Consider the following 256,626-nt stretch of genomic DNA (forward strand, 5'->3'; position numbering starts at 1 on the left):
AAAAAATACACCCCTTCACAACCAAACACCCCCCTCCCACCCCACCCCCCCCCACAACCCCACCTCCCCACCCCCCTCTCACCTCCCATCCCCCCCCCAAACTTCCCCCCACCCACATCTCTCAAACACCCCTCTCTCCCCCCTCCCCCCCCCCCCCCCCCCCCCCAAAAACCACCCCCCCTCCCACACCCCCCCCCCACCCCCCCCCCCCCCCCCCCCCCCCCAAAACAAAACCCACCCCTCTCCTACCCTTTCTCCCCTCCATTCCCCTTCAACCCTTTCACCCGCCCCCCCTCCCCCACCTCCCCCCCCTCCCCTCCCCTTCACCCCTTTTTTCCCTCCCACCCCCCTCCCCACCATCAACACATCCAACTCCCCCACCCCCCAATAAATCACTCCTCTCCCACCCCCCACACTTCCCCACCCCACCCACCCCTCCACAAACACAAAAACACCTATTCTTTTTTCACCTCACCCCCCCATTTCCTTCCCCCCCCCACCAAACCCCCCACACCCACACCTCATCTCCACACCCTCCTAAAAAACATATCACACCCTCCCCCCCCACCCCCACCCTCCCCCACACCCCCTTATTCCTCTCTCCCCCCCCCACAAAAACCAAACCAAACACCAAACTCCCATAAAAAAAAATCAAAAAAACATCTTCCCCCACCATCCCAAATCACCACCCCCACATTCCCTTCATCTAACCACACCACCCCCTCTCCCCCCCTCCCTTCTTCAACCAAAAAACACCCCCAAAAAACAAAACCAAACCCCTCCCCCTCGCCACCTCCAAAAAACCACAAAAAACCCCTCCAACCAAAAAACCCCCACTACATCCAAATATTCCCTCCCCACCGCTATTCACCCCCTCTCTCTCCCCTTTCTTCTCCTCCCACCGCGCCCCCCCGTCTTTCTTCACACCCACCCCCTCACCCATACTAAACCTCCCCCCCCGCTTTTTATTTACACCACAAAACCCACTCAAACCAACCACTCCCTCCCTCACACCACACCCCTCCCGCTTCCACCACATTCCCTTTCCCTCCCTCCCCACCACAACCCAACACCCCACCACATCACCCATCTCCCTCCCCCCCCTCTCTCCCTCCGCCACCCCCCATCCCTCCCTCCTCCACCTCCACCCCCCACATCCCCCACCCCCCCCCCCCTCTCCTCCTTCCCACCCCACCCCCTCTCCCCCCGCCCACCCGCCCCCCGCCACCTTCTCTCCTTCAAAACCCGCCTCCCCCCCCCCCCCCCCCCTCCCCCCCCCTTATCCTTCAAACAAAAAAAACGCGCAAACCCACAACAACTCCACACCACCTTTCTAAAAAAAAAAACACACACATCACGTCTAAAAAACCAACGCCCCCCCACACCACCACAACAAAAAAACCGCACCCCCCACCCTCCTCCCCCCCCCCCCCCACCGCGACAAACCAAAAAACCAAAACCCCCCCCCCCCCCCCCCCAAAACACACCCCCCCCCCCCCCCCCCCCCCCCCCCCCCCCCCCCCCCCCCCCCCCCCCCCCCCCCCCCCCCCCCCATTCCTAAGAGGTCCTTAAAGGGGGTATACATAAACTCATCAGCAGGCCTACTGTCTTACTGTCCCCATTTATCTGTATTTACTCCCTTCGTTTTTCTTCATGTTCATACTTGTTATCTTGTACATGTTTGACAAAAAAATAAAATAAACTTGAAGACTACCTGTCTGTGGGAATGGTCTTGGGAGATCAGAGAGAGAGACACGCACAAAGACTGGATTGCCACAGGAGGTGCCTCAGCCCACCATAAAGAGAAGATGTGGGCTGCGTTTTTTGAAGAGACCCGGCCTAGTTTTCCAGAGAGTAAAAGGAGAGGAAAGAAAAGGAGGAAAGAGACAAAAAAAAAATGTTTTAATGGTTTTAAGGATTTAATGATTTATTTTTTTATGACGATGAGTCGCTCAACCGTGAAATGGGTGGCATATAAACTTAATAATGAAATACAGCAAAATAAAGGGACAGGAAAAAGTTTTGCAAGGCATTGTTTGCTGTCTTCAAGGACATGGGTATCAGGTGGAGGTAGACTTACTCTGGTTTGTGTTGGTCTTTATAAAGGCTAAGAACCCACCTGATGTTTCTCAGCCTTTGTCACTTTTAAGATAGATACGTAGACTTCAAGAGATTTCCCAGCCAACCGTGCCGCACCTTTTAAATCAAGGTTACTAAGGTTGCTACGGCCAATGTTGAGAAACACAGAACCCAAATGTCTAGCTCTTTAAGTTTGTAAGCTGCCCAGAGGTGCCCTGGGTTAAGATGGGTGGCCAATAAATATTACGGTTGAATAAATAAATAAAACTCTGAGCCACATAGATGCTCTGGATAGAGTTCCTAGTATTTAAGCTCCATAGAATTCAGATAGATAAATTGGTCACAATATATATCAAACCCTATGAAAAGAAGTGAGAGGTGACCTCCTCCTCCTCCCTTGCTCCTCCTCCTCCTCTTCCTCCTCCTCATCCTGTCTCAGATGAAGTTGCATGTTGCACAATCAGGTTTTATAAATATGGTTTGTGGAACAAGCCATATTTGGCTGATGTTCACACAACACTCGAACCGTATGATGAGGAGGAGGGGAAGAGGAAGAAGGAGAAGAAGGAGGAGGAGGAGGAGGAGGAGGAGGAGAAAAGAAGAAAAAAAGGAGGAGGAGGAAGAGGAGGAGAAAGGAAAAAAAGACAGAAGGAAGGAAGGAAAGAGAAAAAGAAAGAAAGAAAAATAGACTTTGCTGTAGGCCTTATAGTCCAGAAATTCCCCCTGCCCCCTGCCTCTCCCGCAGTGGCTGATTCCAGTCCTTTAGAAAAATCAGCTTACTTATGAGATATTAGAAGCTTTATTGCCTCCTTTAATATTCGTGACCATCACCAAGAAATGTATCACAACTTGGCATTTATGAGTGCTAGGCACAAGTAAGGGGCATGTTATTTGATTTGAATAACAGCTCGGAGCTACCGTTTGAGTCGAGAAATATATTAGTCAGAAACAATCTCATTTAATAACACCGAAACTAATAAAAGGGGAAGAAAAAGTATCCAACTTCTTCAAAATTGAATTTATGAATATTGCTTAGCACGATTAATGATCAAAAAAACCCAGACCTATTTGTCATGTTATTACCACATTTTCTCACCTATTTAAATGCAAAACTGGAGGCTTAGATTTCCTGTTGCTTTTCCTACTGGGCTAAAAGAAGCTATTACATATAGAGAGAGGCTTGGGACACTCTAATAAACTTTAATTACAAGGTCAGGTAATCAAATTATAATCCAATTGCCTCACATAAAATGTGTATTTGATATTAATCAGAGGTAATTTTACAACTCTGTGTTATTGTTCTTCTAAAATGAAAATATTTCATTTTCATTTAAAAAGTCACCATAGGACTTTAGCCCACTGTCTTCCCTGTGGTTTAATTTGATTTATTTAAAGATTCTCCGTCCGCAATAAAGTCTACCGGTCTTTTTAAAAACAATGAGAGTTTGAAAATCTGCAACACCCGCAGATTAGAAAGATAAGGAGATGGACAGGGGCTGAATGTATCCATACAATAGGTGGCCACAGATATATGTGCAGATGGAAATATAGCTGTTAGTTTCAAAGATGCCAGGAAATTTAAATCAAAATTGTAGTGTGTGGGGGGGATAGAGAGAGAGAAAATTATAATATTGTAATTTTACTTCTGTGTAAACTGTCTAGAAATTATGGTGAAGGGAAGTTTCTGCATCTTCAAATAAATATTTTGAAAAGTCCCTTTCCTAAACTAATATCCCCTGCAAGGAGAATCCATTTCCCCTTTAGTTGTAGACTGAGGTGTGTGTGCGTGTGTTAAAAAAAAAACCCTCACTCTACCGACTCAGACAAACAAACAGTAAACAACAGCGTAATCAAGAAACCTCTGCTCCCATCAACACTGAAAGGGCAAACCAGCTGCATATAAAAATAGAGCAAACCCCACTCCCTTTTAGCACTGATGATGTTACCTACTTGGGTCGTGAAATGTCTGCAAGAAAACAACCCAGCTCAGACGGCACCAAGGACCCCATAGTGCAACCCTGAGCTACAAACATTCTCTTCTAATGAATCAATTTTGTAAGGTCAGGAAGATAAGATAGTTTTCAGGAAGTAATTAACACTCTGGAGAGTCCGCAGATCCAACTCCATTTGAAGTCGGGATTCACTGTGGGCGACTTGAAAGGTCCCTACTTTCTTTTCACACTAATCCTTCATGGAGAAGGTTCCCCAGAAAAAAAAAATGGGGTAAGAGAAAACTACTTTGTTGGCAATAAATAGCAGAGTTCTGCCATCTGCTTACTTGCTCATAAAGCACCTTCGGTTTAATGGACTTCAGATAGATAGATAGATAGATAAATAGATAGATAGATAGATAGATAGATAGATAGATAGATAGATAGATAGATAGATAGATAGATATTAGGCAGGCAAGCAGATAGACAAGAGAGATAGAGATAGATAGATGGATGATAGATAAAGATAGAGACAGACAGACAGATGATAAACATAGTTTTAGGAATTACAAATGGACTAGAAGGGATATATGTGTGCATTTGATTCCGGACTGTAGATGGAGCCATATGCTAATTCTTTAGAGCAGAGCATTACATATTTTCATGTGTGATCAAGGGGGGGAAAAAACTTGCTAGGATCTAAATTTGTAAATAACCTCTCTCTTCCCTTCTCCCTGCTTTTATTTTCACCACCAGAACCGCGCTACAATTTTTTAATTTCTGCGAGCAACTTCATTGCACATCTACTCCAGAAATAAGTCAGGCCGTTACAGGGCTTATTTTCAGCGCACCCGAATGTAATGTTTCAACTTTTGCTAGATTTCAAAATGAAGAGCTAAAACCACCACCCCGAGTTTTATTAAATAGGAATTTAAAGATTGTAACGTGGCCTTCAAACAAAGGTCATTCTCCCCCCTCCCATCTATATTCTTCTCCATCAGAATATTTGGATATTGATGTGAAGCTAGAACCGGGGAGGCTTCAGTTAAAAATCATTTTGTGCCACAAAAGACACTTTTTCATTGTAAATCTGGGTTCACAAAACTCCACCGCACAATGTTCGCCTATCAGGGCTAACCCAGCCAAATAAAACATGGTTTAATGGGATAGGCTGCTTCATCCAACAACGCGTTAAGCCGATGGTTGTATTCTCACAACATGTTGAACTGCTAAACTGCTTGATATGGTTTTAACTTTATCTAGCCTGTTGCGTGGACTCTTGCCGCTTGCTCCTCCCAGCCCAGCATACTTTCCAGGTATGTAGTTGAAGGGATACATTGGAGGAAGACGTGACATGTAGGCTGCCTTGCCCTGCGTGGAGAAAGCCTTGGGGTTGGGAATCTAAGAAGTTCTGTTATCCAGGAGAAAGTCCAATCATGGAACTGACCTCAGCAATAATGTTGATTAGGGGGCTGGAGGCTAAAATGGATGAAGAACGGTTGCCGAGGAACTGGGTATGTCTAATCTAGTAAAAAGAAGGACATCCTTAGAATAGGATAGAGCTGGAAGGAACCTTGGAGGTCTTCTAGTTGAGCCTCCTGTTCAAGCAGGAGAACCTACACCATCTCGGATAGGTGACTCCTCTTCAAAACCTCCAGTGATGAAGCACCCACAATTTCCAGTGGCAAGCTGTTCCACTGGTTAATTGTCCTCATTGTTGGGAAGTGTCTCCTAAATTCCAGGTTGCTTCTCTCTTTGATTAGTTTCCATCCATTATTTCTTGTCCTGCCCTCCGGTGCTTTGGAGAATAGTTTGACCCCAACTCTTCTTTGTGGCAGCCCCTCAGATATCGGAACGCCGCTGTCATGTCACCCGTAATTCTTCTTTTCTTGAGATTAGCCAGACTCAAAACTTGCAGCCGTTCTCCATATGGTTTCGTCTCTGGGCCTTTGATCATCTTAGTGGCTGTCCTCTGAACTTTTAGCAGTCTTCCAATATTTGTGGGGCTAATCCAATATTTGTGTCTTCCAATATTTGTGGAAACTAATCAAGGAGAGAAGCAACCTAGGAGACATTTCCAGAAAGAACAATTAAATAGTGTAATGGCTTCAATGTATTCAAAAATCCTAGGTGTTCCATCCCAGGAGGTTTTGAAGACGATAACTGGACAACCGTTTGTCTGAAATGGTATAGCGTTTCCTGCTTGAGCAAAGGGTTGGACTAGAAGACCTCCAAGTACCCTCCCAACTCGGTTATGCTGTTATTCTCTTACGTGGTCCCTTCAGAGCTGCTAAGACATCTTGTAGCAAGATGCTCTTGTTCTCAGAGACGGCCTGTCAAATCTTCCGCCCTCTGCATCTGGTTTGGGAGGAATGCGAAGACTGTTAGGGACTGGTGCCAGTCCGACTTAGCGGGAGGACTCCAGAGCATAATCTCACACCGTTTCCCATAACATTGACCAGGGCTTGGCAAGCGATGTGCTCTTGGCTGTGCATTCTGATGGAAACCTTGACGTGGATCTGGGATGGCGTGGCACATTGCCCTCAGCAATCCAGAAGAATGTCGTCGACTCTCCCTTGACTCCTTGGGTCCATCTGGGGTACCCAAAAGGAGCTGAAGTCTCTTTCTGGGCCTGGTGTGTGTGTGTGTGTGTGTGTGCTTTTTCTAGGGTTCCCGCCTCACAACCTCGCAACAGGGTCAAGGGAGTCACTTCTGTAAAAAAAAAAAAAAACAGGCAACAAATTCCTGTCCCTTGAAACAACTTCCACGCTGGAGGAACAATTTCGGAAGCTTCCGGATTGAATGAGGTTCAGCCAAAGCCCAGGTTGTCTGGATCAGGCTCACGGTGATCGAGATTCTTATATAGCCGCGATCCAACTCCCAGAATTCCTGAGCTAACATGACCAGAAGAATTCTGAGAGTTGAAGACCACAAGTCTTAGAGCTGACAAGTTTGTGCATGCCTCCCAGGTGATTTTGGGCTGGGAATAGGGAATAGAATAGAATTTAGAATAGAATAGAATATGGAATGGAAGGAGAGTAGAGTAGAGTAGAGTAGAGTAGAATAGGGAATAGAACGTAATAGAATTTAGAATAGAATAGAATATGGAATGGAAGGAAGTAGAGTAGAGTAGAGTAGAGTAGAGCAGAACAGAACAGAATAGAATAGAATTTAGAATAGAAGGGAAGGGAAGGGGAGGAGAGGGGAGGAGGGGAGAGAAGAGAAAAGAGAAAAAAGGAAGAGGAAGAGAATAACAGTGTTGGAAGGGACCTTATAGGTCATCTAGTCCAACCCTTTGCCCAAGCAGGAGACCCTACACCATTCCTGACAGATGACAATCCACTCTCTTCTTGAAAGGCTCCAGTGACGAAGCTCCCGCAACTTCTGAAGGCGTATTTGACCATTTGATGGGGATCCGTGTTCCAAAAGGTAATAGCTGGAGCCAAGAAAAAGAAAAAAAATTCATCTGCATATAATTACAAGGAAACATAGCGAACAGGCTTATTCTCCCATCATTCATTATTAAGTATCTCCTCATTAAAAATGGCAATTTAGCAACAACGGGTGGTCTCGGAGGTCTGGGGGGGGAGGGGCAATGAAGCTTTTGGTGCCCAGGATTGTCTCTCTCTTACTTAAAATGCTGTTTAGAAAAGATATTTGCTTCATTGGTGCTTTTTTTTCTTCCTTCCTTCCCTTCTCTCCTCTTGAGGGAGTTTTCCAACTTGCATATTACGAACAAGTCACAAAGAAGCGGTAGAAGCTTTGAGCTGAAAACCTTTCGCATTTGCATACATCGATTTCAGGCTATTATCATCCAGAAGTTCGTTACGTTCTTCTTCTTTGCAAAGAACCCGCCGATTAATTATGAAAATGCTTATTAAGTCCCTCTTTCCCTTCTTTTTCACACACACACACACACACACACACAAAAATCCAATTTTCTTGATACCTGTATTTCAAATTAGAGATTGTGACAAGTCCAAAGTCATAAAAGTGGATTGTTTAAGGGTTTCCAACTTTCCTTTTTATTAGACCTTTAAGCTAGAAATAACATTGAACTCATCAATTGGCACCTAAAAAGTGTGTGGTGTGTGTGTGTGTGTGTGTGTGTGTGTGTTGGGAATCGTTAAAGAAAAGATTGGAGGCTGGGAGGAGGTCTTGGAAGGGAATTTTTCATACTCTTCTATCTGGTGGATCTTGTTCAGGCTTAAAGATAAGCAGGATGAGCCTAGTGTGTATAGAAAAGGAGACCAAGAGGAAATCTGAGAATTGAATAGCTGGAATGGAAAATGAAAACCAAACCCCGTGTCAATTCATAAAACATTCCTATGCCTGTTTTAGTAATTGCCATAAAAACGTGGGGAGAAAGAAAATCTGGAGTAGCAGCGCAGCAGTTTGAAGTTGAAAGCACATTCCAACTCTTCTCTTTAAGAGATTGTATCTAAAATACCACAGCTTTTGCCCGCGAATATATTTAATTGGAGAATGTGATTGATGACACCCGGGTGAACGTGCTCAGTTGGAGAATCTGATTTATGATGCACCTGGGGGGGGGGAGGGAGGAAACAGGGCCACAGGGGACTGTAAATGACGTAGGCCAGAGTTGGCTTCATAGAGGGCAGGGCCATTCTGTCGCCTCTAATGAAGTCTTTGAAGTTTCTTGAAGTTTGGCTCGAGAATCATGATTTAAATAGGGCAATTGCTGGAATCCTGACATCCTACTTCTATTTTGTTGCCATGAAAGAGGCATAGATGTAGCTCTACACTGGTCTGTCGTTGTAGTAAAGATTTGGCTTGGCTTAGCTAAGTTTATCATGATGATAATCAATTTCCTGTATATGCTGTACATGCCGGCTGGGGAATTCTGGGAGCTGATGTCCACACCTCTTAAAATGGTCAAGATTGAGAAACGCTTTCCCTAGTTATTCAAGCACTTTTCTCCTTGATTTTAGCTCATTTTAGGCATTGTCTACGCTTGATTTTACCATCGATTTGGAGCTGATTAAATCGATGGAGGGAAGAAGTAAAAGAGAAACACATGTCTATATTAAATATTTTTTTTAATCCACTTCATGTGGACTTTGGGAAGAACTAAGGCTACATATCACAACGCAGTCCAAAAAGTTCTTTTTACAAAGTGAAGAATATGACAATACAGCTCCCTATCATTTGTTCTCCTGTCGAAGGACAAAAGATACCCTCCCACTCCCTGGATTAAGTCACTCCCAAATCAAAACCTTCTATTGGAATCCAGCTTTTATTTATATCTTTTTTTTAAAAAAAGGAAAATTAACATATGTTTATAAGTGCATGCTGGGATTCAATCTATGGGCTGCCTCGGTTGCAAATCAAGCCGGAATGGTTGTGCTTAATCTATACTTAGTGTAAGCTTAATAAATCCGTATGATAATGCTTCTGTTTAATTAGGCAAACACTTGTGAGTGTTTTCAAAGAACAAATACGATCTAATTTAGGGCTTATCCGGTGCCAAACCCCTTCTAAGAGAGCTTCCAAGTGCTTCTCGTGTGTTCACACAAAGTCTGGATCTCGACTGGGGAACATTTCCAAAATGCAGATGGTTTAAAGGTCTGAAGGCTCAGTGGCTAAGACGCTGAGGTTGTCGATCAGAAAGGTCGGCAGTTCGGCGGTTCAAATCCCTAGCACCACGTCACGGAGTGAACTTCCATTCCTTGTCCCAGCTTCTGCTAACCTAGCAGTTCGAAAGCACGTGAAAATGTAGTTACCGAACTAGTAGTAACACCGGTTGAATCCGATCCCTGCTTTACCTAAGATCGGACTCACAGCCTCCTGACTGTGAGATGAGAGCTCTCACCTCTAGGCCACCATACCGCTCCAAAGTCAATTCCTTCTGTGCATGTGACAAAATATTTGCGGGGCTTGTGCAAATCCGTGTCTTAAGTCACCTTTTCTTCCCCTCCAGTATTTCGCCAAGTTAGACATGCCTAACTTGAGAGCAGTGACATAATTGTCTTTAATCATTAAAAAAAAAAAAAGGAAGCAGCAAACCAGCGCCAATGAGAAGATGCGTTAAAAAGCTCTGAATGAAAACAAAACACATTCAGTAATGAGAAAAATTGATGGGGTTGTCATCTCAACTCTTATTTGACACGGCACGGCTGGGAACTATTAATTACCGCAAAGGAAAGTTAACACTGGAATATTTGCCGTACCCATCCGTCCTGCAGGCTGTGGTCCTGCACTTTCCTTGGTTATCAAGACGTCGTATCAACTCGAAAAAGTGGTCTACCTGAAGAAGTCGGACTGTTGCAGAAGGCCCCAGAAGGATGCTGGGGGATTCTGGGAGTCGAAGGCCACAAGTTTTCAAGTCGCCAAGGTTGGGCACCTTCCGCGTTGAACCTTCAACCGCACAGTCGCGCCACAGAGTTCGACCCACAGTTGGGAACAGGTCTTAAGTCTCATGATTAATTTCTTTTCATGGAAAGTATTTGCTTTGGGGTTGCAAAATATTAGGCGAATAATCAAAACCTCCTGCCGAAATACCACAGCTTCCTTTTCTGAAAAGCTCAGGGGGGGTGGAGGGGATTTAATCTTGGTGTCAAATCGAGCTGGTTTAAATTATCGTAATGCAGAAGAAGGAGCCTTAATGACAATAGTTGGGGTGGGAAGCCAAAGAATACGAGGAAATATGGGCCGATGGCAGCGGGCTGAATCCAGAGCAAGGGAGAATGCCAACATGTGCCTGTTTGGGAAGAAGGGGAAAAGGCCGCGGTTCCAAGAACGTCTCTCGGCAGCGCAAATATTTGTGAGAACTTGCAGAGTTTAATCCTCGGAGAGAGTCAACAATCCCTCATGAACTGAAAGAGGGAGTCGGAATTCCAAAGGCAGAATTCTGGGATTTTTGTGGCCAAGATATTTGAATCACCCTTGGCGAGATGGGCAATGGACAAGCTTGATAAAGAAGAAAGAAAACGAAAGAGAAAAGGAAGGAAGGAAGGGGAGGGAGAGAGGAGGGGAAAGAAAGAAAATAAAATAAAGGAAGAAAGAAAGAAAAGGAAAGACGGAAGAGTGAAGGGAGAGAGGAAGGGAAAGGATGCATGGAGAGATACTGTACATAGATACGGTAGATGATAGATAGAAGGATAGGAAGGTGATAAATAGATGGATGGATGGATGGATAGATAGATAGATAGATAGATAGATAGATAGATAGATAGATAGATAGATAGATAGGATGGATAGAAAGGTAGATAGGATGGATGGATAGATAGATAGAAGATAGATAGATGATAGATAGAAAGATGATAGATGATAGATAGATAGGATGGATGGATAGTAGATAGATAGATAGATGGATAGATAGGATGGATGGATAGATAGATAGGATAGGATGGATAGAAAGGTAGATAGGATGGATGGATAGATAGATAGAAGATAGATAGATAGATAGATAGAAAGATAGATAGATAGATGATAGATAGATAGATAGATAGATAAATTGCCCTCTTGATATACATCCACAAATTAATCCAGCATGGTTGCCATTTCAAAACCCTCGCTGGGCAGAGACATATCTGAAGCCATTCAAAGGAGTCCTTATCTTCCCTGAGCCCAGCATTTCCATTCATGAGCAAGATGGTTGTTGAGCAAATCGCGTCCCATTTTACGACCTTTCTGGCCATCCTGGTTAAGCAGATTCCCCACAAGCTGTCCAGAGAGCCACGCAGTCGTTCAGCAAACCCATCTTTTCCCCTCCGCCGAGTTCGCTTGTCGGAAGCCAGCCGGCAAGGTTAACACAAAAGTGGGGGGAATCATCTGACCACGGGACAGTGCAACTGTTGTCCGTGCCAGTTCCCAGCGCCCGCATTTTGATCACGTGACGCGAGGGGGGGGGCGGGGGAACTGCAATGGTCTTGCGGAAACCCTGGTCGGAAGTCCGCTTTTTCTCAGTGGGTGTTGCAACTTGGAACGGCCGCTCAGCGAGTCGTTGGACATCGAGGATTATCTCCAGGCCCAGATGGTTCAAACTACGCACAGATCTCGTGCTTCTCCCCCCTCCCCAAACTCCCCCCCTCCCATATTTTGCCCTCCTCCCCTCCCTTCCGCTCTTTCTGTTGAACTGCAATGAATTGTCTCATAATCTATTCCATCTTCTCGCCATTAGCAGGCTCGGAGTGTCTCACAAATCGCAGCAAAGAACTCATTTTCCAGAGCTTTAATCACACAAAGAGGGAACGCCTAATTCTCTAAATGAAATGCCCTGTGATCACTGAAGCAGAGATTTAATATATCATGGTAAATTAGGTAAGATTTTAATAAATTACTTATCTTCCCAAAGACTTTACATCTACGTGCACAAAAGGAAAAGATTGCCCATTTTGGCAAACGGCGGGGCGCTCTTCCCCGACAAACTTCCAGTGAAAGGCTCGAAAATAACCACACACACACACTCACTCACACACACACACACACACACACACACACACACACGAATAAGTAAAAAAAGTGCTTCTGGAAACAATACTCCTTGACAGAAATGAGTAGAGAGGGTTGGGCCCAGTGTTATTTGTAGCTCCTTCCATCCCCTCTTTTTCTTTAATTTAATTTAGTTTTAAATACTACCTGTTTCTTGCGAATTTCATTTAAATCTTTTTCATCAGCGTGGCCGGAAAGCTGGAATTTCTCCAGGTTATGCACGTTAAGTCCTCAACCTGCGACCAAAATTTCTGCAAAGCGAGACAGTCGCTCGGTGCATTTCACACACACAACCCCACACAACCCCCCACCCCCCCACACCGTTTTACAGCCTTTCTTGCCACCGTGGCTAAAGCGAATCCCTGCAGCGGTCCATACCCCGGTCGTTAAGTGAATCTAGCTCCCCCCAACCCCCCGTTAAAACATGGCTTGTCAGAAGGTCGCAAAAGGGGAGCGAGGGACTCGTCATAAATACGAGTCGGTGGCCGATGATTCTGAATGTTGATCAGGTGACCTCGGGGATTGCTACAACGGTCGTAACTGTGAAAAACGCTTGTAAGTCACACTTCGGTGCAGTTGTAACTTTGAGCGGTCACTAAATGAACTAAATGTTGAGTTACAATTACCTTGTATCGTGTTATTATATAAATACGGTCTAAGTAGGAGGAAGGTAGACCAAGCAGAGAGAAGGAATAGCTAAGCCTGAAGTGTAAAACACTTTAATATGTGGCTGATATATGTAAATCTCATATGCTTACAGGTGACTCCTCTTTTCAAGACCTCCACGTACACATTCATATGCACCATTTATGGGACTCTCTCTCTCTCTCTCACACACACACACACACAGACACACAAACACACACCTTCCAAACTTGATAATCTCAACTGTTCGCAGAAGGGCAAAAGTTGTGTCTGTCTGTCTTTCTTTCTTTCTTTCTTTCTTTCTTTCTTTCTTTCTTTCTTTCTTTCTTTCTTTCTTTCTTTCTTTCTTTCTTTTTTTTGGTAAAAGCTTGCAGTAATTTAATAAATCTGGGGACTAGCCTCATTCTTTGTGTTTAATTGATAGAAATGGCATGCATCAAAGGAAACGCATACTGAGACTTAATGTGCATAAAATGGATATTAGCATTTTAAAGAGGCAGATTAACACATTTATCCAAGTAATTTTCATATATTGCTTCTAATAAAAGCTTTGCAGTATAAAATTCTTAATGAGGCTAATCGCAGGCATTCCATTTAGTGGGGTGATTAGGGATAACACAGAGGTATTTTTAATCAGTTTTCTGAGGCTTAAGTGTATATTATTAGTATTAGTATTATTAGTATTATTATACAATTACTTGATTTTTCATAACTTTTGTATATGCAATATATTTATACACACACATTAGAAAATCTCTCTCTCTCACACTCACTCACTCACTCAGTCTAACTCTCTCTTCTCTCTCTTTTATATACATATATTCAATTAACAAAAAGTTCCATCATTCAGTCATGTAGATATTAATTATTTACAGGCTGATGGGCTGGAAAGATAGCCCTGGGCTAGGGACAGACAGAGAGAAATATAAAAATATAAATTCAAACCGAGGAGAAAACATATACAAACTTTAAAACTGCAAGCCGAGCAGGCTTTACGTACAAATCATCCATTTAAATATAAGGTAAATCTCTCTCTCTCTCTTGCTCTCCATCAGAGCCCGCCAGGCCTCCAGGTTCAGGTTCCCGGAGCATTTCCGTGTTTCTTCCAGACTGAATTCAGGGCTGCCAGGGCTTCTACCGTCACTCTCAGCTTCCCAATCACCGTTCTGTTGTCTTGTGAATTGACAACTAGAAAGGAAAAACCAGCAAGAGACTGACGCATCAAGAGGACAGAGTGCTCACAGCTTTACTACGCGAGACAACCCAGGAGCAATAACAGCAAACAGAGGTTTGTCATATAATAGTGGTTTTATCTTCAAAATATATACTATACATATATGTACTATAGGCAGAGATCAAACAATCAGCAATTACAGCAGGGAAAAACACACACACACACACACACAGAGAAGAGAGAGGGTGGAGAGAGAGAGAGAGGAGAGAAGGAGAGGAGAGAAAGAGAGAAGAGAGAAAGGAGAGAAGAGAAAGAGAGAAAAACACACACACAGAGACAGAGAGAGAGAAGAGAGAGAAGAAAGAGGGAGGAGAGAAAGAGAGAAGAGAGAGAGAGAGAGAAGGAGAGGAGAGAAAGAGAGAAAAACACACACAGAGAGACAGAGAGAGAGAAGAGAGAGAAGAGAGAGGGAGGAGAGAGAGAAGAGAGAAAGAGAGAAGAGAGAGAGAGAGAGGAGAGGAGAGAAAGAGAGAAAAACACACACAGAGACAGAGAGAGAGAAGAGAGAGAAGAGAGAGGGAGGAGAGAGAGAGGAGAGAAAGAGAGAAGAGAGAGAGAAAAGAGAGAGGAGAGAAAGAGAGAAGAGAGAGAGAGAGAAGAGAGAGAGAGAGAGAGGCCCTAACAGGGCCTCTTCTTATTATACAGGCTCTTAAAGGGATAACAGCCAAAAACCTTATTGACTCATTCCCATCGTTGCATCGTTGCAGCAGCTGGTCAGCTCTTAAATTACTACCCTGACACAAGAAGCATATTGACGGCCATCTTAACTTCTCCACCTCTGAGTAGCATCAGCCGGACACCAAAAAAAGGACATGCTTAAAAAAAAGAGAGAGAGAGAGGGAGGCAGAGGCACAGCAGTTGCCTTCAGCTGTGTGTTTCTAAGGAGTATCGTGACTCTCTCTTGGGTAGAGAGGTGGCAACGATGACCCAGCCTGAGCAACATGGATCCTCAGGCCAAACCACGGAGCTTCTGCGGACGGTTTAGGAGGTGACTGGGTCAAGATGCAAAGGCCAAGCTGCCAGCTTGTGGGGAAACCCTTCTCCTCTCTCTTTCAAAAAGCAAAATTTTCTTTAAAAAAATAAACAATCATTTTTCTTCCGAAATTGAGATTAGGGTTTAGCTGATTAGTTTGACTGTCTTGGAAAGGGAGGAAGTTGTCACCAGACTGGATCGCCTGAGAATACAGTTCCCAAAAGGTTCCACACCCATTGGCACTACTTAGGTGACCCTGGGGGGGGCACAGATAAACCTCCAAGCGGCCTCAACGATTCTTAGCAAGAGCACCAATGACCAGAGGAGCGCAAGGGATATAAATCCTTCCGTTCTCCCCACCATTCACTCAGAACCGAAAACGCTCCTCGGATGAGAAGCGAAACGTCTTCCAGGGAAAACCAAGAAAGTCCAGTGGCCTTCTTGAAAAGGCACCTTTTGGGAGAACCGTGAGCTGGAGGACTGAGAATCTCCAGAGATATTATATTTTAGGTACTCAGTGGCCTTAAGCATTTGTGAATTGGGAGCTGGAGACCCTGGTGTTAGAGAAGGGCTTACCATCAATGTCTTGCTCAACGAGGTCTTGCTTTTTCTGAAAGATCTGGCTTAAGCTCACATAAGCAAAGCCAATATCCTCACACTCCAGATCCTGTTGATCTTCCAGAGGGTCACTGACCACTGTAAATCGTATACTGGGGGAGAGAGAGAGAGAGAGAGAGAGAGAGAGAGAGAAAGTGGATTATTTCTGACATTACTCAGTCTGGGAATTTGAAAAGTCAGATGAAACTTCAGCTGGGTTTCAATTAAAGCGGCCGATTAGGTTGAATGTGATGACCCAAAGGGGCATGGCACAAAAGCAATGAAGTCATAAAAATAGGTAAAATCCCTTTAATATCTTCAACTTGGTCCCCAAGGTCCAGTTATCATCGGCTGGAGAAAAAACTCTCCCAATAAGAGTTTTTAAAGGGAAGAAATTCAGTCTGAACCCAAAGTACATATAAATTATAAATAAAAACCAACACAAACTACGCTTTGCTGTGCCTTTTGTCTTTTTAAACAGTTTTCCCAGCTGCAGCCAATGAAGGGGATCAGGGCCCCTTCCTCCCCCATAAACCACGCAACTCACATTGGTCCCTTATCCGTTCCTCCCTGAGTGCCCTAGGATGAAGAGGGGGTGGGCCTGGGTCTTCCTCCGAACGCCCAGCCAGACTGTGCCCTTCCCCAGTTTCCTCCACAGCCACTGGAGCCACACTCCCACTCCCTGTCAGCTGTTCCAACTCTCCCTCGGAATCAGATTCCAACAGGGGCATGACATTGAAATAGATTTGGAATTCAGGGCCGGGAAGGGATCCAATCACAACCTCAGTCAAGAAAGGAACATGGTTTATCTGTGGTCAATGGCACCTTCTGGGGTGGGAAAGTCCTTTGAGGATTTGGGGGAGTGTCTGATCTGGACCGGGAACATCCCTAATGGATCAACAGACAGGAATTGCATTTTGTCCGAAGGGGAAGCAGCTGCTTTCATGAGACGCTTGGCTAACATAAGAGGCAATTCAGTTCTTAGAACATCTTTCAGGAGAGCATCAACAATGCAGCATCAGAGAGATAGTAAAAGGTAAAGGTTTCCCTCACACATATGTGCTAGTTGTTTCCGGCTCTAGGGGGTGGTGCTCATCTCTGTTACAAAGCCGAAGAGCCAACGCTGTCCAAAGACGTCTCCATGGTCATGTGGCTAAATGCTGAAGGCGCACGGAACGCTGTTACCTTTCCACCAAAGGAGTCCCTATTTTTCTACTGGCATTTTTTTTACATGCTTTCGAATGGCTAGCTTGGCAGAAGCGGGGACAAGTAATGGGAGCTCACTCCGTGACCCAGTGCTAGGGATTCAAACCGCCAACCTGCTGACAACATCTTAGCATTGAGGCACCGCGTGCCCTAGAGACACATTCATTTATGCTCTCAGCATGTATAGCTCTTATGGTCATGGCAAATGGCTCTGTTTGGAGCTAAATTAAGGGGGTGCCTGCCTCATAGTGTATCATTTAGCAGCAGTGTCCCTAAGTACCTAGATGCACTTCCTTCCTTCCTTCCTTCCTTCCTTCCTCCCTCCCTCATAACTTAATCCTTCTTTCCCTCCCCCTTTCTTTCTTCCTTCCTTCCCCATAACTCAATCCTTCCTTCCTTCCTTCGTTCCTTCCTTCCTTCCTTCCTTCCTCCCTCCCTCCCTTCCTTTCCTTCCTTCCTCCCTCCCTCCCTCCCTCCCTCCCTCATAACTTAATCCTTCCTTCCCTCCCCCTTTCTTTCTTCCTTTCTTCCCCATAACTCAATTCTTCCTTCCTTCCTTCCTTCCTTCCTTCCTTCCTTCCTTCCTTCCTTCCTTCCCTTGCTCCCTCTCTCCCTCCCTTCCTTCCTTCCTTCCTTCCTCCCTTCCTTCCTCCCTTCCCTCCCTCCCCTTCCTCCCCTCCCTCCCTTCCTTCCTCCCTCCCTCCCTCCCTCCCTCCCTCCCTCCCTCCCTCCCTTCCTTCCTTCCTTCCTCCCTTCCCTCCCTCCCTTCCTCCCTCCCTCCCTTCCTTCCTCCCTCCCTCCCTCCCTCCCTCCCTCCCTCCCTCCCTCCCTCCCTCCCTTCCTTCCTTCCTTCCTTCCTTCCCTCCCCATCCCTTTACTTCCCCCCTCCCTTCCTTTTCCTCCCTCCCTACTTTCCTTCCTTCCTTCCTTCCTTCCTTCCTTCCTTCCTTCCTTCCTTCCTTCCTTCCTTCCTTCCCTCCCCCATCCGTTTACTTCCCCCTCCCTTCCTTTCCCTCCCTCCCTCCTTTCCTTCCTTCCTTTCCCTGGCGCCTCAGCCAGCCCACCACACTTGGAAAAGTTTATCCAGACCGCAAAAAAATTAGCTGTTGTGCATCTTTTTTTTCCCTCCACAAACCAAACCAAACAAAGAAAACATCACCATCCATTCAGATTAATGCCATTCTGGATAAAGCAGATGTTGCTTCAAAAATATTTAATGTAGCTTCCCAGCTGTCCCAGAAGATGATGTTATTGGCAACGGGAAGAATCTTTTTACGTAGGATGGGGCAAAATGCAAATCTGTAGGTGTTAACATATGTGTATTAACATTGTGGTTTATTATTTGTCCCTTTGGGATTTGATTCTTACAGAGTATTAAGCCACAACATTGTTTTAGTTCAACCATGATGTAACAACGGCTTAAAATATTGGGGGAAAAAAACATAAGTTGGCTGAGGGATCCTGAATAGTTTTGTCAAGAGCTTATTATTAAGGCGTGAATTCAGAATGGTGTTTGGCGCCTTATTAATTTATTTGCTGTGTCCGTTTCTCGTGGTTATTGACGGAAGAGTTGACTTACAAACTCCAAACAACCCCTCGTTGTTTCTTTCATTTAGAAACTGCCTCTAGCCTTCTCATTATTTCGGGGACCGAACGCACAAATTCAGCCTATTCATTCAGTTGCAGAACGCCAAGTTAGGCAAGTTACGGTGGCTCTGCGAGGTAAATTAGCAATTTCCAAATTCAATAAACACACTGCGTTCGCACAGCAATTCTACAGCACATCTGGAGAGTTAAAAAAGACTTCACACCTGTAATTTTGACAACGTTTACAATAGCAACCCGGTTTGTTCTTTTTTTAAAAAAAAAAAAACCAAACTTTTTCCCGATGTCTAGAAGATGAAAATCTCGGTGAGAACCTGGGAAATTCAATCTGCAAACTAAAAAAAAACGTTGACTTTCATTCTCGTTGTCTTTTCAACAGCGCGAGTTAGTGTCATTTTAGTTATCCCTGAGATTTCCTTTCCCCACATACGTGGCCAATTTGGAGCGATATTTTTATCCCGGGTTGTTTGGTTTCCTAAACTTTAAAGTTTGGTTCCTGTTTCAAATGAAAGGGAGAAGGAAAGAAAAAAAAAGAAGAAGAAGAAGAAGAAGAAAAAAAAGAAATCTTCTGATATTATTATATAGGGCTTTGTGATAGGAAACATGTGCCCGAGGAACGAAGCCGCCAACTTCACAATCCGCGGCATCTGTGCACTTGAGAACAATCATGTGCATTTCCCATCCCTCCTGATGGCGGGACTTCAAAGATGGCCCTCGAGCTGGACGAGGGAGCAAGGAGCGAGTCACATATTCAAGTGGTCCGCACATGGGGGCGTCTTATATGGGACAAACTGGAAGGAGATGCTATAATTGGTGAAGGCACCAGGCTAGGAAGCGGGAGACTGTGAGTTCTAGTCTCACCTTAGCTATAAAAGCTGGCTGGGTGACTTTGGGCCCGTCACCAGGAGACTGTGAGTTCTAGTCCCACCTTAGCCATAGAAGCTGGTTGGGTGACTTTGGGCCGATTACCAGGAGACTGTGAGTTCTAGTCCCGCTTTAGCCATAAAAGTTGGCTGGGTGACTTTGGGCCGATTACCAGGAGACTGTGAGTTCTAGTCCCGCCTTAGCCATAGAAGCTGGTTGGGTGACTTTGGGTCCATTACCAGGAGACTGTGAGTTCTAGTTCCGCCTTAGCCATAAAAACTGATTGGGTGAGTTTGGGCCGATTACCAGGAGACTGTGAGTTCTAGTCCCACTTTAGCCATAAAAGCTGGCTGGGTGACTTTGGGCTGATTACGAGGAGACTGTGAGTACTAGTCCCGCCCTAGGGATGAAAGTCAGCTGGGTGAATTTGGGACAATCACCAGGAGACACTGAGTTCTAGTCTTGCCTTAGGTATGAAAGCCAACTTTGACCAGTCCCTCTCTCTCAGCCCAACTCATCTCATAGGGTTGTTGTGTGGAAAATAGGAGGAGGAAGGTGTGTGAGATGTGCTTCCTGCCTTGAGTTATTTATAAATAATAAAGGTGGGATATAAATAATGACATTGATCTGTCTTAATGAATCCAACCACTCATCCATTCGTATGAGTAACTTCTTTGATTGGCAATAATTCTTGAGAATGGACGATTGGGGGACAATGGTGTATAGAAATACGTTTGTTAAATGAAATATGGATATTCTCCATTATTTTTGGATAGTATTTACAGAATATTATGAATAAGCATGTCCAGAATCAAAATGCGTCCATTTTTGAGTGACCCAGACATCTTAAACCAGGCATAACTGCAAAGAACGTTGAGCAAAAGATTTTGCATAGTCCTTAGATTTGAATTTGACACATAAAACAATCGTACATGCCACAGATTATAGGACTACCAGGACATCTTTAACTTTATTTGGAGTTTTACTTGACTCAGTGTGTTATTCATCTCACTAATGTATGCAGTAAATCTGGAAGTCCTTTGCTTGTTTGCTGAAATAAGAAAAGGGGGAAAAAGAAGAAGAAGAAGAAGGGGGAAAAAAGGAATCTTTCGGAACTTCAAAGTGCTTTAGATGTGAGGCGTGCCTCCTCTTAAGGGATCATTTTATGGCATTTCCTGTCGGATTCCATTAAAAAAAAAAACCCAAACCACTGTCTGCCAGCCACCATGTGAGGCTCAGTTTTGGAAATAAAAATGGAAGGAAAGAAAAGATTGGTTGCCTTTTGGCCAGCTAATATCCTGTTTCCTGAAACTGCTTATCTGCAAATACATGGACAATCCCAGGGTGCGCGAAGCTAATTGGCGGTTTTCTTCAACCAACCAAGCCAGCGGCTGCTCCAGCTATGGCCAAAATAGCCCAGATCTTGAAATTAAAATGAATTTCTCTGCACACACACACACACACAATGGATGGACATTAAAAAGGAAAACAGTGCTTTGCTTTTGAAAATCGTAAGCCGCCTTCAGATAATGTGAAGGGCGGATTTATATTTTCTCGGAATAAACATGGGCATTAGGAATACATTTTCCTGCTGAGAACAACTCGAATCTACGCTCCTGTTAAGTGCCCAGGTAGAAATACAAATGGATTATGTGGCTACTGGAGTAGCTGAACTTAGGGAAGCAAAAGTCAACTTTTCCCCAAGTATTTAGGTCTTCCTGTCAGCTCTGGAAGCCATAACTGAGATCAGATGCTCCCACACTGCCACATTTTGAGCCTGGGAAAATGGGAAGGGGGAATTGCTTGGAGTGTATGTAGTTAGACATAATAACATTCTTTTTCTAATTCAAGGTCATGTTATTTCTGCACCTGGGTGAGGGGAAATCTCAAGTTGGGACAGATGGCCCACCCCCTCTTCATCCCAGGGCAACCACAGGGAGGAAAGGAGAAGGGAGCAATGTGGGTTGCATGGCTTATGGGGGAGGAAAGGGCCCTGATTCCCTTCATTAGCTGCAGCTGGGAACACAATGTTTAAAAAGGGAAGTTGCGCACAGCAGACTGTTGGGAGCAAATTGTGAATTATCTTGTTTTGTCAAGGCTTATCTGTGTTCCTGGTGTTTTCCCAACTGTGTTTGCTTTCAAGTCTGCAATTCCTTCTCCTGACCTGTCCAGTTAATTACTGCAGCGTGGTTTGTTTGGATTTTTAGTTACAGTTTGTATGTACTTTGTTTTCGGACTGAATTTCCTCCACTTAAAGACTGTTCTGGGAGAGATTTTTCTCCAGCCAGAAGGTAACCTGGACATTGGGGGAAAAGTTAGAGATAATAAAGGGACTCCTACTTATTATCTGACTGTGTTGCCTTTGTGCCACGCCCCTTTGGGTCATCATAGTGTTGTAATTTCGAACAGTCCCTAAATGAACTGTTGTAAATCGAGGACTACCTATCATTAATAATTAGAGCCTGGGGAAAAGAAAAAGAAATGCAGGTGGTCCTCAACTTACAACTGTTCATTTAGTGACTGTTCGAAGTTACAACGTCACTGGAAAAAAAGGGACAGGATGGTTTTTCACACTTATAACCACTGCAACATCCCTGGTGAGCTGTGATTTACATTCAGATGCTTGGCCACTGACTCACATTTATAACAGGTCGCAGTGTCCCAAGGATAAGCCAAGTCCACGGGGGCGGGGGGAAGCCAGATTCACTTAACAACCGTGTGACTCATTTAACAACTGCAAGAATTCACTTAACAAACGTGGCGAGAAAAGTCATAAAAATGGGACTCGCTTAACCGATTTCTCCCCTTAGCAACACAAATTCTGGGCTCGATTACTGTTGTAAGTCGAGGACTGCCTGTTATTACTGGGGTTACTGGTGTGTCCTCTCAAAAACTTACCTCCCATGCCTGGGCTCAGAGCCACAAACAACAGCCTTGAGATAATCCCACCTTGCTTCGTGGTTGGCTTGATCCACGTAGATTACTGCAAAATCAAACAGAAATGACCGAGGCCGCAATGTAAGTACCAGCAAATAAATAAATGCATTTTCTTTGCAGGACTTCTTTTCCACAGGCTCATCCTTCCTGTTGATTTCAGCATCTCCAAACAGCACTTAGACTTATATACCGCTTCACGGTGCTTTACAGGCCTCTCTAAGCAGGTTAAAGAGTCAGCCTGTTGCTCCGAGCAACAGGCCCTTGTTTTACCCATCTCGGAAGGATGGATGGCTGAGTCAAGTTTGAGTCGGTTGGGATCGAACTCCTGGCAGTGGGCAGAGTTAGTTTGAAATATGGCATTCTAACCACTGTACCACCAAGGAAGGAAGGAAGGAAGGAAGGAAGGAAGGAAGGAAGGAAGGAAGGAAGGAAGGAAGGAAGGAAGGAAGGAAGGAAGGGAGCAATGGCATTTAGACTTATATACTGCTTCACAGTAATTTACAGTCCTCTCTAAGCAGCTTACAGAGTCAGCCTCTTGCCCCCAATAATCTGTGTTCTCGTTTTACCGACCTCAGAAGGACGGAAGGCTGAGCCAATCTTGAGCCTGGTGAGATTCAAACTCCTGGCTGTGGCCAGAGGTAGCTAGCAATGCTGCATTCTAACCACTGAACCAGAACTAGATAGATAGATAGATAGATAGATAGATAGATAGATAGAGAGAGAGAGAGAGAGAGAGAGGAAGGGAGAGAGAATGAATATAAACAGATAGACAGTGACAAATACAATATGGTAGATAGACAGAAGACAGAGAGATAGATAATAGATGATAGTTAGCCATATATATCCCTTAGATGTATTAGATGTTCACAGCGGTTTACAGCCCTCTCTAAGCATTTTACAGAGTCAGCCTCTTGCCTCTAACAATCTGGGTGCTCATTTACCGACCTCGGAAGGACAGAAGGCTAAGTCAACCTTGAACCAGTCAGGATCGAATTGCTGGCAGTCGGCAGAATTAGCCAGCCATGCTGGCTCCTGAAATAAAATGTTGCCCTAAATTCATATCCACTTTTCTTTTCTTTTCTTTTCTTTTTTACAAAGAAATGCTATTGTAAGGCCACGCATTCTTTTTCAATGACTTATACGGACATGCAGTTCCCATCTGGTACAAGATGCGCAACGTAAAGCAAGAATAAAGACGAAGCCAATTCTAGAAGGCAGAATGTGGAGGGCAGATGAGTGGAGTTTATTCTCAGACAGACAAATATTTGCAGAAAAGGTGGATTTTAAAAAACAAAACAAAAAAACCCACACAACCAGATAGAGGCTCCAACTTTGAAAAGACCTTCCAGATTCCTCCTGGGAGCAGGAACGTCTTTTGAAATTCTTTTGAAACCAATTCTCGAATGCAGCTCATCTGCCTGGAATTCACACTGTATAACACAGCGGTCGCCAACCTTTTGGACCTCAGGGACCACCAAACTCATAATTTTAAATCCCGCGGACTGGAGACCCTGGGAAAATCCCCCCAAAAAGCCTGCAGGAAAATTCCCCACCCCCGTTTTCCTACCGATCGAATCATTCTTTATTTGGGATCGCAGGATACCGTCTCCAGCTCCGTTCTCAGGGGGAGAGAGAAAGAGAGAGAGAGAGAGAAAGAGAGAGAGAGAGAGAGAGAGAGAGAGAGACTCTTTTGGCTTCATGCAAGGAAAGCAGCAGAAGCAGCAGAAGTCTTTCTTTCTCTCCCCCAAACTCCACTAGAATGGCGCAGCCTTTTGGAGCAGGATGCCTTGCAGAGTCCCAAATATTAATTTCTGGCAAAGTTTGGGGGAGAGAAAGAAAGTCTTTTGCTGCTTTCCTTGCATGAAGCCAAAAGCAGAAGAAGAAAGAAGCGGAAAGAAGCAGCCCGGTGGCCAGGGGAGGTGTGTGAGGCAAGTGGGATAAATTTCCTCCCCTCTGCCCTTTTCTCCCTCCCCTCACTACCTCGTGCTGTTTGCAAGAAAAGCGACGCACGCGAGAACAATTGATCAGTGGAACCATTTGTCTCCAGAAGTTGCAAGTGCTTCAATACTGGCGCTTTTTAAGAAGAGATTGGACAACCATTTATCTGAAATGGTATAGCATCTCCTGCTCGAAGAGGGGGGTTGGACTAGAAGACCTCCCGGGTCCCTTCCAACTATGTTACTCTGTTCTGTTCTTCCTGCAATTTTAAAAGAAAAAACTTGAGAATGCTCAGTGTTTTCTTTTTCCTTTAAACAAATGCCCAGGCTAAAATAGTTCCTCTTGCCTATAGTTTGATTTGTTTTTAAGGCTTCCTTGTGATTTTTATCAAGCACTTTGTGAGTTTTAAAATGGTAAATAAAAGAATGGAATTGATGAAGAGGGAAAAAAGGCTTTGCTAGATGAAGTCATCGCTGGTTCACACTGACCAACTTTGGTAATCTAGGATTGCTTCCTAGTTCACCTTTAATTGGGTTCTTAAGAGTGAAAAATCCAGGTCTAAATTATCCCTCATTAAAGCACAAGAGTGCAAACTTCTTATGGGAAAGGGTAACAGAACAACAGAGTCGGAAGGGACCTGGGAGATCTTCTAGTCCAACCCCTTTCTGACCAGCCAAGTCAATGAGGAACTCAGATTCGCTTAGCAACCATGTTACTAATTGAACAATTGCAACGATTCCCGGGACCACTGTGGCAAGGTCATAAAATGGAGTAAAATTTACTTAATGACTGTATCACCGAGCGACAGAAATTTTGTGCTCGTAAGTCAAAGATTACCTGTACATGGAAAGAAACTTTCTTCCATTGTACTACTCTGAATCCAAAGGATACTTAGCCGCTACTCACTCCTAACTCTATGTAAGTCTTGTTTTTTTTAAAAATAAAAGTTTGGGAATATTTCGTTCATCTTACCCTTTTCTCTTGTCAATTTGTGAGTAGGTTTCTACACAGCCAAGCTAACGTTCTTTAGGCTCAAAATCATTAATCTCATTCCCGGGCTCTTTTCCTGCTTTCTCAGCATAGTTCAAGCAATATTCTCTCGGCTCTATGAAATATAAATTCTATTTCCTTGTTATCGGTACCTATCAACTCAACTTAATCTCTGTTATTTCAATTATGGTGGTTTTGTCCAGAGAAGCAGAAAGAGAAAAACGAGATGGAAGGACCGGCGAGGGGAAGGAGGGAGGGATGGAATCATATATTTTTTTCTCCAAGGTGAAATTAAGAATTTCCCTTTTGTGCTGTCACTGTTTATGTCAACTTAGTGAAGAAGCGGTCGGTTTGCTTACACCCCGAATATTTGACACTGGAGAATTAAAAGTACCGTTCAGTTCAGCTTGAAAATAGTTAGTGTTAATTAAAAAAAAAGGATTAATTGTATGTATTATATTTATCGTACTGTCAAAAAACGATGCTGAAAGATAGAAATTTTTGTAAACTTTTTAATATTTTGAATTTCAAAAAAGTATTTTTTAAAATTAAAAAAAAAGAAAAAAGGAAATAGTTAGCATAACTTCTGCCCGTTTATTAATGCCTTCTCACCTATTTGTTTTTTTTTTTTTAAAGATCTTTCATTCCGAAGTACTGTTTGATACAGCACCTCTGTCAACAAGTCATAGGTGGAAGGACTGTGCATGGAAATAGGATTCAGATTTCCTGTTATCTATACAGCAAAAGACCACATACGATTTCAACCTATTTATCTAGAGGCAATTAGCAATGTGGGAAAGCAAGCTAATAGCATACTTCTCTTTCATAAGGTCCTTGATGGTCTCTGAGCTTGGTTGTTTTCTTGCAGACGTTTCATTACCCGACTAGGTAACATCATCAGTGCTAGAAGCAGCTTCTAAGTACTGATGATGTTACCTAGTTGGGTAATGAAACCTCTGCAAGAAAATAACCAAGCTCAGAGAGCACCAAGGGCTCCACAGTTCAATTCTGAGTTAGAAATATTCTCTTCTCTTGATTTCCCCATCTTCTCTTCATCCTACTATTCATTTATCTGCTTTCTCATCCAGGAAAGACAGACAAGACTATGGACAACAATGAAAAAAAAAAACCCAGCAAGGCCTGGAAATTAATTGCACCTCCACCCTACACCCTACAATATCTGTCTTGCTCAGATATTTCCTAAATTCAGTTCTGGGTACCACAGTTGCAAAAGAACAGAGACAAATTGGATCAAGTTCAGATGAAGGTTTACCAAGATGGAAACTAAATAAAAAATAACCAATGGATTAAAATTCCCAGGATGATGGTTCAGGTTAGACTTCTGCAGGAACTTTCTGACTGTATGAGCCCTCAGAGAACCTACATGAAGTGGGGAATTCTTTGCTGGAGGACTTCAAACAAAACCTAGAAGGTCATCTTTGAGAGGTGCTCTAGGAACCCTACGCTTAGCATAGAGTTCAAGTAGATGATGTCTAAGATCCCTTCCAATTCTGTGGCTCTAGACCTACCACAGATCTTGGTTCTGCAGAGTAGACCAATCACACCATTAGTATCATAAACCATCTGCCTATGTGAGTTTATTGATGAGTAACTGTCGGAGGCAAGGCCTACCACTTGTCCCAACTTCCAAGTTTTGATGTTCTATCTCTTCTGGTGCCAATGAAATGAGAGCTTGGAAACTCTACTTCTTCAATTTTGGGAAAAATCTACAAATATTCCTTTCTGAAATCCAGTGCCCATCTTCTTTACCTGATTCGTTAGATAGATTTTTTAAAAATATATGAATAAAGCTGTATGCAAAATAATGTCCATAATTAACAGACAAGCACAGACCCATTATAGTCTTATGATTTACTAAGGGCGTTTAGCTTATTAACTGTAAATCTCTCCCCCTTCTATCTATAGATTAGAAAGGCAGAGCAAATGGCTAGGGAAGTGACAGTACTCAGTTGTGATATTAAATGTTGCTTATTAAGGCAGAATTTCACAAGATCTCTTTGTCTCAGCTAAGATATAAAGCCATTTCTTAAAAAGCCAGCCGCAATGCTTGAGACATAAACATAATAAAAGAACCCAATAAAAAAGGTATTTATTTACTGAGAAATAATGACTTCTCAAATTACACCGGGGTTTATCATGATTATTATTTTTTTCATACAAAATCCATGGGACTGCTAGTTTCTCTCTAAGCTCAAAGTACACTTCTTTTCCCCATCATGTAAATCTCAGTTTTATTAAAGAAAATATTCAATTAACCTCAAATATTCTACATACCCAAATCTAATTAGGCCTGAATAAGAAATGGAGTAAAGCTATAGTAAACACGCACATTCTGACTTCATTACTATTAGATTATTGGCTTTCTTGCCAACATTATGAAACACCAAAATTCATTAGGGTGCTTTCTCTGGAATGATGTTTCTTTACAAGGAGACCAGGCACAGAGGAAATATTAGATGACCAGTTATTTAAGTAATACCCGAGGAAAAGCAAAGCAACCTTGCTGGAAATGAGTTCTCTCTGATAACTTCGTGGCAAAGGCAGAAATATTATTTCCCAAGAGAAGGTGCAGCTTGTTAGAAAACTGATTTGTAACATACCTGTATGCAAGAATGCTGGCTTGTATAAAAAGAAGCACAGAATCAAAATTACGTGAAGCATTAGTACGGCTTTATGAAGCCTTAGGGAAGCCACACCTGGAATACTGCATCCAGTTTTAGTCGCCGCATTTAAAAAAAAAGATGTGGAGACTTTGGAAAAAGTGCAGAGAAGAACAACTAAAATGATTAAAAGTGCAGAGGAGAGCAACTAAGATGATTAAAACATATGAAGAACGGGTTGCAGGAATTGGGTATGGCTGGTCTAGAGAAAAGAAGGACTAAGGGTGACAGGATAGCAGGATTCCGGTATTTGAGGGGCTGCCACAAAGAAGACGGGGTCAACTTATTTTCCAAAGCACCAGAAGGCAGGACAAGAAACAAAGGATGGAAACTAATCAAGGAGAGAAACAATGTGGAACTAAGGAGAAACTTCCTAACAGTGAGGACAATTGACCAGAGGAGGAGGAGGAGAAGAAAGAGAAGGAGGAGAAGGAGGAGGAGAAGGAGGAGAAGGAGAAGAAGGAGGAGGAGAAGGAAAGGAAGGAGGAGGAGGACAAGAAGAAGGAGAAGAAGGAAAAGGAGAAGGAGGAGAAGGAGAAGAAGGAGGAGAAGAAGGAGAAGAAGGAGGAGGAGGAGGAAAAAAGCAGGAGAAGGGGAGAAGGAGGAGGAGAAGGAAAAGGAGAAGGAGGAGAAGGAGAAGAAGAAGGAGGAGAAGAAGGAGAAGAAGGAGGAGGAGAAGGAAAAAAGCAGGAGAAGAAGGAAGAGAAGGAGAAGAAGGAGGAGGAAAGAAGAAGAAGAAGAAGAAGAAGAAGAAGAAGAAGAAGAAGAAGAAGAAGAAGAAGAAGAAGAAGAAGAAGAGACACACAAAACCAGCGATTTAGACGTACAAAACGAAATAAGTATTAGTTGAATTCCTACCGTGGCTGTAGTTGTAGTACACCCGCTGCCTGCTCCTGGGTTTTGGAAGCGCCACCGGAGTTTCGGTTGTTTCGAAACTGGAGAATTTGGACTCTATGAAAAGCTGCTGGATCATCTGGTCCATCAAAATCTGGGGATCCGTGAGGCTGAGCGACACGATCTCGATGCGGATCCTTTCGGCAGTCTGCTGAAAGACACGCAACCATAACCTTTGCTGCTTGTAACGCAACACCGTCTCACTGAGCTTGGCCCATGCACAAACAGAGGTTAAGTCTTTCTTTTTATCCTCCTGCCACCCCCACCTCCCACCCCACCTGCCAGAGACCCCTGGATTCCCTCGCCAACCCCGCCTGCCCATCCAGGCACCACCCACGCGAGTGATGTAAAGTTGGCCATGCCCACTCAGTCACGTGACACGCACCCTAGCCACGCCCACCCAGCCGGTCATTAGGAAGAACCGGTTGTTAAGTTATTTGAATCCCAACACTGCCCATGTTGCGCGAGGGGAATTCGCTGGATAAAGCAATTACGGTAGGTTTGGAAGAGCTAGCGGTGAAAGGAAGCCAGGCTTTGAGAGGACCCGGTGGCTGGATATCCTCAAAGTGGACATTAACCAGAGCACCCAAGGAGCAGTGAAAGATCGGAAGATGTGGGGGGAACTGGCCTGCAGAATTGCCAAGAGTCAGACACAACTGAATGAGACCACATCGATGGACCACAGAATTGCCAAGAGTGACACACAACTGAATGGGACCACATCGATGTACTACAAGCAGACACGTCACACACAAGGCTTTGGATGACAAATCTGCAAAGTGCTCCTGATTTGGAGATTCCTACAGTCTTTGCAAGAGGCGACACACTTAGGTTTTATGTCACAAATAGTAAATCATTCTTATTTCTTCCTTCTTTCATTATTACCCCTCTTTATTCTTCTTTTGGCCAGTTGGACTGCTAAATAGTACATCCACTAAACATGAAACCAACATATGTGTGCGTGTGTGGGGGAAACTAATCTCTGGTGGAACCACCACACTGTTCACCCTACAAAGCACATCTTCTCGGAGTAGCATCTAACATTATTGCCCTTGAAACCGCTAGCTTTTCTGGGTGTAGTAAAATCACCATCTTTAATACATGAGCGTGCATTTACAAGATGTCTTCATTTTTTTTTTTTTGAGGTGTTGAAATCTTTGATGGGGCCCAAAACATGTGTGTTGATTGCACTTTCCCACTTAACGTGTATCGCTCAAAATAACGCTGTCCACAGGGTGGAAGGAGCTCCGTGTTAAATATTAAAAGGCGAGCACACAAGGAAGTCTCCTGCATTAAGTCAGTTGGTTTCAAAAGAATGCATAACCTCCCCTTCTAAAATGAGGTTAGGCTGAAGAACACTTGGAGGGCGAGATTTGTCTCTTGGAGAAAGAAAACGAACACCTGGGATGTCCTCAGCTTCTCCTCCACTCTCTCTTGATGGTTCCTGTTTGACTTGAAAGTCAATTTCCTCCCTCTGCCATCTGAAGACTTCTCGGTTATAAATCTCCATCACTCACCTGGCACGAATAGGCGCCAAATTAAACAATGATTTAAAAAAACAACAACAGCCACCCATAATGGTTTGGGGTGGTTCATCTTCCAAACCAAACATCCATGCAATGGTTCAAGTGAGACATTGCACCTGACATTTTTTCAGAAGAATATTCTATAATTAAGCCGTCGAAAAACCACCCCAGGATTTCCCCGGTAAATAAATATATATCCTTCCTACCAAACAATATCCTGGCTGTCAACCTCCTTCAATATTGGATGAAGCTACATGACTCCCACTGTTTTTCAAAAGGCATTTTCTTTTATTATGTATCCTAAGACACCTTAACTAAAAAAAAAAAAAAAACCTGAATCTGAATATTTCAATAAGATTTGTTTTATTATTCAGTAGATTCATGGAAATTTTACCGGGATGACAGCAAATATTCCACACCGTTCTGTCTCCGCTAATGCAGGTACACAGCTTCAGCTGGCAATATTACCCAGGATTAGCATAGCGTGATGAAATATTTAAAGGAATTTTCTTTTCGTAAAAACCTAATAAATCAAATGACTGCCAAATGTCATTAAAGTGATGGTCTTTTGACTTGAATATGCTTTTCATATTCAAATTTCGAAAAGAGACGAAGGCACGAAAAGGTTACTCAGTTTCAACTAATAACCTCAAGCACCCTACGTTCACATGCATAAAAAATGAAATTGCTTCCATTGTCTAATTTCGCTTTTAGAAATGAGCTCCTTTTGCCTCCCGCCGCATGCGTATATGTGTGTATGTATATGTGTGTATATATATATGGCATTTTTAAGTGAAATTCGGAGCAAATTCCCTTCCGAATGCTTAACTTGCCTGTCAAAAGCTGCTTGGGTTTACAAATGCTGTCCAAACATAAACAGATATATGTGATAACAGGATGTAACACATATTTTTAAAGGACTTTTGCTCATACCATTCTGTCTGCCATCTTGATTTTTTTGGGGTGGTGGTGAATGGCTATCAGTCCCTGACAAACCTCATCCATTATAATTACCCCCAATCTTTAGCATACATACTTTTTGGGGGGGAAATAATATTTATTTAACTTATTTATTTGTACTTTGCCTTTATTTTACAAATAACTTCAGGTGAAGAACCTATCCAACACTTTCCTCTTCCTATTTTCCCCACAACAACAACCTTGTGAGGTAGGCTGAGCTGAGAGTGACTGCCCTTAGGTCATCCAGCCAGCTGTTCTGACCAAGGCTTCCTGAGACCGTAATTAAGCACATGCTTAATCCAAACAACTCTTGTTTTATTTCAAAGATGGGAATTATGTTCATTCCCAGCCAGTAATGGCTCCCAAACAGTTCCTTGAGATAAGCACCCACCTTTCTCTCCTTTCAATTGCTGCCAACAACTAAAGTGCCAAATTAACTATAAAAAAACCAACCGAAATACAAAGTCCACACAGATCTTCAAGGATTAATCTGAACAGAGAGAATGACTTTGCTTCCTGCAAAGGTTTCATCACCTTTGCCTGTCCTTTATACCTTAGGGGAGGGGCCAATCACCTCCAAACTCACCTCCTGAGTTGCCCCTTTTGTCTCAGCTGCTCTTGCCTTCTAGCAGCTCTTCTAGCAGCTTGCCTTCTAGCAGCTCTGCACATACACATACACACACACACACACACACACACACACACACACACTGGGAACAGGCTCCCCTTGTTCCTCTGCCTCGCTGCTGCCAGACTCCGGAGGCTCCGGAGTCAGCACCCCACTCCCAGATGGTCTGGGCCCCATCTGTGCATTGGACGCGGGACCCTCGTCCAAGTCCTTTCCAAACTCCTGGACTGGTCCCTGTTTTTCCCCACTGTCCAATTCTGCAGCCGTCTGCACAGGCTGCCAGCGAACCACAACACTGGCTTTCCTTCCCAAGCCAAGACTAGAATTCACCTTCTCCTGATGATTGGCCTGAAGTTACCGAGCCAACTTTCATTCTAAACTGGGACTAGAACTCACCATCTTCTGGTGTTTGACCCAAAGTTACCTAGCTGGCTTTTATGCTAAACAGGAACTAGAACTCACCATCTCCTGGCCTGAAATTACCCAACCGGCTTTCATGCTAAGCTGGGACTAGAACTCACGGTCTCCTGGTTTCCAACGGTGCCTTAAACAAACTGACTCTCTTCATATGATTATTGTGTCTGTGTTTCATAATTTCCCCAACTGCCACGTTAAAGAACACAACTGAAGAGTAACTTGGAATAGTCTCTGAGCATAAGCAAAGGTTGGCTGGACCATAAGCATATTTGGCGCCCAAAATCCAGACAGTGACCTCCGATCTAAAGAACTTCAGTTCTTCCTTTGCCTGGAACAATATTACCTTGATTTGCGCTGATTGAGTCAACTTTACTACTAAGACATTGCAAAGAGCCACTTTGTGGCGAGATGGGCAGCAAATACATTTAATGAAGAAGAAGAATACATAATAATACATGATAAGTAACCTTGACAATCATGGCAAGCCAGGCATTTGTTAAAAGGATTAAAAAAGATCCTTTGAATCATAAAAAAATATCTCATGGACCGACCACCTTCTTTCCTTTCAGTGTGCCTATATCTTAACGATACTTTGCTGTGATCAGACACCGATATGCCTATTCTAAGGCAAAGGATACCATGGAAAGAGGAACGTGTAATTTTTTTCCCCCCACTATGAAATGATGAAGGGAAGATGTTCCCAATCAGGCAGGCATTCCTCTCTGAAAGAATAATCTAGGTGCAGAATTTCAACATTTGTAATAACAACGGACTTAATTGTCGATAAGAAAGACCAAAAACGTCTAGTTGGTGGAACTGGCACTACCTGGAGACAGAAGAGGAGGAGGAGAGAAAGAATTGGAGGAGATAGTGAAATACAAAGACCCACAAATAGAAAAAGAACAATTATGGCAAAGGGAAGCAAAAATTGGACTAATAATCAAAGGTGCAACTTGGGTCCAATCCCAAGTTAACTGGAGCAACCTTGAACGTCATCGGCAGCGACAAATTCACCATCGGTCAATTGCAAAAGGCAGCTTGACTTGGAACAGCTTACATCCTGCGACGAGATTTCTAACACCGTCACATCTGCCTATCCCAGGTCCCTGAGAAGGATTCGGTAAGTGGGCAAAAATGCCAAATCCAGCCTGAACCTCTGGCTGACTATGCAATGAACCAAATAATAAACCATCCTTATTATTGGCTTCCCTTCTCCAGTGATCTTATTCTCCCACCTATCGCCTAAATCCCAGGTGCATCAATCAACAAAAGCTTTTCACTTCCCCGATCCTCGAATTTTACTTGCTATACCGTTAAAAAATGGGGGGGTGGGTGTGGATTAAAAAAAAAAATCCCACATATGATCCTCTATAGCAGAGATACATCCACCTGGATTTTTGAAGCTGTTTTTTTTTTTTAAAAAAAAAACCTGCTGGATGTCAACATTAATTATTAACTCTAAGAACCTTGTTTAAAGAAAACGATGATGACAGTTTTCACTAAAATGGTATTAGTGCTAAAAAGAAAAAAAAAGAGAGAGAGAGAGACAGAAAGAGACTATCTATAACGAAGGAGCAAAGATGTAAACACACCTAGGAGGAAAATGAGGCCACCGCAGAATAAATTGGTTTTACTAAGCCTTGCCCCGCGGGCACATTTGAAGATAACTTGAGAGCTGACAGCAAGTAAAATTTTATTGTGATAATTGAAAGCTATATTGTTCTCAAATAATCAAGTGAAGATGTGGAGAGATGAGAACAAGCATTGTTAATTTTATGACGGCGATGTTTTAGCCTTCCCGAGCGCTTCGTGCAAATTCTCAACTCCCAACGCCCAGCTTGGAAGCCTGTAACAAGGCTTTTAATCAATGTATTATACATCAAATTGATAATGCTAACTTCTGATTATATTCACACGTATGAAATATTCATAAAGAACTGTCCGAAGTTTTACATTTTTCTGATTTCTCCCTCCCCCTCCAACGCCCCACCACCCAACCTCCTTCTTCCATTAATTATCATGCCTGGGAGCCCTTTCTCTTTATTTTTTTAAAGCGAAAACACCACTCGTCAGCTTGAATCAACCTGACAAGCTAGCAAGAGCCAATTACATTGGCACTCGCTGGCGCTTTGATGTAGTGGAAACGCAGAGAGATAGGGGGCAAATTGTGTAGCACATTATGTTAATGACATGATTTAATCCAGCCACTAAACTTTATGTAGCCTGCTAGAGAAAAGATGCTAACACTAATTACGCCACTTTGGAAAAGAAAAAGAAGGGGACAGGCGTTTCGTTACTGACGAAGTGGAGCTCATAAATGTTGTAAACGAAATGAAATAATCTATGATTAATTATACATAACGGACCAAAAAAAAAAAAAAAGAGGAGATAGCGTGAGGTGCGGGGGGGAGAAAGAAAGAGCGATTGTAAAGCTAAATTCTGGAGGAAAACATGTTAAAGTTCTTTTTGTGATCATCCGATCTAAGAAATAATGCCGACAATCTAATTTGTAACTTGTTTAAAAAAAAAAAGAAAAGAAAAGAAAATGAAAGGCGTAATTGTCAATGGCTCAAACAACGGGATGTGTTCTTTGAGGTTCATGAGATAATTAGCAGGGGAATCTCTCAATATTTTTTAGGGTTTATTCATATATCTTTTTTTCAGCACTCTTGGTAACTAGGATTTAAGAGCATCCATTAGATTGGGGCAAGTGAACGGAGACTTCTCCAACCCCATTAGGGAAAGACGCAGGTCTAAGAACGCTGTGAGAACTTTGGAGAAGACTTTTTTTCCCTCTCCTTGGTCGGTTCTGACTCACCTGATTAACAGTTGAGGTCGCTGAGCTTGGAACCACACAGTCATCGCTATCTGTGACCGATTCAGCGGTGGCCTGCTGGTCGTCTGGTTCTGTACCAAAAAAAACGGGGGGGGGGGGAAGGTTACCCAAGATAAGAGCAGCTGAGATTATAAAAGAAAAGTATAAACAACGGAATAGGAAAGTGAAGCATGTTACGGTTCCAAGCAACAATGGACCATGGCTTTTCCAGGTGGACAAAACACATCCTTGGTTGATTCGAAAGGTGTTAAATTGTCGCAGGTGGCTGCTGCTTGATCTACAGTTGATTTTTGGAGATACTCAGATCTACCAGGGGGAGACATGATAGCAGTCTACCAATATTTGATGGGCTGTGTTGTGGCCTGCCAGCAGCTAGCAGAGCTGGTGGCAGACTCGGACAGTGAGGACGTTGGGGAGGAACATGGGCCAGTCCTGGAGTCTGACGAGTGCTCCGCGTCGGAGGCAAAGATAGGGTCAGGGCCGTCTGACTGTTATCAGCTGCCTTTGGAGTCGGAGATCAGTGGGGCAGAAGAGCAGCTGGAGCCTGTTCCCAATGTGCGCATGCACAGAGCTGCCAGGAGAAGGGAACAGTTAAGAAACAACGGTCGACTCGGGAGTAAAGGCACAGGTGGACAGTGAATGGCCCCTCCCACAGGGAATAAAAGAGGAGCGAAAGGGGAGTGGGGTTTGCAGGAGACAATTAGTTCAATTCATTAGGGTGAAGATCTGTTCCTGACTCCTTGCCAGGAGAGTGGCGTTTGGAAGATATTGGCCTGGCAACTCTCCCAGCCTGATAAAAAGTCTGTAATCGTGCAATCTCTTGACAGACTGTTTGCAGGAGCTTTGCTGGAGAGGAATTTACTTTAACCTAAATAAAAGGGGTTCTATCAGGATGAAGAGTCGGCTTCATGATTTAGGGGAAGCCTAGGCCAGAACAGACAGAAAAGAGAAGGTCAAAAAGCATCTCTGAGGGCAAGACAAGAAGTAAGGGAGAGATCCAACCTAGAATTAAGGAGGATTTTCCAGACAGTGGGAATCGATGGAGCGGCTTGTCTCTGGAAGTTGTAGATGCTCCATCACTTGGAAGTGTTCAAGAAGAAACTGGCCAGCCCTTGGTCTGGGATATGAAAAGGTCTCCTGCTCAATTTGCGGGTTTGGACCAGAAAGATCCTCTTCCAACTTTGCTATCCGGCATACTCAAGATAACCAGTTCACTCCCAATAAAATAAAGAAATCAACCAACCCAAACCACCTGTCCTCTTTTTCAAAAAAGATTCAGGACGGACCACCAACTGACATGGACTGTTCTGAGGGAAATCTAGAGTGCATTCAGAAACTGCGGGACGTTCTACCAGCTGGATGGAGAGGCCCACTGGTTCTCACGGCAAGATCGGCTTGTAATCTTCGATGGCTGCCTTTCCCATGGTGACTTTGGCAGGGCCTTGGCCAAAAGGATTCTTCCCTGGCTTGCAAGAGCTTGCGTTCATGTATATGCCCCCCCTCTGCTGGGAATTGGGTCTATTGTAGCTTTGGGTCTGATTTGCAGTCGTCATAATGATGGATGGCTTAACTGCCAGAAGAATTAATGATGGGTTGACACTCCAAGGAGAGGCAATTAGAATGCCGTAAATAGCTCAATGGATAGTCATCCGAAGGGACGTTTTTGCTATTCTGTGTCTTCTCTTCGAGGAACGGTGAAGTAATTTATGGCCCAAAACCAGCCCGCCAAAGCGGCGAAAATGGCTGGCAACGGTAGGTTTTCTTCCCTTTCGCAGCAGTTGCATTATAAAAAATGACTCCCCGAAGAGTCGTCATTTCTCTCGTGTTTAAAGGAAGGAAAAAGAGCTTTGGGGGTAAAATGTTAGCAAGACGGCCATTTCTGGTGAGGTGGAGAATACGGGCAAATGGGGCTCGTTTACTGAAGTATAACTTGTCAGGTTTCTTTTGAGCTCGACAACTTGACAAGCGGCCGAAGCGACCTTCTGACAACGGGGAAGCCAAATCCACTTGACAACTAACAACTGTGTGACCAACTTAACAACTGCAGTGTGTGATGTCACCCGGGGCATGGCACAAAGGCAACACAATCACATAAGTAAGAAGAGTCCCTTTAATATCTCCAACTTTGCCCCCAATGTCCAGGTTACCTTCGGCTGGAGAAAAAACTCTCCCAAGAAGAGTCTTTAAGTGGAGGAAATTCAGTCCGAAAACAAAGTACATATAAACTATAAATAAAAACCCACACACCGCAGCAATTAACTGGACAGGGCAGGAGAAGGAATTGTAGACTTCAAAAGCCAACAAAACACACACGGTTGGGAAGATGCCAGGAACCCAGATAAATCTCGACAAAACAAGATAATATATGATTTGCTTCCAACAAGTTGCTGTGCTCAACTTTCCTTTTTAAAAAACTGTGTTCCCAGCTACAGCTAATGAAGGGAATCAGGGCCCTTTCCTCCCCCATAAGCCATGCAACTCACATTGCTCCCTTCTCCATTCCTCCCTGTGGATGAAGAAGGGGTGGGCCTGGGTCTTCCTCCAAATTCCCTCTGCCTTGCTTTGCCTCTCCCCTGCTCTGCCCGGCCAGACTTTGCCCTTCCCCAGTTTCTTCCACAGCCAACGGAGCCACACTCCCACTCCCTGTCAGCTGCTTGGCCTCCCCCTCGGAATCAGATTCCAACAGGGGCATGTCACAGCGATTCACTTAACGGCTGTGGCAAGGAAGGTCATCAAATGGGGCCAAAGTCACCCTTTACAACAGAAATGTCGTAAATTGAGGATCTACCTGCACACAGTATAGGGCCAAGCCAACGCAGAAAGGAATTTCGGGTAGAAACGAAAACAATCCAGAGGTGAGGAATTGTTCTGCTAGATACTCTTACCTCCTGTTTCCACTTCCTCGATTTCCGTTTCATCTTCTGAAGTCACTGAACTCTGGCTAGCAAGTTGGCCTTCAGATAGCTGAGAAAGGTCCTCAGGTTCTTGTTGACTCTGCGTTGCAGGTTTGCTGTCAGCATCTGTTTCTCGTAGAGCCTTTGCGTAGGATGACAAGAATACTTATATACATATATATTCATCAGTGGAACCATTGATGAGGTCTCTCATGCCCAAATAATCAGGTCTGCTTCCCATTTAGTTAGCGGGCTGAAGTCAATCATTTTTAGGATTAAGTAAAGGTTTTCATCTGTTGCCCACCGCGGAGAACGAAAACACAACATGAAGCAAGACACTCAAAATTATTTTTCTATACCCAAAGAAGAAAAAGAAGAGTTTCTTACAACCTCATCAGCAACAGACAAGTCTGGCGCTAAGATCAAATCAAAACTATTTTTTTTTTAAATCCAGATTACTGAATCAGTCACGGGCACCATCAGCTTATGCTTTTGATGCAACGTTTCTAACGGAAATACGATGAACTTTGTTTCAACAAGGCTTGGTGAAATAGAATTAAATGGAATTACTTCATACCTGTGAACGATTTAAAAGTACAGACGGTTCATCTTTGGCATTCTGCAAAATCGTTTTATCTTCTTTTTCAGGAATGGGACTCTGCATGAGAATTGAAACACAAGAAAAGCGACTTAGACGTTTCTAAACTGGCCCTGAAAGATTTTGCCAAAGGGTGCTAATTAAAGAAAGCAACATCCTTTGGACTGCAACCTCTCTGGCTACTGGGTGCATAGTAAGAGCGATAGTATGATGCACCCATCGCTTCTGTCCATAATACCTACGCTAAATTTCTAAGAGAAAAAAAAAAAGAATTTAATTGAGCTTCTATGGGGTAGGTTTGTTCCAGAACTTTAACTTCCTTCTCATCAACTTCTGGTTCTTTAACAACGATAAAAGAAAACAAAAATCAGTAAACCGCATGAAGTCTATGGCTGCATTGTAAATTTACACAGTCAGGAGAAGTTAGCTCAAAATAAAGACAGACAGTGAAACAGGTCATACTCACTGAATTTGGCAAGGGGTCCATATCTACAAAAGAGACTTTCTTGTCCACTGCAGCTGAGCGCTGTCTTGGCTTAGGCTGCGGCCTCTGAAAATGAAAAGCGAAGACATCTTGCATCAAAGTACAATTGCCAGCATCCAGAAAGACCTGACTCGCCTGACTCGCCACAGAGGAATCATCTCACAGCTTAGAAAAGAAAGCAACATTATCTCAAAATTTGGGAACCCTGCCGACAGGGAGAGAATGGGATACTTATCTATAGCCCCTAAGATGGCCCCTCCGGTTTAAAAGAGAAAGTAAGGGATAAGTGAATGAGGGACAAGGAAGTCTCCGTGCAATTGAGAAGACCGTTTCCTAATTAGGTCTTCTCTGTGCATTGCGTGGTCTAGAACAGTGGTTCTCAGCCTGTGGTCCGTGAAGCCCTGGAGATGCGATGAGGTTGTGTCCATTAAATCTCCATCTCCGTTAAATCTTGAGTCTTGGTGGTCCATGGCCATGATATGGGGCCACCAAAGGTATTTCAAGGGGGTAGAGAACCGCTGGTCTAGAAGACCCATCGGTCACATTTATATCAAGAGGGCAGCTTGTTAAAGAGAAGACGGCTCTGGACGATAAGCACAACAAAGAATGTTCTTTCTGCATCAACTCAAACTGCCCAAGGAGCTGCTGATCTAGTTCCACAGAGGAACTAGTCTGGTTCCTCTGTCTGAACTAGTCTAACTGTCTGGTTTGGTTCTGCAACCCAACAGGACAGACACAGACTATGTCACAGAGAGTGATTAGGACTGCAGAAAAAACAGTGGTTACCAACCTGCCTTCCATCGAGGACCTGTATCCTGCACGAGTCAAAAAGAGGGCTGTGAAAATACAGACCCCTCACATCCCGGACATAAACTATTTCAACTCCTTCCCTCAAAATGACGCTATAGAGCACTGCACACCAGAACAACTAGACACAAGAACGTTTTTTTTTTCCTGAAAGCCATCACTCTGCTAAACCCCTTCAACGCTGTCCAACTATTTACAGAGTCTGCACTACTATTACTATTAATCTTCTCATCCCTCCTTATCACCCATCCCCTCCCACTTGTGACTGTATGACTGTAACTTTGTCACTTGTATCCTTATGATTTAGATTGACTTGTTTCCTAGTATGATTTGATGGCTTATTGTACCCTATGACTATCATTAAGTGTTGCACCTTATGATTCTTGACTCTTGACAAATGAATCTTTTCTTTTATGTGCACTGAGAGCATTTGCACCAAGACAAATTCCTTGTGTGTCCAATCACACTTGGCCAATAAAGAATTCTATTCTATGAGGGAAGGCTGAATACCATCACTGATGAGAAAGATGGAGGCAGAGGTGGCCCTTCTCCTTGTCCCTTCACTGGTTTATTGTTCTGGGTGTAATCCATGAGGTTTGCAGCTACAATGGAACTGGCTGGTGGAAGGTAAGTCAGCTTCCATTTCAGTTCAATGTTCACTGTCCCAGCGGGACAACCTTGAGAATCGGTTAATTCAAAGGTCCCTGAAAAACCAAAGGTAAACGTGAGCGCATTGCCTTCGTCGTCCTAATATTTAGGTTCCAGAAGCTGACAAAACAAGTTCCATGATTTGTGCTTCGAATCAATCGAAATGAGCCTTTGCTGCAGAACGCAACACTACATTTCTGAGATGACTTTCCAGGTTCACCTAGAAAGAAATCATGGGGCTAGTTTTGTTAAATATCGACTTAGCAGTTGTTAATACAATAAGTTTATGGATTATTGTCGTGGGGTATTTACCAGTTTTAGTTTTGAAAAAATCCTGGCATGGTGTTACGTCCCAACCCAATCTATACATTCACGTAACACCTGTGGCCCATGCTAGGAGATGAAGTAGCGTGGTGAATGACCAGTTCCATCAAAATATTACCCGGATTAATTTTGAAAAGTATTTCTGACTAATCTCTCATCTTGGAAAGTCTTTTTGTGCCATAAGACATAAACCACTTGAAAACAGAACAAGCTTATGAAAGGTTCTTGGTGCTCTCTGACTGTGGTTGTTTTCTTGCAGACATTTCATTACCCAGCTAGGTAACATCATGAGACTAGCATGGATGATGTTATCTAGTTTGGGTAATGAAACATCTGCGAGAAAACAACCAAGCTCAGAGAGCACCAAGGACCCTACAGTCCTCCTCCTCCTCCTCCTCCTCCTCCTCCTCCTCCTCCTCCTCCTCCTCCTCCTCCTCCTCTCTGCAAACCCCAATTCCCTTCTAGCATTGATGATGTTATCTAGTTTGGGTAATGAAACATTTGTGAGAAAACAACCAAGTTCAGAGAGCACCATGGACCCTACAATCCTCCTCCTCTCTGCAAACCCCTCTAGCATTGATGATATTACCTAGTTGGGTAATGAAATGTCTGTGAGAAAACCAAGGCACCAAGGACCCTACAGTCCTCCTCCTCCTCCTCCTCCTTTCTGCAAACCCCATTTCCCTTCTAACATTGATGATGTCACCTAGTTGGGTAAGGAAACATCTGCAAGAAAACAACCAAGCTCAGAGAGCACCACGGACCCCTCATTTCAGTCCTGAGCTACAACTATTCTCCTTTATTAGGGCAAGCTTAAGAACCAACCCGCACTACTCAGGATCTGGTTGAGCAAAGGGTCGGGATCTTTTACCTGAGACGGATTTACCATGGGCCAATGAAATTAAAGGAACGCTTGCTTTGCCGACGTAAACCCCATCTTCTGTTTCCTCGTCATCAAAGACGTAGATATTCAAGAATTCGGATTTCAGATAACGGTCGAGATCCGCATTCATTGGCACCGGGAAGCCCACGTGATCATCAAACCGAGGGTGGTTGCTGCTGGGAACGATGGCAGTATCGTGGTCAGCAAAGTCGAAGAACCTGTAGACCACGTAAGGACTCGGCTGGAGATTGGAGATCCTTCGGCCTGGCAAATCGTGACAACTTTTCACGGTAATGTGGAGCTCATTTAAGTTCCCATCAATTGCAGGGCTGCCTTGGAGAGGATTGGGCGCTGGCTGTTTTAACAAGGAGGAAGGGAAGGAAGAAAAAGAAATCATAAGACAAATCAATGTTCAAACCATACCATCAAAAGATGAACAGAGGTAGATGGGAGCATTTTGTATTGACTCATCAGTACCTACGTTAAAATAACACAGTTAAAATCAGTCTCAGATATAAGATCTAGCAAGAGCATTAATTAATTAAGTCGATTAGTTTGAGATTGATTTTAACCGTGTTCTTCTAATGTAGGTACTGATGAGTCAATACAAAATGCTTGCATCTACCTCTGTTCGTCTTTTGACGGTATTGTTTGAATCAATGTTTGTTTTTTTTACTTTTATTTTTAAATTGCAAAGGTGAACATCTACCAGTAGATGTAGATGGCATACAATCTCTGACATAGCTTGTAATAATCATCAAAACCACCCCAGGGCAAAAGGGTAGAACCTACATAGAACATATAGAATTCTTTATTGGCCAAGTGTGATTGGACACACAAGGAATTTGTCTTGGTGCAAATGCTCCCAGTGTACATAAAAGAAAAGATATAAGTAGGGCATATATCTTAAAAATTCGTAGACATCTGTAAAGTTTGTAGGGTGATCCCAACTTAATCATGTCCTCTCAACCAAACCCTGTCACTAATTTGCTTCGTGGACAAAAGAGGGCCAGGAAATTATACCCAAGTAATTCTCGACCAGGAACCTACCACTGAGCCTCCATATTTATACTGTTAAGCAAGACAGTTATTAAATGAGTTTTTTAGTTTTTTTCACCGTTTTTTTTCTAGATCACTTCCAGGTGGGTTTATATACCCTGCTTGAAAAATTACGATTTATGTTTCTTCGTATTTAATCCAAAAAAATCCTGCTATGATTCAGAAGAATGTGAATGTGGATAAAACCACCGGTAAGAATATCTACGGGGATTCCTTGTGTAGCTGGAAGGAGGACCCACACCTAGGGATTGCCACCATGGTTGAACAGGACCTGAAAAAACAGGGAATGACTCTAGAACCGTGATGGCGAACCTAGGGCATGCGTGCCGGCATGCAGAGCTATTACTGCTGGCATGAAAGCCCTCGCCCAGAGGAGGTCTAGGGGTGCAGCGGGCATGGGGGGAGGGCTCGCATGCATTGCACGCAATTTTTGGCACAGGAACCCCCAAAAGTTAGCCACCACTGCTCTAGAAACTGTGAAATCTAAACAAAACAACATGCTTTGTTGATTCCGGCATCAGCAGGTACAGGAAGACAAGTGTATCTGAGACAACCACAATAATACATTTAAAAAAAAAAAAAACTGTTGACACTTGCCTGATCTTTTAGATTTGCGGCGATATAGCCAAGGGCTTTGGCCCGCTCCTTGTACAGCCTCATTGCTTGGTCCATGGGAACTCTTAACCTGACCCAATATTCCACGGTGCCGTAATTCTGGATTTCTCTGCCGACGCCTACAAGTCAAAGTTCACGCACGTTTGCAAGGTCAAAAAGGCCAGCCTCAAAGATCATCAAAGTTAGTTGCAATCATTGCGACGACAACACGGAATCCAGATTTATTGAGGTTTAACAAGCCTTTCTCTCTAAGGACAAGATGATCAGTTGCTAAACACGGGGTGGTATTTAGTTTTCGTGAGCCTCATAGCAATAGCACTTAGACTTATTTACCACTTCACAGTGCTTTTACAGCCCTCTCTAAGCAATTTACAGAGTCAGCTTCCTGCCCCCAACAATCTGGCTCCTTATTCTGCCCACCTCAGAAGGATGGAAGGCTGAGTCAACCTTGAGCCCGGTGAGACTCGAACTGCCAAACTGCTGGCAGCCGGCAGTCAGCAGAAGTAGCCTGCGGTACTGCATTCTAACCACTGCGCCACCACAACGCATGGTCATAATGGGAGTAATTGCATGCCAGAGTTAAGATAGGCTGCTCTGCTATCTAGGCCAGGGCAGGGGTCTCCAAATTTGGCCACTTTAAGACTTGTGAACTTCAATTCCCAGAATTCCCTAGTTACCATGGGCATTAGCATAGAGAGCCTCGGTGGCGCAATGGTTAGAGTGCAGTACTGCAAGCTACTCCCATTGCAATTTGGCAGATCGAATCCCACCAGGCTCAAGGTTGACTCAGCCTTCCATCCTTCCAAGGTGGCTAAAATGAGGACCCAGATTTTTGGGGGCAGTAGGCTGACTCTGCAAACCGCTTAGAGAGGGCTATAAAGCACTATAAAGCGGTATATAAGTCTAAGTGCTATTGCTATTGCTATTCAAGTCCACAAATCTTAAAAGTTGCCAATTTGGAGACCCCTGGCCTACACTATGGACAATCTTATGTTAATAAATGTAAATTACTTCTCAGTGGTTGTTACACATTACACAAAAGCAGTCAGGCCCATAAACATGACCGACGTTTGACTTTATCATTAGTCTTCTAGCCATTTAATTGGGTGAATAAATAAATATTGATGAATTTAAATTCATACTTTCTGTTAGCAGGTATTTTAATGCTTTGTAACAACGTTATTTCAATCTAAAAGGATTCTGGGCCTTAAGGAGACCATAATTATGCACAATACAATGTAATTTCATATTGACATGGCGTTATTGAAACAAGACCTGGCTTGTACACGAAATAATCCAATAGAAATATGGAGCCATTCATAATTAACGAATAACTATTACCCTTTTACTCCAACTTCTTGGAGTGCTAACCTTCCTCAACCGATTTTAACGATAACAGCATGGAATTGATTTAGCTACCTAATACATGTCAACAATAACACCTATTTTCTCTATATCAAAAGAAGGGCTGTTTTTTTTTTTAATTCATGTGAACACAAGCTGGTAAACACGCATTTATAAATGCATGATCAGTTAAGTGACACTAATTCATGGATTAGCTTCGCAGAAATCCGCATAACTTAATCATGAGTAGAAGTGCACAAGACTGCAATATTGTGCCTTCCTCTTCTAATTTAAGAAATCACTCATTTGCCAAAAATCACCAGATGGATTTAGCCTGCCCTCAACTTAATGTCTCCTAACTGTGTTGGACAGAAAACCCTTGAGTGCCCAAAGTGTATCCTGCAAGGTGCATCCTGTGCATGAGTGCATGCCTCCCCCATGCTCCATGCCCCCCCATATATGTGCCCCCACGTCCCGTGCATGCGTGGCAGAGATCCGAAGGCCAGTTGGAGGCACGCACACATGCGTGGTGGAGCCGAGCTGGGGCAATGTTGCATGTGCCCACAGAGAAGGCTCTGTGTGCCACCTGCGGCTCCGTGCCATAGGTCCGCCACCACCGCCATAGATGCTGGGTTGCCAAATATATAATATTTGTTTTTAAACAAGTTACCAAAGCAATCCAAAATGCAACTTCAACGCCAATGCGCGACCCCTACCAATCAAGATGGTGGAACCACAGACCCTGCCGTTTTTTTCCAGAACTTCATGGAACCTTAGCTGGCAGGCGGCCACCGTTTCGAAGTCTATGCCGTGAGCGAGATGGATTTCGAGGGCCGTGGCGCTTTTCTGCAGATACTGCAAGAAGCCGTCATCCACCCGCACAAGGTACTGGGAAGTGAAATTGTAGGCTGGGCTGAGCCCTTGGACGACTGGCGTGGTCTGTAGTTCGAAATCGTAGAAGGCGTAAGTACAGAAGGTGGAGGGCTCTTGGTCCCCAAAAGACCTGGCGGCTTCTGGGGAAAACACAACCCGGCCGATGTGGATCTCGAAGAGGTTCTCGCCTCTTTCCAAGTGAGCCGTTTCATCAAAATCATCCATGGCTTCATCGGCTATCATGTCGGGTCGAAATTTGTACTGTTTGGTCCCGTAAGCGATATCCTTCAACTGGGCTGTTTCAGGCAAAGAATAGGAGGCAAACAGGAATTGAGGAAGGGGGTTATCAAAAATGTTAGCAAAGGGCTCTCTGCCCAGTTGCTGGGCGGGTGTGGCCATGGTGGGTGTGGCCTAGTTGGTCTCCTGCACCATGGTGGCGGGGGGGGAGTTGTTTTTGCCCTCCCCGGGCTCCAGAGGCTTCCCTTGAGCCTCCTGGAGGGAGAAAATGGCCTCCCTGGGCTCCGGAGGCTCTCTGGAAGTCAGAAACGGGCCCATTTCTGGCCTTCCCGAACTTCCAGGAGGCCCGTTTTTTTTGCTCTCCCTGAGCCTCTGTGCGCGCCCTGCACCTACCTGCATCCAAAACGGGCCACGTGGGGACTCCTGGGAGGGGAGGGGTGGGTGGGGCGGGACCAGCCAGGGGTGGGATTTGGGAGTTCTCTGAACTGCAGAGAATCTTAGCTCCCGAACCCCTGCAAACCCCCAGCCGTCCATCCCTGGGGTTACGTTTTTCTTTGCTACTTCCTCAGAAATTGACAATTCTAAACTTATATCCATAACACACAGAGTATGATTTGATTGCTTATTGTACCCTATGACTATTATTAAGTGTTGTGCCTGATGATTCTTGACTCTTGACGAATGTATCTTTTCTTTTATGTGCACTGAGAGCATTTGCACCAAGACAAATTCCTTGTGTGTCCAATCACACTTGGCCAATAAAGAATTCTATTCTATTCTATTCTATTCTATTCTATTCTATTCTATTCTATTCTATTCTATTCTTTTCTAAGTCTAGTCTAGTCTAGTCTTCATTCCAATATTCTATTCCTATTCCATTCCATTCCATTCTTTATTCCAATATACTATTCCTATTCCTATTCCTATTCCTATTCCTATCCTATCCTTCATTCCAATATTCTATTCTATTCTATTCTATTCTATTCTATTCTATTCTATTCTATTCTATTCTCTATTCTATTCTATTCTATTCTATCTCTATTCTACTTCTATTCTATTCTATTCTATCCTCATTCATTCTACTCTACTCTACTCTATTCTATTCCTGTTCTATCATTCCTATTCTATTCTATTCTATTCTATTCTATTCTATTCTATTCTATTCTATTCTATTCTATTCTATTCCTATTCTATTCTTTATTCCAATATTTTATTCCTATTCCTATCCTATCCTTCATTGCAATATTCTATTCCTATTCTATTCCTATTCCATTCCATTCCATTCTAATTTGTGGTGAAGGGTGAACCTGAGAGCCGATCTCCTCATCTCCATATCTATTCCCCCGCCCCACAGTGATTTTCTGCAATAAATTCAGAATTCTGGCCGTTGTACCTTCCAATTTTCGAATACGGGCAGCTCTAACATCGAGAAGGTGGACGTAGTGCTCCAGCTTTAACTCGTAATCCTGCTGCGAAGCTTCCATTTTTTGTGTCACGGATTCAACTTCGGCCTGATGATGCAAGGAAGAATGGAAAGTGAGGCCTCCAATCCACGTTTTGTGCCAAGCAGTTTTGCCCACAAATGTCCTTTTCTCTAATACGATACCATTGGGTTTTTTTCCCCAACTTGCTGGGATTTACTTATCTAATGAACAAATTTAGAAACCGCCCATTTCCCTCACAGAAGGACTCTAGGTGCCATACCGATAAAGTTACCGGCTGAGGGACAATTAGGCCAAATTTTTGATCTTCCCAAGCCTCTTTGAGGTATTGAATTATATTCTGGAATTTTAAAAAAGTGCCTGATTGCGCAGCAAAGAATCCCAGATTCTGCACTGGGAAGAGCATTCTTTTGTATGAGTCTCCTTGATGAATCAAAATAAAGATTGTGAAATCAGCAAAATATCATAAGATGCCGCAGAGAAAAGCCAAATGTCACAGGCTTTCGTTTTGAGGAGGAGGTGACGTTTCTTGAACTTTAAGTTATACCACTCAGTAATAAGAAAATAAAACAAAACCCAAGCTCAGTGGAATGATATTGGGAGAAAACTGTCTCTCTGTTATATCCCAAATTATCTTGTAATTATTCAGGAGGATGGAGATGAGAAGGGCAGGAAACCTTATTCACTGAACTGGGAAATATGTCATGCAACATTTGATAGACTTGGACAAGATTCGGTCCTGTAAATATGCAGGTCATCTTAGCACTGATGATGTTACCTAGCTGGGTAAGGAAACTTCTTCAAGAAAACCGAGGAAGCTCTGAGAAGTTGGGAAGCCGTGAGCAGGTTTTACTTCTTTGGGGTGGTGACAGGATTAGGGAAAACTCACCCTTTCTTTTGAGGAAACATCAGGATAAGAATGTTATGACTGATGTCTGAATATATTTCAAATGGGGGCTAGTTTAGGAAAAAAAAATGACTTTATGTTTGTCTGTACTATCGAATCTCAGGATTAAGCCATTTATCCCCAACACCAAACCTGACTTTTAAGATCCTTTATTTGCTGGGCTTCAATACACCCAAACATTTAATTTTAATTAGGCCGGTCAGGGTCAGAAAAATCACAGTATTGATTTATTTTTTGCACAGGAACTACTTGCTAAAAAAAAAAAAACCAGGGTGGTGGAGTGACTCATGCTGGAATTAGACTCTTAAATGAAAAGTTTATTTCGAGAGTGAAGTCTAGCAGAGTTCAACTCATTAAGATTTGGTTAGTTACCACATAAAATATTGGATTCATTAATCTTCATTGTGAGATTAAAAAAAAAAAACCACACAAGTGAGGCAAGCCCAATGACAGAGATACTTCACGTTCAACGGCAGTGAGAGAATTAAGTACCTGATAGTCTTTGTTAATTTTATGCTGCACAATTAACATATTGCGAGTCTTTTCAAGTTCTTGAACGGTTTCTGCATGAACTGCCTGAAGATCACGGAGGGAACGCTCTAAATCCTTTTGGCTGTCACCGTCTACTTTCTCCAAAAACCTGAGGTGTTCACTTGCTTGCTGTCTATGAACCTAGGTCGTGAAAGTTGACAGCTTCATAATTAGTTTACAAAAAAAAAGAAAATCCCACCCCTTCATTTTAATTGTAATAAATGGACCGCTCTCTTTTCAGCATTAAAATAAATCTGGGTTGAAAGACCAAGCTTCTGTCTTTCTCGGTGCTCTGAGGGGGTAAAAAGAAAAAAAAAAAGTGGAACTCAGAACTAATTAGCAATCTGCTTTGAGCCAAATCCTATACATATCTTTATTCAGAAATAAGTTTGAACGAGTTCAAAGGAATCCAAGAGTCATTTCAATGAGAGCTGGTATGGTATCTGCAGATAAAAACTGAGGCTGCAAATTTCTGCATATCTAAGGTAACAGAATTTACCTCTAGTTAGCATTGCAAACTGAATTGCAAATCTCCCCGTCACGGGAATTCATAGTTCTGTCAGTTTATAAACTCCATGCTGTCAAGTTGGTATATCTGCGCGTGCATTAACTCAGATGCACGCAAAATATTCTGCGTACGTGGTGTTTACCTACGTCAGGAAGAAGATCAATGCATAATCTGTGGTGCACTAGAGATTGGACAGACTCTGCCCACTCCCTGAATCTGGGACTTTCTCCAGATGTGCTGGCCTAAAATTCCCATAATTCTCACAGGTGGGGCTGGCTGCAAATTATGGAAATCGAGATTGTACACATCTGGAAGATGCCAGGAGGGGTGAGGCTATGCCAGATTTATTACCCCTTCCAAGGTGTTGCAAATGACTTTGTTGTTGCACCTGATGTTAAACACAGGTCTGTGAAGTAATGAGAAAAAGACACTATGCTTGTAGAATGCTACATTTAAGGTAAGTGCATGAAGCTTTCTTAGATGATTTTTTTTTCAGGAAAAAGTGAACTAACACAAACCAAAATCGGTGTAAGTGAACTTTCTCTTCCTGGAATTGAAGCTGCAGTTGAAAATTCCTCATTGTGTTGTTTGATATTAATATTAATGTATATTTATGAAAGCCACAGGCCTGAATCATCTTGGATGCACCAACTTAAATATATATTAATATTTTAATATCAAACAAGAAACAATGGAAGAAAATGTTTCTTCCCCAACTTTAACCTTAGATTTTCTACTATTGACCTCAACCCTTTCCTAAGAGGTCTGTAGGGGGTGTGCATAAGCACACCAATGTGCCTACCGTCCCTGTCCTATTGTTTCTTTTGTTTTTCTGATGTATCCATGTATTCATAACTATGTTTTTACTTATACCTATTATCTTGTAAGCAATTGACGAACCAAATAAAAAATAAAAATAAATTAAACTAATCAAAGAGAAGCAACCTGGAATTAAGGAGAAACTTCCTAATGTTGAGGACAATTATCTAGTGGAATGGTTTGCCTCCAGAAATCATGGGCACTCCATCGCTGGAGGTTTTTAAGAAGAGACTAGACAGCTACTTGTCTGAGGTGGTATAGGTTCTCTTGCTTGAGCAGGGGGCTGGACTAGAAGACCTCCAAGGTCCCTGCCAACTATTCTATTCTATTCTATTCTATTCTATTCTATTCAATTTCTATTTCTATTTCTATTCCTATATCCTATCCGATCCTATCCTGCTACCTTTCTGTCTTTTTGGAAGAAAGAGACAACACAGTGGACACATTCCAGCAAAGAAACATGAGCTCACAAACAAGGCATGAGAAGAACTCATCTCAAAAACCAGATGTTTGCAAGATCCCATTGGGTGGGAAGAGAAAAGCGTGAGGAGAGGGCTGTGACCAGTTGGGCTTGTTACCTTGAGGAGCGCGAGAGCCTCACTGAGGTCGGCCACATCGACATCCTTCTCCTGAAACAAGAGAAATAAGTAACAAAAAGGTTCTCTTCAAGAAATGAATAATGGAGGGAAGACTCTCTCTTGCATTCAGACAAAACATGACATTCAGCTGGACAGCATGAATAAATGAAGACTGTCGTATCCTCCGTTACTCGGTTTGGGGCTTTTAAGAAAGAAGCATTTGCATAAAATATAGAAAGCTTCCCCCCCTCCCCACCCTCCACCCCTTTTTAAAGACTCATACTTTTGATTAAAGGAAAAAAAAAACACAAATGTCAGCCTTGGAAGCCATATTTCACTTAGAAGCTTCGAGGCTGCCACATTTAGTGCCTGGGAATCGGGGGGGGGGGGTCATAGAGAGTTGGGCAATTAGACTCAACAACATTCTTTCTTAGAAAAGTTAAGGACAAGTTACCCTTCACCTGGAGAGGAGGGTCTGGAGGAAGGTCTCAAGTTGGGGGCGATGATTTGATTGGTCCATGTGATGGATTGATGGGTGCAGGGGATGGATCTTTGAATTTCTATTGGGAAGGGAAAACCCTGAACCCTCAAATTTGGGTTTTCCCAGATGTGCCAATATGACAACCCTAATAAAATGGACCTTTGAGAAAATGCCTGTCTCAAAGTTTATTGGTTTGGAGTTTGTTAGTTGGAACTCTGACAACAAATACCTTTATTTCTACTTGGAAACCACTTCTGGACTTTGTGCTTGAGGTGGCAAAAAAACAAAAAACCTTTGATTTTGGGTTTTACCGATTAGATAAGATTTGTTGTTATAGAAATGGCTAGTTTCATGAGTGGCTAGAAACTAGATATAAAGATTAGGAAGAATGGATGAGCATGAGATTAAGGCATGAGCTCTTAAGAGATTATTCACGTAGATATGTATATAATAAGATATACAGGATATATGTATTTGTCGATGCCAAAATGTTATGAGTATAAATGAGATTTGCATTTTTGAAACTTGCAATAAAAACAATTTTAAGAAGAAGAAAAAGAAATGGCTAGTTTCTATTATTGTGAAAAAGTAAAAAAGTTGAAAGTAGATGTTAATGCCTTCTACGGCACCAAAGGAGTTGGAAATCAATGCCTGCGTTGTTGTTTTTTTCCTTTTTCCCTTGCTTTCCCCCACTATCCACTTCCCTTTTTCCTTTCCTAACTCCCCTAATATTTCCTTTTGTATTCTCTTTGTATGTCAGGCATTATAAATTAATTAAAAAAAAAAACTCTCTCATTCTCTAAATCATTCTCCAAACAAGAAGGGGAAAATACTCACCTTGGTGAAACAATGCATGCGGGACTTCAGCTCTTGCAGCTGTTGCTTCTGTTCGAGACAGAGCATTCGCAGCTCCTGGTTCTCCTGGGACAGCTTTTCAATTTGGTCTAAAAAAAAAAGGGGTGTGTGTGTGTCTTTTTTTTTACACCTGGCAGAATCTCAGAACCCCAACAGTGGTCATTCGGTCTGCTTAACTTGCCAGGCGTTTAAGTTAAGTTATAGGTATCGCATCCCATGCTGCTAACAGCGAGGATTCAACCAGTTCTATGGGCTTCTATGCCATCTGAGATGACAGAGTGGACTATGCCGTTACTTAGGTGAGGATGGGCCCATCTTTGGAATAATTCGCTCCTCGAACATGACAGACCCTCTGAAGGGAACTCAAAGATTCCTTTCTTAGGAGCACCAGCAGCCCCGGCAAAAAATTTTCTCTCTGAACGCAGGCTAACAAGTCTGTCGAGCAGGGAGATGAATAGTTATCGGCCACATCTATTTATCGCCACCCTCTGCCTTTTAGAGCTAGGGTGGGGCCTCACCAGTGGCAGTGGCTCTTCTGTCCCAAGGACCGGCCCATAGATTTCCACTGCTCTCCTCTCCTCTGCCTTTTGAGCATCCATGCATCAGGCACTGGACCCAGCTGTTCCTCTTCTTCCTCATCAGCCACCTCCAGACCTGGGGGCTGTTGACTCTCCACCTAAGGGCTTCAGGAGGGCCCAGGCTCTTATTCAGATCCAAGGCTTAGCACCGATGTTTTGACCGTTCAGGAACTGAAGAAAACAGGCCATTTGAAGGAACAAGCTTAAGAAAACTTCCATCCTTGACTTGTGATGGTTCGTTTAGTGACTGTTCCAAGTTCCAACGGCATGGGGAAAAAAGCAATTTTTTGCTTAACAAGCATGCTGCTAACTTTAAGAACTGTGGTGATTCACTTAGCAACCATGGCCAGAAAACATCGTAAAATGGGGCAAAACCAGAGGTGGGATTCAGCAGGTTCTGACCAGTTCTGGAGAACTGGTAGCGGAAATGTTGAGTAGTTGGGAGAACCGGCAAATCCCACCTCTGACTGGCCCTGCCAACCCCATTTATTCTCTGCCTCCCAATGAGTCCCAGCTGATCGGCTGGATCTTCTATGGTTGCCCTGCACAGGAGAATGGAGCTGGAAAGCAGGTTAGTGGGGTGGAGAGGGAAGGAGGATTTTCCAGTAACCTTCCCCTGCCACACCCACCAAGCCACGCTATGACCAAGCCACGCCCACAGAACCGGTTGTCAGGACTCCAGCAATCGCCCTAATTAAATCATGATTCTCGAGCCAAACTTCAAAAAACTTCAAAGGATTTATTAGAGGCGACATACTGACACTGCCCTCTATGAAGCCAACTCTGGCATACGTAATTTGCAGTCCCCTGTGACCCTGTTTCCTGCTCCCCCCCGGGTGTCTCATAAACCAGATTCTCCAATTGAGCCTATTCACAGGCTGGTTGTCATCATTCACGTTCTCCAATTAAATATATTGGTGGGAAAAAGCTCCGGTAGTTTAGTTACAACCTTTTAAAGATAAGAGTTGGAATGTGCTTTTGCTTTCAAACTTCTGTACGGCTCTTCCAGATTTCCTTCCTCCCTCTCCCCTTTTTATGGCAACTACTAAAACAGTCATAGGAATGTTTTATGAGTTGACATCAGTAGTAAAAATTTTTTTGAATCCCACTGCTGGGCAAAACTCACTTAAGAAATGCTTCACTTAGCAACAGAAAGGCTCCATTGCGGTCTACACCGGAAACTACCTTTTTTCACCTATAAAATGCTTCCAAGGGAGGAATGTAACTTCTGGGGGCGGGTGGGATTGCAGTTTAATTTAAAATAAGATTCCCCCCCCAAAATTAAACCCCTGAGCGTGGGGTTTTAGGCTTGTCAAAGGACAGGCTCTGAAGAAAACAAAGATTAAGATAATCTACCGATCAAACCAACAGCCGTCAAAAGCTGTTTGCACTAATATTATCATCTGTAATCAATACAGGGAGGCTGATAACCCCTGCATTCCATGAAGCAAAGAACTGGAAGACAAAAGGGCTCTCGAGCCTGCAATTAATTTTTTCAGCCTTAAAAAAAAAAAAAAACAGCGCTGAAATATTCCGACCGAAAGGATAATAAAACCTGAAATGCATTTGCAAAAGTAAAGGGAGAGAAGAGAGAAGGTTGAGTTGAGTTGGGAAGCAGGCAAAGGGATCCCCAAAAAAGTTCTTACTGTCCAAATTAATTTGGGAAGTTTCAGAAGGGCTCTCCGACAAACACTAAATGAAATCGAGACAAGAGAGGACAAGCTGGCTCTGTTCCCTGAAGAAGACAATCAACTCCAGAGCCAACTTGCTTCCTTTGCAGTGATTTACAAGAAACATCAACAATTAGAACTAAAACTTGGGTTCCCCTTTTAGGAGAGGATGGGGGGGAGGAGCATTTGCAAAGAGAGAGTCATCAAAGCCACTGAGATATATATATGTATATGTGTGTGTGTGTATGTATGTATGTATTTATGTATGTATATGTATATGTATGTGTATAAATAATCCTGAGGGGTATGAACTTTGATTTTTGTCTGGGATTAGGGATAATTGTGCCTTTTCTCATTTCAATATTATCACCTGCCTTCCACTCGAACAGAAAAGGGAGATCGGCATTTAAAAGTCCAACAAGATGGCCTATGATGGTTTCGTTGCATTTATATTCTACTAGCTCGATCCCCGTGCTTCGCGACGAAACTATATGGCTGGGCTGTTTGTGGGGAGGAAAATAAGGGGGGAAAAAACTCTGCCTCTGTCTACCAGCATCCATCGGTATTCATCTGGCTAGCGTCCTGTCAGTGTGTGAGAAAATTGAGGGCTGTTTGGAAAGTGAAACAGTATTTGCCGTGTGAGCAAGTAGGAGACAGCAAGGAGCCTGGGCGTGGCTTAGCTCAACTGTTCTGTACTAAAGCTGCTTGGTGCTGTGAAACTAAAACTGAAACTTCTCTCCTCTGCTTGTGTTTTGCATTTGGAACAGATTTCTTTTCTGGTGGGGAGGGGGAATAGAATTCCTTAGCATCAGAGTGTGTTAATAATAATATACGGAATATTAATGCTCTGATGGTCATTTTGAAAAATCCTTTCTTAGTGAGCACCTAGATGCCAAGAGGAACATATGTGCCAAATTTCAAGTTTGTAGGCTTTACGGTTCTGAAGATTTCGTCATGATGCATGAATGGTATTTTGCTTTTATATATATATAGACATAAGAACCTTCTGGCATTGGTCTATTCAGGCTACCCGAGGCCGACTGGTGAGAACTGAGTGAGAGACCAAGGACTCTGAACCAAAAGATCCACAATTTGGATTCCTGTTACTCATTAAAACGATTTAGCAGCGAGGAGACAGGAAGAATCGCCCCTCTTTCTCCCTGACCTAGTCAGGGAAAAAACAAATTGGACAGCAGACCGGACTTGGCCTGGCACACTGCACCTTTGTTATGTTCCTTGGATGTTCTCCATGACTTAAAACTCAAAAGGAAATCGCCACGATTGGCGCATGCAAATGGTAGATACCTCGTTCCATTTTGATTCTGTCCAGGATATTGTTTTTTTCAGCTAAATCTGCTTTTAATGCCGCCTCGAGCTGACCGATCTGCCGTTTCAACTGCTGCTCCTTCAGCTTCCACTGCTGGTCGTGGGTCACCCCGAAGGCACTGAGAAATTGAACATGACAAAAGTGTGTGCGTGTGAGTGTGTGTGTGTGTAAAAAAATGACAACACAAGACGCGCGCACAGGTAAGCCACTCTTTGCTCTCTTATGCACGCCACGTGGCCTGTGGCGGACCTCCTTGAAATGGTCTCCAACACACACAAAAAAGATGAAAGCTGGAAGCCAGGAAAGAGAAAGGACCATGATGACGACAAGCCAATAAGGGAGACTATTTGTCACTCAGGGTGGAAACGAGGGGACCTTCGTGCTCTCTGAACCTGGCTGTTTTCCTGCAGACGGTTCATTACCCAAACTAGGTAACATCTGCAAGCTCATCTGCAAGCTCACAGAGCACCCAGGGCCCCTTAGCATGTCAAGGGATGTTTGTCTTGCGAATGAAGGGAATGCAAGATGGACGGCTGTGGGTTGAGGGCCCTTTCGCTGACTGCAACGATGGGCCACACACAGAAAGTTTTGTGGGATGAGCAATGGAGTTGGCCTAGATTTGGAGCATTATCCCCACCCTATGACAGATAGACAGACAGACAGATATCATAGATAGATAGATAGATAGATAGATAGATAGATAGATAGATAGATAGATAGATAGATAGATAGATAGATGATAAATGATAGGTAGATAGATAGATAGATAGATAGATAGATAGATAGATAGATAGATAGATAGATAGATAGATAGATAGATGATAGATAAATATAAATAGATAGATTGTAGATAGATGATAGATAGATGACAGATAGATAAATGATAGATAATAGATAGATGATAGATGGATGGATGGATATGGATAGAAGGACAGAGATAGATAAGATGGATGGATGGATGGATGGATGGACAGACAGACAGACAGACAGACAGACACACACACACACACACACACACACACACCCTGACTGGACCGGACCCTGCCATAGTGTGGGAGACAGATAAGATGGATGGATGGATGGAAGGAAGGAAGGAAGGAAGGAAGGAAGGAAGGAAGGAAGGAAGGACATGGATGGATGGAGAGATAGACAGACAGACAGACAGACACATATATACATCACACACACACACACACACACACACGACTGGACTGCACCCTGCCATAGTGTGGGAATAATGCTAGGAACACACACACACACACACATACCCCATCTGCAACTGGAGGCTTCTGCTGCTGCCCTGTCTTGCTTCACAATCAGGTGTTTCCTCATTAAGCCTCTGCAAATTGACTGTAATTGCTTCAATTTTCTGTTCGGCACCAGAAAATGAATTCAGCGCCCTATCTCATTTCATGTTCCGTAGGTTTAGCTCCCTAATTTTTTATTTATGTGATATTAAGCGCTGCTGACAGAATTTACACAGACTATTACCTCGAAGCAACTTTTATAGAAATATCAAGTGCAGCCACGGTGCCAGCCCAAGGCATTCCTGGCACCCGAAAAGCCAAAACGACACTCTGCTTGGCTCGTTACCGGAGTCTGCATTTTTCAGGAAATTGAGATGTTGCGGGGTAAGAGCTGGAGGCAAAATAAAAAAGGGGGAGGCATCCAACACCCCCTCCCCTTCCACCGGCTGCCTGAAATGATGGTTCCTCATCAGAGCATGGAAGGGCAACGTTATCTGTACAACAGGGCAGAGATTCTAGGAGGGAGAGAGATGGGGGGGGTGAAGGATTGATTGCTTCTGGTCCCCCAGAAGAAGAACACTTCAGAAAAGCCAGTTCTTTCTAAGACTGCAAGGATCTCTTTGAATACGGCATCCAGTTTGGACCGTCGCGATATAAAAAAGATATTGAGAAAGAGTGCAGAGAAGAGAAGTAAAGAAGATTAGGGGACTGGAGGCACAAAGAGACGAAGAACGGTTGCAGGAATTGGGTAGGTCCAGTCTTAATGAAATACGCCCTACTTCACTTAATCCTCCAGGAAGGCAAAGAAGAACATCGTGGCTTCAAAATCTAAGGGACCGGTTTGGACAAAACTCAACAGCCCTTTTTCATGAGGCTGTTGATAAAAATAGGATCGCCAACAGGATCTGATGATGGACAAGAAGTCGTCTAGTGAAAAGAAAGGCTAGGGGTGACAGGATAGCAGTCTTCTAATATCTCAGGGGTTGCCCCAAAGGAGAGGGAGTCAAGCTATTCTCAAAAGCACCTGAGGGCAGGACAAGGAGCAATGGGTGGAAACTAATCAAGGAGAGAAGCAACCTAGAACTACGGAGAAATTTCTTGAAAGTTAGAATAAATAATCAGTGGAACGACCTGCCTCTAGAAGTTGTGGGTGTTGCATCACTGGAGGTTTTTTTTAAGAAGTGACCGGACAAGCATTTGTCTGAAATAATATAGAGTTTCCTGCCTGAGCAGGGGGTTGGACTACAAGACCTCTAAGGTCCCTTCCAACTCTGTTATTCTGATCATCCTTTCCATCAGAATTCAAACATGAATCTAAGAGTCATTTCAGGATTGCTTTCAGACTGCTTTCACGCATCCTCTTGACAAGCCTATTGTCTTCTTGTATGAAAAAAAAAGGGAAAGACAATTGCATGATATCGAGAAGTAATTTGCGGTTCAATGACTATTTTGTTCCTGGGCTAACAGGGTCGCCCAACACAACTGATTCAGAAGTTACAGTTAACAACTTTCTAGCCTAATACGTTTAGCCTGGCATTTTGTATCAACCAAGTCATGAGCTTCATATAGAAGTCAACGTGTTGGGTCAACTCAGCAGAATGGGTTACAAAACTAGGGTTGACTTAAGCAAAAGTTAACCTGTCTTGTGAACACAACCTCCTGATTTCTTTCTTTTTTAAAACAAAAATCCTGCAATTCTTGTCAAACCCAACCTTGCTGATCGTGTTTGAAGGATGCTTTTATTTTGAACAGTCATTTTAGCAGAACTATTCCCTCTGGTTAGTTTTTCTGATTGCCCCATCCCACTACAAAGCTTTGGCATGGTCCTGTATCTTTCCACTTAGTTTCTTTCTTTCCAGTGGCAAGAAAGAAAGGGATAGAAGAGAATAGAATTAAAAGAGGGGGGAGAGAGAGAGAGAGAGAGAGAGAGAGAAAGAGAGAAGAGGAGAGAAAGAGAGGGGGAGAGAAAGAAAGAGAGAGAGAAGAGGGAGAGAGAGGAGAGAAAGAGAGGAGAGAAAGAGAGAGGAGAGAGAGAGAGAGAGAGAGAGAAGAGGAAGAGAGAGGGGGGAGAGAAAGAGAGAGGAGAGAGAGAGAAAAAGAGAGAAGAGAGGAGAGGAGAGGGAGAGAGAGAAAGAGAGAGAAAGAGAGAAAGAGGATAGAGAAAGAGAGAGGGGGAGAGAAAGAAAGAGAGAGGGAGAGAGGAGAGGAGAGGAGAGAGAGAGAGAGAGAGAAAGAGAGAGACTGCTGGCTGGGCAAGTGGCCCTAGATCAGGATTCAATCATGTAAAAGTTAAAAGACTGATGTAGTGAAGAACATGGTCAGCGGTTCCTAAGGACCATAACGGGACCCAAAAGAAGTTCTCCAAATGCAGGAACAGCTTAGTCACTCTACAATGCTCCACAAATAATATTAATGAGAAAGCAAAGATGGACAAGATTCTTGAAATCACCGTTCTAAGGTGTTAACAACTTCATCCGCTCCTGCCTATCCAGGTCATTGAGTTCAAGATTACATATCCGTATTTCTGAGTCAGATTATTTTCACCAAGAACATTTTTTAAAAAATATATCAGAGTTTAAAAGAAATTACTCCATTTGTTATAGTTTACCTGTTATATAATTTATCATAGTTTTCCTTTAAAAGGTCCCTCTCTTTTTCCAAATCATTAATTCTGTCTTGCAGCTGGAATGAAAAAGAATGTTAGCAGGGAATCCATTGTGTAAGGTGATGAAAGCAACAATTACTAACGTTCAAAAGGTTTCCTGGCTAGGTATCTGGGCCACCTGCTTTCTCTTGCCAATGAGGGACTGATGATCCTTTGTATCACCTTAGCTGCTCTGATATCGCCAGAGGACAAGACAGGTTACAATGGTATCTCTGTCAAAAATATGTTTCACTGACGAATGTGTGCCTTATTTCGTTGGGGTGAGATGAACGCACTGGCAGGTTTGATTTTATTTATTTATACTACCTGGCCTTTAATATTTTTTTAATACATAATGGCAGGCATCAAAATATACCTAATACTCCTTGCTCCTCCTATTTTCCCTACAACAATAATCCTGTGAGATGAGTTGAGATGAGAGTGAATGATTGGCCCAAAGTCACCCAGGCAGCTTTCATGCCTAAGGCAGGACTAGAACTCACTGTCTCTTAATGATTGGCCCAAAGTCATCTGGCCATTCCTTAGGGCAAGACTAGAACTCACAACCTCCTAGTGACTGGCCCAAAGTCACCCAGCCGGCTTTTATGCCTAAGGCAGGACTAGAATTCCCCATCTCCTGGTATTTGGCTCAAAGTCCCTCAGCCAGTTTTTATGCCTAAAGCAGGACTAGAACTCACAGTCTCCTGGTGATTAGGCCAAAGTCCCCTAGCCAGCTTTCATTCCTTAAGATGACACTAGAACTCACAGCCTCCTAGTTACTGGCCCAAAGTCACCCAGCTGGCTTTCATGCCTAAAACAGGACTAGAACTCACCTGTCTCTTAAGGATTCTACTTCCTTTATGAGTAGAAGTCCAACAAGACTTTTGACCCATTATGTAAAGCTTTCGTAGTCATCCTGGGAAAGGAGGAACACTGTCCTGAAATGGCTGACCTCTTGGAATGAATATTAATATATTACTTGGAGGCAGGATTTTTGCAGTGAGGTTCAGGGAACGATTGCTCCCTTCAGATCACTCCGATTCATGTGAATCCTATTGCGGTGCAATAATAGTTGGGTGGGAACAATCGACATAGCGTGGAAAATATGCAGTGCGAACGAGTTATGAGAATATTGGAGGGTAGATACCATACTTCTGCCAACACACATTTGGCAGATTCCTGCTAGCGATAAGCTAAACGAAACCAGATTTTTCAAATGATTAAGATCGCCTCTAACGGCTTGGTCCCTTCCACTAAGCATTTTTTTTTTGGTCCTGCTCTGCTTGAGAACGCTGGGAAAACTCTGTGCCTCTTTTAAATACCCCCCCACACACAATTTTTTTTGGGGGGTAGGGGGGTATTTCACCTCTTCCAATCGTCGTCTCGAAAATGTGGCAGCCTGTAACTCCCTCTCTAGATGGAGGCACTTTGAACGTTCTCCTTTCAGTTGCAAATTCAGTTCTTCCCCCTTGGCGATCAGGGCATCGTGGCTCGTTTTGAGATTTTTTTGGTTCTACGAGAGTGAAGAGGGGAAGGAAGAAAAAGAAAGAAAGAAAATATGTTAGTGCTAGATAAGTCATATTTGGGCTACATTCAGAATCACGTAGTTTTGCTCAACGCTGGATACTTAGACTCAGAGAAACTTCCACCTCCACTCTGTATATATATTGGTCCTTTCTTAATCTAGTTTTTTGCTGTTATTTTCTTTTTTTAATGCTTGGATCCTTAAGGCTGAATGTTTTAAAATGAGTTTTACTGTTCTCGTTGTTTTAGACTGTTTTTAATGATGCTGTAAGCTGCTCTGAGTCGATTGACAGTCAGATGGGTGGCATATAAATAGAATTTTTTAAAAAGGTAATAAGAGTCCCTGCGGATTTTACTCCACTGGTTGTTGCCAACTCTCATCTGAGTTTCAAGGCCATTGAGCCGGCGCTGTCCAAAGACATTTCCTCGATTATGTGGCCAGTATAACATCAAGGAGCACTCTTACATTCCCATCAAAGTGGTACCTATTTATCTACTCACATTTCCAACTGTTAGGTGGGCAGGAGCTGGGGTGAGAATGGGAGCTCAACCCATCTCAAAGTGTTTGGTTCTCGAACCTGGGCTGCTGGCTTTCCAGCCAATAAGCCCAGCGTCTTAACTACTGAGCCACCGCGCCACCCGTATAAATATAATAAATCAATACATTGAAACAATTCATGGTATCAGTTGAACACCCAGGAAAACCTCTTGCCATGGATGTGATCTAGAAGTAGCCGGTAAGAGTACAGAACGTGAACCCTTCCCAGTACCGCTAAAGTGAGGAAGGTTAAGACAAATGCAGTTAAAACATTTCCCGGTATTTACGGAGATGACCCAGCCGTGCTTCTGGGTAGGGGATCAGATTCCTGGATCTAGATTAGAAACTCCAAGGATTTACGTACCTCCTGAAGCTGAAGCAATTTTTCTTCCACCGTTGCAAATTCGCTGCTTTTCTCTATCAGCTGTTTGTGGAGTTTGATCATTTCTACGTTGTCTCGAATGCAAAGCCTCCAAAAAGCAATTTTGATTTTTTTTTTTTCAAAAAGAGAGAAAAATCATGGTCAGATTTTTTTTTTTTTAACTAAAGCAGCCATGCATGCAAATTTGATCTTGAAATCTGTAGCCTTGAAAACAGTTTCTTTGTAGTTTCTTAATTCCTAACGCAGTCAGGGGAAAAAACACTAGCGTGGAGAAAAGTCTTTTTTTCTTTTTCTTTAAGTAAACATTACAGATAGTTAAATCAATCCATGCTTTAGTGGAAGAGGGTTGAACAATGCTGATTAATTAGACATAATGCTTTATGCCATAACAGTGTGGTAAATGTAATAATCAAAGGAATACATTGATATTTATAATAGGCAGATAATTTAGTTTTGCTTTCAAGCAGTTTCCAAACTTTTGCTGTTGGATAATTACTTTTTACTGGCATTATTTTTCCCCTGGAACTTATTTCCTTCCTCAACTCAACTATTTCCAAGGACAGTGATTTAACATTTTACATAGATGATACTTTGAGGCTGGTATTAAAAGAAGCAGCAGATGTATTTTTAACACTGACCAGTGTGGCCGAAATTCTATAGGGCTAAGATGCTGTTATACATTTCCCTGGCTGAGAGTCAATAACGAATTCATAATTTTATCTTGTGAAAAGTTATTGCCCAGCTAAATATAGATAAGATATCAGAAACACAACATTTGATCTCATTGTTATTCTATCTGCATGGGTGCATCAAGCCAAGACAACTTTTTTAAAAGGAAACTCCTTAAAGGAACTTAAGTGCTAATATTAAATAAAGCAAGAAGATAAACGGAATTTCACATCTTGAAATACGCTGTTTCTCCTCCAATACTTATCTGCTGAAGACAGATTGGAAAAATTGTTCTACTGCTGGAACCAGGAATTAGACTACAAAGCTTATACATCTGTAAACCAGCTGAAAACTTAAAACTGTATCTCTCCCTCCCACTTAAAAAATACACACTTACACACACACACACAAACACACACACATATATCTAGTCTATTTTCTGAATCTATTGTTTCTGGAACAACCCGGTCAACAGTCCTGATGGAAAGAGACTCAGATGCTTCAAAAACCAAAAACTCCTGCCTTGTACCCATCCAATAAATTGTGTAGTAAGTTGGGACAGCATCCCTGCCTGACTCTTAAATGCAAAAATTAACGTGATGTCATGTTTTTATTACAGTCATTATGTTTTCGAACAACTTCGTGGCCTTCAGAGAATGTTTGACAAGTCCTTCCTTTTATTTTTAAATAAAAAGGATTTTTTTTGTTTTTTAAAAAAAGGCATTTGTGTCCTGCAGATGTTAGCCTAATAGCTTTTAATTACCAAGATTTTCTAGATTATTCCATGGTGGGGCGGGGGTGTCTGTTGATCGGGTCCAGATAAGGCAGGAAACTATTGTTAATTTCAAGCCACGATAAAAAATGGCAACAGGCCCTAGTTATCTTCTTCAAGAAAAATTGCACCCAATTCCTGTTTTGTTGGACCATTGCCATGAGAGCAATTCTCTGTTGTTGTTGTCATTTTATACTGAGGCATGTGTTGTTTCACAACTGTAGTTGTTTTACATTTTACATTTCTGTTACGTTTCTATTATACTGATATCTTCCCAGTGCTGGTGAGTCTTTTTCACACATAATGTCAGCCATCATGTGGTTTTATTTGAAATTTCCATCACAGGCTTAGCGCAATGAGAACCGAGCTACAAATAAGCAGGCTTAAAGAACCCCAAAACGACATGTGGACTTATTTCTGAGTACAGCTAGTCCTCGACTTACAACAGTTGCTTTAGTGACCATGTAAAGTTACAACGGCGCTGAAAAAAGTGATTTAGGACCATTTTTCAGCCTTGCGACCGTTCCAGCATCCCCATAGTCACGTGATTTACATTCGGATGCTTGACAACTGGTTCGTTGATACGATGATGGTTTGAGGCTACATTTGGAGCATCCTCATGATCGTATGATCAAAATTCATACGCTTGACAACTGGTTCATGCTTATGACCGTTGCTATGTTCAGGGTCACCTTTCGAGACCTTTTGCTAAGCAAAGTCCATGAGGGGAGCCAGGTTCACTTAACGACCATTTTACTAACTTAACCACTGAATGATTCACTTAAGAACCGTGGCAAGAAAGGTCTTAAAATGAAGCAAAACTCAAAACTTAACAACCGTCTTGCTTTAACCACGGAAATGTTGGTTTTAATTGTGGTTGTAAGCCGAGGAGCACCTGTATTCAACTCTAATTTGAGGAGCTTTCCGTTTGGTCCTACCGTTGGCCTGTGGCTTGCTGCTCTTTCAGCTGGAGGAGAGCGACTTCAAATTCTTCCTCTTTTTTCTTTTTCTCGCTTCTCAGCATTTCTAGCGCAAGTACCAACTCTTGATTCTGTCCCCGCAGGGATTCCAGCTCATTCTCTCTGCAGGTCAACCCAGAAAGTTTTCCCCGGTGAAAAAGCAGGAACAATTTAAAACTCAAGAAAAGACAGAATACAGAAGGAAAGCTGCGTGTTTAGATGGGGATACATCAGTGGTTGAGCAGAGTTATTCTAAAGAGATTATTGGAAGAAGTGGACAATTTCAGAAACGTTATTCATGGAGCCATTTTGTTAAAATAATACTTGAAGAAACAATATTTCCCCCCCAAAAAAATATTGTTGATATGTTTTCTTGATCAACATCTCAAGCTTGTCATTTCCAAAACTGCTTTAACTAGAAAGCAAAATATAGAAATGATGTCACTACCATCCAATGGGCTTGTGGCAGAGTTCTATTAAGAAAAGACATCTAAACCACCTTCTGTTCTGAATTACAATTGCAACTGTCGATCACTACATTTAATATCAATTAGTTGCTATTCACCATTTTTTGGGAAGTGTGATCACCAGTTCTCCCCAAAAAAAAAAAAAAAGCAAAGGTAAATTGGGGAGGTAGAGAGATTGAGATGGGCAGAGATGTAGAGAATAACCTTTCCAGTTTGATTTTTGGGTGCACTGTACCAACGATACCCAACAACGCAGCCATTTTACAAATGGTCAAACCAAGCCTAACTGCCATTTTTATTTTGGGGGAAGTCCTCACAAATGGCTTCAAAATCCCAATATGTCTACTAAACCTCCGACATTTTGAGGGTCTTGAAAAATTCAATGTTAACTTTTCATAGGAGAACCCAACAAAACTGAAAAGGACTTGCCCGGTGTAATTTTTTTTTTTTTTACTTTTCTTGAGAAGCTTAACAGGTTGATCAGAGGAGGAAGAGAAGGAGGAGGAGGAGGAGGAGGAATTCCCAAAAAAATCCATACAAGTTTTTGATCTCTGCTCTTGCTTCTTCGAGTAAACTGTGTCCATACTTGGGAGGCAGTTCTTCTACGTTCTGCAGCCTCATCCCTGGTGGGGAAGGTGAGGTGGATGGAAGGAAATAAAGAGAGAAGCACATTTGTTGATTTGGAAGCCAATCCACAATGACAAAAATAACGAATTCATCATCACCATGACTGAACCTTTACGTATTTATTGGGTAAGATGCTTGGACCAGAACAAAAGACCCATAAGAACATCCTTCATCCTCTTAAACTTCGCAGAACAATTCTTGCTTCATCCAAACCATAATGCTAAGTTGATGTTGAGGAAAGCACCTTCTTACCACGCTACAGCTGATTCGCGTGGCACAAAAGGTTGCCGCCCCTCAGCTGTTTTACTCCCCGGCAGTGCTCTAGGTTAGCTTTAGAGCCGCGATGGCGAACCTATGGCATGCGTGCTACAGGTGGCACGCAGAGCCATTTGTGTGGGCGCGCGAGCCCCAGCCAAATTTACCTGCACTGCGCATGCGCGTGACTCCCAGCTGATTTTCAGCCCCTTTGAGGCTGTTTTCAGCCTCCCAGAGGCTCGAGGGAAGCCTCTACAGCCTCGGGAGGCCGAAAAATGGGACTTCCGGAAAAACCGGAAGTGCTGAAATGGGCCCATTTTCCGGCCTCCCGAGGCTTCTCTCGAGCGTCCGGGAGGGCAAGAACAGCCTCCCTGGGCTTGAGGTCCTCCGGAGGCTGAAAACAGGCACTTCCGGTATTTCCAGAAAGGCCCTTTTTCGTCCTCCCAAGGCTGCAGAGGCTTCCTCGAGCCTCTGGGAGGCCGAAAACAGTCTCAAATGGGCTGAAAGACAGTTAGGAGGCATGCGATGCGCAGTGCAGGTAAGGGGGCGGAGTGGGGTGTTGCTCGCGCATGCGCAGGGGGCATTGCATTGTGGGTGCTGGCGCGCACGTACACTTTCAGCACACCACAACGAAAAGGTTCGCCATCACTGCTTGAGAGGCTAAAATTGGTGGTTTTCCGAACGCTCATAGAACCGGCAATAAAACAGGTTGCAGCCCACCACTGCCTATCTGAAACGTAGACCGTTAAAGGCTCAATCCGATACCTTTCTTGGTGGCCTCTTGAAGCTTCAAACCTTCGGTCGCCTTCTTGAGTCCCGTGTTAACCCGTGCCTGGACGTAATTGTACGGCGTGTGTCTTTGGCCTTGAAGCTGAAGTTGCTGTTTGGTAGAAATCAGCCGGTGGCGTATCATTTCGTTCTGTTTTTCTAAGTCCCGGACCTTCTCCTGGAGTTGCTCAATGACTTCCTCCATCTCCACGTCCTGACCCAGCCGCCTGGGGACGCCACCCATCTGCTCTGCTTTCTTCTTGTCATTAATGAGCCGTATTAACTTGGTGGCCATTCTGAGGAGACAAGTCAGATGCATCCAGTGAGAGAGGGAAAGGAAAGGGGGGGGGAAAAAAAACAGCATGAAAAAAGCACTTTGTTGAAAGGAACATAATCACTGTGAAGACTTCGTCGGTCAAAACCCGAGTAATACATTTCAGGTTTTTGATAGAACTTATGAAGGCCTGCGAAGGGGCCTTTGAAGATAATTGGAACCACCGGCCATCAATCTGCTTTATAGCACTGACAAATAATAGTTTCCTAAGGCTTATCACTAAAAGTTTAGTCAAGTGGGGAGGGATACATATTTGCTCCATATGCTGCTCAAATTTGGAACGGATGACCTTCCTAAGAAATTCTGGACTCCGCTAAGTGTTGTTAAAGATTCGGGATGTGGTAAGGCACAAAGGCTGCAGTTCCATATGATATTAAACTACCCCATGTATGCTTGTAATATGTAACACATTGCGCTGATGTCTTGCTTCCCTGCAAAGACAGGGGAACAAAACCCACGGCGTTTTCTATCAAATAAAAATGAGTAGGTGGACCAGGCCAGCTTTTAATCATCTTCTGTGCCTTGCTGCATCTTATCCTTAGCAAATAAATAGAAATTAATAGAATTGATTAGAATAGAATTTAGAATACAGATTAGAAGAGAATAGGATAATAAACTGAATTTAGAACATAATAGAAAATACAATACGGACTAGAATAGAATGCACGTTAAAGAATAGAATGGAATAGAATTTAGAATAGAATAGAATTAGAACAGAAATTATCAGATAAGAATAGAATAGAATTTAGAATAGAATAGAATTTAAAATAGAATAGAATTTAGAATAGAATGCACATTAAAGAATAGAATGGAATAGAATTTAGAATAGAATGGAATGGAATATAATTTAGAATAGAAAAGAATTAGAATAGAAATTAATAGAATAGATTAGAATTTAGAATAGATTAGAATTTAGAACAGAATAGAATTTAGAATAGAATAATAGAATTGAGAATAGAATAGAATTCAGAATAGAATATAAAACAGAATTTAGAATAGAACAGAATTATTTATTGGTAAAGTCAAGTGTGTTTTTTAACACAAAAGGAATTTGTTTCAAGAGAGGCTTAACAGCTCATGGTTTGATAATAACTGAATGAAGGAGGAATGGTTTTTATCTGATGTTAAAAGGTTATATTTTTTTGCTTTTGGCATCTCCAGAAGTTGTACCGTTGATTCCTCTGAGTTTTGATAAACAGAGGGAAGCGAGAACAAAAGACCAAGGAGTGTGCAAGGGTGATGTAATGCTCCCCCCCCGGCCCCCAAAATCAGAAGTTACTCGCAGCAGTGAAGGATTGTGTCAGGGGGAGAAGGACTTGGCAGGCTAAGAAAGAAATGGTGGCTTTGATGGAGGAGGGAAGTTCAAAACTTTACAACAACGTCTCTTAACTTCCTAGGAAGACATTTGATTTCTTTTCCTTTTCTTTTTGTGGGAAACCCAGATGGGAGTCTGAAAACAGAGGCACACTTCATCTATTTAAGGGCTTCCTGTTATTTATTTATTTATTTTTTTAGCAAACTCCTACTTTTTTCTTTAACGGGAAGAAAAAAAGAACAAAAAAACCATATGCGCAAGGGAATGACCTTCAACCCTCGGAGAGGAACCCAGAAGGGATTTGCCCTTGTGAATGAAGAAGGTTTGATTCTCCTGAAGTTGAGTGAGATCCTTAAAACAATTTAAGAGTTGTTGTTTTTAAAGGAAAAGAGTTTAAAACACACATACACACACAAAGGAAACCAGCTTAACTACTATTGATTATTCCACCATAGGATACGCTCTTCAAGTAACAGGTAGTCCTCGACTTACAATAGTTCCTTTTAGCGACTGTTCAAAGTTACAACGGCAGTGAAAAAAGTGACCTAGGTGTTGTGGTTTGCCAGCAGTCAGTGCAGACGGCAGCGGAATCGGACATTGAGGACGTCTGGAGAGGACTTGGGATGAGGGCCCTGCATCTGATGCAGAGATGAGATCAGGACCATCTGGGAGTGGGGTGCTGTCTTTGGAGCCTTCAGAGTCTGGAAGCAGCGAGGAAGAGGACCCAGGGGAGCCTGTTCCCAGTGCGCATGTGCGCAGAGCTGCCAGAGGGCGAGAGCAGCTAAAACAAAAGGGGCGACTCAGGATTAAGGCTGGGAGGTGATTGCCCCTCCCATAAGGAATAAAAGTCAGACCTCAATGATGAAATCTTTGCAGGAAGCAAAGTAGTTCAATAGATTCCAAGTCCTCCTTGAAGTTCTGTGTACTCTGGTTGTTTTTTTCTGGTACTTCAATTGGTTTCTGTTACAATTATTTGGATACTTCTGTTTTTGGCAGCGTTCCAACAGAACTGAAAGGTGTGTGCTTATCTTGGGGAACTATTTGAGATTAGTTCTGGCTGGGAATTAAAGTAATTCCCAGCACTGCGATAAAATAGGTTTTGCTTTTAAAACAAGGTTGTGATTAATTACGACTGAGGAATCATGGGTCAGAACACTAGGATCATTTTTCACACTTATGACCGTGGTAGCATCCCGTGATAAAAATTTGTAAGCTTGGCAACCGGTTTGTGTTTATTGTATGTGTCCCAGGATCACCACGTGGTCCCGTTGAGACCTCCTGGCAAGCCAAGTTGATGGGGAAGCCAGATTCGCTTAACAACCATGTGATTCACTTAACAAGTGCAGAGGATTCTCTTAAAAACAACGGAAAGGGAAGTCGCACAATGGGACCAAACTCACTTAACAAATGTCTCACTTAGTAACATGAATTTGGAGCTCCATTGTGGTCATAAGCCGAGGACCACCCGGGTTTCCTTTTACAAGCAACAGTTTTAGGAAGGCATACCTTTTAATCTTATCCTCCTGCTTACGAGCATGCTGTTTCAGCAAGAGGTTCTCCTCGTGTAAGCGCAGGTATCGATCTTCAAGTTCCTCCCGCTGGATCCGTGAAACGATTTGCCGAGACTTAACACTCTGGGCAGCTGAGGGTTCTGCAAAAGGAGGAGGAGGAGGAATGAAGGATCTTTTGGTTTTTTTTAAGCCTACCGTGAATTTTGCTGATGGCAGATTGGAGTTCAGGAAAGTTTTGTGAAGTCCTCTGCAAATGGCTTTTGAGAATGTTGAGCTCAGGGGGGGTGAAAGGGGTCCTTCTAACACTTAGGACTTTATGGGACACCAGTTCAGATTTCAGTCCAGGGTAGAATTTAGAGAGAATGCCCATGGAGAATGAATGAAAGAAAGAAAGAAAGAAAGAAAGAAAGAAAGAAAGAAAGAAAGAAAGAAAGAAAGAAAGAAAGAAGCCCACCCCTGACTAAGATTGTAGTCAAACTGGAAGGAAGCTAAAGCTCACACCAAACAAAATAAACGATACTGCACATACCCTCTGAGACAATTTAGCAGAAGAACATTTCTACCATACGAAGACATTCAGGAGTTAATCTGATTTCTAACCAGGGTGACATACCTGAATGTCCTCCGAGGTTTAGACCTACATCTCTCACTGGGAGATCTTCCGATGTTTCATCAGATGCAGCGAACATGGCTGAGGTTTAAAGCGGCACGGTGCTACGAATCTCCTGCTCTGTTTGTGAAACAAATGACACAGAGAACAGGGCAAATTCCATTGAATTGCCTAAGGAGAATATCTGTAACTAGGGTTGAAATGAATGGTCCTTGGTCTCCGTGGTTTCTTGGGAAGAACAAAAGGATGGAAATTAAGGATAAAGAGGAAACAGAGTATTATTTAACATGTACAAATGGTGAGAAAACAGATGCAGAAATGAGTAAGTCTATAATGGAAAAAGATTAACAAAATAGAAGTAAATACATATCTCTCTCTATAAAAGTGAAATGCCACTCACGCATCATCTCAAAATCTCCAGAACCGTAAAACCTACAAACTTGAAATTTGGCACGTATGTTCCTTTTGGCTTCTAGGCACTCACTAAGAAAGGATTTTTCTGACCATCAGAGCATTAGTATTTCCTATATTATTATTAACACGCTCTGATGCTAAGGAGTTCTATTCCCCCTCCCACCTGAAAATAAATCTGTTCCAAATGCAAAACACAAGCAGAGGAGATTCAGTTTCAGAGGCACCAAGCAGCTTTAGCACAGAACAGTTGAGCTAAGCCACGCCTAGGCCCCTTGCTGTCTCCTTCTTGCTCATACAGCAAATACTGTTTCAGTTTCCAAACAGCCTTCAACTCTCTCATACACTGACAGGACGCTAGCCAGATGAATACAGATGGATGTTGGTAGGCCGAGGCAGAATTTTTTTTCCTTATTTTCCTCCCCCAAAACTAAGCCCGATCACATATTTGTGTAGTGAAACACAGGTATCGAGCTACTACACACACACACACACACACACACGTGTATGTATGCATGTATGTATGTATGTATGTATGTATGTGTGTATGTATGTATATGTATATAAGTAAATAAAATATTACTAATGGATTGTACTTGACTACAGATTTTAGTCTATATAGAGTGAGTAGAGGTGAAGACTATATGGTATAACTATGAGAATAACGGTTATAATTATAAAATAATATGTATATTTAAAACAAATTACGCTGTATAATTATGAGGAAAATGGTTGCAATCAGGGTGTATAAAACAACGTATACTTAAATGAGATTTACAGTTACAACCTTTGCAACCATTCCCATGATGGTGTGATCAAAACTCAGATGTCTGATGACTGACTCACATTTACGACAGGTAGCCCCGTCTCGTTTAGTGATCGTTCAAAGTCACAATGGCGATGAAAAATGGGACCAACGCCCACTTTTCACACTTACGACCGTTGCAGCATCCAGATCTCCGGGGTCACCTGATCCAAATTCAGACGCTCGGCATCCAACTCGTATTTATGACGGATTGTGCAGGGGGATCCACGTTTTGTGACCTTCAGGTGAGCCAAGTCCTAGGTGGGAGGGGGGAGCTGGATTCACTTAACGATGGGGTTCGGAACTAGGTCCTTAAGTTTACTTCGCCAAGGTCTCACTTAGCAACCAAAGCGTTTGGGCTCAATTGTGGTCATAAGTAGAGGACTACCTGTCGTCTGGGTCATTGTATACACCTACCATCTCAGATGTGGCGCCCTTCTTTTTAATAATTCCCGATCTTTCATAAAAAATACATAAGGCGTCCATAGGGAGCTCTAATCAATCAGTCAGTCAATCAATCAGTCAATCAATCAGTCAATGAATCAATGAAATATATTCATAGCAGAATCACCTACAGATGCTGCATCCGATCTCCTTCCTCCTGGCCGGCCTTCATCTCCTCCTCTTCCTCCTCCTATTACCAGGTCACATCAGCCTTCCTCCTCCTCCTCCTCCTCCTCCTCTTCTTCTTCCTCGCTGCGTCGCTTTCCCCCGTTAGCAACCGCTCCGTTGCTACCCCTGACGTCACTTCCGCCCTAGGGCGCTCTTTCCAAAGGGAGACGTTCCCCACACCAATCTCACTTCCACCGCCACTCCGTTGCGCTGACTTCTGGGAGTTGTATTTCTCCGACGCGGAATCCTTCGCTTTCCCGCCCGCGGGACGCCAAACGCGATTTCCGGGGATGGCAGCCGCCGGCGGAAGCTGCGCGGGGCGTCTCGGGAGTTGTGGTTCCAGAGTCCCGAAAGGCTGATCAACGCTGCCCGGTGGGGGGGCAAGAAGCGGGTGTTTCTCTCCACCGTTCAAGGCGGGAAGCGAGTCGGGTTCTTCAGCACGTGGGAAAGCTCGCCGGGGGAGCATGAGGCGGACTCGGGCGGAGGAAAAAGAGAAAGAGGCGAAGGTAAAGCTTAGCCCCAAAAAGAAAAGCAGCCCGGGCACAGAGGTGCTGGCTGTGCAAAGCCGAAGTGATGCGCTGAGTTGATTCACACACACACACCCCAAACCCAAGTGTGCAAATTCAGCGTGCAAACCTCGGTTTTGCACAAAACTGATCGAGGAGAGAAGCTGCCCTTTAGAAGAAAGGAGACCTTTTCCGTTAAGTGAGAAAAAAATTACCAGCGGAACGACTTGCCACTAGAAGTGGTGGCTGCTCCAACAACTTTTTTTTAAAAAAGAAGAGATTGGACAATAGTTGGTCTGGAATGGAAACAGGTAGCCCTCGACTTACAACAGTTCATTCAGTGACCGAAGTTGCAACGGCACTGAAAAAAAAAGGGGGGGGGACTTGGGACCATATTTTCACACTTAATGACATTTGTCACGTGGTTGACATTTGGATGCTTGGCAGACGGATTCACATTTATGACGGTTGCAGGGTCCCGAAGACAGGTAGTCTCCTTTTGTGACCATCGGACAAGCCAAAGTCAAAACCAGATTCCCTTAAAAACGTATTACTAATTGAATAATGACAGGGATTCACCTGGTGACATGAAAGGCCGTAAAATGGAGGGCAAAACGCACTGAATGGCAACCACAAACTTTGGGGCTCAAAATTGTGGTCGTAAGTCGAGGTCTACCTGTAACGTCACTGAAAGTAACGTTACTTTTTAATAAGAGATACTAGTTAGTGAGTCGGTTGTTGAGTGAATCTGGCCTCCCCCGCAGCCTTTGCTAGTCAAGGGGGAAGCCAAGATTCACTTAACAACCGTTACAAAAGGGGATCATGTAATGCCGAGACACTGCCGCCATCATAAATATGTATCAGTTGCCAAGTGTTTGAATTTTGCTCATGTGACCAGGGTTATTAGTTATAGTAGCTGCCTTGAGTTACGTATAAAATAAATACAGGTCAGATAACAAATAAATATCAAATAAATAACAGCAGTGAGAAGAAAAATATCATCTCCTGAAGGAATTAAGGGCAGATTCAGTCCTTTCAAATGCTAGTAGAAACAACTCATTCCTTCCCTGATGTTTCTGGCTGCGTTGCAAATAACAAACTTATATCTCTTTCCCTTACTTTCTAAAAGAATACATTGTTTAACAATGCAGCCCAAATAACAGATAATTATTTAGAAATACATTGGCCTTTAATGTATTTTATTCTCAGGCCCAGTTGAGATAAGGTTACAATTGTTGTGAAGCATTCCAGCAAGAACTGTAACTTTGTCTTTCCATGTTTACTTAACCCATAAACTGCAACAGGAAAGGCAAGTTTGATTGTATTATTTCATTGTGTTTGTTAGTTTCATTTGTTTTTGCTTTTTTCAGAATTAAAGATTCACTGGGATAATCTGGTTTTTATAGCGAGAGTTCGTGAGAGTTCCACATTTAGAGGAAGTAAAGTAATTGGTTGGATAGTGATTACAAGGTTAATTCATCACCCCAACCCATAATGTTTGCATGAAGTTGTCTCAATGTAAGACAGGAGTTGGTTTTACAAGTCATAATTGATGGCCTGTAATGTGGAGGGAACTTTGTCAACCTCAAATTGTTCAGGAAACTGAGCAAATCATACTTTCAAATGAGCTGCTTCATCCTTGTGAACTATGGAGTATACAGGCATTTAAGTCCTATTTGATATCATGGAGCACTCCAATATTTGCATGGTCAAGACGAAGCTTTTAGAACAATGTTTCCCAACCTTGGCCAATTGAAGGTGAGGAGACTTCCGCTCCCAGAATCCTCAGCAATGGCAGTGGAATTCTGGGAGTTGAAGTCCATATCCCTAGACATGGCCGAGGTTGGGAAGCTCTTTTCTAGAAGTTTAAGGGTAGGCCTTCAGGTTTCACATCTCTGGAGTAGAACGTAGTCTTCCAAGTGGCTTCCTGGTTCTTCTGTGTAGGTGGACAGTCAACTTTTTTACAACTTTAGATAATATCAGAACCGTGCGATGTCATGGCTAAAGAACATAATGTGCCTCAGGAATGAGGTTCTCCCTCGTTGGATTGGAATCAGGGGTCTTCAAACTTGACAGCTTTATGACTTGTGGACTTCAACTCCCAGAATTCCTCCTCCAGTCATACTAGCTCAGGAATTCTGGGAGTTGGTAGTCCACAAGTCTTAAACTTGTCAAGTTTGAAGACCCTTGGATTGGATGATGGCATGGTGAAGGCTTTGGAGTACTAGAGTCACAATCTTGGTGTTCCTACTGGGACAACTTTGACAACTTTTCCACATCTCTAGTTCCTCTTTCAGGCCGGGGTGTTTCTCCAGCTTACCATTCTGCTTCATGATGTTACTGTCACTGCTACATCAATCACCACCGTTGTCTTCTGGTCCTTGTCAACTATCACAATGTCGGTTTGATTACCCAGTATCTGCTTGTCTGCCTGGATCTAGAAGGATCTTAGCCATCACATTCTCCTCGAATCTGTGTGGTATATTCCATCTGGGCTCGGGAAGGTATAGCCCATACGCTGTGCAGTTGATCCTGTACACAAGACCAGCTATATAAAGATAGTTTCCAACCACAATTGAGGCCAAAATTTATGTAGATAAATGAGGTGAATTTTGCCTTGTGTTATGACCTTTCTTGCCACAGTTGATAAGTGAATCAAATTAAGTTACTAACACTGTTGTTAAGTGAATCTGTCTGTTCCGGAGCACTGCAACCATCTTAAATGTGAACCAGTTGCCAAGTGTCTGGATTTTGATCTCGTGTCCCAGAGGGTGTTGGAAACAGTCGTAAGTGCGAAAAGCAGTCATAATTCACTTTTTCCCACTGCCATTATCACTTTAAAAAGTCACTAAAAGAACTTGGAAACAGTCGTAAGTGCGAAAAGCAGTCATAATTCACTTTTTCCCACTGCCATTATCACTTTAAAAAGTCACTAAAAGAACTTAAAAAAAGTCACTAAAAGACTATATCCATATATCTATATCTAATCTATAGCTATCTAATCTCTCTCTCCCTCTCTCTCTCTCTCTTCCCTCCTCCCTCCCTCTCCCTCTCCCTTTCTCTCTCTCTCAACACTAATATATATATATTAGTCCTCAACACTAATATATAATATAATATAATATAATATAATATAATATAATATAATATATATAATCTCTCTCTCTCTTTCTCTCTCTCTCTATCTCTCTATATCATATATGTGTGTAGTCCTTGAGACTAAAAATTGAGGACTACACATATATATCTAATATCTCTCTCTTTCTCTCCATATATATATGTATCTTATCCACTTAGAATAGTTCTCTCTCTCTCACACACACACACACAGTACATGAACACACATACTGAGTATGTTTATTTGTTTGTTCATGTGTGTATAAAAGTTAAAAAAAAATTGTCTGCCAGTAAGGGTCCAGGGTGCTAAGCCATTGGCTCCCCCCAAGCGCTGTTATCGAGACAGCTTGTTTGAGGAATAGCGCACGTGGGGTGTAATGCATCACCTATGGGGTTGGAAACAATGCCCTGATTCAGGAGGGTGAGCCGATGAAAGGTATGATGGAGAGTATGGCAAATGCTCTCTGTTTTAAAATTCATCATGGCCCCCGGACGCCGCTTCAGATTGCCCCAGCTGTTAATGCTGGAACCATTACAATAACGGCTTTTGTAAATGAAGGAGAACTAACACACACACACCCTTGATTACCGGAGGGGTAATTTTCTCTTCTTTGGTAACAGCAGCCCGAGTCTCGTATTGATCAGCCCATCAAGATACTAATCCTCTGTAAAATTACTTGTTATAACTGGAAATGCGTTAATCCAAGGTGGACTGTGTCCTCTCTGCTTGCTATTGAGCACAGGCCATTGAGATGGTTTATTTTTCATGATTTAAACCCTCCTGCCCTCGATTGGATCTTCCTTGGCGAAGAAGAGCCCGCTGGCTGGACAGCCGCTTAATCTTCGCACTTGGCCCAAGGAATGTCCTTCTGGTTTGCTTTTCTTTTTTCTTTCCCCCTTTTTAAAAATGGCCTTTTTAATTAAGCAACGAGGTTTGTCTTGCTGAGTTATGTTCGGGCTCAGATTTATTAAGCAGCTAAATATAAACTTCTGCGGGAATGTATTTCCCGTGCTGTAAATAAACTCAGGAAGTATCTTGCGAGCGCTTAAGCACCTGCCAATGCAGGTAACTCCTCTTATTTACGACCGGAATGGAGTCCAAAATGTCTGTTCCTTTGCGAGACCGTTGTTAAGTGAAATTTGCCCCATTTTAGGACCTTCCTCACTGGGGTTCTTAAGTGAATCTCTGCAGCTGTTAAGTTTATAGCAACTGAAGGGCAAACATAGAAATACTACAATAAAACTCGTTTATTAAACTTGTGGGATAATGTATTCTTTAACAGACGTTAAGGGAATCACTGCAGTTCAATTTGTAGAATGGTCCTTAAGTGAATCCGGCTTCCCCATTGACTTTGCTCGTCAGAAGGTCACAAATGGGGATCACGGGATAGTGCAACTGTCATAAATATGAGTCAGTGGTCAAGTATCTGAATTTTGATCACATGACCCTAGGGATGCTTCCACGGTTGTAAGTGTCACCTCATAAAATATTTCAGTAGTCTTTTGTGATGACCCAGGGTGAGATACAAAATAAACACAGTCCCCAAAAAACAGATGAAGCCCCTTTTATTCCTTCACTTTGCTTCCAAGCTCCAAATATCCTTGATTGGAGACAAAAAAACTCCCACACAAGCAGTTACAAGAAGGGGGGAATGCCGTTTAAACTAAAAAATGCCATTTAAATTATAGAGTAAAAAAACAACACAAATCAGGCAAGATAAGGGCTTGAAAACATCCACAGATATCAGAACACACACTGGGAAGGACGCCAAACTCGGGAACCATAAACTAGAGATATTTCCATGCTTTGTTTCCAGGACTTGCCAGTACGCATATCCAGTTGTCACAGCTGCAGGTCATGAAGAGGATCAAGGCCCTCTCTTCCCTGTGTGGCCTAGGATAGATAGGGGATGGGCCTGGGTCCTCCTAACTGCTTAGCCAGCCTCTGCCCTTCCCCAGCCTCCTCCACAACCTTTGGAGCCACACTCCCACTCCCTGTTGGCTGTTCCTCCTCTCCCTCAGAGTCAGTCTCCACCAGGGGCATGACAGTCTTTTTAGAGTTGCCAACAGAAAGGGAGTGGGGGAGCAGTGTGGCAGCTTGCAAACTGAAAGCGCATTCCATAAATGTTTTCAAAGATAGTAACTTAGGTGACTGAAGTTTCTGCCATGCAAAATTCTAACTGGAGGGCATGATTGATGACTCTTGGCTATGGATGTGTCCCATTGGAGAATATTAATTATGATGCACCCAGGGGGTGGGGGAAAACCTGGTTCAAGGGTGACAAGGAATGATGAGGCTCAGAGTCGGCTGAACCCAGGCAGTGCCGGACATGTTAACTCCCAATAAATCCTTATGGAGTTTTGGAAGTTTGGCTCGAGACTCATGATTTAAATGGGGGAAACTGCCAGAACCCTGACAGTAAGTTTGAAAAGCGATCATAAGTCACTTTTTTTCGGTTGTAACTTCAAACAGTCACTAAGCAAACTGTACCAGGGTTGTTATCATCAAACCTTAAGAGTTAAAGGATCTTCCTCCTTGGTTCAAACATTGCTCGTTGTTGAGGAATTCTCAAGCCAATGAGATAATAATCACAACTTTAAGAATATTGCGAGGGTCAGACACAGCGGGTTTTAATACATTATGTCAAAAGTTTGCAGATTTGGTACAGGTCATAGCCCTCAATTTGTAATCGTTCTTTTAGGGATGAATCAAAGTTACAATAGCACCGAAAATAAGTAACATATAACCGTTTTTCACCCTTACCATCGTTGTAGCATCATATGATCAAAATTCGAATGCTTGGCATCTGATTCATATTTGATCTACTTTTGGGACTTTCTGACATGTGGTCAGTGGGAAGCCTGATTTGGTTAAGAACCGTGGTACAGATTATGAATAGAGAAGAGAAGAGAAGAGAAGAGAAGAGAAGAGAAGAGAAGAGAAAAAATAGAAAATAAAATAAAGAGAAACTGGAATAGAGTAGAATGGAAAATAGAATTGAAAAGAGAAGAGAAAAGAGAAGAGAAAATAGAATAAAGGAGAAGAGACAATAGAGAAGAGAAAACAGAAGAGTATGGAATAGAAAATAGAGAAGGGAAAATAGAATAGAATAGAAAAGAGAATAGAAAAGAGAATAGAAAAGAGAAAAGAGGAAGGGAAGAGAGAATAGAGTAGAATAGAATAAAAAATAGAGGAGAGAAGAAGAGAGAACAGTACAGTTGAATAGAAAATGAAATAGAGAAGAGAAAGAATAGAGTAGAATAGAATAGAAAAGAGAATAGAAAAGAGACAAGAAGAGAATAAAACGGAGTAGTGTAGAATAGAATAAAAAATATAATAGAAAATAGAGAAGAGAAGGGAATAGAAAATAAAATAGAGAAGAGAAGAGAAAATAGAATAGAGAATAGAGAATAGAGTAGTACTTCTGAAGGCTAGTCGTTCACACTGATTAATCATGGCAAGATAGGTGCGCAAAAGGAGGCCAAATTCACTTAACAACCTTCTCACTTCGCGAAGGACATTTTCGATTGCGGGCGTAAGTCGAGAATGACCTATATTTTTAGAGATGAAGTCCTTAAAAAAAAAAAAAACACCAGCCAGGGTGTTGCATTGGGGAAACTCATTCTTAGCGCCTTTAAAGAATCCTAGGATGTCTTTATTTGCCACTCGTCTCGACGGTTTTATATAAGGTGATAAACTTAGCTTGATGCAGCTGCTGGGGTCACCTCTGCCCTCGACTAATCAAAGAGTTTAGCTGGAGGGAAGCATTTATTTCCCAGTTTCCATTATTATTATTTTCATAGCCTTAAAAGCGGGTTAAGCGCCCGTGTGTGTGTGTGTGTGTGTGTGTCTAAGGCTGCAGTGGCAAAACAAGGTATTGATCGGCTGCTTTTGGCAATTTCTTCCCATTCAGCATCGATATCATGTCAGCCTCTGACTACGCCGTGGTTGACCTCACAAATAGCTTCTTTACGTTCCCTTTGGAATTCAGATGATAAACTATGCGGAAAATGGAATCGATAGATGATTACCATGTTTCCCTGAAAATAAGACCTTGTCTTATAATTTTTTTTTCCCACAAAAAAAAAATGCACCGGGTCTTATTTTCGGGGGATGTCATCCACTGACTAATCTCACTTGCGCGCGTTACTTCCGGCCTCCTTTTCGCTGTCAGAGGCTTTCAAGAACGTCTTCTTCTGTAGTTGGCAAGGCTTTCCTGAAGGTCTCTGCATCCCATAATGGAGCTCTGGATCGATCCAGAGCTTTATTATCACCTACGGAGGCCTTCAGGAAAGCCTGGCCAGCCTTGCGGGCTGCAGAAGAAATGGGCTGGCAAGTCAGGTGTCAGGGTGTGTGAGGCCTGGCTACAACTGTCCAAGGATAATAGGTCAGCTCCACCCCCCATCCCCAACCCAGCTTAATTTTTTCCTATGCACTCTGGAGTTGGTGGGATCTTAATTAGGGCGTATTTTGGGGCTTATATCATGTGGGAAAATCAAGCTAGGACTTACTTTCAGGGCAGGTTGTATTTTCGGAGAAACAGGGTAGGAAGTTTGAGATCGTGGCCTCGCGGTAAGCAAGAACCTCAGGGAACAGACGGGAGAAAGGATAACTTCATGGACAGAGACGTAAGCCATGGTGATCCTCGACTTATGACCAAAACTGAGCTCGTACGTTCTTTTGCTAAGCGAGATGGTTGTTTACTTAGTTTCGCCCCATTTTATGACCTTTCTTGCTGCCGCTGTTAAGCGAATCATTGCAGGTGTTCAAGTAATACAGTTGTTCAGTGAAACTGGCTTCTCCAGTGACCTTGGGACACTGCAACCATCATAAATACGAGTCAGTGAACTTGGATCAGCTGACCCTGGGGATGCGGCAACAGTAAGTGTGAAAAACACCATCAATCCCTTTTTTTCAGTGCCATTGCTGCTTTGAGCGGTCACTAAAGAACCGTTGTAAGACGAGGACTACTAATAATTCTTCTCTCTCTCTCTGCCATTCGCTTGGAAGCAGGTGAAAGTTTGCCGTTCAACGTTGGCATTGAAACATTATTAGCCCAGGATTGATAGGAAGGATGGAACCGGCATTTTGATCTTAACAAATAAAAAAAAGAATTTCTCTGCCACTCCATCCCCGAAGTAGTTTATATGTTAATGTTATGTTTTAAAACAAATAAATAACGCAGCCCAGCTAAATGAGCTCCCTTCGTTTAAATCTAAACATCACCTTCCCACGTTAACCTGCCTTTAAAATAAGTGGACACATTGTGATATGCAAACCAGGGGGAGTTGGTGCAGGATCCCGCAAGGTGTGGGGAAAACCATCACTCGTTTTGGAAACCATGCTTGGAAACGGTTAAATGTAGCGGCCCTGACAGTATGTAATTGAAATGATTAGATTTGGGTTGTTGTTGTTTTTTAACAGCCTGATGCGAAATATTATTTTTGTTTGGTAATAAATAAAGTTGTCAGCTAATCTCTCCTGGTAATTTGGCTTCCTTTATTTGTTTGTCCTCCCATAGAACGACTCCATGCCTTCGTTTTAGAACTATGCAGGAAACTATATTCAGAAGGGCTCGTGAACCAGGGTTTTGTGTGCGCTGGATGATGCAAATGCCCTCTAGGATCTAGCTATTAAAACAAAAACAAAAACCAGAGACTGGAAATATTGCTATCATGTCCTCCCCCACAAGTGATGGGATTCAAAAATTTTTACTACCGGTTCTGTGGGCATGACTTGGTGGGCATGGCATGGCTTGGTGGGCGTGGCCGGGCAAGGTTACTGCAAAATCCCCATTCCCTTCCCACCCCACTAGCCTGCTTTCCAGCTCCGTTCTCCTGTGCGGGGCAACCAAAGAAGACCCAGCCAATCAGCTGGGACTCGGGAGGCGGAGAATGGACAGGGCGGGGCCAATCAGAGGTGGGATTTGCCGATTCTCCAGACTACTCAAAATTTCTTCTCCCGGTTCTCCAGAACTGGTCAGAAGCTGCTGAATATCACCTCTGCTCCCCGACCCCGACAGTCCTTCTTTTATCTAGATTAGCCAAATCCAAATCTTGCAACCATTCTTCGTACGTTTTTGTCTCCAGGCCTTTAATCCTCTCAGTTGCTCTTGTCCCAAAGGTGCTTTTTTTTCAAGAGGCAACTTGGCCTTTCTGGTTTTTCTTTGAAGACGTTTTGCTTCTCGTGTGAGAAGCTTCTTCAGCTCTGACTGGATGGTGGAAGAATGGAGAGCTGAAGAAGCTTCTTGGAGGAGAAGCGAAAGGTCTTCAAAGAAAGCCCAGAAAGTCTTGGAAAAAAAAGAACCTTTGGGACAACGATGATATTGAGTTGCTCTTCTTTGCACTTTCTCTAAAGTCTCAACATCTTTTTATTTTTTTGTAATGTGACCAAAACTGGATGCAGTATTCCAGGCGTGTCCTTATACCAAGCCTTTTTTTTTTTCCTCTCCAAGGATCTTTGCTTCTTCTTTGGTTTTAACGTACTAATAGTTAAATGTCTCTGATCCTTAAAATGCAGGCTAAAGCACCTCAAGGGGACTAGAGTTTTATTTTCTCTTTTCTCTGAGTTGCTGAGATGTCAACATGTGTGATAAGACGATGATCTGTTCCTTTTTTTGATAAAAATAAAATGACCTCTCTACTGTGTGATGGAAATGCCTGAGGCTGCCTTAACTTTTTAGTATCTCTCTGTGTGTTTTCTTATAAATGAAACAAAGACAGAAACCCAGAATATTTCTGCTTATGATAGTGGGATCATCTTCTTCTTCTTCTTCTTCTTCTTCTTCTTCTTCTTCTTCTTCTTCTTCTTCTTCTTCTTCTTCTTCTTCTTCTTCTTCTTCTTCTTCTTCTTCTTCTCCTTCTCCTTCTCCTTCTCCTTCTCCTTCTCCTTCTTCCTCCTCCTCCTCCTCTTCCTCTTCCTCTTCTCCTTCACCACCACCCCTTCCTCCTCCTCTTCCTCCTCCTCCACATTTCTGACTGTGGATAAAATAGACCTGTGGGTAAAATACAAGGCATCAGCCCTGTGGTGTCAAATGGGTCATCGGCAAGAAAAATATGTTTCTGAATTCTTGCTATCCAAAGAGATACAGTCGAGAATTTATATCTCTTCACCTGCTGGGGAAGAGGTTCAAATTTTCCACTTAACCCCTTTTTCTCCACTTTTGTCTGTTTCTTAAAAAAAAAAAAAACTTGGACTTTCCTAAATAAAGGAACGGATACTTCCTGTTTTTTTAAGGATGCAGATGTATGCAAATGAAGGGTCTTTTACATGCCGGTTGCCAAGTGCACAAATTTTGATTACGTGTCCCTGGGGGTGCTACTATGCTGCTAAGTTGCCAATCCCTTTTTTCAGTGCCGTTGTAACTATCAACAGTCACTAAACAGGAATGGCGCCTATATCTGCAAATCCAATGTTACTGTACTTCTTTTTCTTAACAAAAATATTTGGACAAGTTGGATTTGAGGTGAGGCTTCTGATCTGCTCATTGATACGGAATTTCTTTTAATCCATCAAGATGTCAAACCTACTGAAATCTGTCGGAAGAACTGTAGTACCAGGATAAATCTCTTTATTCACTCAAAGCTCTTCTTACCCCAATGTCAAACACTGAGATATTTGGAAAAGTCTCAAAAGAAAAACCTTCCCACCAACACATCTCGCCGCAGAACTCATAACCATCGAAATAAAATGGCCATCGCTGTCAAATTAGATGATGGTTGGACTTTCCATCCAGCACAGCCATAAACCTGTCAGGGTGCCTCACCCCACATTTAGGAATTTGCTGATAGCAGAAACTCACAACCTCCACACAAACGCAACAAGCAGCTTGGTTGCAGTGCAAGAGACTCGCCAAGTCTCGAAAACCCAAGGCCCCATGTAGAAACCAGTGCGGGAATTAAATTCTTGGCCTTTTCCGCCACTGTTTCGAGTCACCAGAAATTTGGCTGGCCTCAAGATGAGGAGACATCTGCTTGACATTTACAAAATACTTCTGCCTCGTTTGAGAAGTGCTGGTTGACAACCTCACCAGCTTCAGTCATTGCAATAATAGACAGCGAGTAACACTTTCTTCTTTATGACCTGAAATATTCAAATTGCAAGAATTATACTTTGAGGGAGAAGAGTGAGCCAGCGATACACCCTAAAATGTAATTTTCTCTGGCTGCAGTTTCATTTTGGAAACCTGTCTTTGGCGGATGCTGCTACTGTCCCCAATTTGTGTTACTGAAATGCCGGTTATTTGTTTTATTTTATATTATATTTTATTTATTCAGCATGTGGCATCTGCAGAGGTCATGCAATCACTGATATACGGGTAGTTTATTTTATTTATTTCTTGAATTTATATTTTTGCCTATACGCCCATGGCGACTCGAGGCGGCTTATACAATGTAAAATCATATTTAAAATAAAAAATAAAAAAAACAATAAAAACTAACAAAAAGAATCAAATAAATTAATAACAAAATCTGGAAAAAAATAAAAAAATAAAAAAAATCACACACACCTTAACTCCCACGAGCCATTTGATGGGCTCCATCCTGCTCAGGGTTCCCCAGGCCCGCTGGCAAAACCAGGTCTACAGTGCCTTCCGGAAAGGGGGAGAGCGAAGGAAGGAAGGAAAGAAGGAAGGAGGGGCAGAGGGACAAGGAGACAGAGAGAGGGGGAGAAGGAGAAGGAGACAGAGAAAGAGAGAGAGGAAGGGAGAGAGAGACAGAGAAGGAAGGAGAGGAGGGGAGAGGTAGGGAGAAGGAGAGAGATGGGAGAGGCAGAAGGAGAGAGAGAAGGGGAGAGGGAGAGAGAAAGGAGGAGAGAGAGAGAGATGGGGAGAAGGAGGAGAGAAGAAGAAGGAGAGAAGAAGGAGGGGAGGGAGGAGGGAGAGAGAGATGGGGAGAGGGAGAAGGAGAAGAGAAAAAGGAGAGGGAGAGAGAAGGAGGGAGGGGAGAGAGGGAGAGAGAGATGGGGAAAAGGAGGAGAGAGAAGAAGGGGAGAGGGAGAGAGAAGGAAGATGGGGGTACGAGAGAGGGAGAGGGAGATTGGGAGAGCGAGGAGATGAGAGGGAGAGAGAGAGGGAGGGAGGGAGGAAGAGGGAGGAGAGAAGAAGAAGGAGGGAAGAGTATATCTTGCTCAATGATGTGATTTTGGATGAATTTCACTTATTCATACAAAGCCATGCCGCTGTAGGGCGACGATGCTTCCTTGGTCTGGAACAGGCCTTTTTTCACTCTCCAAATGCTCCTTATGCTGAATTCATTACCAGTGAACGCCGGTTCTATTTATCCCTTCCGGTGGAAATTTAAGCATTACACAAATGTTGCCATTTGCTGCATTATAAAACCTGCATATATAACGACAGTGATCGCATTAACATGAAGGCACGGGGGGGATGGAGGCGGTTGAATAGCAGAATAGCCTCTGAAGCAGAGCAAATGGGGCAGGCAAGGAGCATAATCCCCTCTATTACTCAAGAACATTTGCAAATGAGCAAATTTCCAAGAGACGTATTGAGGAATAATGAAAGAGCCGAGGCAGTAACTGTAACCATCTATCTACTCGATAATCAGGCTCTTTATATATTGGAAAGAAACTAACCGGCCATTTTTCACCACTGTATTAAAGCTACATATATCCCTATAAATGGATGTGTGTGTGTGTGTGTGTGTGTGTGTGTGTGTACACACACACACACACACATACATACACATACACACACACACACACACACACACATACATACATACAAGATAGATAGATAGATGATAGATAGATAGATAGATAGATAGATAGATAGATAAAAAGATAGATAGATACCGGTAGATAGAGTGATTCAATAGATATGTGTGTGTTTGTGTGTGTGTGAGAGAGACAGACATACCGGTAGATAGATTCAATAGATGATAGATAGGTAGGTAGATAGATAGATAGATAGATAGATAGATAGATAGATAGATAGATAGATAGATAGATAGATAGATAGATAGATAGAGTTAGATAGATTCAATAGATGATAGATAGATAGATAAAAAGATAGATAAAAAGATAGATACCGGTAGATAGAGTGATTCAATAGATATGTGTGTGTTTGTGTGTGTGTGAGAGAGACAGACATATCGGTAGATAGATTCAAGATAGATAGATAGATAGATAGATAGATAGATAGATAGATAGATAGATAGATAGATAGATAAATAGAGATCAATAGATGATAGATAGATAGATAGATAGATAGATAGATAGATAGATAGATAGATAGATAGATAGATAGATAGATAGATAGATAGATAGATAGATAGATAGATAGATAGATTCAATAGATGATAGATAGATAGATAGATAGATAGATAGATAGATAGATTGATTTAATAGATAATAGATGATAGGTAGATAGACAGATGATAGATGACAAATAGATGATAGATAGATAGAGATAGAGATAGGTATAGATAGATGATAGGTGGCAGATGATAGATAGATGATATAGATGATAGTATAGATGACAGATAGATGATAGATATATAGATAATAGATGATATAGATTAGATTTGATTGACAGGTATGATAGATTAGACAGATAGACAGACAGGTGTATACAGTCACACACATACAGGTAGTCCTTGATTTACAACAGTTCATTCAGTGACCATTCAAAGTTACAACGGCACTTTTTAAAAAGTGAACTTATGACCATTTCTCACCCTTACAACCAATCCCTGTGGTCACGTGACCAAAATCCGGACGCTTGGCAACTGACTCACTATTATGACGGTCACAGCATCCCCGGGGTCATGTGATTCCCCTCTTGTGACCTTCGAACCAGCCATGTCAACCTGGGAAGCCAGATTTGCTTAATGACCGTGTTCCTAACTTAACTGCATTGATTCACTTCTGTTAAATAATATGTTATCCCACCAGTTTATAATAAATGATTATTGTTGTAGTCCTTCTAGATAATTGTTATTATTGTTTGTAGTCCCTTTCGAGGGACGCAGTGGCTACGACGCTGAGCTTGTCGATCAGAAAGGTCAGCAGTTCGGTGGTTCGAATCCCTAGCGCTGCGTCATGAAGTGAGCTCCCGTGACTTGTCCCAGCTTCTGGTAGGGACCTGCTGCCGGCGAACCACAGTGCCTTCTCCAGGTCTGCAGTGCCTGTTAGAGCTCAGTTTAATAACCCACAGCAGCTGGTTTTCCACAATACACTACAGCCAAACCCAACAATACCCTAGGGAAAAGTGTGACTCGTCCCCACCGTTAAAATGAATTCCATCTCTTCTTTTGCATCTGGGGAAATATGTTCTCCGCTCCAAAATACATCTTCATCTATTCTCTTGTACATACCTCCAATTTTTGTCTTAACCTCTGTAGACAAAGAAGGGGACAGGGGAATTGAAAATGGCCGTGTTTCTTTGCAACGTGAGTTTTGGATCAACTCAAAAAAAGAAAAAAAGGAAAAAGAAAGAAAGAAAGAAAGAAAGAAAGAAGGAAGGAAGGAAGGAAGGAAGGAAGGAAGGAAGGAAGGAAGGAAGGAAGGAAGGAAGGAAATTTTAGCACCCTTTTTCCCAACAGCGAGAGAAAAAGTCACCTCATCGCCTTTTGGATCTTGAGATTTTCTTTAAAAAAGGAAAAGACACTTTAAAAAAAAGAAAAGAAAGGAAGAGCATTATAAACAGTAGCTTGCTGTAAGCCAGTAAGGAGGTATTTGATGTCTCCTCTGCCATTTTCTTGGTGTGTCTGAGCCTTTCTTACAGTTTGTCTACCAGTTGTTTTCTTCAGTGCTTTTTCCTCCCCCTGATTTCTGCTTACTGTAGCAAAATCACATCAAACGCAAAGCTAACAACACGCTGTCAGGTTTGTTGGTTTCTTTCTTTCCCCCCCCCCCTCTTTTGCTTTCAAAAGGACGTCAAGAGACAGGAGCAGAAAGATCTGGTGTGCTAATAGGCAAACTCCTGTGAGCAACCTGGTCCACTGACAGATTTCCTCTCTTTTGTCTCCACCGACCCACTTTCTGCTTGTGAATTGTGACATATTTTTTTCGAGAGATCAAATGCATCGCTGACATCTGATTGCATTGTAGTGCTTGTTTACTGGTGCAATTCTTTCTTTCTTTCTTTCTTTCTTTCTTTCTTTCTTTCTTTCTTTCTTTTTTTTTTGAAGGACCTTGAGACGAGATGGAATATTTTAACTCGAAATAATTAAATTTGCATCCTGGATTGTGACAGGTGTTTCTTTACGTCGATACCGATGCAGAATGTCTTCTCCGTTAATGGGCGTTCAAGGCAGCAAAAGACAATTGAGGGTGTCGGGAGACAGTGAGCTTCCTGCATTTGTTATCCGCCGTTTTGAGGTTCGTCAAATTGTGTTGTCATCACAGGAGAGGTGTGAACATCCCAAAAGTATTTGGCTGGCTACCGGGGTTATTTTCAGGGAACCGGTTGTCGATGATCAACAACAACATGGGCTACAATTTCCATAATGACGTTTAGTTTAGTTTACTTTATTGTCATTGCACCTTGAACAATGAAATGAAATGCCATCTTCAGTGTACATTATGCATAAAAAAAATAAAACAAAAACACACATCAATTCACGTTCTATGTGATTGAATTGAAAACCCCTGATATTGCATTAATATTGTACTATACAGTAGAATTCAAAAGAGTTACTGCCATGGGATGGAAGCTGTTTTTCAGCCTATTTGTCCTTGTTTTTATTATTCTGTACTGTCTGCCGGATGGTAATAGTTCAAAAAAAGGCTGCCCAGGATGAGATGGATCTTTGAAAATGTTTTGAACTTTCTTAAGGCAGCAGGAGCTATGAAGCTCTTCCAAAGAGGGGAGAGGGCAACCAATGATCCTCTGGGCAATGATGCTAACCCTCTGGAGCACTGTCCTATCTGCCCCTGTGCATTTGGCAAACCATAGAGAGGTGCAGTCAGTTAAGATACTCTCTATGATGCAGCGGTAGAAGGTCACCAGCAGTTTTTCATGCAGTTATTGTTTTCTGGCTTCAATGGCGTTTGCATACCACAGGTGTGGAGACAAGTTTAGGCTCCTGTTTTGGTTGCCACGATAACAAAAATGATGTCTGGACTCCAGGAAGAGCTTAGAGAAGAGCAACAAAGATGGTTAGGGGACTGGAGGCTAAAATATATGAAGGAACAAAGGAAGAAGGGGACGGCGGAGGATGAGACGGTTAGGTAGTGTCATTGATGCAATGAACATGAATTTGGGGAACCTCTGGAAGATGGTGGAGCAGTTGGCATGCTATGCTCCATGTGGTCATGAGAAGTTGGTCATAACTGAGCGAACGAGCAACAGTTCTACCGCTGTGCATCAAGACAGATTATGGCCTGAGATATATTTTGGCATCTCTTAATTTAAGCGAGCGGAGAGAATACCACACTCCCAAAATATCCAGGAATGGTCCTTTTAGACACTGAAATGCAAAACAAGCAGGAGAGGGATCTTTCCTAACCTGCCTTTATTGTTTTCCATGTATAACATAGGCTGGACGAAGTCATTCTTTGCAGTCCAGTGACTACACGCAAGATTAATAGGACTATAATCATGGTCTCGCCCAGCTGGCCCTTGGGTTTATTCTTTGTTTATAGTTCTCTCCTCTCTGTCACCTTTGGGCTACCACAAAATGTAATTTATGTTTAGCATTGCCTGGTTGGAGATGAAGGGTTAGTGCTCAATGAGGGATATCCATGATGAGTAGGGAGGCATAGGAAATCTTACACCTGGACGGGTGGGAGATGGCTAATTAAACATCTCCTTGCAAGATGTAGCCATTTGAAAAGCACAGAAGGACGCTGCCCCCAGCAGATTCAAGCGAGCTGCCAAGGTGAGAAGTAACACTTTAGCCAACTGAGGGCTTTGACTAATGGCATTGTTTTTGTTGGCTTGGACAAAGGATTAGGGAAAGGTCTGAAGGTGAAGGCATCTAGCAGTGAATATTAATAATGGGGACTAAATGGAACTTGTTGCAGCTAACACTTGGAAATGTCTACATCAGGAGTGTCCAACCTCGACAACTTTAAGACCCTGGGGACCTCAACTCCCAGAATGCTTCAGCCCAGGGGTATCCAACCTTGGCAACTTATGTCCTTCAATTCCCAGAACTCCCCAGCCAACACGTCTGATGGAAGAATTCTGAGAGCTTAAATCCACAGGTTCTTAAAGTTGCCAAGGTTGGATGCCTCTGATCTACAGTCTCCATTCTACTTGTGGATTTTCTGAAAACATTAGGTTGGTCGTCGTGGGAATTGTGGGGAGATGGACCTGATTGATATTTGGACTCACTTAAGAATGCTTCTGTATTGTTCAAGATGGTTTAAGAGAAAGACGTTCTCTTAGAAAAAAAAAAAAAAGATCTTCTGATCTAATAGACCATTATTTTATGTGGAGATAATGGTGATCCAAGTTTTTCAGTGGTTCGTATGCTAGTTTAATCAAGACTATGAATAAAATTGGATTTTAAGTCAGTTCCTCCACCATAACATCTTTTTTTAGAGTTGGTGCCCGATCAGATGATGTGGAGAGACCTGGCCCATAGAATCACCAAGAATTGGGCATGACTGAAGGGATCATCATCTCCTCCTCCTCCTCCTCCTCCTCCTCCCCCCTCTCCCTCCTCCTCCTCCTCCTCCTCCTCCTCCCAGATTTTAACCCCAAAAGTCTTTAGTTCAGCCTCTGAAGATCTCCAAACATGTTCTAAGGAAACAAGGATTCCGACAGTAGTAATAAAACTACTCGGGATTGCTACAATGTCAGTTGCTTAAGTATTCTGAACTTCTTGGCAGGAAGGAAAGCCAATAACTTGACATTCAAAATGAACCAGTGCCCAATTGGCTAAAAGATGGCCATTTCTGTGGCATGGTCCCTCCTTGTACTAGAACAAGGGTCTTCAAACTTGGCAAGTTTAAGACTTGTGGACTTCATCTCCCAGAATTCCTGAGCTAACATGACTGGAGGAGGAATTCTGGGAGTTGAAGTCCACAAGTCTTAAAGCTGTCAAGTTTGAAGATTCCCTGATCGATCTATCATCTGTCCGTCTGTCTGTCTGTCTGTCTGTCTGTCTGTCTGTCTGTCTATCATCTCCTCATCTATCCATCCATCCATATCCATCCATCCATCCATCCATCATCTATCACAAGGGTCTTCAAACTTGGCAAGTTTAAGACTTGTGGACTTCATCTCCCAGAATTCCTGAGCTAACATGACTGGAGGAGGAATTCTGGGAGTTGAAGTCCACAAGTCTTAAAGCTGTCAAGTTTGAAGACTCCTGTCCTAGAAGAATCATTAGCTTTCCTTTCATCAGCAAGACCTGTTAGGGCAATTTCCTGCAGTCTGCAGTTATGGCATTGCAGGGAATGGGGCCGACCATTAGGCACACAGCCTTTCATAAATTATTGAACTTAAAAAAAAGAAAAAAGAAACTTAAGAGAGAAAGGTAGAGTTTGTGTGACTGGAAAAATGTGTTCCGTCTTCTGGTGCATCTAAGAGACAGAGAGAGTTGCTTGATCAGACAATATGAGCATTGAGTGAAGGACAGTATTAACATTAAATATTTACATCCTGAGCAAGTTCTTGGCAGGAGTTGGTGTGCTTGTTGTTATGTTGAACAGCGTTCAAATGCAGCAGCGTTGGCTCGTTTTCTTTCTTTCTTTTACTTATTTGGAGATTTTCTTCCTAGAATAACGAGGAGACTAGTAGGTGTTAGAAAAAGGAACAGCTCACAAAAAGAAACCCGTTCGGTAGTAAGGGACGCTTGAAGATGGAGACGGGTAGTTCAATAATTGAAACCATGTTATTCAATTCCATCAATCTACAACTGGATATACAGCAGACTCAAATATATGGGTATTTATACTGTGCATTTATATATACAGTTAAATAAATGTCCCACTTCATAAAAATAAGCACAAGTGTTAACTTCCTCCCCAAAATGACAAAAATGTATTTTTTTTTTAAATTGGAAAGAATTTCAAAAGCACATACAACTTACACAACTAACTTTGAAGATTCTTAGAAGTCTAATATGGAATCGGTGCCTTTTCTGGATATTTGAACTGGCACATTAAAAGAGCCGTGGTGGCATAGGGTAACCCTGCCGACTGCCAGCAATTCGATCCTGACCGGCTTAAGATTGACTCAGGCTTTCTCCCTTCCGAGGTCAGTAAAATGAGGACCCTGATTATTGGGGGCAAGAGGCTCACTCTGTAAACTGCTTAGAGAGGGCTGTAAAGCACTGTGAAGCGGCATATAAGTCTTAAGTGCTATTGCAATTATTAGTATTCAAAGGTGTTTTGGGATGGGATAGTTTTAGTGGGAAACATTGTCTTCTTGTCATTTTTGTTAATACAATGCCCATTAAAGCATTTTTGGGTAATATTAATAAGTTAGCTTCAGTCTGATCGTATTGTCAATATTGTCCAAAGATGCTTTTTCAGAGTATTGGAAAGCACAATATGTATTGGAAATGTATCATAAAAAGCTATTTTTATAGTTAATTGAACAGAGAATAAAAGATGGGGAAATGAGTTCTATAAACCATATGAAAATGATGATTTATAGAAATGTGATACCAAAATAACATGAAATGTGAATAGGTGTTTTATTGTTACTTTTAAAGGTGTAATGTTGGCTTTTGTGCAATAAACCTGATTGAATTTAATGTCCTTGCATGTTGAACAAGTAAACGTTTGTTAATACTGAAACAAAATGATATCTTTATTGCTTAATGTGCTTTGTCAATAAAAGAGGAAAATCATAGGATATATGATTTTATCTATATACAATCTGTTCTAGAATTTGGTTGTGGGTTTGATGTTTCTAACAAACGCTGACTTTTTTGAACTGGGGGAAACATCAAGAAAATATATTGACCATTCTAGTAGTAATTTCAGCTCTCTAATCTAAGCTATCATTATGCTTTGAACAGTCTATTATTTAAATGTTGGGTTAATTTCTCATGCATGATATTTTAGAGACATAAACAGACAAAGCCATGTTTCTCTGTTCATCATCTGATCTACATCTGCCAACTTGTGGTTCTATCTCAGAGCAACTTGGGGTGTAGATGTGATAATTGAAGTTAAATCTTAATTAGTACTACAGGCTGAGACTTGAATCATAGGTGGAATTCCATTGGTTGTGCATTCTTGCATGACATGGTCAATTTGTAGTTTTGGACTATAGCTTAGCATGGACCTTGGCCATGTTGGTTCGACTTGATAGCCACTGGAGTCTGAAATTTAGAAGGTTTCTTGATTACCTCTTGTGAAATTCAGGATCCTTCCTATAAATCACTCTACCACATATCTTGTTGACATCTAGATAGATTGACTTCAACAACTGGCGTTTCCTAGCTAGTGTGTCTTCTTGTGGTATAGACTTCTCAGCTAGATTGTGTTGGGAAAAGCTATCCTGAATATTCCTATCATCTCAAGTCAGAGAAAGAAAACCCAAGTCTCGTGTTTCAGTCCATCTTTCTCCACGTTGTGTCCAACCAATCAGTGTCAGTGGTTTGTGGTTCCATCCTTGATTGTACGTTCTTTCTAAGCTGGCCTTTTGGTATAGAGGTTGAAGTTTTTTAGCATGTCACTAGGTGGCATTGAAACTTTGCTTTATCCAGCAAATTCTTTAGACCTTCTTCACAGGACTCCAAGTCTTTAAGGTGTCAGGGATATTGTTTTATTGTTAAAGGGCATAGCTATAATATATTCATCTCCATCCAAGGGCGTCATTTAATGCCCCCAAACATGTTTCTCTCACAGCTCTGGGCTGTTAACTCTGCTTATTTGGTATAATAATTAGCAGAATTTCTCACTAACGGGCACTTAATACCACCTCACATTTTTCCACCGATGTTTTTGTACGTGACAGGTTGCGCATTCTGTAAATAAAATGAAGTGGGCCGGAACCGAAGGCCTGTATGACACCGTTATTTTTCTGGGCCGTCGTTTTCGAGTGGCTGAACTTAACCTCTTCCTGGAGTTTTACAGAGTCTTAACGCGAACAAAGTTTTGAAGGGTTTTGGGTAAAAGGATGAGGAAGATGTCCAAATGCAGAGTAATTAATTTTTCAACTTGGGTGGAAAGAAGAGAAAATAATTGAGGATGGGGAAAATGTCAACTCTGTAAATAGTTTTAAGATTATGTGCAAAATTTTTAAGATTCTAAAGCCGTGTTGCAGTTTTTATTTTCAATTTGTTTAATTTGACATCAGATGCCCCAGAAAGAGAAATTATTTAGGATTTAGCAGGTTTATTTGTAGGAAGGCTAACTTTCTACTTCCCTTTCTATCACCGTGGATACCAAAAAGCGTTGTGCTTTTGAAGTTCTCCAAAACATTCTTCGATTTTGTATGACTTATAGTACTGATCACTTTGTGATTTTAGCATTTTATCCAACGCCCATTTTATTTAAATGATGAAGAAATTCCCTCCCCTTTGCATTTTATCGGTAGTTTAGATTTTATATAGACTTGGTATTGAAAATTAAAACTAGAGAAGGACTTGATAGGCTGGCTAAAGTTCCGACTTTTAACAGTTAAGAGTCACACAGAGCAAAGAATTCTGCTTTTTTTCTCATCCCCCTCCTCCCTTTACTAGTTCTCATTTAATTTGATGAGAATTTGTTTCAAGGAAATTTGCTTGAGTGGAATGTGATGTTCTGGCACTTATTTCATAATGAGATGGCCAAAGGAGCATGTATGTGTATATGCGCAAATGTCTTGTCTTCCTTAGCACTGTAATTTATTCTACATTCTGCAGTGTCTTGAGTTTTCTACTCTGTCCTCAAGGATCTCTCTTCACCCAAAATGTTCCTTGCCATTTTATTAATTTTTATTTTATGCAATCCATTTGTATGGTCACCCATCTCAACAGGAATGCAGCTGTGATGGAATGTAGTCTGGATTCCCAGGAAGGAGGGGCTGCTTCCTGGAGGGGAAAGAGGCAGCGGAACTTGGAATGTTAGCTAGACAGGAAGCGGGCAGAGTCAGACCTTCCCTAGAAATTCACCAAGTATAGCTATAGTTATCGCAGATATAGGTGCAGATATTGCATATCTAGTTATTGTCTGAGTCTGGCAAGATTCCGTCTGCAGGCAAACAACAATAAAGCAACCACTCCGAAGTAACTCCATGTATTGAATTTGTTTTATGGAGCCTGACCAACTTGTTTATGTCAATAAACCCTCTCTCCTGCACCAAAGGAGCGTGAAATAAAAACCTGAAGAGGGGGTGGGCCTGGATCTTCCTCTGAATTCCCTCTGCCTTACTCTACCTCTCCCCTGCTCTGTTCAGCCGTACTGTGCCCTTCCCCAGTTTCTTCCACAGCCACCCGAGCCACACTCCCACCCCCTGTCAGCTGCTCAACCTCCCACTTGAATCAGATTCCAGTTGGGGTATGACAGGTTTTGTGGTTGGTGTTGGACTTCAGTATTGGACTTCACGGCTTCAGTCAAACTCTGTAACTACTGAACTGCACTGCTTCAGGGTCTTGTTTTGCTTTGGCCATTGTGACCTTCTCAATAAAACAACCATTTGGTATATCTCTGGGTCTTCATAAGTTATCTCCGTCCTGCTTCGTACTATCAGGTCATCCAAGTGTTCCAATAGATTGAGCTGGATTTGCCTGGAAAAAAAATGATGTGGTTTTCCACTGATCCCAAGTTAAAAATTGTTGAGGTCTAGTTCAATGTTGGATAGCTCCTGGATGGTTCAGGTTGGCCTTCAGAATAATATTTGCCAGATACAAAGAAGCACAGTAGCAGTTTGCGTCCTATTACAATCTTGGAGCGGTATTTAACTTTGCTCTACTTCCAAAGTTCAGAATTGTCGCTGAATTAATTAATTCCTCCGTAGCATCTGGTAAATAAAGTTGCAGCAGTTAAGAGCTTTTACTTCCCATTCCCACATACACAGAAACAAAACATTGTTTAGCTGGTTGTATCTCTCTTGGTGAACTATTCAGGGGTCCAAGAAAAGGGACAGATCTTTCTAGGATATGGTGGGGCAGCCTGCTTCTTGAGTCTTCTTTCCCTTTCTTGAGTCTTTTGTGGCTGCTAGATTAGCTGTCCAAATTGTCTTGTTAATGGTTATTAATTAAGATAAGTATATGTTTGGTGTGCTTGAAGGTCACAGCCTTTAGCCTCAACTTACTTTACGAGAACATCTCCAAACTTTGGATAGGTCTATAGGACTTCTTTGGAAAGGAAGAAGTAGTGGATTTCTTTGGATGTGGGCAGCTAGAATCAAGAAGCAATTGAACCAATTGGCATGTGATAAATAGGCATTTTGTTAATAGCTATATTGTCATCTTGCATGGTCTCCAAATTCCAGATATACCAAGTTACTCCAAAAGATTACCTTCTCATTTCATCTATATATATATATTATCATCAAGCTCTTGGCAGTTGTTTAAACTCAAAAGGAATTCAAAAGTGGTGATATAAAATCATATTTTTCCATTGAGAATCTGTGTCAGTTCATACCTTTGTTAAAATGAATATATAGAGCACCTCGCTTGTAGAAGAAAAAGAAAGAAAGAAAAAAAGAAAGAGGAAGGAAGGAAGGAGAGAGAAAGAGAAAGAAAGAAAAAGGAAGGAAGGAAAAGGAGAGAGAGACAGAAAGAAAAGGATGGAAGAAGAGAGAGAAAAAGAAAGAAAAGAAAGAAAGAAGGACAAAGGGAAGGAGGGAGGGAGAGAGAGAGAGAGAGAGAGAAAGAGATTGTTGATCTTGAGCTTCTATGTTCACAGTTCCAGATTTCCAAGGAATTTAGGTGCAGTATCTGGATGCTTGATGTAAACAAAACCCAAAGCATATTCTTGTAGCGAACCATTATGGTGTTGATTCTCAGTCTTGTGAATAGAAAATAAATAACAGAGTCTTAACCCAAATAAAGAAAAGGAGGGTTAATGCATGTTCTTTTTCTCTCTTCTGGAAAAAAACATGAAGAAAAACCATATCCCAATGAAGTTAGGCATTCGTTCCTTGATTTAATTCATGATGGATGAGATAACTTGGGGTGATTTCACGTTGGGCTTCACGCTGGTGAGAGATGAAAAATTTCGCAGAAAGCAGCCATTTTGTAACTATGAAGATGTTCAAATACTATGTAATGGGCCTGATAGCCAGTATATGTGGGATTTAATGCTCTGGCTGCTTATTGATCTTCTCTTTAGCCAATGGTGTGGACAGAGGCAGTAGCACTTAGCACCTATTCGTAGACTACCAAGCATCTTCAGAACAATCCTCTGAGGCGACCTTGTAAAAATGGCCCCCTGGGACGAAGACGGGGCTTTTAAAAAACAGGAAAGAATTTAGGGAATTTTTTTCTTTATGGAATTGAAGTGAACGCTGGGGACGTTCGTTCTTAAGCAGGCTTGTTGTTAGTGTTTGGGGATAAACCCCCAAGCAGAGTATGCAGCAGCAGTCAAGCCAGGCAGGCAAATGAGAGAGAGAGTGGGCCCAAGAGTATACACACACTGGAGACAAAAACACTGTTTGTGGTTTTAAAATAGTTATTTAATTCACACAGAGATTAAGAAGTGTCATTCAGTCCATATATCATTATCCAGTATATCCATCCAGTTATCAAGTCCATTAACAGTAAATACTATGTCTTTATCTGCTTGTAAATCTTCTCCTCCCGATACCTTTATCTCAAAGACAACGCTGAATCCTCAGCTCGCCAAGCAAACAGTCTTTGTGTTCAGTTGAAATGGTATCTGGCACAGTAGCCATCCAGAAGCAAGCAGATAGACGTTCCAGCAGGCAGCAGACCAGGAACAGAACCAGGTGCATCCAGAAGCCGGACTCAGACAGTTGCATTCAGAAGCCGGGTCTATTACGTTTCCCTTCCTACCTTTATTACTGCCTGCAACCGCACCCACAATGACATTGCAGTTTCTTGTGCTTAAAGCTACATAGACACTTAATCCTAGGTTTACATATTTATTCAACCCAAACCTGGTTGGTGTATCCATATACCCAACACTTGTTTTTCCGTTTCAATTCAAGATCGAACGCAAGCGACGCTGCCGAGAGTTCAGGATTTTAACTCCGAAGGTTGAACATTGTCACCCCTGTGCCAGACATACCAAAGTATTATTGGAGTCGGCAAATATTTGGGGATGATCCATCACGAAATGCAGCCGACTTTCCATTTGGATGAAGGATCAAGCATCAAGATTAAGAATTGCAACAGGGGAAACAGGGTGGTCAAAATGAAGCATCCAGATAATTATGAATGCAATCAAGTTTTGTAAGGTTGATGAACCGCAAGTCACCAAAAGATGTTGGATCATTCACGCTGAAAATAATCCACAGATGCCCCTGATACAAGTCCTGTATCATACCCACCATGGCCCCCCAACCCAGGCCACGCCCCCTGGCTAAAACACCACCTTGGTGTGGCCCTCAGTGGAATCGAGTTTGACACCCATTCTACATAGTAAGCATCTTTCTTGGGTAAGTATGAGATCACCTGAAGAAAGAGAACTCAAAGCCTTAAAATTGTAGAACCACAGGTAGAGTTGGATGGGCGGAGGCTCTTGAATCCAGCCTTCTGCTCAGTGCAGTCGGTCCTTGACTTACAACAATTCATTTAATGACCATTCAGAGTTACAACGGCGCTGGAAAAAGAAGGTACTGAGGACCATTTTTTCACCCTTAGGACCATTCCAGCATCCCCATGGTCACGTGATTTGGATGCTTGACAGCTGGTTCATATTTACAATGGTTCCAGTGTCCATGTGATCCTCTTTTTGCGACCTTCTGACAAGCAAAGACAACGGGGAAGCTGGATTCCCTTAATGACTGTGTGACGAATTTAACAACTCCGGTGATTCCCTGAACAAATGAGGCAAAGAAAAGTCGTAAAATGGAGCAAAACACACTTTGTAAATGTCTCCCTTAGCAACCTCGATTCTGGGCTCAATTGTGGTTGTAAGTCGAGGTCTACCTGAAATTTCCCTTCCCTTCTCAATTATGGTCATAAGTTGAAGACTACCTGAAATTTCCCTTCCCCTCTAGCTTCTTGAGAAGTTTGAACTCAGAACAAGTTACCAGGTAGAGTGGTATTTATAGACCAATGTGGGGCAAGTTAATCAGTAATGGATTCAGCCTGCAAGCTCGGATGAATTTCAATATGTAGAATAGTTCTCATGTCATTAGCCTGATTGACTTTCTATCATACAAGCTGGTGCAAGTATATTTCAATAGTTACAGAACCGAGCGGATCAACTGGGAAGGCCCAAAGTACACACGAAGCAACGTGATCAATCCCAACCTGACAAAATTACATTTGATGTTCATTATAGTAATCTAGAGTCGTGCCAAAAAGTCGACATCACCGCAGAGTGGTGAAGGTTATTATTCTTGGGGAAACTCTTTGGTGTGAAGATAAATAAAATGTGAGCACAGCGTTTGTATTTTCTTTGTGTTTGTTGAAATTCTTGAGACACTTCGCCCTTTTAAATCAACTGTCGGTATTACTGTACTGCTTTAGTCATCAGTCATTTGACTAATTGATGAATTTTTTTTCATGAGGTCTCAGTGAGGCTAACCAAATTTGCCTTTGCCACACCTTTTTATATCACTGGCAATCAGGGATGTGCATAACACAGTTATGGCATGGGATGTACGAGATGTTCCTGCAAATTTGACGTTGCATTTTTGATTGCAGACATAATTTTGAAGTACGGTTCTGCAGTTACATATTTTTAAAAACTCCCTTATCTAGTTTCCAGGAAGGCTCCTGGCCCTGCTTGCTGGAAATTGAGGTCAAAAGTTTCTGTAATTTCTGAGAAAGACTTTCTGAGGTGGGAAACGCATGCGGACTATAGAGGAAGTGCTAAAATAGGCACAGCACCTCGTAATGTGTGAGCGCACAAAGAACTTTCAACTCCCCCAAAACATGGAAACCTTAAGTTGTCCTCATAGGCACGATTGATTGATTCCTTCCATCTTGCGACATCACCATACCCATTCAAGCTTTGGACCATTAAAAGTTACCCAATCCTGATGTAGCGCAACTTTTAATTGAATCAAGGACTCTGGAAAAGTATGATTTGTATGTAACGTTCATCATCAACCCCAAGTAGTGGAATATGCCCATGATATGCAGAAGATACTCCTGCCTCTTGATTGATATGAGAGATACTCCATTCTGCATCCTTGGAAAGCTGCTAAGCGGACTTGTAAAATAGTCTACACCCGTGATGGCGAACCTATGGCACGCGTGTCACAGGTGGCACGTCGAGCCATTTGTTGCCGGCATGTGAGCCACAGGCAAACTTACCTCACTGCACATGCGTGAGCCTCACAGCTGATTTTCGGCCTGTTTTTGGCCTTTTTCGGCCTCCTAGAGGCTTGAAGAAAGCCTTTGCAGGCCAAAAAATAGGCCCGATTCGTCACTTCCTGTATTTCCGGAAATACCAGAAGTGACAAAATGGGCCCATTTTTCGGCCTGCAAAGGCTGCAGAAGTTTTCCTCAAGCCTCTGGGAGGCCGAAAAAAGCCAAGCTGGGAGGCACAGTGCAGGTAAGAAAGCAGTGGGGGGGCAGTGGGGAATTGAGTGCGCATGCACAGGGAGTGTGGAGTAGGCGCGTGCATTGCCTTCTGGGTGCTGGCATGTGAGCAAGCGTGCACACAATTTTTGGCACAGGAGCCCCAAAAGGTTAGCCACCACTGGTCTATGCCAACCTACTTAGTAAGCGTTAGAGCTCTTGCTATGACAATTTCCAGAGCTGTTAGTTTTCCCACCACAAAAGGATGACCAGTGATAGAGTCCTTCTCCCCTACTTCTCCCCTTTTTCTACCACCATGGGGTCAGGAGTATCAGCGGAGTGGGTGGGAAAGCGTGGGAATTCCCAGGTCAGCAGAACAGTTAAAAATTGGGAGGCTGGGCAGTTATAACCACAATATATCAGGCACTAAACATCACACATGAGGGTTCAATTCAACTGATTTATTTCTGCAAAGCCTCTTATGCAGAGGAATCTTCTCAACTAAAGGTTAGCACCTGCTTGGAGGTCAAGGTCCACAGAATTTAAGGTAAGTTGAACTTGGACCATTTATGGCTACGTAGGGATTCTAGGCTGATGCCTCTTTTAATTCCACCCACCCCAGATTTTGCCACTCCTTCTCCTACACATTACAATAAGTGTATCATGTTGAGTAAGACTGAAGTAAATCCTAGTGGCCTGCGTGAACGTTGAGTCGGGTGGCATATTTATGCTCTAGAATTTCTGAATTTCTTAATTTATTCCCCATCACCGTGCTTTGTTGGTATTTGGGAATAAACAATTTCTGCCTTTTGCCCAAAGAATAAATTTGTTCACATTTATTTTGTCACAAATGCTTTTGAGCAGCCAACGGGCTACTGCACTGTTCCCTTTGGGGGAAACCTTACAAAACCTGTAATTTGGCTTTCAATTAAGTTTGTGTTGACACAGGTGAAGGGTAGTCATCCATTTCGGATGCTGGCAAGCAGGCAGGGCGAAACACATCATCTGTGTTGTGTAGTCTTGACAATTAGGAGGAAGAGGAAAGAAAAGGAAACACTTGGGTGCCAGCAGGATTTCTAGCTCTTGAGTGAAATAAATAGATGGTGGGTTTTTTTTTTTTTTTTTGTTTCTGAACATAAAGCAAGCCCTCCTGGGAAAAACAAAATCCTGAAGCTAGACTTACTTCTTGTTGTCTGTAAATCAACACATAATGATTCATACATACTTTCATTTGTTAGGCTAATACTAGCAGTGTAAGTTGAGTGCATTTCCAGAGGAACCAGCCACAACACTGGACTCTGTTCTTTCTATTGAACTGGTGGATGCTGCAACATTGGAAATTTTCTTAAATTGGGCAACCGTTTGTCTGAAATAGTATAGGGTTTCGTGCCTGAACAAGGAGGGGGTTGGAATAGTCCCTTCCAACTCTTGTTCTTCTGTTTCTTTCTCATTAAAGCATTTCCTAGGAATCAGAACACAAAACATTTGGTTCCTCGGAACACGGAATGCTCATTTTTGAGTTTTGACCGGGACTGTTTTGTTCTGTGTTTAAAGCAAAACTTATCTGTCCTGCACAACCTTCAAAGAAGGCCTGAACACGTCAACATTGACTGCGAGCACAGCAATACATCACCCGACAATCTCGCAAGCATTTTGCTTTTCTATTTTTATTTTCCGACATATATATATATATATATATATATATACACAGATATATATATATATATATATGACAAAGAAAAAGACTGGGGAAAAAAGTGAGAAGATCAGCAGATTTTTTAAAAAAATTGTTTAAACGCAATCCTGGTTATTCAAAAGTTATTTTTATTTGGACAAGGCCATTCTTTACTCCCATTAAATGTGCATTTTAAAATCTGCACCGCGCTTATTTTTGTCGGGGGATTCATTCCTGTGTCTGAAAGCTCTTGATCCATTGAGATTTTGCAAGCGTGGTGTATATCCAGGTGCATTTCAGGCGCATAAACACATTATCAACCAACCGGTTGGTGGAACAGGCAATCTCTTTCCCCCAGATGCCCCCCTTTTTTCCTCGTTTTATTTTGGTGGAATCTGCAAGTGGCTTGATGTATTTGACACATGTGTGACAGCTCCCTGCATATGAGAAGAGCTGTGTGTTCAGACTACCCCAGCTGTGTGTGTGTTTGTCTGCACATTAAGCCAGAGAGCACCCGCTTAGTCAGATCTGACAATCACATGTGAGCCGGTATTATTTCCACTCCAGAGTGCATTTTAATGCCAAGAGCTTAACATTTGACAAAGAAATTGTCAGGATATTGTGCTGCCCTGCACTTCTGAAATATCCTCACTCTAGCAGCTCAATATTCTTTTATTGTGCATACATAAAAATAGCTCTTTCTGAACTCCTTTCCTTTCCTTTCCTCTCCTCTCTTCCCCTCTCCTCCCCCCCCCTCTCCTCCCCCTCTCCCCCTTCCCACCCTTTCTTCTCCTTTCCCTTCCTTATCTTCCCCTCCTCTTTATCTCCTTTCCTTCCTTCCTTCCTTCCTTCCTTCCTTCCTTCCTTCCTTCCTTCCTTCCTTCCTTCTTTCCTTCCTTCCTTCCCCTCTCTCCTCTCTCTCTCTCTTTCTCTCTCTCTCTCTCTCTCTCCCTCTCTGGCCAATAAACTCATCCAATAATTGATGCTTCTCCAAACAAGCCTTGATTTGTTGGAGGTTTTTATGCCTGACCTATGTCTTCACTGCTGGTTTGGTCTTCTCCGATATCACTGTATTGGGTTGAAATCACACTATTTCTATCAGCTCTCGAATTATGTGATATTTGAGGAGGAAGAATCTTTTACTTTTATTGTACATTTGCTCTTTTCACTGTTCACATCTTGAGTGGTCTACAGATTTGTTGTGTTTACATAATTTTTGTAAAAAAAAAAAAATCTAGAGAGTTTTTAATAGAGGTTTTGATTCTTACCCACCCTCGTATAATTGTTCTTGTCTTTGTAGAAACGAAAACTTCTGAATGAACTTGGTGAGAGCTGCCTTCCATATTTGACACCAAAAGATGCTGGCTTCCATCAACTGGTAATAATATTCAAAAGATCAACGTAATATATTTTGAGACTTGGGAGTAAGGGACAGGAACCTTTGCAGGAAGCAACATCATTCACTCTGTTCGGATTAAACCTTGAAGCTCTTTGTGGACTTTGTACTTCGCTTGTTTTTTTTGCAGTTCATTTGGCACTTTAGTTGTTGGCAGCAATTCAAAGGAGAGAAAGGTGGGTGCTTATCTTGAGGGACTGTTTGGGACTCATTACGGGCTGGGAATGAAAATAATTCCCAGCACTGAAATAAAACAAGAGTTGTTTGGACTAATTAATTGCATTTGTTTGTCTTTTCTTGTTCTTGAGTACTTCAGCTCGCTACTTAGCGAGAGAACAAGAGGAAACCTCCAAACTCAAAACTGATTAAACAAATATCCCCAAGCAGATTAAAGGAGAACAATGAAGAGTGATTTGGTTTTTACACATGGTTTCATATAAGGCCAAATTGGAGCCTTTGTTTCATTTTCCCTTTATTTGCAAAGTAAATAAACTCAGGTGGTTGCCCCCATTTGAAGTTAGTGGTTTCCGCCTTACTTGCTGTTTCCTCTGCAAATGCAGTAGCTTGTATATGGGTACGTCTCAATTATGAAGGTGAGTTTGAAGAGAAAGGGACGTGATTCAAGAAGAGTTTGACTTGATCTGAATAAACGTCTCTGTCCTAGTAAGATAAGAAACCTAAGAAGGCCAGAGAAGAATATGAGTAGAAATAAATCCATACCGGCAGAAACAAGGAGGGGTTATTGAAGGAATGGGAATGTTTGCAAGCTTTTTCTTCAGCCGTTTGGATAAATGGGAAACACATGGGAAAACGTGGGTAAGTTCTATCCAATTAAGTAGGAACATACTGAATTGAAAGACATAAAAATGAACCTTTTTCTCAGTTTGAACAGCTATGGCAGGAGTTCCTACATTATAGCCATGTCAACTTTTCTTATGTTGACATGTGGTCGAAAGATGCATTTTTAATGGCCTCCCCCTTTCCCTCCCCCACTGGTTCAGGAAGAAATGAGCCGTTCTTTTGCCCTTTTCTTTCTCAAGATTGATGGAAGAGGGTTATTCTTTTTTACAGCAGTTGAAAATTTATCACTTAACATATGTTGAGAAAAGTTATGTAATTCAGATTTAGACATTATGTTTTACCCACAAAACATCTCAGGTCTATTGAGATAGGATTAAAAAGACTCCAGGCTGAAATTATGGAGAATTTTCACCCATTTGGCATTCTTAAAAATGTTAAGTTGGTTGAGTATTTGGGGGGAATTATTCCCTTAAGTTATCTGGAAGGTATCAAGTTAGAAGTGTCAGGTAGTATGATTCTGGTGGTATTAATATTTATAGGTTACCTTATAATGTGCTCTTTAAATTCTCTTCTCTTTATACTCTTTATATATTCTTTGTAATATATTTTTTAAATTAACTTTTATTGGATTTTAATTTTGACAATAACAAGATAAGGGAAGTGCTGGAAAGTCTATGGGGAGAATTATTTGAGAAACCATTGCTGTGCTCACGCAACACAAAACCAGAGCATGTTAAGGTTTTGCATGACAGGTGAATCCCAGAAGTTATTGGTTATTCTTTGGTTAAGCCAAGGGTCTTCAAACTTGGCGAGTTTAAGACTTGTGGACTTCAACTCTCAGAATTCCTGAGCTAACATGACCGGAGGAGGAATTCTGGGAGTGGAAGTCCACAAGTCTTAAAGCTGTCAAGTTTGAAGACCCTTCTGTTAAGCCAATGTGTGAATCAGTTCTAAAACTTTTCTCTGAGTGAAAAAAAACAAGCAAAGAGGCCGGCATTTCCAGTGATGAAATAATAAGTTTGTACAGCGGTTAAAGATGCTGAGCTTGTCAGCTGCAAACCTGGCAGCTCGAGTTCAAGACCCGAGTGCCACGTGATGGAATGAGTTCCCATTTACTTGCTCCAGCTCCTGCCCATCTAGCAGTTCGAAAGCAGGCAAACGCAAGTAGATTTTGTTCTGACTAAAACTTCCTGAGACTGTAATTAATTAGTCCAAACAACTCTTGTTTTATTTCAATGCTGGGAATTATTTTCATTCCCAGCCCGTAATGAGTCCCAAACAGTCCCTCGAGATAAGCACCCACCTTTCTCTCCTTTGAATTGCTGCCAATAACTAAAGTGCCAAATGAACTGCAAAAAAACCAAGCGAAGTACAAAGTCCACAAAGAGCTTCAAGGTTTAATCCGAACAGAGTGAATGATGTTGCTTCCTGCAAAGGTTCCTGTCCCTTTGCACTTCCTTTATCCCTTATGGGAGGGGCAATCACCTCCCAGCCTTACTCCCAAGTCGCCCCTTTTGTTTCAGCTGCTCTCGCCATCTAGCAGCTCTGTGCACACACACACTGGGAACAGGCTCCCCTGGGTCCTCTGCCTCGCTGCTGCCAGATTCTGGAGGCTCTGGAGTCAGCACCCCACTCCCAATGGTCCTGATCTCATCTTTGCATCAGATGCAGGGCCCTCGTCCAAGTCCTCTCCAGACTCCTGGCCTGGTCCCCGTTCTTCCCCACTGTCCAATTCCGCTGCCGTCTGCACAGGCTGCCGGTGAATCACCACAGATATATAAGTACCAGTTTGGTGGGAAGCATTCTGTGCACCATCATGGAAAATGTCTTCAGACAAAGCTGGCTCCCTTGCTGAAAAATGGAGCCAGAGGAAATTGAAATGAGCACTACCCACCTCCCCAGAGTCAGACACAACTGGACACAGAAACCTTTTACCTTTTACAGGAATGGCTAAAAGTGCTTAGTATAGCATCCAAACGAGACGTTAAAACATGGAAGAATATAATATCAATAAAGCTTTTTTTCTTTCTACGCCCTTGTAATCCCTTGATTTCTGGTGGAGTCAGGGTGACTGAACAGAGCTCAGCGTTTTCTGGCCCGATGCCCTTCCTGACGCCTACATGGAGGTCACAGCAGATATTTTCTCTTTGTGAGCTGATAGAGAAACCTCTGTCTCTGCACTCTCTGCCTTCCAAGCGGGAGGCGAATGTCTTCACTCTTAAGTCACTACGCCGCTCAATACCAATAAAACGTATAACAACATAATATCATGGAATGGTATTTCCCAAGCTGGCCTCCGCTCCATTTATGTTACGTTGGAGGATGCCAAATGAAAGACTTAAAAAAACAAGACTTTTTCTTAGCTTGAAGAGCTACGGGCAGCAGCAGTAGAAGTAATGAAAAGAAGTAGATCTTTTTAGGACTTGGTCTCCATGCAGGTAGAGGTCATCAAATCGGGAAAGCTGCCATTTTAGAAATGCCTTCAATTTCTCGATCCAAATGTTATGACCTCCCCGTAGAGAACAGGGACTCCACCCTGGTTTGGCCCAAGAGGGCTTGGCAAGAGTTTGTGGCTGCTGTTGTCCCCTGAGTGACAAGCTCATTTTGACTAAAACAAAAACAGAGAGAGGCTGTGTATGAATATATATATATATATATATCGCCTGACCTTGGGTTGCTCGGGGCGTGTTAGATTTTGTTTTGGGATAATGTTAAAAAATTAAGTTTCAAAACTTTTGTATGCTTCCCCTCTGCTCCTCCCCCTTTGAGCAGATCCATTTAGGGCTGCTTTGATCTGTGCGGGGGGGAAAAATGGGGTGACCTTTCATATTAGCTGTCAGAGATAATGGCAGAAGTGAAGTGATTTTTGTTCCTTCAATCAGTAAAAACGTCCAAGACAAGCCTGATGATGTTTTTTCTTTGCCTTCCTTCCTTCCTTCCTTCCTTCCTTCCTTCCTTCCTTCCTTCCTTCCTTCCTTCCTCCCTTCCTCCCTTCCTCCCTCTCTTTCTTTCTTTTTTTCTTTCTGTTTCTTTCTCTTTTTTCATTCACTATGTCTTTCTCTCTCTTCCCCCTCCTTACCTCCCTCTCTCTCTTTTTCTTTCCTTCCTCCCTTCCTTCCTTCCTTCCTTCCTTCCTTCCTTCCTTCCTTCCTTCCTTCCTTCCTTCCTTCCTTCCTTCCTTCCTTCCTTCCTCCTTTCTTTCTTTCTTTCTTTCTTTCTTTCTCTTTCTCTTCCTCTCTTTTTCCTCTCAACCTTTCTTTGTCTACTGATCACTTAATGTTTTCCTTATGTAGGACAAAGCCGGATGCCTGGCTAGAGAATGAAAGAAGCCTGATTGGTATTTTCAGATGATGTGTTAGAAATGTGTTTCCATTTCCTCTTTTCTTTTGTTAAAAAAAAAAATCTTTTAAAGCATGGAAACCAGGCAGGCAGTGTTTTAAGGTGTATTAATAGGATGCTTAATTTCGCAAGTCGGAAAGTAGTATATACGGTATCTCTTATTAAAAAGTAATGTTTCTTTCAGTGACGATATAGGCAGTCCTCCACTTACGACCACAATTGCGCCCAAAATGTATTGCAGTTAAGTGTGTTTCACCTCATTTTACGACCTTTCTTGCCACTCTTGTTAAGTGAATCACTGTAATTATTAAATTAGTAACATGGTTCAGTGAATTTGATCTTCCCGTTGACTTTGCTCGCCAGCAGGTCACAAAAGGAGACCACAGGCTTCCTGGACACAGCAACCATCATAAATATAAGTCAGTTCCTAACCCTCTGAATTTTGATCACGTGACCCTGAAAATGCCGCAACTATTGTTAAGTGTGAAACCAATTATATGTCACTTTTTTCCAGTGCAGTTGTAACTCTGGATGCTCACTAAGCAAACCGTTATAAGTCCAGATCCATGTATATAGGTAAAGCTTCCCCTCGCACATACGCGCTAGTCATTTCCGGCTCTAGGGGGCAGTGCTCACCTCCGTTACAAAGCCGAAGATCCAGCGGTGTCCGAAGACGTCTCTGTGGTCATGTGGCCGGCAGGACTAAATGCTGTTCCCTTCCCACCAAAGGGGTCCCTATTTTCCTACTTGCATTTTTTCTCATGCTTTCGCACTGCTGGTTGGCAGAAGCTGGGACAAGTAACGGGAGTTCACTCCGTTACACAGCACTAAGGATTCGAACCGCCGAACTGCCAACCTGTCTGATCGACAAGCTCAGCGTCTTAGCCCCTGAGCCCCTGTGTCTCTTTTGTGTATAGTGTCTCTAACGGTTGCATAGATACAACCATTATAGGCACTGATTGGTTTCCAGTTTCTTCTCGGATATTTTCTCAACTTCCTTGTCTAGGGAAGGACGTTGGGAAACATTCTGGAGAATTGCCCTGAATGCAAGTTACTCACCAGATCCAACTTCTCTTAACTATTGACAATCAGTCAACTTCGGTTTCATGACTGCCAGCATCTGTAATGAGCTGTTCTTTGGCTGGCATTAAAAAAAATAACGTATGATGAGTTAGCTCCTATCTTTAACAGTGAAGAGCGAGAAGAAGTAGGCCATGTTCCCTCTTAGATGTTGTGTTATGTTGTGTTGTTGTTTTTGGCACTCGTCTGATTCTTCTGGAGAGATTTGGGCAACTGATCAAGGCAGGACGACGTGCTATTTTGCTGTTCTTATCTGTGAGACTCTGTTGGCATCAAGAGGCACTTTTCTGCAGATTAGCCATATGTGGGACAGATAATCCTGCTGTTAACCTACTGTTTTCCCAATATTAGTGTGCTTGTGTAGCTCCCCAAACTGATGGTATGGGAAGGATATCAACCCACCTTCCTGTTCTGACTAAGGCTTATTGAGACACCAACAAATGCATGTTAGTTCCAAAACCCTTTTTAAAAAATTTCAAAGGTTGTGAATTATAGTCATTCACAGCCCGTAATGAGTCTCAAACAGTTTGTAAATAGTCCCCACTGAAGTCTGCCAAAATCCTTCAGGATAAATCTGATAAGCAACCACCTTTATCTTCCTTGAAATGCTGCCAATGACTAAATTTCCCATTAGTTTTACGAGGCCAAATGGAGCACAAATTCAACACAGAGCTTCAGATTTCAAACCGACCAGTATGAGCAAAGTTGCTTCCTGCAAAGGTTCCTGTCCCTTTGCTCCTCCTTTGTGTCTTATGGGAGGGCCAATCACTTCCAAGCCTTACTCCTGAGTTGCCCCTTTTGTCTTAACTGTTCTTGCCTTCTGGCAGCTCTGTGCACATGTGCACTGGTAACAGGCTCCCCTTGTTCCTCTGCCTCACTGCTGTCAGACTCTGGAAGCTCTGGAGTCAGCACACCACTCCCAGATGGTCCTGGCCTCATCTCTATATCGGAAACAGAACCCTCATCCGAGTCCTCCCCAGACTCCTGAATTGGCCTATGTTCCTCCCCACTGTCCGACTCTGCTGCCGTCTCCGCAGGCTGCTAACAGACCACAACACTTCCCCGGAGGAAGTGCAACTCTAAACTGGAGTCAACCTGTTGAAGGCCCCATGCACATAAAATTTCATACTTTAAATCTGCTTTCCATCTTGGAACAAAAGTAGTGTACTCTGACAATTTCGGGGACTGAGTTTGACACCTCGTCATGGACCGATCCCTCTCTGATTGGTCTGGACTTTCACACAACAATCCCTCTCTTCACTGAGGAAGCCTTAGTAGATCAGTTTGTCCAAGGTCTCTAATGGATCCAGAGGTTTTCAGGGGGCACTTGAGCAGTTTCCAAAGGATCAGATGTCCCAAAGGTGCTTTTATCAAAAGGGAACTGGACTTTCTTTGTTTTTTTCTTGAAGACATTTCACTTCTCATCCAAGAAGCTTCTTTAGTTCTGAAGAAGTTAAACTGAAGAAGCTTCTTGGGCGAGAAGCGAAACGTCTTCAAGGAAAAACAAAGAAAGTCCAGTTGCCTCTTCAAAGAAAACAACACCGTTGGGACAACCATGACCTGGATGATGGAGAATCTCTATACACAAAAGGTCAGGTAGGTAATTCAGTTGAAATCTTTATATATAACACTCCCTCCATCCTAAGCTTCAAATATGTATCAGAATGATTTATCGTTTCCTTTTATTTTTAGTGGAAGACTAAATACTCCAAGCTTATCCTCAAGAACTCCGAGAAGATTCCTCAAGACCTTCACGAGGAAGTCCAAGAAGCATTTTTCACTTTACGAAAGCATGTTTGCTTCTTCCAAGACCTTGTAAGGATCAAAGGGAAGGGTTTTGTTACCCCCGTATCTCGCATATTAATTGGGAACCCAGGGTGCACTTACAAATACTTGAACACAAGGTTGTTTTCCGTCCCTTGGCCTACGGAAGGCTACGACATCCACTACTCCAATCCTGAGATATCCCTGGCTTGTAAAGCGTTAAGCAGGCTTAATGACTACTTGCAGAGAGAATCTTTGCTGGGTCTGCAAAGGCAGATTTGGCCGAGACAACAGGAACGCAGAATTCACCCTTCGGGGACGGGGATCAAGATTATGTTACCGAGACGGGAGCTGTTTTGCAAGATCAAAACCCTTCTCCGAAGAGTGACTCCACCATCCCGAAAGAGAGAACATCTTACAACCTGACATTATTAAATTATATGGATCCCCAGAAAATGCCGTCCTTGAAACCGGAGCCCTATTTTGGCATGGGGAGAATGGCTGTGAGTTGGCACCACGATGAAAATCTAATGGAAAGGTCAACAGTGGCGGTCTACAGTTACAGCAGCGAAGGTGGGTTGAGTCGTTGAGTGGCAAGCGAGTTAACAAAGTAAATCTTGTTTAAAGGTGGAGGGGAGCAACTTTCTGTAAGCGAAAGCTATTTTGGCCTTCAAGGTTTGGGTGCCCCAGGAAAAACCTTGCTTCAAAACTGAAAAATTTGTGGGACCCTGAGAAGAAAAATGGGCAGACCCAGAGCAAAAACGTAACTTAATCTCACTAAGGGTTGTGTTTTTTTTTCTGTAGGAACATCAACTTAAGTAGAGTTAATATGTATTAATGCGATGCTTCTCAACCTGTTGCTATGGAGATTCTCCATCCTCCAGGTCTTGGTTGTCCCAAAGGTGCTCTTTCAAGAGGCAACTGGACTTGGTTTTTCTTTGAGGATGTTTCAGTTCTCATCCAAGAAGCTTCTTCAGTGTTTTGTGTGTGTGTGTGTGTGTGTCTAATATATATTAATATAATATGATAACAGATGACAGATAATCAAGAGTTGGAAGGGACCTTGTAAGTCATCTAGTCCAACCCCCCTGCCCAAGCAGGAGACCCTACACCATTTCTGATAAAAAAAATCTCTTCTGGAAAGTCTCCAGTGATGGCGCTCCCACAACTTCCGAAGGCAACTATTGTTCCATGGGTTGATTGTTCTCACTGTCAGAAAGTTTCTCCTTATTTTCAGGTTGAATCTCTCCTTGTTCAGTTTCCATCCATTATTCCTTGTCTGGCCTACAGGAGCTTTGGAAAATAGCTTGACCACTTCCTCCTCTCTGGGGCAGCCCCTCAAACATTGAAAGACTGCTATCCTGTCTCCCCTGGTCCTTCTCTTCACCAGACTAGCCAAGCCCAGTTCCTGTAATCGTTCATCGTATGTTTGAGCCTCCAGTCCTCTCATCATCCTGGTTGCTCCTCTCTGTACTTTTTCTAGAGTCTCAACATCTTTTTTTATAATGTGGTGAACAAAATGAATATGAATTGATATGAATGAATGAATGCATTCTTTATTGGCCAAGTGTGATTAGACACACAAGTAATTTGTCTTGGTGCACGTGCTCTTGGTGTACAAAAAAAAAAGAAAAGAAAAGATACATTTATTTTATTTTATCTTTATCTTTATTATATCTACCGATAAAAGAATCTACGGAGACACTCAGTCATCCCGGGTCATGGTTGTCTCACAGGGTGCTTTTTCAAGAGGCATTTGGACTTCCTGGTTTTTCTTTGAAGACGTTTCTCTTATATTTTTGAGGAGGGGGGGAGAGATGGAAGAATAAAAGGAAAAAGGAGGCAGTCAAGCAGAGTGAGTGAGGCGGTTTTGCTACCGCTGCGCTTATCTTGAGCACTTTTAAGTGGACTGAAAAGTTACTATAATTAAACTGCTGATTAGGAGCCAAGGAAACCGAACCCCCACAATCTCTGGGCCACATTTTCTCACAGATCCATATTTCCAAGGCACGTGTGTGTGTGTGTGTGTGTGTGTGTGTGTGTGTGTGTGTGTGTTTGAGCCAACATGACACCTTCTTCTATTGGACTTGATTTGTTAGCGACGGGCTTGTTTCAATCTTCTCTCCTTTCTTTGCACAGAGTGTGCAAGCCACAGTATGCTCTGGCTTGGGAAGAAATTCACCTTTGTTCGTGCAACGTTGGCTGGATTCTTGCCCCAATGTGTGAAACTGTTATGGTTCTGTTAGATGCCAAACTTTGGGGGTCTTCTGTGTGGAGGAATAAGGGTGCAGGAGTTTCAGGATGAGGCGGTGTATTCACGGGTAGTTGCTCTGACTCACTTTTACTTCTTTCATATATCTGAACAGAAGACGAAAACTGGTTAGCAACGTGATGGGGTACGATGGGACATATATCTTGATAGAACATGCTGTGAACATCTTTAGGTTAGATCAAGGAAGTTGAGGCTCTGTTGTATGTCTATGAAAATTCTCAGTCATCCAGGTCATGGTTGTCCCAAACGTGTTTTTTTTTCAAGAGGCAATTGGACTTTCTTGGTTTTCTTTGAAGACGTTTCTCTTCTCATCCAAGAAGCTTCTTCAGCTCTGACTGCATGGTGGGGAATGGAAGCATTTACACTCCTTGCAGACAGCTGGTCATTTGCATTCTTTTAGAGAGTTGTTGAGGCCACTTGGAGGTTGTACTTCAACTCCCCAAATTCCCCAGATAGCAAGGGCATCCAACCACTGTGTTAACAGATAATCAGAGTTGGAAGGGACCTTATAGTCCGACCTCCTGCCCAAGCAGGAGACCCTACACCGTTTCTGACAGATGGGAGTCCAATCTCTTCTTGAAAGCCTCCAGTGATGAAGCTCCCACAACTTCCGAAGGCAACTTTTGTTCCATGGGTTGATTGTTCTCACTGTCAGAAAGTTTCTCCTTATTTCCAGGTTAATGCTCCAGGATAGATAGATAAATAGATAGATGGATGGATGGATAGATAGATAGATAGATAGATAGATAGATAGATAGATAGATAGATAGATAGATAGATAGATAGATAGATAGATAGATAGATAGATAGATAGATAGATAGATAGATAGATAGATAGATAGATAGATAGATAGATAGATAGATAGATAGATAGATAGATGAGATAGATAGATAGATAGATAGATAGATGGATAGATAGATAGATAGATAGATAGATAGATAGATAGATAGATAGATAGATAGATAGATAGATAGGACAGGGACAAGGACAGGACAGGACAGGACAGACAGACAATGGGAGAAGGTTAAACTTCACTCTCTACACCGTTTATGAGATTTATAACTTCAGATGCCATTCGGCTGAAAGGTTTTCTACGCCACAGGTTCCCCCTCGAAAAAGGTAACTTTGGTTTAATTGGATGGGCTTTTTAAGGTGCTGTAAGTGATTCCTGAGCCCCCCCCCCCCAATGAACCCCTCAGTGTGCTCAGACTTTCTGGGAATGCCAGAATTTCGGCCTCTCCTAGCACCTTGCTGATTATGGGCTCGGTGTACGGTTATACGATAGCATTAAACTTCACAAAAGTGTCTTTGTCTCCCAATTGACCGGCAGAGTTCGATCAATAGCTGCCTTGTGCTCTTCTCCTGGGCTGAATGTGGTGTTATCCCCGCTCCTCCCTGATTTTATTTCATAAATCCAAGGAAACTTTTTTTCAAAGTGCTAATAAGTTGATTAAACGAAGGCGATTAACTCCCCTGCTCTTACTTTGGATGCTTCTAACATAATCTTCCAGGAGGAGAACCATGTCATATAAATTGAATATGTAAATAAAAAGAAGTAAACATTAGTCTACTGATAGAAGAGAGTATTTGTAGCTCAGGATTGAACTGTGGCGTGCTTGGTGCTCTCTGAGCTTGGTGGTTTTCTTGCGGACGTTTCATTACCCAACTAGGTAACATCATCAGTACTAGAAGAAAGTGGGGTTTGGGGGGAGGGGGAGGAGGAGGAGGAGGAGCCGATTATGGAGTCCTTGGTGCTCTCTGAGCTTGATTGTTTTCTTGCAGACATTTCCTTACCCAACTAGGTAACATCATCAGTGTTAGATGATGATGATGATGATGTAGCACTGATGATGTTACCTAGCTGGACAATGAAACGTCTGCAAGAAAACAACCCAGCTTGGAGACTTCCAAGAACTGCAGAAATGTAAGTCTGTTGCCACAACGTTCAAACTACGTTTCCTGGAACTCTACGGTTAACTTTTTTTTTAAAAAGTCTTTATTGGATTCTCAAAACGTTTTATGTGTCAGTTCCAAGCGCATCCTGATAATTTTCTCCCTCCAGCTGGTTTCAACCTCCCGGTTTCATTCTACAATTAAACTTGCTGCTGATTCTCTGCTGTCTCTGAAAATGTGACTGTTAGCACTCAAAAAGTTGTCTCGTATTTCATGTCTTCTAATGACAGGTGGATTTCACAGGTCTACTTAAGCTAATAGCTCTGCAGCTGTAAATCTTGGGGACCCAAAGCTGTGGATTTAATATCTACCCATCACCCGTGTCTTGACATTCTAAGCAGTGCCTCTCTTCAACGCAGCATTCCCCTGTCATGCTGTAAGAGACAAAGATGCTATTTTGGGCTAAGTAAACTCCAGTGTATTCTTTCACATTATGCGTGCTGAATTCTTACCGACTCGGAACCTAAAACCCCAATTTTGGCCTTGAAACAAGGTATGAAATATAGACGCTGCTTGATCCCTTGTCAGCATTCAATTCTTTAGGCTAAATGTGTGGAGTTCATTTAGAGCAGGCATTGTATCATGTCTGCAGAATTACTGCGTAATATAATCTCGCAGCTCTATTTATATGAGAGCTATTTATAATAACCACTGTGTAGTACGGCTTCTATTATGACTACTCCCAACGTATTATTGACACTCAATTCTAGGGCATCGTCCAATACAGTAAAAATACAGCGTACGTGCTGTGCGCATTGCACCTGTCTACAAAACTAAGAACACATCGCACAAGGGGTCAAATCCCATAAGATTCTAAGGCCAAATTATATCACCCATAGCTCTTGATTTGTCTAGAAGTTAACAATCTGGATAGTTAGCAGAAGATTTATCCTTCTCCTCCTACACACCTTCAAATCCATGAGTTTACACAACAGTGCTGTCTAATGTATATTTAAACATTTTGTATGGCTGTAGTATTATTATTTATCCTTCTTACTATCTTCTTTGTTACCTCCTATTATTATTATGGTTATGACAATACAGAATAACAGAGTTATTGGAGACCTTGGAGCCTTCTAATCCAACTTCCTGCTCAAGCAGGAGGCCTTACATCATTTTAGATCAAGGGTCTTCAAACTTGGCAAGTTTAAGACTTGTGGACTTCAACTCCCAAAATTCCTGAGCTAACATGACTGGGAGGAGGAATTCTGGGAGTTGAAATCCACAAGCCTTAAAGCTGTCAAGTTTGAAGACCCCTGTTTTAGACAAATGGCTGTCCAGTCTCTTTTTAAAAGCCTCCAGGGATGGACCATCTACAACTTCTGGAGGCAAGTTGTTCCACTGGTTGATTGTCCTCACTGTTAAGAAATTTCTCCTTAGTTCTAGGTTGCTTCTCTCTTTCATTAGTTTCCATCCATTGCTTCTTCTCTTGCCTTCAGGGGCTTTGGAGAGTAGGTTGACTTCCTCTTCTTTGTAGTCATCTTCTGTTGCATTGCATGTATATTGAGAGCTTCTATATCTGAGACAAGTTCCTCGTCGGAAGGAATTTAGCCAAATAAAGCATTCTGGTTTCGTAGACGTTCCTCTTGAGAATATTACAGGGAGAATCTCTTTGGTGCTGGAAAAAGTGCATTTATAAAATGGAATCTAAAGTCATATGGAACTCTTCCATTCAAGGATCAAGTATATTTTGCTTGAAACTGGAAGCTGTGTTTGGTGACTATTTCATGAATCGCTGCTAGCAGATTTCGAAGAAATATTGCAATATATAGTTTTCTGTGTGCAACCTCCTCCCAGCAACTTGGATTGTGCTTTTTAGGTGGAAAGGATCCTTCTGGGTAGATGCCTTAACGGGTGTTGTTTTTGGCTACTTGCCACCGAAGGCTTACTGAAGTGCGTAAATCTTGAGCAGTAATAAACAACTGGATCTGTTAGTTGACAAGTTAATGTTCAACAGGCTAACAAACCTGTGATTGACTGTGGTTTTGGACTGATTGTGAAAGGCCTTTCATAACGTGGACTTTTTGTATATGCGGGTGTGCGTTTTGCACAAGGAACATTAATAATCAGATAATATTTTCGGAAAGAACTTTGACTTAAAGTCAAGCAGCTTTAGGTAAATTTGCACCATGGCTGGATTTCGGTGAGAAACTTCTGACAGCTTCTTGGTGGCTAATGATTTTATAAACAGATTGGAATGTTCCTGTTGATTGATAATTGACTAGTAATCCCTTCCATTTGCTGCTTAATAGATGCAAGGTCAGTTAACAGCAATTTAAAAAGGCTGAAGGAATTGTTTTCTTTAAAAAAAAAAATATCTCCAAGCAGTAATCCAAATGTAGAAGATGTCAGGTCTGGAATGAATCTGAAAAGATCACCATGAAGTAGAATTGGCTTCACCACAGAAGCATCCACCCAGGTGCCAATTGCTAATTTTTTTTTTTAAAAAAAACTGAATTTCAGTTTTATAGACATGTAAGAAAATGACCCAGACTAACCAAATTTTGTTGAAATTCATTTATTTAAAACGTTCAGATAGAGGTACCTTTTATTGCCAAATCTGGGCATTTCCCACTCAAAATGTGAGCTATTCACAAACATCTCGCAGGAAACTTTTTGTCCCAAAGGTACTTTTTCCAAAGGCTGTCTTTGTTTTTCTTTGAAGATATTTCGCTTCTGATCCGAGAAGCTTCTATGGTTCTGACAGAATGGTGGAGAACAGAAGGATTTATATTCTTTGCAATCATCTGGTCGTTAGCGCTCTTTCTGGGAATCGTTGAAGCCACTTGGAGGTTTATTTGTGCCCTCAGGGTCTCCTGAATCAGAGAGCAAATGGGTATTTTGCCTTTTTGGAACTGCTGAAAGGACTATGTTGTAAACAGGAGGAATGTAAAGGAACGTAAATGATTCCATTCTCCATCATTCTGGCAGAACTGAAGGAACTTCTTGCATGAGAAGCAAAATGTGTTTAAGGAAAACAAACACGTTGCCTCTTGAAAAAGCACCTTCGGGACAACCATGACTGAAAATCTCCATAGACAGCTAGTGGTTTTTATTTTATTTTACAAGAGCCTTGGCGGCATTCTTAGAAAGGGATCTGTTTAGTGTCACATAAGCTGACTCATGAGGCTATATGTATGGACACAGATGTGGGAAGAGCTCCCTGAATCCTGAGCATTAATCAGAAACAATCTGGAAATCTACAACAGTCGTTTTCATTCATTCCTCATTCCTTAGGATTTTCCATTCCTTCCATCTTTGCTCGTTCTTCTTTCCAGAATTTTAGACAGTAAGCTTCGTTGGGCAAAAGAATCAACAATTAGTCAATGTCCAATGTAGTCCCACCACCACCATCTATACCAGAAATTCAGCTTTGCACATCCTGTTTAGCTCATTCATTTTGCAATAGTTGATTATAAGGTGAGCGGCTCTATAAATGTTTTAAATAAACACATGCATAAATTTGAATTCACAAGTCTATGTGCATGTTGTGGACTTGAAGATATGTAAGCAACTGGAAGAGAATACTAGAGTTGGAAGGTACCTTGGAGGTCTTCTAGTCCAATCCCCTTCTCAAGCATTTGAGACAAACCATTTCAGACAAATGGTTATCCCATCTCTTCTTAAAAGCCTCCAGTGTTGGAGCATTCACAACTTCTGGAGGCAAATTTTTCCACTGATTTATTGTTTGCTCTGTCGGAAAATTTCTCCTTTAGTTCTAGGTTGCTTCTCTCCTTGATTAAGTTCTGGTCCTGCCTTCAGGTGCTTTGTTTAGAGAATAGCTTGACTTCCTCTACTTTGTGGCAGCTCTTCAAATATTGGAAGACTACTATCATGTCTCCCCTAGCCCTCCTTTTCATTCAACTAGACATACCCAATTCTTGCAACATTCTTCAGTCCCCTAGAACAGGGGTCTCCAACCTTAGCAACTTTAAGACTTGTGGACTTCAACTCCCAGAGTTCCTGGCTGAGGAACTCTGGGAGTTGAAGTCCACAAGTCTTAAAGTTGCTAAGGTTGGAGACCCCTGCCCTTGAAGGATGAATCAGGCCATTAACCAGTAGAATTCTACCACTGAATTGGATGCAAAATGACAGCGTCAATTAAAATATCATTATCCAATAAAAGTCTCTATAACCCACCAGCGGCCTTTTTTTTCCTGCATGTGCCTCATACATAGACAATTCCGAATACTACCCAAACTCTCTAAATCTTTTCAGAAGGGGGAAAAAAAAAAAGCTTTACTTAAGCAAACAAATTAATTTTTTTACCCCATGCAAGGAGTTGTCAGAACAATTGTTCTGCGTTCCCTTATTTTTATCATAACTTTTCAACTCCCCAAACTGGAGAAAAAAATAAATAAAAGATTTATAACTTTCATTATTTCGTGCACAGAGAAAGACCGGTGCTGACCTCAGCTTCTTAAAGCTGAGGTCGTTCATCACTTACGGCTGATGAGAAATTTATTTAGATCAGGGTTTTACACGTCAGTCATAAAATATGGAAATGCTTGCCAAGTAGATTTTTTTTTTTTAAGATTCAAGGGAGTTTGCCTGCTTTTGGAGAGATTCTTCAGATCTGATTCCCAAAATTCTCTCTTCTGTTTTGAACATCAGAGTGCTTATTTGCAGTAATTTTTTTCTATGAAAACAAAACAAAAATGAAAATTACGCCGAGGGATGCTAACAAGTTTTTTTTTTAAACTAATGCCGTTGTTAAAAAACAGTGCTAAAAGAGTAAGTTAGCAATTATTCGATAGAAATACGGAAGTCAATATTCTCTTTTCTTCCTTTTCTCTTTTCTAATTCTTTTCTTTGTTCATTTTTTATACTTTTACTGTATCATAACATATTAATATAGCAGCTTCCCATGTTTCTTGGAGAATTGAAAGTTAGGACATTAATAGTAGAGTATTATTATTAATGGCAGTATTCTTAAGCGTTGCTCTATTATCCATTGGCAAAGGAAAGTTCAAAAGTTAAAGATGGAATCTCACAGCTGGAATCTCATTTGTTGCAGCTTAGCTTGTACAAACTAGCCAGCATTTGTGGCTTACTTTATGAAAGGGGTGGGGGGGAGAGAGACACACAAAATTGTATCTCGGTGCAATGTGCATACCCACCCAGTTGTAAAAATGAAGTTGGAAGATGGGGAGTCAACAATTTGTTCACTGAGTTAGTGTTCAAATTTCTCTTGCGAGCTTGTGGTTTCCTTGTTCTTTTAGAACTTCTACAGGGGAGAATTTGTTTTTGTATCCGAAGAGTTATTTTTTTTGTTTTGTTTTGTTTCAGAAGTGGATGGTGGAGTCCTTGAACAAAAATCTGCGGCTGGCAGAGATCCAGATGTTTGGCACGTTGGCTTGAAAGTTGCTTGGGATATAGAGACGCCAGGTTTAGCAATTCCACTTCATCGGGGAGACTGTTACTTTATGCTAGGTAAGTTCAAACACAAAGTTGATATTCTATTTTTTAATTCTTAATTTTATTCTACTCCACTCTACATTCTATTCTCCACATTCTATTCTATTCTATGCTATTCTATTCTATGCTATGCTATGCCATGCCATGCTATGCCATCCCCTCCCTTCCTCCCTCCTTCCCTCCTTCCTTCCCTCCCTCCCTTTCTCTCTCCCTCTCTCTTTCTCTCCCACTCTCTCTCCTTCCCTCTCTCTCTCTCTTCTCTCTCTCTCCCTCCCTCCCTGTCCCCCCCCTCTCTCCCTCTCTCTCCCCCTCTCTTTCTCTCCCACTCTCTCCTTCCCTCCCTCTCTCTCTCTCTCTCTCTCTCCCTCCCTCCCTCCCTGTCCCCCCTCTCTCCCTCTCTCTCCCCCTCTCTCTCCCTCTCCTCCATCTCTCTCTTTCTCTCCCACTTTCCTTCCCTCCCTCTCTCTTTGTCTCCCACTCTCCTTCCCTCCCTCTCTCTCTCCCTCTCTCTCTCTCTGTCTCCCACTCTCCCTCCCCCCTCTCTCTCCCTCTCCCTCTCCTAAGGAGAAATTTCCTGACACTGAGAACCATTAATCAATGAAATAATTTCCCCCCAGATGTTGTGAATGCTCCAACATTGGAAGTTTATAACAAGAGACCGGACAACCATTTGTCTGAAATGTTATAACGTTTCCTGCTTGAGCCGGGAACTGGGCTAGAAGATCTCCAAGGGTCCCTTCCAACTCTGTCATTCTGTTATTCCTTGGCTTTTCATGAAAAACAAAAACAAAACCCAACTGTAATTATGGTCAAGAAGTCGGTATATTGTATATTTCAACCCTCCAGAGATAAATCTCATTGCTACACTGTAAATGGTTTATTGATGTTTAGCTTAGTGTTTTGGAGGAATCGACCTAGTGATGACTTGCCAGCTATGTTTTACGGTTCAGCGAAGCCACTGGGGTTAATCACACGATGGGTTTTGCACAATATTTAAAGCTGTATCGAAAGGATATTTCCTCCAGTTCTAGAAGGAGTGGCGTTTTTCTACTGATGAATCAAGTGATGCGCGAAAACAGCCCAAGTTTTTCCAAGCTGTGTGTTTTGCCATAAATTATGATGCTAACCAAAATGACTTGCACTAGGGGGAATAAAAAGTGCGTTGCACAAGTCTACGGCGCATTTTGCATGCGAACGATAACCGCATTCAGTATCATAGCTGCGCCCCTTGAGGAAGAACCCCGTCTAGATCATACAATGTAATTTATCCCGGTAGTAGGTGTTAGATGTTGCATAAGGCCGAATCAATTGAATTATCATACGGCTTCACATAATGTGCTAATCAAACTCACGTGCCAAGTGATTGGATGATAATAGTAGGAAAGGGAGCAGTCCGCATGGAAGTCATGTTGTCCTTAGACCGTGTTTGAAACCCCCTTCTCTTCTGATCCACCACCAAGAAATAGACCCGGAGCTGGATTTTGCGAGCCGATTCTTTTTTTCCTTCCCAGCGGTTGCAAAATTTTTGCTTCCATGCCTTCTAAAAGTGAACATACGCACGTTGAAAAGCCCAGCTGTTTCTGATAGATTGAACCTTGCCCGAAGGTTAGAGGTTTAAACGCGGCTCCAGGGATAAATTCGACTGGCCTCTCTTTGGTGGAGAACGGGACGGAGTAAACATAATCAGAGGGCCGCGCGCGTTAGACTTCAAGGCCCATCCAAAGCTTGTCTTCCCATTTCACCAGAAATGGGGAGCACCCTTGAGTAGAAATGACGTGTGGTTAGAAAATTACAGCGTTCACTGGGAACACTTTAGTGTACAGATGCCTGCCAGCGGTTTCGCGTTGGAAACCTGACCCCACTTTTGAGCTGCGTGCTGTCTGTGTCTATTTTTCCCCTCCCCAACCGTCCTGAGCCCCCGAAATGTATTTATTGCCACTCCAGCTTTGATCTTGTGAGTTTGGTAAGCTTACAACGACTTGTTCGTTTTTCTGCTGATTAATTACACAAGGGTTTTCTCTCCCCCATGGCTCTCTCTTCTTCCCCTTCTGGCAACTGTAGAATATTCTGAATTTCTCAATCTCTCTCTCTCTCTCTTGTAATTTTATTTATGGTTTTTTTCCTTCAACATATATAAGTGCTTAGTGAACACTACAATGTCTGGGTCAATTTGCTTTATACAAAGTACTAGTAACAATAATAATATTATTTAGGTATACATAGTAATAATCTTTCAATGTTTAAGATTTACACATACAGTCCATTGTAGTTATAATGTATTCTATTTTGTAGAAGTATACATAGTACTGTTTTCCCAGTTCCTACTTTCTAGTTCTTATTTCTAACCCCTAATACAACAATTCCCATATTAAAAAGTATTATGTATCTATCCATCATCTCGTAAAGGTAGAGGTTACCCTCACACATACGTGCTAGTCATTTCTGACTCTAGGGAGCGGTGCTCGTCTCCGTTACAAAGCCGAAGAGCCAGCTCTGTCCATAGACGTCTCCATGGTCATGTGGCTGGCAGGACTAAATGCCTTCGAAGGCGCACAGAACGCTGTTCCTTTCCCACCAAAGTGGTCCCTGTTTTTCTACTTGCGTTTTTTACGTTGGAAGAAGCTGGGACAAGTAGCGGGAGTTCACTCCGTTACGCAGCGCTAGGGATTCGAACCGCCGAACTGCCGACCTTTCTGATCGACAAGCTCAGCGTCTTAGCCTCTGAGCCACCGCGTCCCTCCATCATCTCTTACTTTTTACTATTTAAGCATACATGATAAGTAGCCTTTCAGCTTTTAACGTTTACTTATGCATAGTAATGATAGTAACTTGTATCATGTAACAGTATGCATAATAACATTTTCCCAGAATATTTTTTCTTTTTAGGTGTGTATTGACTTTTGAAATAATGACGGATAGTTTTGCCAACGATGCAGAACTCGACTTACAGCCACAAGGAAGAGAGGCCAAATTTTTTTGTTGCTAAGTGAAACATGGGTGAAGTGGGCTTTGTCCCATTTTACGACCTTTCTTGCCTCAGTGGTGTAAGTGAATCACTGCGGTTGTTAAATTAGTCACACAGTCATTAAGTGAACCGGGCTTCCCCGTTGACTTTTGGGACCCCAAAACTCTGCAACCATCATAAATATGAGTCAGTTGTCAAGAGACTGAATTTTGATCATGTGACCATGGAGATGCTACAATGGTCATAAGTTACTTTTTTCAGTGCCGTTGTAAATAAATAAACTGTTGTATGTCAAGGACTAGCTGTACTACCAGAAACACCCTCTCTCTTGGATTAAGGCAAGGGTCTTCCAACTTGGCAAGTTTAAGGCTTGTGGACTTCAACTCCCAGAATTCCTGAACTAACATGACTGGAGAAGGAACTCTGGGAGTTGAAGTGCACAAGTCTTAAAGTTGCCAAGTTGGAAGACCCCTAATCTACAGTATCTATCTCCCTATCTCCCTATCTATCTATCTATCTATCTATCTATCTATCTATCTATCTATCTATCTATTCCAAGGGTCTTCAAACTTGCCAGGTTTAAGACTTGTGGACTTCAACTCCCAGAATTCCTGAGCTAACATGACTGGAGGAGGAATTCTGGGAGTTGAAGTCCACAAGTCTTAAAGCTGCCAACTTTGAAGACCCCTGAGTTAAGGCTTCTCTTGTTTCCACCAAATGGCTTCATGGGCGAATACTTATTTGTCCTTTAATGATCTTTTTCTAGATGATCTGAATATGACTCACCAACATTGTGTGTTGGCTGGCCGGCAGTCAAGATTCAGCTCCACACACAGAGTGGCAGAAGTAAGTAACAAAATGTTGTGGGAATGGCAATCTAGGGCTGGAAATTTTGGCTCAGTAACTAGATAGTCCCTGAAAAGTAGGTAAGATAAAAGATAAGATTACTTTTATTGTCATTTTCACTGTCCATTTTGAGTACATACAGTGGTCTTGATTGTCCTTTGACATTTTGGATTGAGGAACTTCTTAAACAAATGCACTTGGTCTGTGAAACACAATTCAAGGGCATTGTTCAAGAATGTCAGAGTATATTCATGAACTGGAATAGAGCGTGGTAACAAGGTCAGCCAATGAATAGGCATAGCAACTAAGTCAGACAATGAGGACTATTTGGAAACTAAAACTAGAAGCAGCCTAGGCGTAGCTCCATATTAAGCTCCGAGTCTGTCTCTTGAAAATGAAACTGCTTCTGTCCTCTGCTTGCCTGCTGAACTAAAATGAAACTGATGTGTTTCCGAGCTCCTGAGTTGCTGTTCTGCTCTGAACTTCTAACATGTCTGCTTCTGTTTGAGTTTGCTCCACGTTGAAGAAATCTACAACTGGTATTGTAAAATTAACTTCATATGTTTATAAAGACATTAAATGAAGCCTCAGCCATCTGTGTTTACTTTTCTGGCGCTGAATTTACACTGCAAAACTCTGAACGAAGAAGACACACACACATACAAACAGACAAATCTAGTAGGTATAGAAGAGCAAGCAGAGCCGTGCTAGAAGGGAGATGGAGTTAAATGAGTCACTAGCCTAGAATCATTCCATTCCCACAAATGGTCCAAGTCCAACCCTTCTTGAATTCTGCTGACCCTTATCTGGTGCCAATTTAGTATTGAACTTTAGCTGAGTAATTTGTGCATCGGTTTGAGCAATAAATCTGCAACTTAACGTATGGCCCAGATTCTTTGCCTTTGACATTAGGAGAACCAATAGTTCAAATACTCTCTAAATCCCTGAATAAGACTTGTACTGAGGTTGAGTTAATTTACACTTGATTCATTTAACAGATGTTTGTGCAGTAGCCCTTTCTCAGTTGTAAATGATGGTTTGCAGATCTCAGTTAATCTGCTGAACTACTGAATTACAATAGGATTTATTTGGGGTTTTTTTGGGCTTCCTATGCAGTAAATTCCCAGTCTTTTTTCACACAAACTTTCTTCCTTTTTATTTGTAAATTCCAACAGTGTTCAACGGGGACCCTGTTTTACATTCTGGACAAATGCAAGGCAGCGCTGGAGAATTTGAACACCGATGCTGATTTGAAGGGCCCGTCCTTGAAATCAATGGAGGTTGGAGATATAACACGAGTGGAAAAAACTCACAGTGAGGTAAGAAGACAGAAGAGGTGGCAATGCTGCAGATGTTCAAAAGTAGAGGGATTTTTTCCTTCTTTCTGTTTTTACACCGTATAAGATCATTGACCTTGTTTTAGGTCCCCTCATAAGCAAAAAGCATCAAAAATCACAAGCATTTAGCATCAAAAATCTGTTCACCTATAGCACCTTTAGGTGCTATAGGTGAACAGATTAATTATAGTACATCTGTCAGTAGAACAGAAGTTTTTTTATAATATTCCTAACATAACTACATAACCATTTCACGGGTATCTTCTTTTCTTGCTTCTTTTTCTTGTGACCCCAAAATACAGAAAGAGGAGGGGAGAGGAAAAGTCGGGGAGAGGGAAAGAGAAAGGGAAGGAAAGGAGGAGAGGAAAGGGGAGGAAAGAGAAAGGGGAGAGGAGGAGGGAAGAGGAAAAGAAAGGAAAAGGAGGAGGAGAGGAAAGGAAAGGGGGAAGGAAAGGGAAAGGAAAGGAAAGAAGAGAAGAGAAGGAAAGGAAAGGAGGAGAGGAAAGGGGAGGAAAGAAAGGAAAAGGGGAGGAGAGGGAAGGGGAGGGAAGGGAAGGGGAGAAGAGGGGAAGGAAAGGAAGAAAGAAGGGAAGGGAAAGGAAAGGAAGAGGAGAGGAAAGAAAGGAAAGGAAAAGGAGGAGAGGAAAGGGGAAGGGAAGAGGAAAGAAAGGAGAGGGGAGAGGAGGGAAGGGAAGGGGAGAAGAAGAGGGGAAGGGAAAGGAAAGGAAGAGGGGAGGAAAGAGAAAGGGGAGAGGAGGAGGAGGGGAGAGGAGGAGGAGGGGAGAGGAGGAGGAGGGGAGAGAAAAGAAAGGAAAGGGAAAGGAGGGGAGGAAAGGGGGAGGAAGGAAAGGGAAAGAAGGGAAGGGAAAGGAAAGGAAAAGTCTCGAGTGATCTCCTCCAGCTTTAGAGCTCCAGCTGCCTTAGGGTGACACCCCGCAGTACCCCCAACCCTTGAGTATTCTGGAAGTTATATCCCCACACATCTGGATGGCACAGAATTGAGGAAGCTGCTCTGGAGGCTTTGATCTCTAAGCCTAGTTTCATCAAAGAGGCCGTATAAATCATCATCAGCTGCCCACCTGGCTTCAGTTGACTGGGAAACGTTAAGTAGGGCTGGATTCTTGGCAAAAAAGGATGAATCCTGAGAACAGATTGTCAGGCCAGGATGTAGAAGGTTTTCTTTTTAGAGTGTACAAATTACTGTAGGATAATGGAGGTAGTTTGGCTGTCTGGTGACCCAGAGAGCCTTGAATTTCAACCCTTGGTTAATAAAAAAAATAAAGTACAGTCACTGATTTCCTGACAGGTAAGTGTGCTTGTCTATGACTCCATGGCCTAAAACTGTGTCTCTCTCTCTAGAGGACTTTCCAGTTGCTGTTCTGTTTCTGGATCTTTCTTGATCTGGTGCCTTCCTAAATGTATTGACTGAGGACAAGAGGAGCCCGTTAGATTGAGGAAAGCTGTAGTTGGTATTGCTGGTTGCTTGTAAAACCAGGAAGTTGTGATCCTCTGCACTACTCTGCAAAAACCCCACTGCTTTCTAACACTGATGATATTCCCTGGTTGGGTTGTGAAATGTCTGCAAGGAAACAACCAGGCTCAAAGAGCACCAAGGACCTCACACTCCTCCTCCTCCCCCTCCTCCTCCTCCTCCTCCTCCTCTTCCTCCTCCCAGACCCTACTCCCTTCTAGCACTGATGATGTTACCTAGTTGGGTCATAAAATATCTATTAGAAAACCACAGGAAACTGGACGCATCCAGTTCTAAGGGAAAAGATTGAATGACTTTTTTGTTTCGGTTAATTCTAGGTGTATTTTTGGTTCCTTTTTCCCCCCAGGGAAATCAAGACCAATAATGTGTTTATGGTTGGAAATAATGTAATTAGCATCCTCAGGATTTCACTGGAGAAAACAGATTTGGGGGGAAAAAGGGTTCCAGTCAATAAAAAATGTCTCTATCTAAGGCTATTGGAGGGTCCACCACTAAGTTGCTCTACCCACCCATACCAGATGTGGTGGCTCTACAATTAGGCAGACCGTACGGAGGTAAATCCTGGGATTTTGTGCTCACCCTAGCGCTAGCAGTAGCACTTAGACTTATACACCGCTTCACAGTGCTTTTACAGCCCTCTCTAAGTGGTTTTACAGAATCAGCCTCTTGCCCCCAACAATCTGGGTCCTCATTTTACCCACCTCGGAAGAACGGAAGGCTGAGTCAACCTGGAGCCTGGTGAATTTTTAAACTGCCAAATTGCAGTCAGCCGGCAGTCGGCAGAAGTAGCCTGCAGTACTGCACTCTAACCACTGCGCCACCATGGCTCGTAGTTGGGGAAACCATACCAAGTTCTCCGTGCTCGTCTTGAAGATGCTGTCTCACCCACAGCCTAGAAGCAAAGTTCAGCCGCCAGCTTATTGGCATCCTGTGTGTAAAATAGGACACCTTGCTTGTTCACTGGGGTCGACTTGCACCTGGATCCTGAAATTAACATATGCTGCTGAGGTGTTTTGCAAGCCAACAGTTAGGCCGCTGCTGGGAAACCCATTGATGTCCGAGGCTCATGTGTGTTTCCGGCACATTGCCCTGAAATGGCAGCTCAGCCAGTGGTCCTGCAGGGCCTCGAAGAGAGGAAGGATGGTTCTCTCCCTCGGGTGACATTTAATAAGCCAAGTGCCTTTAAATAATTAACGGAGGACCGTTATTCCCCTGGGCTCGCCAAATGTCAGCCCACAGCTCTATGGCCTTTCTCCCATGCCTTATTGACCGTTGCTTTCCAAGTGCGCCTTTTATCATGGCTTAATGGGCGAGAATGGGGGGGAAAATAGCATACACTCTGAGAACATAGAGGTACTATGTGGTACCTCGCTCCATAATAGTAACTGTGAGAGGGATCTTGGAGTCCTAGTGGACAATCATTTAAACATGAGACAGCCATGTACTGCAGCTGCCCCAAAAAGCCAACACCGTTCTAGGCTGCATTAACAGAGAGATAGAATCAAGATCACTTGAGTTGTTAATACCACTTTATAAGGCCTGGGTAAGGCCCCGTTTGGAATACTGCATCTAGTTTTGGTCACCATGATGTCAAAAAGAGGTTGAGACTCTAGAAAGAGTGCAGAGAAGAGCAACAAAGAGGATTAAGGGACTGGAGGCTAAAACATATGAAGAACCGTTGCTGGAATTGGATATATATCTAATCTAGTGAAAAGAAGGACTGGGGTGACATGATAGTGGTCTTCCAATGTTTGAGGGGCTGCCCCAAAGTGGAGGGAGTCAAGCTATTCTCCAAAGCAGCTGAAGGCAGGACAAGAAGCAACGGATGGAAACTAATCAAGGAGAGAAGCAACCTAGAACTAAGGAGAAATTTCCTCACACTGAGGACAATTAACCAGTAGAACAACTTGCCTCAAGAAGTTGTGAATGCTCCAACACTGGAAGTTTTTAAGAAGAATTGGGATAACCATTTGCCTGAAATGGTATAGGGTTTCCTGCCTAAGCTGGGAGTTGGACTAGAAGACCTCCAAGGTCCCTTCCAACTCTGTTATTCCATTCTATTCCAACTATTAGGGAGGAGCTGTCTTCGTCCACTTTCTCTTACACCAATTGTCTAAACTTCGTGGTCTCTTCCTCCTATGGTACTCAGTTCCTCGAACCTCCTTGGATTCTGGACAACATTCCTTTGCATTCAAGAAAGAAAGCCAGTTTGATGTAGTTCTTCAGGCACCAGGCTAGACACCAGGAGACTGTGAGTTCTAGTTCTACCTTGGCGCGAAATCTGCTGTGCGAGGTTGTGCCAGTTCCTCTCTCTCAGCGCCAGGAAGGAGGCAATGGCCAACCAGTTCTGAGTTCTTGCCAAGAAAACTTGCAGGGACTTGTTTCGGCAGGAACCCAAAACTGTCTTGAAAGCCCCCCTCTCCCTTTAAATACTAAAAACTATAGGGACCATCTCTCCTTTCCTCTCCCACCCCCCCACCCCCTTATCATCCCTTAGAAAAAAGAAGGAATGCCTTTAAATATGTCTCTCCTAAAAGTAAAACAGCACCTTTAAATACCGAAGGTTAAATAAACTTCAGCTGAACTCTGTCCTAGAAGGCCACGCATTCTTAACTTTGTATAATAAGTTAAACTATTTATGTAACCTTTCTTTGAAAGGCTAACATCCACTTCTGTTAACCGGTGTCCACTAATCCTGTACGTGTATTTTACAAACAGGGTTGCCTTCTTGTACTTTTTTTTTTCCTGTGTGTGTTATTTTTATATCTACAGCCTCTTTCTTTTGTTGTTTAAACGAAGTCTATTGAAAGCTGTTACAACTCATCAAACAGGTATTTAGCAACTGTCAACTTAAAGTCACTCTCAGACTTTTAGTTAGTATCCTTTCTGTTTTGCCTAAAGGAGGAGGAAGCAGGGGTGTGAATATATATATATATATATATATATATATATATATATATATATATATATATATATATATATATATATATATATCTCAAATATATATTTTCATTCATTCATTCCCAGGTGAAAAGTTAATTGCAGAAAGAGAAATGTTGTTTCATCGCCAAGTTTCTCTCACAATGTGAGTTAGGATAAACAAAAACATATTTCTTTGTGGTCACAGGTGAAGGCTGAGATGGAATCCAAGTGTCTTTGGGTGTGATAAACATGTTGACAGTAGCAGAGATAAATAGGCAGTTCCAGTTGACTAGAATTGACAACCATTTTGAAGTTTCTTTAAAAAAAAAATCTAGAAGAAAGAAAGTACATCGAGAACTGAGACTTACAAAGGAAAAGGAATTATGTTTGCTGATGAAATATTGAACATTGTGTGATTGGGTTTGAGCTGTGCTCTTGGCAACGCAAAATATTGAGGTGGGTTGTTTTCAGATAGTCTTGGAAATTTTTAACCTGTTGTAAAGTAGAGAAAGCCAGTTTGGTCTAGTGGTTAAGGCACCATGCTAAAAAGTGGAAGACTATGAGTTCTAGTTCCATCTTAACTATGAAAGCCACCAAGTGACTTTGGGCTAATCACCAGGAGATAGTGAGTTCTAGTCCCACCTTAGCTATGAAAGCCAACTGGGTGACTTTGGGCCAATCACCAGGAGACAGTGAGTTCTAGTCCCACCTTAGCTATGAAAGCCAACTGGGTGACTTTGGGCCAATCACCAGGAGACAGTGAGTTCTAGTCCCACCTTAGCTATGAAAGCCAACTTCATGACTTTAAGCCAATCACCAGGAGACAGTGAGTTCTAGTCCCGCTTTGGCCATGAAAGCCAACTGAGTGACTTTGGCCTGTCACCAATCAGTTCTAAAGAAACTTCTTGGATGAGAAGCAAAACATTAAAAAAAAAACATCCGAGAAAGTTCAGTTGCCTTTTGGCAAAGCACATTTCAGAGATCTGGAGAATGATCTAAACAGGGTTCAGACTGGAAGTCAATTGAAAAAGGAGACTGTTATAAACCACAGTCATTTTTTTTTTTTTTACAGGTGGAATTTGAATGGCTTCGACAGTTTTGGTTCCAGTGGAAACGGTACAGAAGATGCACCGACTGGTGGGACAAGCCAATGGCCAATCTGGAAGACCTTTGGAGACAAATGGAGCTCATGGTATGTTCTTATCAATGTCTTAGCTTCCGAGGATTGTGTTCTGGACTTCTATTTACTGTTGCTTCCAAATGACTAAATTTACACCACTGAACAACCTATAACCACATCGCCACATCAAATCATGCCTAAGTTTCACCCCTCAAATTCAGTGGCCCATAAAACTAATTCTTCCTTTTTTTTGCCCTCCAAAATAAGAAGTAAAATAGTCAACGGAAGGTTCTTTGAAAGAACCATTAGAAGAATTCAAAATCACTAACCCAGGCTCTTAAAAGACAGGTTGAATGTTGCTTTCCACCAGATAGTCTCCATGTCAATATTTTGTTTTTAAAACAAGTTCTGACTCTGATAATAAAAAAATAGTCTGTCCCTTTGGTACTGTGTTGAAGAATTGGGAATGTAACTGATTTGAAAACTCATCAGTGAGGCCCTTGACTTTGGCCTGGGAGGACATCTCGATGCCTTGCTGTGTTGGAAGGACGTCTGCCACATTTCCATGGCCTCCAGAGTGAATGGACCCTATGGAAAATATGCTACCCCAGAGATCTGACTTCGTCGGAGGCCATCTTCTGCCTCTTTGGGCAGTTGAACGAGTCTTTAGAGAACATCTTATCCAACCTTGTACACAGTTTGTATAATAGCTACAGGGGTGAACACCTTTTAAGCAGACTTTGTAACTGTCAAAGAGAACATCGCAAGCACCTCTCCTCAAGACCTCTTTCTTTTATCTTCTCAAGAAGATACCTCAGCCTTCGCCCTTGCTGTCAACGGAAGGCATTTAGATAGACCTCAACTTATAGCTCTTCAAAGTTAGGGCAGCCTCGGAAAAAAATGATTTACGATCTGTCCTCAGCATTATGACGGTTGCACCACAGTTATAACTGCAGTTTACAGGATTGTAATTCGAGCATTCTGCAACTGGTCCACACTTACAACTGGTTGCAGCATCCTATGGTCAGGTGATCACGCTTGGTGATCTTCTCAGGTAGTTTCCCACAAGCGACATCCCATAGGGGAAGTCAGATTCGCTCAATGACCACGCAGTTCATTGAACGGCCTCGGGATTCCCTTAGCAAACTGTGGTGATTCACTTAAAGGCCATGGTAAAAATAGTTGTAAAATCAAGTCCGGTGACGGGAGGACTCGTTTAACAACTGTATCACTTAGTGGTCGAAATTCCTGTCCCAATTCTGGTTATAAGTTGAAGACTACCTGAACCCAGAATTCTCCCTCGGGCGATTGTCAATTTTTGTATTGTTAACGTTTGTTCTCTGCTCCTTCCTGAAGATCTTTAAGCACAACAACGGGCGCTGCGTAGAACTAATTTGTCAGGAAAGCGATTGTCATAAGTTTGGAAAACCCTTTTTCAAACGGTTTGGGCTTTGGTGGAGAGGGTGGCTAAGAAATTTAATTCTCTCTCTGTCTCTGTCTCTCTGACTGTCTCTCTCTCTGTCTCTCTCTCTGTCTCTCTCTTTCCCGCTCTCTCTCTGACTTCGTCTCTCTGTGTGTATGTCTCTCTGTTTCTCTCTCTCTGTTTCTCTCTCTCTGTTTCTTTCTCTCTGTTTCTCTCTGTCTCTCTGTTTCTTTCTCTCTGTCTCTCTCTGTTTCTCTCTGTCTCTCTCTCTCTGTCTCTCCCTCTCTCTCCAGTCACAGTTTTCCTCCTTGCAAGTTGCGGCGGGCTGGGAAAAGGCCAAGGAAAGTTGTCGGGTTGTTACTTTATCTCTGCTGTGTGTCAGGAACATGGAAAAAAATCTCTCCTGCCCAAGGAATTCTCAAGGGCCGCGTTCTTTACAAATGGGGTGTTGTTGCCATGTGGGTTTAATTAGAAACAGAGCCTATCGCCTTTCAGAGGGACTCGAGGTGATATTTATCAGGGATCTGGGAAAGCCTTGTTTTTTAATGATCAAGCTGAAAGAAGCTGCTTCTAATTTAAATCTTGAACGAACAACTTCATGCCTTGGTGTGCGTGAGCCGCCATTCATTGGAGCCATTGCAAAAGACAGGAGTGAATCATCCTTCGTAAAGCCGGTTGGTTTTCGCCAAAACCCTTAAATAATTTTTCTTGCTTATTATCGTTAAGACTTCTGACATGTTCTCTCTTCCTTATTCCCTTTCATACCTGTCCCAAGTCCCAAACATTTATTTATTTATTTATTTATTTATTTGTATGTATGTATGTATGTATGTATGTATGTATATATATCTCCTTTAATATAGTCTTACAGCAGGGGGCACTATTGAACTACAGTCTTCAGGTAACGCCCTAAACACATTATGCTTTTTTTATATTGGGATAAGTATCAAAAAATTTAGCTGTTTCTTCAAGTTAACCATAATCTCTAAGACTTTCTAATACAGGAAATCAGCTGTGGACTAACAAATTCAGCAGCAATTCAGCAGAGAAAGTGCCGCACATTGGAAGAGATCCGGAACAGAATTAAACATTTAAAAAAAAAAACTCGCTTCACATAAATATAACGTCTTTGTTTACATTGCAAAGGCTGCCCAGAATTTTTTTTTTAAAAAAAAACACGTCATAAAAACTAGCTTCCATCCTCACCTGCCTCTTAAAACAAAATCACCTGTTAGCAGAAGACTAAAATAAATTTAAGGCACAACTAATTTATTCCCTTATGCAAGAAGGACAAATTTTCTCATTCCATCTGTCTTATTTAGAGCCTGCCACTCAACCTTTGTTATTCCTCTGATTTGTGACATTTATGGATTTTTTTTAAAAAAACTGAAACCGTGTCATTTCAGGGACGTTAACGTTCCATTTATTTTCGATGTGTTAATAGAGCTTTTCTGAAGACTCCATCCCATTGTCCGCTTTGAGGTTCCTTGAAAAAAAAATATGAATAAAACCTCTACTTTTTCCTCCGTTACATACATATACATGTTATTATTTTATTATTCCAATGTTTATTCCTGGCATTTCTTTCCCTTCAGGGGAGGCTCGACTCTCCCGGCTAGCTCTTGTGATGTAAATGCTAAACCTTTTATTTGAATGACATTCTGATAAAAATCCTTTCGGTCTCTTGCTCTCGTTTTCTATTATGAGGCTGTGAATTGCAAAAGGTGAACGCCAAAGCACTTTAAACTTTGGGTCTCCTCTGTTTTTTTTTTCCCCCTACCCCTTCTCTGTTTTTTTTTAAAAAAACAAATATAAAGGCGATTGGTGCAAATCCATGCACGTGGATAATATACGCAGGGCTGTATTAATTGTAGTGACCAGGATTTGCACTTTTATCACCCTGAGCATCGAGGCGAAGTTCTCAGTCCATTCAAAGGCAGTGTTTCCATTTCAAAAGAGGCTGGAAAATCCTGGGTTTTTTTCCCCCAGTCTGGCTGAAAGGCAGACACAACATGCAATATGGAAGCTGTTCTGAGATGCAGTACAGAGACATTTGAGTCCCAGGGTCCAGCTTTGCCAAGTGGACAGTTATCTTACCTATAAAAATGTTTAAGATCAGGGCTGAAGCCTGGAAAGATGGGAGGGGAAATTTTAAAAAGGCGTCTGTTTTTTTTGCAAAAATGAGAGAGGGGCAAAGACAAATATAAAATGTGTGTTTGCATGTATGTGAGTGTGCAGAAGCCCTCCCTGTGAATTTCAAACGGGTTTTAAAATAAGCTGGGGATAAAATAATCCTCGGCTTGCTATGTCGAAGGAGAGGGGAGAAACCTTTGCAATCCGGGCAACGAAGGGCAGGTTTGCAATGAATTGTTTCACACATAAAAGCAAAAAAAAAATATTGCATAGCAGAATGAGGTTTGATTCCGTGTTTAATGATGGGGAGACGTGCCTGATAGCATATACTTGAGCGTGATGATTTTTATTAAGATTGTTTCGGCTTTTCTCGTGAAAGGAACTTGCATTGAAGCAAGGGAGGTGAAAATGCTATTGAAGCCCTGCTAAATGTGGAAGAAGTTGGCTCCAGGATTGAGGATAAGGACAAAAATACGAAGGAGTGGTAACCTTCCAGCACATGAGCATTCCATAAAACGCGGCACTTATCGGAACGATGCCATCTCGAGACTGTTTGTGTTAATGAGATAATTTGCTGTTGTGATGGCTGTCACAGGTCCAGAGGAGGTGGGCATCTTAAAACATTTTCATTATTGCCCGAAAAACTCCGAGCAATAACCAGTAGCCATTTTAGCATCCTCGTAATCACCGCTGCAAAATTTTTGCAGCCACTGTCCATGGGTGCATGCTGTTATCTGATGAGATCTGAGGTGACAATCAAGGATCTGTGTTTTCTCCTGTCCCGCTGTTCTAGCTTCCTATTTTGTCTTCCCTTTCTGTTCTCTAGAGAACCTGGGACGGGGAAGAAGGTCTTGTTTTCATTTCCCCAACAGGAAGGCTGGGTGGGTTTAATTTTTCCAACAAGAATGGCTAATTTGGGGGGTTGAAAAACATCCAGAAGCTGAAATTCCTCCTCCAAGTCACGATCAGATTCTGGAAATTTTATAGGCACGTCCATGGATTTTTCTAGACAGAGGCAGGGAAGGGTTTTGCCACTGCTATCTTCCAAAATATGTTGATTTCCTAACTTCTCAGCCTAGCCTACAGCCCCGGGGTTTTCTGAAGACCTGACGGTTAAAAGAAAGAAGAGCCATCTGTACTTGCCCCAGTTGAACTTTTTTGGGAGTATAGGAAAAAGAACTTAAAGGGTTCCTTCCTGTTTGGAAATTCAAGGGAAGAAACAGAACATGTAGGGCAGGGCAAAAATATCTAGTGAACATCTTGATTGGCTCTCCTGCTGTCTTCGGTGCATTGAGGGAAGGGAGGCCCTGCAAGTTGAGTTGCATTTGTATGGTCTTTGGTACTCTCCAGACATTTCATGACCAAACTAGGTGACACCATCAATGCATCATGATGATGATATTACCTAGGGCAGGGGTCTTCCAACTTGACAGCTTTAAGACTTGTGGACTCCCAGAATTTCACCTCCAGTCATGTTAGCCCTAAGAATTCTGGGAGGTGAAGTCAACGTGCCAAGTTTGAAGACCCTTGACCTAGTAGAATAATGAAACATCTCCAAGAAAACCACCAAGCTCAGACAGCACCAAGGAAAGCATCCCCCCCCTCCTCTTCCTCCTCCAATTCCACTCCCCTTCTGTCACTGATGATGTCACTTATTTCGATAATGAAACGTCTGCAAGAAAACCATCAAGCTCAGAGAGCACCAAGGACGCCTCATTTCAATCCTGAACTACAAATAGACTCTTCTACTGATAAAGAACTGTCATTGTACACATTTTCAGATTACAGAGCTCCTTGTGTACATCAAACAAGGTCTTTAGAAGCGTGGCACACGGTAAGGGCGAACTGGATTTTTGTTGGTGGTCTCCAAGTGGCTTGAAGGTTAAGACGATCCCCCAAGAAGTTTCCATGTAAATAACCATCTAAAGAGAGAGACTATTAGAACTCTAATGGAAACAAATACGACTGATTCCATTTTGAGGAATATCTCTCACCCCACCACCATCAACAAATGGAAATACAGATTTACATAGCCAGCAGAGCTGTGGTGTCCCAGTGGTTAGAATGCAGTATTGCAGGCTAATTCTGCTGACTGCCAGCAGTTTGATCCTGACCGGCTGAGCCTTCCGTCCTTCTGAGGTCGGTCAAATATTGTTGGAGACAACAGGCTGACTGTGTAAACTGCTTAGAGAGGACTGGAAAAGACTGTGAAGCTGTATATAAGTCCTACTGCTATCATGCCTACTGTCAACCAAATATAGTCAAGAGTCTTAAGTTGAAAGTAAATCTCGGGGTTCAGAGATGGTTTTCTTTCCGCTGTTGCTGGGACTTTTAAGACTCCCTGGTTTCCAGATGATTTCAAGGGCCTCTTCCTTGGAGAAAGAAATAAGTTCAGACTCAGATCATCCAGGTTGCTAATCTCCATAAGCATTTTTGGGGGGCGGGGGAATCAGCTTTCTTGAGTTGCTTAAACCTTACGATCTATATTGACTGTTTCCTATTATGATTTGATTGCTTATTATACCGTCTGACTATCATTAAGTGTTGTACCTGATGATTCTTGACTCTTGACGAATGTCTCTTTTCTTTTATGTACACTGAGAGCATTTGCACCAAGACAAATTCCTTATGTGTCCATTCAGACTTGGCCAATAAAGAATTCTATTCTATTCTATTCTATTCTATTCTATTCTATTCTAGTCTAGTCTAGTCTAGTCTAGTCTAGTCTAGTCTAGTCTAGTCTATTCTTCCCTCCCTCCCTCCCTCTCTTCCTTCCTCTCTCCTCCCTCCCTCCCTTATTGTACCCTATGACTATTATTAAGTGTTGTATCTTATGATGCTTGACTCCTGATGAATGTATCTTTTCTTTTATGTACACTGAGAGCATTTGCACCAAAGACAAATTCCTTGTGTGTCCATTCATACTTGGCCAATAAAGAATTCTATTCTATTCTATTCTATTCCATTCCATTCCATTCTATTCTATTCATTCCCTCCCTCCCTCTCTGTCTGTCCGTCTCTCTCTCTCTCTGTGTTCCCCCCTCTCTGTCTCTCTACGTCTCTCTCTCTCTCTCTCTCTCTCTCTCTGTCTCTCTCTCTCATATAGATAATATTTATAATTCTGAGCGAATTCAGAGCTAAGCTTCCAAAACAAAATATATGCTCAGAGCACAAAGGCCTGGTGTTTATGATTCTCTTTGAAGTGGTTCCTCCCTCCACCCCCACCCCACCCCCACCACCTCCGTTTCTTCTCCTTGGACTCCCCCTCCTCTTCCCCCCACCCCCACCCCTTCGCAATAGGGTAAGGAGAATTTTAGAAGCTGCCTGATAGTGCTCAGGGTAAATACTTAAACCCCTTTAGAGAATTTCACACACAGATACTGTGCGGTGAAAAAAGACGATACTTATGTTTCCTAAAGCTGCGACAGCCTCTCGCTTTGTAGTTAAAGACAGAAGTGTTGAATAGAATTCTACCGAGGATACATTAAGCGACAATATCTGGAAGTACATCAGAGCAAACCAATGGATAGCAGTTTCTCTCTCTCTTTCTCTGCCTCTTTCTTTCTCTTCCTCTCTCTCTCTCTCTCCTTCTCCTCTCTCCCCCGTCTCTCTCTTTTTTTTTTAACTCTTCAGTGAACAAGGACAGATTTGATTTGGCCCGAGCGTCCTTTTCTGTTCCTTCCTCTTTTCTCCAGTGAGATTTGGATCAAGGTGTGTATTTCTTCCCCCAAAAGATCAGGCTCACACGCGAAGGTCCAGCGAAAGTGATTTATTTCCTACTCCTGCCTAGGCACCAGAGTATCTTGTCAAACGCACAGGAATTACCTGCAGCCAGTTTGGCCTAGTGGTTAAGGCACCAGGTTAGAAACCAGGAGACAGGGAGGAGTTCTAGGTTGGTGACTTTGGGCCAATCACCAGGGGATTGAGAATTCTAGTCCTGCCTCAGATTTGTGCATTTGGGCCGATCACCAGCAGATTGAGAGTTCTAGTCCCATCTCTGGAATGACAGCCAGATTGGTGACAGATTGAGAGTTCTAGTCCCGCCTTAGGAATGAAAGCCACCGGGTACCCTTGGGCCAGGTCGCTCTCCTTCTCAACCCGACTCACTTCAAAGGATTGTTGTGGGAAGATGCGTTAGATATGTTTGCTGCCTTGAGTTAGTTGCAAAAATAATGCCCACCAATGTTCCATTAACCTCACTCAGAACCCCGCCCAAAAGGAAGCTGAGTCTTTCGGTCCCGTCTTGCTTGGCGATGGGATTACTCAACTGCCAGGTGCCTCTTGGTCCACCAAGACCCTCCAAACGTTTCCCTCTCGCCCTACTTCATCACTGATTTACCCCGCCTTTGGTTCAAATGCAAGGAAACGGTTCAGCTGGACGACCTAAGTTGGCCATTCCAGCTCAGCTTTTCCAGGTAATTACTGCCTGCCGCTCTCTCAGATATTAATGCAGGAGTCTGCCTGTCTTCTCGGGTGGGTTGAGAGTTTACATCGAACGGGCAGTCCACGGCCTCATTGAGGTCCCCCTGAAATCAAGATGTCTTCTCGTCTTCCCTTGCTCATTCCTACGACGTCGAACATGGCCGGCGCGTTTCGTTCAAACTTTGGGTGAAGAAAAGCACAAGGCAGGGAGGGTGATGATGGAGGAGAAGACCCCAGCAAACACACACACACACACACACACACACACACACACCCCAGACCTTTCTTCACAGGAAGGTCTAAAATGCGAAGGCTTATCTCTGCTTCTGCCAGGGCAAGAGGGCTGCTCTCTGTCTCCTGAAGATTTCTGGAAGGATAGAAAAACCCTGGTCAGTTTCAGATTCTTTTCTCGGGACCTGTCTGGACTGTTGACAGGTGGTTAGCCTGAATATTAATACGCTCTCCCATCACCCCAAAGCTGTTGCATACCCAAAGGAGGGGAAATATTTTAATCAGCTCTCAGCTTGTCTGGCAAGAGGCGGTCGATTCCATGCGGATGATCCATTTGGGCATTTTATTTTATTTTTATTATTTTATTTTATTTTTGATTAGTGCAGATGCCCCTCTTTCTTTCTTTCTTTCTTTCTTTCTTTCTTTCTTTCTTTCTTTCTTTCTTTCTTTCTTTCTTTTTTTCTTTGTGATTTGGAACGCCTCTATGCCTGCGCAAAGTGCGTGTTTGGCGCGCGCGCGTGCCAAGCACGCCCACCAAGCCATGCCCACCAAAACCGGTGGTAAAAGTTTTTGAATCCCACCACTGCTGCAGAGGCTCTCTGGAAGCCAGAAACGGGCCCGTTTCTGGCCTCCCCGAACTTCTGGGGGGCCTGCTTTTCGCCCTCCCCAAGCCTCTGCACGCACCTTGCGCTTACCTGTATCCAAAATGGGCGGCCTGGCGACTCCTGGGAGGGGAGGGGCAGGGTGGGTGGGGCCAGCCAGGAGTGGGATTTGGAGGGGTTCTCCAAACTGCAAAGAATCTTAACTAGGGGCTCTCCTGAAGCCCTGCGAACCCCAGCAGCTCACCCCTGGTACTTGTTAGAGAGAGAGAGAGAGAGAGAAGGATTTTAATCCACGCATAGAAGCTTCTTTGATTGACGTAAGGAACCTCCATCTAGTAGCATCCTTCAGACAGAGCCAAGAGGAGATGTTCAATTATCCCACCCGACTGAGGACATGTTAGCTCCTGCAGAAACTCACACATACCTTTAAGTCTGCTCTATTTCTTTCTTTCTTTTTTTTTTTAAAGATTCCCCCGAAACAAAAACAAATCACAATATTTCATGAGGTTGGAAGAAAGCCAGAAGGATTGGAAGAGGGAGGCTACACCACAGCTTTTATTACCTGCGGTTTGTTGATGAAGTGAACCGCTGAGTGCGGTTTATAAACAGTGATGTTCCGGCCACACCGCGGCTTAGCCTGAGATGCTCAGCCAGGTTAAAATGAAGAAAGCTGGTTATGTTTAAAGCACCTGTAAACCCTTCAGCTGTCAGCCTTAGTTAGAGTCCTGATTTGCTCTAAGGCAGGGAGGACACTGCCAAACCAACTGGCATTAAATGAAGATGTTTTGCAAAAAGCCAGTTGTGTTTTTTCCTCACTGCAGCCATCCTAAGGGCAGGTGTTCAAACTCTGGATTTCTTTTTTTCCGATTCTTTTCCAGAATTGCAAGACTGGAGCTGCTGAACAATGAATTGAACCGGATTCCTTGGCAATGGAGTCTTGATGTGCTCCTCCAGACCAAAATGTTTTCTTTGAGCAGTAATCAAAAATTTATTTGGTTTATACATTATGGAATTTATTTGCTGCCTGTCTCGTCTCTGGGCAGCATGTGGCGTTAAAACATTTAAAAACCTTAAAACCATCAATGGTGAAATAACACAGCAGATAAAATCATTAAAACAAGATGCAAAAGAGGGAAGACATTATAGAGAGGTGGGATTAGGTTTTCATTAGTCAACACTTCTAGTGTGAATGCCCTTCAACCTACAGGTTGGGTTTTCCAAGGCAGTTGTTGCTCTCAATATCGTTTTATCTTTGGATTTTTTTCCAAGCTAATTTTCCTTAGTGTTAACTGTTGGTATCTTTTGGAAATTAAAGACGCTGTCCCTACAAAATAAGGAGGCGCCCAAGACCATATCTGAATACACAACTTATTGCATGACTTGTATTTATAGTTTAAGAGCTGTGGTGGCGCAGTGGCTAGAAAGCAGTCTCGCAGGCTAACTCTGCCGACTGCCAAGAGTTCGATCCTGACTAGCTCAAGGTTGACTCAGCCTTCCATCTTTCCGAGGTCAGTAAAATGAGGACCTGGATTGTTGGGGGCAATATGCAGATTTTGTAAACCTCTTAGAGAGGACCGTTAAAGCACTATGGAGTAGTATATAAGTCTAAGGGCTGTTGCCCTTCCTGCTGCCTTCCTTCCTTCCTTCCTTCCCTCCCTCCTTCCCTCCCTCTCTCCTTCCTTCCCTCCTTCCTTCCTTCCTTCCTTCCTTCCTTCCCATAGTTACACAGTGGCTAGAATGCAGTCTTGCAGGCTAACTCTGCCCACTGCCAAGAGTTTGATCCTGACTGGCTCAAGGTTGACTTAGCCTTCCATCCTTCTGAGGACAGTAAAATGAGGACCCAGATTGTTGGGGGCAACAGGCTGACTCTGTAAACTGCTTAGAGAGGATTATAAAAGCACTATGAAGTAGTATATAACTCTAAATGCTATTGCTATTGCTACGAATCATATAAGCGTGGGAATTCCCTTTGTTACAGAGGAAGGACCTTCTAAATATGTCTGTTTCAACTTCCATCCAACATGGAAAGATGACCATTTAAGGTTCTAACACAGCTTTGCCCAACTTCCAAAGATGTGGGCTTTCAAAATTCTCATTTGGCATCATATATTTTAGGTGGGTGCCCAGTTTGGGAGAAAGGGTTATTTTAGAATTATGGGATGGAGAGAACAAACATCTTCTGTCCACTTGCTCAGTTGCTCTTGGTTACTTCTCCTCAACTGCTGAATTGACAGGTGGAAAGGATCGCATAGCGATTTCATTGTTTGGCACTGAAAGTTGGCAGTACCGGCATAATAATATTGAAAACAAAATAATACCTGAAGAAGTTCAAAACTGAGGGAAGCTAGGGAGTTAACTGAAAGGTCAAAATGAGGTTGGTAAATCACCCACCCTCCTTGAAAGTTTATCTTGATATCTTCCAAACTGCTAGGGAAACTTGAATCACGATAGGTGTGGACATGAGTGATTGACGCTGGAAAGCAGTTTCTTCCAAAGACGCATTCCATCGAAAGCAACGTGGCATGAATGGATGGTGTCTCAAGTGGGCTGCAGAAAGGGACAACTTGTGTGTGATGTCTTAGGATTGGGGTTGTTTCTAGCAGTGACAACTTGAGATAGAGTGAAAGAAGTTGACCCAACCTCATAAGTTTTGAATTTCACAGGAAGTTAAGCTCTAGAGGTGACAGGATAGCAGTCTTCCAGTATTTGAGGGGCTGCCACAAAGAAGAGGGAGTCAAGCTATTCTCCAAACAGCACCTGAAGGCAGGACAAGAAACAATGGATGGAAATTCATCAAGAAGAGAAACAACCTAGAACTATGGAGACATTTCCTAACAGTGAGAACAATTAATCAGTGGAACAACTTGCCTTCAGAAGTTGTGGATGCTCCAACACTGGAGGCTTTTAAGAAGAGATTGGACAATCATGGCATAGGATTTCATGCTTGAATAGAGGGTTGGACTAGAGTACCTCCGAGGTCCCTTCCAATTTTCTCATTCTGTTATTCTTTTTGAGAATTTCTATTTGAACAAGGACATGTTTTTGGTGTCAGCACCCAGAATCCTGACTAAGTTGCACAAGCCAGTTTGAGTAACTTGTAAATCATGCCCACGTGGGATCAGAAATCCCCAAAGTCCTATAACTTTTATTGCTTTAGCCCAAGAGATGCAGGAACCTATTCGTGAAGTGGATGGAGATATAATACATATTAATGACACGTAGATATAATAAAATAAATTCCGCCAGTGCCTTTCATTCAAAGGTTTGTAGGTATTGTATTCTGAATAAGGCATAAGCTTGAGAAAGACGTTAGGCAGCGCGAGAAAATGTGCATGAATTTAAATATTAAGCTGTCCTTCATAATGTCAGGGAAGAATCAGCCCTGTAAAACTAGTTTGTTTGAGCATTTCTTTTTCTGGTATTTTCCATGCGGTCAGATGCTTATCGTTCCCTTGCAATTTGTTAGATTATTTATGGGCAGCGGAGTGCTTCGAATTCAGTTCCAAAAAGACGCTTTGGGGGGGACGTGGGAGGAAGAGAGCACTTAGCAATAGCACTTAGACTTGTATACCGCTTCACAGTGCTTTACAGCCCCCTCTAAGCAGTTTACAAGATGTTTCTTGCTGTTAACAATTTGGGTCCTCATTTACTGACCTTGGAAGGAAGGAAGGCTGTGTCAACCTTGAGCTGGTCATGATCAAACTCCTGGCAGTTGGCAGAGTTAACCTGCAATACTGCTTTCTAATTACTGCACAGGGAGGGAGGGAGGGAGGAAGGAAGGAAGGAAGGAAGGAAGGAAGGAAGGAAGGAAGGAAGGAAGGAAGGAAGGAAGGAAGGAAGGAAGGAGAAAAGAGTAAAGCAATAGCACTTATACTTCTGTACCGCTTCACAGTACTTTATCGCCCTCTCTAAGCAGTTTACAGAGTCAGCCTTTTGCCTCCAACAGTCTGGGTCCTCATTTTACCCATCTTGGAAGGACGGAAGGCTGAGTCAACCTTGAGCCAGTGAGATTCGAACTGCCAAATTGTAGGCAGCTGGAAGTCAGCAGAAGCAGCCTGCAGTTTGGCACTCTTAACCACTGCACCACTGTGGCTTTTAAATTGAACGTATCTGCAGTTCATGAAAGCAGCTGCAGCTGCAAAGTTAGCGCTGCAATTCCGGTGGAATCTCTAGCTAGAAGGAGAGTGGGTGGGGTCAAGAGAGTAGCTAGCTTGGAATCCGTGCAGGGGAGAAAGTGACAGAGACCTGTTTGTTCTCAAGAGAAATACAGGTTGTCTGGCAAGATTCTTGTAAATAGGTGAGTGGAGGCAGTCCTCGACTTCCAACAGGCTCTTTAGTGACCACACAAAATTATGACAGCGCTGAAAATAGTGGCTTAGTGCCAAACATCTGAATTTTGTTCACATGATCCTGGGATGCATCAAAAGCAGTTGTCAGGATTCTGGCAGTTACTCCAATTAAAAATCATGAGCCTCGAGCCACACTCCCAAAACTAAAAAAGATTTATTTGAAGGTAACATTTTAAGTCTGGCATTTACCTGGGTGCAGCCAACTCTGAGATACATAATTCACTGTCACCCTTGATCCTGCTTTCCCCCCTCACCCCTCTGTGTGTATCATTCAACGAAAAACATCCATAACCAAGAGTCATCAATCATGCTCTCCAATTAGATTGCAGAAGCTTCAGTCATCTAATCAGTGTTTGAAAAAAATACGAATGGAATGTACTTTCGATTCCACACTGCCGTTTGCTCTTTGAAACATCCCCCTTTCTTTCTGTTGTCAACTACAAAACGTGTATACAAAATGTTTTATGAGTTGACAGCCGTAATTGTGTGCCGTTGTAACTTTGAACGGTTACAAATGCCCTGTCCTCTAATTCCCACAAATGGTTATCATTTTGAAGATGTGCAAATCCTATTTTTGCTTTAAAAAATAAACCGACAACAACACCATCCACTTTTATCAAAGAACGGGCATTTTAAACTTTCCTTTGTTGCTTCTCTTACGAAGGGAGCTTTTTCCTCCCCTCCTTCCTAACCAAACCAGATGATTTTGCAGATCTTATTTCCCCCCACCCTCCTTTTTATAGAGAAAAATGAACTTCTAGGAATGCTATTGATGCGGCAGTTAAGCGCAGAGACCCTTCTGAATCTCCGAGTAAGTTCTCCGTCCAACACAATAAACATCAGGAAACTCAATTGGCCTAATATATTCTTAATTTCAAATAGAGAAAGGAGGGGAGTGGGGGAAAAGTGAAATAAGAGACTATTTCCACTGGGCACGCTGTAAATCTTACAAAATACACAGGCTTTTTCTTTCGGCAGACATCAAAGCAAGGTGGCTCAGGAGATTAGAATATATTTGGAATCTTAGTTTGATGAGCAAAACTTCCACTCTGATATTTATTATGCATGGCTTGGCTTGGCTTGGCTTTCTTCTCTCTGCTTTCTTTCTTTCTTTTTTTTTTCCCTTCTTTTATTCTGTTTATCCACAGTGTCTTTTCTTCCTGTAGGAACAGAGGAGGAAGTATCCGTTTTACAAAAGCCCCAAAGAGAGTGGGATGCCCTTTTTTTTTAAACCCCCCCAAAAAAAGTCTGGTTGTAAACTCACGTGGCAGAAACAGACTTTTCTTTTATTGCATTCATTCCTGAGGAGCTGAAGTTTTTTTTTTTCCTTTCCCCCCCTTCTGAAAGCTTCCCAAGAAAGCTTTTCGTTTCTGAAGGCATTACAGTGAGTTAGGTGGGCCGTGGGAGGATCAGGCAAGCCAGGAGAAGTTGGGTTTGAGAAGAGTCGATGAGGGCATCAGTTGGGGCTGCTTGTTCCTCAGATCTTCTGCTGGGGTTTTGGAGGTCCTGGAAGAGAGAGGCGAGGAAGGAAGGGAAAGTGTGCCGAGTCACAAAATTGCTGAGATTTAATGCTTGTTTATTTATCTGCGGCCTTTATTAGTTTTACAAAGAAACCCAAGGTGGTAACGCACTGTTTTCATCCTATTTTCCCCACAGCAACAGTCCTGTGTGGTGAGTTGGGCTGAGAGAGAATGATTGGCCCACCCAGCTGGCTCTTATGGCTAAAATGGGGCTAGAACTCACCATCTCCGGGTGATTCACCTAAAATCATCCAGCTGGCTTTCATGGCTGAGACTAGAACTCACCATCTCCTGGTGATTTGGCTAAAGTCACCCAGTTGGTTTTCATGGCTGGGACTAGAACTCACCATCTCCTGGTGATTTGGCTAAAGTCACCCAGTTGGTTTTCATGGCTGGGACTAGAACTCACCATCTCCTGGTGATTTGCCTAAAGTCACCCAGCTGGTTTCATGCCTAATGCAGGACTAAACTCATCCTCTCCTGGTGTTTTACCCAAAGTCAGCCAATCAGCTTTCATACCTGACGGCAGGACTAGAATTCACAATATCCTGGTGATTAGCCCATGGTCAACCTGGCTTCCATGCCTAAAGCAGGACTAGAACTCACAGTCTCCCAGTTCCTATCCTGATGCTTTAATCACGAGACCAAACTGTCTCTTAGCATGTTCCCAGCTGTCTTTCATGGCTGAGACTGGAACTCAGAGTCTCCTGGTGATTCACCCAAAGTCAGCCAGTCAGCTTTCATGCCTTGAGGCAGGAGTAGAAACTCACAGTATCCTGGTGATTTGGCCCAAAGTCACCCAGCCAACTTTTATGCCTAAAGCAGGACTAGAACTCACAGTCTCCCAGTTTCTAGCCTGATGTCTTAATCACTAGACCAAACGGGCTCCCAGCATGTTCCCTGTTAAGCATGCAAAGCTTCAGAGAATTCCTCCGGTTCTTCTCTTCAATTCAAATATTCTTCTCTTGAACGTCTCCCATTTGTCCGTAGAGGGCAACTTTCACACCTTTCTTATTCGAGTTCATAACCCAGTCAAACCAACACTTGGTCTTCCCTTTTTCGTTGGTATCTCTCCCCACCATCTCCCCTCCTCTCCTGTGCTATTTCCCAAAGTTGGGCAAAAGTTTTATCGAAGTAGAAAAACAAGGTGGCGATATTTGCAATTCGACAAAGCCCATTTTATGAGAAACCTGGGAGAGGCGCATGTCATCCTTTCTATTCCTCTTGCTTTGGTTTTTCTCAATAATTTTTTTTTTGAAAATATCCAAGATGTTGGTGGGGGGGGTGTTATATGCCCCTTCTCCTTTCAGAGGTCAGATGGGATGAAAACGCCAACAGCTGTTCGGTAAACAGCCTGGATGGTTTTTAATTGTCTTCTTTTTCTCGAACCAGCAGTCATTCTTGTCGAGATTGTCAAGGGCCTTTTTAACGCCCGAAAAACGTAAGGGTGCCATATTTTAAGGTCGCATGCTTAACCCTACGGCATGGCTACCATATAGATTGGGACCTTTCCTTTTTCATTCATGAGTATCCAAAGAGGGGTGCGGGCAGGATGTGAGACAAGAGTGTTCACAAGCTTTAAATAACTTATTGTGTTAAAAAAAGGGACAAAAGAGAGTATATTTTTTGTCTCTGTCCTAGAGTTGATGAGCATTGGTCTTGTATGTGGCAGGTTGATTGATTCGCTAGGGGGAAAGTATCTTTGTATCCCATGGTTGATCTTTTGACCTGGAAGATATTTTACTGACCTTACTCCTTCTTTCCTTCCTTCCTTCCTTCCTTCCTTCCTTCCTTCCTTCCTTCCTTCCTTCCTTTCTTTCTTTCTTTCTTTCTTTCTTTCTTTCTTTCTTTCTTTCTTTCTTTCTTTCTTTCTTTCCTCTTAAAAGCAAAAGCACCATCCAATAGAAATGTTAAGGAGGAGAATGGTAACATTATTGTCTAGATGGAACAAGTAGAACGAACACACTGTTGAAAGGCTGACCTCACCCACAAATGACTGCATTGACAATTTCAGTTGGTTATATTGTTGTTGTTGGTATTTCCCCCCTGCCCCCAAGATCTCCATCATTGGTAGAGCCACACTGCAGTCTTCACTTTGATAGAAGAAGCACTATCTAAATACTTCATGGAAGAAATAAATATAATTTCTTCTGGAGATATTAATGCAGAAGAAATGAATCCTCTTGTTTGGGCTTAGCAAACCCACTTCCCAACTGAGACTGGTATCAGCCATAAACGTCCCATTGCGCCTTGGGGTTCTTCTTCTGGAGAACCAGGAGAGCATCAAGGTTTTGCTGCTTCTGGCATTCAATCTATTATTCTCTGTGGTGAGATATGTTTATGTCCGCCATTCTAAAAAGTAACCCATTCCAACAACTATCTAATACTTTAGACCAGGGGTCTTCAAACTTAACAGCTTTAAGACTTGTGAACTTCAACTCCCAGAATTCCTCCTCCCAGTCATGTTAGCTCAGTAATTCTGGGAGTTGAAGTCCACAAGTCTTAAACTTGCCAAGTTTGTCAACTTGAAGATGTGTGGACTTCAACTCCCAGAATTCTTCAGAAAGCATATAAAGAACGGCTGCAGGAACTGGGGTTGGCTAGTCCAGGGAAGAGAAAGACCAGGGGAGACATGATAGCAGTCTTCCAGTATTTGAGGGGCTGCCACAGAGAGGAAGGGGTCAAGCTATTCTCCAAAGCACCTGAAGACCAGACAAGGAACAATGGATGGAAACTGAACAAGGAGAGATTCAACCTGGAAACAAGGAGAAATTTCCTGACTGAGAAAAATCAACTCATGATTTTGCCTTCAAAAGTTTTGGGAGCTCCATCACTGGAAGCTTTCAAGAAGAGACCGAACTGCCATCTGTCAGAAATGGTGTAGGGTGTCCTGCTTGGGCAGGAGGATGGACTAGCTGACCTACAATGTCCCTTCCAACTCTGATACTCTGTAAGCCATCTTCATGTTGCCAAAGTTGAGAAACATTGCTTTAGACCTCTCCAAGGCATGCCATATTATATGGTCTTGAGATATTTTTTGATTAATCATGTGCCATCCACTCATGTTCAACTTCTGATGACCACATTTATAGATTTTCTCCACAAGGTTCGCCTGTACATTTTAGATCTCTCAAATGATGCGGTCATTGTCTCTATAACTGAGTCCACCCTGCTGCTCGTATTCTTTTTCTTCTCTTTCTTTTCCTCTTTTTAGCGTTACAGGTTTCTCCAGAGAGCTACGTCTTCACATAATATGTCCAAAGTAGGATAATTTGAGCCCGCTTGTTTGTGTCTCCAGTGAGAATTCTGGTTTGATCCTAGACTCATTGGAACCCATAAAATACTTTTCTAAACTTGAGGAATTCTGTTACTGTCTCTATATTGGAAATCCAGATGTTGACATAAAGGGAGGAGGAGGCCAATCCAGCCTATGATAAAAGGGATAGATCTGGATAAAATTGGATGGCCATGGAGCTGATGTCATCCCTCCCGGGTAAATCAGACAGGAAGCATGTAGAGATGAGCTAAGTTTACTTTATGGTAAGGTTACATTAAAAGAAACTTGTGGGTCTTAAGGTACAAACTTCCCACTGGCACTTTTAACCATCTAATGAGTTAGGGTGGGTCCTTCCTAATTTCCTTCCTCTTACCATTAAGCAACGGTGGGCTCCTGCTTCTCTTCTCTGATGGTTTCCTAGGCAGCCTCACTTTCCTTCATTCCCCCAAGGCCATCCATACTTTCCACTAACTTCTAGAAAGTAGTTCTAATGCTCCTCTAAACCTGGGGCTAGTGCCAACGAACACAGGTCTGAATCATGTATTAGTTCTCTTGTAGACTTCAACTGCAGCTCTTGATGGAGCACAGCCTTTGTTTAGAGACCTCCAGGACCTTGTTAATTGCTATTATCCCTTGCTTCCTTTCTTCCTCCCTCCCTCCCTCCCTTCTTTCTTTCTTTCTTTCTTTCTTTCTTTCTTTCTTTCTTTCTTTCTTTCTTTCTTTCTTTCTTTCTTTCTTTCTTTCTTTCTTTCCTTCCTTCCTTCCTTCCTTCCTTCCTTCCTTCCTTCCTTCCTTCCTTCCTTCCTTTTTTTTCTCCCTCCCTCCCTCCTCCCCTTCCTTCCTTCCTTCCTTTATGCATTTCCAGAATCATTTTTTTAAAAAAAAATGCTTTGGTGGGCCCAATTGGCAAAAAGAAACTCAGCACTATCTGGGTTGGAAACATGCGGAAGAGGCCTTCGTTTTGCAGTGGATAGACAATGGCTAAAATTATGATGATGTATGCATGTGTACACATACACATGCATACACACGCACATGCATGTGTATGCATGTGCGTGTGTATGCATGTGTATGTGTAAAATAAATATATATATTTATATAAATATATATACACACACACATATTCATAGATACATACAGACACATACAAACAGGCACACAAACATATACACATACAGATGCACATACACAGGCTGACAGACAGACAGATAACATGTACACAGAGACAGACAGATAGACACATACACACATAGAAATTTGCTTATTTAATAATATATAAATATGAAAACCGAGTCCAGGCCGTCTGTTTTAGAAACGCGGAATGTTTTGATGCGTTCCAAGTATGTCTTGTCTGCCCATCCTCCTCGTCCAGGCTTAGCAAGGCCGGCTGAGGGAGGGATATGTCCTCTGTATAATGAAACGGAAGCTATTGCCTTTTGCATTCGTTCCTCGGTGTGAGTTAAAGGTTTAAATACGGCGTACGCAGAATGGCAAAAGGAAGCTTTTATCTCTAGAAGATGAGGCCATAATATATGCTTATCGAAGCAGAGCACGGCTCTGAAAACGCCGAGTTACACTTCGGTAAGGATTCATGCCAGAAGCCTATTAAGTTGATGCCGTTTCCTTTCCATCGCCCTTTCCCCAAAGTGGCATTAATCGGGAGAACAACAACAACAACAAAATCTTTATCTTTCTTCATCTCCCTTTAATGAATTGCAGGTATATTTGCATGCACAGGCTTTTCATAGCTTCCTCTGTATGCATTTCTGCTTTTAGGAAAGAAATTGGGACGTTAGCAAATGTAGAAAGAAAGAAAAGCAGCGTTCTGCATCCTTGTTTAATTTCTCTTTCCCACTTCTCCCTCCGCGTTAAGTCATGTAGTCTCTCACGAGTTAGAGAGCCAGTTTACGGTAGTGGTTAAGACACCAGGCTAAAACCTAGGAGACCGTGAGTTCTAGTTCTGCCTGAGACATGAAAGCCAGCTGGAGGATTTCAGGCCAATCACCAGGAGACTCTGAGTTCTAGTCCTGTTCTAGTTCTGGACTAGGTGAGTTCTAGGTGAGTTCGAATCCTGCATTAGGCCTGAAAGCCAGCTGGGTAACTTTGGGTCAATCACCAGGAGACAGTGAGTTATAGTCCTTCCTTAGGCATGAAAGCCTGCTATTTGACTTCAGGCCAATCACCAGGAGACCGTGAGTTCTAGTCCTACCTCAGGCATAAAAACCAGCTAGGTGAATGAACTTGGGCCTCTCGGTCCTAGGAAGCAGGCAGTGACCAACTACTTCCAAAGTATTTGTGGATTTTCCCATTTTCCCAAAATCCCATTGGATTTTCCCATTTTGACTCATCATTCATCATCAATAGATAATCCCACCTTTTGAAAATGGGACTTGGGATTCCCCACTATAGGCGTCACTTATTGTTGAGAGGGTCGGCATTACGACAAGTTCCATAAACAAACAAGCTCTGCAGAGCAAGCGGGACTAACGGAAAGGGCTTTAATCACCTGGTCAGGTTACCATCTTGCCTTTTTTGAAACCCGTCTGCCCTTCTTGGACACCGAAATGAAATGCTTCCGTGCAGAATGACTATTTCTTTGCTTTAAATCACACCTGTGGACTTGATCTGGAATCAGAGAGCTTAGTTAAGTATTTTCCCCTCAAGGATAGCCGAGCAGCTGTCAATCCTGAGAATAAATCTAGGAGAAAACCACCCTTAAAATAAGTATTTCTTATTTCTCGAACAAAACTGAGCCATATATATCCCCCTCGACTGCCGGGTGGAAATATTGACCTTCCTATTTTTCATTCCGTTCCTGTCCTTCCTTTTATTTTTGTGCGCTTCCTAGGTATTTTACAGGCAGCCTTTGTTGCTGGCGTTGGGATTTCTCCGACTCCAGAAAGGGGGAGGGGAAAAAAAATGCTTAATAATAATCTCTCACCCTAGCGTTCTCCTGTGTCTCATGTCTTTGTATTGACTGTGTAGGTAGCCGAAGTAGATTATGCTGAGTTTTAAAGTCACCCGCAAAGTTCAGCGCGGCAAAGTACTTGGAAAATTGCAGGTCGAGGGGAAGGAGGAACAAGGCTTGTGAGGACCGAGACCGAAAGCAACAATTTTGTAAATCTGCGAAGGTCAAAAAAGGGCTTTGGTTATACAGAGAGAGGCTAGGAAAAAAAAATCGCATCCCATCTCCCATCGTCAGAAAGGTGCTTTTTTAAAGCAGCGGTGGTTAATGTATGGGAAAGATTGAAGAGTCACGGGAAAGCTGTGGGTTCTGTTTTACTGGGTTGCTATTGTTGTGGCTCACCGGCAGCCAGTGCAGACAGCAGCGGAATCGGACAGTGGGGAAGAACGGGGACCAGTCCAGGAATCTGGAGAGAACTCGGATTAGGATCCTGCGTCCAATGCAGAAATGGGGCCAGGACCATCTGAGGGTGGGCTGCTGACTCCAGAGCCTCCGGAATCTGGCAGCAGCGAGGCAGAGGAACAAGGGGAGCCTGTTCCCAGTACGTGTGTGCACAGAGCTGCTAGAAGACAAGAGTAGCTGAGACAAAAGGGGGGATTTGGGAGTAAGGCTGGGAGATGATTGCCCCTCCCCTAAGGTATAAAGGAAATGCAAAGATAGAGGAACCTTTGCAGGAAGCAAAGTTGTTTGCTGTGTTTGGATTAAATCTTGAAGCTCTGTGTGGACTTTGCACTTCGGTTGGTTTTTTGCAGTTCATTTGGCACTTTAGTTGTTGGCAGCAATTCAAAGGAGAGAAAGGTGGGTGCTTATCTTGAGGGACTGTTTGGGACTCATTCCTGGCTGGGAATGAACATAATTCCTAGCGTTGAAATAAAACAAGAGTTGTTTTAACTAAGCATGTGCTTAATTACGGTGGCGGAAGTCTTGGTCAGTACAGAACCTGAGCCAGTCTTGGAGGCTGAGGAGGGCTCAGACGAAGGTTCTGCATCGGAGTCAGGGCTGGGGCCAAGACAGGCTGGCAGTCATCAGCTGCCTTCAGACTCAGACAGCGATGAGGCGGGGAAGTTTCTGGAACTGTTTCCCAGCCTGCACATGCGCAGAAGTAGCAGAAGACAAGAACAATTGAGAAAGCAGGGTCGACTCAGGAGTAAGGCCACACCTCGGAGATGATTGGCTCCTCCCCTAGGGCATAAAAGAGGAGCGAATGGGACGGGAGCTTTGGCAGGAAGCAATTAGTTTGTCTGGTCGATTTCAAGCTTTGAAAAGGTCTCTTTGATTCTGTCAAGTTTGGCCTTGCCCTGCGCTTGGCAATTAGTTCCCTGGCAGCATTTCAAATGTGATAAGGTGGGTGCTTACATGCATTCCCCTGAAAGACTGTTTGTAAAGCCTTGCAGGCTGTGAATGAACGTAATTCACAGTTGTGGAAATAAAAGAGGTTTTGCCGGAACTATGATTGCATTTTAGAGGCTTTCTAAGGAGGCCTAAGTCAGAACACCAGCTAGCACAGTTCCAGGCTGCATCAACAGAAGGATAGAATCAAGATGTGATCACGTGAAGTGTTAGTACCACTGTATAATGCTTTGGTAAAGCCACCCTTGGTTTTGGTTACCACGCTATAAAAAAGATGTTGAGACTCTGGAAAGAGTGCAGAGAAGAGCAACCAAGATGATTAGGGAATTGGAGGCTAAAATGTATAAAGAACGGAATTGCTGGAATTGAGTATCCCTAGTTTGATGAAATGAAGGATCATGAATCACAAGTTCGTTAAGCGAACTCACCCGCCCCCCCCCTTGACTTTGCTTGTTCGAAGCCAGCTGGGAAGGTCAGAAATGGTGGTCATATGATAAACACATTCCAGTTGACAAAGCACCCAAACTTTGATAGTAGTTATACGTGTGAGGACCGGTCATAAATCAGGTTTTTTTTTCAGTGCTGTTGTAACTTGGAACAGTTGCTAAACAAATGCAAATGTACATTCAGAAGTCTCTAGCGCTTGGATTCCATATTTATTCCTGATTTTATCTGGCTCCTACTCTTTGTCAAGGAATGGAAGGGAAGGGAAGGGAAGGGAAGGGAAGGGAAGGGAAGAGAAGAGAAGAGAAGAGAAGAGAGAGAAGAGAAGAGTAGAGTAGAGTAGAGTAGAGTAGAAGAGAGGAACCATAGAATGGAATGGAATGGAATAGAATAGAGGAACGGAACGGAACAGAACAGAACAGAACAGAACAGAACAGAACAGAACAGAATTCTTTATTGGCCAAGTGTGACTGGACACAGAAGGAATTAGTCTTGGTGCAAATGCTCTCAGTGTACATAAAACAAAAGATACATTCGTCAAGAATCAAGGATCATGAGGTGTTCCCACTTCCCACACTTATAAATACAACCCAAAAGATCTGTTTTCAATTGGAGAATTTGCAGGACTTGGAGAAATTGCCACTTAGGAACTAAAGTTCCCTCCATCTCTGGCTATTTGTTTTGATCCCTCAGTCTCCTTCCCTTGAAGTGAGAAGGGCTTAGCAAGAGCTCAGAACTGATCCTTGTTAATCTCTTTGAAAAGGCTGGAAAGTACATTAGATCTCCCGATGAAAACCTTATTTGTTGACAAAATTAAGTGCTAAAGCTGGGCAGGACACCCTTTTGCCTGTTTGGCTCCGGGAACGGAGAGAATTCAACACCCCAAACGTGGCCTAAATCACCGCCTATTCTTTGAGAGAAGGTCTTACCTCCCTGGCCAGCCAAACCAACAATCTAGAATCTTTTTTTGTGGCACAGAGTTATCCATGTTGTGGCTTGTTATCTTTCTCGCTTGGGCCCATTCCGGATGTGTTTTCAGCAGGGAAGGGAGAAGAGGAAGATAGCCTTCAACATATCCTAAACATTAGAAGCCTCCAAAAAATTCTCCGTTGAGCGACCGATGAGATAAGACAGACCTGCCTGCCTCATGTCTTGGTTCAAAAGTGACCCCAGGTCCCAGACAGGCCTTGTGAAGGAAACGAAGGGCGATCCCGAAATTGAAGGCTTCACTCAACATTGGGTGAAACAGAGTTTCTACGGACAATCATCTGTCATTAAAGACCATTAAGTGAATGAAATACCCCAGGGTTGACCTTACTTTGATAAGAAGGCCCTTGTTCAAAAGAACATCTTCCAAATATGTGTGTGTGTGTGCGTGTGTACACACACACACATATTTAGAGAGAGGGAATGTACCACTCAAGCTTTTGATTGATCAGTTCTTCTTTACAAAATTAAAGCAGGAAAAAAAAAAAAACAACCCACAGTGTTGATTTGAGGAAATGGCTTTCCAAGTTGATAATATCTTGGACCACGTTTCTTGAACCCTCGACCTCACGCTGTCAAGATATTTCTTATCGCCTTCTAACCTTTGGCTAAGCCAGGTTTGAAAATGAGAATTGAGCACTTGGAAGCTGTGTTATTTTATATTCACCGAGGCTGCGGTTCTGACCTCATCACCCTGAAGTCGTGGTTGACTTAATCATGTAAAGCACGTTTGCAATATAAGCAACATCTCATTCTGAAAGGAAATGTATACATCTTTATGCATTCATACTTTCTCCGCATTAGTATGATTGAGCGGAATAGTTCATGTTGTAGACCTCATGCTGGAAGAAGTTTATTCTCCCATTGCATCTTACCTTAATGATCTTTCTTTCCTTCCTTCCTTCCTTCTCAAAATCTTCCTTTCCTTCCTTCTTTTCTTCCCACAACCTATCCTTCCTTCCTTCCTTCCTTCCTTCCTTGCTTCCTTCCGTGTTATTTTCTTCATCCTTCCCTCCTTTTTTCACTTTCCTTTCCTCTTTTCCTCCCTTCTTTCCTTCCATCTTTTCCTTCCTCCTCCTCCTCTTCTCCTCTCCTCCCTTTCACTTTATTTTCTTCCTCCCTTTTTCACTTTTTCCTTCCTTTCCTCTTTTCTTCCCTCCCTCCGTCCCTCCCTTCTTTTTGCTTCGTTTCCTTCCTCCTTCTCTCCTCTTTCACTTTCCTTTCCTCTTTTCCTTCCTTCCATCTTTTCTTTTCTTTTCTTCTTCTTCTCCTTCTTTTTCTTCCTTCCTTCCACTTTATTTTCTTCCTTCCCTCCTCTCTCTCTCTCCCTCCCTTTTTCACTATTTCCTTCTTTTCCTGCCTTTCCTCTTTTCCTGCCTTCCCTCTTTTCCTCCCTCCCTTCCTTCCTTTCCCTACTAATAAGTAGCATATGAGAAAGAACAGTGTGAGGCTGAAAATGTATTTCTAGAAAACTGCATTACAAATATTCCAACTTGGTGGATTGGGGTTTTTTTGTGTGTGTGTTTTGTTTTGTATTTATCAGAAAAATCAAATAATTGCATCTGACAAAAATGAAATCCAGATTCCCAATACTAACCTGATGATGCTTTAAGATTTTCAGCTTAAAATTTCATGTACTTTGATTAAATACCACACCGAGGTGGTCTCGTTTTTGACCCATCGTTTACTGTATTGATTTCCAGGCCATAGAACTGTAATAAAAAGGGACATTGATTTACTGTCCCTATTTGCTTATGGTCTGCTTAATTAATTTTATGCTTTGTTTCTTTCTATATTTGTTTTATAACGTTTACGGCATTTTCTCTTTGCTGCTGCCAACCCTTCCCCAACCCCTCCTCTCCTCCCCCCTCTTAAGACAAGTCTATTGCTCTGTGAATTACGAAAAGAAGAACAGATGGAGGAACAAAGGAATGAAAAAATCCGCTGCCTTCTGCCCCTCCTGGTCGAACGACAGGCTCTGCGTCAAGAATGGCTGGCGAGGTGAGAAAGTGGTGTAGAAGGAGAGCACAGTAGGTCCATTATACGTTTTTAAAAAAAAAGACATGAAAATTGCATGGAAGGAAAAGTAGAAAAAGTAGAAAAAGTAAGAGCCTTCCCAGCAATAATGTTCAATCCAAATGTTTATATATATATAGATTTTCTTGAGCATGTCTCATTTTAGATTCTAAAGAGGAAACTAACTAAGAGATCTTAATTTTCATTTGAACACTCCTGCGTTGTTTTATATCCCATTGCATCTTATCTTAATGGAGTTCCTTCTTTCCTTCCTTCCTTCCTTCCTTCCTTCCTTCCTTCCTTCCTTCCTTCCTTCCTTCCTTCCTCTTTTCCTCCTTCCCTCCCTTTCTCCCTTATCTCAATCTTCTTCCTTCCTTCCATCCTTCCTTCCTTCCTTCCTTCCTTCCTTCCTTCCTTCCTTCCTTCCTTCCTTCTTTTTGCAATCTTCTGACAAGCCAAGTCAATGGGGAAACCAGATTCACTTAACAACTGAGTTACTAACTCATCAGCTGCCGTGCTTCACTTAACAACCGAGGCATGCCCAGTGGTAAAAGGGGGCGGAAACTCACTTAACCAATGTCTCACTTAACAGCTGAAATGTGAGGCTCAATTGTGATCGTATGTCCAGGACTACCTGTGCTGGGGAGGGAATGTTCAGACATTTAGAGTTTTGCCCAGGTAGGAATTCAGACACACTGCTAAATATTTATAAACTCTGAGTGTGTGTGTGTGGGTTGGGAGGAAAAAAAAAACCAAACAGACAAGGAAACCTACCAAAGGTTAACGTACTGAAATAGATCAGTTTAGTAGAGCAAATATGCAATAAATATGGATTTTCTTTGAATGGAGGGGAACGGCAACTCTCTTTGAACGCTTCTAGTTTCAATGGGTTTTTTTTTTCCCTTCCTCCTTGTTGTTGTTGTTTTCCCCTAAAGCTATCAATTTATTCCCAAGCTGGAGCCAAGTGGCATAATTGAGCCTCTAGGACAAAAATGTTAAGTATTTTGCAGGCATCGGGGTGGAGAAGAGAGGAACCAGAAGGTTGAAGAAGGGAGGGAGAAAAGAGGCAGGCAAAGCACAGGGCCTCATTATACCTAAACACCTGAAAGAAAATCTCAAGAGCCAGGTAACTTGAAAGCATTCAAAAGAAGGTGTCTCCGGAGCATTCTATAACTACAATTAATTCCTCTTTCCCTTGGCTCTAGTCGAGGTTTTTTTTGTCTCTGACTGACCTGTCCTAAAGAGCCCCCATCTGTAGGATCCACCAAGTAAATAATCTGTTGTGATTTATAACAGGGTTGGAAGGGATCTTGGAGGTCATTTAGTCCAACCCACTGCTCCAGCAGGAGACCCTATACCAGTGATGGCGAACCTTTTTGTTGTGGTGTGACGAAAGCGCGCTCGTGCGCCAACACCCACAATGCAATGCGCCCCCCCCTGCAAATGCGTGCGCAACACGCATTTGCAGTGTTGCCCCCTTATCTGCACTGTGCATGTGCACGCCTCCCGGCTGATTATCATCCCATTTGAGGCCATTTTCGCCTTATGGAGGCTCGAGGAAAGCCTCTGCAGCCTCAGGAGGCTGAAAAAGGGGCCCGTTTCTGCACTTTCTGTATTTCCTAACCCTCAAGATTTCTCCTTAGTTCTTGGTTGCTTCTCTGCTTGATTGGTCTCCGTCCATGGGTGCCTGTTCTGCTTTAAGGTGCTTTGAAGAATAGGTTGACCCCCTCTCTTTGGGAGTCTCTCAAATATTGGAACATGGTTATCAGGTCACCGCTAGTGTCCTTCTTTTCACAAGATTAGACATATCCCATTTCCCTGCACTTCTGCTTCATCAAAGGTTTGGAGAAATGGTTAGGCTCCAGTGCTAATATAAACACACGCACACATACACACACAAACACAAAGTGGTGAAAGTTATAAAACACCCAGTGCCTCTCTGGAGGAGCACGGTTGAGTTTTAGAGATCAGCCTATTGTGTACTTTGGAATTACACAAGAAAAATATGCTTCAACGGGAAAGAATTAGCACTTGTCAAAGGCCAGGCAGTAGGTTATAGTGTTTTACTTTTAGCAAGCTATCAAGGGATAGGCTAGATGAGTTAGTAGATTATTGTTTTATTCTTTCCTCCCTCCCCCCGCCCCCATTCTGGAAGTTAAATACTGGTGAATTTAATGACCTTGTCCTGCACATTAGAGAAGGCATATGATGGGGAAAGCTTTCAAGAAATATAAAATAAATAGATGAGTGAAGACATAGGGAGGGAGGGAGAGAGAGAGAGAGAGATGGAAGGAAGTAAAGAAAAAAAAGGAGAGGGAGGAAAGGAAGTAAGAGAGAGAGAGAGAGAAAGATGGATGGAAGGAAGGAAGGAAGGAAGGAAGGAAGGAAGGAAGGAAGGAAGGAAGGAAGGAAGGAAGGAAGGAAGGAAAAAAGAGAAAGGGGAGGGAGGAAGGAAAGGAAGGAAGAAGTCAGACTCCTTATAGTTACCAAGAGGAATTCAGAATAATCTGGTAATTTTGCCAAATGCCCTAACCTTGGGTTTGCTGTTCCAATTGGGTAATAAATATCTGGAACTTCCGATCCAAGTCAACTAAGTGCAGCCAGGACCTTGGAGACCTCTGAATATTAGCATTGTTTTTTTTTTTTTAATTGCCTCCATTGCTAAAGCTTCCACTAATTAAAGAGACTGATTGTCCATGTGGAAACTTACTGTGGGAAATTTCACGAAGAAGGTGGAGGCGAAGCATAATCAAAGTCTCTGGAAGTATTTAATAGAAGACGAGGATCATTGGTCCAAAGTGTCCTTGGAAGAAGATGGAATTGAACCTGAAACCTCCCATTCCTTGTTCAGGATCTTCAACGTTGCCATTCCCAGATCTTGGTGGGCTGGTGGAGGTAGATATGGAGCAAGAGAGTAATACCTTCCCAACGGTTCTTTTCTGGACTCGGGGAAAATCTCTCTTCTCAAAAGGGAATCAACTGTTCGATAGAAATGGTGCCTAACATAAATTAACAGAATAACAGAGTTGGAAGAGACCTTGTTCCTCTGATGGAGCAGCCATGACTTCTGAAGGCAACTCATTCCACTAGTTAATTGTCCTCACTGTTAGGAAGTGTTTCCTAAATTCCAGGTTGGATCTGTCCTTGATCTGTTCCCATCTGTTGTTTCTTGCTTGCTGGTGCTTTGGAGAATAGCTTGACGGCCTCTTCTTTGTGGCCGTCCCTTAAATATTAGAACAGTGCTGTCATGTCACCCCCTAGTTCTTTTTATGAAGCTAGACATTCCCAGTTCCTGCAACCGTTCTTCATATGTTTTAACCTCCAGCCCGCTAATCATCTTTGCTGCTCTTCTCTGCACTCTTTCCAGAGTATCAACATATATTGCGGTGATCGAAATGGGATTCATATGGAGAATAGGTTGCTAAAAGCTGTGGTTTATTTATTCTACCAGATAACATCTGATGGGCAGATTGTTATAGCTGTTAAAAGAGTTTCTTGAGCTCTTCAAACTGACCCCTTCTTGACCTCTGACTGCCAAGGGTCATTCCTGCCCCTCCAAAAAAGGCACAGGCAGCTTCTCGCATCTCCTAACTCTTGGAGAGTCAGACAACTGAAGGCCGATAACTGTGAATTTCAAATCAGCCGTGCAAAAGCAAAACACAGCCAGGAGAAAAAAGAGCTCAGTTGTTGGCTTTAAGGTCACGGTCCGATAATGAAAATTATTACCAAATTGTATGGAAGTTGAACTGCAAGGAGCAAGCTCAGGAGGCGGGGTCTAGACTATTTGGTTTGATAAATGAAGTGTGAAGTGGTCCATCTGTCTCAGGACAACTCTCTTCCCTCTCTGACCGAAGGGAAGCCTTTAAAAAAAGAACCACGGTACCTATAGAATCAATGACCCATAAGCAGAGCTGGAATAGATTAAGATTTAATGGTGTCCAGAAAAGACATGTTCACATGGGGTGGAGACAGAAAGGTTCAGTAGATGTTGGAAAAACAAAATAAAACACAAAATGTGCACGCTTCCTTGATGACACTCACTCCTGGATGTGTTAGAGCTTCTTGTCAGTTGTTTTTTTTTCTAGTGGTAAAAATATATTGTGTGTATTTATTTATTTATTTAAATACTTGATAAGGCCAGGCACAGGGAGAAAAAGAAGAAAGGAAGGAAAGAAGATAGGAAGGAAGGAAGATAGAAAGAAAGAAATGGAAGGAAAAGAAAGATAAGAAAGAAAGAAAGAAAGAAAGAAAAAGAAAGAAAGAAAGAAAGAAAGAAAGAAAGAAAGAAAGAAAGAAAGAAAGAAAGAAAAAGGAAGGAAGAAGAAAGGAAAGAAAGAAAGAGAAAAGAAAAGACTTGGTCAGTGAGTTGGTCAGATAAATATGCTTACATGCAACGTTGGCAGAAATCCTGATCATGGTTGTGTAGCGTGTTGTTAACAGAAAAGGAGAAGAGATTGAAATTAATAGTCATGTTTTTCTATCGCTATGGCAAGTGATGCATATATCATTTCTGTTCGTGATTTAAGATGACTTAAGATGACGTTTCCAGGGCATTAATTCAAGAGTGTCACAGGCATCTGTTTTACTGAGCACTGAATCAAAGTGGTGCTAACTTCAAAGTTCTGGGTTAAACAAACTCAACCAGCTTCAACCTAGATGCTAAAAGGGGCTGCGACTCATAGGCCGTGTGTGTGTGTATGTGTGTGTGTGTGTGTGTGTGTGTGTGTGTGCAGAAGCTCGTTTTCACTGAAAGAATTGGTTTTGCCTAATGAGGGACACGGGCTGTGACAAATCACCCCCAACCAGAAGGTGAATGAATTAATGCCTGCAACCACAGATGGTCTCCAGTATCTCAGAAGCACGCTACGTAAATCAATATGGTTACCAGAGGCTGGGCCTTGATTCTACAGCAGGGGGTGTCCAACGTTGGCCACTTTGAACTTCAACTCCCAGAATTCCCCAGCCAGCATCAACTCTGCAGTGTGAAAAGACTCTTGGGCTATACATCGACCCAACTGGGCTGAACCAAGCTTAGAAAACAACACGGCCTCCTTACTTAGAAAATGGGAAATGAAGATTTGCTTCTCTTGAAGCACATTTAGTAGCTGGAGAGTCCAGAGGTTCCTCAACTCAAATTGGCTTATCAAGGCACAGCATGGCTGCCTCGCGGATCCTAGCTCTCAAATCCACTTGGAATAAGGACAATTAAATAGACTTGGACCTGCTCCTGAAGAGAAGCGTATATGATTGCTTGACTGGCGTGCTCCCTTTGACCTCTTTAAAGGGGGGTTGTCCAATCTTGGCAGCTTTGAAGACTCATGGACTACACAACTCCCAGAATTCCCCAGGCTGGCTGGGGAATTCTGGGAGTTGAAGTCCACGGGTCTTCAAGAGGCCAAGGCTGGGCATTCCTGTTCTACAGTGTTGCGGGCTCATTAACATAATTAATTAAATACAATGGAGAGAGGAAAAGTCAGCTAAGGTGAGGAAAGTTGTGGATCTGATATGAAGAAAGCTAGATATTTTTTCCTTAGCCAGGGTGATCTGTGAACCAGGTCATGACTAAGAGCAATTTGAGTGAGAAAAGGCCTGGGTATGAGGTGGCTAGACATTTCTCTCATTTCATGCTGTCAAAATAGGCTTTGATCATAAAATGTGTTTGGTTCTTGCCAGCTTTGAGTAAATGGTTGTGGATGCTTATTTCCATAGCCTAACAAGAGATAGTTTGGTCTAGCAGTTAAGGCACCAAGCTAGAAACCGCGGTGTGTGTGAGTTCTAGTCCTGCTTTAGGCACAAAAGCTGATTGGGGGACCATGGGCCAATCACCAGGAGACAGAGAATTCTAGTACTGCCTTAGGCATGAAAGCCAGCTGGGAAACTCTGAACCAATCACCAGGAGACAGTGAGTTCTAGTCCTGAGTTAGGCACAAAAGCCAACTGGGAGACTTTGGATCAATAACTAGGAGACTGTGAGTTCTAGTCCTGCTTTAGGCATAAAAGCTGATTGGGTGATATTGGATCAATCACCAGGAGACAGCGAGTTCTAGTCCTGCCTTAGACACAAAAGCCAACTGGGGGACCATGGGCCAATCACCAGGAGACAGAGAATTCTAGTCCTGCCTTAGGCATGAAAGCTAGCTGGGTAACTTTGGGTGAATCACTAGGAAACAGTGAGTTCTAGTCTCACCTTAGGCATGAAAGCCAGTTCAGTGTCTTTGTACCAATCACCAATCACCAGGGTGACTGGTGCTCTCTCTGCTCTACCTACCTCACAGGACTGTTGGGAGCAAAACAGGAGAAGGGAGGATATGTGTTGGATATTTTCTATTATTTATTTAATTAATAGATTTATGTGCCACCCACCTCACCCAGAGACCACTCTGGGCGGCTTACCAAACCTTGCGTTATTTGTAAAATATAACTCAGTATAAATCAATAAGCAAAGTGAAGAGGCATGGTCAAAATTAGACAATCGTATTTGAAATTATAATGTGCTGGACATAGTTTTGAAGCTGGAAATAAATCAGCACAGATTCTTAACCTCCTTTGCTTTCCAACAACTATCTCAAATTAGTTCTGTAACCTGTTATTTTTGTTCATTTGTTTGTTTCTCATGATATTACACGAAGCCTAGTTGGAACCGGTTAGTCTTTCTGGGAAACATTTTCTTCTCCTGGTGGTGGGACCCACCAAGCTCAGGGAATTAGAATTATTGGGCTTCCCAAAGAGGTAGGATGGCGGGAAGCTTGATAAATCACAGGCTCTGACAAATTTATAACTTGTGAGACGGAGTGTTCACTTCATCCCATGACAGCCGAAACACGCAGTCACATTAGTATCAGTTGTCATCAGGCCTTTTAGAAACAACTCTTGTCTGCCAAACGTACCCGGGCATTTGGAAAAGAAGTTGTAAAGCTTTTTTTTTTAAAAAAAAAATTCCCAAAGTGTGACTTGATTCCTGCCTGTCGGTTTCCGAGAACCAGCTGGGCATGAGCCCTGTAAAGGACACAAGGAAGGGCTGCTTGGTGAATGATGGACATAGGCTGAGTTTATTTTTAATTCGTTTCTCAGGGTTTCTGGCTTGTCCTGACCCTCAGTTAGTGGTTTTTGTTTTTCCTTTCGACTCTTGGTAAAAGGGCTGTGATCTTTATCTAGTTTCCTAGAGGGAATGGAATGGGCTGGTTGAAAAAAAAAACGGGGGAGGGGGGAGAGCTTCTAATATTTAGATTTAAATGATACGTAGGAATGTGTCTGGGTTAATTTGTTGATTTGGGGATCATAAGGCTAGTTTCAGAAGTTGACTCTAATTATTCCCCATAATATAAGAATAAACAAGCAGTATTGTCTAAAAAGACGGGTGCAGTGGTTAATGTATCAAGCTAGGAACTGGGAGATGGTGAATTCTAGTCTGACCTTTGGTACCAAGGCAGACGTGTGATCTTGGGCCAGTCATACTCTCTCAGTCCTAAGGAAGGAGTCAATGGCAAATCATTTCTAAAATCTTTAATATGAATCTTTCATCAGGCTAGGAAACTGGGAGATGGTGAGTTCTAGTTCCAGCTTAGGCACAAAGTCAGCTGCGTGATCTTGGGCCAGTCATACTCTCTCAGCCCTAAGGAAGGGGACAATGGCAAATCATTTCTAAAATCTTTAATATGAATCTTTAATCAGGCTAGGAAACTGGGAGATGGTGAGTTCTAGTTCCAGCTTAGGCACAAAGTCAGCTGTGTGATCTTGGGCCAGTCATACTCTCTCAGCCCTAAGGAAGGGGACAATGGCAAATCATTTCTAAAATCTTTAATATGAATCTTTCATCAGGCTAGAAAACTGGGAGATGGTGAGTTCTAGTTCCAGCTTAGGCACAAAGTCAGCTGCGTGATCTTGGGCCAGTCATACTCTCTCAGCCCTAGGAAGGAGACAATGGCAAATCATTTCTAAAATCTTTAATATGAATCTTTCATCAGGCTAGAAAACTGGGAGATGGTGAGTTCTAGTTCCAGCTTAGGCACAAAGTCAGCTGCGTGATCTTGGACCAGTCATACTCTCTCAGCCCTAGGAAGGAGTCAATGGCAAATCATTTCTAAAATCTCACCAAGAAAACGGCATGGATTTATCCTGGCCCTCCCCAGGAGTCAACACTGAACACTATTGTCTAAAAACAAAACCCACCCAAACTACTGACCAAGATTTATCTTTAGTACAAACTGGTTTGACATGATTCTTCTTTCACGCAAGGAGTTCCTGCTAAAGCGATGATTTCAGCAACCCTAAAAATGTATTTATAGCCCCAGAAGACGATGAAAAGGGTGAAGGAAGTAACCTTGAGATACCGGCTTTTTAAAAATACCTCGGTAGAATTTCTTGGCTGCTATGAGGAATATTTTGAAGAATGACATTCCATTTTCTTTTTCGATATTAATTGCACCCAAACCGGATTTATGGAAGGAGAAATTCAACAGAATTTTGGGGGCCCAGGTTAGAGTTAAAACAGTTCGTTTAGTGACCATTCAAAGTTCCAAGAGCATTGAAAAAAGTGACTTATGACCATTTTTCACACTAACGTCACAACTGCAGCGATTCCCTTAACCAGTGTGGCAAGGAAGGTCATAAAATGGGACAAAACTCGCTTAACAACCATCTCACCTACCACAGAAATTTTGAGGATTACCTGTATTTAAGAAGAATGAACATTCCTAACAATCAGGTTATTCCTTCGCTGGCTGATATTTTTGTTTATTTCCTGATTTTTATTTCCAGGGAGGGTTAAGGTTTTTCTACTTTAAATACAAGCTTGGGTCGAAATTTGTTTTTTTTACCTCAGGTCCTGAAAGAAGGAGAGGGCTGGATAAGGTTCCCACAAAGCTTATTACTTCTATAAGCCTGCCTGCTCGATGGCGAGGAGAGATAAGTGCCCTTTAGATGCCTCCAAATTTGTCTTTCGCTGCAGCGTTAGACCTTTAATCAGAATGACTTTTGACCATCATGGTCAAGGTTGATTTGAAGAAATGCCCTCGAGAGGAAAGGTTAGCAATTTGTCCGCCCCATAATGGATTAATCGCTAACTGTACTGTGTGTTTATCTTAAGGAGACAATTTACCACACATGAAGAGTTGTAATTTTATTTTATGCCAAGGGTGTCCCCAGTGTATCTTAGTCATTTCCTTTGCCATGTATTTTCCAGGTTATAGATAAAGTCTAAATTCAGCTGTCAGCTCGGGGGAAGTGTTTGAGGACGGGGGTGGTTTATTAACTGCTTATTCTGCCTGTAGGTGACACTTGTGCCACGAATGACCAAGTTGTCTTTCAAAATCTGGCCCAGGTTGTGTGCGGGTCTATATCGGGCTGGGATTAATTAATGGATTGATTAATTAATCAAAGGGGGGGGGTGTCACACAAGAAAGTGGGACTGTTGTGAAAGGCCAAAGCAAGATGGCTGTGGAGGTACACATTCACACACATACATAAGCTGGGGAAAAAATAGCAATTTCCTTCAAAACAAAAGCCACACAATTGTATTGTGTGAATGGTGTACGGTTATTTATGTTTGATTTCTAATTTTCAGTAGATTTCATACAGGCCAGGCAGAGAAAGCCAAAGGGCTGGATATGCCCCAGGGGCCATAAAATGCCCAGGTCTGGTCTATGTCTATGCAAAGATAAGCATGGATGGTTGGATAGAAGTCACAGTCTCTTGTTGATTGGCCCAAGGTCAACCAATTGGTTTTCATGACTGATGGTACTAGAACTCACAATCTCCTTGCGATTGGACCAAGGTCACCGGGCTGGTTTTCATGGCTAAGACAAGAACTAGAACATACAGTCTCCTAGTGATTGGACCAAGGTCACCCAGTTGGTTTTCATGACTAAGACGGGACTAGAACTCACGGTCTCCTAGTGATTGGACCAAGGTCACCCAGTTGGTTTTCATGACTAAGATGGGACTAGAACTCACAGTCTCCTAGTGACTGGACCAAGTTCACCTAGCTGGTTTTCATGGCTAAGAACTAGAACTCACAGTCTCCTAGTGATTGAACCAAGGTCACCCAGTTGATTTTCATGACTAAGATGGGACTAGAACTCATAGACTCCCGGTGATTGGACCAAGGTCACCACCTGGCTTTCATGTCTAAGGCAGGACTAGAACTCACTGTCTCCTAGTGATTGGTTCAAAGTCATCTAGCTGGCTTTCATGGCTAAGGTGAGACTAGAACTCACCATCTCCTGGTTCCTAGCCTGATGCCTTCACCAATAGGCCCAAATTGGCTTTCAGCATCACCCGCAGGTTGTTTGCCCTCATCCCAATAACAAAATCACACCGCGGAAAGGAGTTATCATAAAAATACCGATTTCACCCCACTGGCACGCATGGAAACGGTATCGCCAAGCGCCCTTTTAAATTCCCAGCTTTGCTACCTATCCATTATCGCGTGGGCTGCTGCACCCAGTCGGTGCTACCTTCCCAGTGTTAATTATAACCTACAAGGCTGGTGCGGTTAATTTCGTGGCAAGCATATTGTTTCTCGAAGGCTCCCCCGGAGCAGCTCATAAATTATCTTGAAGGTAAAACGCAACTTGGGGAACTAGTTATGAAAATTCCATCCATCTCGCTTAGGAGGTGCAGCTGCTACTGTCAGCTGCTCCGTGGTGGTATTGTGAAGGAATTATGGTGGGTCAGGTTTAAGAGGCCAGGCCTGGCTGTCACTGAGAAGCCAACCGGTCCTGGCCCTGTCAGACAAGTACCTTCTGCTGATCCCTTGTGGTTTTACTTCCCGAGCTATAAACGGCAGGCTGGGACAGGTGAGCAGTCTCTAAGCTGTCTCTATTCATTACGTTACAGAAACTTAGCGTAAGTAGGCAGGTACAGAGGCCTCTCTTTCCTCCTCCTCCTCCTCCTCGCTCAACGGGCACAATGCAACAACAACAAAAAAGGAAGAATTAACAGGGTGTGTGTATGCGCGTCCTTTTTTTTAGCAGGGGAGGTGGAGAAAACTAGGATTGGGTGAAGCTTCTCTCTGTGTCTTCGGGACACGAGTGATTAGCCCCGTAAACATAAACACAGATGTGCACTGATTGCGGGAGCAAGGCAATGGTCTGTGAAATCATTGTTGGTTTAATTGTAGGGAGGATTTGATTTGACAGGAAGAGGGGACATCTGTTTATTATTTGTTTATTTTCCCCCACTTTCACATCTGATGAGATGAGTGTCCAAAAAAAAATAATAATAATAATCAAAAGGAGTTGTGCACTCGAAGTGCCACACCGAAAATAAACTTCTTATAAGCTTATAGGGTGGATTAAGCCAGGATTTCTTTTTTTTTTTTTTTTTGCCCCGTGTTTCCTGGCTTATATCCTGCAAGGAATTTGAGCCAGAGGCATCTCTTTTTCAGAAATGTGCGAGAGCCTGGTTCGCTTGTGTTAATTTTTCCTCCGGCCCTTCCTTCCCTCCACCCTCCCAACGCCATAGGTTGCCATCCTTTTGATTTTGGCAATAGCTTCAAAGATAGACAACATTTCATAAATAGATGGATAAATAGGATATTTCTTTGACACATTTCACACGGATAAATTACAGCAAAGCAATAGCCCTTAGACTTATATACCGCTTCACAGTGCTTTACGGCCCTCTTTAAGCAGTTTACAGAGTCAGCCTCTTGCCCCCAATAATCTGGGTCCTCATTTTACCCACCTCAGAAGGACGGATGGATGAGTCAACCTGGAGCCGGTCAGACTTGAACTGCTGGCAGTCAGCAGTCAGCAAAATTAGCCTGCAATACAGCAGTCTAACCACTGCGCCACCATAATTATGGTTCCCAGTTTTTTCCTACCTGGTTGTAGAGTCCACATATTTTACAAAGTGAGACTATTAGGGCAGATAGATGAAGAATTCTTTTTTTCCAGCCAACTTGTTGAAGAGGCTGGCTCTGATTTGCCCCGAGATACAATCAGAATAGAGCTGGGAGTGACCTTGGAGGTCTTCTAGTCCAGCCTCCTGCTCAAGCAGGAGGTCCTCTATCATTTCAGACAAGGGACTGTCCAGTCTCTTCTTAGCAAGGAGCATGAAGAACCCAGAAGGCCTAAAGGCAAGCCATTCCACTGGTTAATCGTCCTCCCTGTTAGAAAGTTTCTTCTCAATTCTAGGTTGTTCCTCTCCTTGATTAGTTTCCATCCGTCGCTTCTTGTCTTGCTTTCAGGTGCTTTGGAAAATAAATTGACCCCCTCTTCTTTGTAGCAGCCCCTCAAATACTAGAATACTGCTATCATGTCCCCCCCAGTCCTTCTTTTCCCTTGACTAGCCAAACCCAAATCCTGCAACCATTCTTCATATGTTTTAATCTCCAGACCTTTCCCCTTCCATGCCTGAGGAGGGTCTATATGCAGGATTTCCCTTCTATTTGACCACTACCTTCTCCAGGTACACCAGACAGGAAACATGACCAGATGAGCTAATTCTGCTTTATGCTAAAGCTTCATTAACTAAATCTTTTAAGTCTGAAAGTACAAATCTCCCGCCTTCTCCTTTATAGCCGAAGAAACAAGGAAGGGCCCCTTCTGAAACTTTCTCTGCCCTTATGCAACTGAGGGCTATGCTAACTCTTATCTGACTCTCCCCTAGGCAGCATCTCATCTCCAGGTCTCCCAAGGTCATTTTCACATACCATTAAACTTAACTACTATGCCATGCTGTTTCTCACAATGTTACAAAATGCTTTTGAAAACACAGATAGTTCTCGACTTACAACGGTTCATGCAGTGGCCCTTCGAAGTTACAACGGGAGTGAAAAATGCAACTTATGTCCGTTTTTCACACTTAGGACCGTTGGAACTTCCCCATGGTCTTTGGAACTTCCCCACGGTCTTTTTTTGCATTAGATAGCGATCCCACAGGCAATGGCAAATCTGTTTGGAAAACACGCTGAATTAATACACGGTGCAAATGTGTGTTATTTTTGTAACGGTTGTAATCTATGAAACCTGTTTTATACTCGGTCTACCTGGCAGAGAAATATTACATTATGTTGGCGGCAAAATAACACTTTTTGATAGTTTAAAAATCTTCTTAAAATGTGATTTTCTGGTACATATGAACCAAGATATTTATTCCAGTAAAGTCTCTATTCAAGGGTATATAATAAAAAGGAAGGAAGAAATAATAGATCAAGGAGGAATTAGTTTCAAAACCCCTTTTATATTCTGTATTCTGTTGCATCAACAATCCAGAAAGAAAACTTCATTTTCAAGATCGGGTCAGTATCAGGTCAAAAATACATTTGGGAAATTGCCTTATAGAAAGAATTCCAGGCCCTGAGAGAATATCCATTGATTTTTCTGTGATCTAAGTTTTATTTTCGTAGGATCTTATTTATAGATTCAGGACTATAAAACTGAGAATGGCTGTGATATTTGCTTTTTTCTACTCTCCTGTCAACAAAGAAGGAACAAATGCTAGATACATGTTTGATATATATATATTTTTCCCCATGTATATTTCCATCATGATTCTACTGTATTTAGTTATATTTCTATGTAAATTGCATTATTTTGAAGTTTGATTGGAGACCTTATTCAACCCAAGCTGATTGCGATGGATGAGATGTTAGTATGGATAAAAATGAGGAAGAGAACAAAATGACAAAAATTAACCTGAGGTATAGTGGACTTTAGTCCCACGTAGGTTATTTGCAGTCTTCCAAACCATAAACATAGGTCTATCCTCACTTCCTTTGGGACATTAAACTGCCAGGTAAGTAGACTTCAAGTAATAGATGTGTTAAGATATATGGACTTCAATTCCCAGAATTTCCCAGTCAGCATGTTCTCAACCATAGTGTAGAAGAAGGAGAAGCAGAGATTGGGGGTGGAGTCAAGAGAGGAATGAGCCTAGAATTGTTATGTTGCCACAAGCAGTCTAAATCCAGCTCCTCTTTAATTTAGTGCTCACCTAAATTAGTTGGCTAGTTTCTTGTGTGTAGGCATGAACAATAAATCAGCTCAATTTAAATTTAATGTGTGGTCCTGGTAACTGCCTTGAGTGGTTCTAGTTGTTTTCCATTGTACGATGAAGATACTAATAATTGAACGCACACTTGAATATGTCCTGTGTCGGACATATATTTTAATAAGGTCTATTTACTCTATATACACTTCTCCTAAAAGGGTTGAAACTGATCGCTGAGCATGGCAACTTGCCTCACATAGTGCTTCATTTTGTTCTTACCCCATCTTGTTTTTATAACTGACAGTGTTATTGCAAAAATGCTGTAGCCGTGGGTGCCTTCAAGCCATTCATTTGGACATAGTATAATGCATGTTATTTTAAGGGCAGAAGTAAAGGAGTTTGTGTAGTACCATTGTCCTTGTGGAAATCCGGAATGGATATATTTATTTATTAAACATATTTGTATGCCGCTACTATCACAGATGACTCTTGGCAGCTACCTCACTTCTTATGAACTATGAAATTATTTCCCAATCATAGCTTCTTGAATTCATGTAAAAAAAGATGTTGAGATTCTAGAAAGAGTGCAGAGAAGAGTAGCAAAAATGATTAGGAGACTAGAGACTAAAACATATGAAGAACTGTTACAGGAACTGGGCCTGGCTAGTCTAGGGAAGAGAAGGACCAGGGGAGACAGGATAGCAGTCTTCCAATATTTGAGGGGCTGCCCCAGAGAGGAGGAAGGGGTCAAGCTATATTTTAAAGTGCCTATAGGCCAGACAAGGAATAATGGATGGAAACTGAACAAGGAGAGATTCAACCTGGAAATAAGGAGAAACTTTCTGACAGGGAGAACAATCGGTCAGTAGATGCTGCAACACTTAAAAACACAAGTTTTTAAGAAGGGATTGGACAACCATTTGTCTGAAATGCTATAGGGTTTCCTGAGCCATGGGACAGCAGATTTCCTAAGCAAGGGGTTTCCTGAGCAAGGGGTTGGACTAGAAGACCTCTAAGGTCCCATCCAACTCTCTGTTACTCTGTTATGTATGCAAAGGGAGGGAAAAAAAACCTTGACGGGCAGGTGACCTTGAATGACAATAGAGACTTGTTAAGATAATACTTTGTACAAAGTACCTGTTTGTGGAACTGTGGAAATAAGATGAAACACAAGGTCATGGACTCAAGAGAAAAGGCTGTTTTATTTTGAATGCACATATTTTATAACAGTCCGCCTGATTTGTATTAGCTAGGCTTTTCTTTTATTATTTCTCAGGATGGTTCTACGGGGAGCAGAACTGATTTTATTACTGGTTTCATTTACCTATCTATTAAATATTTCTGGTTCTAAAGGCATTCAGTATTGTTACCGACATTAATCACCCTGGCTAGTGATCAGATGCTTTGAAGATTTTAGTCTTTACAGAGACTAAATGCAGCTTTAATTTTACAATGTAGCTGTCTTCTAAACTGATGTGTCCCAAAGTCTATTAAATCACTTTTTTTTTTTTAAAAAAAATAACCGTTTGAATAGTTTTTCTCTTTGAATGGTTTTCTGCCTGCCACTCCTTCAAATAAACCATCAAACAAGTATGGGTGTTTTTAAATTAAAATAAAATAAACAAATTCAAATGATCAACAAAATGGACATGATGATGACTCTTAAATAGATAAATAGTGGAGAACTATCTGCTAAAATACCTCTTAAAAGCTATTCTTCTTGTAAAATTTGATTTCTCATTTAAACAGTCCAGGAAATTATGCACAGAACAGCCTGTTTAAAGTTTGCAGAATAACACGTATTTTTTCCCATGCTCTGAAAGATGCGGCACTTTTGAGAATCAGTTTATAATGTTTTGGAAATTTAGAATAATAAAGGCCTCCTGCTGTGTTGTTTTATTTGTTACGTTGAGGTCTAGGTTATTCAGTATAGAGGATACAATTTGAATAATTACTTCTAATGCTGACCTCCCAAAAATCAGAATGGGAATATGGAAAAATCACTCTAATTAATAATGTAACATGCAACATATGTGAAGGAATCTCTCCAAAGTGCCAAGAACTGACTTCGGATAAGAAATAAACAAAATTAAAAAGCAAAAAAACCCTGGAATCTCAATAATAATAAGCCAAGCACATTTTCTTTGATTCTCTTGGGTGCTCCGTTGTGTTGTCTTGAACAACCTAACAATGATCCAGCCTTGTTTTTTTAAAAAAATATTAATATGTTATCCTAATCTTAGTGGAGAATTATGAGGGCATCCATGTTAGGACCTTGGTATCCTGACCAGGTTAATTATCCATGGATAATGTTTTTTAACAGTACAGTAGATGTTCTGAGTTTGGCAGTCGGCGTGTATAAAGGGCTTATTAAATGTGTAAAGACTCAGGTGTGACACATCTACCCACCTCTCTTGCTGGAGCAAAACAGCTGTGATTTCTTTGTGGGGTGATATATCAGATGCAGGGTCTCATTTATTATAGCCAAAGCTAATGATGCAAAAGGAAACCTTTATGTCATCTACCACCGACCTGGGAATGTGGCAATGTATTTCTGTAGGTATGTTCACTTAGCTTCTATAAGCAATTTGTCTCTCCTAACATCAAGGCATTAATCTTCTTACTGTAATTCAACGTTTCTCAACCTCGGTGAGTCTTAAGATGGGTGGACTTCAACTCCCAGAATTCTGGGACTTGAAGACCACTCTTTTTAGGGTCACCAAGATTAAGGGACATCACTCTAATTTGGCCACTTCTACTACTGTGGCTCCTTCTGTTAAAATACTTCATCAGTTTTCGTTGTTGTCATTATCATCATTTCAACATTTTCCCCCTCCCTCCATTTCAACTTCTCTTTTTCCTTTTTAAGGTTGGGGAACCCAAAAGGTCAGCAGGGGGTGGAAGGGAGAGAGAGAGAGAGAGAGAGAGAGAGAGAGAGAGAGAGAAGAAAATGTTTATCTATGTGGTGGACAGGAGTCAACACTGACTTGACAGCACACAATCAGTCAATCCTTTCAGATGAGGTCTCTGATATTTGAGGATTTGGTTCCTCCAGGATATATCTGTCCACCCACTAAAATCAAGCGTGGTAGGGTTATGCAGAAAAAAAAATTCTCTGTTTTGGGATGTTGGCCCCAACATATTTTGCTTTTCAGTGCCAGGGATAGATAAATGGATGGATGGATGGATGGATGGATAGACGGATGGATGGATGGATGGATAGATGAATGATCTCTCCTCTCTCTTTCTGTTGTTGTTAGGGGCAAAGTCATGTCCAATGTTCTATATCTATCTATCTATCTATCTATCTATCTATCTATCTATCTATCTATCTATCTATCTATCTATCTCTACAGTATCTCTATCTCTATTTTATATCTATCATATATATTTTATATCTATCTCTCTATCATCTATCTATTATATATATTTTTTATCTACAGCTAGCTAGCTAAATGGCAAAAAAATAGATGAGCTATCTATCAATCACCTTTTTTTGGTCATTTAGGTTTATCAAGCATATCTAATCACATAAAAAATCTGGGTTTATCCATGATTGTGTTGGGGCTGGGTTTATCCATGATTAAACAACTTTTGTTCTAAATTAAGAGTTTCACACTGTATGTTCGGTGGATTTGAGCCTTCCCTGTACAATAATGAGCAGACTATGTTCTACTTTAAAAAACAATACAAAATTCACTAAGTAAATAATTCAACGATCCTCCACTCCACTGTATCGATTGCTGATTAACTACCACCTTAGAGGTAACAAATACTGTATGGGACCCAACATTATTTTTTTGCAGTACATGTGCCATTGATATTTATATTGATATGCTTTCAATAACCAACTTGCTTTCATTATAACGTCTGCTGTAGCCTTGAGAGACAGTCTCTGTACTTTGTTTAAAACTTTCTCCAAGTTTCCCACTGCTTTTAACCTACAGCCCCGTTTGATTTGCTAACAAGCTGTAACTGATCTTGATCTTTATTTTGTTTCTAAATCTCCAACATAATCAAAACAAGAAGCATTTGGCCCACGAAGGCAAAAAGCATTTTTGGCTTTTTGTTGTCAGATCTACACAATTTTCTCTCCCATCAGGATTAGATGAAACAGAAAACCAACACGCGGAGCCTCTGGAATGGCAGGCTTCTAATTTAGAAATATCCATTTTATCCCATGTAATTTCTTTGCTAAGATTCCTCAGTCTGAATCTGATACAGGTAGGAGCCAAGACAAACAGTAAACGTTTATAGTCATTGGGGCCAGTTTGAATTTCACTCTAATGCGAAGCAAAGATTATACCTTGGCTCGGTTTCAGGTGTGTAACGAGGGGCAGAAAATGCATTTCAAATTTAGCATCAAATGTTGCCACGTTTTTCTGGCCATTGCAGACATTTCTCTGTTTCGAAGTATGTAGACCAGCATTGCCCTTTCTTGAAACTCTGGCCCTGTCTGGGAGAGAGCATTTAATTTACCCAAACGAACAGCAGGTTTGAGGACATTTCCCAAATCAATTAAGAGGATGATTGTTTCAGCCTCAGATATCCACCAACACAGTGGACAAATTTCAAAACAAGTAGTGGAGGACCCCTTGATAATGACACATAATTTTCCCAAATGAAAACCAGAGTAGCTTTCCTAGGGATGTTTAATGTTAAAAAATGGTGAATGTAAAAATGGTGAAGACTGACTTACTCTGCGGTTGGAATCTTCTTTCAACTTCATTTGAGCATTCAACTTAAAGAAATCTTACCCTAACAGAGATCTATTAAGACCCATTTTCAGGGTTCATTTACAGGGACTGCTCTCTTTTGGGACTGCATCATTGCACTTTTCATCATGAAAGCAACTTCTAGAAAAGTTTTCCTCCTCTTCTTCCTCCAGAGCCATGTACCTACCAAGATCTTGCTACTCACTTATGGTTGATCCACATAACACCAGAGCGGAAAACATTTCTGCCCTAAACTAGTAGATGATCATTTGAATATGAGACAGCAGTGTACAGCGATAGCCAAAAAAGCTAATACAATCCTGGGTTGTACAAACCGAGGCATAGAATCAAGATCACGTGAAGTATTAGTGCCACTTAACAAAACCCTAGTAAGACCACATTTGGAATACTGAAAACAATTTTGGTCACCGTACCACAAAAAAGATGTTGAGACTTTGGAAAAAGTACAGAGAAGAGCAGCTAAGATGATCAAAGGCCTGGAGACTAAACCATATGCAAGTTTTGGATCTGGCTTGTCTAAAGAAAAGAAGAATTAGGGGTGACATGATAGCAGTATTCCAGTATTTGAGGGGCTGCCGCAAAGAAGAGTGGGGTCAAATTATTCTCCAAAGCACCAGAGGGCAGGACAAGAATCAATGGTTGGAAAGTAATCAAAGAGGAAAGCAACCTGGAATTAAGGAGAAACTTCCTAACGTTGAGGACAATTAACCAGTGGAACCGCTTGCCACTGGAAATTGTGGGGCTCCATCACTGGATGCTTTTAAGAAGGGACTAGACAGTTACTTGTCTGAGATGGTATAGATTCTCCTGCTTGAGCAGGGGGCTGGACTAGAAGACCTCCAAATCTCTTCCAGCTTCTATTCCAGGGGTTCCCAATCTTTTCTGTTACCCAAGAACGCTTCTGATATACTCTCGCACCCCTTACTGAAGTAAATAATTATATGCATATAGTTATGCATACACTATCAATTTGAAACTTCTAAACCCACGTTTTTACACCCACTAGAATATCGTCTCATATGATAGAATATAATTCTATTCTATTCTATTCTATTCTATTCTATTCTATTCTATTCTATTCTATTCTATTCTATTCTATTCTATTCCATTCCATTCCATTCCATTCCTTCTCTTCTCTTCTCTTCTCTTCTCTTCTCTTCTCTTCTCTTCTCTTCTACTCTACTCTACTCTACTCTACTCTACTCCACTCCACTCCACTCCACTCCACTCCACTCTGCTCCACTCCAAACTGACAGCAAACAGCACTCCTTAACCAGCACTGATGATGGTACCTAGTTAGGGTGATGAAACGTTTGCCAGAAAACAAGCTCAGAGAGCACCAAGGACCCCTTAACGTGATGCTCCCCGATACGCCGAAACAAATCTCTGAAGGATAAGGTTAAAGTGAAGTCTCTTGAACATGTACGGAGAGGACACGGCTGAAATTCCTCTCGCCCACCTCTCTTTCTACCTCGTCGGAAGCTCTTCACACCCCCACACCGGGGATGGATAACCTTAAGATGACCTTTGCACATCTGGGGCCACGTCTGAGCAAGTCTTGTCTTAGACCTGTCAGCTTGGGGTGGGGGGGGGGAGGAAGAGTCGCGTTAGTGACAGACGTGTAAACAGATGCAAGGGTTGTTGCTAATGACAGGTGATTATAACTGGCTTCGGTGCCAAGGTAATTAAAGCTCTCTTTGACAGGAACATTTGGTGAAGGGCTATTTCAAAAATTAGAAAAATTGTTACATATTCGCCCCCCTTTCCCTTTTCAGCATCTACATATCCCCCCTACGTAGGGCAGGAGTCCTAAGTGGGTTTTTTTTTTTTTTTTTGAGGGGTTGTGTGGTTCAGTGTTTGATGAATTCATTTTTCTTCTTCGTAATGGACACACAACGGTAAAAGGTAGTTTATGGACACAACCCACTGTGGCCCATAAGAACCTCGGAAGCTCTAGTGTGAATATTTGGTTTAAATCTGATCGACCAGAGGCAGTCCTCAACATGCAACTGTTCATTTAGCGACCTTTTGAAGTTGCAGTGGCACTTAACAAAAGGTGATTACGATCATTTTTCATACATGACTGTAGCAGCAACCCCAAGGTCATGTGAACAAAACACAGAGAGAGAAAGAAAGAGAGAGAGAGAAAGAGAGGGAAAAATGAGAGAAAGAAAGAGAGAGAAAGAGAAGAAAGAAAGAGAGAGAAAGGGAGAAAGAGAGGGAAAGAGAGAAAGAAAGAAAGGAAAGAGAGAGAGAGAAAGAGAGAGATCTTATATTAGGTTATTTTGAGTTGTTTATGATTTCTTTAGCCATTTGTGTTTCAGATTTTTTTTTTTTTTTTTTCAGGAGAAGATATTTTAGTGTTCTGGAGAATGTTGAAATCGTATCTAACTATTTATGTTTTATTTTAATCAAAATTATTTGCCACCCCTCTCACAGTCCAGGTGACTTTGAGCATCTTACTGACGTGACTTTTAAGATGATGACATTTTAGTTGTCTCAATTTCATAATCCGTAAAGATAATCTAAGATAGAAATCTGAATTTTCACATAGCAAATGGTTTCGTTTGTGTTCAATAAAACTTCAGCTTCTCGGTCAGAGTCTCTTGATATTCCTCACCTTTCTTTTATTCCCGAGGTAGCCTAATATTAGTTCAAAACGTATTCAGAGTGTATTTTTCTTAAAAAAAAACCTCCCCTCTGTGAATTATTTAGTGGTTAAACGAAGGGTTAAACGTCAGTGACCTTGAAAAGAACATCCAGTTTTCTAACTGTGATGCCAGAGGAATTCTTTTCTAAGGTCTGGGTTGGGATTTCCTTCAATCTAACATGTCACAAAACATCTCTTAATCATACCCAACGCCAAATATAAAACAGCAAGGACTATGAGTTCAATTATTAAAAAATGGGGTTGAGAGAGAGAGAGAGAGAGGGAAAGAGAGAGAGAGAAGGAGGAGGAGGAAGGGCAAAAGGAAGGAGTGAACAGGGAGAGGAAGGAAGGAAGGAAGGAAGGAAGGAAGGAAGGAAGGAAGGAAGGAAGGAAGGAAGGAAGGAAGGAAGGAAAGAAAGTCCAATGGTATTTGATTTTTGATCTCTCAACTTGTAGATTCCAGATCAGGAAGGTCTACAGGTTGATTAACAGTGGCCTTCAACTCCTCCTCCTCCTCTTCTTCCCCTCCTCCTTCTTTCCTCCTCCTCCTCCTCTTCTTCTTCCCCCCTCCACCTCCTCTGCTCCTCCAGCTCCTCCTCCTCCTCCAGCTCCTCCTCCCCTCCTCCCCTCCTCCTCCTCCTTTCCTCCTCCTCTTCTCCTCCTCCTCCTTTCCTCCTCCTCCTCCTCCTCCTCCTCTTCTTCTTCCCCCACCTCCTCTTCCTCCTCCACCTCCTCCTCCTCCTCTTCCTCCTTCCCCCTTCCCCTCCTCCTCCTCTTGCAACATGGGAAATATAATCGACCCCTCTCCCTTTCCCTACCCCTCCCTTGTTTTAAAAAATAGGAGAGTAATCCAAGCGTTGCCTATTTCTCGAAGGGCCACGTCCGCCGGTGCCCTCCATCCTTTGTGTTTCTTCCCCAACCTCAACCTGTTATTCTATCTTGTAAAAGATCTCCCACCCCCACCCCCCACCCCACCCCGTGTCCGAAATCAATACAGGGTAAGTGATTGGTCTTTTAACTGCGCCGTTCTTCTCCTTGTAATGGTTACATGGCTTCCATTCATCTGTAGCCAACCTGACGCCAGCATCAATGAAAGAACCTGCCATCAGAAGTATCTCCTGACTCTTTGGGGGGTGAGGGGGGTGGTGGGAGCTTCCTTTACTGGGGGCTGAAGGGAGTTTTACACTTGCTCTTTTTTAACCTGCCGTGGCTGCGGCTCCCGGATAGAGTTATAGCAAACTGCCTAATTAAACTGTCTGTCTTCCCTTGCCTGCTTCTCCCTCCCCCCCCCCAAATCATTTAACTCCCTGACACACCGGACTCTTCAAGCTGGTTTGCAGGGATTAAAAGTGGAGGGAATGTGTCGGTTTGGCAGAGGGTTGATGCTGGAGGTTGAATGAATGAAGGCGGTGGCCCCTGAGCGTTTCCGTCCACCACGGATTTCTCGGGTTGGTTATGTCCAGGAGTTGAAGGGAAGAAATGGCAGCAGGAGTTAGAATCTTCAATTTCATTTGTGAATGTTCAATAAACACAATACTGGACACTTCTATGTGAGATTAGAGCTGCGGTTCTTTTTTATTACTCTCCCAAATAATCTTCTTTCCTTCCTCCCTTTTCCTTCTTTAATTCTTCCTTCCTTCCTCCCTCCCTCTTTTCCTTCTTTAATTCTCCTTCTTCTTTTTTAATTCCCCTTCCTTCCTCTTCTCCTTCTTTAATTCTCCTTCCTTCCTTCCTTCCTTCCTTCCTTCCTTCCTTCCTTCCTTCCTTCCTTCCTTCCTTCCTCTCCTCCCTCTTTAATTTATTTGCTTGCTTCCTTCTTTTCCTTCTTTAATTTTTCCTCCCTCTCTCTTCTTCTTTGATTCTCCTTCCTTCCTTCTCCCTTTTTAATCCTCTTTCCTTCCTTCCTCTTCTTCTTTAATTCTCCTTGCTTCCCTCCTTCCTTCCTTCTCTCTCTTTAATTCCTTCTCTTCTCTTCTCTTCTCTTCTCTTCTCTTCTCTTCTCTTCTCTTCTCTTCTCTTCTCTTCCTTATCAAGTGGGGCAAGAAACAAAAAATAATAACAACATCGTGCAGCAGGACAGAGAGTGGTATAGCTTGTGGAACAGAAACTATTTAGATACAGCTGGAACAAGGATGAAACCGTGCAGTCAGGAGAAGGAATTTTGGTGGGGTCAGCATTTTTTTTTCAGAGTTTCGGAGCTCTTTGTGTATGGAGCATTGTGCATCTTCTTTGTCAGAAACTGGGGCTACCTAGGGTTCTATTTTGAGAGGAGTGAAAGCAGCCATTCAAGTCAATCATGCACCCACACCCCCAACCTCTACACACAGTTTTATTTAATGGGATAGGTTCAGATATTCTTCAATCCATGATCTATTCATTATAAGCTATGCCGATTGAGGTTAGCCACTTACCAGGTCAAGGATGACCTAACAATGGCTTGTTGACCAAGGCTCTAGGAATGTGAGATAGAAAATGGGAAGTCTCTTTAGCAGAAGAAGAAGATGTCCACGAAGGGCAGATCGTAACAGAATCCTATTTGAGTACACTATTATCATTTACTTGAAGTACATAACCACAATTTCAAGCATACAGGATTATGTGTAAGGGTGTTAAGATGATATATGAAAGGGACAGGTGATGTATTTTGACTGTTAGACTTATACTAGTCAACTTAGGGTTCCTATGATTGATTTATGTGTCATCAAGTCAAGCTTAACTTTTAGCAACCATATAGATAGATTCCCACAATAACAGTCTGGTCCTAATCCTGTCCTTCAGACCTTCCAATTGCCATTGTAATGTTTTTCTTTCTTTCTACTGGTTGTCCTCTTATCTTCCACCCTTCCTTGAATCAGAGCCTTATCGAGAGCTGAGTCTCCATATAATGTGTCTGAAACAGAATAATTTTAGCAGGATCATTTGTGCCGCAAGAGAGAACCCTGAATTGATTATATTATTTTTCAATGATCCGTTGGTTTGTTTTTTTGGCCATCTATGAACTTCTCTGAAGTCTTTTCCACTGCAACATTTCGAAAGTGTCAATAGTCTTTTTTCATCCTGCTTTTTCAGAATCCAAAACTTAAGTTCTTTAACCCCATTAATTCAGAAAACTTCGTTGGTACGCTGAAGACGGAGGCCAAAAACTTCTCTGGTGAACTCCAGGTTGCTTGGTCTTTGGAATAGAGAAACGAAATACGGGAAGTGAAATGTATTTTGTTCAGATGTTATTATTTTTGGAGCCGACACACAGGAAAAAGAACTATTTCCCCCATGGATTTTGGCAGGATATTGTTTCTCATTGCCTTGGCAAGGAAATGTTTCCTCCTGGGCTGGATATCAGATGTGGCACCCTCCGCAGAGTTGCTGCGCCTAACGCAGGAAGTGAGAAGCGGATTCCTGCAAAAATTAATCTTCTGGCTTCTGAAGGGGAGGCCATTCATTTAGTCTGTGGAACACCTTTTGATCGTGGTCAGGTCCTCTTGCAAAGGATTACACAGGAGAATGGTATCATCATACATTTCTAAGGGAAGCAGTTGTGTAGTTTTAGCTTGTGTGCGTATGGATGGTGGGAGAGCTTTAGGTACCTGGGTTCAAGACGCCACTCAATCCTGGCACTTACTGTAAAGTTCAAGTAGAGTGCCCTGTGCATCAGCTTACACCCTTGTGATCTGTGGTTACAACAGTAAACCTAGTTCCTTGTCATCTGGAGCTGCTGGAAGAAAAATGATCTATGTGTTCAGGGGAACAGGAGAGGGCCTTTGATGGCAACGAGAGGAGGAGAAAGATCACTTCTGGTGGGCATGTAAACAGATTTCTAGGAGGAAGAAGGTAGAACGACATGTCCACGAAGAGTTTTCAAGATAACGATAGGTTTGGGTTTAATTCATCTTACAGTACCTCTAAGCGAATCTATACAGATACCCCTCAACTTACAACTACAGCGGAGCACAAAGTTTTGGTTGCCCCCATCTTACGACCTTTTTCCCCACCGTGCTTAAGAGAATTACTGCAGACGTTAACACGTCAGTAACACGGTTGTGAAGCAAATCTGGTTTCCCCATTGATTTTGCTCATCAGAAGGGGTCCCAAAGTCAACACAGGACCGCGGGACACTGCAACCGTCATGAATACATACCAGTTGCCAAGTGTCCCAATTTTGATCCCCTGACCACAGGGATGCTACAACAGTTATAAGTGTGAAAAACCCATCATAAACCTTTTTTTCCCCCAGTGCCGTTGTAGCTTCAAACCATGAGGATGCTACAATAGTTGTAAGTGTGAAAACCATCCATAAGTCGCATTTTTCAGTGCCACTGTAGCTTCAAACAAACGGTGGTAAGTCAAGGATCACCCATGTGCTAATTACAAAGCAGGTATCTTGGGGTGCTTAACATCGGCTACCAAATCTCTATGCTTCCCCCAAAAACCTGGTGGTTCTGACCCAGCTCCCCAAACACAAGAAACCCTCTGAAGTTAACTCAAAGATTCCTTTATTAGGAGGAGCAGCAGTCCTGGAAAAAAAAAATGTCGCTCAACACAGGCTAACAAGGCCAGCCGGCTGGCCAGGAGATGAATTATTGTCTAGCCCTTCTATTCATCTCTGCCCCCTGCCTTTTATCCCCAGAGCTTGGGTGGGGCTTTGCTAGTAGCGGTGGCTCTTCCGTCCCAAGGACCAGCTCGTGGATTTCCACTGCTCTCCTCTCCTCTGCCTTCTGTGGATCCGTGCATTAGGCACTGGACCCAGCTGTTCCTCCTCTTCCACATCAGCCACCTCCAGACCTCCATCTGAGGGCTGACAGAAGGCCCAGGTTCTGCCTCTGCCTCTCTCTCTCTCTCAACTCCATTCTTCTTCCCGCTCAGAGCTCTCAGGCTGCCTTGATGCTGATCCTGACTCCCACGCTTCCTCCTCCGATTCGGCTGCTGGAGGGGCCGGTGGCTGACAGGCCACAACACTGGTTCTTCACTAACGTGGAAACCTTGAAGCCCTCTGAATAAACAAAGGCCATTCCCAACCAGGGAAGCATATGATACCGTTTGCCGCCGCGGCAGGATGCACCCCGCCGTTCCCTTGTAATTATAACGGACTCAACCCTGTAGGGTTGCCTGGTCTTCCATAATGAACTTGCCAAGCTGGTCTAGCCGTTATCCCTCTTGACAAACAGCCATTGTCAGTGCAGGAAGTCTCCACAATGAGAAAGAGAGACTCTTGCCTACTTTACTTGTGGGACCGCTACTTATCCATCCTGGTGGACGACGTGGTGGACCCCATTTTCAAGCTCCTTGACTTATCATCTCGATAGCTTCCTGCCCTCTTCCCCACCTCTTTAGCCTTGTCCCTCTCTTTCTCCTCGTTGTAGAAAGTTTCTTTCCGGGCATCGGGGAGCTTATTTAGCAGACCATATTGTTAAGAAAGAGACATCATTTGTTGCACGAACCTGGCTAGTCAACTGGGGTATAATTAAGACTCGGAGAACAGGCTGTCTTCACCCCAGGAAGGGCATGTTAGATATTGCAAGGATCTGGAGCTGTCAGTTTGGCCAAAGCTAGAAGACAGAAAGCGTGTGAGAAGCGCTCTCTTTCATTTATAATCCCTTTTGTATACAGGGTCTGCACTTGGCAAAAGTTTATATCTAAACTATTGGCGCTTTTGGACCAAAGAGATTAGCATATGTTACATGTATATTTTAGCGATTTTTTTTTTAAGCAAACATGCCCCTTTCCAAAGTGAATTATGCATGTACGACAGAAGCTGTGGTTGTTGCGTGGCGCTGGGGGTGTGAAAATCCCACATCTTTTTGTCGGGATGATGGGTTTTACATTAAGAAGGCAGGGAGACTAAATGAAGAAAAGCAGTTTTAATTTTTAACCGTTTTTGGTTCAACCCAAGAAATTGCATTTTGACAGTTTTAACTGACATTTGAATAATTGGATTAATTTGCGGAAGGAAACCAGATTTTCATTTGAGGCTCAGGTTTATGTCTTCCATGCTGTCCATCTGCTAAATTAGAGGATACATGAATGTAATATATATATATATATTTATATATATATATTTCCCCTTCATTCTATATCTTCTGATTAAAAAAATACAATTTTATGAGCCGGTCACAGAACATTTCCCAAATGTTTAAAGTACTGTTTTAAAAGAAGCTCCATTTTTAAAAGGACATACACTTCTAGTCCTTTTCATATCGAGCTTATCAGTTGAATATTTAGGAACAAAAGAGGAGAGTGAAAAAAACAAAGAAACAGTGGGATATTAAGAGATTGGTGGGAAGGGAGGCGAGGGGAAGCCCAGAATTTGCAGAAAAACACACTGGTTCTATAAAATAGGAGCAAGTGTCATGCCCCTGTCGGAATCTGATTTGAAAGGGGAGGCCCAGCAGCTGACAGGGAGTGGGAGTATGGCTTCATTGGCTGTGGAAGAAACTGGGGAAGGCCCGCTGGGCAGAGGAGGGGAGAGATAGAGCAAGGGAGACGAAATTCAGAGGAAGACCCGGGCCTACTCCCTCTTCATCCTAGGGCACGCAGGGAGGAATGGAGAAGGGAGCAATGTGAGTTGCGTGGCTTACGGGGGAGGAAAGGGCCCTGATTCCCTTCATTAGCTGCAGCTGGGAACGCAGTGTTTAAAAAGGGAAGCTGCACACAGCAAGTTGTTGGAAGCAAATCATGAATTACCTGGTATCGTAGAGGCTTATCTGGGTTCCTGGTGTCTTCCCAACTGTATGTGTTTCGCTGGGCTTTCAAGTCTGCAATTCCTTCTCCTGCCCTTTCAACTTAATTACCGCAGCGTGGTTTTTATGTGGACTTTTATTTACAGTTTGTAAGTACTTTGTTTTCGGACTAAATTTCCTCTACTTAAAGACTGTTCTTGGGAGAGTTTTTTTTCTCCAGCTGAAGGTAACCTGGACACTGGGGGCAAAATTGGAGGTACTAAAGGAATACTTCTTGCTTATCTGATTGTGTTGCCTTTGTGCCACACCCTGGGTAATCACAGCAAGGGAATAAATAATGCCTTATGGGGGGGAATTACCTCTGTTTTTTTCTGATATTTCCATCCAGTGTTTTGGAAGAGAGAGCTTCAGAGTTGTAATTCCTACTAATTGTACAGATGTAGTTGACCTAACAAACCCTAGTGCATTACCTTATTATAAGCTTTAACAGAAAGAACAAAGTTTGAAGGGACCTTGGAGGTCTTCTAGTCCAACCCCCTGCTTAGGCAGGAAGCCCTATACTGTTCCAGACAAATTGTTCTCTAATCTCTCCTTAAAAAGTTCCAGTGTTGGAGCATTCACAACTTCGGGAGGCATGTTTATTGCTGTCACCATTAGGACATTTCTCGTAAGTTTTAGGTTGCTTCTCTCCTTGGTTAGTTTCCATCCATTGTTTCTCATCTTGCCTTTTGGTGCTTTGGAAAATAGTTTGAGCTCTTGTCTTTGTAGCAGCCCTTCAAATATTGGGACACTGCTATCACATCTCCCTTGGTCCTTCTTTTTCGCTAGACTGGACATATCCAGTTCCCACAACCATTCTTGTCTTATCATTGCTGCATCCTGGTTTATTTCACAAGGAAAATATAAAATATCTTCCTACCAAGATGAGCATAGAGTATTAAAATAGAGTTATGTACACATTTCTTTGGTTTACCGTTATTTTAAAAATATACCATGCAGAGGTAAAGCTTGATCCAAGACCACCCACCCTAAAATAAATATCTCATTCAAAACCTTCTGAAATATAATATTCCCTACTAGCTTAGCTGAATCAGTCCAGTGACCCCCCAAAATGAAGGATAAATCAATAGGACTATAGTGTTCCCTTCAGAGTGGTGCACTAAGAATTATCCAAAAAAATTGAGGAGGGCAAACTATTGAGGGGGGAAATATAATCCTTAAGATGGCTGTTAAATAACCGAGTTCGTTATGGTAGAGTTCGTTATATAACTCTGAAACCATCGCTGAGTAGATTCTAAGAAGTCCCCATTGAAGGAGAGAAAACCCAAGTTCTCAATGGAGAGAAGGATTGTTGAGTTTAGAAGAATAAATGAATTGCTTAGACAAAACTACTCTGGAATACAGCAGTTTGGTGGTTGATAGATCACTAGAGAATTAGCATCTTCCCTTTTGGAAAAGGATTCTCCGGAGATCAAGGGTGGATCTAGGCCTACCCTAGAGCCATCTGCTTATCCACTATGGAAATCAAGTAGTTGTCTGTATGGATCTTCAATCTCCTGAATGACATCTTTTAGATATTTTCATGGATCTTTGGTCTCCAGAACCATATCTTTTAGATGTTTCAATGGATCCTTGGTCTTCAGAACCCCATCTTTTAGATGTCTGCATGGATCATTGGTCTCCAGAACCACATCTTTTAGATGTCTGGGTGGATCTTTTGATCTCCAGAATGACATATTTTAGATGTATCTCCTGAAAGAGGCAAAATGATCATGGCAGAGAGAATTTCGTTCCGGTAAGGAGAATCCAACAGATGACCTCCTGTAGCCTGAGAGAGAATAACATGGTTGGCATTTGGGAGAGAGACTTGAAAAGAAACGAAATAGGAAGGGCCTTACTGCTGTCCCATTTGTAACTTTACTCAAGCTGTAATCATGTTGATTGTCTTACATTAACCTTCTAATTTCCAATTTGGGGTTTTGCTACATAATCTCTAGGAGAGCACATCTAATCGTCATGCGTTCCGTAGCCTTTATGTAAACTCAACGCGTTCGCCTCCATGTGTCTCTACTAAGTGGAGCAGCGTCTTCTGGCTGAGCCGTAGAGACATTAAATTACTAAGTAAATCAATACAGCATTGTTATGTCACCGTATCTTTTTCAAAGACCAGCTCAAATTTAGTCCGCTGTTCCTTTGATCCATTCCATTTAGTTGTAAGTACAGTTGCTATTATACTAACTGTTGTTTGTATGTTATTTTAGGTTGTTGGGTGTTTTTTTTCCCCTAAAAAAATTTGAAGTAGCTATTTAGCAATTTAAATGAAAATGTAATTAGGTTACATCTGTTTTACATGCACATAATTCCATGCAGATGTAAAGATTTATTAAAGCCATATTTTCTTTTAGGCAAATTCCCCCTTTCACCCTTTCTCTTCCCTCCCCTCCCTCTCTGCCAATTTTAGCAATCAAGAAGCAAATATTTCTCTTTTCTCAGGAAAAAAAAGGGGGGAGGGAGAAAACCCAATTTGAGGAAACAAAGCTGAATATTTCCAGAAGAAAGCCGAAGTGACAAAGTAAACAATATGCTAATTACATTATTTATGAGCTCAGTTTCAAAGTTGGAAGGCAGCGTTTGGGCAAATAAGGGAGACACATACTCGTCTCAGGAATAGGAGGTAGAAAGTTTGATCAGACCCTATTTTCACACGTTAATTAAAAAAAATTGACACAAGGGTTTAACAGGGAGAGGTGCAAGAGAGTGATTGGAAAATTGGGAGTAGCTTACAAAACTCAGAAATTAAGGATTCAAATCCCACTTTAGTCTGTCCATCAATTGGAAGTGACCAAGTCATGTTTTCCATCTCATGGGACTCTCAATTGCCCTTATGATGGACTTTTCATGGTATGCAGGTTTTACAAGCCATCTCATCTCTGGTATCTCCTCTCTCTTCCTCCATCTCTTCCTCTCTCTTCATCGTCTATAATATAATCTGCCTGTCTACAGTTATTATCATCTATATATAATATCTAACTTTGTCATCTCTCATCTGTCTGTCTATCTATCTATCTATCTATCTATCTATCTATCTATCTATCTATCTATCTATCTATCTATCTGGATCTAACCATCCATCCATCATCTATCTATCCATTCTCTCTCTCTCTTTCTCCTCCTCTCCCCTTCCCCACTGTCTCTCCATCTTCTATAATATTCTATAATATATCTGTCTGTCTACAGTATCTATCATCTATATATAATATCTATCTTTGTCACCTCTCGTCTATCTATCTATCTATCTATCTATCTATCTATCTATCTATCTATCTATCTATCTATCTATCTATCTGAATCTAGCCATCCATCCATCATCTATCTATCCAATCTCTCTCTCTCTCCCTCTCTCCCTCCCCACTGTCTCTCCATCTTCTATAATATTCGATAATATATCTGCCTGTCTACAGTATCTATCATCTGTATATAATGTCTATCTTTGTCACCTCTCATCTGTCTGTCTATCTGTCTGTCTATCTGGATCTATCCATCTCTTATCTTATCTTATCTTATCTTATCTTATCTTTCCATCTATCCATTCTCTCTCCCCCCTATAATATCTCTGCCTGTCTGCAATATCTATCATTCATCTATAGCAAGGGTCTCCAACCTTGTCAACTTTAAGACTTGTGGACTTCAACTCCCAGAATTCCTTAGCCAGCAAAGTCCACAAGCCTTAAAGTTGACAAGGTTGGAGACCCCTGATCTATACTAACCATCTTTGTCATTTATCTCTCTCTCTCTCTCTCTAGTAACTACTCATAACCTGTGGTGTTAGAAACCGCCAGTAATGGAAGATGTTTCCCCACACACCCCCAACAAACCCGGTCACTGCCATGTGATTCATAACCAGTGTGGAGAGTCATTTCTATTCACTACACATACACACACACACACACATACACACACACACACGCACATACACACACCGTTGCTTCTCGCGTCTTCTCCGGGGTGTGCTGTGACAGTTCCCATTGCCGATGAAGGCAACACATGTCTGTTGTGACTGTGAAAGTCAGCAAGAGGGCAGGTGGGACTCGGATGTCGCAATAGCCCGTGTTTCACCGGCAGAAACAAGCCTGATTTATCGTGCTACAAAGAGGGGTAACAGCCTGCCGTTTTGCCTCTTGGTTCCCCTTGTCAGTTAAATATGCAAGTACAAACAGTTTTAACGCAGCTTTTACCTAAAACACGCCTTGGGCACCATTCACATAACTTTGACATAGGAAAAACTGAGCTGCTTTGAACTTCTATGTTTTTTGATAACTGCTCAGTATGCCTCCTGAAGGTTCACCTGTGGGCTCTTTTTTATTTTTCCCTCCTGCCCTCCTCCTTTCTAAGTCCCAATCCCTTTGATTAATTGCCAGGACTGATCAGCCTCAACGAATAACTCCTATCTCATATTTCTTCCTTCTTTCGGAGTTGAAAGAGAACCTGGCGGAACGTTGAATAGGTAAATCCTCCAAGTGAGTTTTTGAACGATTTGAGATTCCCAAGGAAAAAGCAACGCTTTAACGGCAGCCGGTGGCTCAGGGGCCTTAGCAAAGATGGGAATATCATCACCCCGGGCAGAAAATGTCAGATTGGGTAGAAGATGTCCAAGGCCAGGATAGCAATACCAATAGCACTTAGACTTACACACCGCTTGTGAAATGTCTGCCAGGAAACAACCAGGCTCAAAGAGCACCAAGGACCCCACAGACAGGGACAACCAAAGGGCCAGAATTTGGCTGAGGGGACTGTAAAATGCCCCGATCTGACCTAGGCGATCAGATCGATCAAAATCAGAATAAAGAAATCAGCAAGTATATTCAGGTGGCATCCGAACTCTCTCCCTTGCCCTCCCCTGGGGTCTCCATCACCAAAGCAAATTATTATGACAATGAATAGTATTGTGAGAAATCTATCCCTTTTCCTCCGTCCCAGTTCTGGCTCCGTTAATTAAATTCCATCGTGCAGCCTGAACTTTTTGGCAGGGCCTGGGTTTTTTTTTTTTTTTTTTTGGTTTTTTTGGGGGTGGGTGGGTTGACTGATTGGGGCCTTTGAGATGAAGCAAGCATGTGGAACAGGAGACGAATCATGGTAAGGGCCAGGTAATTAATTAATTGATCGGCGTGGATCGTCTTTCCACCCCTTTGATGAAGGTGAAGGATCGCCCTCCTAGGTAAACGATGCTCTCATTCACACCTGGGAGTATCTAGCCAGATGTAAAAATTGGACCGTCTCTTTGCGTCCGACGCACAATTCCAGACTCTTGCCTCGGTATCCAGAAGACAAATGACAGGACCGACAGCCCAGATTTTTGAACCAGGTCCAACCTCTCTGTAAACCTAAACAAGCTGGTTTCAACCACAGGATTCCTAGGCTGGCAAACATCTTCTTTCCAGTCATTTATTTTTATTTATTTATTTATTAGCAATTATGGACTAGCCGGTTTAATTCCTGCCCTCTGAAATAGCTGTTTTCACAAAGGCACCCTATCTATTTTCCCATCGCATTTATAATTATTATTTTTTCTTTTCTTTTCTTGCCTGCTTGGCTTAGCCTTTTTGTCAAGAAAAGATTGATGGGAAAGCTATGCTTGTTTGAAATAACAGAGATGTGGGCTCTCTATTTAGCCAGTTGCTTTTCCAATAAAATTAAACAAAAGCTTGTGTGCATCTTCTATTTATCGCAGGGCACGGCGGTTAAGAGAGTAGCATTGTCCTGAGGCAAACGTTTTCCTCCTCCCCCCTCAAAAAAGTGATAGCTCCAATTGCTTTTTTAAAAATTATTTTAGTTATTTGCACACTGCCTTCATTATTTTTACAAATCGGCGAACATACTGGACACACCTGCCTCCTATTCTTTTCCCCGCAACTACAACCCTTTGAGGTGGGTTGGGCTGAGAGAGAGTGAGCGATTGGCTGAAGTCACCCAGATGGCTTTCACGGCTAAGGCAGGACTAGAACTCACAGCCTTCTAATAATTGGCCCAAAGTCACCCATCCAGCTTTCATGCCTAAGGTGGGACTAGAATTCACTGTCTCCTGATGATTTGGCCCAAAGTCAGCCAACCATGGTCTTTGTTGCTTTTCTTTATGATTATCAGTTATAGTATATATTATCAAATTATCGTTCCTCTTCGGGTATTAAGCCCAACTTCTGAACAACTGTTCTTCTTGATTTAAGTATGTCTTGAATTCTTTCTGTGCATGGGAAGATAAAATGGAGAGAAGAAAGAAAGAAAAAACATGCTGCCTTGAAACATGGAGCTTCACTAAAAAATAAAACTAACCCATAACAAATGTTTGTCATTTTTTTACATCCCTTTAAAAAAAATCAGCAACTAAAAAGATACTCCTTTGGTCCTTTTATCTGCCAGAAAAAGGGAGTGTGGGAAAACAGTGCATTCTTTAAGTGCCTAGATAATCGCCCTGGCAGCCCAAAGTTGTCAGAACGCGACAATATTACCGGAGAGCATGATTGATGACTCTTGGCTATGGATGTGTCCCATTGGAGAATACACATACAGGGAATGGGGGGAAGACCAGGGCCAAGGGGGAAACGAATGATGTATTTTAGTATCAGCTGCATCCAGCTAACACCAACATGGCCACTTCTAATAAATCAATTTTATTTTCTCTGAGAGATGCGGCTAGAGGCTTATGATTCGAAGCGGGGGTGTATTTGTTGGAGTCCTGACACAAACACTGAGATAATAACACTGTCTGCAAAGAGAACCATAACATGACATTAACCCATCTAGTTGTATAGAATTCATCCATTTCCTCTCCCCCCCCCCAGGTCTGAGGAGTTGTCTCTTTCATGGGTGTGTCTGCTGTATTTAATAGACTTCTAATTAAAGTGTTGTTGTATAATTTTGTATGCATTGCCCTGGTTGTTTAAGTCGGGGAAGAGTAATTACATGTAATGACATAAGTGAGATGAATGTATGTAATCACATCATTAGAATATGTGTGTGTGTTTGTGTCTCTGGGTTTCCGCTCTTCTCCCGAAAAATGGGGGGGGGGAAATCAAATTATTCCTAAAAAAACAGATTTTTCACAAATATCATAGGGGCTCTAAAAATGGTGGACTTCGAGTTGATCTGTTAAGAAAGGCACTCATTCTTTCCTGATTCAGAAAAATAAGAGATGTCTTCTCCATGCATGTCACAAAAGCAGCACACTAACACATCAATTTTCTGGTCCAAGGATGTTTAAACAATTGTTATTATTAATGAAGGAGAGTTCCCATGTAGGGTGCCATGTAGCACCATCAATGGATGTTGCCATTTGCATGGAAGAGGCAGGTAAAATGGGATGAGGCCCAGACAGAATGTATCCTTGCATCTTTCTTGAGATTTGACTGGTGTGGTTTCCCTAAAGAATGCCAAGCTTTGGAAATTTGGCTGTTTTCTTGCAGACGTTTCCTTATCCAACTAAGTAGCATCAGTGCTGGAGAGTGGAAGTGGACTTGTGGAGTGGAGGAAGAAGAAGAGCAGGAGGAGAAGGAGAAGGCCAAAAAGAATGACTTCATAATACTCTCTGAGCTTGGTTGTTTTCTCCAGATGTTTCATCACTGAACTAGATAACATCAACTGATGATCATCATCATCATCAGATAATACCACCAAAAAACCCCTCCTGATCCAGCTACTGAAGTTATGACATAGGATCACACACACAGTTGAGTTTGACAGTTGCATTCTACTGGAGTTCTTCTCATGCTGCAGCTAGAAGCTCCTGTTTTCTTTTCCAAAGTGAGGACCAAATTATGAACAAGGGACTTAGTAGCACAAACCAGGTTATATTGCCCCGCAGATTCTAGATCTTGGAAGCAGTTTCTGAAAAGTTTCTACCTCGTTTCTGGAAAGAAACGATTTCCCAGCCAATGATATCTCTAGTAGATCCTTCTTAAGGAAACACTCACTGGCTCTAGAATTATCCTGATTGGCAGATCCAGATCATAATCACAACAAAGAGTTTCCCAGCCAGATCTTCAGAGGTGTTGAGTTTCATTGACCTTCCATCCAATGGGTTGGTCCTGCAGCAGATAGTCCAATGTGTTTGGTGGGAAGAAGATGAGATTCCTGGTGACTTGCCAAGATCTCCTTAAATACCTGGTTTTATCATTAGACACACCTATGTCCTTCTTACCTGATTTATGCGTTCTGGAAACATGGCATTCAGATTTGCTTGTTTTTCTTACGATGTTACTTTTCTTCCACTGAGTCATCTGCCCAGCTATAACTATTGAACACAAGGGTCCAGTTCATTTCTCTTTTCCTGGACTATTTTGTGGACTTTGAGTTGGGTTTTGAATTAGCACGATCACTTCGCGTTCCAGTTCTCTCCAGAAGGATGATGTTTCCAATACGATGTTTGAGCAAGCCCCAGCAGATTTATCACCTCAGGTAGCATTTGGCTAACAACTGTGCCGTCAGATATTTATGATATAGTGTTCCATTTGGGGTCCCTTGCTCATTTGCATCTTGCCTGCATGCCAAAGACATATATTTTATTCTTCAATCAGGTCATATCGACACATGAAAGGCACTTCCTATAAATTCTTTACTACAGCTTGTGATTCAGGAAATATTTTATGGAAGACATATTTTAAGTTGTCCATCCTTTGATTTCCCTCAGAAACTAATAAATAATCAACAAAAATATGATTAAAGGCAAAACTTGTGAACTGCATCCAGAAAGGAAGGCTAGCTGGTAGAAAAATCTTTCTGATCCATATCCATTTATTCTCAGAAACGGAATTCTAACTGAGGTTTTCAAAAAAAAACAACTGATGAAAGGTTTGGCTAAGTTTTAGCATCAGATACCCATCTTCAAACTCTTGGTTGAAGTCTGGAAGGGTGAAAGTTTGGATGTGGAAATTATAGAAAGATGAAGTGGGTTGTACTCCGGATGGCAAATTATTTATCTTGGGTAATTAAAGTTACTTGAAACAATTTGAGTTTTGAAAACGAATAAGTTAGTTTACTTTATTGTCATTGCACCTTGTACAACGAAATTAAATGCCATCTTCAGTGTACATTAGAACTATAAAAAATAGAACACATAGATCCTTCACATGCTATACAATTCCATTCAATTATTTTTCAAAGACATGTTCACCAGAATTTGATTTAACTTCTTTTTAAGGAAATGAACGGTAAAAAAGTAATTTTTGCAAACAATTTGAGATTCTACATAGATTAAAAAAAAATACCCAGAGCATTTAAAATCAACGTAGGTTTTGCTAGACACAGTTGTTATTTGACAGTATAAATGATATTCTGCACTACTGTACAAGTGGAGCTGAATGAGGGAAAAAAACATTTATTTTGGAAAAGTCTTCAGAGATTCTCAGTCATCCAGGTCATGGTTGTCCCAAAGGTGCTTTTTCAGGAAGTGAAATACACCTTATTTTGCAAGTAGTTTGGGCATGAAAATCAACACAAAACATGTGTAGGTCATTTCTTAAATGCCATATGCAATCATGCAAGGGATCATCGTGCAGGAATTGCAATATGATTAATAGGCATATATGAGCAAAATTTCTTTTGAGAAAAGTTGGTTTAAAGCACTGTTTTTCAACCTTGGCAATTTTAAGATGTGTCGACTTAAACTCCCAGAATTCCTCAGCCCTTCCCTTTTTCTTCCCTCCCTCTTTCTCTCTGTCTCTCTCTCTTCACTCTCTCTCTGTCTCTCTCCTTCCTTCTCTCCCTCTCTTTCTCTCCCTCTTTCTCCTCCTCTCCCTCCCTCTCCTCCTCTCCCCTCTCCCCCTCTTTTTCTCTCTCCCTCCCTCTCTCTCTTTCTCTCTCCCTTTCCCTCCCTCTCTCTCTCTCTCTCTCTCTCTCTCCCCATCCATCCACCCATGCAACCAAATCTACCATGCTGGTCTAATGCAGAAGGCCTTTAAACTAACCGATTTAGGATGAGAGAGAAGAACTGTTCCAATCTTGGATTAATCAGGACTAAAATCCATCTCCTCAATCCTGGTCCAGCACTTTAGAGATGGATGGAGAGAGAAGATTGATTCTCTTTAATCAGAAACGGTCATTGCAGGCGAATTTAACTCACTTCCTAGTAAAGTTCTCTCCCCCACACACACACAACCCCCCAATTACTCCAAAAGAGGATTGCATCTCTTGCCTTCCTCTAATTCTTGCAGCAGGAGAGGCTGTGGAAGGAGATAACGTCAGCAATAAAAGGAACGCACTGGGAGAATCAGCTAGGAAAATCTCATTGGAGGCCTCCTATCTGATCAATGATTCCTGTGGCAGTGAAATTAGAGGCCAGGTTTATTCTGCTAAATCTGTTGTCCAAACAATGCTCTAATTTTGGCCTCTGTGGTGCTTTCTGTGAAGAACAATGAAAAAAAGGGAAGAAACTTGCTCTCTCTGTCTCTCTCCGTCTGTCTCTCTCTATTTTAAAGCTTACTTCTAATTTTGCAAAAACCAGTCCAAAAAGGTTGCATTTAGATCGGGTTCCCAGCCCCGTCTCTTGACCTTTTAATTACTTTATTTGAAACAGCACTGAGGGTATAATAAAAAATAAAAAAAAAACCTGGAAGGTTGTCTCTCGTTTGCTTTAATTCATAAATTAAAGCTGTTAGCTCCGCCGAGGTGAAAGTCAAGCCAGAGTGTTCATTACTACACAACTGACGTCTTGTCAATAGCCCTGCTTTTTAGTTTGTTCTAGTCAGCACTTGTGTTCATTTTGTTGGGCCATTGGGAAATAAATACAACAAGATTATACATTTGGAAAATACCGCAAGAGTTCATGGAAAAGGAGGGAGGAGGGAGGGAGGGAGGGGACAGGATTGGAAGCAGAAGAAGAAGAAGAAAAATCAAATGATAAATTATAGACTGGGTAGAAAGTGGCAGGTTATCTGGTGCTATTAACAGCCAGAGATAATTGCAGCTGAATATTGTAAGGGTGAGTTTTCCAACTTACAGTTCACAGCGCTCAGGATCGATCTTCAGCAGGAACAAAGCAATTTGTATTAAAACTTAATTCACGGGTTAAGTTTCGGCAGTATACAAAGGAGCCCACATAAGGTCTTTTCAGGAAGTTCAAATGCACCGACCGCACAAAGAAGCATACTAATGTTCCCAGCTTTGGAGAAACTGGCTTGTAAGGAAAACAAACGCATGCCCTTAGACTCTACGGTTGTGTAATCCGAAGTGTACCATTTGCTTCTCAAGGATTTAGCATCCCAGTACCGAATCGAAAGAAGGCCTTTGTCGATTGGTGGCGTCAAGGGCGGGAAATCAGAAGTCAAGTCAGTTCAAATCAGAGGTGGGATTCAGCAGGTTCTGACCAGTTCTGGAGAACCGGTAGCGGAAATTTTGAGTAGCTCGGAGAACCGGCAAATCCCACCTCTGACTGGCCCCGCCAACCCCATCTCTTCTCTGCCTCCCATTGAGTCCCAGTTGATTGGCTGGGTCTTCTTCGGTTGCCCTTCACAGGAGAACGGAGCTGGAAAGCAGATTAGTGGGGTGGGGAGGGAATGGGGATTTTGCAGCAATCTTCCTCCAGGAAAAGGGTGGGAATGGGGATTTTACAATATCCTTCCCCTGCCACGCTGACCAAGCCACGCCCACAGAACACCACACCCTCCAAGCCACGCACACAGCTGATTGGCAGGGTCTCCTTTGGTTGCCCTGCACAGGAGAACGGAGCTGGAAAGCAGGTTAGTGGTGTGGGGAGGGAATGGGGATTTTGAAGTAACCTTCCCCCAGGAGTGGATTCTCCTGCCATGGCCACCAAGCTATGCCCACCAAGCCATGCCCACCAAGCCACACCCACCAAGCCACGCCCACAGAACCGGTAGTAAAATGTTTTGAATCCCACCACTGGTTCAAATGAATCTATTAGTTTATTGTAAGCAATAGTTCTCTACAAGAATCTGAACTACTAACCGTCAAAACGTTAGATAAGGTAGATAAGAATCAGTGGAGTTCAAGGTAGGCTAGACAACGGAGTTCTTGTGGGCATGAAGGGACTTGAGACTGATGACGTACTTGACCCCTCCCTCAGGTTGAGCCTTCTACATCTTGGATCCAACTGCAAGGGCTTTTAGTTATTTATAAACTAAACATTTTTCTGCTCGTTGCTTCTGTCATGCGTGAAATATCAGCGCTGCTTAATTTGAGGTGTCACTGAAGTTGAACAGGTCCAAAAATTTCAGGAACATTTTATTTATTTATTTATCTAAGTACTAATTTATTAAATGTACATGGTGCCTATCTCACTAGCCTGAGGACTTTTGAAATTTGGATAGATGGAATAGGCGTCTTTCCGTTCAGAAATTGGTTCAATTGATTTCCCCTTTCTATTTCATTATTCCTGCAGTGTCTTGTATACCTGATGTGGGAATTGTGCTAGGAGCAGAACATGATGAAGGGCAGAAAAATAGTTTAAGAAAGAAAAGATAGTATTCGTAGTTCCGGATTGAACTGTGGAGTCTTGGTATTTCTTAGTCGTTTGCTTGAAGACATTTTCTTACTAGGCTAGGTAGCAGTATCAGTGCTAGTGAGTGCGGGGTTTGTTCCCTGTTTATATACAGTAGCTTGCCCTCCCAGTGTTGACGGGGATATGATTTTCTCCCTGCTAATTCTTTGATTGGGGTATTGCTTTCTGCTTGATTGTTGGTCTGGTGTTAATCCCTGCTTATCTGGGTGTCAACCGCTGGAGAGGATAAGTTTTGGTCACTCAGTTAAGCAGGCTAGACAGATGCTGGGTTTTATTTTGATGAAGACCCCAATGAACAATTACGATTATATAAAAATATAAATTGTATCCCTCTGTCCGCGTCTTGCTTTTTTTTATCCCTCACCCCTTCAGGCAGTTTCCTCCAACAGGCTGAGCTCACAGTTGTAGACAAACCCATGATTACAGCATTTTGTCTCGATACTTTAAATGTTGCTTAACAAGAAAAAGATGTCAATAGACAATGAAAGCTTTCATTTTATGCTTTCAGCTTAAACAGAAACCGCTCAAAGCAGTGCTGTAAATTACCCCTGAAGAATGACAAGGGAGAGAACTATTTTGGGGACCTGGGACTGTCTTTGTAATTAGTAACATTTAACAACATATTAAGCATCTTCTTTCTAACCCAGTGATTGCCTCCCCCATTCACCTTTCCAGCTTAGAAAAGGCCTCATCTACCTTGACTATAAATCAAATCTTAGTTTTGTCAACAGGTTCCATCTGACTTTGTCATTTAAGAAAAATTGCCGAGTGAACACCTTGTTCAAAAAGTTGGCGATGGTACATTATGGGGTGAGATAGACATAAAAAGAGAGAAATCAGGAAAAAAAACTCCACCTAGCCTTCTCAGAAAGATGTTTGCAGGGTGAAGGAGAAGAAAATTCATATTTGCTCAGAGGTCCATGGTGTTAATTTTGTACGCTGCTTGCTTGCATCATACTCTCATGAACACACTGGGCCTTAACGCTGAGGGAACTTGGCCAGAAGTGGCTACCAACCTATGATAGATGTCTCTTTAGGGACTGAGCCCATGGATTTGTAGGATAGAGACTTGAGAAGGTTCACCATGAAGTCCACCAGGCAATTTTTGCTAGAAACCATAGGGTTGGGTGTCCCAAAGTGCTTTTCCAAAAGGCAACTTGACTTTTTTGGTTTTTTCCCTTGAAAACATTTTTCATCCAAGGAGCTTTTTTCCACCTTTTCCTTCTTCCCCTCCCTCTCCTCCTTCTCCTTCTTCTTCTCCTTCTTCTTGTATTCTTGCAAGTGCAGGGTCCACTTTTCGGATTATTGAACGCTACTTTGCACAGTCAGCTGCGTCTCCAGGGCACAGGCCTGTGGCTTGCATGTTCCTGTTGATGGTGTCTTGCCATCTATGTTTTGGATGCCCATGAGGTCACCAGCCATTGACTTCTAGTTGGTAAGCATTCTTGGCCACTGTAGAAGGTGTTGCTCTCTGGACATGTCCATACCAGTGGAGTCGGCCTTCTCTCATCTTCTCTATAACTGGTGCCACACCAAAATGCTGTCAAATGGTGCCATTTGCAACCTGGTCAAGAAGCGAGAGGCCTGATATCCAAGAGACCATTCATATTTCCGTGGCATGGAGTGAGCTTTCAGTCCCTGTTGTTGCTGCCCAGCATCCAGTGCCATCCAATGCGGATGGTAGTCTTGTAAATCTTAGATTTAAGATGGGTTGGCATTCGCCTGTCACATAACACACGAGAATACCCCACTAAATACCCCATCCTTTACTTAGAACTGAAGAAGGCTCTTGGATGAGAAGTGAAACATTTTTAAGGGGGAGAAACCCCAAGGAAGTCCAATTGCCTTTTGGAAAAGCACTTTTGGGACAATTTGGGGGAGTTTTTCTGCAGAAATCTGTGCTGGGTAAATCTTTGGTCTTCTCTAACAAGTGTCCTAAATTTTTTTTTTTAAAGTAAGCACATTCGAGTGCTTCATCTATTAAGGAATAATTAATCTGCATTACCTTCTCTGGAGTTTTCAGACACATCGGTGGAACCTGGGGCCTGAATAACTAGCAGATAATCCATTGAAGAAGGAATTAATCCTATCCCTTCTGTAACACTCTTTAGCTTCCTCTTGGTGTGTGTTTGTGTAGAGGTATTTCTTAGATTTGGAAAATCTTGTTTGTGTTATCCGCTCTTTGGAGAAATGAAAGTACTTCAATTTTGTTGCTTTATATATATTTTGTTCAGTTCAATTGCTCCACATAAACCTTGAAAGGACAGGCTGCTAACTGATCCCTTGTTGCGATTTATGGTTGTATTTGAAGTGTCTTTGTACAGCCACTAGAGTGGGACAGAGATAAAATAGAAACATGACAAGGAACTGAAGAAAACCACAGCTGTTAATAGGCTAATTTGCTCCAATTTCTTCTCAAACAAAGCTTTGTGTATTACCAGCTTTGGGATAACCTTTTAACAAGTCTATTATCTTTAATTGACATAATTATTAATAGTCTACATTCTTTCTTCTGCTGGACGGTGTTCCTACAATGCACAGTAAAAGGAATCATTTACTTAAAGAACAGTTTATTATTGCTGTTATTATCATATAATAGATATAATAAGGCTTATTATTAATGTCAGTATTGTTATTATTATTTGTAATTTGAATTTAATAAACTGTTTAGCATAAGGCTTATTATTAATGTCAAGATTATTATTATTATTTGTAATTTGAATTTAATAAACTGTTTAGCATAGAGCTCTACTGAGTTCCCAGTATTAAAACGTAAAAGGTTGAAAATATGGTTCTTTAATCAGTGGCAATAATTAATGTATTCATTGCAGGGATGTAATGTGGACCTTAACCGAATTTTAATCAAGGCTTTGGCATTGAAAAACAAAAACAATCTTCCATTTTGAGCACCATGTGTCCTTTGAGGAGCATATGGAAATATGGTGCCAAAACCTGCCCTGTAATTTCTCCTGGGCCAAAAAAAAAAAGACTTCTGTTGTGATACAATATTGACACAAAGCATGAGAAGGTTTTGGTTATGGGTACTCCTAGAGCAGGAATTTCTAAAGTTGGCAAGTTTAAGACTTGTGGACTTCAACTCCCAGAATTCCCCAGCCAGTGAGCTGGTGAATTCTGGGTGTTGAAGTCCACAAGTCTTAAAGCTGATGAGTTTGGAGATGCCTGCTTTAGTTTAGTTTAGTGTAATTTACTTTATTGTCATTGCACCTCGTACAACGAAATTAAATACCATCTTCAGTGTGCATTATGACTATGAAAATAAACACAAACATACATTCTTCTCATTCTATACATTGAATTGAAAACCCCTGATATTGCATTCATATTGCACTATATAGTAGAATGCAGAAGCTGTTTTTCAGAACATTCAGAAGAATGTTTTTCAGCCTATTTGTCCTTGTTTTTATTATCCTGTTCCGTCTGCCAGATTTAATAGTTCAAAAAAAAAAAAAACGGTGCCCAGGATGAGATGGATCTTTAAGGATGTTTTGAACTTTTTAAGAGGATCGAATGGGTAGTTTTTGTATTATAAGGTTACTAAGGACTGTAGGTTGTCCTGTCATTTATTCCATGAAATGCCATGATTTCTCCTACCTTGCAAAGTCCCAAATAGATGTAGTTGAGTGCAAACCATTCTTTTCCAAGAGAATTTTTTCAGCCTTGAAGAAGGCAAAGGGATGAGAAATACGCACCAGAAAGGGCTTCAGAAAAAAACGAGACAGAAAAGCAGAACAGAAGAAAAGTTTGAGAAGATCGGTTAGATCTTTGCGCTTTACTCCAAAACGTTCTGGCCAGGAGGAAAAGTGTGATGTCACTTGACTCAGAAGGATTCCGAACAGGAGAAGCCGCTCTAGCCATGTTCATTTACGAGAGGTAAATGACGTCCCGCTTGGGACTTTCTCATCTCACTCTGGTTCCAACTCAATGATAAGAAGAAGAGAACTAATTGGAAGGCGGTTTGAAGCGTGACATTTCTGTCTCTCGGCACAAACGGAGCATTCACAGAGGCCGCATTTTTTTTGTCACTTCTCGGCATGTTGAACTTGAAAGTAACAAGGGAAGGGATAACTTCTCCAGGAGAGAAGCTATGATTGTCCCGATGGTAGAATGAGAAGGCTAAAGTGTTTTGTGACCCCGACGAATATGATCCCTCACTTTTTTGATCAAAGCGAAGCATCAAAGCCCGAGCAGATTCGGTCGCTCCTGCCGAGTTTCATGAACAAGTCTCGCAGCCTCCTTGTCACTGCATTGTTGAAGAAGAAAGGACAAGGTAATCGGAGACCAACCCTTCTTTCCCAGATGTAGTCAGGGGAGCTGAGTTTTCAGGTCATTCGCAATGCCACGGGCTAATGTATAATGTATAACACAACTCCGGAGACATTTAAGAAGGAAACTTCAAGCGTTGTGCAATACTTTTAAGCGCTCCAAGTAGTAGAATATGAACCATCTCTAACTGCAGCATGCAAACATTGCTGCAAGAAGACAAGGGGTCAAGAATATTTAACAGGGGGCAGGGGGAAGAAAGAAGCTTGGGCCTGTGTCTACCCAAATCAACTTCCTGGGTTCCTTTCATTTCAGTTTGCTTTTCTTGACTTGCATTTTCATTTTCGTTTTGTTTTTGTTTTTAAATTTCATTCAGAAAAAGAGAAGATAAAGCAATAATGTTGGGCATGGGACTTTATAACTGATGAAAGAAACGGGTGAGGTTGACCCTTCCTGCCTCATCCATCCATCCATCCATCCATCCATCCATCCATCTACAGTGTCTGTCTTTCTGACCATCCATCCATACAGTGTCTTTCTGTCCATCACATCTATCCACAGTGTCTGTCTTTCTGTCTGTCTGTTCATCCAACCATGCATCATCCAATGTCTGTCTGTCTTTCTGTCCATCTATCCATCCACAGTGTCTGTCTGACCATCCAACCATCCATCCATCCATCCACAGTGCCTGTCTGTCTTTCTGTCCGTCCGTCCGTCCATCCATCCAGTGCCTGTCTGTCTTTCTGTCCATCCATCCATCCATCCATCCACAGTGTCTTTCTTTCCATCCACCCATCCATGGTGGGAAAGGGGGAGGTTTGATTTTATTTTCAAGTTTAGCTGTTGGATCTTGTCATATGGCTTCATTCGAGACACTATGGATCAAATTAGCACCATACCGGGGTTGTGTGTTGGGGTGTATTTAAAATTTCTGTGTTTCCAGGGCATTAAAAAGAAAAGGGCTGGGGGGGGGGTGGCGGGGGCTGACTTGCACAGAAGTCCCTTTCAGGAAAAAGAAAAGGAAAACATATGTTAACCATTGTATTTTGGTGGCTCTTTCGTTAATAACTCTGACATGTCATTCCAATTCTGGTAGGTCTGATAGATTAAACATGAGCATCTCATTATTCAAGGTGATTAAATATTTTGGCTTGCTTTGCCAGCCTAATGTTTTATTCCTCACACAGTCAGGCTACCAAAATTAACATCTTCTTTTTAAATTGTTTGGCACTGGTAATTTCTCTCTCTCCTCCTCCCTTCTTCTTCTTCTTCTCTCTTTCTCTCTCTCTCTCTTTCTCTTTCTCCCCCCTTCCTCTCCTGCTCACAATTGCCACTGATGTAAAATATTACTAGCTGGCGTCTTTTTCCATCCCCATTTTAATTATTCTTGACACCGTAGAGAAACATCTAATATAAATCTGTAATGCCTGCTGATGACAGACTATACGGTTGGAAGACCATGTAATCTCTCCACAATTAATTAAAGTGCATGGCATTGTTGCCTTGTGTGTGCCTGTGCGTGCAAGTGTGTGGTGTGTCTGTTTATCTAGCATCCAGATGCCACTAACTGGCTGAAATGAGACCGCTGTCAACTGTAAAAAATTAAGATCCAGAGCCTGAGAAATTTTGTTTTTAAAAAAACAAAGACGGAGGAAAACCAAACCAAGAACCAGATGCCCCCCTGGTGTCTCTTTTATTTCTTCTTTTTTTAAAAAAAAGAGGTATTGTTTTAGTCTTACCATTTTAAGGATGGTTTGCTCACTAACGTAACTCTTGCGGGCTTAATTGTTTGTGTTGTTTAGCAGATCTGTGGTTGCGAGTATCCTGCCAACCCTCTCCGTTTTTCTGCTGTTACTTTAAAAAAAAAAATACAATAATGCTAATGGGCATAAACAAGCTTTTAAAAAAGGAATGCTTGCACACACACACAAAGGCAGCTTTCTGTCACCCTGGAATGTTTAGCCTGTCAGACTGATAGTAACACCTGGGCCTGCTCAGCAGTAAATTACAGTGTTAATTTTCAGTAGCATAAAGACAATTAAATCCAAATTGGCTAGTATGGATATTGTATTTTCACTTGTGGATTAGATTGTATCTAAGTTTCCATCTATTTCTGTCTCTATAATTCTTTTTCTTCCTCCTCCTCCTCTTCCTCTCCTCCTTCTTCTCCCTCCTCCTCCTCTTCCTGTTCCTCCTCTTCCCCTCTTTCTCCTTCTTCCCATTTTCTCCTCCTCCTCCTCCTCCTCCTCCTCATACCTAACGGTCACAAATAGTTGTAAGACCTTGATTCCTATTGTATCTGTTTAGTATTTTAGGCATGCTATAGTTTTCTTAGTCTGTTTATTAAGCTTTTTGATATAGTTTTGAATAATTGACGATTTATTGTCATCTCATTGAGCGAGACACATTTGGAGTAAACCCATGTGTTGATATGTTCAATTGTTCACTGATGCAACATTTTACCTAATGCAAAGTTGTTTGAATTCAAAGGAAGAAAGTTTTCTTCATTTATATGACCACAACTTGGAAAAAAAAAAAAGAATTTTCCTTCCTTTTCTTTTAAGAAAGGACCGTAGAGCGAAAAGATAAATTCTCTTATGAAGCATTTCTATAAGTAAAATTTGTGTAAGCCCCCTGATATATTTTCAGATAACACCTGTGGATCAGAATTACATCAAGAAAAAAATACTGAGAAGCAAAAAGGAACTCAGGAAGGAAAGTTTGTTTTATATTACAAGCATAAAAGGGAGGACAGAGTATATATTTTTGCAACTCCATTCCTTATCATTGATCCATGCGAGATGGCAAGGGGTAGCCGTGCTTAAATCATAAGCAAATTGTCACTGAAATATCCCACTGATATCTATTCTACTTTATTGCACAATCCAACAGTGGGTTATTTTTTATTATTATTATTAATCTCCTCCACCCACACACCATTTGGCTATTGTCATAATTACTTAGTTCATTTTCGTCTCTAATAGATGTGATTAAGTATATTTAGCACTATGTAATAGGTTTTCTGCCTGATTGCATTCCAGCTAATGTGGGTTCCCTCCGAGTGTTTTCTGACAGCTGCTGTAAATCCCAGGTTGGTTTTACCTCGCTGGAGATTTCTCCCATGCTTCGCTAACATTAAGGGGAATTAACTCTGTTAGACTAACCAGAAAATCCGGGATGAAATTTGATTACGAATAGATCTCGAATGAACTTCGAATGGCGCAGGAGAAGTTGGGGGTCTTCTTTGAACTAGAAAGATCCAGGGAAGCGGGTGGGAAAAGCACAAAACTAACCTCAGGAATTTTGGGGGGGGTCTCGGTTAACTCGGAGTGAATTATTAGTTTAAGCACGACGGAGATTAAAAGGTCCGGTTTCAGTAGGACTTGGACACCGAATTTATTCTGCTCCTTGTACATAAAACATAAGGGGTATCATTTTTTTTATCTGGAGGCCAAGAGACAAGAATAACAACTAGTTAATCCTCACAGGAGGTGAATGTTCTCTTGAAAATTAAGCATAGTTGTGGTGCGCTAGCAGCCTGTGCAGACGGCAACAGAATCGGACAGTGGGGAAGTCCGGGAGTCTGGGGAGGATTTGGATGAGTGTCCTGCATCGGATGCAAAGATGGGGCCAGGACCATCTGCGAGTGGGGTGCTGACTCCAGAGCCTCCAGAATCTGGCAGCAGCAAGGCAGAAGAACAAGGGGAGCCTGCTCCCAGTGTGTGTGTCCACAGAGCTGCTAGAAGGCGAGAGCAGCTGAGACAAAAGGGGGGACTTGGGAGTAAGGCTTGGAGGTGATTGGCCCCTCCCCTAAGTTATAAAGGAAGTGCAAAGGTAGGGAAACCTTTGCAGGAAGCAAAGTCATTCACTCTGTTCGGATTAAACCTTGATGCTCTGTGTGGACCTTGTACTTCAGTTGTTGTTGTTTTTATTGTTCATGTGGCACTTTAGTTGTTGGCAGCAATTCAAAGGAGAGAAAGGTGGGTGCTTATCTCGAGGGACTGTTTGGGACTCATTACAGGCTGGGAATGAAAATAGTAGAACCACTTGTGTCTTGCAAAGAGCAAGTGAGAAGAGGAATAAAGCTGTAGTAGAGTGAAAGGTTAATATCACCTACCTCAGGATTCCAGCCCAGTTTTTTGTTTTTTTTTGAGGAACATCTACTTGTGAAAACAGTTACAGATAATATGTAATCACCCTTCCTTCCTCCCTCCCTCCCATCTCTTCCTTCTGGCATCACCCTCCTTTCTTTCTTTCTTTCTTTCTTTCTTTCTTTCTTTCTTTCTTTCTTTCTTTCTTTCTTTCTTTCTTTCTTTCTTTCTTTCCTTGCCTCCTTCCTTCCTTCCTCCCTTCTCTTCCTCCTGGCATCTCCCTCCCTCCCTCTTGATATCTAAAACCAAAGGAGCAGGAAGATTGAAATCATATTGCCTTTCAATAAAACTTAAGAACTCAGTTTCTTGCATACACGCACAGAGAGGCCAAAATGAATGAGAGACTATCTATGTATCCCCAAGTGCCAAATCCTCCAGTTTCTCGGCCCTGCTGTTTTTTGGTGTGTTTTTTCCCCCACTACACTCTTTAAGGTTGCTGAAGATGCTGAAATCCCTGATCCTGGAGTCCAAGAGCATTCTTTGTGGGCGGGGAAATGCGTCCCTCCACCTTTGGTAGAAGGTCAAATTGATAAACAAAACCTAACCGTCTGGGTAATGACTTGATCAAACTAATTCATACGGGGCCGGCTTGTACACTGAATTACTTTTTCTTCTGGATCAGATGGGGCTTTTCACCTCTGTGCCCCAGGAATTATTGCTGATGGTTATCACCAAATGGTTACGAACCAAGCCTTCCAGCCTATTATTGGGTGGGGGGAGGATACTTCTTCTCCTTTGTTTATTTTGCATCGGTCTAGACCGTCTGAAATCCACTACCTAGGTAGGGAAAGCTTGCTTTCTCTCTCTTCTTTTTCTCCTGGCTTGGGAAGCCGGTTTTTATTTTATTTTATTTTATTTTATTTTTGAAACTTCACACCTCCATCTGCCCTTCCCTTCCCTTTCATGAGAATTGCTGGCCTCTGATTTCCATTGAGATTTTTCCAGGAAGGCCTGAGCAGGGAGAAGAGGGTGGTTTATCTCTTCTTTTCATAGCATCTGCCTTGTCCTTGAGATCTCTCTCTCTCTCTCTTTCCCTCCTCCTCCTCCTCCTCTTCCTCTCTTGCTCTTTCCTCCTCCTCTCGTTCTCTCCTCTCCCCCTTCTCTTCTCTCTCTTCTCTCTCTCTCTGCCTCCCTTCCTCCCTCTCTCTTCTCTCTTCTCTCTCTCTCTCTCTCTCCTCCTCCTCTTCCCTCTCTTGCTCTTTCCTCCTCCTCTCGTTCTCTCCTCTCCCCCTTCTCTCTCTCTCTCTTCTCTCTCCTGCCTCCCTTCCTCCCTCTCTCTTCTCTCTTCTCTCTCTCTCTCTCTCTCCTCCTCCTCCTCTTCCTCTCTTGCTCTTTCCTCCTCCTCTCTCTTTCGCTCTCTCCTTTCTCCTCTCTCTCTCTCTCTCTCTCCTCTCTCTCTCCCACCTCCCTTCCTCCCTTCTCTTCTCTCTCTCTCTCTCTTCCTCCTCTTCCTCTCTCACTCTTTCCTCCTCCTCTCTCTTTTGCTCTCTCCTCTCACTTCTCTCTTCTCTCTCCTCTCTCTCTCTTCCGCCTCCCTTCCTCGCTCTCTCTTCTCTCTTCTCTCTATCTCTCTCCCCCCTCCCCCACTCTCTTTCTTTCTTTTGCTTATAAACTCAACCCAAGTCAGGACGATAAACTCATATTTTGTATAAGCTCAGCCCAACAATAGGTATGATAAAGATGTTTCATCTCACCCGAGTGAGAAGGGGAAAAAAAAATGAAGAAAAATGCTATCGTTTACGCATCTTTCCTTCCCTCAAATTGAGAACCTTCTGTCGCCCTGGGCTGCGGTGGGGAAACCTTAAAGAAGTCACATTTTCCTCGGAGTGGAGTGAAAAATGATCAAAATAGGGGGCTGGAGTTGGCCGTAAGAAGCCGCAGCCGTTGCTGGGCGTGACAATTTAAGGGCCATCTCAATATGAACACAGCCATTGTCGGCTCATCTCCGGTTATGAGCAACAATTATAGTTGCATAATTCCCCTCATCATCTCAGCTCAGGCTCTTTATTTTTCCACTTGGTGACATCCCCAAAGTGTCTGATGAAAATGTCATATATCATCCCAGCTGTGGGAGGAGAGGATCTGTCAGCCCTCGCCAAGCTGATATTCATCACCGGGAGTTCCCTCCTCGACTTCCTACATTTATTTTATTTTATTTTATTTAACTCCCAGAGTGGTCGTGACACTCATAATTTCCTTTTTGATATTGTCCTCCCGCTGATATGACAAGGGGCTATAAAAACCCTATTGTGTGCCGCAGTTAAGAGCCAGTTCTGCGGAGGTTGATTGCATGCAATAACGCTCCCACTACTGAGGGATTCGCTGGTAGTTGGCCGTTGCAGAGATAATTAGATTTGATGTCAACATTTCTTTATCACCTGCATCCTTTTGTGCATTTGCGTGTCAAGTTGTTATTTCTGGATTTATTAGCACCCTCAGAGCTACTATCTATCTGTCAGCTTGCAGGGATGTCTGTGTTGACAGTTGTAAAGTTAATTACTCCTACTAATGAGCAGCGGGCTTTTGGTGGACATGGTATTTTGGGCATTTAGAAGGGATAATTAGAATTCCTGCTTTCGCTGCTACCATCCTCATGGCTGTATGAGAGGCTGCAGCTGGAAAAAAAATGCCATCAGCACCCTGGACAGTGCCATTCAGAAAGACGTTGCCCTAAACGTAGTGAGATTTCCAAGGATTTTTCATTTTCTAAATGTGTAAGCTAGAAAGCACAACTATTTTTTTTCCTTATTTTCCCCCCCTTGATTTCCCATCCTTTTGACCACCCAACTTCAATCACACCTCTTACCTGGGTTGGTCGGGTGATTGTTATAAATAAAAACTAGAAATATATTAAAAAGGGGGGTGGTGGAGATTTGGGTTTTCTTTTGCATGTTTGGGTCCTGTTTTGAAGTGAACCAGTCAACACTCTGGGACCTTCCTCCCGCTGGTCTCTTTTTTCCTCAAACTGGGACAAAGCTAAAATGCAGTGAAAATGTCTCACAGTTCCATGGATTGTTAAGCAATTATCAATTCCTGGTATAAATAATTCAAGAGAGAGAGAGGGATGGAGGGAGGGAGGGAGGGATGGAGGGAGGGAGGGAGGGAGGGAGGGAGGGAGGGAGAGTGAATAAGAGAGAGAAAGAAAAAGTGTGTAAAAGAAAGAATAAGAGAGAGAGAGACAGAGAGAGAGAGGAAGAATAAGAGAAAAGAAAGAGAGAAAGTGTGTGAGAGAGAAAGAGTAAGAGATAGTAAGAGAGAGGGAATAAGAAGGAATAAGAGAGAGAATAGAGAGAGAGAATAAGAGAGAAAGTGTAGAGAGAGAGAGAAAGTGAGAGACAAGAGAGAATAAGAGAATAAAAGAGGAAGAAAGTAAGAGGGAAAGTGTGTAAGAGAGAGAGAAAGAAGTAAGAGAGAGAGAGACTAAGAGAGAGAGAAAAATAAGAGAAAAAGTGTAAGAGAGAGAAAGACGTAAGAGAGAGAGAATGTAAGGGAGAAAGAGAAAGAAGAGAGAGAAAGTGTAAGGGAGAAAGTGAAAGAAGAGAGAGAGAAAGTGTAAGAAAGAGAGAGAGATAGAAAGAAGTAAAAGAAAGAGAGAGACAGAGAATAAGAGAGAGAGTAAGACAGAAAGTGTGTAAGAGAAAGAGAGAAAGAGAAAGAAGTGTGTGTGTGTGTGAGAGAGAGAGAGTATAAGGGAGAGAGAGAGAGAAACGAAGAAATAGAAGCCATTTTGCATTAGACTTGACTCTGTCCTCAGCTTTAAAAAAAACGGTCAGAGAACTGTTTCTGCCTTTTCTTTGAAACATTGAGATTCATCGAGTTTAATGGACAGCCGGATCCCCCAACTGGGCTCCTAACGAAGGCTTGTACTTATTGCTTTGCTAAGATTCAGGCTGGCGCTTCGGTGGTTCCCGGGAGAAAATATCTCTGCAACTTAAATGGATCACGGGGGAAGTCAGCAATATCCGTTTCTATTAGATCAGGAAAGAGTGCAGAGAACAGCACCTGGTCATATTTTTTTTCTCTCTCTCCCCCCCTTCTCCATTTAGTGGCAATGACAGAATGTCATCACGGAATTACTTCTGGAGTCATTTTTTTTTTTTTCGCCCTCTTGGTCTTGCCCTGGTTCTGCAGGCGTGTCCCCCGAGGGCACTTCCCATGTATCCTTATATTAATTCTTCAAACTTTCGGACTTCATTGCTGACAATAGGCCCTGTTGGCTTTCTCCGGCGATTACATTAAATTTCCTATCAAACCTTGTCAGCTTTTGAGGTCAGGGGGCTTTGCTAAAAGGAGCTCGAGGTAGTTTTTCCTTTCTGACTGCCTGCACGGGGCTGGGTGACATTGTTTGGGGGATTTTTTTAAAAAATTGCTTCTGAGTTTTATTAGATGAAGAGGGCTCCCCACCCCTCACACAAACACACACTTTTGAGTTTCGTCTTTGAAATACAACGCTAGGGCACTTTAGGACTAAAAGAAGAAGAAAAAAGCCACACGATATGAAGTTGGGGTTGGTTGCTATATTTCAGTGCTTCCTTTTGCAAACAAACCAAAAACAAAAAACCTTCCTGCTACCTCACCAATCTCAGAATTCATTTGCTAGGCCAGTATGTTGAACAAGGAGGATCGAATAATTCTTTGGACAGTCAAGAGATGCTCCTTTTTTGTCTTAATAACAAACATTTTAAAAAATCCTTCCTCCTTCCCTCCCTCTATTCTCCTCCTTTCTTTCCCTCCCTCTATTCTTCTTCCTTTCTCTATTCTCCCTCCCTCTATTCTCTCTCTCCTTCCTCCCTTCCCTCCCTCCCTTTATTCTCCTTCCATCCTTTCTTTCTTCCCTCTGTTCTCCTTCCTTCCTCTATTCTCCTTCCTCCCTCCCTCTATTCTTCCTTCCTTCGTTCCTTCCTTTCCTCCCTCCTTCTATTCTCCTTCCTTCCTCTATTCTCCTTCTTTCCCTCCTTCTATTCTCCTTCCTTCCTTCCTTCCCTCCCTCCCTCCTTCTATTCTCCTTCCTTCCTCTATTCTCCTTCTTCCTCCCTCCCTCCTTCCTTCCTTCCTTCCTTCCTTCCTTCCCTCCCTCCTCCCTCCTTCTATTCTCCTTCCTTCCTCTATTCTCCTTCTTTCCCTCCTTCTATTCTCCTTCCTTCCTCTATTCTCATCCTTTCCCTCCTTCTATTCTCCTTCCTTCCTCTATTCTCATTTTCCCTCCTTCCTTCCTTCCTTCCTTCCTTCCTTCCTTCCTTCCTTCCTCCTTCCTTCCTTCCTTCCTTCCTTCCTTCCTTCCTTCCTCCCTTCCTTCCTCCCCTCCTCACTCCTTCTATTCTCCTTCCTTCCTCTATTCTCCTTCTTTCCCTCCTTCTCTATTCTCCTTCCTTCCTTCCTTCCCTCCCTCCCTCCCTCCCTCCCTCCCTCCCTCCTTCTATTCTCCTTCCTTCCTCTATTCTCCTTCTTTCCCTCCCTCCCTCTATTCTCTCTCTCTCCCTCCCTCCCTCCCTCCCTCTAGAAATAGTCCCGATTTCAATTAAATTAGTGTTGTGGGGCAGGAAAAGCTGCAGAGAAAGTGGGGGGGGGGGGACAAATCCAGCCAGACAGCCTGTTCTGGCTCTTTTGCCGATCTCCCTCTACCAGGAAAGAGAAATCGTTTGTGACACTCCGGGGACAGTTTTGTCACCTGACAGTAATGCTGTTATGCACCCACTTGACACAGCCGATGAATCCATAAAGACAGATAAGTAACTGTGAAAGTAGCCAGGGATCAACCCGGGTGCCACCACTCACCTGGACGTGACAGGTAGATAGTCGTGAAGGATTGGAAAAGCCAGCGTTACATGAAGATCTGTCAGTCTGAAGCTGAAATACAGTGTGGAGACATCAAGGCCGGGCCCTGGGGCCCTTGGCAGCTGTACAAAAAAGTCCAACTTCAGCAAATGTCTCCCCCGACCCCCCCCCTTTCTTCTTTTCAATGGCTGTATATAAATACATTGATAGCAGGCAGGTGTATACCTGCAAAACTTTATCTGTGGGATAAATCGCCCAGGCTTTTAATGCCCCCAAGCCAGGCGTGATGGCCGGCTTCCTGGGTTGATCGCCTTCCTTCGAGCGTTCAAAGGGTTGAAGTTAAAGCGAGTGGAAAGGAGCGAAGACAGGGCCTCCTCCTCTGGAACGGTGGTGAGAATCAACATTTTTTTATTACCGGTTCTGTGGGCGTGGCTTGGTGGGCGTGGCAGGGGAAAGATACTGCAAAATCCCCCTTCCCTCCCCGCCCCACTAACCTGCTTTCCAGCTCCGTTCTCCTGTGCAGGACAAACAAAGGAGACCCAGCCAATCAACTGGGACTCGATGGGAGGCAGGGAATAGATGGGGTTGGTGGGGCCAGTCAGAGGTGGGATTTGCCGGTTCTCCAAACTACTCAAAATTTCCGCTACTGGTTCTCCAGAACTGGTCAGAACCTGCTGAATATACCCACCTCTGCTTTGGAACTATAAAGACCAAATCTTCTTCACTAAACCTGATTAGAGCCCTGCTATGTCAAACAGGTCCGTTTTGTTATAACCCTTCCCTCAAAGGGGATGGAGAAGGATTTTAATTAGGTTGTCTACCCGAGGAACATGTAGAATTTGTATAAATGCCCAGGGGAGAAGGTGACCAAAGGAGTATAGAGCTACGGTGGCATAGTGGTTGGAGTGCAGAACTGCAGGCTACTTCTGCTGACTTCCTGCAGTTTGACAGTTCAAATCTCACCAGGCTCAAGGTTGACTCAGCCTTCCATCCTTCCAAGGTGGCTAAAATGAGGACCCAAAATTGTTGGGGGCAAAAGGCTGGCTCTGTAAACCGCATAGAGTGGGCTGTAAAGCACTGTGAAGCGGTATATAAGTCTAAGGGCTATGGCTAACTATCATCTATCTCTGTATCTTCTGTCTATCTACAATATCACTGCCTGCCTGCCTGCCTGCTTGCATATCTATCTGTCTGCCTATCTACCTACCTGTTGTCTATCTTATCTATCAAAAGAGCTCTGGCGCAGTGCTTAGAATGCCATATTGCAAGCTAGTTCTGCCCATTGCCAGGAGTTTGATCCTGACCGGCTCAAGGTTGACTCGGCCTTCCATCCTTCCGAGGTGGGTAAAATGAGGAGCCAGTTTGTTGAGGGCAAAAGGCTGACTCTGTAAACCACTTAAAGAGGGCTGAAAAGCACTGTGAAGCGGTATATAAATCTAAGGGCTATTGCTCCTTCCTTCCTTCCTTCCTTCCTTCCTTCCTTCCTTCCTTCCTTCCTTCCTCCCTCCCTCCCTCCCTCCCTCCCTCCCATATATCTTCTATTGGTGACCTCAAATTCTGGTGTTGTTAGGGCACGAGAGACACTTGTCAACTTCTCTCAAGCTTCACTGTAGCCATCACTAAAAATCCTCCTTAGTATTTCTGGACTATTTCGATGCATTTTCTTTAGACCAATAGAGGTCCCCATCTGCAAATCTTACAGAAACAGAAGCTTCCCCCCACCCACCAAAAAAAAGAAAAGAAAAACAACAGAGCGTTACAACTCCAGATGCCAATATCGAACTGATGAACTCAGAAAATACTTTCAAGTTTCATCCCTCATGGGATTTAGGAACGCACTCAGAAATTTAGCCAATTCAGTTCACAATTCTTTGGTCCTTTCATATCCTTAAAATAACATTTAGCAATAGGCATATTAGGGAAGGAGGGAAATATCAGCTATCTTTTAAATGGTTTAACGAAATTATACATCTGCAGCTAAAATCAAACAAAGCTTCTGTATTCAACCAAAGGATTCCTCCGAGTTCCAGATGCTATAGATCAGTGGTACATGAATTGACTCTCTGCAACTGTACATCATCTTTGAATTAATTTCTAACGCTGCCTCCACACGCACACACACACCCAATAATTAGCTAATGCCAACAGCAAGAACAGCCATTCCATAAAAAGATTTTTCTCAAGAGTTTCGGGATGTTTATTTGTAGGATAGAGGGATCTATATTGTGCCTTCAAGAATAATTTTCATTTGGAACTTGATTGCCAAGTAGGATTCAGGATTTTCAAATATTTTGAAAACATTCTTGGCCGAATTATTACTTTCAAATATTTTGAAGACATTCTTGGTTGAACGACTCCTTTGTCAAAAAAGAGAGAATGTAGTTGCCTTTTGAGTAGAAGTCTTAGCATATTTTAGAGGCGCAAATACATACAAATTTTAATGCAATTTTCTTTTTAAAATGAAAATGTGTGTCATGGTGGATACAGGATGGAATTGATTGATGGTTGATCGAGTAATTGACGAGACGCGTGTGAAGATCAAACGGAAGGGATCTGCCCGTCTTTAATATAGTAGATAGTGAGTATCAGTTAGGATTAATATGAGTTTTTCCTTTGTTTGTTCCAGAAATGGAGAAGGCACACCATTGTCTTGTAACTAAATGCCAGTGACATATAAAACCAAAATGCATTTTCTCTACTACAGTCTTCTGAGACTAACTTGGTTCCCGTCTCAGGTATCTAGTCTTGCTAAACTTCCCAGGTCTGCTTTCGTACCTTGCTTCCTTTTTTTTGAAATAATAAGAATAAGAAGAATAATAGGAAGAGGAAGAGGAAGAGGAAGAAGAAGAAGAAGAAGAAGAAGAAGAAGAAGAAGAAGAAGAAGAAGAAGAAGAAGAAGAAGAAGAAGAAGAAGAAGAAGAAGAAGAAGAAGAAGAATCCCAGCTGACCCAAGACTTCTGAAGCTTATGTCATCATCTTTGATATGTTGCTCAGTCTTAATAAATACATTATTCGACTGTAGATGAAAACCAGTTGCTAACACAGCTATATATTCCATGGCGTTGATGAGAAGAGATTTGTATTCAGTGAACTCCCATCTCTCCTTCCAGTTTGACGATTCTGGGAAGTTTGTTTTGATAGAATTTTTTTTTTTAATTCCCCTCCCTGATAATTGTTTGAAGCTGAATTGGGGATGGGGTACGGGCTGAATGCAATGCCCCCAGCTGACTTCTTCTGCAAAAAAACACCTTTGGAAAACCCCTCCACCCAGTTTTTTTCTCTGTGGGAACCTGCAGGTAAAGGTACTCCTTGACAACCCGTGGTGGGATTCATCCAGTTTGCACCACTTCGGGAGAATCGGTCGTTAACTTTCTGAGCGGTTTGGTGAACAGGTTGTTGGAAGAAATCATTAGGTCAGAGAACCGGTTGTTAAAATTATTTGAATCCCACCACTGCTTACAATCATTCGTAGCCGTAACCATTGATTTACAACAGCACCGGAAAATGCGACTTAACACTAAGTTGCAGTTCAAAAGATTTATTGCTGGAGCCCATAGTCAAGAATCTAGTCAACTAAAGTTCAGTACTAAACCGGCACCAGATAAGGGCCAATGGAATTCAAGAGGGAATGGATTTAGACAGTTTGTGGTGATGTAACGATTCTAGGCTGATGAGTCATTTAACTCCACCTCCCGGCTCAGCCTATTCCACTGCAGAATCGTATTTTATCCTTTCTCCTTTCTTCAATTAAGTGTTAGAGGCCAAGCCACATCACAACTCCGGATTGGAAAAGCTAGAGAAAGACTTTTTTTGCTACCAAGTCCTGAAGTTGCTTGGGCATCTTCTTTCTGAGAAGGTGACCCTTTCTGAAGTGGAGTCCCCCCCTCCCCGCAAACTTCCATTTTGGATGTTTTTTTTTCCTTTGCTAATTTGTTTCAAGCGCATTGCGCTTTACTGGCTTACCTCCTAATTCTTTGGATGAAAGCAGAAGTGAAGCCCAACCAACCTGAACAGGTTGAATGCCACATCTGCGAAGTCTCACTTTTATTTATGGCTCCGAGAAACGGAGCCCGAACGAAGCTGGCGACTGCCGTAGGAGCGGATAAAGGCCCATTATGAATTATCCTTAATTATAGCGATTTCCTAAACTAATAAACCTGCTAAATCTTTATTGCAAAGGTTAGTTTACACTGCGCATATAAAACCTGCATGTGCTACGCATCAGCCACCAGCTGTCTGATGGTGTGTTCCTATGGACCTGAGCCTTCCCATAAATTTTATGTCGGTTATATTAAGACTCGGTGCGTATCACAATCCACAGATGCTGGTAGACATAAAAATTGCTCTCCGCTGAGCCTGAATATCCCTAAAAGCTACTTGAGGCTAATGTTCCGTGTACTATTTATACGTGCAAGCAGCAGATTGAAGAGTTATTTACAGATGAATATTTCAGTTGAACTTAGCTGGAAGTATCTACTTAGTCTGATTCTCTCGTTTATTTGTATGCTAAATAATTCACCCCCAGCTCCTTATTTACTTTCAAGTGTACTTTCCGTGAAATGCAAACAAGGGTGTTAACTTCAGGTGTTTGAGAAGCTAAGAGCTCCTTCACTTTTGTTTCAAGGAAGGTCAGGGGAATCTAGAATCAAATCCCACAGGCAATGCCTCACTTGCATTTTTATTCTGATTTATTCAAGTTCAGCAGCCTTTCTCTATGCACCATGACACGTTCTTATTTGCAGCCTTCGCTGATCGTTTCCATTGCCTTGTCAATCAAGCGGGGGAGCGGGAGTCATATCCAAAAGTTTGGGCTGGAGTATGTTTTGGGGGAAAAAAAAAAGGTAATTGCAAAGATATCTCAAGCTGCGGGGACAAAACTCAGTAAATACTTTTTTGGGGGGAAAACATGCGGTAAAGAAGATAACACCAACAAGCTACAGGGTGCTGATAGAGAGTCGAGTGTAAAAATGGAAAACTGGAAAGGAAAGAGTGGCATATTCCTGAGATGGAGATGGAGATAGAAGGAAGGGAAGGGAAGAAAGAAAGGAAAGGAAAGGAAAAGAAAGGAAAGGAAAGGAAAGGAAAGGAAAGGAAAGGAAGGAAGGAAGGAAGGAAGGAAGGAAGGAAGGAAGGAAGGAAGGAAGGAAAGGAAAAACAGATGGAAGGAAGGAAGGAAAAGAAGGACAGATGGAAGGAAGGATAAATGAAAGGAAGGAAGGAAGGAAGGAAAGGAAAAGAAGGACAGAAGGAAACAAAAGATGGAATGACAGATGGAAGGAAGGAAGGAAGGGAAGGATGGATGGATGGATTCCTGAACAGGAACACTTCAAATATTTAGCCCCAGTGATTCAAAAATGGGAAAGTAAGAACGTTAACATTAAAATGTGACTTGAACAAATTTATCTCCACATTTATTGTAAACTAAACACGCCTAGAGGAGAGATACAATCCATCTTGCCAAATGTAGCTTCTTCCTAAATTTTGATGAGAAATATAATGGCCGTCGAACAAGACCAAATTCCTCTTGGTTCCAGGTTATTTCTACCCATTTGTACTTTTCTTGAAATTCGATCAGGATTTTGAGGGGGAAAAAATGGACTATTTTTCATCCACTCTTTAGGGAAGGATGGTGTCGGATTGAAAACCCTGGGAAACCTGGTTGTCTGCCTTTCTTTAAGTTGTTGAGCTTTTATTATTATTTTTAGCGCCATTGATTTTCATCATTATTATTGTTCATCATACGAATTGTTCTATTGATACCCACTCAGATTCCTACCGTACATAAGCTGTAGACAGCTATTGATGTATGTCTAATGGTAGCTTCTCTGCCCTTGGCCAATCTCAACCACGTATTCAGATGTTGCTCATCTGTCTTCCTATCGATTGTGCAGTATATTCGTTACACAGTAGATCTGTGAAGCTGGCATTTAGCTGGGAGTCAGAACCCACAAGAGCATCACCCTCCAGCTGGGGCAAGATCCCACTGCTGGCATTACTGTCAGGATTCAAGCAGATACCCCCAATTTAAATCATGAGTCTCGAGCCATACTTCCAAAACTTCAAAAGGATTTATTGGGAGTTAAAGTGTCCGGCACTGCCTGGGTGTAGCCGACTCTGAGACACATCATTCATTGTCACCCTTGACCCTGGTTTTCCCCCACCCCCTGAGTGTATCGTAATTCATATTCTTCAGTGGGACACATCCATAGCCAAAAGTCATCAATCATGCTCTCCAGTTAGAATTTTTCAGTCACAAAGTTACTATTTTTAAAACTATTTATGGAACTTTCGGTTTCCAAGCTGCCGCGCTGCTCCCCCCTCCCTTTCTGTTGGCAACTCTAAAAAGACCATAGAAATATTTTATGAGTTTGACACCCTCTCTGTTTCTAGGAGGAAAAAAACAGGTATCAGGAAGAAGGAATACCTATGGGATGTTATGCATTTCACAGTAAAAAAGCAGATGTCAGCTTTGGAAGCCATATTTTACTTAGAAGCTTCCATCCTGCCACATCTTGGTGCCTGGGAATTTGGGAGGGGAGGGGGATTTCATAGAGAGGTGGAAGTTTAGACCTAGCAACATTTTTCTGCTAAAGTCAAGGACAAGTTAACCTGCACCTGGAAAGGAGTGGTTGGAGGAATGTCTCCAGCTGGGATGATGTGTGATTGGACCTGGGGTGGGCTTCAAAAATTTTAGCAAGGGGTTTTCTTCCCGGTTGCTGGGTGGGCTTGGCCATGGTGGGCATGGCCTAGTCGGCCTCCTGTACCATGGTGGGGAGGGGGACATTTTTGCCCTCCCTGGGCTCCGGAGGCTTTCTTTGAGCCTCCAGGAGGACGAAAACGGCCTCCCCGTGCTCCGGAGGCACTCGGGAAGCTGGAAACAGGCCCACTTTTGGCCTTCCCAAACTTCCGGGAGGCCCGTTTTTCACCCTTGCTGAGCCTCCACGTGTGCCCTGCCCTTACCTGCATCCAAAACAGGCCGTGTAGGGACTCCTGGGAGAGGAGGGATGGGATGGGCAAGGCCAGCCAGGAGTGGGACTTGGGGGTTCTCCGAATTGAATAGAATAGAATAGAATATTGGAATAGAGAAGAGAAAAGAATAGACATACAGATGTTGCAATGCAGGTAGATGATTAGATGGTAGACAGGCAGGCAGACAGACAGACAGACAGACATATACTACTACTTTTTGTGCCATATCCGTCATAGGATGTGGGCAGTCATGTTGGCAATCCTATTTTTATCAACAGCCACTCGAAAAAGGGCTGTTGAATTTTGTCCAAACCGGTCCCTTAGATTTGGAAGCCACGATGTTCTTCTGCCTGGACCTCATTTGCCTTCCATCTTTCCCTGGAGGATTAAGTGAAGTAGGGCATGTTTTTCTGGGTGTCACATCCACCTGTCCAAAATATTCACACACAGCCACACCAATGCATACGTATATATATGTACACATAGATACATAAGCACATACTGTATATGGCTGAGCTGGCCAATAGAATCTGGGGCTACTGCTAGCTAGACTTTTCATCAGGAGCCCAAATTGGTACAAGGAAACAGTTGCAGTGACTTCCAGATCTGATTAGAAATATAAAGGTGAATCAGTCAGTCCCAGGCATGGCTGTTGTAGACTTGCAGGACCTTGGATAGCTCTCATTCGCTCCACCAAAGAACTGAAGCAAGTTATTTGAGTTTTAGAAACTAAGTGGGATGCCCCCATACATTTAAAAAAAACCCACCAGATTCTATCCAGTATTCACTCCATTTCATGACTTATATGTTGCTGATATTAGTGAGCATATGCTCCAGAAAATCCACTTTCTAGGAGAACGTAATTTGTGGATGTCATATCTGACATTCCTAGTTCCAAGACCTGGACCTTAGAAAGTGTTCCACTCAGGTATAATTTGACTCCTGGTATTCCCCATTCATTTAGTTTCTTTCCATCCCTATTAGTAATCTGCTTTCTGCTTCAGATTAGTTATGTGTACATGTAAATGTTTCGAAGTATACGAATACAGTGAATTTAGATAATAACAGAAGTCTAGTGTCTTTTTGGGGGGTTGGGGAAGTAACTAACCCTTGTTAAGCCAACGAGCACAATACCCCTGGAATTCACCAAGCCATCACTTCTCTGAGCTGTCCAAACCATGTCTAACAGTTATATGCCGGCAAACAGGGTTTAAACTTTGGACTGAAGAAATGAGAAACTAAAGAGGAGAGAGAGGGAGAGGGAGAGAGAGAGACAGAGAGAGTCTACGAGACAACCCATCTGCTCAAGCGTACCTGTCACCTCTAGTTATGAGCAAGCCAAATGCTGGCTTTATGACAATCATGTAGGCCAGTTTATTACCAAAGCAAGCTCAACCATTTTCATCTGGTCTGACACCGTATGTCAAAAACATCCGTTTCAAGTAATCTCGTGGACAGAAGAGTGAGGTTGAGCCGAGCTATAAATCTTAACAAGAAATAAAATGAAGGAAAGCTCAGCAACATCTTCTAGCTTGGAAGCTAAGTGGGCTTCCCTACTGAATAGGCCGAAACAAAAGAGGCAGAAGGAGAAAAAAAAAAGAGAGAGAGAGAGAGAGAGAGAGAGAGTATGTACCTGTCAGGTGTATTGTGGAAACACTGTCAAGATACAAACTCCATGCATCTTACCCAGTGATAAGGAAAACAGAATAATTCAGAAGATCTCGATTCCCTGCAATTTTTAATCTTCCACTTCTGACAAGGGTGTTGTAGCCTTGGGAGCAGGCGTGACTTAAATCATATTCTCATTAGGAGTGCCGTTCATATTTGTTCTGTGGGTTAACTCCATTCCTCAGCGTCTCTAAGCTATTTAGTTGAGTGTGAAGGAGCAAATGAAAGAAGAGAAAGCAAGCTAATGAAAACATAAAAGGCACAAATTCATGGGGGGTGTATTAGCGTGCAAAATTTCTTCACTTCCAGCATTAGTTCCTAGTTCTCATCTTCTAATCTACGCTGTTGAGTTTCTTCTTCTGATGTCTTAAATGCTGTATTAATTTCCCAGACAACTGAAGTCTTAGTAAATGCTGTTTTCCCAGGTCTTTTAAATTCCTTACAGTGCTGTTAAAGAACCTTGGGAATTATCTATCTAAGGAGGAGTGTGGTGGCTCACAAGATTAGAACGCTGGGCTGATGATTGGCAGGCTTGCGTTTGAAACGGGATTGCTACCGTGGGATGGTGTGAGCTCCCGTCACACACTCCGGCTCTTGGCCACCCAGCAGTTCAAAAGCGAGCGACTGCGAGTAAAGAGATGGGTCCCACTTTAACGGGCAATTTAACGGGGACATAAAAGGAGCCCTCCAGACAACAGTGATTCATTCAATCCTTTCAACTTGGAAAGGACTTTAGCGCTCCCAACACAAATGCAACAGTAGTATATATCTAAGGATTCTTGTACCAGGGATTCTGCTTTCAGTACCTGTGTGATAGAATTGGAAACGAGATTGAATTTGAACTTCATAATTAGGTGTGAAAGGAGGTATGTGTTACTTCTTATTTCAGTAGCGATTTGTGGAGTCCAAAACTCACTTCAAGTGTTTGAACAGATTCCTGTATTGCAATCTTTTTGAAGATCATCGGAGAGCTTTTCTAAAGTCAGAATTTGTCTGGGTTGCCTAGGGCAATAGTGGTGCTTACAAGTTATTTCCAGCATCTTATTTCATATATTCCAGCAAACTTAACTTGCCCAGGTTTTTTTTTTTCCCTAGGAAAATATACAAGAACGGTGTGTTCCTGTAATGGGCCATTTTGGACATTGATTTTTGAAGGTTCATTAGATAAATGCTGACATCATAGATTGATGTCTCTTTAAAACAGTGCCTAGTGCATAACCATGGGGAGAATCAGAAATATCGACTGAACGTTTGCTTCGAAGACCCGCTGGAGGCTTCCTTGGCATTAACGGGATCCATCAATTTAGGCGTTCCTTAATTATTCTAAATCTGCATCTCCACGCCAAATAAAAGCTTGTTCAGCTAATTTGATCTGGTACTCAGGTGTTTGACAAATCTGCTCAAGGAAACAGCAAACTCAAGATGCACATGGGGGCCTCCTCCTTTATCTCCCCACCGTGATATCTTTCAATGTAATTTTGGAATGCCACCAGAGAACTGATGCCTTTCTCTATCTGGTAGCAACCCTAATTAGTCGGATAACTGAAGCCGTCGCCCAAGTGGGCAAAATAAAGTAGATGGTGTGGGGTTTTTTTTCACCCTGCTACCATCAATAGATTGAAAACGTTGTTTGTATTTGCAAGTGTTTCTTTAATTAAGACCTTTTAAAAATCTTTGCTATTGATTCATTCCATTACCTTATTGATTAGCTGCACTGGATCATGTGCTTGGCCTTTAATAGAGAGAAACAGATACAGTTTGCTCTTATGGCTAGCAGTGGTGAACTGTAAATAATTCTAAGAGTCTATACCTGGCCCAAACCTGTGCTTTTAAAGAAGTGTTGGCTACTGTTGACTGCATTGCACTAAAGAAGCCATAATCTAGTTCTGATGACCCAAGTAAAAATGTTCCTTTCCCCTTAATTTTATTCATAGAAACCTGTGTGAGAGAATGGGGGAGGAGGAGAGAAGAGAGAGAGAGAGAAGAGAAAGAGAAAGGAAAGAGAGGAGAGAGAGAGAAAGGAAAGAGGGGGGGAAAGAGAGAGAGTGGAGAGAGAAAGGAAAAAGAGAGAAAGAAGAGAGAGAATTTGTCCTAGGCTTGTCAGTTGCACAAACAGTCCCACGAATCTGATAAATCCAAATAGCTCTAAAATTGAATCTCTTGCTTCAAGTCGAAATAGAAAGAAGTTTTAGATTAGAAAACATGGGCATTTCTGGGAATTGAATCATGATCTTTGTTATTTGGTTATGTCCCTTGTCTCTTGTTCTACTCAACTTAAAAAAGAGATATTCTTTGAGAACACAGATGGAAACAAAACAGATGTTTCTGTAAATATGTGCCCCCCATGTCTCTAACTCCATTAAAGCTTTGTTCAATTCTTCTGGAAATCCACAAATTCCATTTCTACCTTCTCTGCTAATTTTATTTCAGCAAAAGCAATTGATCTCGCCAGCTAAGGGTGATACTTGATCCTTTTTTCCTAGAGCAACTAAAGGTTTATTTTAATTGTTTACTTCGAAGCATTGATGCACTGATACACCGATATTTAGGAGAGGAGATTGACAGTCAGTCTTGCCTAACTTAACCTTCCCCAGATACTACCAGCACTTTATTACAATTATTAAAAAAAAAAAGCAGAGACACCCCAGTAAACCTGATTTTATATTGTTTTGATGACTGAGATTTGCCCACAGATCAACAAAGCAATTAAAATCTTAAATAACGTTGCCTGAATTGTCAGACAAAGGATGAGGATCCCAATGGAAAACAGTTGTTTGTTTTTACTTTTTAAAGTTGATCTTTCTTTCTGGAGTATCTCATGAGCAAATTATTTCATTAATTGGGATAGTCTTATTTTTTCAGGCTTAATAATCAATGACATCGTAATGTGTCAGGAAATTAAAAGAAAAATATTGCTAAAATGTCTCCTCCTCCTCCTCCTCCTCCTCCTCCTCCTCCTCCTCCTCCCGCTTCTTCTTCTTCTTCTTCTTCTTCTTCTTCTTCTTCTTCTTCTTCTTCTTCTTCTTCTTCTTCTTCTTCTTCTTCTTCTTCTTCTTCTTCTTCTTCTTCTTCTTCTCCTTCTCCTTCTTCCTTCTCCTTCTCCTTCTCCTTCTCCTTCTCCTTCTCCTTCTCCTTCTCCTTCTCCGACATGGCCTGACAATAATATAAAGTAGGGTCAGTTTGGCATTGAGGTTAAAAGCTAAAAAACTAGGAGGCTGTGAATTCTAATCTCACCTTAGGCACAAAGACAGCTGGGCGACCTTCGGCCAGTCACTCTCTTTTTCTCACACCTCTCAAAGGAGACAATGGCAAACCACTTCTGAAAAATCTCACCAAGAAAGCCACAGGGATTTGTCCAGGCATTCTCCAGGAGTCAAGGTTAACTCAAATAGGAGTGCCAGTGTAGTTAACGTGTGTGTGTGTGTGTGAGACAGAGAGAGAATGAGAAAGAATGAGAATGAGTCCTGTCCTGGACACAAAGCCAGTTGGATGATCTGGGACCAATCTCTCTCTCTCTCTCTTAGCCCTAGGGAGAAGGCAAACCACTTCCAAAAGCATTGCAAGAAATCTGAATAAACTTCTCCAAGTAGTTGTCAAAAGTCAAGATGCAGATACAGATTTAAAATACCTGCATATGCATCCATATATTTATATCAGTATTAAAAGTTCCATTCCTTGTTCGGGAAATGCCAGTCCCATTTCATATCCCCTGCTAATTATACTGAAGCAAAAAATAATTGATCTGATGAATCTAAATGGGACATATCTTTTTTTTTTCTCCTAGAGCAATTAAAAACTTAGTTTAATTGTTATACTTGAAACATAATCACAGCTATGTAAAGTCATTGAATTGCATTAAGTAGGCTGAATATTAATATGGAGTGTTAATTCAATTGAATTTAATTTTTATCTCGGTTCTGCCTGCTAATTTTTAGAGTGCTGCCGTCAACATATCGCCCTGTTAGGCTTGAACATTGTTTGAAAGTTCTCACTGGATGAACAGATTTCTTCTCGTCTTGATTAGTTTCTGTCCATGGTTTCTTGTTTTGCCTTCAGGTGCTTTGGAAAATAAGTTGACTCCTCTTCTTTGTGGCAGCCCCTCAAAGACTGGAATGCTGCCATCATGTCACCCGTAGTACTTCTTTTCTCTAGACTAACCATACCCAGTGTCATGCCCCTGTCAGAGTCTGAATCCGAGGAGGAAGATGAACAAGTGACAGGGAGTGGGAGTGTGGCTCCGTTGGCTGTGGAGGAAACTGGGAAGGGCAAAGTCTGACTGGGCAGAGCAGGGAAGAAGTAGAACAAGGGAGAGGGAGTTCAGAGGAAGAACCAGGCCCACCCCCTCTTCATCCTAGGTCACACAGAAGAGAGCAACGTGGGTTGTGTGGCTTACGAGGGAGGAAAGGGCCCTGATTCCCTTCATTAGTCACACCTGGGAAAAGAGTTTAAAAGAGATGCATGCTGAGTGTGGCGTCTGCTGGAGCAAATGTGAGTTTATCTTGTGTTAACTTTAGTTTATCTGTGTTCCTGGCATCCTCCCAACCATGTTGAATTACTGCCATCTGGAATTCCTTCTCTTGCCCTGCTGGACTAATTGCCTCATTTTGCCTTGATTGGACTTATAGTTACAGTTTTTGCTGACCACATTTTGGACTTGATTCTCTTCAGCCAAAGGATGTTCTTGGGTAACCAGGACATTGGGGCAAAGTTGGAGCTAATAAGGGGACTCCTAGTGATTATCTGACTACGTTGCCTTTGTGCCACACCCTGGATCATCACACCCAGTTCCTGCAACCATTCTTCATATGTTTTGATCTCCATGCCTTTAATCACAACTGCCAGTTCTTTAGCTGGTATTGGCCTTCATTTTCATCAAATTCTTCCCGAGAACCTCGGAATGTCGTAATGTATTGGCGTAGTATGCATACAGATCCAAGCAATGTGGCCTTTTGTAATTGACAGATGGAAATGTTGTCAATTCCCTTTTGGTCTCTTCTTGCCAAGAATCCAGTCATGAATTCCACAAGACCATTTTATCCTCTTTAGCCTGTTTTGGATTGTCCGTAGGAGGTTTGTACATCTGAGAGAACGTTTTCCATATTTGTCATCCCAGCCTCGGTTTGCTATTTTTCCTCGAACCAGGCACTTAAAACCAAAAATCATAATCAACCCATGTTCCCTGTGTCTTACATTTGCTTCAAGTGATGTTTCCTCAAAAAAGAGGTTGCACCTGATCTTCTTTCCATGAAAAAAACGCCCATGAGAGCAACTCCATGCAACAATGGTCCAATCCAACACGTTGCATCTCTACTTAGAGTGTAATCCTTCTTCCTCCTTTTCTTTGGTCTCCCTAATGGATACTGAAATCTTTTGGAACCTAGAAGGCGTCATCCATCTGTCTTTCAGAGTTAACTTCAATGGGAACGAGTCAACCCTGAGTTTCTTTTTAGAGCATTAAATCCAGCAAGTTGGAATTTGTCGTCCAACGCCATTCGGGAGCACCAAGTGTATATCCCAGAGTGGAAGAGTTACTTTTCCGGTAACTCAAATCTCGGTGAGCGAGCTGTTACACGAAGAACCCATTTGTATCCCATTGGGTCTCATGCTGTTGAGTGCGCTGTTAAGATTAACACGAGCCCAGTAGATGTCAGAGGACACATGATGATGATCTCAGGCCGGCTAGAAGATATACCCCAAACCCTGCAACTTAATGCTTCACTGAAAGTAATGAAGACTGCAAGAAAACAACCACGCTCCGAGAGCACCAAGGATCCTTCATTTCAGCCCTGAGCTACAAATATCTTCTTCTATCCATGCTTCAATGAGTCTAGTTGTAGCTCTTGAGTTCTATCTCTTTTTCGACCTCTCTGTTTATCCCCTTCCTTCTCTGTAGGTCAGAGCTTCCTCTGAAGGGGTACATTTGATTCAGGCACTCGGCTGGAAATCAGTTAGGTGGAAGAACGAAGGCAGAAAAGGCCAGGGGTCTCGTGGGTCTATCTGGAAGCAGATAGTTCAAAGGTAATGGATCGGCAGAGGTCCCCAAACGTTTGGTGCTTCCCTGCACTTCTGATGGGGCGTCCCTGATGCTTTTGGACAGGGGTATTGATCAGTTGATCTGATCATCCAGCCGGGCTCCCCGATGTTTTAAATGGCTACTTTCCATGTGGCACTAAGTGTGCAGAAGAAAAGTCTGGAGCTGAGAATCAAATCTCAGCAGGCCACTCAAGGCCCTTGGATGGCTCCAGGCGTGTCTAATCCAATCTATCATCGTTCATTCATTCACTCACTCACTCACTCATAGACACACACACATAACATACAGATACAGGTAGATGTGTATAATACAGAGACCTTCGCGCATGTAAACACAAATGCAGATACGCACGTGTGTGATACACATTTTTCTCATCTGATTTTAATGTACGAGTTGGTGGTATTCATCGGATAGGAGACCCTACGTAACATTCCCACAGTGGCCGATCAAAATTCAGACACTTGGCAACCTGCAAGTATTTATGAGGGTTGCATGTTGAGTCCCAGCAAGGGAGAAGCTGGATTCAGTTTCATGTGATTCACAGAAAAGCTGCCACAAAGAAGAGAGGGTCAACCTATTCTCTAAAGCACCTGAAGGAAGCACCTGAAGGAAGCAATGGATGGGAACTAATGAAGGAGAGAGGCAACCTGGAACTAGGAAGGGATTTCCTGCCAGTTAGAACAATTAATCAGTGGAACAACCTGCCTCCAGAAGTTCTAAATGCTCCATCACTGGAGGTTTTGAAGAAGAGACTGGAAATGGTGTAGGACAAGGATCTCGTACCCCCACTCCATTGATCAGCACTGGGCCAGAAACCAGGCCACACAATCGAGCAAAGCCCAATCTGCAGGATGCAGGCAGCATGTGAAACTATGTCTCCTCTGGTGAAAAACCTCTCTCCGTGGAACCGGTCCTTAGTGGGTTGGACTAGAAGACCTCCAAGTTCCCTTCCAACTCTTCTGCTCTTCTGTTGCTATCTCTGTGGACTTGATCAGTACACAAATGATTCCACTGAGCATTATTTTTCTGAAGCCAGTAAATATTATATTTTTAAAGTAACTCCTCTCCCTTGATTGGCATGGCTTTATCACAATGGTTTGAAAACAGTTTGGAATTAAAAGCCCTGAGGAAATGAGGAGGCTACGACTTCCCATCCAGAAGTGAACAATTAGATTAGATTAGCCGAAGTGAAAAGGGACGCCACAATATTTTGCGCAGCCAAATGATTTCTTTGGGAAGTGCAACTCGGCTGCCACGATCCTAACGATAAACTACGTTACATTAAAAATGGGGCATGGAGCGTTGAAAGTGGAAGTAATTGCAGTGAAGACAGGACAAATATATATTTTTTAATCCCCGTTGTCATCTCATCTAAATCTAAACCTATTTGTATTAACCTTTGCTGACAGAGTCACATGACGGACATAATTTCTGGTAATTTACCAGCAGCAGATCTAACCTTTTGTCATCAAATATTCATAAAGGCACGATTCCCAATGATTTTCTGTCTCTTTAAATATTTACAGCTTGTTGTCTGCTTCCTTTCTGGCTGTAATTTGAACACAATTGAAGTCAGATGAAATTAAAGTTACATTTCTTTCACGGGCGGAAATACCTACGGGCAAACGACGCGGGGAAAGGAGAAGGCTTGGTGGATCCCAGATGATGAAGTTCTGCAGATGGCGGACATCTTGACAAAGGCAAGCATGCGTCCCTCAAACAGACTAAGAGCTTTCCGCTGTGTCTATCAACTCTTTTAACTGCTGAACTAAACTTCCTGGGTGGATTAGGCATGGCTTCTTCTGGTCACAGGGATGTATTCATTTTAGACAGGACTGTAAAAGTTCTGTAAAGTGATATATAAGTCTAAGTGCTATTGCTGTCAGAAGCAAGTTGCTATAAGAAGACTTACATATCGCTTCATAGTACTTTTACAGTCCTCTCCAAGTGGTTTAAAGAGCCAGCCCCCAACAACCTAGGTCCTCACTTTACTGATCTCGGACGGATAGAAGGCTGAGTCAACCTTGAGCTGGAGAGAATCGAACTACTGGCAGTTGGCAGAATTAGCCTGCAATATAGCATTCTAACCACTGTGCCACCAGAGCTCTTGAGAAAGAGATTGTAGATAAAGAGAAGGTGGATGGATGGATAGAGGGAACGAGGGAGGGAGGGAAAGAGAGGGGGGGGAAATTCCTGAATAGATAAAATGAGGAAAAACAGTGGAGAATCACATATCATCTGAATAGAAATAGTCTTGTCAGCTGGTGTACATATTGGATTGGCAGTTCAGCTACTCTTGTATTTTGTCACAAGAATCTGAATCAGATGATGTAGATTAGAAGATAATATTTTGGAATGAATATTTTGAATCCTATGTGATCAGTAGGTCCACAGGGTAGTAAAGAATAGGAAGTCTTATGGAAATTTAAATTTTTCTCCTACTACATCCAATATCATTTGTAAGTAAGAATACCTTACTGTGATATACAAAGACAGGTGTGTGAATGCATATGTATAACACTTTCCTACAGACGTTGCAAATTTATTCATCCAGGAGGCGTAATTGTTGAATTCTGTGAGTGGAAACGGCTTAAATTTCTGTGACAGCTTTCGAGAGAAAGTTTTGAGTTCTCATCCAAAGTGAACATGTTTCTGTAAATGCCACAGCATTTAGCAGCATGAGTTGATCGGGACTGAAGCTCTAGGCCACAATTCTTAAAACAATTGCTTTCTTCTTTTTGGGGGTCCTGTACAGAAAAAGCAACTAGGGTTTTGCAGGCCGTTTTTTTGTTTTTTGTTTTTGGAATACAAATATCTAAATTTGTTTCCAGGCCAGCTTCAATTTCATGGTGTCTTTTTTATATATATATATATATATAAAAAGATTGAATTGCGCTTTGCAAAATGAAATAGATAGCCCTGCTGCGTGGATGCATGCTCTTTCTGGGGTCTGGAGGTATACAGTAAGGAAGAATCGACTTAGAAATAAAGAATTTCTGATAGGAAATGGATTGATCCATTGATTAAACTGAGAATAATTCATCAATGGAACCACTTGCCTCCTGGAATTGTGAGTACTCCGTCATCAGCACTTTTCAAGAAAAGATTGGAGAGCCATTCTTCTGGGATGGCATAAGGAGCCATTCTTCTGGGATAGTATGCCTGCCTTGGGTAGTGGGGATTGGAATAGAAGACATCCTAGGTACCTCCCAACTCTTGTTATTCTGTTCTGTTCTGTTCTACTCTACTCTACTCTATTCTGTTTCTCCAAAGGAAAAGCATATGTTGAATCCCATTCATGGAGACACTTTTCTGTCTAATGTTTTGTTCACTGATGTGTTGTGGTTCGCCGGCATCCTGTGCAGACAGCAGCGGAATCGGACAATGGGGAAGAACGGGGACCAGTCCAGGAGTCTGTAGAGGACTTGGATGAGGGTCCTGCGTCTGATGCAGAGATGGGGCCAGGACCATCTGGAAGTGGTGTGCTGCCTTCGGAGCCTCTGGAGTCTGGCAGCAGCGAGGCAGAGGAACAAGGGGAGCCTGTTCCCAGTACGCTTGTGCACAGAGCTGCTAGAAGGCTAGAACCATTAAGACAAAGGGGGTGACTCAAGAGTGAAGCTTGGAGTTGATTGCCCCTCCCCTAAGGTATAAAGGAAGTGCAAAGGTAGAGAAACCTTTGCAGGAAGCAAAGTTGTCCGCTGTATTCAAATTAAACCTTGAAGCTCTGTGTGGACCTTGTACTTTGTTGTTTTTTTACATTTCATTTGGCACTTTAGTTGTTGGCAGCAATTCAAAGGAAAGAAAGGTGGGTGCTTATCTCGAGGAACTGTTTGGGACTCATTACAGGCTGGGAATGAACATAATTCCCAGCGTTGAAATAAAACAAGAGTCGTTTTAACTAAGCGCGTGCTTAATTACGGTCTCGGGAAGCCTTGCTCAGAACATAATGCTGAGAAAGAACACTGAATCCAGTGGGATAGGACAAATATGTTGCCTTCCTTTGAAATCATATCCTTTTCTTTGGGCCCGTCTCTAAGTTTGTTCTACAGCTTTTTGCACAGTGCCACTATGGAACACCCACACGGCCATCGCCTCCAGCTTTATCACTGGGTCACCTCAGACGTATAATCACCTGAGCCATTTGATCCGCATATTGTTGCTTGTCATCGGACAGGAGCAAAGCGAGCTTTAGGTGACCTTATCGTGTGACCGAGCTCAGAGGTCACAAAAGTCCAAATGGCTTGTCGAGGTGGGTCATCCATCACTACAGTGATGTCACTGACAAAGTGACAAATAGACCCAGATTATAAAACTACTCTTTTGACTGGTTACTCCAGAGTCCGTTTAACCTTAACTGGTTGCTATAAATTGTCACTTGTTGACATGTCGTATGACCAGCAGACAGGTTGGTGCAAAGAGAAGCGCAAAAAGTAGATTTATCGTCAATTGTTGAGTTGTTAATGGGACAGTGAGCACCACTCAACTTATTAAATGGCAAAATATTTCTCTTATTATATAAACTCTCTTTTTACGATGCTGTAATCCTTTAATTTGGAGTAGACTGGATGGAGCTGAGCATTTGCTCAGTCCGATGCTCTTCCTAATTCCCCAGCAGAGTTTGCAGCAGATATTTTCTCTTTGCACCCTGATAGAGAAACAGCTGCCACTACTTAGAATTTATACGTAATGTATTTCCTTTGGATTGGGAAAAAAAGTATGTGTATGTGTGTGTTTGCGTGTATATGTTTTCCAGCCCAAAGGAAACAGGAACTTTTCACCAGCTGATGCCAATTTTGGCCGATCTCAAATCCAGCCATGATGGAAGTCTACCTCTTTATTGATGTTTTCTGCATTGTATTTATAATCCTTGACTACACTCTATCTTTGTCTGTTTTATTTGGTTATTTATTTTGCCTTTTCTTAGAGAAACAATGCCTCCAGTTTCTGGTTCCTATCGTTTGCCGTTCTCTCACTTCACGTTTTCAACAAATTTCAGCTTATTTCTGGAGTAGGCCAAAGCTAGAAATCAAAAACCTGCATTGAGTGCTATTTGTCAACAGGAATTCTTGTGTGTGTGTGCGTGTGTGTGTGTGTGCTTGTGTGCATGTGTGTCTTTTGCTTTCTCCCCCAAACAGCTGTAGATCTTAGTCAAGAAAGGGAGAAAGCAGAGTGTTTTAAAATAAATGGTTAGCACATTAGTATAAAACCTATTGATTAAAAACACCAAGCATAATGTTAGTCTGACTGAAGCATCGCTGAAATAAATTTATCCCTCTGACTTTTGCATTAACCTTTTATTGACTGCGGGCATACCCATAATTAACACACACTTTAGCTAAAGTGGTTAACTTTAGTATCGTGCCCAATGTTTCCCACCATACTTGATAGATCCAATCATCAAATGTATGTATAACAACCCAGAAAATAAGAGGGTTGGAAGAGTCTCCTTGGGACTCCAGAAGAATAAATAGCTTGGTTTAGCTGAAGTAGCCCCGTGAAGGTTCTTGACGCGGTCAGTTGAACAGATTTGTTTAACAGTGGAAACAAGAATCAATTGTTTTATGATCGAAATATTTCTGAAACAGGGAAAAACACAATATAGTCAGACCAAGTCTTTTTTTATTTCCATAAAGGGTTTTTTTAAATTAATGTATAATTTCTCTAATCTGACGTAGTGCATCCAATTATTGCCACTAAATTGGGCAGCATCTTGGTACAACATAGAATAACATAGTTGGAAGGGACCTTGAAGATCTTGTAGTCCAACCCCGCTGTTTGAGCAGGAGATCCTATCCCATTTCAGACAAATGGCTGTCCAGTCTCTTCTTAAAAGCCTCCCTTGTTGAAGAACCCACAACTTCTCGTGGCAAGCTGTTCCACGGGTTAATTGTTCTCACTGTTATGAAATTTCTCCTTAGTTCTAGGTTTCTTGTCTTGCCTTCTGGTGCTTTGGAAAATAGATTGACGCCTCTCTTCTTTGGGGCAGCCCCTCAAATATTTGAACACAGCTATGATGTCTCCCCTGGTTCTTCTTTTCACCAGACTAGACATACCCAATTCCTGAAACCATTCTTCGTAGGTTTACAGGTGTAATGGATTTATTTCTTTAATTTATATGCTGCCTGTCTTCCTCTCAGGTGACTCCAGCAGGCTTACAACAATATAAAATAATAATAACAGTACAAAACACTGAAAACTTTCAGCATTAAGAATGAAAACATTAAAATTAACGAAGAATTAAATAAAAAATGAACAATATGAAAACAGGCTGGTAGTGGGATTTTCTTCTAAACTACTCGACATCTCCAAAGTGGATTAATGCACGCTTGGAGTAATTTGCTTTTTTTTTTTTAATATAATCAATATTTAATATAATTGAAATTATATGAAAAGTAATATTTTTTAAAATTTACGGTCAACGCTCTAAACAAATTGCTGTTTTCTTTCTCTTGGGGAAAATCAAATGAACGCTATGAGAGAAAGACATACATCAAATTGCATATGATGAATTGCTGATAAATAGGTAGGCGTGTCTCTCCTTGATCCATTTTCTAAGGACTTGAGACAGGTACTATAGTAAAATTTATGAGTTATCAACTCAAGATAGGTATAAGAATGTACTGTTTTGCGTACTGGATAATGAACTTTAGCGACCTTTCCTTCAATACATTCCTGAGAAGGATGGATCTATTACAGGCTATTAGTTAAATATGGTAGCATAGTGAAGGATCAGATCTCGCATGAAAAACCTTTGATGGAACTTCTGGATTCCTTCCAAAAATGGAACTGGCAATTTTAAACATTATAAAAGAAGAAATTATTAAGGCGATAAAATTACGGGTGGAAAAGTAACTCCTTAATTTGATTTTTTTTAAAAAACTTATACCTGACTCATAATCTAGTTTAGCCTTGGTCCTATTGATTATATTTTGGATCCTCTTTCGTTCTGGGGGAAACTGAGATATAACAGCATGACTCTTAAAATATCCTTCCAAGTGTGTTTTATTTTTAATCCTGGGGACCGGATAACCATTTGTCTGGAATGTTATAGGGTCTCTTGCTCAAGCAGGGGGTTGGGCTTGATGACCTCCAAGGTCCCTTCCAATCAGGGATGGGCTGCTACCATTTCGCCACAGTTCGGGCAAACCCGTAGCTAATTTTATGGCCAGTTTATGGCCAGATCGGCAAACCAGCAAATCCCACCCCTGGCTGGCTCCGCCCACCTCACTCCTCCCAGGAGTCACCATGTGGTCCGTTTTGGATCCCAGGTAAGTACAGGGCCTGCACAGAGGCTCAGGGAGGGTGGAAAGCGGACCTCTCAGAGGTTCTGGAAGGCCTCCAGAGTACCTCTGGAGCCCAGGGAAGTGTTTTTGCGCTCCCAGAGTCTCGAGGAAAGCCTCTGGACCCCGGGGAGTGTGAAAAACTGATTGCTAAAATTTTTGAAGCTGTTCTGACCCACACCCTTTTCCAACAAATCAAACACAATCCAAAGGGAACAGAAAACTTTTAGTGCTTCTGCAAAATAATTAGCTGTGATAAGCACAAGCCTTGCCAAACTGTGCGAGACTTGCCAAAAGATAACAGACAAGAAATAATTTGCAAAATAAGAATCTTCAAATACAAACTCAGGATACCGGAATGTCCACGAGGCTGGAGTTTCAAAACGTTTTTGCCAACTGCAAAGTACGTTCGTTTCACAGCTGGCTTTTATCTTCTTGAAGGTGGGGCCATTACCTTGCAGCCTTACTCCTGAGTCTCATGTGCTGTTGTAGCTGCTCTTTCCTACAAGCAGCCCTGCGCTCACGCGCACTTGGCACAGGCTCCTCGGGAACCTCCTCATTGCTGCTGCCAGCCCCCACAATCTCTGAAGGCAGCAGTCCACTCCCTAATGGTCCTGGCTCCTCATCTGAGTCCTCGCTCTCCTCAGCCGTCCACACCTGCTTCCAGCTAACCACAACAGAAGCTCACCCTTGCTTCCAATTTGAGTTTCGCTGCATGTCAACTCGCCCAATAGGGTCATCCTTGAAAAGTCCTTTGTTCTTATTAACATTCACCAAACCTCTGCTGAACTTAAGACTTGCCCAAATATGCTAATGCATTTAGAAAACCTTTGCCTTGCAGTGCTTCACCTGGAGTATCAAACAGGGAGGAGGGAAGAGACTCAGCAAGAGACGTAACGAAGGGGGAAAAAAAACTGAATTAAGTGCCTTGCCAGAGCTTGCAATTGGCTTCAACTTTTATTGAATATTAATGACATCCATTTTTTAGTAAGGTGAAGAGAGGGGAGAAGATTCCAAGCCAGGGTTATCAACAGAGCTTGGGACCAGGAAACTCACTCTACTCAGAAGCTACCTTGAGGTCCCCTTGCGCGACAAATCCCCGCTTTTTTCAACATGACACGCTTCTTATCAAAGGCGCAATTTAATATTTATGATAAGAGGATTCTCCCCCAAAGACAAAAAAAAAAAAGTAACTTGTGTTCCTTTCATTTGTATTTTAAATAAATAATGAGAACATTGAAACACATTACTCTTTTTTTCCCTCTCTCTCTCTGTTCAGGACCCCAAGGTCGGTTAATCTTATTATTTATGAAGTGATGTGCTACTTTATGGTACTTAATGCATGTTAACAGATGCTATTATCACAGCCGGAAGTGGAGAAGATATATAGGAATGTGATGTGTTCATACTGTCCTTGTGCTGTAATGCAACCAGGGATTGAGTGCATGAGAAGGTAGAGCCGTAATTAACCGCTTTCCAACATGGGTGTGAACTTGACACACAGTGTCCCCTCGGTGTTCCTCCGTCATCAATAATCCCCAGGAGAAATGGTGTCCACTTTTGGATAGGTTTTGTTTCATCCTTTTCTCAAGGGTCAAACGTGGCCAAGCGATCATGCCCATTAATCATTGGAAGGGTGTTGAAAGCATTAATCGGTTAATTGCAGGGCCAGTCCCTGAACTCTTTGGTTGCAAATGAAGATGTGGAATTCTGCTTTATGTTAGTTTGGGCACAATGGTAGCCTTTTGAAGATGTGGTCCTTTGGAACTGAGTGTTGTGGTTCACCGGAAGCCTGTGCAGACAGCAGCAGAATCGGACAGTGGGGAAGAACGGGGACCAGTCCAGGAGTCTGAGGAGGATTCGGACGAGGGTCCTGAGTCTGATGCAGAGATGGGGCCAGGACCATCTGGGAGTGGAGTGCTGCCTTCGGAGCCTCTGGAGTCTGGCAACAGCAAGGCAGAGGAACAAGGGGAGCCTGTTCCCAGGGCGCGTCTGCACAGAGCTGCTAGAAGGCAAGAGCAGCTGAGACAAAAGGGGTGACTCGGGAGTAAGGCTTGGAGGTGATTGCCCCTCCCATGAGGTATAAAGGACAGGCAAAGATAGAGAAATCTTTTCAGGAAGCAAAGTCGTTCTCTCTGTTTGGATTAAACCTTGCAGCTCTGCGTGGACTTTGTCCTTTGGTTGTTTTTTTATGGTTCATTTGGCACTTTAATTGTTGGCAACAATTCAAAGGAGATAAAGGTGGGTGCTTATCTCAAGGGACTGTTTGGGACTCATTACGGGCTGGGAATGAAAATAATTCCCAGCATTGAAATAAAACAAAAGTTGTTTTAACTAAGCATGTGCTTAATTACTGTCTCAGGAAGCCTTGACCAGAACACCAAGGCTGAGTACTGAATTAACGTTCATTCATTTGATGGTGTTCTACTGTGTGGTACTGTTATGGCGTAATTTTAAATATTCTTGTAATATTGCCATGGAGCAATGGCAATCAATTTTCCATACATGTGAAATGTACAAAATGTCATCACTAACTTAATTGCCTGTCTTAATTAGAGGCTGGGATAGGGGTACCAATTAAACATCGTCGCTAGTAAGAACCTAAACACATCAAATATCGCGATCTGGAAAAAAAATGATAAGAAGTGTAATAGAAGAGTATCTATGGAGGCCCTCAACCATCCAGGTCATGGTTGTCCCAAAGGCAGTTGGACTTCCTTGGGTTTTCTCTTCCAAGAAGCTTCTTCAGGTCAGTGTAAAGGAAGAGATTAAAACATCCCAGTATATGAGTGCCTCTCCAGATGTTACTGGATCCCTACTCTGAGGAACGTCAAATTTGTGGCCAACGATGAAGGATGCTAAGGGTTGGAAAGAGGTTTTGGGGGGCCTTTAGTGCAAGTGGGAAGTGGATTATTGATCGAAATGGCATTTCTACTCTGAGGAACACTAAAACTCAAAAGATCTGAAGGGTCTTTGATGCTTTCTGAGCCTGGTTGTTTTCTTACAGATGTTTCATACCCAATGTCAGGATTCCAGCAACTGACCTAATGAAATCATGAGCTTTGAGCCAAACTTCAAAAAGCTTCAAATAATTCATTAGGAGCTACATATTGGCATGACCTGGACGCAGCCCATTCCGAGACACTGTCACCCCTGAGCCTGGTTTTCCCCCCACCCCTCTGGGTGTATCATAATTCATATTTCCCAATGAAACACATCCACAGCCAAGAGTCATCAATCATGTTCTCCAATTGGAGTTTTCCGTTAGTATAATCTTTGCAAGGTACGCATGGAATGTACTTTCACTTCCAAGCTGCTGCCCTGTTCTTTGAAACGCCTTCCCCCCTTCTGTTGGCAACTATAAAATGGGCATAGAAAATGTTTTATGAGTTGACACCCAGACTAAGTCACATCATCAGTGTTAGTGGTCAGTGCTAGATGAGAACTGGTGATGTTACCTAGTTTGGCTAATGAAACATCTGCAAGGAAAGCTCATAGAGCATCAAGGATTCCTCATTTCAATCCTGACCTACAATTGTTTCCCTTTACTGTTAATCAAAAGAGCTCCCATATTGTCTCCTGTACATAACATGGAGACAAATGTATTGTACAGATAAAGAGATGTTTTCAGAAGAACGCTAGAAGAAAGTCTCTTCCCCTTGAATTGAGGGTTGAGCCCTCAAATATCTGGACAACTTGCCTCGATTGTAACTGGGTTTATCCCAACTGTGGGATGTTGCTTTTTATGTAAGCTGTCCACCCACAGCTACATCGGACAACTTCTGATATCAATCTCAGCCTACATGACTCTCGGGCCAGTTGAAGCTGGGTGGAATAATCCGGAATTTTTAGCTTCTAATGAAAAGCAGAACATCAAATCAATTCAAATCTCTGACTAGGGTCATAGAGCAGCCTAACTCTACAGCCATAGAAAGCGGCATTGAATTTTTAAAAGGATAAAACTGGAGAAGGCTGGATTGCAGAAAGTGGCAGTAAATTTAATCTAGATCTAGATTAAAAACAATCTCTAGATTAACATTATTTCCACCCATGTCCCAAACCCCAGCTTTACAAAGGTCTCCCCCAACTATTTTTCCCCCTTTTAAATCCGTACCAATAACTCACCTTACCCTAAACTCCGGAAGAATCGCTTTTCCCCTTTAAAACCTCAAACAAAGCTATCTAGAAAAAGGGTGTTTTTTGAAGATTATCTTTCTTCTCGTATTACAAATAACCAAATCTGTCTTCGACTTTGCATGCTTTCTTAAGCATCAGATAATGAGCCAGCAGTTGGCAAATTAAAACACACAGCGGTAAAAAAACAACAACCCTAAGATGGGAAACATTAAGTGGCTACAAATTCACTAGTACAAGGAGAATTAAATGGCAGCCTTTATTACTACATAATCTTTTGAGATGGGTAGGTTTACCACTCATAAAATCTCCCTGCACAGATTCAGTTGCTTATGATAATTAAGCTCCAGACCTGCTGATGAAGATCCTCTTTAATAAGAAACAGTGTAATTCAAAGGGTTCCTCTGAGAACGTAGCGACCGCTAACCTCTTAATTTAATTTTGCTCTGAGTTTCGCCCATCTATTCATCAGAAGAAATTATTACCCTTCTTCTACAACCAGCCAGCCCCCACCCACCGCTTTCCTCTTCCCTTTTGCCAATCTCTCAGATTTACAAGCCACCTCCTGCAATATTATTTAATCTACCCTGTGACCTTAGCTCAATAAATTTGGTTTAATCTCCCTCAATAATCTCGTAATAATGCAAAAACTACAAACTGCCGGTAGGAAGCAAACACTCCAGATAAGACATGAAGAAATGATTTGCCATGAAAATGCGGGTAGGTTGAATTTTCTTTGTGAATGAGCTGCTATTCAGGAGAAGGAAACAGATTTAAAATTAATCAGACAATAAAACATATCCCAATAAAACGTATCCTTTGACATCAATGAAAACTAAGTTGGACATTCTGGTCTAATTGATTTAAGGGAGTCTAAGCAAGATTAAGTCTGAATCTAATATATGATGTCTGTTTCTCTTTCCAACACACTTCTGAAACCTCGCTTTCCGTTATTTGCAAAGTTTCTTTTGCAAAAGGGCCTTTTTTTCTTTTTTTTTTCCCCCTCTCAGTCACAGGGTGTTTTAAAAATGCTAAATTTTTTGAATTTATTTTCTTGTTGCGAGACGACAAAAAATGGTTGCTGGTTTTATGTTTTTTTTAACGACAAAGAATGTTGCTGGTTTTATGGTTTTTTTTAAATATATGAACCTTGAAGTCTCTCTTAAATTACAAATAAGAGGCAAGCAGTTACAATTTACAAACCACGGAATGGACAATTAGATATTGAAATTTGAACACCGACTTTATACTTTCGAGTTTCTAATATCTAAGAACTCTGTGTCTGTGTCTACAATTACACCTGATTCCTCTTTGGAGAAAAAAAAAAATCAAAACAAGTGAAAATGATTTCTTTCCCGTCAAACTGAATATGTTCCGTCTGCAAAGAAAAACCTGCAAAATAAAATTTCTGCATAGCGCCAATTCCTCCAGTGCATTTAGTGTGATTTCCTGAGGTTGCGTCTTAAAAAATTAAACCTTGAACTGCTTCCAGTAACTAATTTCCAATCTTTTTTTTCTCTTTTTTTTCATTTTAGGTGCCATTCCCCACTTTCAGAAAAGTTACCGGATGATGAGAAACCGAAATGCCAGCCTTACTGGGAGGGCAATGACCCCAGCATGCCATTACCTTTTGATCTCGAGGATATAATATTTGAACTACAGACAATGCTGGAAGATTAGAAAAGCTTTATCAGAAACTGGAGTTGGGAGTCCCTTTGTTAAGAAGCACCAAAGACGACCAATGAAAGCAAAGAAGTCTGTTGATTAATTGTAGATTTAATATTCGGTAGCATGGTCAGTTGAGAAACAAATCAAAAAAGGGTTCTTTGGTGTTCTCTGAGCTTGGTTGTTTTCTTGAAGACATTTCGTTACCCAACTAGGTAACATCAGCAGGGCTAGGAGGGAGGGAGTCTGCAGAAAGGAGGAGGAGGAGGACTCTGGAGTTCTTGGTGCTCTCTGAGCTTTTGTTGTTTTCTTGCACGTGTTTTATTCAATCCTGAGCTACAAACATTTTTGATCGATCAAAAAAGACATTTTTGGAGCAGGATTATGAAAGGTAGATTACCTGGAATCTGTTTTGGAGCTAGAAACTCAAGCAATATCCACACCAAGGAGCATTTCAAATAGGTCATGAGAAATAAAGGACCAACTGATGCCCTGTTTTATTGATGTTTACCGATATTTAATGATGTTTTGGTCTTTGGTTGCATGACAAAGAAACACCATCGAGTCACCCAAGAAATCAGGAATCGTATTATTCGGGTTGAATTAGAGTCCCATCCGACTCTATTATTCTGCTTTCTAATTAAGTCACCTTCTGAGATCAATGAAATTATATTTTGGCCCAGCAAATAGTGGTCACACCTGATTGTGATCTTCATTGGGAGTAGGTAGCTAGGAGAAGATTTCCCGTAATTGTTTTCTTTCCCTTGAGCAAGCACAAACAGGATTTTGTCAGTCAGAGGGTGGGCTGCACAGAAAGCGCATTGATGATGCAATTGGGACTCTACCAAACCATGGTCATTGTATGCCGTATGTCTTTGCTGATGAAATCTGAATCTTCCATAAGGAGAACCAGGATCAGATGGCGAAGGAGTCCTCCTTTCCGATCATATTACTGAATTGCAATGGGTACCTGTGATGACCCGGAGTGTAACACAAACGTAACAAAATCCAAAATGTAAATAAATGTCCTTTAAGGCCTCCAACTTGGCCCCACTGTTCAATAATTCTCAGCTGGAGATAAAATGTACTCAAAGATAGTCTTTAAAAGAAAGCAATACAGTCTGAACTTAATGAGCAGATAGAGGTGAAATTAAAAAAACCCAAACAAACTGCAATGAAGAAATTTCCACGACAGACCAGGATAAGTAATTACCAACTTCAAGGAGATAACAAGGCACAGTCTGTTGGAAGGACACCAACCAAGAAAACTTCAGCCCAAAATAAAACACGCTTTGCTTCTGGCAACGCTGTGTTGTAACCGTCTTCTTATATACTATTCTCCCCAGCTGCAACTAATGAGGGGGATTATGGCCACTTCCTCTCTCGTAAGCCAAGTTGTTTCCTTCTCTGTTCCTCCCTGCATGTCCTAGGGTGAAGAGAGGATGGGCCTGGTTCCTCCCCTGGCTGCCCAACCGGCCTCAGACCTTCCCCAGCCTCCTCCACAACCTCCGGAGCCTCGACTCCCTGTCAGCTATTCCTTCTCTCCCTCAGAGTCCGACTCTACCAAGGGCATGACAATACCTTTAGCAAAATCCTGTTTCTGGACTTAGACCACCTTCAATTTTTTTTTATCATTGTTGCTGGACAAAATGGTAGGGAAATCAGTCATCCCACTTCCCCCCCCCCCCCCCCCCCCCACACGCATGTGTCAAGCTAAATGGATTACTGAAGATACAGATCTGTTTGCCTGTCTGCACTTGCCTTTAGACAATATTCATCAGTTCCACAAAAAGCTCTTGATTAAACAGAGAAGCCAAACAAATGTCAAGGTTCAAAGCAAAAGGTCCTTTGTTCCCATCTCGCAATCCTCAAATCGGACTGATAGTTGTACTTTGCATCAGCCCTAAGTAACAGCCGGCAGAAATGAAATCGGCTCACGGTTCTGAAGGTAGGAAAGTTGGCAAGGGAAACCACTTATTTTGCCTTTAGGGAGAATTAGAATTAGAATAGAATAGGGAATGGGAATAGAGTAGAGTAGAGTAGAGTAGAATAGAATAGAATAGAATAGAATAGAATAGAATAGAATAGAATAGAATAGAATAGAATATGGAATGGAATAGAATAGAATAGAATAGAATAGAATAGAATAGAATAGAATAGAATAGAATAGAATAGAATATGGAATGGAATGGAATGGAATAGAATAGAATAGAATAGAATAGAATAGAATAGAATAGAATAGAATAAGGAATTAGAATAAATTGGGAATGGGAATTAGAATAGGGAATGGGAATAGAATAGAATAGAATAGAATAGAATAGAATAGAATAGAATAAGGAATTAGAATAAATTGGGAATGGGAATTAGAATAGGGAATGGGAATAGAATAGAATAGAATAAGGAATTAGAATAAATTGGGAATGGGAATTAGAATAGGGAATGGGAATAGAAATGGGAATGGGAATAGAAATGGGAATGGGAATAGAATAGGGAATGGGAATAGAATAGAATAGGGAATTAGAATAAATTGGGAATGGGAATTAGAATAGGGAATGGGAATAGAATAGAATAGAATAAGGAATTAGAATAAATTGGGAATGGGAATTAGAATAGGGAATGGGAATAGAAATGGGAATGGGAATAGAAATGGGAATGGGAATAGAAATGGGAATGGGAATAGAATAGAATAGGGAATTAGAATAAATTGGGAATGGGAATTAGAATAGGGAATGGGAATAGAATAGAATAGGGAATCGTCGTTGTCTAGTTCAAAGTTTCTTCTGCCACCCTGGCTAATGGGGGTCGGAGCAACTCTTTGCGTAATAGATTGCCGGGTCCCTTGAGTTGCCAGATTTATTTATTTATTTATTCATTCGTTCATTTATTTATTCATTCATTCATTTATTTATTTATTTGAAAGACAGGTCGCAACGAGAAGGGCTGCTGGCTGTTAAATAACATTTGATGCCGCTCAGGGGAATGATAATTACAGCCGTTTAGTTAGGAAGATTCACGGGGGCGGTAAGAGCCACATTCCTGCAAGAGGCAGGCTCGGCCCTGACCTTTTGCAAGGAAGTGGGGTCAAAAAAACCCAACAACCATCAATCGTCTCTGAAGTTGGCATATCAGGTCACATCGGCGAGGTGGGGAAAGAACTAGAGAGGAGTTCGTTCAATCACACTTCTTTGGGGGTGGGTGGGTGGGTGGAAGAAGAGGCCAAACAGATTCACATAGTGATGAGTGAGAGGGATCAGTAGGGATTTGAGCCTGTACAATATCAGCCAGACCTGTCCGAGGAAATACATGGAGTTCATGAGTATCATAAAAGAAAGGTATTCATGTCTATGGCCCCTGGAGGGTGAGGTGATGTTCTCCAGGTCTTTTCTTTTCTTTTTGAGACCAGACAAGTAGCCTTTCCCAGCCTAAATCACTCCCAGATAGAGTTGGGCCTATAACACCCTAGGTTCACCCGTAGAATCAGGACTAGAAAGGTTCTTGGAGATGTTATAGTCCAATCTCCTGCACTGAGGATGTTACCTAGTCTGGCAATGACTTAACAGATGGTCAGAGTTGGAAGGGACCTTATAGGTCATCTAGTCCACCCAAGCAGGAGACCCTACATCATTTCTGATGTAGTCCGATCTCTTCTGGAAAGTCTCAAGTGGTGATGCTCCCACAACTTCAGAGGGAAACTTCTGTTCCATTGGTTGATTTTTCTGACTGTCAGAAACATTTCTCCTTATTTCCAGGTTGAATTTCTCCTTGATCAGTTTCCATCCATTATTCCTTGTCTGGCCTACAAGTGCTTTGGAAAATAGCTTGACCCCTTCCTCCTCTCTGTGGCAGCCCCTCAAATATTGGTCTCCCCTGGTCCTTCTCTTCACTGGACTAGCCATGCCCAGTGTCCAGTTTCTAAGTGATAAAATCCATTTAAAAAGAAAACAACAAAGTCCATCTTCCAAGACAATTTCTTTTATTTTGCATCAAATTGGCAGTTCCTGCAAACGGTTCCAGTCCCCTAATCATCCTGGTTGCTCTTCTCTGTACTTCTTCGTACCCTGTCAGATCTTACTCTCCAATCCTATCAAAGATCAAAATATCACAATTAGCCATTCCTGGCTATTCTCTCTGGCAATTAGAAGAATCGCTACCAAAAAATTTCACTCCATCTATTCATCAAAAGGAAGACTCTTTATGGTAATTTCCAAGGGAGAAACCATTAGCTTCTTAAAGCAAACCATTGGAAAGTCAAGATAGATCAAATTGCTGGAATTACTATTTAATATTTATTTATAGCACACATTTCTACAGATACCTTGGAGGCATGCTTATTTTTAAAGGCCTCTAAAAGAACATACGTTCCTGTATTAAAAGAATAATGAAAATATATATTCCCCTGGTCTGTTTTGATGTTTTTCAATATTAGCTCCTGTCTTTTTTTTCCCTTCTTTTTTTTCTTTTTTTGATAGAGATGTACAGCATCCTATGCAAACAAAAAAATGTTTTTGATGAAGAAGTCAATAAGAAAAACCAAGAGCCCTCTTTAAAGGTTTTTTTTTTTTTTTAATAAAGGCAGGCGCACAATAACTGCGTTTGGAAATCTCCTCCCTTCCTGTGAATCTCTGAAGACAAATCCGCTCAAACCAAGTGGAGCAAAATTCCAAGTTTCCATGTTGTATGTCAGGGCTGAGGATGACTTGTCAGTTCCTCCGATGTCAGGTTTAATCTTCAAAAAAAATGACGGGCAATTTGTTCACGGAACTGTGCAGAATGACAAGATAGAGAAGGATTGTAAAACATGGCACCTGTGTGGGAGCCTTGCTTTCTGGGGGCATCAAAAACTGTTGTTTTCTTTTGTCATTAGTCCACTGATGCTGAACAATTGAGCAGAAGGACTCCAGCTTAGTGGTGGAGTAGCTACTCTGTACTCGGAGAGTCCTGGGTTCACTTTGCCCTAAGAAAGTACTTGGTCTGAAACTCCTGGACAGCTATAACCAACGCTGATCAGGCCCTAAGATCCCCTAAAGTCTACCCCCGGATGTGATTGTTGAACATTGATGTCATATTTTCCTGGCTTTTGTGGTGGGGAAGTAGGTGGAAGTGTTTTGTAAACCTTCCAAAGGCATGCAGGACGTTATCAGAGGAATGTCTAGCATGAAGGATCAGGACCACACATTAAGGCTTATTCTTTGATTAGATGGGTGTCCAATAAATTGTATGTATGTCTGTATGTGTAGTAATCAGCTTTGTTCAGGTATTTTCCCACGTCATTATAGTTGTGCTTTTAAAGTTGTAGCGATGTTTCAGCAGAATCTCATCTGCCATCATTGTCATCATCATCAATACAGAAGCCTGATGATGTCAGATGAGATTCTGCCGAAATGTTGCTACAACTTTAAAACCACTCACGCATCATCACAAAATCTCCAGAACCGTAAAGCCTACAAACTTGAAATTTGGCATGTATGTTCCTCTTGGCTTCTAGGTGCTCACTAAGAAAGGATTTTTTGAAATGATCATCAGAGCATCAGTATTTCGTATTAACACGCTCTGATGCTAAGGAGTTTTACTTCCCCTCCCCACCTGAAAAGAAATCTGTTCCAAAGGCAAAACACAAACAGAGAAGAGGAGTTTCAGTTTTAGTTTCATAGCAGCAACCGGATTTAGTACAGAATAGTTGAGCTAAGCCATGCCTAGGCTCCTTGCTGTCTCCTTGCTCACACAGCAAATAGTGTTTCAGTTTCCAAACAGCCATCATCTCTCTCACACACTGACAGGATGCTAGCCAGATGAATAGCGATGGATGCTGGTAGGCAGAGGCAGAGGTTTTTTTTACCTTATTTTCCTCCCCAAAAACTAAGCCTGACCACGTAGTTTCGTAGCAAAGCACAAGTATCGAACTATAAATAAATAAATTGCAGGTAAGAATATTTATTGCTCATGCCTATGGACTAGAATCTAGTCAACTAACAGTCAACCCTAAAATGGCACTAGATAAAAGTCGATGGAATTCAAGAGGGGTTGGACTTGAATCGCTTGTGACAACTTGACGACTCCAGACTGATTCCTCTCTTGACTCCACCCCAGGCCCTGCAGCTTCTCCTACAGGAAGAATGAAAAAAAAAATTCACAGAATACCATCTGTACCTTCTAAATACTCTGGAAAAATTAAACATCTCATGATCTAAGAACTTGGCACCCCAACCAAAGCTGTAGCCTGTATCAGATTCCCGAAGAATATACAAATAGAATAAATGTGACAAATTCAGGAATTGAAATGGCAAGATCTGATTCAAAACCATCGCCTGAGATTCAAAGATAAGAAGAACCTGAGATGCCCCCCCCAAAAAAGGGATGCAGCTTTAAACATCTGCTGGCTGCTACTATCTTGCCTTTTTTTTGACCGGCTGGGATGCTCCTAATGTACAACCTTTCATGCGCTGTTCCCAAATCCTCCCCTCCTTTTCCTTTGTTGTTATTTCTACTCTTCTATTAATATTTAGTTGTCTCACTCAATTAATGTTTCATGACAGAATCCAATTCAAGCAGGAATGGAATCTTTGCAATATAGGAAACAGCTGCAGGTAAAATTGGCACTTTATTTATTTTTCATTCATCTCTGGGTTGTAGTCGTCTCGGCTCCAATTGGAAGGTTAGTTGCAGAGCTGAAAATACCTGCAGGCTATTTTGTAGCTGAAGCTAGTGTGGTACCTCACATTCCTTCACTGCCATGCGTGCTCTGGAAGAGCGACGTGGTTTCGAGCATTAAAAAATGAAGGGGGAATTAAAAAAAAACAAAACCCAAAGCTCCTAACTTCAGCTGGATTGTCTGTGTGTCATCCTGGCTACCACGCTGCTTTTTTAAACAAGCAATAGCATCTTTTATTTGAGATGTTTGTAAACTTGGAAGGTTTGCTACGGAAGCTAGGCGATTCTCTCATCCCATGGCAATGGTCACATTTCAGAAAACATGGAGTCCTTGGCATTCTCTGAGCTTGTTGGTTTTCTTGTAGACATTTCATGACCCAACTAGGTAACGTCATCAGTGCATGAAGGTAATGTCTGCAAGAAAATTGCCAAGCTCAGAGTTGACCAAGGACCCCAAAGTTGGCGACCCCTGAACTAGAGTTCTGACAGTTTCTCCTTTCATCTCGAGAATAATAGTTGGGAATGCAGATAGCACTTTCTAAGTCAGCTCCCACCTTGGTCGTTGTAATGCTACCATACAGAAAAAGAAAGTCATATTTTGACAGCTTTCCATTTTATTTATTCAGGAGATGATGGGTGGTTCGTGCATTGAGAAGGTTCCCATGACTGCAATAATTAGTATGGGAGAAAAAACAACAACTGAGAGACAGATTTAAATATTGAGAATGATCTAGCAAGTACATTGCTTTTGAGTTCCGCCAGTCTTTTATGAAGCCAATCAAACCGGTTTTATTTGTTTTGTATTAATGAGCAAACAGGTTTTATTCATTTTTTTTTAAGTGTCAAATATTACGTATCCAAGGAAGGAAACTGTCATCTCAAATTCATAAGCAGAATGGGGAAATGATGTTTGGTCTAAGTTGGAGTCAAATCATCCATAGGCATTTACCCTAAGCTATTTTCAGATTCGAAATTTATTTAGATGGCATCATCATTACACCCTGGCAAAAATGTGGTTTGGGTTGCAGGTAAGTAAAACTAGAACAGCGATAGTTATAGTTATCTGTATGTGGTGTACGAAGCAATAAGACATTCCTTATTGTCGTTTTTCCCCTCTATAGTTACTCAAAGAGGTGTTGTTTGCGTTTTATTTCTGTGTCTCCTTAAAGCAATTCCTTTTTTCCCCCTTCATTTCTCGCACCTCTCAAATAAATCAGAGGAATAGTTGTCAAAATATTGGCCAGATAGCAGCTTTACAAATTAATCCCTTAGCTTGATACCTGCAAACAAAGGTTAAACTCCATAACTGGCACTTGAAATGGTAATTAACTGATTAAGAAAGCACCAGGCAGTTTGTATGTGTGTGTGTGTGCGTGCAAAATGGCACCAGGTGTGCAAGAATCATTAGATATTCTTTGCATCAAAACACACCTTTGAGTTGTTCCCTCTTTAGTGTCATCTTGCCAAGTGCCAGTTTGATTGGATAAGTAGTTGCATGCAGTTTGGGCGGGGGGGGGGGGAGGATAGGGATGGTGGGCTTGGGGGAGGAGGGAGAAACCGCCCAATATTCTTTCTTTAGGATTGATGTGTTTATTACTTTTTGTGACAGACCTTCCCAAGGCAGATGTTCAATATAGGAACAAGCTGCTTGAGAACGAAGCAACGGGAGAGAGGGGTGGTGCGAAGGCCGGAAATTGAGAAAGTTATCATAAGCACAAAATTGTTATTGAAGGTTTTGCTCCGAGCGTTTGTAACGCTTGTGTTATATATACTCTTCCGCAGACAGTAATCTAACAGGGAATTACAGAAAGCGGATTGCCAATATCTATAAATTGGATTGTATGCTCAGGAGCTGCCTCCCAACAGGCCGAGCGCTTGTGCCTTAGGGAGGAGAAGAGAATTCCCCAATGGGGCTCTTTCGGGCTGCCAGTTGATAAAAAGAAAAAAAGACCCAGAAATTGGAGGAAAAGAAAGAAAGCGGAGAAGAAAAAAAACTTGGCGCCTTCTCCTCTTTCGATGATTCTTGAGCAAGGAAGAATTGTGGTCCGTGCACGGCTCTCCTGGATGTGAGAAAAGTGGCAACTGCTGAAGGCATGGGGGGAGGGGGTTGTACTTGTGTCTGAAGCACGGAGGCACTTCTGGGTTGAAAGGATTAGCCAGTGACATCACCGTTGCATGACAGGAGTTGCGGGGTTCCTGTCATGTCCCCGGCAGGAGCTGGAGTGAAGGACGAGAGCGCAACCCTGCCCCATGGCAGATTTGGGGTCTCGAACGCAGGCTTGCTAACCTCCTGCCCAGCCTTCCAACCACTTGAGTCACTGTGCTGCTATAGATGCAGAGGTATAAATGGTCTACCGCCATTTCTGTAGAAGATCAGCCTCAGCTGGAAGGCGGAGTAAAATGTGTCATCAGTTTGGAGTCACTGTGTTGTCACAAGAGACCCATACCTCCCACCCCCCAAAAAAATTCTATTGTCCCTTATCTAGGGCCAGTTTAGCACTGACTTTAGTTGACTATATTCTTGTGTCCAGAAAAAGGGTCTTCAAACTTGGCAAGTTTAAGACTTGTGGACTTCAACTCCCATAATTCCTGAGCTAGCATGACTGGAGGAAGAATTCTGGGAGTTGAAGTCCACAAATCTTAAAGCTGTCAAGTTTGAAGACCTCTGGTCTAGATCATAGAAATTAACTCTTCTGGGCTTTGAACCCAGTGAATGATCCTGATTGTTTGTGCTTGACAATTTCCAAGTATTCCTTTTGGTGCTTGATTTGGGTTGCTCTCCCTATTCCAATCTGAATGCTAAGACATTCGATCGTAGATGGAAAAAAAAAAAGTTGCATTTGCGTACTGCACTAAGGAAGTGTTTAACCACTGTTGACTAAGTCCTAAATCCCAAAGATGCTTTTTTTTCAAGAGGCAACTGGACTTTCTGGGTTTTTCTTCGAAGATGTTTCGCTTCTCCTCCAAGAAGCTGCTTCAGCTCCGTGTAATGGAAAAGATTCAAACTCAAGGTCCTGCTAAATGAACCCTGTGCAATTTGATTGGTGCCGTGACTCAAGAATACATGAGCGCCAACACAAACTCGTGGTTCCTTACTCCAAAACTCAACCTCAAATCCTTTGCTTGGTCTTTCCAGTTCCTTAACAAAATATCACGGATCTCTCTCTGGCTCAACATCTATCAGCTCCAGGATCCTTTGACCTTTCTGCCTGGAAGGAAGCCCAGCCTTTTCATCATATTATTTCTTGCCTAGTGCAAGACTTGGAAATATCATTTAGCACTATCAATTTTGAGTCAGCAGGTTGGGGAGGGGCAACGGTTCCCTCTTATGGAGCTGTTTAATGTAAGCCAGCAATATTCTCCCTTGACCAAGCATAAATTGAGGTCGTGTCACCAGGGGTCATTAATGGACTTACGAGTGTCAATACAGAAGGCAGTGGAGTTCCACCTGCTTAATATTAAGAAGTGCACTCTCCTTAGTGTATCAAGGCTCTTGGGGAGACTGACAAGACACAAGGAGGTGTGTTTAAGATTTAAAGTGACCCAGTTGATGACAGAATTTGCTTCCCAAGAAAATGGATGCTTGGAGTTGCAGGTCAAAAAGGCTGCCAGCTAGCAATAGAAGCCCCGAAGGTTAAGTTTTTTTCCCCCTTTTTATATAATTAACTAGTTCTATATCTGTGCTTCACTATGAAACTATGTGGTTTGGCTTAGGTTTTTTGGGAGGAAAATAAGGGAGAAAAAATTGTGCCTCTGCCTGCCAGCATCCATCGGTATTCATCTGGCTAGCGTCCTGTCAGTGTGTGAGAGAGTTGAGGGCTGTTTGGAAACTGAAGAGCATTTGCTGTGTGAACAAGAAGGAGACAGCAAGGAGCTTCGGCGTGGCTTAGCTCAACTGTTCTGTACTAAAGCTGGTTGCTGATGTGAAACTGAAAGTTCTCTCCTCTGCTTATGTTTTGCATTTGGAACAGATTTCTTTTCAGATGGGGAGCGGGAGTAGAACTCCTTAGCACCAGAGCGTGTTAATAATAATATGCAGAACAGTGGGTGACTACTCAGTTATTATTTTTCATTTCGTTTCTTGCAGAAATCATGTCAGGATGATTGTTTAATGCTCACGTGTTTAATTGAGGTTCATCGATGATTAATAATTTTAGCAACTGGGCCCTTGAATAATCTTGGACTTATATATTTTAGATCCTTGACTGCCAACTCAATCTTTTCTCATTTTGATTCCTCTTGTCTCCTTTTTCACTCCAATGTTTCTTGATGCTTTTGATATACACCAGGGCTGTTTAATATCCCTTGGTTTTTCTTTATATTTTTTGGTATTTTTGCAATTACAGGATTCCTTTGTTTTCCATCTTGGAAAGACTAGATTTTAACTTTTTTTTTAATGCTTACTCTCTGAATTTTGCACTTTGGATCTATCTCTCAAGTTTTCTGCTTTAAGAAAAAGAAAAAGACAAGACAAAATAAAATAAAAGGGACGAAGGGGAAAATTTTCCACCTTCAACCCCAGAGGCTGATGCCAGATTGAGCCATCAAGACTAGATTAGATCCTGTAGACAAAAGATTTATCTCAATATTAAACAACGTATCCATACCAGTTGCAAGAGTAAGCCTTTCAAATAACAAAAGACTCTAGGAAGTACTTGTTTTAAAGATCTTTTTTTTTCCTTTCTTTGATTTTTTTTTTTTGAGGAAAAATAGTGAAGAATGCCAGAAAAGAATCACTCACTCTTGATCTGAGCATCCATATCTTTGTATCTTGTCTTGTCACTCCCTTTGTTTTTTCAAAATAAAAGTGCGCTTTTCATCAGCTGCCCACATACCTCCAATTTGCATGGAACTAGAGTTACTAAGCCTGCATTTGCTTAGAGTTTTGATATGCCATAATTGTTTCCAGATCTGACAGTCCAATTTGGATCCATCACTAAATGACTTAATCAATGATTCTAAATTAGTGGAGAACTGAGCTTTGGAAGAACATGTTCCTTCTTTATGGTTTTCATTCTCAATAAATGTTGAAATGCCTTTAGTGGTCTTGGGGGAGGGGGAAAGGGTGCCTTATGAAAATAATTTTCATAATCAGCAATATTTTACATTAAGGTGTGACAGACCCCCGCATTCCTCTTCCCTGATTCTTCACCAAACTGTCAGTGGCGCCTATAATCTCTTGATTGACATTCGCCAAATAGCTTTCTGTATTTGCCTTGGAATAATTGAGATGTCAAATAACTTCAAGCCCGGTTCATTGATTCCATAAGGGACCTTGAATAAATATTTTGAAGGTAGGGGGCGGTATGCATTGAGGAGGAGAGGAAGATTAATTCTCTTGGCTGGGAAAATAGACAACCTGGAGGGGAAAAAAATCTGGGTTGGGTTGTGCATCTGGCAATGAAGACTCTGACACCCTTTTGGTTGAAATGGTGTGAATGTTTTTATATATATATATATATATATATATATATATATATATATATATATATATATAATTCAGCTTTGTTCGGGTATTTTCCCACGTCATTATAGTTGTGCTTTTAAAGTTGCAGCAACGTTTGGCAGAATCTCATCTGCCATCATCAGGCTCACAGACGAACACAATATAGAAGCCCGATGATGGCAGATGAGATTCTGCGAAACATTGCTGCAACTTTAAAAGCACAACTATAACGACGTGGGAAAATACCGAACAAAGCTGAATACCATACATAGATTTTTTATATATATATATATATATATATATATATATATATATATATATATATATATATATATATATATATATATATATAGTGTTTCCCAAAAAATAAGACACAACTGGAAAATAAGCCCTAGCATGATTTTTCAGGATGCTCATATTATAAGCCCTACCCCAAAATAAGTCCCAGTTAAGATCTTCAGCCAGATGGACACATTTGGTACTATATTTTTCCCAAAATAAGACATAACCATAATGCGTATTTTGGATCAAAGATTAGTATAAGATCTGGTCTTACTTTCGGGGAAACACCCTTTGTCTCTGTCTCTTTCTCTGTCTCTGTCTCTCTCTATCTATCTATCTCTATTTATCTATATCATATCTATATTTATATCTATATCTATCTCTCTATCTCTTTATCTATCTACACACACACACACACAGACACACACACACACACACTGGCCAACAGATCCTTCTGAAAAGACCTCAAGAAAGAAGTCAAGGTTATTAGCCCTTTTTCACTAATGTCCCTCTCTAACCGGGGTTCAGCTCTGAAGTTGCACATAAACCCATAAACTGTTTAGGTTACAGAAGACACAAAGTGAAGATAACCAAAGAGACTATTGCTATTCCCTTCAGAGTTGCAAGAATCTGGCTCGGTAGTTCCTACTCTTACAAGACGTTTAGGAACAGAACTATGAAAGCTCCAGAATAGAACTGGAAGGGTACTTGGAGGTCTTCTAGTCCAGCTCTCTGCTCAAGCAGGAGACCTTATACCATTTGAGACAAGTGGCTGTCTAGTCTCTTCCATTGGTCAATTGTTCTCCCTGTCAGGAAGTTTCTTCTTAATTCCAGGTTGCTTCTCTCCTGGTTTCCATCTGTTGCTTCTCGTCCTGCTTTCAGGTCCTTTGGGTAATAATTTGGTCCTCCTTCTTTGTGGCAGCCATTCAAATTCCATGAGAGTTGAATTAGCTGGCTAATTTTGTGGCCTTAGCTTCAGGTTTCTACAGCTCGAGTTGACCTTTGCTAAGCCTCGATGAGTTTGCATCCATATAGCTTTTAGCATCTTTGTATTTTGGTTTTGATTTTCTTTAAAATAGAAAAGGAGGGAGTGGGATTTTTCTCCCTTCACACTAGGCTTTTAGCAGGTATCCCATATTTAAACTTTGGAGTGAATGCTTCCTCGCTAGCCAGAGCTCTCTTTTAACCCTGTTCCCACTTCACTTCATAAAAACCATTCATGGCTGAAATTGCATTTGGGGCGCAGAGAAATTCACACCCTCAACAATGCAGAAACAAAGCAAAGCGGAGGTGGGGGGGAGGGGGAATGGAGAATCGTTGGACAAAAACCGAGGGAAGCATCCCAGATCATGTGTTCCCCCTCGTATCTCAAGGTTACACTGGTCCCGAGTGAAAATTAGGTAGAAAACATCGTAGCCAGTTGATCAGAAAAAAAATAGCAGTAAGGAGCCATTTTTAGTACTTGGAGCAATCCGTAAATAATCCTAGCGATCTTGTACTTGAAAATTAGAGGCACACCTATAGAGGAAGAGAGTGTCGAAAAGGTTAGAGAGCAGCCACAATCGGGTGTAAGTGAAATCACACCCATTTGAACATGCATGCGACATGATTACAGCTGCTGTTTTGACTCTTTTGATAGCCTGCCCCCAAACACCCCTGTTTATGGTTGTCTAAAGCTAACAATAATATAAAAAAAAATATGCAAGACATCGTGTCACCCCTAGTCCTGCTTTTCATGTCAGGTTTAATGAAAAGAAGAGCTAGGAGTGACATGATAGCAGTCTTCGAATATTTGAGGGGCTGCCCCAAAGAAGAGGGAGTCAACCTATTCTTCAAAGCACCTGAAGGCAGGACAAGAAGCCGAAAAATGGGCCTGTTTCATCACTTCATCCCGTTTGAGGCCTTTTTCAGCCTCCTAGAGGCTCGAGGGAAGCCTCTGCAGCCTTTGGAGGCGAAAAATGGGCCTGTTTTATCACTTCTGGTATTTCCGGAAATACAGGAAGTGATGAAACGGGCCTGTTTTTCAACCTCCAAAGGCAGCAGAGGCTTCCCTCTGGCTTCTGGGAAGCCGAAAATCAGCTGGGAGGCACGCGCATGGGCAGTGCAGCTAAGTTTGCATGTGGCATGCATGCCATAGATTCAACATTCAACGGTTATATATTATTTGTGTTGATTAGAACAGATCTCCCTAAACGAAGATCAAGGTCTGCATGTCAGTTCAAAAACCTTGGATTTTTAACCTGGCCAAAAGGGTTAAATCCATGGCCATGACAATGAGGTATAGTAGGGTCAATGCAAGGGTCTGTTTGTCATAGAGGTTAAAGGCTAAAAAAACCCCCGGAGACTGTGAATTCTAGACTCACCATAGGCGCAAAGATAGCTGGGTGACCTTGGACCAGTCGCGCTCTCGCTTTCTCAAATCTCTCAAAGCAAGTGTAGCAAGTTAGCAACCACCCCTCTCCTAGAAAAATGAAATATCCTAGGAAATATTAAAAAGGCAGAATATTTCCCCTAAAAAGAGAAGTAGAAATTCGGAAGCAGAAACCCCTCAGAAGCAGAAGCTCACCCCCATACCTTTGTTAATGGGCGGGCCATTAAGACCTGGGCCAAAGTATTCTACATAACAAAGGCCTCTACCCATCTCACCACCTGGCCTGGGAAGATTGCATCAGCCAGCACTCAGCCAGCACCCAGAAGCCATGTGGTCCAGCTAAGACCCTGCCCCTGGGAGTCTGACAGCCAATGGGATGCATTTCTTACACAGAAACAGGAAACAGTAAGGTGGGGCCCAACAGAGGGTATATAACTAAGGGTCTCTCAGCATCTTTCGTCTTCTTTTCCTTCACCCAACATCTTGAAGCATGTGGTCATCCTTTTCACTTTGGAGCTCCAAGCCATGTGGTCCTGTCCACCATTAAACCATCTTTCCAAACAGCCTCCATGTTTCTAATATCCTTTTGCCCACTTGGAACTGAACCCAGAAGGATATTTCTTCCAATGCAAGCAATGAGAAACCAGCAGTCCTCTTCCAACTCTGTCTTTTCTATTATATTCTGTCATTCCCAGCGATGGCGACTCCCCACGACAAAGACGTATGAACTGTACAACTGTCGGGCGAAGCAATGCTTGATTTTCCTTCTATTAGCTTTCAGTGGCCATGTCCAGCCGCTGCTCCATTAATGGCTTTCTGCCAATACCGTAAAAATGCTAACCTGCCCGATCAATGCTAAAAACGGGCCTTCGTATAAATGGCTTCAACTTTTTCATTATTATTATTTTTTGAAAAGCAATCCTGCTGGATTGAACCGTTCAAATCGTCGACGTTCTTTTAAAAAAGAAAAGAAAAGAAAAAAAGAAAGAGAACCGAAATACCTTAATTAATTTTGAGCCTGGGACACAATCTTAACTATTTTATTCATCACCTTTAAAAAAAAAAAAACAGTATTGGCAATCGATGTTTCGGTTTGCTAACATCCATCTTCGTAGAGTAATAAATTAAGGGAGACATATTGATAGTTTTTGAGCAAGCTTTTAAAATTTACATACTAATGACAGTTGCACCTTGGCGACTTTTTGATTTCTGTTGTTGTTTACTGTTAGTGACTAGATGGCTCTTTCTGCCACCCGGGAGCCATATTTTTACCTTCCAAAGGGAAATTAAAAAAGGCATTTCTCCATTAAATATTCCACGTAAGCTCTTTAGTTATTCAGTGCCTCTCCACTGATTAGAAAAAAGGCACAGCTTACGTTGCTGTCACTTGTTAAAAGCAGTTTATGTTAAGAAAGGGGTTAAGTTTATTAAAAAGACCATATATATATATATGGTATTCAGCTTTGTTCGGGTATTTTCCTACGTCATTATAGTTGTGCTTTTAAAGTTGTAGCGACGTTTCGGCAAAATCTCATCTGCCATCATCAGGCTTCTGTATGGATGATGATGATGGCAGATGAGATTCTGCCGAAACATCGCTACAACTTTAAAAGCACAATACCCGACTTAGCTCACCTAATCTGTACTAAAGCTGCTTGGTGCTGTGAAACTATAACTATAACTGAAACTGAAACTCCTCTCCTCTGCTTGTGTTTTGCATTTGGAAGAGATTTCTTTTCAGGTGGGGAGGGGCAGTAGAACTCTTTAGCATCAGAGCATGTTAATAATAATAATATAGGAAATACTCTAAATGCTCTGATGGTCATTTCAAAAAATCCTTTCTTAGTGAGCACCTAGAAGCCAAGAGGAATATACGTGCCCAATTTCAAGTTGGTAGTCTTCTGGAGTAGTCTTCTATGGTTCTGGAGATTTTAAGATTTTAAGATGATGTGTGAGTGGATATTTGTTGAATTATCAAATGCACATTTAGGCTGTTTTCCAATACAAGATGCCCAGGTTGAAATACAGTTCAACTTTATGTCTCCGATTGGTAGTATTGGGAACAAGAACACAACTCTTAAAATCCCTACACAACGCAGCCATTGCTAACTGGGGAATACTGAGAGTTATTTTCCCAAGACTTCTGGAAGGCACCAGGTTGGAGAAGTCAACCTGAAAACAATACAAGCCTCCCACACACTTAAAACTTCAGAACTAACGACACATAAAACAACTCCAAAATAATAACTCGGGTGAGTTTTAAGAGTTCAGAATTCCATAAAATTGCAGCTGACCCATCATGAAATAGTGTGAGATATTTGGGCAAGTCATGTTTTTTTTTCTGGCCATCAAAATAAGAGATATACAGTTGAGGTAGTCCTCAACTTATAACCATTTGTTTGTGACTGTTTGAAATTACAATGGCAGTGAAAATAGTGATTTAAGACTGTTTTTTACATGACTGTTGCAAAGAGGAGGAGATGGAGGAGGAGGAAGGGGTATTTGATGGAGGAGGAAGAAGAGGAAATGGAGGAGGAAGAAAATGTGACGAGGAAGAGGAGATGGAGGAGGAGGAGAAGGAAGAGGTGTTGATGGAGGAAGAAGAGGTGTTGATGGAGGAAGAGAGAGGAAGAGGTGGTGATGGAGGAGGAGGAAGAGATAAGGAGGAAGAGGTTGATGGAGGAGATGGAGAAGAAGAAGAGATGGTGATGGAGGAGGAGGAAGAGATGAGGAAGAGGTTGATGGAGGAGGAGATGGAGAGGAATAAGAGGTGGTGATGGAGGAAGAGGAGAAGGAGATAGAAGAGGTGGTGATGGAATAGGAGGAGGAGGAGAAGGAGGAGGAGGAAGATCCTATAAAGAAGTCACAAGTAA

General features: G+C 42.2%; 2 protein-coding genes and 1 long non-coding RNA gene across 5 annotated transcripts; 1 reads left to right on the forward strand and 2 right to left on the reverse strand.

Moving 5' to 3' along the window:
* Positions 1 to 13,572: 13,572 nt before the first annotated feature.
* RPGRIP1L (RPGRIP1 like) lies at positions 13,573 to 72,444 on the reverse strand. Of its 3 annotated transcripts, none has more exons than XM_087940688.1 (26): positions 72,271 to 72,444; positions 70,483 to 70,599; positions 69,865 to 70,009; positions 66,707 to 67,005; positions 65,598 to 65,682; positions 64,572 to 64,715; positions 62,175 to 62,280; positions 61,115 to 61,261; positions 59,713 to 59,786; positions 55,836 to 55,975; positions 52,265 to 52,371; positions 50,947 to 50,997; positions 49,003 to 49,182; positions 47,555 to 47,672; positions 45,768 to 46,220; positions 43,686 to 43,826; positions 42,022 to 42,384; positions 40,689 to 40,882; positions 39,354 to 39,437; positions 38,867 to 38,947; positions 38,281 to 38,431; positions 35,378 to 35,466; positions 28,993 to 29,179; positions 22,487 to 22,571; positions 15,893 to 16,026; positions 13,573 to 14,297 (listed from the first exon to the last, which is right to left on the reverse strand). In XM_087940688.1, the coding sequence occupies exons 2-26, from the start codon at positions 70,556 to 70,558 to the stop codon at positions 14,185 to 14,187; spliced, it is 3,747 nt and encodes a 1,248-aa protein (XP_087796814.1). In that variant the 5' UTR covers positions 70,559 to 70,599; positions 72,271 to 72,444; the 3' UTR covers positions 13,573 to 14,184. The 3 variants fall into 3 exon arrangements, with proteins under 3 accessions (XP_087796814.1, XP_087796815.1, XP_087796813.1); XM_087940689.1 differs by having other exon boundaries at positions 28,993 to 29,176; positions 72,267 to 72,441; XM_087940687.1 differs by having other exon boundaries at positions 72,267 to 72,441.
* A 201-nt stretch (positions 72,445 to 72,645) lies between these two features.
* Positions 72,646 to 239,179, forward strand: FTO (FTO alpha-ketoglutarate dependent dioxygenase). Its single transcript, XM_026714006.2, is given in 10 exon segments — positions 72,646 to 72,813; positions 103,422 to 103,499; positions 110,430 to 110,775; positions 110,778 to 111,074; positions 120,017 to 120,160; positions 123,877 to 123,956; positions 125,132 to 125,275; positions 130,780 to 130,899; positions 156,407 to 156,531; positions 238,877 to 239,179. Coding segments are annotated over 10 exon segments (1,521 nt in total). The 5' UTR covers positions 72,646 to 72,771; the 3' UTR covers positions 239,022 to 239,179.
* LOC148124851 (uncharacterized) lies at positions 118,725 to 121,880 on the reverse strand. The gene is made up of 3 exons (XR_015744982.1): positions 121,498 to 121,880; positions 119,848 to 120,156; positions 118,725 to 119,366 (listed from the first exon to the last, which is right to left on the reverse strand). It is a non-coding gene; the product is annotated as an uncharacterized LOC148124851 (long non-coding RNA).
* Positions 239,180 to 256,626: the final 17,447 nt, after the last annotated feature.

Source organism: Pseudonaja textilis, chromosome 11, assembly GCF_049901715.1.
Source record: "Pseudonaja textilis isolate UNSWEBS1 chromosome 11, rPseTex1.2, whole genome shotgun sequence".
Lineage (NCBI taxonomy): Eukaryota > Metazoa > Chordata > Lepidosauria > Squamata > Elapidae > Pseudonaja > Pseudonaja textilis.

Excerpts from the sequence above, each read along its gene's own strand:
- RPGRIP1L (XM_087940688.1), bottom strand. The coding sequence starts at position 70,558 with ATGTTCGCTGCATCTGATGAAACATCGGAAGATCTCCCAGTGAGAGAT. Across the intron at positions 62,281-64,571 it reads CAGCAAGCCACAGGCCAACG|GCTTTGCATTCGAGACAACG; the intron begins GTAGGACCAAAC and ends TGCTTTTTGGAG. Across the intron at positions 40,883-42,021 it reads CCATGGTAAATCCGTCTCAG|GGACCTTTGAATTAACCGAT; the intron begins GTAAAAGATCCC and ends TTGGTTTTTCAG.